The following is a 288,358-nucleotide window of genomic DNA, read 5'->3' as shown; positions in this document are numbered from 1 at the left end:
AGACACATGGTGTTAAAGATGTGTGCAAATACAATTAACAAAAGATTAAAACATATCAAAACAAACTTTTAAGACATGACCAGTGACCTGACATCCAATACGCAAGAAAACTCACTGCTAAATGTACTGTCTCTCCTCGCTGCGCATGAAGCACTCTCTGATCACTAAACTAGAGATTCTTTCAATTGCCTTGATGAATACATTGAGAGGCTATTCAGCTATGCATACATTTGATGTTCCAGGCCTACGATACAACATTTTTGAAGTCTGAGAAAAAGCTTGTAATAGCATCCTTTTGACGCATCTGTAATAATTATGGATACATTCAAACCAACCAGCATCTTCCACACACTGGCGCAAGTCATTGTGAGTATTGCACAAATCATTTAACTGACTAGTGATGTTAATATATCAGCACTTCTGATGTGAAGCACAAAGGTACAATGATTGCTTCAATTCAAAGGCAGTCATATTATAATTCGAAATGTAAATCAAGGTTCAAAAACAGTGTTTGCATTCATTTCCTGCATTCTGGAGGACAGATTTACAGAGAGTGTTTAGCAAATTAAGGGGAAAAAAACAGATGGCAGCCCATTTTAACACTCATTACAGAAGTAGATGAACAAAGTTCCACCCCACAGAACATTCAACCCAAACATCAGAATGATTAAAAACAAATCACACTGCATGTTGGGATCATGGGATATGATAGCACTAATGAATAATTTCAGCGCTACTCCAAAATCCCTACAATTTGAGCATTTACTGTGGCATTTGATGGCATTGCCATGGATATAGAAAGAGAAAAACAACAGTAAAGATAAAAAAATCTCTTTATTTAGAATCTTCACACTTTTTATAAGTATGTGCGTCACAGATTTTTTCTCATTTTGAGAGGTGAGAAGAAGATGAATGACAAAAAACAGCTCTTCCTTTTAGCATGGAGGATATGACCCAGGGATGTAAGCTCATTTATTAGCATGTGATTAGCAGTATGGTGAGTGAGTGAGAGATTTGGCCTGTCATGACACCGCTACTGAGATCAGAGGACTGCGGCTGACAGAATAGACCACTTCTGTCAAACAGTTTCTTTCGTTTTCTCCAAGTCATCTTCACAACAATTTTGAAAAGCCAGAGCAGTCATAAACCATTTCATTTTCAACCTTCCTGGTGTCTTACTAATTCAGACATAGAGATATCACTGAAAATTGATCCTTATCATGAATGTTCTGGTCTAGCATATGGAAGAGGTATAAGATCACCAATCAGTGGTGAAGAGGGAACATTCATGTCCTGGCAAAGGTCAGTTAAAGTATGGCTGCATCACTGAAGACTTTACAATAACATTTTGTGAAATAAATAAAATAACAGAAATTCAATAGTTAACATTAACACAAAAGCTAAAGTTAAGAAACTAAAATTCAGTAATTTTTTTTCATTGTCCCTTCCACAACAAAATATATTCAGTAAAATTAAAGTGTATTGTACAAGTACTGTATATAACTGTGCATTAATGGTTTGCAATGTAAGCATCATAACAAATTACATATTACATTAATATGAAACTAGATGCAAGGTTTTTTTTTTTTTTTAAGCCTGGTTTAAAATGAAATTTTACTCATTTCAAACTCATTTTTATACAATGCGTAACAGGGGAACTCTATCCACTCTATCCATCAAAGGCCTTCTTGGTCTGAAAAAAAAAAAAGGTTTAAGTGGTTTATGAGGACTTTTTTTAGGTTACACACTGGTAATTACAAGGGTACTATGCTATAAATGTGGTTTATGAGGACATTCTAGTGTCCCCATAATTTAAATCACTTAAAAAACATACTGAACAATGTTTATTTTGAAAATGTAAAAATGCAGAAAGTTTTTTTGTGAGGGTTAGGTTTAGGGCTAGGGGATAGAATCTATAGTTCTTACAGTATAAAAATCATTATGTCTATGGAGAGTCCTCATAATGATAGCTGGACCAACATGTTTAATGCATGAAGTAAAACGTCTCTGTTACTGTCGTAACCTCCATTCCCTGATGGAGGGAAAGAGACATTGTGTCGATGTAGTGACACTAGGAGTTGCTCTTGAGAGCCCCAAACACCTCAGATCTTTGAGAAAAGGCCAATGAGAATTGGCGAATGGGGCCCGGCCATTTTAGCGGGTAGTACAACATTGTGGCAGGGGGGACACAACGTCTCATTCCCTCCATCAGGGAACGGAGGTTACGACAGTAACCAAGACGTTCCCCTTCAGTCACTCACTCGACGTTGTGTCGATGTAGTGACACTAGGGGTCCCTATACGAAATGCCACAACTAGCTGAACCGTGTTACGTGGACTGCCGGTGCAGGTGCAAGCAAGCTGCTGCGTGCGTAGCAGCAGGTGCACCGGTCTGCACGTAGCCTCCCCAAATGCCCAAAAAAACATCGTATAGTTCCCCACATCCCTGGGGGAGGAAGAGACGTATCTAGTATGGAAGCAGGCCGCTCTATGTTTTTTCTCCACAGAGTATTCAGTTATTCAGTTGGGGCCATTTTAATGCTCAATATATGAGCCGGGGATGGTGTTCTTTTCCTATCCTATTCTTTCAGGGGGAAAAGACCCCGCGGAGACCAGATCCTGCCCGGAGAGGAGGTAACATGTGGCAAGCACGTCATGTGGGCTCAGAGCTGCACATGGAAGTGGCGCGGTGGTAGGTCCTGCCTGAGCTCTACAAACACAGTGACCAGGACAGAGAGGCCTCTGTCGAAGGGAGACGTAGGTCTGCTGACAGGGTGACCATACTTCGGAAAATACATCACAGGGGGTTACCGGAGTAACCGGCACCTGTGGAACACTTACCTCAGGAAAGGGCTTTCAACTCGACTGCCCAGGAGGACCATGGAGAAATCCCATGAGGGGAACAGGTATGGCCTAGGAGGATTCAGCCTCCGGGTGCCTCTCAGGAACCTGATGATCAGGTCGTGCTTCCCTAAGGACTTACCGTCCACTATATCATGGTGTGCCGCTATGGCGGCCACATACACCTTCAAGGTGGAGGGGGACAGCCATTCCTCCAGCCTCTCCTGCAGGAAGGAAAGCACTGACCCAACTGCGCATCTCTGAGGGTCTTCAGCTCGGGAAGAACACCAATTCGTGAACCGACGCCACTTCAGGGTATAAAGCTGCCTCATGGAGGGAGCTCTGGCCTGAGTGATCGTGTCTACCACTGCTGTTGGTAGGCCACTTAGGTCTTCTGCGTCCCTTCCAAGGGCCAGACGTGGAGCTTCCAGAGGTCTGGGCGTGGGTGCCAGATGGTGAGCCATCCCTGAGAAAGAAGGTCCTTCCTCAGGGGAATTCACCAGGGAGGGGCTGTCACGAGGAGCGTGAGGTCTGAGAGCCAAGTGTGGGCCAATACGGGGCCATGAGGGTGACCTGCTCCTCGTCCTCCCTGACCTTGCACAGGATCTGTGCAAGTAGGCTCACTGGGGGGAACGCATACTTGCGCAGCCCCCGGGGCCAGCTGTGTGCCAGCACGTCTGGGCCGAGGGGGGCCCCCATCGGAGAATACCAGAGCGGGCAGTGGGAGGTTTCTTGGAGGCAAATAGGTCTACTTGTGCTTTGCCAAACTGACTCCAAATCAGCTGGACCGCCCAGGGGTGGAGTCTCCACTCTCCCCTGAGTGTCACCTGCTGCGACAGCGCATCTGCCGTGGCGTTGAGGTTGCCCGGGTAGTGAGTGGCCCGCAGTAACCTCAGTCGAGCAATACTGCCAGCAACTCGAGGCAGTTGATGTGCAAACACAGTCGTGGTCCTGTCCAAGAGCCAGCGGCTGCGTGCCCATTGCACACAGTGCCCCAGCCTCGCTTGAAGGCATCTGTCATAATGACGACGTGCCTGGACACTTGCTGTAGGGGATCTCCTGCCCATAGAAATGTAAGGTCTGTCCAAGGGCTGAACAAGTGGTGGCAGATCGGCATGATGGCCACGCGATGTGTGCCACGGTGCCATGCCCATCTCGGGTCTCGAGTCTGAAGCCAGTGCTGAAGCGGTCTTTTATGCATCAACCCTAGTGGCGTGACCAGCGCCGAGGGTGCCATATGCCCCAGGAGCCTCTGAAAGTGTTTCAGTGGAACCGCTGTTCTCTGCTTAAATGACTTCAGGCAGTTCAGCACCGACCGAGCACACTCGCTCATGAGGCGTGCTATCATTCGAGACTGAGTCTTAACTCCATGCCGAGAAAAGAGATGCTCTGAACAGAGGAGAGCTTGTGCATAGCAACTCTCGAGAGTGAGCTAGAATCAGCCAGTCATCAAGGTAGTTGAGTATGCGGACACCCACTTCCCTTAACGGGGTAAGAGCTGCCTCTGCGACTTTCGTGAAGACGCGAGGGGACAGGGACAGACCGAAGGGGAGGACCTTGTACTGATACGCCTGGCCGTCGAAAGCAAATCGTAGGAAAGGTCTGTGTCGAGGTAGAACCGAGACGTGAAACTACACGTCCTTCAGGTCTACCGCCGTGAACCAATCTTGATGCCGGACACACGCCAAAATGTGCTTTGGCGTCAGCATCTTGAACGGGAGTCTGTGTAAGGCCCGGTTCAGAACTCGCAGGTCCAAGATTGGCCGCAACCCACCGCCTTCGGTATGATGAAGTAAGGGCTGTAAAAAAAAAAGGGACAGGCTCTATCGCGCCCTTGCACAGAAGGATCGTGATCTCCGCAGGAAAGGGGGCAGAATTCTTACCCCTCACCGAAGTGGAGCGGACGCCGCTGAACCGGGGTGGGTGCCTGGTAAACTGAATCACATAGCCGAGTCGGATGGTCCTGGCCAACCACCACGACGGATTGGAAAGCGCTAGCCGTGCGTCCAAGCTCCGGGCGAGGGGCACTAAGGGGACGATCGCGTTTAATGTACCTGTGGGTGGGGCCTCGCGCCGAAAGGGAGCAGAGGATGCCACGTCGAGGAGCCTTGCTTCGTCTTGAACTCGTGGCTACGCTGAGGGGACCCTGCGTCGGGGGGGGGTCGGCGACGGGGGAGGAGGGACTTTTTTACCATCCTCGTAGTCCGTCACAACCATCTGGCCGTGGGTGTGAGTGTGGTGCGACCGGACGCGCGACGGTGGGGGGCCTGTGTTCGTGGCGTCTAAGTCACAGGTGCTCAGTGCCCGGTTGCCGTGATAACGGCGGTCGTTAACACTGGCTATGTGACCCAAGGAGTGAGGAAACTTCTCTTTTGAGAATGTGGGTACCGCAGCCCATTCAGGGTGCGGCAAACATTAAAGAAAAGGAAACCAAGGATTTACCTCCCGGCCCTCCACCGGGGGGATGGAGTGGTCTGGATACCAGCTCCGGGTTTGCAGCAGACATCTCGCTCCCTGGGTCATCCGTCTCAGGGGCGCTTAGGATCCTTCCGGGTCCTCGTGCCGGCCTGTGATACGGGGGGCTCTATGCTAGGGCAGAGATCTGTGCTAAGGCTGAGGCGGAGCCACCGCAGGGGGACGCCCTCGGCGAGCAGACGGGATACGGGATTGCGCCGGGGCAAGATGTGTTGTATAGCCTCCGTCTGCTTCCTCACCGCCAAGAACTGCTGGGTGAAGTCCTCGACGGTGTCGCCAAATAGGCCGATCTGGGAGATGGGGGCATTGAGAAAGCGAACCTTGTACACGTCTCTCATCTCGACAAGATTCAGCCACAGGTGGTGTTCCTGGACCACGAGGGTGGACATTGCCTGCCCGAGTGCTCGCGCCGTGACCTTCGTCGCCCGAAGGGCGAGGTCAGTCGCCGAGCGCAGCTCCTGCATCACATCGGGATCAGCACTACCCACGTGCAGTTACTTTAGTGCCTTGGCCTGGTGTACTTGCAGGAGGGCCATGCATGCAGGGCAGAGGCGGTCTGACCAGTGGCGCTGTTGGCTTTGGCCATCAGAGACGACGTCGTCCTACAGGCCTTGGAAGGGAGTGCCAGGTGATCCCGCCAGGTGGCTGTGCTTTGTGGGCACAGGTGCACCGCAACTGCCTTATCCACCTGATGGACCTCCGTATACCCGTGGGATGCCCCGCCATCGAGGGTAGAGAACGGACGAGCTGGGAGGTCAGTTTCGGGCAGAAAAAAGTGCCCTCCAGCTCGTCGTGCACTTCCGGGATCAAAGGGACCGGTGGGTGGGGGGGGGTGCGTGGCTGTGAGCGGCGCCCCAAACCCAGGAACCAATCATCTAGCTGCAAGGGCTCAGGGGAGGGTGGAAGGTTCCACTCCAACCCAACACATGTGGCGGCCCGGGCAAGAATGGCAGTTTCCTCGTCCTCGGCATCTGACATCGACAGTACGCTCTCCGATGCAGTGATCGAGCACTCAACCCGCTCCAGAGCTCCGAAAGGGACACTAAGCTGGCCCTGGGGTGAGCTGTTCTCCTCTCAGAACTCGCCGGGGGCAAACAAGCGTGCTGGGGAATAGGTGGTCCGCGGGGATTTACCCGGCGGAGCCGCACCCATTGAAGCCCCCGAATCGCCTCCAGCGCCTCCAGCGCCAGCCGGGCCGGCCTCGTACCCGGAGGTAAAAGGTGAGAGTGGCTTTCCCCAGGAAGAAGGAAAGCCACGACCACAACATTGCCATTGTCATATTCTCGCAATGAGAACATGAACCATCCACGAATGCTGCCTCAGTGTGATCACTGCCCAGACACGTGAGGCAGCGCCCGTGGCCGTCGGAAGCGGAGAGATATCGAACGCATCCAGGAATCACACAAAGACGGAAAGGCATCTTTATAAAGACGTGTCTTTAAAAAGACGTTCAACGTCAATGTGTGTGCTCTAATAGAGAAAATATACTCTTTAGCAGGAATATCTACACTTTTAACGCTGCTGAAGCGCCCAGGGGCAAAATCTGCACTCGTCGTGCAGAAGGAGAGAAAGCCGCTGGAAATGCGCTGTATGTCCAACAGCATATGCTTCTTAAGAGGCGAATGGAACAGCAGTAGTATTCAGCTCGTTGATAGTACAACCGCTCGGCTCCGAAGAAAAAAATCTGAATGAGTGGTTGCAAGCCAGCTCCTTTTATACCCGAATGTCCAGGGGAGTGGCATGCAAATTTCACTCGCCAATTCTCATTGGACTTTTCTCAAAGATCTGAGGTGTTCGGGGCTCTCAAGAGCGACCCCTAGTGTCACTACATCGACACAACTTCGAGTGAGTGACAGAAGGGGAAATCCAGTTTAAAATAATGAAGGCATGTTTTCCACAGTTTTTCACTAAATAAATACAAAATTATTTATAATCATTTTGATTTATCTGCACCCATATACAATGATACATAGTAATGTAATAAAAAACATTATTTACCTACATATATTTTTACTAAAAACAATTTGTGAATGAACAGGGTGTGCAAAAAAAAAAAAAACATTTGGAACCCAGTTATTATAAATGATATACTGTATGTTATCCAATACAGAATTATTATTATGGGACCCATTCAAATTTATTATTATAATATTATGCTGTATTTCAGCCAGGACTACTTCCATCAAACGAATACTTGAATGAATCCTTTATTCACCTAAAGAACTTCAAATACTGTATTTCAAGTTTATAAATCAAGAACAAGGCACAATAACTCATTGAAGATAGAAATTCAAAACTGGTAAACAATTGTAGTCTTAGAGCACAGATTAACAAGATAGATGTAGAGAAAACTAAAAAGCAAAGCTGCCATACAAGATGTGGAGCTGGGGATGGAGGAGGGTGTTAAGTGCAGCTTGCATCCATGCAATAAAAAGGCAGATAAGGCATTGAATATAATGGAGGACTTAAATATGACTGCTCTGATAAGAGACTCAATTGCATTGGTAAAAGTTCTGATCAGCTGAGCATCAGCTGATTGCTTGACTCACCTGCCTGAACTAACAATACACTTGATAATTATTTTTATTATTTTAAGGATTAGATTTGTTTATACTATAGTAATATATTTGTCATTTTTATTTAACCTGAAGCTTTTATTTTGGCGGAAAGTAGAGAATGTTTTTGACAGTTTAATATTCCTCATTCCAAATCTGATGAAGAACCCTTTCATCTCCTTTTCCGTGATATTATGTCATGTTTTTAAATTTGTCTTATAACTTGTAGTGGTTGCAAATGTTTGTAATTACACAAATGTGTATACCTGCAGCCGCTTTGCTTATAAATGCCCTTGAACTGTACTGAGAGAGCTGGAAACAGCGTATCATGTGCTCCGCGCTTGCACAAAGATTAGCACTTAACCTGTTCACTGTGCAGCGCTCACATACCATGTATTCATGTAATGAAATCACAGCCTTTTGGGGTTTAATGTTAACATATGACCATATCACAATTCTAATGTTTTGATCAATTTTGCTGCCCTGAAGGACCGTGAAATGAGTCTAAGATGCACTCTTTAAAAAAAGGTGCATTTAAATGATTGTGATATTCACAATATTGCTTTATTTTATATAGTCATCAAAATCATTGCAATTATGTCATGAATATTCAGTATATTGCCTAGCCCTAGTACCACGTAAATGTCAATTCAAAGTCACTTTCTTGCAATTTCATGCAAAAATAGTTGCACTATCTACACACTAAAGTTCCATCCAACCAAAGAGAGCTCGTTTTTCTATAGTTTTTGACAAAGTTTGAGGCATGGGCAGACACTAACTTAAATTTATCTACATACATAAACTGCTTGAACATCTTACATCCAGATTAAAGCAGAAACAGGAATCCTTTATCATTCATTACATAAAATCAGTATCATATGATTCCACATAAAAATGGCCACATATTTTCTTTCTTTTGGTATATCGCTGAGATCTGTGCACTATTAATATCAAAACAGTAAGTGCCTCAATATCAATATTTAGAGTATAGAGTTTGAGCTCTGGCAAGGAGGTCAGGAGGAGCACAACCCTCACTACATCCATCCTCTCACTTTCTCATCCACAAACCCTCATGCAAAGTGCAGCTGAACAAGGTCTTGCAGATTTGGTAATTACACATTCATCACCTCAGATCCAGTATGTGGTGGGGTGATTGGAAGCCTTCAGCAAAGAAGCAAGCTTGTCACTTTGGTATTAACAGTTTCATTAGAACACAGTGATTATGCTAAATGAATCGACGCTAGGGCTCGACACCTTGGCCGTGAAATTGAGGAAATACTTAGGATGCGGCTCCTGATGTGCTGAGACGAAGGAGGGGTGGGTTCATGGGGTGAAAATGCAAGGTTGGATGCACAAAGAAACTGATTATCAAATGTTTAATCCAATTAATTTTCTCTGAGCAACAGAATACATCAGACTCACGAAGCGGCAGTCCCATGCGGTCTGGAGCCGATCTGTATTGTGTGAACTGCTCTGACTGAGGTAAATTGAGACACAATATAATTATGAACTGACTCAAGAGACGAGGCAGGGCTCATCTCTTGCAATGTGCTTCCACAGAGAAACTGTTTGTTTATATTAATCACAGTCTGGGTGTGTGGGAAAAGGGATATTCACTCCACACGCAGCCCACTGTCTTGTACAAAAGCAACATCCTGATGCTGTGATTAAAGCACTCGAGTGCCACAAAAATGCCCTCTGAACGGATAACTTGAGATGACACCAGATATATGTAACAAATGAAAAAGAAGGAAATATTTATGTCATCTTGCTCCCATATGGTCCTGTTCAAATAACATTATGGCAGAATAATTTAATCACATGCCAGCTGGAATTCTGCTAAATTGATTTAGGCTAAATTGTCACAGAATACCAAATGAACTGCAGACACGAGTAGTGGCAAAACTGATCAGATATTATTTACTATATTGCATTTATTTCACTTTAAAGGAGAAATGAAGTATTGTCTATTCAGTTAGGTGATACCACTTTGAATTCAGAAATAAGTTGACAAATGATAGAGTGAGAGAAAATAATCAGACACAATTTCTCAGACTATAATCTTCATGACAAAAGATTCAACTAAACTACAACAAAAATATAAAGCAGCATGAACCTGAATCTGAAACTGAATCAATATCTCTTTTAGATGTCAAAGCCATCCATGATCCAATAATCTTAAAGGAAATCACAATCTGGTGACAAAGATAGAATGATATAGAAAATTATCTTCAACAAGTACCGTAAAGGTCAAGGTAATTACAGTACATGCCAGATAGAAAAACAAACCTGACCCTTTGCAATGTGTACAATTCCTCATTGATTTTCTATAGACAAAAAGGATTTAATAAATTTAGCTACTGTAACCAGACCAGGTGGTCAATCATTGTCCTATTTTCAAAGCTCTTGATGAGAGATTTGGCACATCAGGGGGAAAATAGAGCATTGTTTTACTTAATTACAGCATGTCAGAGACAAGAACATATTTGCATTTTAAACAAGCACTTAATCTGATTGGAGGACAATTGTTATAAATTTCATTAAATATGTGTAGGGCAGCACATGCTGCCTCTCTCTTCAGAAGGCTGCTGGAGAGATCTGGCTAAAATAACCAAAGCCTTCACCATTCCAGAAAGAAAAATAAAAACTTATTCATTTCAGATTCCTGAATTCATGTTTTCTTTCAAAACTCTGAATAGTTTGCAGATGTAGTTTTTTCCCTTTGTCTTATCAATGTTTAATTAATTTTTTAAGCTTTCCTTTTTTTTTTTTTTTTTTTTGTGTGAGTTCACATAGTAGATGTATGCGGATTTGAAGAAAAAGAGAAGAATTGACAAAAATAAATAAATAAATAAAAAATCAAGTATGTGCCCTAACAATTTATGACCATTTTCTCACAATTTCCTGCAGTCAGTTTTAAGTGGGCTCCGCTGCTTCCTGCATATCTAACAACATCCTCAGTGTCTTTATCTACAATTCCACTTATTTACACATCGCTGGTGGAACAGCTGCTCCTACACTTGCCCCGAATGCATGAAGTGATGTTTTGCAATATACCATTTAATTTTTAATGCTGATATTCATTTCTCCTTCAAAACACTAGAACTTCCATGGAGAGGCAGCTTTTGATGACAACTACACAACATCCAATAGACTGAAAAATGGCGGAATGGAGATAAACAGAGTGATATCAAGCAAACAAACCAGAGGGTAAACACTGGAGAACTTTATACAGAAAATATACATTCTGTGCATACGAAATGAGAAGGGCACAGAGAGAATGCTTTCTTTGTTTGTTTTTGATGTTGCAACTGCTTTTAGGGTTATCAAAGAGTCCAGAGTGGAACAGTCTAAAAGCCTACAGAATAGCATTAAAAACAAAGGTATGCCTTGACTGGAAAAGTGAAATGCTTGTTTTTAACTGAAAACAATATTTTAATTGTTCAAATAATATGGAACAAAACTGCTCCTGACTAGAACAAATTGACAGGGGAATAATACATTTATTTAAGATGATTAAAACCCCTGCACACATATATGCACACAAAACATGTTCATGCATACATCGACAAACAAAGATAAAAAAGGAGAAATGAAATACAAGAAGAAATACATTTTGAAACCCAGTCAATATAACTCTGAAAGTGCTATAGAGAGCTGAAGAGGAAGAAAGCGATAGAGAGAAGCAAATAGAATCGGAGCACCTGTCGAACAAAAGCAGAAGGCTTTCCGAAAATGAGCATTCACACACAATTACAGAGAGGCCTGCTGCCATTGTCACCAGCCTGTTCTTCCGTTATCCCCCCCCCCCCACCAACCTTTGACAAAAAAAAAAAAAAAAAAAATTCACCAAAGCAAGTTGTGATGCACCTGCATCTGCTCATTCACAGTGTGAGATGGTCTGGATACACGCCAAGCCTTCCTACTCAAACCATCGCCAGGGACCGTACATATTGATTTGCAATACAGCATAATAGGCCATCAGCTTAATTATTACTGAAGAGAGCACATTGTTCTCTGGCATTTTTCGTCCTTCCAATCCTAGAGAATTGCAGTGAAAAAAAGAAAAGAAAAAAAAGGATTAACTCACGATGTCCGCATTTGCATAACTTCCCAACAATATGGTTTATTGGAGACCAATGCATGTGGCTGAAAGTGTATTTTTCTGTCTATGTGAAGTTGTGAATTGTAAACTTTTTTGCTCCTTTTTCTGCATTCATCAATGAGAGGAGAGAAGAAAGAAAAGGAAAAAAGGAAAAGAAAAGGGAAAAGGGAAAGGAAAGTGGTAAGGAAAATGAAAAAGGAAAAAAAAATAAAGGAAACAGAACAGATAAAGGGAAAATGAACAGAAAGGGAAGGGGAAGGAAAAAATGGAAATTGAAAAGCAAAGGAGAGGAGAGGAGAGGCTGTCTGATGATAAAATTATTCATACATTGTAAGTCTTGGCTGGCACATCACAGGAAGTTCAGAAGTAGACTGTCTAGAAATGGGCAGTGGGTGGAGCTTCAAAGAAAGAAAGAGTGCATGAATCAAAAAGTTAAGATGTGTGAGGAAGGCAGACTTCATATATTTGATGAAGAAACAATGAGACAGTGAGAAATACATTTCTATGCAGGTTTTTAAATGTGAGCATACTACTCCAAATTCAACATTTATACCTAGACAAAGAGTGTATACCATTCACTTTTTCTGAAATTAAATATTTAAAACTTTCTGAAACATGTCGTACATGCAGATGTTTACATGTATAATAAATTGTACTGTTTGATGATAAATGAATCAAATCAACACACCAATCCCTTTTCCTGTCTGATGCTGTAACAGTTCTAGTTAGTTTCTGTTACCTTGTAAATTACAATATGGACAGTTGCTTTGGGCATGAGATCTAACATGCTGATGGATTGCAGGGGTCATACCTGTTATCATATGTCTTAATATATTGCATGATATATCAAACTCACTATTTTAAATGTCAAATAATTTATTTTTATTATTTTCCTTGATCAAAATATAAAAATTATGTGAACATAATATGAAAATCATGTGAGTTTGAGCAACCTTGGTTTGATCCGATGTTGCCATTCTTTGCAATGTCCCTGGATGCATAAAAACTGTAAATTTATAGTATTAAGAAATATTCCAGGTGTTTCTTCATATTTTCCTTTCGCTAATTAAAATATTTAAAAGAAAACAAGCAAACAGACATGGCAAATGCTTTATCCAAAATGACTTATCACAGTGGTGTTCTACTGGTTTTGCTGCAGGTGGCAAGTTGCAAACTTAAAGGAATAGTTCACCCAAAAATGAAAATGTGCTGATAATTTACTCACCCTCAGGCCATCCAAGATGTATCTGAGTTTCTTTCTTCATCAAAACAGAATTTAAGACTTTTAGGATTTCATTTCAGGCCTCCTCCTCTGAAAAATGCAAGCGAATGTCAAAATGCATATTTAGGGTGCATCAAAATAATCCACACGACTCCAGTCGACAAATAAAGTTCTTCTGAACCCAAACGATTGATTATTTTGAGAAACTAAACAATACTTACGTATATACTTTTTAACTACAAATGTTCACTTCCTTACATCTCTGTGACGCGTGCTCATGAGAGGGATGACGTAAGCTCGTTGGTAAGGTGGTCACGTGGAGGAGGAGTCAGGAAGCATGTCATTGTTTACATTGTTTTTTTATTTTTATTATTATTATTTGGAAATGATTTTTTTATTTTATTTTATATTGTTTTAAAATTGTTTTGGTTTGTGAATGGCGCTTGGTCTGTGCTCTGTGCAAGTTTCTATTGTAAACAATGACGCGCTTCCTGCCTCCTCCTCCACGTGATGCGTGACCTTACCAACGAGCTTACGTCATCCGAGATGTACGGAAGAGAACATTTGTAGTTAAAAAATATATAAGTATTGTTTTGTTTCTCAAAATAATCAATCGTTTGGGTTCAGAAGAACTTTATTTGTCGACTGGAGTCGTGTGGATTATTTTGATGCACCCTAAATATGCATTTTGGACCATCAAAAAATGGAGTACATTCACTTGCATTGTTTAAAGGAGGAGGCCTGAAATGAAATCCTGAAAGTCTTAAATTCTGTTTTGATGAAGAAAGAAACTCAGATACATCTTGGATGGCCTGAGCATGAGTAAATTATCAGCAAATTTTCATTTTTGGGTGAACTATTCCTTTAAAGGAATAGTTCGCCCCAAAATGATCTCATCATTAACTCACTCTCATGCTATCCCAGATATTTATGACTTTCTTTCTTCTGTGTAAAACAAACAAAGATTTTAGAAGAACATCTCAGCTCTGAAGGTCTATTCTATGCAAGTAAATAGGGTCACAAAGGCAGCATAAAAGTAATCTATATGACTCCAGTGGTTAAATCCATATCTTCAGAAGCGATATGATAGGTGTGGGTGAGAAACACATCACTATTGAAGTCTTTTTTACTAAATCTTTTCCTCCCTGCCCAGTAAGTGGTGATATGCATGAAAAATGCGAATCACCAAAAATAAAAGAAGAACTCTAGGAGAGAAGAGCGCTTAGGAGGGCTGTTTAAAAGTGGAGATTTATAGAAAAAAAGCACTTAAATCTGTTCCTCACCCAAACCTATTGTCACGGTATGCTAACTGCATGAAGAGGAGAGGACCCAAACGCAAGATGACAATGAATGGGCTTTTATTGAAAATAATATAAACTAGAACACAAAACTCTCCCAATGGAGAGGAAACTGAAAAACCAATAATAATAACAAAACCAACCACTATAAAACAGAAACAAAAACTTTCACAGTAGAGAGACAAAAACAAGATAAAAACTAACAGGCAAAAAACAAACACGACAGAATATCCAAGACAGGTGAAAACACAAGGAGACTGACTAGACAGAGTAGAGACAGTAAACTGGCACAAGACTGAGCACACAGGGAGAATAAATAGTGAGAGAAATCAGGAGGGATACCAGGGAACACAGCTGGGGACCATAAACTAATAATCAAACAGGTGTCAAGGCAAACGAGAGGGCGGGGTTATCACTAAAGACAAGACAGACACGAATGCAAAAGGAAATGAGAACACACAAAACAAAGTGCATTCACATAACATGAGACAAAACACAAGTACCTGGACTCAGCCACAGACTAAATAAACCAAACCAACCAAAGTGGCTGAATAGAACACGTATATATCAGGGCTCTGCCACAAAGGGGGGAAAATAACAAAACAAAGGGCAGAACACTGACACCTATCATATCGCTTCTGAAGACATGGATTGAACTGCTGGAGTCATATGGGTTACTATGCTGTGTTTATATGCTTTTTGAGCTTCACATTTTTGACTTGCATTGAATGGCCCTACAGAGCTGAGATATTCTTCTTAAAGTCTTTGTTTGTGTTCTGCAGAAGAAAGAAAGAAAGAAATTCATATGCATCTGGGATGGCATGAGGGTGAGAAAATGGACAGATTATTTTTCTTTTTTTTTGGGTGAATTAGTCCTTTAATAATAATAACATGAATTGCATTTAAGTCCAGCAATATGCATAATTATTCAAATAACATAGGCTGAATAAAGTTTTATACGTTTTGTACATTTTGCAAACGCTAACATCATAGCCTGTACAAATCAATGGGACAATGGGGCTTCATTTTTCTTTGTGTGTCATTATACTGTACTGTATTTAATCATTTTATTTCATTTTTATATTTTGAATTTATTTTATTATTTGCATTTAGCATTGTTTTTTCCAATCCTTGGTCTTCCGGATCCAAAGTCCAACACTCTATCAGGTGAGCTACCGTGCAAGCAAATTACGTAGGAATAAGCGTGTAAATGTAGGTGGGTCTGTAGTAAAAATGCTAAAATGTTTTGTTTTTCAAATGTTGCGTTACAGCAGTGTGTGAGAAATAGTGTGGAAAATAAGTGTTAACAAAGACATAATCAGACATTGTTCATTTCACCAGGGAACTGCGGCAAAACGTAGAATGTGTCACATAAAAATCAGTTTGCCAAAATGTAGTTAACATTAATTCCATTAGACTAGGGTGGATAGTACACTTTACAGGGACGATCTTCATTAAACAATCTAAAATTAAAATCCCTTGTTCAAGGGCACAATGGTGAGAACTCTTTGAAAAAGATCACCCCTTGAAACCTCCACCCCTTCATTTATCAATGATAGTAATACACCGAAGAATCAAGAATAAAATGTTAAAAGCAAGGATTGCTGGGATTGTTCACCAGCCTTAGAGTTGATGCTCATTATTTTCAGGGGCATGAGAATGTTTTTCAATCACTAATCACACTACCAGAGATATGGCTAGAGTTTGCCCTCTTTTATTTTTCTCATTTGTTATCCTTACTTATTTTCTTTTCTTCAATGGCTAGGTTAACTGAGGTTAGTCTGGGTTAGTATGTTAAATGCCCATCGACTGAAGGCACAACATGGATTTACTGTAGGCTCTGTCTGAGAAAGCTGGGCGGCAGTGTTTCCCAGTGTGAGAGTAATGAGAGAATAGAGTGAGGACATGTTTTAGTGTGGTGTGGATCCAGTGGTCAGGCCCTCCACTCCATGTTCAACTGAATCACGCCTCTCCGACTGGCCTGCTCAGGAATGTATGGGACTGTTTGTGTTGGACCAGCACACATGTGGTTTTAACCCATTTCCTAGTACCAGGCACAAGAGTTAACTCATAGACCGAACAAAATGTCACTTCTTCCCAACGGCTCGACATAACTGTTGCCGTAAGAGCTTGTAAAATAATATTCAAACATATTGCTGGAAACAAAAAACAAGCAGAGCTTTATTATAAAAAAAAAGAAAAAAAAAAGAAGAAGAAACTGACGCACCCTTGAAGGATTACTGAACATGCTGAGTTTCTGTGTCTGGTTTCCTTTATGTTTGATATCAAAGGCTTGTTTATCACGATAGGGGTCATCTTAATGTCTGCTGTGTGTTTGACAGCACTCGTTCTTCTAAAAGCCGTTCGGAATCTATCTGAAGATGCTACATGGCAGCTATCGGAGGTGGGTGAGGAGGAGGGCCACGTCCCAAGGCAAATTTGCAGCTCTGAGGACACGACAGCTTATTCATGTTAGCAAACAGTGGAGCAATCTCCCAGAGAAATGGGCTTTGTGTCTACAGGGGTCCCAGCAGAGCGGACTCTCAGATCTCTCCAATCTAAAGCCTGCTCTGTGAACAGAAAGCACACAGAAAAATCAGGACCAATTCCCAGCCTCCCCAACCGGCCCCCTCCACCAGCACTGCCTACCACTTGCCCACAGACACTGTTTTCTTTGGCAGCCTGCAAAGTCCACGACAACTCCAGCAAGGGACTTGTTCTTAAGACATTGAGGGGAAGAAAAAATAAGTTGGTTAGAGGTTCAGCTGCCAGACAGGGAAAACTTTTAGGTGGAAAAAAGAGATATACTGGGATATATACAAAGGAAGCATTGTTTAAATATTGTATTAACCTCCTGAGACCCCTGTGTGAATGCTGTGTGCATTTTCCATTTCCCTTTATGATTTGTAACTAGTAGCACCTAATAAACAAGCAAAAAACAAAAAAAACAACTATAGAGCAAATAGTTTTCTTAAAATATGATGTCCTCATATTGGGACAGCGGGATTAAGTTGTAAAATTTTAAGTAATACCAAGCTATAAAAAGTCATATTTTTTTCATCAAATAGTTTATTATGTGTCCAGGAGTGTTGATTATTCATGTTTTTGAGACGTTATAGACATTACAGCTGATTTTCTGTAAAGCTGAATTAATAATTCTTAATAAAAGTATTGGCCAGCATTGTCAAATCACCGCCAACCATGTTAAAATAAAATTCCCCTGAAGAAAAACCTTCTTTCTCAGGGACGGGGCACCATCTGGCACCCACGACCAGACCTCTGGAATCTCCATGTCTGGCCCCTGGATGGGACATGGAAGACTTAAGCGGCCTACCACCCGCGGTGGTAAACACGATCACTCAGGCTAGGGCCCCCTCTACGAGTCGCCTGTATGCCTTTAAGTGGCGTCTGTTCGTTAAGTGGTGTTCTTCCCGACGCGAAGACCCCCAGAGATGCGCAGTCGGATCGGTGCTTTCCTTCCTGCAGGAGAGGTTGGAAGGGCAGCTGGTGTATGTAGCCACTATAGCAGCACACCACGACACAGTGGACGGTAAGTCCTTAGGGAAGCACGACCTGATCATCAGGTTCCTGAGAGGTGCCAGGAGGTTGAATCCCTTCAGAGCGTCCCTTCGTTCCCTCATGGGACCTCTCTGTAGTTCTTCAGGGTCTCCGGAGAGCCCCCTTTGAGCCTTTGCAGTCAGCTGAGCTTAAGGCACTCTCTTTGAAGACTGCCCACCTGACTGCGCCCTCTTCCATCAAGAGGGTAGGAGACCTGCAAGCATTATCTGTCAGCGAAACGTGCCTGGAGTTCGGTCCGGGCGTTGGGGGAGGTTACGTGTCAGCCTGGTGCGCTGGCTACGAGGCACACAGTGGTCTGCCCGTCACACACCGCCAGTTCACATAACACAGTTCAGCCAGTTGTGGCGTTTTGTATAGGGACCCCTAGTGTCACTACATCGACACAACGTCGAGTGAGTGACAGATAGGGAATGTCCTGGTTACTTGCGTAACCTCCGTTCCCTGATGGAGTGAAAGAGACGTTGTGTCCCTCCTGTCACAATGCTGAACTACCCGCTGAAATAGCCGGGACCTTGTCTCGGCTCCTCAGCACAAAACCTGAATGAGTGGTTGCATACCAGCTCCTTTTATACCCGTATGTCCTGGAGAGTGGTATGCAAATACCACTCGCCAATTTTCATTGGCCTTTTATCAAAGACCAGAGGCGTTTCGGGCTCCCAAGAGTGACCCCTAGTGTCACTACATCGACACAACATCTCGTTCCCTCCATCAGGAGTAACCAGGGAGTAACCAGGACATTTTCCCTCCATGTTCATGTGTCTTGTTTTCATTGGTTTATTGTTTAATTATCTTGTTTAGAGTTCTGTTGTTCATTGGTTTGTTCTCCCATGTCCATGTATTTAAACCCTCATGTTTTCCATTGTCCTTTGTCAAGTATTGTATGTGATTGGTAGCGTTGTTGTGTTAATGTCGAGCCAAGTTTATGTCAAGTTTAGTCAAGTTCATGTTTTATGTTTCTTTCATGTTTATTGTTAGTGTTTTCTGGATTTCACGTTTAATAATACATTTGCACTTGGGTTCTTCATTTCGTCGTCATCGTCATTGCCAGCAGCAACATCGTTACAATGCACTTGGCTGCATAGAAAGCTATAGGATGCAACTTTGCTCCCTTGCTCCCTATTTAGTGAATGACTTAACCTCCAGTGTGCTGTCTGTCTGCACTGGCCCCAGAACAGTTAGAAATACACCTTATCTTAACTCCATATAAAGCCTCTGAAAGCAACATTTTTCAGCTTTTGGATGAATACATTTATTCCCAATGTGAAAATGCGCAGTAAATATAGGAATGCTTTTACTAATGTTAATCAATAGGTCCATATTGTACAGTGATTACAAAATAAAATATAACAAAATTTATATTAAAATGAAGTGAAATGACCCATAGATTTGTTACTGTGAAAAGTTATTCAAAATAATGAACATGTTTTTGGAACGTCTGTCAGAAAACCGCTCCACAGCACTCATCTAAGTACTTCATGTTTATCAGCACACCAAAGCACGAAAAATGAACAAAATATTTAAAGCAAATGAAACTAGAGATGCTACTCTTTACAACCAAATAGGTTTCAGTGAAAAAATTTGAAGACATTTCTTACCAGAAGCACTTTTGTTGGTGCAGCGCCCATAGATGCAGTTCACGGAAGTCGACGTCATGATGTTTGGCCATGTGACTCCGTGTGTCTGAAGTTTAACCCTTAAATGACTCCTTAGAATGTCCTGAACAATATGCAATGGGTTTAAATTAATTTATATGATGCATTGCGTAGATCGAATCCAAAATAGCAAGTCCTCGCATGAGGCCGCGGGGTCTCACGAGGTTAAAATATGCAATGCACAGTTGAAAACAGCTGACATCATGCTGCAAATACAAGAACAGCATATAATCTTAAGGTAGTCATATTTATTTGTACATACAGTGTATACATGTACAGTATGCACATATATGTGTGTGAAATGTATCAGTTAAATGAACATTTAGTATTTCATTCTGATTCACCATTTACCTCACTAAAGTCAAATATTTCTTCATTATATAAAACAACAAACATGATGATTCAGTGTGACTGTCTCAGCTTGCCTGTGTGATTTATTTATTTATGATTTATTTTTATTTTTTTGATGATGATGGACAGGAAATTACTCCTCTATTCCATTTTGCTGTCATGTAAACAAGTTGATTTAAATAAGAGCACTTTTGATCTGACAAGAATACCCAAAATGCAGTAACTACGCCAACCCTGAAACAGAGAAAATGGATGATTGTCCAGCCAAACGTAGAATATAAAGTAGACTTACTCCGATTTCTCTGAATCTGAGCATAGTTGGACCAAACCCATCTTTCACAGGAAAGGTAATAAAGCTCTTTTCCACCATTGGTCAGAACAGTTTTTAGCATGGTAAGCATCGTTTCCAGTAAAATTTCTAATAGAACATTGTTCAGTACGGTAAGATTACAAACCATTCCTGGCTTGAATTTCCAAGCATGGTTAGCTAACGGTGTTTATGATACAGAACCAAGCTGGTGGGACTGCTTTAGTGATGTGGTGACTCGCGATTGGTCACTTGCCTAGTCAGCTCATTCTATTCATGATTTCGCACAACCACAGTGGAAAAAGAAATTGTGACCATGTCAGCCAGCCAGGAACAGAACTGCACTGTTACACAGCAAGAACCATTCGGCCTGATGATGGAAAAGCACCTATATATCCCATTACACCTGGTATTAAGATCTATCATCATAATACCAGGAGTGGTCTGCTCAATACAGGTCTAAACAGGGCCTAAAATGTTTTGTGATCGGATCAAAAAAAAAAAGTGGATACATAAGCACAAGAACTTCATGGATCTTCTTAGAGGCGTCGATATACTTCCTACGAAATCGAAGAACAAACGGGTGTGACGTCATTTAGAACTATATCTGGCCAAAAATAAGGTGTTTTTGCATTTGTTTCAGTGGTTTGTAACAGCTCACTGGGGCGAACTTTAAGGAAAACTTCTGACCGGCTGCTAAACACCTTCTTACAACCATTGGTCCACGTCATCAGTAGATGTGACCTGGAGTTCCACCTATCTTGAGGCCGATGGCAAATTTATTTTTTTTTACATTGTTTAGTGAGTCAAAATCAGTCAACATGAACACATCGGCATGTAAAGTTATTAGAGAGCTGGTGGAAATGTACCTACATCTTTACGATCGTTTGCTTAGAGACATTTTCCCAGACCATGTCATGTGTTTTTTTTTTTTTTTCATTAGTCTACAGGAGGAATCAAATCTACTCTCAAGTGCCCATTCACTCATGTGCCATCTGCAGTGAAAGCCATTCACACATCTGTCTAAAGTAAGATATGCCTCTAAAATCATTGTTTTATCTTTGTTCTGCACACTTTACTTTACAATACACTCATATTTGCAATAGTATAAATGTCATCATAAATCACAATAACAAAGTATAATTGTCGCATATTATGGCCGCATAGCGTTAGCGTATTAGCATCATTAATTCGGAATTTAAACAAGACAATTGAATCATTTTCTACTGCATATATATTACTTTAAATCATCATAGAGTGGTTAAAACATTTTTATGGTTTTACATGTAACGTCCTCATATTTAAATGTACTTCTAAATGCTGTCCCACAGTGGTGTGGTGGGTGTCTGAATGTTCGGAAACAGTATACCATTGCTTTTCTGATTAGAACTTCTTTTTACCCCTGAACGAAGAAAGAAGAAGAACTTCTCCGGAAGTATATTGAGGCCTTAAGTGTGCTTGATATAAACACAGATGTGAAGCATGAACATCTGAAGCTCCTTTAATACAGATAATCCACTCAAATAACTGATAATTCTGCACAAAAATTGCATTTATGCTTAAATTAAATTTCAGATGCACCTTGGAGAAACAGTGAACCGGTTTTATTCGTGCTTTCTTTGTCTTTCATGAAGTAAACAGGGTCATACAGTAGTATAACAGACCTGATTCCAGTCATAACTTAATTTAGTCTAATTGTGTTTTGCCTTTGCAATGCCTTAAATTACTTAGAGTAACAGTGCAGTGCCAAAAAAGGGGTTGTAATTGCTTGTTTTGATTATTGGGGCACAGAATTGTATAAAAATCATGATGTTAGTGCATGTATTAATGCTTATCTTAGATTTTGTGGTATATCATCTGGTTTTGTAGGAGGCAGAACGATCAGTGTGCACTGGTAAGAAATGATTACTGATTATACAGGACAAACATTATCTGAGCATCATTTTAGTAGTCCTGACAATGCACAAATTGTCTGATATTTTAGCCTGAAAGGATAAACTTTTCCATCTCTGACAAAAAGGAAGCGAATATGCTAAGAAGCTGCAAGGGCAAGAGCAAAAGAGGTTTGATTTGACAGAATGTCCAGATGGAGGAGGAAGGAGTGAGAGAGAGAGAGAGAGAGAGAGAGAGTCATCAGTGGCTTTCATGCTAGGATGTTTCATTATTACCCATCTTTTGTCTGACTCTCTGTAGATCCTCCCCACTCTTGAGGCACATTGCTGTAGCGAACCAATATATGTAGGAAATTTGGTAGTATAAATGTACACGGGATGGGTTAAAGTGCCCGCGTACCCCCACCATTATATGTAGGGAAACAGTATGTGTTAAATTAAACTGTTCTTATTCTACATTATTATGTAAGGAAATTTATAATGGAATTAGTCGCGTTCAACAACCATTATAAATTAAATAAATGACAAATAACTAGATGATTTGTCCAAATAAAATTCTCCACCATTAAAATCGTAATACAACGTCTTGTTGTATCCGCTTACAATTTCTGTTGTAAGGAATTCACTTTAATAAGGGAATTATGATTAATTCTCTTATTGGAGTAATATTATTCTCATGGCTTATTGAAAATAATGTTACACATATTTAGGTATAGCTTTGAAGCGAAATTTTTTAAAAACAGGGATGAGATTATTTATCAAAATATACCACAGTCAAATTATCTTTGAATACAGACAAACTTTATTGCTATTCTAAACATAAAACTAATCTAACACATACAACATGAAACAGGTTGGTGAGTAGTGACAGAATGTGAAATAAATTATCAGTACAGAGAAAATGAACTTTATGGAGTCTGGTGACAATGCCTTAAGAACCATTTATCCTTCTTTGAGTCTACATCGATTTGCAATCGGATTACCCAAAGTATTTAAATAATACACCAGCACTTTGAGCAAAAGTCTGGAGATGTACTTGCGTGTCATTGGGTTTCCTTGTGTTGCGTTCTTTGTGTTGCTTGGTTCTTTGGCTCTTTGTAGAAAGTTCGTTCTGTCGATGTTTTGGACTTCTTTTATGATCGGATAGTTATTGTCTGGATGAAGCGAGGCCTTCTGCAAGAAGGACTCGTGACTCCCGTTGGATGTCTGAACCGTAGAGCAGAGAGTGAGAGGCTTCCTCGGGTCTTTTGTGTCCCGAGTTTTCCTCTGACTCTAAATGGCACGTCGGATTAAGAAGAAGCAAGAGAGCCGAAGAGTGGAGACCAAGCGACGGTTCCAAGAGAGGATTGCAAAGAGCAGAAGAGCATTCTTCCTGTTTTGGAAACATTTGAACTGAAATTGGCAGCACCCAAAATACGTATTTACAATGGGAGCAGGCCACGCCAGCTGCGACCTTTTCACTTTTTTTCTCCCACAAAAATTTAATTTATTCCGCCGGGGCCATATGTATTGGTGTCGGGGAAGGCGCTCTTCCCACAAGGGAAGACACCGTGGAGACCACATCCTGCCGAAGGGGAGGTTAACATGTGGCAAATACGTCACATGGGCTTACCAGCCGCAGGTGGAAGAAGCCCCGTGGTAGGTCCTACCCAGAGGGGAGGAACTCTACAGCATGGTGACTGGTGGCAGGGGGGGCCCTGCTGAAGGGAGACACGGATTTGCCCTCAGGGAAACTGTACCATGGAAAATATGTCACAAGGGGTCACCACAGGTAACCAGCGCATATGGAGCACCTACCCCAGTACAGGGCAGACTAGCACACATACTGGGCCCGGCTTCAAATTCCTCCACTGAATTCGCCTGCCGCAGCGCAAAGGAGGAAGGACATCCAGGGTTCACCCATTTAAGGAACTGGGGAAAAAAGCACACATCTTCCCCTCAGGGAGGGGAAAGGCGCTGTAAGCAAGCAGTACACCCAGCCAGCTGCCTGCACACTTACCTGTTTGTACATGTCAACACACGGGATGAAACTGGCTCAACCCGGAGATTATAAAATCTTTCAAAGGTATTGAGTGTTGCCCTGCCCGGTGCCAGATGGTGCCCTGACCCTGAGAGAGGAGGTCCTCCCTCTGGGGAACTCGCCAGGGAGGGGCTGTCACGAGGAGCGTGAGTTCCGAGAACCAAGTCTGGGTGGGCCAGTATGGCTCACTGGGGGGAACGCATACTTGCGCAGCCCCCGGGGCAAGCTATGTGCCAGCACGTCTGTGCTGAGAGGAGCCTTGGCCAGGGAATACCAGAGCGGGCAGTGGGAGAATTCCCGGGAAGCAAACAGGTCTACCTGTGTTTTGCCGAATCAACCAAATCCAAATCCAAATCAGCTGGACCACCTGGGGGTGGAGTCTCCACTCTCCCCTGAGCCTCACCTGCCATGACAGTGCGTCTGCTGCGCCCAGAGGAGGAGACAGCAGGCGAGTTGCAACATGCAAAGTGAGCATAAACTGCCTTGGCGGTTTATATACGCCACCGTTGCCGTGTTGTCCATTCGGACCAACACATACTTGCCCTGGATCAATGGCCAAAACCTCCACAGGAACAGAAATACCACCAGTAACTCCAGGCAGTTGATATGCCAGTGTAGTCGCAGCCCTGTCCAGGAGCCCGCGGCTGCGTGCCCATTGCACATGCCACTCCAGCCTAATTTGGAGGCGCCTGTCATAACGACACACCTGGACACTTGCTCTAAGGGAACCCCTGCCCGCAGAAATGTAAGGTCCGTCCAAAGGCTGAACATGCAGTGGCAGATCTGCGTGATAGCCACGTGATGCATGCCACGATGCCATGCCTATCTCGGGACTCGAGTCTGAAGCCAGTGCTGAAGTGGTCTCATATGCATCAACTCGAGCAGCGTAACCGCTGCCGAGGACGGCATATGCCCCAGGAGCCTCTGAAACTGTTTCAGTGGGACCGCTGTTCTCCACCTGTTCTTTCGTGAGGCACGCTATCATAGTGACCGAGTCTAACTCCATCCCGAGAAAAGAGATGCTCTGAACTGGGAAGAGCTTGCTCTTTTCCCAGTTGACCCGAAGCCCTAACTGGCTGAGGTGCCTGAGCACCAGTTCCCTGTGCGCACACAACAGATCTCGAGAGTGAGCTAGAATCAACCAGTCATTGAGATAATTGAGGATGCGGACGCCCACCTCCCTTAGCAGGGCAAGGGCTGCCTCTGTGACTTTCGTAAAGACGTGAGGTGACAGGGACAGACCGAAGGGGAGGACCTTGTACTGATACGCCCGGCCCTCGAAAGTGAACCGAAGAAAGGGTCTGTGCCAAGGTAAAACCGAGACATGGAAGTACGTGTCCTTTTGGTCTACCGCCGTGAACCAATCTTGATGCTGGACGCATGACAGAATGCGCTTCTGCGTTAGCATCTTGAATGGGAGTCTGTTCAGGGCCCGGTTCAGCACTCGCAGGTCCAAGATTGGAAGGACAGGCTCTATCACATCCTTCTGCAGAAGGATCGCGATTTACGCATGCAGGGCAACGGCATTCTTGCCCCTCACCGAGGTGAAATGGATGCTGCTGAACCCGGGCGGGCGTCGGGCGAACTGAATTGCATAGCCGAGTCGGATCGTCCTGGCCAACCAGCACGACGGGTTGGAGAGCACTAGCCATGCCTCCAAACTCCAAGCGAGGGGCACCAAGGGTGCTCCTGGACCACCAAGGTGGACATTGCCTGCCCGAGAGCCTGCACTTTGACCTTTGTCACCCGTAGGGTGAGGTCGGTCTCCGAGCGCAGCTCCTGCATCACACCCGGGTCAGGACTACCCTCGTGCAGCTGTTTCAATGCCTTGGCCTGGTGTACTTGCAGGAGTGCCATGGCATGCAGGGCAGAGGCAGCCTGTCCAGCGGCACTGTAAGCCTTGGCTGTCAGAGACGACGTAGACTTACGGGCCTTGGACGGGAGTCTCGGGTGATTCCGCCAAGTGGCGGCGTTTTGCAGGCACAAGTGCACCACAACCACCTTATCCACCTGAGGAATCTCCGTGTACCCCCTGGCTGTCCCACTGTTGAGGGTAGTGAGAGCAGAGGAACCCAGAAGTCGGGCGTACTTGGGAATGGGAGGTCCATGGGGGATCACCCGGCAGAACCACTCCCATTGGGGTCCCCAAATCGCCCCCAGTGCTAACCTTTGCGGCCATGTGCCCGTAGGCAGAAGGACTGGGGCGGGGAGCAGCTGGAGTGGCTTTCCCCTGGCAGAAGGAAAGCCGCGACTGCAACTTTGCCATGGTCATGCTCTCGCAGTGAGGACATGAACCATCCACGAACGCTGTCTCAGCGTGACTACGACCCAGACACGTGAGGCAGCGATCGTAGCCGTCAGAGCTGGAGAGGTAAGGACCGCATCCTGGAACTAAACACAGACAGAAAGGCATCTTTAAAAAGAAACTCTCCATCAGTGCGCACTCTTTTAGAGGAAAATATACTCTTTATCAGAATATATATTCTTTTAGCTGTCGAAGCACCCAGGGGCATACTCTGCACTAAACGTGCACGAGGGGGAGAAACAGCATACAATCGTGAGGTGAATGGAACGGCAGTGGAACTCGTTGATTCAACACTGCTCGGCTCCGAAGAAAAAATCTGAATGAATGGTTACGAGCCAGCATGCAAATTCCACTCGCCAATTCCCATTGGCCTTTTCTCAAAGATCAGAGGTGTTTGGGGCTCCCAAGATTGACCCCTAGTGTCACTACATCGACACAATGTCTCGTTCCCTCCATCAGGGAACGGAGGTTACAACAGTAACCAAGACGTTTTTGACAATCTGCTCTGCACATCTTGCTCTGTTAAGCTTTAAGCATTACACGTTTTTTCCAGTAACGTGAAAGAGAAAAAGCAATGTAATTTTGCATTAAAAATAACTTGGCACATCGACACAACGTCGAGTGAGTGACAGATAGGGAACTGTCTTCCACTGTCTACTATGGATAAAAAAAATAAAAAAAATGGCAACCTTAAGAGCAAACCATATCAGATGACCACATACAATGAAAAGCAGTACTGTACAGTTTTATGAAATGTACAACTATATCTTCAGCAGAAAAAAAAAAGGTTAATTATGCTTACAGGAATTGCACATCCACAAATGCTAATTTTGTCATTATACACTCATGTCAATCCCATTTTTTTTTTTTTTTTCATGGAACACAAATGTAAAGATTTCTGTAGAATCGTCACGCAGCTCTTGCCATACACCGACAGAACTGGCATGTTTGGCACTGGCAAGAACTTAATAACAATTCTTCAAAATGTAATGTGTTCCAAAAAAAAAAAAAAAAAGTAAACAGGTTTGGAACGACATGAGGGTGAGCAAATAAATACCAAATTTTAATTTCTGGGTGAACTGTTACCCTAAGAAAATGTATTTACAAAAATAAAGCATCCACTCTTTTGCTTCACTCCTTTGGCAGTTAAGCCTACTTAAAGATATACTGATTAGATGCTCTACATTTATGCACAAAATGAATTGCAAAACATACAGCTTTAAATTCACTCATTTCAGAGTCTATTTTTCCAATTGAGGCTGATTGGGTAAGTGTTCCATGTTCTTCTGACAAACTGGTTCTAAACATAATCACCCCTTGGACCTGAGTCATCGACATGTGATTTATGCCACCCATAAATCATACCGACCATACACGCCAGTGCCAGATATGAAATGTATTGCTTGAGGTCAGTAAGCAGGGGGGCTGCATTTCAAAAGTGCTGACCCACTTATTTGCCAGGGCAAGACTCAAGTGCTTTGTTAAAATATATGGCTGCCTGTCAAAAGCATTGTGACAGTCAACTGACTTTATGTTGCAGACAGAGAAGAAAAGAGAAAGGAAGTGTATTTACAGCACAACAACGTGCAATATTTCTATGCAGTTTCACTAGAGTCTATGTTTGACATTTCCTCCTTGTCCAAAAAAGCTTGGAAAACCACCTTTTCCTCTGCTGTGTAAAAGGGGCAACATTTCACAACTTCAAGGCACTTCCCCCTTTATCAGAGGGCTTCTTTGCTATAAAGATAAGTACTTTGTTCCATCTTAAATGGGATTTTCCATAAAAGCCACAGTAAACACATACTTCCAAGGCAAAGCTTCCTCCCCATAATTTTTGTAAGCTTTGCCTTTATGAGAGCCAATTAACTGTAAAGTGAAGAGGCAGTCGCATCCATGTTAATTGTTTTCCACATTCACAGAGTGCACTAGTATGAGAAATTGTGTATTTAAATATGTAGGGGAGAGCGGGGCACAAACGAACACTTTTTGGTTTCCTTAAGTTTGTGTAAATGTACTTGGGGTTCAATGTATTTTTCTTTTTTCACATTAATTTCACACATCTATTACACATATGTGGTCTTGTTTCATGAATACAGCGTATACTTTTTTTGCAATCTACCTAAAAAAAAAAGAAAGTGAAATGTTACAATGTACCCCATAGGCAGGGAACGTTGTAACAGGTGAGGGGCACATTGTGACAAGACCATATAACAGCTTAAAATCCCCCTCTAAAAACTGCATCTGATCTAATTAAAAAGCCTAGAAGATAAACTAAATTTTCATGTCAATAAAAGCCATTTATTAACTTTGTCATATATAATATAGCAATAATTTTGACACTTGACAATAAATACACAACAAAGCCATAGCACTGACCGAAATAATGCATGGATTGATGACAAAACACACGTACACACACACTCTCACACACACACACACATTAATGGGAATTATGCAAATTACATATCTGACTGCATGGAAATGCATCTAGTTTTTTGTAATTGTCAGTGCAACTGGGATTTAAACCTGGCTGGTCACTTTTGCTGGCTATCTGAGAATTACAAGACTATGTAAGATGCTAGCTAAAAGATTGGAGATTAAAATGATACCAAGTTTGCCTCATACATAGATGAAAATGTACTTTTGGCGATATCTTCCAAAGTTTATTAAATTTGTCTGCAATTTTTTATCTATACAGTGTTGATATGGCAATAAGTCAACAAATGAAGTTTCATCTTACCAGCATGTGTGAAAACATTTAAACTACATGTGTTACAACTAGCCCCATGTTAGTTTGTGCCCCACACTCCCCTAATCCTACAAAAATAGCGATATTCAGTCCCTAAAAATTGTGAATGATCTGGGATGAAAAAGATATCATAAAGCAAATAATACAGAAAAGCTTACATTTCAATTGTTAAAAAAAAAAAAAAAAAAAAAAAATATATATATATATATATATATATATATATATATATATATATATATATATATATATATATATATATACACACAGTTGTGCTCAAAAGTTTGCATACCCTGGCAGAAATTGTGAAATGTTGGCATTGATTTTGAAAATATGACTGATCATGCAAAAAAACAAAAAACAAAAAAAAGAAATAAAAAAAAAAACGGTCTTTTATTTAAGGATAGTGATCATATGAAGACATTTATTATTACATGGTTGTTTGGCTCCTTTTTAAATCATAATGATTACAGAAATCACCCAAATGGCCCTGATCAAAAGTTTACATACCCTTGAATGTTTGGCCTTGTTACAGACACACAAGGTGACACACACACAGGTTTAAATGGCAATTAAAGGTTAATTTCCCACACCTGTGGCTTTTTAAATTGCAATTAGTGTCTGTGTATAAACAGTCAATGAGTTTGTTAGCTCTCACGTGGATGCACTGAGCAGGCTAGATACTGAGCTATGGGGAGCAGAAAAGAACTGTCAAAAGACCTGTGTAACAAGGTAATGGAACTTTATAAAAATGGAAAAGGATATAAAAAGATATCCAAATCCTTGAAAATGCCAGTCAGTACTGTTCAATCACTTATTAAGAAGTGGAAAATTCGGGGATCTCGTGATACCAAGCCAAGGTCAGGTAGATCAAGAAAGATTTCAGCCACAACTGCCAGAAGAATTGTTCGGGATACAAAGAAAAACCCACAGGTAACCTCAGGAGAAATACAGGCTGCTTTGGAAAAAGATGGTGTGGTTGTTTCAAGGAGCACAATACGACGATACTTGAACAAAAATGAGCTGCATGGTCGAGTTGCCAGAAAGAAGCCCAGTTACAATATGCCCAACAACACCTTGACATGCCTCACAGCTTCTGGCACACTGTAATTTGGAGTGACGAGATCAAAATAGAGCTTTATGGTCACAACCATAAGCGCTATGTTTGGAGAAGGGTCAACAAGGCCAATAGTGAAAAGAATACCATCCCCACTGTGAAGCATGGTGGTGGCTCACTGATGTTTTGGGGGTGTGTGAGCTCTAAAGGCACGTGAAATCTTGTGAAAATTGATGGCAAGATGACCCCCAAAACAGCATGATCAGATTCACAAGCTGTGCCGAAATAAAGGAAATGCAACTCTCAGTCAGCCCCACTGCAACTCTTTCTAAGAGTGCTTACCAACTAAAATCAATCAAGAGCAAAGCTTACAATGTTTCAGGAGGTCATAAAGAAGCCCAAAGTAATGGCTAAGGTTGTGCAAGCACCTTTTCCCTGAACAAAGTCAGTGATCATGAAGCAACCCAAAGGAAATCACTGTAACAAGAGCGGTGTGCATGCAAGTACACCAGGAAAGACATTAGTACTCTTAAAAAACAAACAAACAAAAAAAAATACTGCTACCATTTGCAAGTTTTTCTAGCCAAACACAGCTATTAATGTAGTGTTATCCCAACTGAAATGCTGGATTAATATGCATTTCCTGAAGTGAGAAGTGAGAATAATGAATCGGTACATTTACTTGCACTTTAAAATTTGATTTCAGTTGAACTAAGACAATAATGAATCTTTTTAAAATGTCACGTCAAGGTTTTAGTCTGACTTTAATTGTTTTTGCAAAGTTGGACTAATGGACCTAAATAATGTGATTGTATCATTTTAGAAGTTTGTTATTAATCGATTTCTCATTTGAGTTCTGATTTTATTACATTTTTTAAGTATGTCTACAGATACATTGAAAGGTAGACGTTAGCCATAGTAGGATTACCCATAGATGTTGACAATTTATTCATTATTTTTTTTATTTTGAATTTATTATCATTTATAATCTTATTATTTATGTATTAAGCCAAAATTACCACCTACTGCATAGCTGAATACACAAATTTGGAAATGTGTGTGGGAGAAAGAGGCGTGTCCCCCTAAGTTATAATGGTGGCAAGACCCCTGTGTATATTATGTAAATCCATATGTCTGAGTATCCGAGTGTCTATTTTAAGATCCCACCACTCATCCTCAGAATTGTTGGAAAAATAAAGAGAGGCTGTGTAATATATGAAGCAGGAGTTCTCACATCATTGTGACAGTTCATCATCATAAATCTTTCCATTCCCTAGAATATCACTTTGCCTCCCTGCATAGAACTTAAGAGGTGCTCTGCCAATCACTAATAGTTTCTGGCCACTATGCAGCCATATTTACAGAAACATAGTCACAAGGTCACGACATACACACATCAATCCAAAACTCCCCAGACCTTTTCCAACCTGTGGAAATCAGTCCGACTCCTATTGAAACACAGATGCCGTTGCAGTTCCTGCTGCCAGAACAGCAGCACAATTCCAACAAAGCTCTTTTTTCATTCTGCACTTTCAAAGAGTGCGATCAATACAGCATGCAGTACGCACTACTCCCACAAAGGCCGAAATATATGTAAACTTTTGTTTTACACGCAGTGTCTTTGGAATCAACTTCAAATAGAGCACACTTCAAACACTAGGCCCCCACAAGTCTTTGATCTGATTCTGAATGTGGTAAAGTTATGTTGCATTAAAATTTAAAATGTGGACTTAAAAAAACAGGAGACTGGTGGGAAAACCTGTACTGAAGTAAAAGAAGAAGAAAAAAGTTGTATTCAACCAGAGAACAGGATGAGGTTCATTAATGCACAATATGGCTGAAGAAACAAAACAATCGATTGCCGTGATAGAAACCTTCAGTAGGTAATGTGAGATTGCAATAATCAGTACACAAATAGAAGGATCCTTGAGGTCAAAAGACTGTAACATTATGACTAATAAATCAAAAAGTTAGAGAAACCTTTCAAAGGATTTTAGAGAAGTACAGCTGGGTGAAATAAAGCAGAAAAGAAAAAAAAGATGTATTGCACTGGAGTGAAGTTTAAGTTTGATGGGAAATGGGCAAGTCAGCTAAAACCGGGCACATGTGTACTTGCAATGTCAGTAGACCAGGTAACAAACATCATCTCATGACCCCAAAACACTGATGAAAATCATTTGCACAGTGATTTTCTCTGGCTTCCCTACATACAGTAAAAATTCAAACATCCAAATGTGACACATTATTTGATTTCATAAGCCTACTGTATATACAATAAAAATTCAATATAAATTGCATTTTGGGTGTTTTTTTGTATTTTGTTTTTTGTTAATATTCTATTAGTATAAAGTTAAAAATAAAGCAAAGTTTCACACTTCTAATTTTGAATGGGAGATTGCACCGCTTTTTACCCGGGGTTATGAAACCCTGCTCCGGAACAGGGTTAGCACCGCATTTACGTGGTTAACCCCGCATTGTAGTGCCAAAGGTATACAGTGTGAAACTATGAGGTGCATTCAAATAAAGCCTCCGTACTTACATCATTAAATATTTATGTGCTTTGTACCGTTGCTGAAACTTTCACGCGCTGTTTACGTTTTTACGTTTTCACGTTTTCCCTCTGTCTGAGGTAAACCGGTAAAGTGTCGAATAGTGGTGGCAAACGTGATAACTGCCATGATGAAGAGACAGTATTCTGTGTTTTGTGGCACATTTCAGAAGATGAAAGACAGAGATGATTTGCTTGGCGTAATTTCCACAGAAGAGCAGATCAGCTCCATTGACAGGTTGCATGTCCATCACGAGCTGCATTCGTCCAATCATTGTTACTGACACTGCAAATATGCAAATAAGAATGTTAACACGGGGTTTACGAATATACAGTGTGAAAACATCAGAACATGAATACCCAGGATTAATTATTAATCCAGGGTATAGTATGAACAGTGTGAAAGATGAAATTGGATAACCCAGGATTCCGTTTAGAATAACCCGGGGTTAATGATTTCAAGTGAGAAAAGCCCTCTTGAGTGCATTCTCTCATAGCACTCACAAATGTGCAATGGATGTCAAGATTTTTACTTTAAAATGACTTTCTTTTTCATATTCCTTTCAAAAAGATATGCAAAATGAATCTTTAGTCACATGGACTACTTTTATGATACATGTAGGTCCTTTGTAAGCTTTAAAAAGAAGCACTATTCACTGCCATAGTACTGAAAAGACAGACTGCGATATTAATTAAAATCTTTCTTCTATTGTGTTCCGCATCAGATAGAAAGTCATACTGACAGAATCAGCCTGCCTCTGTGTTTTGTGTACCCCCTTTGTGTGAGCGTTTCGGGTTGTTTGGGACCGCCGTGTGCTTTTACGGTGATGTCATGGTCCTGTTAACCTGTCAGGTTGGGTTTTGTCTGTTGAGGATCCTGACATCATCGTTCCCTCTCTGTTTTTTTGTGTTTATGTCTTGCCCTTATGTGTATCAGGTGCTGCTGGCATGCTGAATCAGCATTTCCATGAGAACCCTAATTGTTTCTATGGGAACACTGATCATTACAACCTTCAGCACCTGCCTCTTGTTTGTTTCCCCGCTTATTTAAATCCCCTCGTGTGTCATGTCCGATGTTGGATCATTGTTATTGTGTTGTGTGTTGTTTCAAGGTGACCAATGTGATGTTGATGTTTGCTGTCAAGTGTTAATCGTGCTGTCTTGTTTAGTTGGAGATTGTTCTTGTGTCTGTTGGTTGCCTGTCTCTAGAGGTGTGGTTACCTTCTAGAGTGCCTTCGCCTATATTGTCGCCCAGTCCCTTTGGAGGAGGATTCCTCGGTCTCTGCCCGTGTGTCGGGGGAGAAACTTGCCTGGGCTTTGTTTTGTTATGAAAAGGAACTTTGTGTAAATAAATCCTATTGAACTGTTACCTCTGCTCTTGGGTCCTGTCTCTCTCACCTTCCCAGACACATACAGGTTTGGAATGAAATGAGGGTAATTAAATTATGACAGAATCTTCTGTCATCAAGAATCAGATCTTAAAAACTGTAAACACTAATTTGACAATACTGGTTACAATATTTAACTTTTTTGGGGGAAAGTTCATGAGATCACTGTCTGCATCATTGTAAGTGACAATTGTTAACATAATAGGGAATAACTGAGTTTAGAGGGGGACCTATATTTTGGGTGGGGATCACTTCCATTAGAGCATGACTAAATAATGATAACTTGGTGAATTTGTACTCTGGCATCACAGTGGAGGGAGCCCATGACCCATTTTAAGCCTTCACATCTGATATAGAGCCATCCTTTGATAGTTATCTCAATGCAGACACTATTTGACAGTTACTTTTGGGTATTAAAATATGCCCCTCCATCACTTCTACTGCTCTTTTCCCCCTCCAAAGAGCATGTGCGTAAAATAGAGGACATGCAGATCTGTGGTCTATGGTGAATGTGACTGAGTGATGTCTACTATAATCTATTGGACATGTTATTCCAGAAGAGGATATGAGTCGGACCTCATGAAACATTTATCTGGGAAGAGTGGCTGAGGAGAGATATAGATATAAACAGAGACGACAGACAGAGAGAAAGAGAACACAATTCAAAGAAAGGACAGCGATGAATGCCTGTCAGTCACACACACACACACACACACACACACACACACACACACACACACACACACACACACATATATATATATATATATATATTCTGCTCTTATGTGAAATATTTTTCAAATACGGCCAATAATGACAAATGGCACAAGTGATACATTTGTGAAATGTTAGGGGGAAGGATAGGGGAAAAAACTTTCAATCATTCAAGGTGAGATGTCAAACTATTATAATGGGCCAATCATTGATATAAAGCTTTATGAGGATGTGCAAATCAACAGTTCATACAATTGATCCTATTTAAACCCCTTTTCTGCTCTTACAGATTCACAAACACACACATTCATAGGCATCTTCAGCACCTCTGTGCTGCTGCATTGAGCTTAACATTCCCAGGAAGCTTAGAAAGGCTTTGTGAGTGCTAACTCTTAACACAAAGCCCTTAGGCTGATACCTTGTACAAAGCTAATAAGCTTCCTGTGTGCACCGTGCACTGCACCACTGCTGAGCTTTGCACAGACAACACGCTACTAGAGGAGTGATTCATTCTTTCTCAATTCCTGCATCAATAACACACAACATTTCTCACTCTACGCAGAGACCAGCCATGGCCCTGAACTACAAGGTTATCATATTGTCAGCTAGGTCTTTTCTGGCTCTACAGAAGTTATCTGTGAGGAAGAAGAAATTAATAAACACTATTCTGGACATGTGGTTTTTTCTATGACAGCTAGCAGGTTTATTATAGCTTTGAATTTTTAATTTAGTTTTGATTTCAGTTTTATTTTTAACTTGTCTGTTTATGTTAGTTAACACTCTATAACACTCTATGACTTTTAATTGTTAACACTTTACAATAACTAATGTTAATTAATAGAACCTTAATGTATTAGGTAACAAGAACTAACACTGAACTACGTTTTTTACAGCATTCATTATTCTTGGCTAATATTCTTAAAATGTTTATAATTACATTTTTGTAAAATGCAATTGTTCATTGTTCATTCATGTTAGTTTATAATTATAATGCATTAACTAATGTTAACATATGCAACTATAAATGCTAAAACTTTATTTTAACGTTGAGTTAACATAGATGTTGAATTAACCTTGACAAAGATTACTGTAATAAATGTTGTAAAACTTTTGTTCTTGTTAGTTCATGTTAACTATTGTCGTAAATTAATGTTAACAAATGCAGCCTTATTTTAAAGTGTTACTGTTTAATAATTTAAAAAAAAAAATTTTTTAGGTGTTCTTTTAGTTTTAGTATTTTAGGGATGAATAATCGGACATAATTAAAACACGTTAAACAACAACAACAAAAATTCACGGTTGTCTAGTGTTATCACTATCTTGTTGTATTTAACTATGTAACTAGACTCAACTCAACTCAAAATTAATTACTGGTGTTTAGTAATTCAGTGTATTTTAATTGAAAAAACTCAAGTACTAAACTATGGTATTTCTTTTTCTTTTTTTTTTTTTACATTTTCACAATAATAGCACTGACTGACAGTAAGTTAGGTATCCCTTACACCAAATAATCTGAACCATATCTGAGCCAAGTTTGACGCAACATTCTCTTGATAGACAGACAAATTTACTTGGCAGCCTGTTTTTGCTCCATAAACTGACTGACAATTGAGGAGACGCACATGTTGCTTCATTAAAGCTGACATCTCCTAAGTGAGCACAATGGCAGAGACCATGGGAAAAGGCTGTAGCCTTGTCGTAAGTTACAGTGAGGCCTTCATCTGGAAAATCTCTGGGTTCATGTGACTGGTAATGTGTAAGCACTGATAAAGAACAGAGCGCAGACGGTTAGCTTAATATATACTTAACCGTCCAAAGGGTGCATCAGACCATTTTCTTCTCTCCATTCTTATGGTAGTGCTGTAACATTCAGTACAGGCTAAATGGCAAGGAGACATCGATGAAGCCAGCAAGTTTATGTGGGGGCCAGGCATTTTAGAGGTCAATTTTCTAATTCCCTTTAAGGAACTTCATTTTCAGCCGCTGGTTAAAAGCTTAGAAGCCAATTGAAACATTTGAAGCACAGTTCAACCTCAACAATAAGGGTCACGTTTGGGTCATTCTCTGCTGGGCAAGAACATTAAACATTTCAAAGCTAACCTCCGTCTAGATTACAATATTCCCATTTGAGAATAATGATGATTGGAGGGGGTGAGAGGAGAAGATGAGCACTGACAGGGCTTCTTTCCTTTAAGTTGGCACCCAAACTAGTTTCTATATTAGGCAAAAATTGTCATTGAAAATATTGCATTCCCTCATTCACACAACATAATGAAGATTAAACAAAATATATAGCCTACTTTTACTACAGTTTAACAACAAAACATTCACTCCATTACTGAATAGTACAAATTCAGCGCAGCAAACTACTGGAAACCAAGATTTTGATCAACGTTCTCATCATATCCTATTTAGGCCCGCCTAGTCTTCCACCTATATTCCCTCCTCACTCCCACTCTCTCTTTTCTCTCTCTCCTTCATATGCTCCCTCCCTTTCAGAACACAGGGGTGATCAGCTGGAGGAAATCAAGCCCCCCTCTGCATTTCCTCTCAACTGATTAAGATAAACTGCTTTTCAGCCATGGTTACCCCCAACCAATCAATTAAAGCAATCAATTAAAGGCCTGCCGGCTGAGCCTTTGGTAATTGAGGGTTGAATAAACATAGGCCTCTGATACCCATGTTAAAGCCATAACAAAGCCAAAGCCATGAAAGGCGCTTGAAAAATGTAATTTTTGGGATTTGAATAAGCCACTATTGTAAAACATCTAAAAGGGGGTGGGGGTCCAGTACCTCTATCTTTTTTCCTTTTTTTCACAGTGTTTTTCAGCATTGCATGGAACAGCACCTCAGGATGTTAAATATTGAATCTAATCTTCTTTACAGCCTTTTCAATTTGGCTATGAGCACAATTTTATTAAAAACTGCTAGTGTTATTCAAACATGTGCAGTGAGTTTTCCAGTGAAAACAGTCACCCTGGGCAAAATGAACAGGCTCTTTGGCCAGGCAAGGGTGTGTGGTCACAGTCAGCCGTAAGCCCTTGGGTAAGTGAGTGTACTGTTTCACTAATTCAATCACTGCATTTAGCCTGGTTGAACTCAGCAATTCAGTCAAAAGTCAAAATGAAAGAAAAGTTACTTTTTCCTTATTTTAAGGAACAAGACGTGCTTGTATCCACAATAACTTTTAAAAATACTTACAGAAAGCTCCTCTGATCATCATTTGGTTTAACCTATATGGACAGTTCCTTGTAAATCTGAGGAAGTTTGACACTGATGACGAATAATTAAATAGAATATATCCAAAGATCCAAGGCAGCTCACTAATACAGTCGACTTCCCTCATTCATTAGTATTTAACAAGTGTCTTTCAGTATTTTATAAGTGTTTTTTTTTTTTTTTTAGGTTTGCTGACTGGGACTCTGCTGGGATTGTCTCGGGTGGTGGTGGGTGAATGAATATGCTTTTATACAAGTTGAAGTCAAAAGTTTACATACACTTAGTTTGAAGTCATTAAAACTCATTTTAACAACTCCACAGATTTAATATCAGCAAACTATAGTTCTGGAAAGTCGTTTAGGACATCTACTTTGTACATGACACGAGTAATTTTTCCAACAATTGTTTACTGACATATTGTTTCACTTTAAATTGACTATATCACAATTCCAGTGGGTCAGAAGTTTACATACACTAAGTAAACTGTGCCTTTATGCAGCTTGGAAAATTCCAGAAAATGATGTCAAGCCTTTAGACAGTTAGTCAATTAGCTTCTGATATGAGGTGTACTGAATTGAAGGTGTACCTGTGGATGTATTTTAAGGCCTACTTTCAAACTCAGTGCCTCTTTGCTTGACATCATAGGAAAATCAAAAGAAATCGTGGACCTCCACAAGTCTGGTTCATCCTTGGCAGCAATTTCCAGATGCCTGAAGGTACCACGTTCATCTGTACAAACAATAGTACACAAGTATAAACACCATGTAACCACGCAGCCATCATACTGCTCAGGAAGGAGACACATTCTGTCTCCTAGAAATGAACGTAGTTTGGTGCAAAAAGTGCAAATCAATCCCAGAAAAAGAGCAAAGGACCTTGTGAAGATTCTGGAGGAAACAGGTTGACAAGTATCTATATCCACAGTAAAATGAGCCCTTTATCGACATAAACTGAAAGGCGGTTCAGCAAGGAAGAAGCCACTGCTCCAAAACCGCCATAAAAAAGCCAGACTACAGTTTGCAAGTGCACATGGGGACAAAGATCTTACTTTTTGGAGAAATGACCTCTGGTCTAATGAAACAAATATTGAACTGTTTGGCCATAATGACCATCATTATGTTTGGAGAAAAAAGGGTGAGGCTTGCAAGCTGAAGAACACCATCCCAACTGTGAAGCATGGGGGTGGCAGCATCATGTTGTGGGGGTGCTTTGCTGTAGGAGGGACTGGTGCACTTCACAAAATAGATGGCATCATGAGGAAGGAAAATTATGTGGATATATTGAAGCAACATATCATGACATTAGCCAGGAAGTTAAAGCTCAGTCGTAAATTCACCAAAGTTGTGGCAAAATGGCTTAAGGACAACAAAGTCAAGGTATTGTAGTGGCCATCACAAAGACCTGACCTCAATATGATAGAAACTTTGTGGGCAGAATTGGAAAAAACATGTGCGAGCAAGGAGGCCTACAAACCTGACTCAGTTACACCAATTCTGTCTGGAGGAATGGACCGAAATTCCAGAAGCTTGTGGAAGGCTACCCAAAACGTTGACCCAAGTTAAACAATTTAAAGGCAATGCTACCAAATACTAACAAAGTGTATGTAATGACCTACTGGGAATGTGATGGAAGAAATAAAAGCTGAAATAAATAATTCTCTCTACTATTATTCTGACATTTCATATTCTTAAAATAAAGTAGTGATCCTAACTGACCTAAGACAGGGAATGTTTTCTACGATTAAATTGTGAAAAACTGAGTTTAAATGTATTTGGCTAAGGTGTATGTAAACTTCTGACTTCAACTGTATGTGTCCAGGGTGTCATATATTAACCATATATACACCGATCAGCCACAACTTTAAAACCACATGCCTAATATTGTGAGACAACAATCTCTAGAATTTACTCAGTATGGTGCCAAAAACAAAAAACATCCAGTGAGCGGCAGTTCTGTGGATGGAAATGCCTTGTTTATCAGAGAGGTCAATCGAGAATGGCCAGACTGGTTCAAACTGACAAAGTCTACGGTAACTCAGATAACCGCTCTGAGTTTTTTATGGTGAGAAGAATAACATCTCAGAATGCTATTCTGAGATGTAGGTTGGCGCTGTTTTGATGGCACGAGGGGGACCTACACAATATTTGGCAGGTGGTTTTAATGTTGTGGTTGATCATGAATATATGTTAATTTATATTGTTAATGAAATGCAGGCACATTAATATTGAATACAGAAATTTCAGTCAGTGCTTCATCAATTCTGTTTAAGATCTTAAACTGAACTTCCAAATGCTCATATGTGACTGTCCAGGACGTGTCACATCATCATCAATCAAATTATTTGGTTTATCACTTCAGTATTAAAGCCGTCTTAATTCAACCAGAAAGAACAAATAACATCTCTGAAGGATATCTGAAAGTCAAAAGAAGAGCTTATACATTTTCTGAGACCCTAAAGCATGGCCGTAACCATGTCTTGAACATTGGGGGATACCAAATAATTTTGGGGGTGGAGGATCACGGGTGTCCTCAGTCCTTTAAAATAGTAAATGCAGTAAATGCAATAATTGTCTGAATAAAGGTTTAAATGTGTTAAAGTTTTTTAAATGCGTTTTAAATTATTTTTAAAAATGCTTTTAAATTATATGTTTTTTTAGACAAACACTGTGTCTGTATTGCTAGCAATATGCCTGCTTCAGTCATCTTTTCTTTCTTTTTTGTCAAAGAAAAGACAAATATAATTTGAATTTCTTTTCATCACCGTTGTATCTGTAAAATGACATGACATCAGCTGGCTAGCAAAAAGAAAATACACAAAATCATTTACTGTCCTCAAGCTGTCCCTCATTGTTTTTTTCCCCCATAAAATCTTAAAACTATCTTTTCTTCAAGAATCCTAACGCTGCGCTTTTACATACAAAAACACTTCATATTGATCACTGCTGTCAAGGTCCAAAGAGGAAAAAATCATCATGAAAATACCATAAAAGTAGTCCATACAACACTAAGCTTTTCTATGGCCCCAGAAGGCTTGGAATAAAGTGCACAAGTCATTTGGACTACTGTTGTGATGTCTTTATACTGAACCTTTTATAGTGCTTTATAGTATTTGTCTTTTATGAAGCTAGACAGCTCCTGCTCACTATAAACTTTTATTCTATAGAACAGAGCTTCTTAAAATATCTATTTTTATTTTCCAAGAAAATGTAACAGCATATGGGTTTTGAACATAATAAAGGTGAGTAAATGAGTGAGTAAAAGTACATTTTCCATTTTTAGATGAACTTCTCCTTTAACTGGTGGCTTATTTATTTTTTTTTAGCACAAACTTGACAATACATACTCAAAGTAAACTGTCTCTTTTAAAAGTAGACTCTTAGACTCTTTTGCTGCACAAAATTCAGAATTAATTAAATACAAAGAAATTTAGAACATCTTAAATTGACTGTTAATTATTACCTAATATTTGCATTTAAAAATATATAACACTGTCCTTGCCACAATCTAAAAACTCAATGTAAGCCACAAGTCACAGGTCTAATGTTCTAGTTCTAATCTGAGGGTGATGACACTATACTTTGTGTTTTATCATTCATTTTCTTAGACAATGTCAAGTGAATTTTCTAAAAAGTTCCTTCAAAAGTTTGCCAGATAACCACATTCATTCAATTCCTTTACAATATACACACAAAGTTCTTTATCTTAAGCCTGATATGCTGAAAACTGCTCTGTTAATGTTTTCACATTCACAGTTATGAATGACATACAAATCACGTACTGTATATGACATATTTTTTTATTCAAAATGGTGAATTTCACAAAATGGTGAATAGTTTGCACCCTTGGAAATTACTTTTGGTTGGTACAAAATTTAAATCACAAAACAGTGGTCAAATGTTGCATGTTTAGTTAGATACTTACATCTTACATGATACTAACACACTTAACCTGAACTGCTTGCTGATGTGTGGCGTTGGAATAATCCACGAGGTTCCCGCTTAGCTTCTTAAACTTGATTCCCACCTTCATCAATTTGATTGGCTATCTCAAATGACATTGACGAGCGGTGTTAGACTACTGAGCATGCTAGAAAACTTTATTAAACCTTTATGTTATTACTGCAACAACTTAATGACAAGTATACAAATTGTTTCAGTCAAATTGAAACAATGGAATAATATGGTGTAACATTAAATCATGGTGATACAGTATTTTGAATGTCACACCATATAATAAATCAGTTAAAACATAGTTTATAGATTGCATTCAAACCCTATAAGCATTAGTTTAATACATTCTTATTCAGTTAGTATAGAAAGTAAAGAGAGAGGGTTCAAATATTCTCCAAGTGAAGGAGATCGATCAAAAACATTAATACATAAAATATGGCCAAAGTAGTTGACAAATACTGTTAGCTGATATTGTCCTTTTTATATATGTAATATATGTGGATAATTGTGTATTGACTTTTTGTCACTATGTTAGTCAAATTATTATGTCTTGGTTTACTATGAGTTTGAATATCATTTTAATAATACATTCTGCTCTGTCTTTTACTGTCCTATGGTATGATGTTAAATCATTACGTATAACATTTAATTATTATTGTTTTTACAATAATAATAAAGTAAAATGTTTAAATGTAAAAAGAAATAAGTGTAAGACATAAGATCTTGTTATTATAATACTTCAAAATAATTTAGTTTATATTATAGTTTGCCTAAATTAACTTAAAGGGGTAGTTCACACAAAAATTCTCTCTTGATTTACTCACCCTCATGCTATCCCAGATGTGTATGACTTTCTCTCTTCTGCAGAACACAAACAAAGATTTTTAGAAGAATATTTCAGTTCTGTTGGTCCATTCAGTGAACGGGTGCCAACATTTTTAAACTCCAAAATCCAAATAAAGGGAGCATAAAGTAATCCGTATGACTCCAGTGGTTAAAGCCATGCATTCAGACACGATGTGATAGGTGTGGTTAAGAAACAGAACAGTATTTATGTCATTTTCTTGTCATAAATTGTCCTCCCTGCCCATTAGGGGGCGATATGCACAAAGAATGTGAATCACCAAAAACACAAGAAAAAGAATGAGAAAGTGAAAGTAAAGTGGAAATTGACTGAGCAGGGAGGAGAATTTATAGTAAAAAAAAATAACATATATTGTTCTGTTTCTGTTTCTCACCCACATCTATGAAATCTTTTCAGAATATATGAATTTAACCAGCATCTGTAGTACTTTTATTTTTTTCTTATGTGGATTTTGGAGCCTCACAATTCTGGCACCTATTCACTTACATTGTATGGGCCTACAGAGCTGAAATATTCTTCTAAAAATCTTCGACTGTGTTAAGCAGAAGAAAGCCTGATCTCCTTAATACACGTAGCTATTTGTACGTTACTATTTGTAACATTCATGTACGTTTGTATAGACAATAAAATGTACAATATGGACATTTGAAAGCATCTAAAATGTACATTTTCTAACTTATTTACAGCTTTAGAAATGTAAAATATTGATGAATCCATTACAAATATATTTGAATACACAAATCGATTATAAATACATTTGTAAATTTTTACTGTTTTATAGATATTTTAGATTCCTTAACTCGAACCCAACCTCTAAACATAACCACATTTCAACAATATAAAAACATGTAACAAGTAGATTAATGTACAGTAGCAATAATTTTTGTTAAAATATATACATTTATACACATTTTACAGCAACTAATCCCACAACTACTACTACCTATACCAAAACCATTTATTAAGCATATAAAACACATAACAGGCATTTTTATTTGTTTTTTCTTGGCATATTCTGAAAACTCATTTTCCTTTAAAACGTTGTATAGGGCAGCAGAACTGAATGAAACTATTAAAATGTCATATTATAATGTCAGCTGCATTAAATAAATGTGATAGCATTTAACTAATCTCATTTATTATAAATTAAATGTAATTAACTGATTAATTATATGAATTATTCCATATTAATCAATTCAAACAGTACACGTAAGCATTTGTACGTTTCTCTAGGTGTTCATACGTAAAATGATAACATTCTAGATGCTGTCAACATGTCAGTATTGTACATTTTGGTGTCTACGCAAATGTAAGAAAATGTATGTTTGCTAGAACCAAACTTTACGTAAGAATACATATGAATCCTCATGAGATCACGTTGGACAGACACGTATATAATAGCTGTCAATGAATATGACTAAAAAAATATGACTTTAGTTTTAAACTAACAAAAATGACAATAACATGGCTATATGTCATATACTTCTAAGTAATGAAGAACATATGCAATTTAGCTATGTAATATTCATGCATTGTTTGCAACGTTTGTGCTTACTTTGCATGCTTAACTGTCAACTCCCCTGTTAAAAAAAATACAAAGTGATCCTTTGCTTTTGGAGCGACTGCAAAAAGTGTTTTTCTGGAAGAAATAATGTAATTTAGAGAGGCTGAATGTCGTGTGCAGTGGTAAAATGGCAGGCATGGGGTGGCATGATGGCTTCTCATTGAAATGTTTAATATTTGCATGAGCCCTCTTTATCAAAAGGTCACCCATTTACATTGCTGTGGTGAAGATCAGAGCCTGAGGTCCTCCAAAAGTCTGTCTTTTTTTTTTTTCACTCCCAAAAGGGGGATCCCCCAGCCTGAAACCAACAACTGGATCTGGGATGGGACATTGTGTTTCGTCAAGACAGGAAAAGAGAAATGAAAATGGAGATTTCCTCTGTACTGTAACAGAATTACACAACAGCAAGTAGGGGAAATGCTTATAACATCATTTAACCTTTCCTTTGTGCTTAGGGACACTGAAGCAATTAACAAACAAGTGGGTCATCCATTACACAACCCACAGACCTGAGAGAGCAGAAAGCCTCTGGGGCAGCATCTGAACAATTCAGAGAGAGAGAGAGAGAGAGAGAGAGAGAGAGAGAGAGAGAGAGAGAGAGAGAGAGAGAGAGAGAGAGAGAGAGAATGAGAGAGAGAATGAGAGAGAAAATTAGTCATCATCATTTTGAGCCTGTGATTTTCTGTTCCTTCTGTTTTTGTTTACCTTTTTTTTCTCTCTCTCTCTTGCCCTATTTCACATTTAGTTAATAAATTGTACAAAATAAAAGCAGTATTTAAAAAAAAAAAAAATTGAGAACAATTAAATACTAAAAATAGATGGCATTGAAAAACCGGATTATAATGTCATGGTAGAAAAGGAACAGAGTAAAGTTGATTGCATCTGAAATGTGCAAGCTTACATAACTGTGTAGTTGACATGAATTTTTTTTTAAATGCTATACTATTGTCAGGGTAGGGAGGGTTACTTTTGAAATGTATTCCACTACAGATTACAGAATACATGCTGTAAAATGTAATTTGTAACGTATTCCGTTAGATTACTCAAGGTCAGTAACGTATTCTAAATACTTTGGATTACTTCTTCAGCACTGGTAGATTTTTTCACTTGTTTTGACTATAAAAACTCTGTCAGTACAGTAAGACAAAAAACACATGTTAAAAATACATTCTCTGAAAAACCTAAATATCTTATGCAGTGTTGTTTCTAAAACAAGATCAATCAAATTGGATTGGAATTGGAAGGATTTTATATATTTTTACAGGACTACAATACAAAAATTATCAAGAATATGATTTTTGCCCTAAAAGGTCTTACTAGAAAAAAATTAATTATGATCCAATGTGAATTTTCTTGATAAACAAATATGATCGTGCCTGGTAACATGTGCATGTAAATGGCTAGAAATAGTATTTTAGCTTAATGTAAATTATATGTTATTAATGTTAATGCTTTTTTCTATTTCTTCTGCTCCAAACTTACTTCAAACTTACTTCTCTGTCTGCTTGTATGAATGTAACACATCATAAGAAAGTGTTTCACCGCTGTTCAAATGCGCTTTGGATCGCATCATTTATATGTATAAATGTTTTCCATCTGAAAGGACTAAATATTAAATAAAACAAATGACAATAAAATAAAATCTCTTCAGTAATCAAAATACTTTTTGAATGTAACTGTATTCTAATTACCAATGATTTAAATTGTAACTGTAGTGGAATACAGTTACTTATATTTTGTATTTTAAATATGTAATCCCGTTACATGTATTCCGTTACTCCCCAACCCTGACTACTGTACATCTAAAACTATTTTAAACAGCATTTTTTATAATTACTTTGTATAACATTTTTATGACCATACTAGAGAGACTACATGGGATATTTGAACTTTTAATAGTAAATTTGTCCCACCACAGATGAATGAACTTGTCAAAAAGATGATTAAAAACAGTCAAAAATTTACAGAAAAATGATGACCAGTCACAGCACCTACAATACACACATTTCCTTATACACATACATTTTTACCTAAAATATTGATGTTGATGAAAAAAAGTTAACATTCATCAACTACACAACTGTTATTACATTAGTGCATGTCTAAAGGCATGACAAAGGTGCTAGTGTGAATACAAACTGATACTGTATCTCTTACAAACAAGATGCATAAGCGCCTCACTCCTGACACCTCATTCTTCCACCCCTGTGTTGTTGCAGAACATAAATAATGAAAGCACACTGCTTTTGCAGAGATTGAAGTTTGTAACCTACTGCTACAATCCCGGCTCAGTGTGTAGAACACCATCGTGGCTCAGGTTCCAACAATGTCCATATTGACCCACGACCTCCACTGAGTGTTGCCCCCCCACAACATACACACACACACACACACACACACACACTCACACACACACACACACACACACACACACACACACACACACACACACAAAGGTGTACCTGTGCAGCTGGACACTTCACTCTGATAGAGAGTTTACTTCAAACTAAATAATTAATGTAGCATACCTATTTTGATAAAATAATTAATTGAGTAACATCTGTAATAACTAACTAGATGCCACGTTTGGAGAAAAACAAATTCAAGGCTGATCAATAGAGGCCTTGGGGGTTTATTTACTGTACCCTGATCAAGGCTGTGAGATTAGTATAGGTATAGTGCAAATAGGACTGTGCACACCCTCCAACACACACACACACACACACACACACCAGAACCCACCCCCTTCCTCGCCACAGTGCTGGACGGTAGATGTGGACATGTTCTCATTAATATGGCTATGGAAAACAGCCTTCAGGCAGTTGGAATAGAAAGCAGCCCTATGGAGAGTTCACTGGACACATGGGCCCATCAGGAATCACACCGCACAATGGTAAATGGGGTTTGTGCTAGTTACTCAGTGTCTCCTCAGCTCTGTGAACGGAGCTTACGGAAAATCTATAATGCTGAGCAGAATGCATAACTGCACACAATAATGCAGGAATCCCTATTGAAGCTGCCATGAAAGCCAATTATAACTAATTTATTGAAGTCCAAGGTTTCATACTTAAAATATTAAAAACCATGACGGATTTAGAACAAGATGAGAGGAGAGATTTTGATGTGGAGTACAGGTGAAGATCACTTTTACAGACAAGTTCCAGCTTGTAGTTTGAAACAAAGAACAGTGAATGTGGCTTGTCAAACACACTCATACTGTAACCAGCAATGACTACACAATGATTTGTTCTAACTAAAAAAAAAAAAAAAAGAAAAAAAAAAGTAAAACACTAATCTACATTTAGTATTTACAGAAGATACTATAATCAGACAGATAAATGCAGTACCAATTAATTCACACATATACTGCACACTGCATCTTTTTGCTGTCTTCTAAAAACATGTCGCCTGCTTTGACATGTCCCAGCCTCGTCTAAATGATCATTGCTGACCCAGAAGAAAAAAATATGGTTTGGTGATGCTACTCGCGCTATTAAAACTGAAAGTGGCTGCAAATAATGAAGAGTATTTTAAAGCAGGCCGAGACAAGAGGACATGTTTTTTCTTAAACTGTCACTCCATGAGTAATCATGATTGCCCTCCACGTCAGATGGAGAAAAGGGGGCACATTCACGCACTTCCATCCATCTCTCATCGCATCTGCCAGCCGAGGAAGCATCTTTCTCCCCTGCTCCATCTCAAACTAGATTTGCGCCTCTTCACTCAAACAGGCAGACAAGGCAAGTGTTACAAATATGTGTTTTATATTCAGCAAAAATCATAAAGTCAGCCAGAGGTCTTGCCATGTAATACACAGTGGAGCTCGCTCATGTGACAAAACAATCATAACGGCAAAACAGCCTTTGCTAGGTACATTAATTAGCTGATTCTGACACAATGTATCACACAGGTTGTCTAATTATGGTAGATGTTTCAACGCAAATGTAAAAGCATTTAATTACCAAATAAAGCTGGACAGGGTGTTATTCAAGAAAAAGTAAATTATTTACAATAGTCGAGAATTTATGCAAATGTAATCATAGATATAGGATAAGCAAAAATGGGAAATGACTCCCCGCACGTGTGCAATGTTTCATACTCATATATTGCATTAAAGCTGACAGCGTGTACGTTATGAATATGCAACTCTGATAAGCTTTATTCTGATAACAGATTTAAATTAGTTTAAAAAAAAATTAATTAAAACACAGTTAGAACTACAGTGTATTCCTAAGAGGAAAAAGACGGTTATTTGTTTAAGTCTAAATTATATCTAGTTTACCTTGCTCAAAGCTTGTAACTGTATTCTGAATCAACAAGGCTCTGTTGGAGTGTACTAGGTGAAGTCCTTGTGTTCACAAAACTGCACAGACTGTGATAATGAGGTGTAGGGCTCTTATATTCCAGCAGATGGCACTATATTATGACTAAGTCCCAAAGGTGAGCTCTTTCAGCAAGCAGAGATGCACTTCTGTATTTATTTCACAAATTGCAAAATCAACTAACACAGAATATTGAGAAAATATGAATTAATGGTCTAAATTTTAATTAATCGATTTGATAATGCATACATGAATAATTTGATTATTATTATTATTTTTTATCTCTTCCTGTTTCAGAAATATAGAATTATTCAAAATACTTTATTTTTCTGGAAATATACTTCAAGTGAGAAGGAACCATGATTTATAAATTTTTAAACACTGGTTTTGGAGTAAACAGTATCTATATTTTATGGAATAAAGTGTGCTTACAAATAATAAAATTAAAATCACCACTGACTTAATAGGAGACTGAAACAGTCGTGTCTGTCAAGGGGAGTCTGTGAGTGTGAATGCATTTGAGAACCTACAAATGAAAACTGTGCCATTATTTACCACTACCTTTATGTATTTATTTATTTATTTTTTAAAACCTATTTGACTTTTTCATTCATATAATGAAAAAAATAAAATAAAACCCTAGCAACAACAACAACCAGCCACAACAACAAATATTTTCTGTATTGTCCCCAAGGGTAGGTTTTGTCAGATGTAGCTCATTCTGGGGACAAAATTGCCCCATAGCTAAGTATGTACAGTACACATGCACACACACACACAAACACACACACACGCACACACACACATGCTTAAGTGCATATATTTCCGTGGCAATTAAAAATTGTGAAATACTTTCTCTAGACAACTCTGAATGAACAAATCAAACGATGTGTCTCTTAAAGGAACACTGAAAGCGTAGTTGTGCCAGAGAGTCTGAGTTAGTGAGAGAGAGACTGAAATACAGAAAGACCAGTTGAGCACTAGTGCCACTATTGACACCTAGCAGGATGTTGAGGTGTGAGACCATCTGGATCTCAACCCCTTGAGCTGCTGGGTGGAGCCGTACAGACTCCAAATGTAAACTGATGTAAAAGCCAGATTATTCCCGTCAAAGTGACGGCAACAATGTCTCCTGGTGCTTTGTTTACCTTGCTTTTCAAAGGCAGTTTGTTCTTTGATAAGGCCCCAGAAACGGGCTCGCTGGTGGGAACCTATGGAAAAGAATACACTTTATATCAATTGTGCTGGTCTTATCCCCCAGAGCGGTGTGTCTGGGTGTGGGAATAGTGTGTGTCCGTATGCTGCAGAGCGGCGATAGCATTCAAAGTCCAGGGCCGGAGAATACAGTACATTCAGTCCAGACAACCACAGGCTCCACACTGGCCCATTGTACACAGATGGACAATATACTCTATATTTGGTTTAGCCACAAAGAAATAAGGTTCGATGGAGAGGCCGCTGGGTGGGAGGTTGCGTTGACAGTGTTTTGTGCGGGAGTGTTTGAGAGGTAGGGTAGGTGCATTTGTTTGTGTTGTGTGTGTATTTATGTAGGTGACAGAGAGAGAAAGGAAGCGAGACAAGAGGAGACAGCGGACACACATATGTGTTTGCAAGACAAGTCATAGCTGTCGTAATTCATTAATACATAATTTAATGAGATGAGTGCAAATGGTGGAATCTGGTGTGATGCCCACCTCAGAGAAAAACACATTCCAATCCTGATAATTAACAACAAACAGAGAAAGAGCAGCTTAAAAATTATATACATACTGTGATACAGTGAAAATTTGCATCAAAACATTTACTTTTTTACATTATTAAATAATACAGAAAGGATATTATATTATATTATATTATATTGTATTATATTGTATTATATTATATTATATTATATTATATTATATTATATTATACAGTATGCATTAACTATAACAAAGGGAAAATGCTTAAATTTAAATGACTGTCTACTTATATAAAATTACTCTCAGCATTCTTATTATCTCCTTCCTACCAATATTTAAATCTTAGTCATAAGCTCATCTTTTCTTCCAATATTTGGTTTCCATTTCGACCTGGTTTTTCATCTTAATTGTATAACTCTGCTATTTTGTTGCGGCCCGTGTACTGTGTGTGTGGTTTTGTCTCTTTTGCTGTAAAGTGACCTCGATTGGAAAGGTGCTATATAAATAAAACTTAATAATTAGTGCTAAAAATGTATCTTTTTGAATTATAGACTTGCAAACAAACCAAGAGGAGTATCAGAGCAGCGAGCTGAAAGGATCAGAGGTAGTAATTTTGGTTTGCTGTGTTTTGTTTAGAAAGCATTAGTATGACATGTGAAGCTGAGCACCTTCTCAAGCAAAAAGGGAAAAAAAAGAGGGGGGGGGGGACTTCAAGCCACCACCGCCACCCACAGAGGCACCACAGTGCATTGGGTAAATTAGTATTATGATTTTAACGGATAAAATACCCGTTCCGCCTAATTAATCCCGTACATCACAGGGGGATATGACACCATGGGCCAAACAGATCAAGGAGTACACATCAAAGATGCAACTGCTGTGAGGGTTCTACAGAGGCACAAAAAATCATTTTCTTGTTTATTTTTATGTGCAGATGGTCAGTGATGCAGTGACAGAAGAATGCTGCGATGGAGAAGGTTAATACCTCTGGACAGAGCATCATCAGTGAGGCCTCTAATTAGGCTCCCTGTTTTCAAAACGTCAGTCGGAAGACGGGAAATGCAACATTGGCTAAATCAATAGGACATGGCGCAAATGCATATGGTGTGTTTGTGGCAACAAATAATTATGCAGAAAGCTTGCTTTCAGATGATCAGGCGGTGCACATTTTTAGAGAGCAGTTGGCCAAGTAATAGAACTTGACACAGGGATGATACCAAAATTTTGCTCAGAAATAAAAGGCTGTGAAGTACATACTTCAAATTGCCACCCCAACTTAAAGCATAAACATTTATGACAGCAATCACCTTCTCACATTTGTCCTAATAAATAGTTTCTGCATTCTATTTAGTGGTGTCAGTGGCAGGGTGGTAGGGTGGGGTGGTGGGAAGGTTGGTTCTGAATCTACACAGAATTTGCCCAACATTTTCCATACAAAAACGGCACTGACATTAAAGCAAAGAGCAGGACAACATCCTGCATCAACTGCCATTTACAGCACAAGTGACAGAAAGAGGACGGTTGATGCTTTTAAACGGGCTATTGTGAGGTGATCTCTAAAAATATGCCAAGGGGGAAAATTATAGCTAACTGCTGCACAGATACATTTATTTTGAGTGTGTTTTATAAATAAATGTATAAATTCATTTTTGTCAATCAAAGTAATTTTTAATTACATACATTGTCCAAAGTCCCTTTTTCTATTTTCATTTATGTTTGACAGTGGAAGCTTAGTGATATTACAAACAGTTTTAGTAGGGTGTACCCTGTAACAAAAAGCTAGACGCAGCCCCAAAATAGTCACTTACAAAATGAGAAAAGGGTGTTTCCTCAAATCCACAGAGAGAGAGAAAGATAGTGAGAGTGAGAGAGCGTTTGCCTTCTTATTTGACGCAAATTGTCTGTGCACTCTAAAGAAAATGCAGTGTCCTGCCAAGTTGACCACATATTTACTGTTTACTGCTGGCTGTTGCACATGTGGTTTTTGCATACGCTCTCGGCTCCTAGTTAAATCATCTGTGGTCCCTGGGCTTTTTTCTGACATGCGCTGCATTGGCGCTGCCGCTGCGGCTTAAATTTTTCAAGCAAAGAAAGGCATTTGTATGAAATAATAATGACCATTTCATACATTTATATTTATGTGTCTCCGTTTTGTTTCCTTTTTTCCCTTTATCCCCTTCCATGTTCTCTCTCTCTCTCTCTCTCTCTCTCTCTCTCAAACACACACACACACACACACACACACACACACTCACACACACACATACACACACACACACACACATGTTGGTGCAGCTATCTCCATAGACATAATGATTTTTTATACTGTATGAACTATAGATTCTATCTCCTAACCCTAACCCCACCCCTAAACCTAACCATCACAAAAAATGTTCTGCATTTTTACATTTTCAAAAAAACATTGTTTTGTATGTTTTTTAAGCGATTGAATTATGGGGACATTAGAAATGTCCTCATAAACCACATTTATAGCATAATTTCCTTGTAATTACCAGTTTGTAACCTAAAAAAGTCCTCATAAATCACTTAAACCTGCCCCCCCACACACACAGCAGGAACAAAGTGAGTCATTCTTATTTCTCTGCTGATCAGTCAGTTATTAACATCTCAACCAGTGGCATTATGAACCTAGGTTGTTGTTTTTTTTTTTTTTTTTTTTTTTGTGGGGGCACCCGTGACAGTCAATTAGTTCCCAAGGCAAGATTAGACATAATGAAAGGCATAAATAAATAAATAGATAAAAAATTAAATAAAATAAAATAAAAAAATAAAAAACATGCTTTTAGCAATTTAGTTTATATACTGTAAAGGTTTAAAAAAAATTTAATTTAATATGCAAAGGGACCTGGGTTTAAATCCCATCCTAATATATGACTTTTTTATTTTTTATTTTATTTAACCAAGCAAAACTGCAGCTGAACTTGACAGCCAGTATTTACCATGCATTTTTGTTGTACAAACAGAACAAGCTTTGACATTTTGTAATAACTCCGTTTGTGTTCCACAGGAAAAAAAATCATACAAGTTTCAAGCAACAAGAGGGAGGGTAAATAATAACAGCATCATCAATCTAAAGCAAATCATCTGTGGATGGTGCAACTCAATATTATTATTATTATTATTTTATTTGCAAAATCCACTTGCCTAATTTTCAGTTCAAAATCTATTTGTCTAAAAAACCGGAGCGCCATGTGCATGGCATTTCTGAACTTGACCATGGTCCTGCCACAGTCCCTGTTCTTTATGTATGGTTTTTCCTCATTTCCCCTCTCGGACACACAGCCAGTCACACACACTCTTTGTTGATGGTACCACCACTAACATGTGCTTTCGCTCTCTGTGCTCCTCTCTCTGCTCCTCTCTGTGTCTGCTCAGCGCTCTCTCATATGCGGTGTGCTGGAGTGGAGAGAGAGACTGACGGGGCCGAGCGTCTCTCCCTGAAGACTGAAGATGCAGTCATAATGAAGTGCTCAAAAACACCTCCAGGAGCACTAGAGCAGGGATGGACAGTGACTGATGATGAATTATAGATTTCAAAAGTATCAAGAGTGCAGCATTAATAACCAAATCAAACAGATGAAATAGCAAAAGCCATCAAAGGTTCTGCCCATAGTGAAAATAAGAGTCTCCTGAAGGACTTGGAGTAAATTTATCAGAAATGTACAACAGCGTTAAAGCTCAAGTGTAATTTATCCTATATTAAAATACATGATCTTATCCTGGCTTAAAGACCCCATGAAATTTAAATTGGAGTTTTGTGGTTTTTGTCCATGTCTATATTTTTTCTTTTCATTTATTTATCATTTTATGTGTCTTGTCTTGTTTTGTATTCTCTTTGCACTGAAAGCTTCTGTCACCATGACAAATTTCTTGTGAATGTAAGCATACTTGGCAATAAAGCTCATTCTGATTCTATTAGCTTTGAAGCAATCTCTGTCCTAGTGGACACCTAAAATCTGACAAGATTAATTTTTAGCAGATATACACATTTAAAATTTACAGTCTTTCTCTTCTGGTAAACGGACCAAAACATCTTCCTTTTTCAAATTGAATGCTCTCTAAATTGAGAGTGTTCCTCCCCATAATTCTAACTGCAACTGACTAGAAAGTAGTAAATCATAGTTCAAGGCTGTGACGTAACAAAGCTCTTTGATATGTAACTAAAACTTCTACCCCAACTTCCTGTTTCATAAGGAAAAATGTCGAAACATGGCAGAAAATTTGCACTCGTCAAGTGATTTTGTGGGGTCTTTAATATGTAAAATAAAACAATAAAAAAACACTGTGGCTCTGAAGCACTATCAAAATATTGCTCCATTTGTTTGAGCAACCTGACCAGGCCAACATAACAACATTGCATCAACCAATGGCATGAATTTGGGGTGGGATAATGTGTTTGTCGACCAACGGAGGAAAGGTAAAGTGTTCATTAAAGGTGCTCTCAGTAATTATTTTAATATGTCATCTTGGACTTACCCTGACACCTAGAGGTGTGGATGCAGCATCCTTCAAACACAATAGTTTTTAGTAATCGATACCATCATATAAATTCACTTTACACAGTCAGCCATAATTAATTTATTCCATGTGTCAAAGAATCTAATACTGAGATTATGTGAGTAGTATTTGGCTAGTTATGTGATTCTAACATGGCAGCCCCCATGAGGAGACCCTCTCCATGTAGAATAAAACAGCTTTTATAAGGTTACTGATATGATATAAGTCTTCACCTCATGTGAGTGCTCATGATTTTATACATATATTTTAAAATGACTAGTCACTTATTTGGTAGTAAAACTTTTTGAATGAGGAAAAAAGTACTTGGTGCACCTTTAAAACAGTTTAAAAAGTAATTATTTTTCCAATTCTGTTTGATAAAGCTTATGGCGCAGGAATTACACACCTCACCTTTAAGGGCTAAAATATATAGATTCTGTTAACATTTCACTATATTGCAGTATAAATCCAGTGTAACAGTACACTAAAAAGGTACATACGGTATAGTTTTGCAACACCTTAAATGTACTCCAATAATTTACGCTGTATGTCAAAATTTATTAAAAAGAGCTATCCTGCCTCTGCATCATGGAGTGAGATTTTTCCTCTGTTACATTAATTGCACTGGACGCTCCCATTTTAGTGGGAGAGTGGCAGTGTTTCAGTAGCATGTAGAACAAAGCAGGCTGCCATGTACTTTGCCTGAGGGGGCAAAGCTTTTATTGGCAGACTGTGTGAGAATGTTAGACAATGAGCGTGAAGTCGGCTGACAGCCCCATTCGCCTGAAGAACCTGCACCGTCATCTAGTGTGACAGCACTGAAACTGAGAGCACAAAGCCATGTCTGGCACTCTTTGACAGACTTCACAAGAGCTGGAGATGAAGACACTGAGCTCTATGGGCTACAGCTTACTATGTGTTGGGGGACGTGTGGAAGCCACTATAAACATGAGAGTGAAACTATCAATAATTATGAGTGTTTGAATGAATTTATGAACAATAGAATGAACTGTGCCTAATGTTATTATTGTTTCCCTATCTGTCACTCACTCGACGTTGTGTCGATGTAGTGACACTAGGGGTCACTCTTGGGAACCCGAAACACCTCTGATATTTTGAAAAAAGGCCAATGAGAATTAGCAAGTGGAATTTGCATGCCACTCCCACGGACATACGGGTATAAAAGGAGCTGGTATGCAACCACTCATTCAGATTTTCTCTTCGGATCTGAGCAGTGGCATTCAGTGCACTGAATACAATTCCTCTAGAAAAAAAAAAACTCACCTCGCTAAAGATTGCTGGATTTGACGGCGCATTTCAGCGGCTCTGTGCCTGTGCAGAGAATGCCCCTGGGCGCTTCGGCAGAGCAAAAAAAGAGTATATTCCGAAAAGAGTATATTTTCTATTCATAAAAGAGCGGCACACACGGAACGTCTTTTTAAAGATGCTTTCTGTTTATGTGTTATTCCTGGTTGTGGTCGCTATCTCTCCACTTCTGATGGCCACGATTGCTGTCTTATGTGTCTGGGTGCTGCCCACGCGGAGACATCGTTCGTGGATGGATCATGTCCTCATTGCGAGAACATGACCATGGCAACATTGCGGTCGCGGCTTGCATTCGTAAGAAAGAAAGCCACCCCAGCGGCTCCCCGCCTCAGTCCTTCTACCTATGGGTATGAGGCCATGCCGGTTAGCACTGGAGGCGATTTGGGGACCTCAATGGGACCACCTCCTCCGGGTATCCCCCCACGGACCTCCCATTCCCCAGCACACTCGCTTGCCCCGATCGTGTGCTCGGACGAGATCACCGGCTCATCTCAGGGCTGGTTCGACATCTCGTCTGGTGCCCTGGAAGATGATGAGTTATCGAGTGCAGCATCAGAGAGCGGGCTCATCCGGTCTAATGCTGAGGCTTCGGCTGGGCTTCCTCCTTCGGGAACGGTCACCCAGTCTCAGGCCGACACAGTAATGATGGACATGCTTTCCCGGGTGGCCGCGAGCGTCGGGCTGGAGTGGAACCCTCCACTTTCCCCAGAACCCTCATGGCTCGACAATTAGTTCCTGGGCTCGGGGTGCCGCTCACAGCCGCACTCCGCACCCGTTCCTTTCTTCTCGGAAGCGCATGAGGAGCTGACAAGATCGTGGGAGGCACCTTTTACTACCCGGTCCCGATCTTTCAGCTCCCCCGCTCTTGATACACTCGATGGTGGAGCGGCCAGGGGGTATTCGGTGATCCCCCAGGTGGAAAAGGCGCTCGCAGTGCATTTGTGTCCGCAAAGCGCCGCCACCTGGTGCAGGCGCCCAAAGCTCCCATCCAAGGCCTGTAGATTTACATCGTCTCTGACGGCTAAGGTCTACGGTGCCGCTGGACAAGCCACCTCCGCCCTGCACGCCATGGCTCTCCTGCAAGTACACCAAGCCAAGGCGCTAAAAGAACTGCATGAGGGTAATTCTGACCCGGGATTGATGCAGGAACTATGCTTGGCACCTGACCTCTCTCTCTGGGTGACGAAGGTCACAGCGCGGTCTCTCGGGCAGGTGATGTCCACTCTCGTGGTCCAGGAGCGCCACCTCTGGCTCAACTTGATAGAGATGCGAGAGACCGACAAGGCATGGTTCCTTGACGCCCCCATCTCCCAGGTTGGCCTGTTTGGCGACACCATCGAGGACTTTACCCAGCAGTTCTTGACGGTGAAGAAGCAGACAGAGGCTATAAAGCACATCCTGCCCCGGCGCAGCTCAAGATCCCACACCCTGTCTGCTCGTCGCCAAGGGCATCTCCATGCAGCAACATCTCCGGCTCCGCCGCAGCCTGCACCCGTGGCCCGGCCCCGGCGTGCAGCCCATCGCGGGAAGCAAATGCCTCCCATCTCATGGCCGGCCGCCAAGAACCCGAGGAAGGCTTCGAAACGCCCCTGAGATGGGCGACCCAGGGGTAAGGAGACCCATCTCTCTGGAGCTGGTGCACAGACCACTCCATCCCCGGTGGAGGGCCGGGAGGAGAATCTTTTGTTTCTTTTTTCTCCGCATGCCCCAGAGACTGCGGTACCCAAAAGTTCAGCGAAAGAGCAGTTTCCTTGTTTCCTGGGTCACATGTCTGGTGTGCACAGCTGTCATCATGACCACCATCCACCATTCCTTTTTGACAGGGTTGGCGCTCCAGCAGCAGATCCCCCATCCCTGGGCGCCCAGCTGTGGCACTAATACCCCCACACGGGATTTTTGCCGATGGACCTCGGGGACAAGACTCCTCCTCCTCCCTCCTCGGCCAATCTCATGGTGGGCGGCAGGAGCCAGGTAAGTGCTTCGATGTCCCTCGACTCAGCACGGCCATGGGGCTCAAGTCCCCTCGACCTGGCACCTCGAGCTCCACCCTGCCGCGAGGCCCCACCCACTGGTACATCCGACACAATTATCCCCTTGGTCCCCCTCACCCAGAGTTTGGATGCGTAGCTCATGCTTTCCAACCCGTCGTGATGGCTGACCCGGATCGTCTGGATGGCTTTCACCCATCCAGCTTCACCTCGGTGAAAGGCGAGAACGCCGCTACCTTGCGTGCGGAGATCGCGACCCTCTAAGCAAGGGTGCGATAGAGCATGTCCCTCCAGCCGAGATGAGGAAAGGGTTCTACAGCCCTTACTTCATCATACCAAAGAAAGGCGGTGGGTTGCGACCAATCTTGGACCTGCGAGTACTGAACCGGGCGTTGCACAGACTCCTGTTCAAGATGCTGACACAAAAACGCATTCAAGCGAGCGTCCGACATCTATATTGGTTCACGGCAGTAGACCTGAAGGACGCATACTTCCACGTCTCGGTCCTACCTCGACACAGACCCTTCCTGTGGTTTGCCTTCGATGGCCAGGTGTACCAGTACAAGGTCCTCCCCTTCGGCCTGTCCTTGTCCCCTCGTGTCTTCACGAAGGTCATGGAGGCAGCCCTTGCCCCGCTAAGGGAAGTGGGCATCCGCATTCTTAACTATCTCGACGACTGGCTGACCTTAGCTCACTCTCGAGAGTTGCTATGCACACATAGGGACCTCGTGCTCCTGCACCTCAGCCGACTGGGGCTTCGGGTCAACTGGGAAAAGAACAAGCTCTCCCTGGTTCAGAGCATCTCTTTTCTCGATCTGGAGTTGGACTCAGTCACAATGACAGCAAACCTCACAAACGAGCGAGCACAGTCAGTGCTGAACTGTCTGAAGGCGTTCAGATGGAGAACAGCGGTTCCACTGAAACACTTTCAGAGGCTCCTGGGGCATATGGCATCCTCAGCGGTGGCCACACCGCTCAGGTTGATGCATATGAGACCGCTTCAGCGCTGACTTTGGACTTGAGTCCAGAGATGGGCATGGCGCCATGGGACACATCGCGTGACCATCAAACCGGTCTGTCGCCGCCTCTTCAGCCCTTGGACCGATCTGACATTTCTACGGGCAGGTGTTCCCCTAGAGCAGGTCTCCAGGTGCGTTGTGGTTACAACAGACGCCTCCAAGACGGGCTGGGGCACCGTATACAATGGGCACACAGCCGCCGGCTCCTGGACTGGCCTGCAGCTGCGTTGGCACACCAACTGGCTTGAGTTGTTGGCAGTACTGCTCGCCCTGTGGAGGTTTCGGCCATTGATCCAGGGCAAGCATGTGTTGGTCCGGACGGACAACACAGCGACGGTAGCATACATCAACCACCAAGGCGGCCTACGCTCCCATTGCATGTCACAACTTGTACGCCGTCTCCTCCTCTGGAGTCAGCAGCGCCTCAAGTCACTACGAGCCACTCACATCCCGGGTGACCTTAACTCCGCAGCGGATGTGCTGTCACGTCAGGTTACCCTCAGGGGATAGTGGAGACTCCACCCACAGGTGGTACAGCTGATTTGGAGTTGATTCGGTCAAGCACAGGTAGACCTGTTTGCTACCCGGGTATCCTCCCACTCTGCCCGCTTTGGTACGCCCTGACCGAGGCACCTCTCGGTATAGAAGCATTGGCACACAGCTGGCCCCCTGGACTACGCAAGTATGTGTTTCCCCCAGTGAGCCTACTTGCACAGACCCTGTGCAAGGTCAGGGAGGACGGGGAGCAAGTCATCCTAGTAGCACCCTACTGGTCCACCCAGACATGGTTCTCAAATCTCACGCTCCTCATGACAGCCGCCCCCCCCCCCGGCAAATTCCCCTGAGGAAGGACCTTCGACCAGACCTCTGGAATCTCCATGTCTGGCCCTTGGACGTGACACGGAGGACTAAAGTGGCCTACCACCCGTGGTGGTAGACACGTTCACTCAGTCTAGGGCTCCCTCTATGAGGCACCTGTATGCCTTGAAGTGGCATCTGTTCACTAAGTGGTGCCCCCAGAGATGCGCAGCCGGATCGGTGCTTTCCTTCCTGCAGGAGAGGTTGGAGGAGCGGCTGTCCCCCTCCACCTTGAAGGTGTATGTAGCCGCTATTTCGGCTCATCACGATGCAGTAGATGGTAATTACTTGGGGAAGCACCACTTGATCATCAGATTCCTGAGAGGCACTATGAGGTTGAACCCCTCTAGACCATGCCTCGTTCCCCCGTGGGACCTCTCTGTAGTCCTTCAGGGTCTATGGGGAGCTCCCTTTGAGCTCTTGGAGTCAGCTGAGCTTAAGGCATTCTCTTTCAAGACTGCCCTCCTGAATGCGCTCACTTCCATCAAGAGGGTAGGGGACATGCAAGCGTTCTCTGTCAGCGAATCGTCCCTGGAGTTCGGTCCGGGTTACTCTCACGTGATCCTGAGACCCCGACCGGGCTATGTGCCCAAGGTTCCCATGACCCCTTTTAGGGATCAGGTGGTGAACCTGCAAGCCCTGCCCTGGGAGGAGGCAGACCCAGCCTTGGCGTTGCTGTATCCGGTGTGAGCTTTACACATCTATTTGGATTGCACGCAGAGCTTTAGAAGTTCCAAGCAGCTCTTTGTCTGCTTTGGTGGACAGCAGAAAGGAAGCGCTGTCTCCAAACAGAGGAGCGCCCACTTGGTCATTGACGCCATCGCTATGGCATATCAAGCTCAGGACGTGCCACCCCCTGCGGGGTTACGAGCCCACTCTACCAGGAGTATGTCAGCCTCCTGAGCCCTGGCCAGTGGCGCCTCTTTGCCAGACATCTGCAGAGCAGCAGGCTGGGCAACACCAAACACCTTTGCGAGGTTCTACAATCTCTGGGTTGAGTCGGTTTCGTCCCGTGTAGGGGTAGGCACAAGCAGGTAAGTTCCGGGACAGCTGGCAGGGTGTACCGCTTGCGCATAGTGCCTTTTTCCTCCCTTGAGGGGAAGATGTGCGCTCTTGACTCCCAGTAGTGTTCACAGACTGTGATCCCTGGATTACTTCCTTCTTAGCCCTGTGGCAGTTGAGTTTGCGGAGAAACACGCTGCCAGCTCAGTAAGTGCGCTGATAAGGCCCTGTACTGAGGTAGGTGCTCCGCATGCGGTGGTTCCCCATAGGTAACACCATGTGTTATATCTTCCGTAAAATCGTTTCCCTCTTGGTAAACTACGTCTACGTCGCCATGCTTGTAGAAACTCCTCTCCCCTTGGGTAGGACCTACCATGCGACTCTCCATATGACATACTTCCGACAAGACTCAGTAAGACCATGTGATGTATTTCCACTTGAAGTACCCCCCCTTTCTCTGGGCAGGGTGTGGTCTCTGCAGTGTCTTCCCCTTGGGAGTGACACCCCACCCCCCAACCCCCCCGATGTGGACACTCGAGGATCCCAGTCCGTTAACAAAATTCCACTCTTTTTGGGGAGAAAAAAGAGGGAAAAGAGGCCTCGGCTGGGCTAGCCTGTCCCTATTTTTTGAGCAGTCAACTTGTTCCTGAAGGACCGTTCGACGCTTATAGCAACGTTGGGGGAGGTTACGTGACAGCCTGATGCGCTGGCTACGAGGCACACAAAAGTCTGCCCGTCTCACACCGCTAGTCCACGTAACACAGTTCAGCTACTTGTGGCGTTTTGTATTGGGACCCATAGTGTCACTACATCGACACAACGTTGAGTGTGTGACAGACAGGGAATGTCATGGTTACTTTCGTAACCTCCGTTCCCTGATGGAGGGAACGAGACGTTGTGTCCCTCTTGCCACAACGCTGAACTACCCACAGAAATGGCCAGGACCTTGTCTCGGCTCCTCAGCACAAAACCTGAATGAGTGGTTGCATACCAGCTCCTTTTATACCCGTATGTCCGGGGGAGTGGCATGCAAATTCCACTCACCAATTCTCATTTCGGGCTCCCGAGAGTGACCCCTAATGTCACTACATCGACACAACATCTTGTTCCCTCCATCAGGGAACGGAGGTTACGAAAGTAACCATTACGTTATTTGCACATGCTGTCTTACATTATCTTAGCAGCTGATTCACTAAAGGAATTATGCAAATAACAGTTCCTTGCAGCCGGTTCTGATTGTTATGTTGTGGAGGATACAGCAGACCACCATGATCTGGTATACTTCACTAAGGCCTGTACAGCAACACCACTGCAATCCACACAACTGAAACAGCACTTTAAAATGGCAAAATTGTGCTTGTGCACTGCACATTTGAATATACCCGGTTCCCTATCTGTCACTCATTCAACGTTGTGTCGATGTAGTGACACTAGAGGTCACTCTTGGGAGCCCGAGACACCTCTGGTTTTTGATAAAAGGCCAATGAAAATTGGCGAGTGGTATTTGCATACCACTCCCCAGGACATATGGGTATAAAAGGAGCTGGCATGCAACCACCCATTCAAATTTTCTCTTCGGAACCGAACGGTCATGCTCACTGAGCTGAATTTCTACTGTTCATTCACCTCTGCTGGATGTGACGCCGCGTTTCAGCAGCTTCTCCCTCCTCTACACTGGTGCACTGCAGAGAACGCCCCTGGGCACATCGGCAGAAAAAAGAGAGTATATTTTCTGAAAGAGCTTTCTTCTCTAAAAGAGTATATTTCTCTAAAAGAGCAGCACACACGGAACGTCTTTTTAAAGATGCGTCTTTTTAAAGATGCCTTTCCTATTGTGTGTTATTCATGGTTGCGGTCGTTATCTCTCAACTTCGGATGGTCATGATCGCTGTCTTTCGTGTCTGGGTGCGACCCACACAGAGGCAGCGTTCGTGGATGGTTCATGTTCTCACTGCAAGAACATGACCATGGCAACGTTGCGGTCGCGGCTTGCTTTCACCCCAGCGGCTCCCCGCCTCGGTCCTTCTACCTACGGGTATGAGGCCAGCGCGACTAGCACTGGGGCGATTTGGGGACCCCAATGGGATCGCCTCCGCCGGGTATCCCCCGCGGACCTCCCATTCCCCAGCATGCTCTTCTGCCCCAGTCGGGCTTCCGGATGAGTCCGCCTGCTCGTCTCATGGCGAGTCTGGCCTCTTGTTAGGAGCCCGCGAAGATAATGAGCTCTCGAGCGCAGCATCGGAGAGTGGGCCTGTCCAGTCGGACACAGAAGCCTCAACTGGGCTCCCCCCCTCAGGGACGGTTGCCCAGTCACAGGCTGATGCAGAAATGATGGACATGCTTTCCTGGGCGGCCACGAGCGTCGGGTTAGAGTGGAACCCTCTGCTCTCCCCTGAACCCTCATGGCTCGATGATTGGTTCCTGGGCTCGTGGCGCCGCTCAAAGCAGCCACGCCCGCTCCGGTGCCCTTCTTCCCGGAAGTGCATGAGAAGCTGACGAAATCGTGGGAGGCATCTTTTACTGCCCGGCCCAGATTCTGCAGTTCCCCCGCCCTCACTACCCTCGATGGCGGGGTGGCCAGGGGCTATACGGCGATTCCCCCAGTGGATAAGGTGCTCGTGGTGCACCTATGCCTGTATAGCACTGCCACCTGGTGTGGATGCCCTAAACTCCCGTCCGAGCCCTGTAGGTTCACGTCGTCCCTGATGGCTAAAATCTACAGCACTGCTGGACAAGCCGCCTCTGCCCTGCACGCCATGGCTCTCCTGCAGGTCCACCAAGCCAAGGAGTTGAAAGAACTGCTCGAGGGTAGTTACGCCCCAGATCTGATGCAGGAACTGCGCTCAGCGACCAACCTTGCTCTCCGAGTGACGAAGGTCGTGGCACGGTCTCTCGGGTGGACGATGGCCACATTAATGGTGTAGGAGCACCACCTTTGGCTCAACCTGGTCGAGATGGGTGAGGGCGACAAGACACGGTTCCTTGCTGCCCCCATTTCCCAGGCTGGCCTATTCGGCGACACCATCGAGGACTTTGCCCAGCAGTTCTCGGCGGTGACTGCACCGGCTCTGCCGCAGCCCGCCCCTTTGGCCCAGCCCCGGCGTGGAGCCCACCACAGGAAGCATACGCCACCCGTCTCACAGTCAGCCGCTAAGAACCCACGGAGGTCATAAAAGCGCCCCTGAGACGGGCGACCAAGGGACGATGAAACCCACTCACCTGGAGCTGGTAAGAAGACCACTCCATCCCCCGGTGGAGGGCCAGGTGGAAAATCTTTTGTTGCCTTTTTGTTTGATTTCACCGAATGCCCAAGTGGCTGCGGTACCCAACAGTTCAGCAAAAGAGCGGTTTCCTTCCTCCCTGGGTCACATACCCTGTCGTCATCACAACTACCATCCACGGGTTTTTCCTTGCAGGACTGGCGCTCCAGTGGTGGTCTTCCCGCCCCTGAGTGCCTAGTTGTGGCACACAGCCACCCCCGATGTGGCAGTCTCCACAGGTTATGAGGACAGGCCTCTTCCTCCCCCATCCCAGGCTGTTCCTGGGGTGGTCACAAGGAGCCAGGTAAGTGCTTCGATGTCTCTAGACTCATCACGGCCACAACATGGTGTGGCACCTCGAGCTCTGCCCCGCTGCGAGGCCCCACCTGCCGGTATGTCCGACGACGTTGTCCCCTTTGTCCCCCTTGTGCGGAACTTGGATGTGTGGCTTGCGCTTTCCAATCCGTCACGATGGCTGATCCAGACTGTCCGACTCGGCTACGCGATTCAGTTTGCCAGGCGCCCGCCCAGGTTCAGTGGTATCCACTTCACCTTGGTCAAGGATGAAAACGCTGCTACCATGCACGCGGAGATCGCTACCCTCCTACGGAAGGGCGCGATAGAACCTGTTCCTCCAGCCGAGATGAAGAAGGGGTTTTACAGCCCCTACTTCATCGTACCAGAAAAAGGCTGTGGGTTGCGGCCAATCTTGGACCTGCGAGTACTGAACCAGGCCTTACACAGACTCCCGTTCAAGATGCTGACGCAAAAACGCATTCTGGCGAGCGTCCGGCATCAAGATTGGTTCGCGGCGGTAGACCTGAAGGATGCGTACTTCCACGTCTCTATCTTTCCTCGACACAGACCCTTCCTGTGGTTTGCATTCGAGGGTCAGGTGTATCAGTAAAAAGTCCTCCCTTTCAGCCTGTCCCTGTCTCCTCGCATCTTCACGAAGGTCGCAGAAGCAGTCCTTGCCCCGTTAAGGGAGGTGGGCATTTGCATTCTCAACTATCTCGATGACTGGCTAATCCTAGCCCACTCTCGGGACATGTTGTGCGCACACAGGGACTTGGTGCTCTCACACCTCAGCCGACTAGGGCTTTGGGTCAACTGGGAAAAGAGCAAGCTCCTCCCGGTTCAGAGCATCTCTTTCCTTGGTTTGGAGCTGGACTCAGTCTCTTTGACAGCGTGCCTTACAAATGAGCACGCCCAGTCGGTGCTGGCCTGTTTGAAGGTGTTCAAACAGAAAACAGCGGTTCCACTGAAACTTTTTCAGACTCTCCTGGGGCATATGGCATCCTCAGCAGTAGCCACCCCGCTCGGGTTGATGCATATGAGACCGCTTCAGCACTGGCTTCAGACTCGAGTCCCGAGATGGGCATGGTGCCACGGGCACATCGCGTGGTCATCACGCCGGTCTGTCACCGTCTTTTCAGCCCTTGGACAGACCTCTCATTTCTAGGTGTTCCCCTAGAACTGGTCTCCAGGCGCATCGTGGTCACGACGGACACCTCCAAAATGGGCTGGGGCGCTGTTTGCAATGGGCACGCAGCCGCCAGCCTGTGGACAGGCCCGCGACTGCATTGGCACATCAACTGCCTCGAGTTGTTGGCAATTATGCTCGCCCTGCGGAGGTTTCGGCCGTTGATCCAGGGCAAGCACGTGTTAGTTTGGACAGACAACACGGCAACGGTAGCATATGTCAACCGCCAAGGCGGTCTGCGCTCTCGTTGTATGTCATAACTCGTCCGCCGTCTCCTCCTCTGGAGTCACAGTGGAAAGGAAGCGCTGTCTCCAAGCAGAGGATCGCCCACTGACTCATTGATGCCATAACTATGGCATATCATGCCCAGGACATGCCGACCCCGGTAGGGCTACGAGCCCACTCTACCAGGAGTGTAGCGGCCTCCTGGGCCCTGGCCAGGGGTGCCTCTCTAACAGACATTTGCAGAGAAGCAGGCTGTGCAACACCCAACACCTTTGCAAGGTTCTACAACCTCCAGGTGGAACCGGTTTCGTCCCAGGAAGTGGCATGCAATACAAGCGGATAAGCCCGGGATAGCCGGCCGGGTGTATAGCTTGCACATAGCGCCTTCCACCTCCTATTGAACTGAAGACGTGCACCATTAATTCCCAGTAGTGTTCACAAACTTTGTTCCCTGGTTGACTTCCTCTGAGCCCTGTGGCAGTCGAGTTTTCGGAGAGACTCACTGCCGGCCCAGTACACTTGCTAACTAAGAGCCCTGTTCTGGGGTAGGTGCTCCGCATGTAGTGGTTCCCTGTAAGGTAACCCCATGCGATGTATATCTTCCGCTAATTCATTTCCCTGTTGGCAAACTGCTTCTTCCTTGGGTAGAGCCCCTCTGCCCCAGTCTCCATGTTTGTAGTAACTCCTCCCCTGTTGGGTAGGATCTACCTTGAAGACTCTCCACATGGTCGGAAAGACCATGTGACATATTTTTCCACTTAAATATCCCCCCCTCTCTTTGGGCGAGGTGTGGTCTCTGCAGTGTCTTCCCCTTGGGAGGGACACCCCCCGACTAGACCTGGCGGCCCAGTCAGATAATCCCCCTTCTTTTTTAGGAAGTGGAGTGACCCCTAGTGTCACTACATCGACACAATGTCTTGTTCCCTCCATCAGGGAACGGAGGTTACACAAGTAACCATGACGTTAAACCGCTCTTCTCTGTTGATCCTCAGTTGATGAATTCTCAATAGAAAATGTACACTATTATCACTTATCTATAAATTTCTGTTTATTTCATGCTTTCTGCAGGAGGTAAAAGGGCCCTGTTGAATCTGTATTATTTATTTATTTTTCCAAATTCAGTTTAATTTATTCCCAAATTCCATTTATCAGTTTTATATTATATATATATATATATATATATATATATATATATATATATATATATATATATATATATATATATATTATTTTTTTTTTTTTTTAATTCCATGTTTTGTTTTGTTTTTTTTTTTTTTTTTTTTTTTTAGTTTAATTGAATGCTATTATAAAAAGGCTGTTCAATCTAATAAATTAATAAAAATTTACACTGCGTGCACAATTATTAGGCAAATTGTATTCCTCAGGATTAATTTTATTGTTGAACAAACACAATGCTCTCAGTCAATCCAAAATGTTACTGAACCTCAAACCTGAATGTTTAACAAAGGAAAAGTGAGTTTTGTCTTTCTCAGGGGAATATATACTGTAAGTGTGCACAGTTACTAGACAACTATTAGTGTGCACAATTATTAGGCAACTAAATTACAAAAATAATTGAGGTAATGAAGCTGCCTAATAATTATGCACACCTTGATATAAGGTGTTATTATATTGCCACACCCTCCCTTATTGCACAAATACATATCACCTGAAAATGATTTAATCCAATAAGCATTCCAGTTTATATGGTTTGGAGTTGGAAAATGTGCATGAAAATAATGATAAGATTAGAATACTCACTTGCCTAATAATTGTGCCAGCAGTGTAAAATGGTCTCTCAGTGTGACAATTTTTTTTTTCCATTTTGAAAAATACAAATAATCCATAGTTAACATGAGGCCATAAAAGCTCCATGCATAGTAATTATACAAGAATGAGCAAAATGCAAATAAAAAATTGTTAGATACAATATAGCATGTCACACCGCAGGACAAGTCAACTTTCCAAAAGTATTTCATGTCAACTACCCACATACGCATTCACAAGAGTAAATGAATGGATCAGTGACACATGTGGCTTATGGAGTCTTATGTTACCAGGCAGTACATGGTAGCGTAACAGCCCAGTTATGTGCATTTTTTTTAATAAATCTTAGCATAGCCAAGGAAATATAGTGAGTCTGTAATTAGACATCATCACTAATATACTGTCACTACTGCTGGCAGTGGAGACACACTTGCTTTCAAACCCACATATGGCTTCCAACAACCACATTTTCCCTCCAAGAGGTGAAGTCCGGGCTCTGTTCTTTGGAGTAGGATGGGCGTGGGCCGGGCGTGGTCTCAGTGCGGGTTGCCACTTCTGTTAATGCTAACCGATTGGGTTAAACAGGAGCAGATGCCTCTCTAGACACATGGGTGTATGTTTCAGTGGTGGGAGTCTGAATAAGTGTCTATTTCTCCTGACAGGAACGCTTGGCTTCCCACGAGTAATAACAATCCATAAGAAAATTCCACAATTTACCACAGCAATCTGCTCCAGATAATGCAAAATCATAATCAAGAGCTGGCACGGCACAAGTATTTACATTAATCTAATTTCATCCTTGTCTGTGGTGACTAACACAGCTCTCTTTTACTATTATCTGCCAGAATACAAGCCACATTAAAGTAACTAAAAGGATAGCATTACGGAAAGCTAATCTGTGCTCAGTTTCATGAACAATAAAAGGTAAAACTAAATTCAGCAAATGGAGTCTAATTGGAAATGTACAGCCGTGGCAAGTCTGATAACGACCGGAGTGACAGAGTAGTTGATTCTCGGCAATGATGGTGCTTCTCACATTGAGTGGTCTGCCTGCTGTGTTTTTTGTACTTTGTGCCATCAGGGGAGGCTGCCCTCCATATGCCAATGTAGAGGAAAGGGGGCTGGGCACTCAGGGACATATGGCCCAAATCTTCTCCAGCAAAGCACCTCTCTCATTCACAGGACCGGGGATGTGCTCGCCAGCACTAAACACTTTTCTCATTAGTTCAGGCCAGGAGCTTGATGCAGGGCATGTCAAGAGGCATGTCTGGGAGCCACTCGATATGACAAGGCATAAGTGAGGGGCCAGTGGGCAACATATGGTGCTTATTATGAGAGAAGCACAAGGGTTTTCATCTCCTTAATCAGACAAGTGCTGAGACATTCACCCTCTCCCCCAATGAACTGCAACAAGAAAACAACAAGCTCTGTTTAAGCTTACATCCATCATGCGAAGTACTAAAATAGTGGAAAAGTGTCAAAGAGCTTCGGACACTATAAATCTCTCTAATGAGAAATATGTTTAGCCCCTTTACACAAATTTTGCTAGACTAAGTGATATGTAATCTCATATTTTCATGATAGACTTTTCTTCCTTTAGAGAACGTAAAATCATATAGGCCACAATTTACAAGAACTGGGGTTACATTATTTTACATACATGAATTAAGATACTCATTACAATACAATGATAATATTTATCTTATGTTAGTGGTGATTGTAATATCTCTAATACACAACATCTTTTTGTGGTCAGTGCCTATGGTGTGCAACAGTTAAGTTACTGGCTAAAAACTTAGTGGAATTAATGACAGAAAAACAACATTTCAGTCATTTTCATGTCAAATTAGGATGGATTGCTACGTGTTCTGACAGACTGAAGGGGGAAAAAATTAACCATGTTGTATTGCATATTAATGATTATGGAAATAATCTTGCCTTCCATCTACACACACCAGGCAAAACGAGGGCTCAAATTCCCATGCAAGGTTCAAACTCTCTGAAACAAAACTTTGAGTGCCACCGTCTCTGGCAACATCTGGCTCCTAGTGTAGGCACATATTAGGATCAAATTAAGTAGAAATGAATAGGATGCTACATGACAGGCTGCAGATGTTCCAGGCAGTGGTGTGAAAATCTGGGAGCGGGAAAGGCATAATTAGTTCTGGTCTTTACAGCAGGGGTGCAATACTGGGTTCACAGGTAAAAAAAAAGAAGGGGGAGACTAATTTAATCAAAATCTAACAGAGCTAACATCACTAAAACCTGAACGCTTGTGACTTTTATCTCTTGTACTGAACAGAGCCGTCAAAGGACAGACATGTTTCTATTTGTTTGTGCTCTAATTGAGCATGAAGATAGTAACACAAACACAGAATAGCATATTTGTTTTCTGTCTCTTTTGTTCCCAAATGGTTGCATGTGTGACTCATGCCCTAATGAAAAACTGAGAAAGAGCAGCAATATTTGGTGTTCCACAATACAAACATCTCACAAGGTATCACATTTGAGGTTCAAATGGAACCTTTTGTCACTCTTTTCCCCTGGGGCTTTATTCATTTCTGACCTTAGTAGAAACCAGGTATTTTTATGCAAAAATAAAACAAAAGTAACTAACACACTTATTCCCATACAAAGTAAATTGTTACTTTCATTTTCAGCAATGCAATAATGTAATGCTTTTAACAGTAACTTTTATTAATGTAACACTGTAAAATAATTTAACAACTTTTAAAAGTAACATTCCTCAACTGTGCAAATTAATAAATAAATCATACCTGTTTCACTAGACTCAAGCTTGTTGGTCGACAATGATTTTAGTTTTATGCTTTGTCTTGTCCTTAGACTACAACTCTAAAATGATATAGGCCTAAATTATTGCCATTAAAGCATGAATAACATGTCATATGTGTTAGCTGGGATACTTCAACTCCCAGGTAAAGCAGTATTCAGCTACGAGTTAAAATTGCCTATATCTTGTAATCCACTACTGCATATATATATATATATATATATATATATATATATATATATATATATATATATATATATATATATATACACTATATTGCCAAAAGTATTCGCTCACCCATCCAAATAATTGAATTCAGGTGTTCCAATCACTTCCATGGCCACAGGTGTATAAAATGAAGCACCTAGGCATGCAGACTGCTTCTACAAACATTTGTGAAAGAATGGGCCGCTCTCAGGAGCTCAGTGAATTCCAGCGTGGTACTGTGATAGGATGCCACCTGTGCAACAAGTCCAGTCGTGAAATTTCCTCGCTACTAAATATTCCACAGTCAACTGTCAGTGGTATTATAACAAAGTGGAAGCGACTGGGAATGACAGCAACTCAGCCACGAAGTGGTAGGCCACGTAAAATGACAGAGCGGGGTCAGCGGATGCTGAGGCGCATAGTGCGCAGAGGTCGCCAACTTTCTGCAGAGTCAATCGCTACAGACCTCCAAAGTTCATGTGGCCTTCAGATTAGCTCAAGAACAGTGCATAGAGAGCTTCATGGAATGGGTTTCCATGGCCGAGCAGCTGCATCCAAGCCATACATCACCAAGTGCAATGCAAAGCGTCGGATGCAGTGGTGTAAAGCACGCCGCCACTGGACTCTAGAGCAGTGGAGATGCATTCTCTGGAGTGACGAATCACGCTTCTCCATCTGGCAATCTGATGGATGAGTCTGGGTTTGGCAGTTGCCAGGAGAATGGTACTTGTCTGACTGCATTGTGCCAACTGTGAAGTTTGGTGGAGGGGGGATTATGGTGTGGGGTTGTTTTTCAGGAGCTGGGCTTGGCCCCTTAGTTCCAGTGAAAGGAACTCTGAATGCTTCAGCATACCAAGAGATTTTGGACAATTCCATGCTCCCAACTTTGTGGGAACAGTTTGGGGATGGCCCCTTCCTGTTCCAACATGACTGCACACCAGTGCACAAAGCAAGGTCCATAAAGACATGGATGAGCGAGTTTGGTGTGGAAGAACTTGACTGGCCTGCACAGAGTCCTGACCTCAACCCGATAGAGCACCTTTGGGATGAATTAGAGCGAAGACTGCGAGCCAGGCCTTCTCGTCCAACATCAGTGTCTGACCTCACAAATGCGCTTCTGGAAGAATGGTCAAAAATTCCCATAAACACACTCCTAAACCTTATGGAAAGCCTTCCCAGAAGAGTTGAAGCTGTTATAGCTGCAAAGGGTGGGCCCACGTCATATTAAACCCTATGGATTAAGAATGGGATGTCACTTAAGTTCATATGCGTCTAAAGGCAGATGAGCGAATACTTTTAGCAATATAGTGTATATATACACTGGCGGCCAAAAGTTTGGAATAATATACAGATTTTGCTGTTTAGGAAAGAAATTGGTACTTTAATTCACCAAAGTGGCATTCAGCTAATCACAAAGTATAGTCAGCACATTACTGATGTAAAAAATTGCACCATCAATATTTGAAAAAAGTAATTTTTGATCAAATATAGACAGGCCCCATATCCAGCAGCCATCACTCCAACACCTTATCCTTGAGTAATCATGCTAAATTGCTAATTTGGTACTAGAACATCACTTGCCATTATATCAAACACAGTTGAAAGCTATTTGGTTCGTTAAATGAAGCTTAACATTGTCTTTGTGTTTGTTTTTGAGTTGCCACAGTATGCAATAGACTGGCATGTCTTAAGGTCAATATAAGGTCAAAAATGGCAAAAAAGAAACAGCTTTCTCTAGAAACTCGTCAGTCAATCGTTGTTTTGAGGAATGAAGGCAATACAATGCTTGAAATTGCCAAAAAAACTGAAGATTTCATACAAAGGTGTACACTACAGTCTTCAAAGACAAAGGACAACTGACTCTAACAAGGACAGAAAGAGATGTGGAAGGCCAGATGTACAACTAAGCAAGAGGATAAGTACATCAGAGTCTCTAGTTTGAGAAATAGACGACTTACATGTCCTCAGCTGACAGCTTCATTGAATTCTACCCGCTCAACACCAGTTTCATGTACAACAGTAAAGAGAATACTCAGGGGTGCAGGCCTTATGGGAAGAATTGCAAAGAAAAAGCCACTTTTGAAACAGAAAAACAAAAAGAAAAGGTTAGAGTGGGCAAAGAAACACAGACATTGGACAACAGATAATTGAAAAATAGTGTTATGGACCTTAACCCCATTGAGCTTTTGTGGGATCAGCTAGACTGTAAGGTGCGTGAGAAGTGCCCGACAAGACAGCCACATTTACAGGAAGCGTGGGGTGAAATGTCACCTGAATATCTGGACAAACTGACAGCTAGAATGCCAAGGATCTGCAAAGCTTTCATTGCTGCATGTGGAGGATTTTTTGATGAGAACTATTTGAAGTAGTTTAATAAGTTCTGAACATTTTTTCAAACTGAAATAGTAATTTTTCACGTTATTAATGTCCTGACTATACATTGTGATCAGTTGAATGCCACTTTGGTGAATAAAAGTACCAATTTCTTTCCATAAGAACGAAATCTGTACATTATTTCAATTTTTTGGCTGCCAGTATATATAACGATCAGCCAGTATATATATATATATATATATATATATATATATATATATATATATATATATATATATATATATAGTGTATGTCTGCATACGTTTGCAGGTACTGCACATTCTTTGGTTTCCTAGCATCTTCTGCACATTTGCTTCCCAACAGTGACTATATCACATTGAAATCCAGCTTTAAAAACTTAGACATTTGAGTCATACACATCTATTGATGCTCAAGAAAGCAACACACCATGGGTATGTAAACTTTTCAATAGGATGATTCATGTAAATGTATATTATTTTGTCTTGTGGGATATTTGTAAATATCTGTTATGTAGTTTCTGAAGGGCAGTGCTATAGATTCTGAAAGGAGTATATAAACTTATGAGAAAAAACAGGGATGCAAACTTGTGCACTTAACTGTATATACTATATATGTATAATTAGACAAGTGAGTCCAATTCAGCAATGTGAACTCAAAAAGTATTATTGTACAGGTCCTGAGAATATTGGGCTCAAGTTTCCCATCCACTGTTGGATCTATTGAAGATACCGTCACTACTGCTTAAAGTTTTCTGGCTTCCATTTACCTAGCCAGTTAAAAGCCCTTTCACAATAGTTAAATCAGTGTTAGCTAATAAAGCACAGAGCAATGGGTTACCTATTGACTACGCATGCAGCCTGCCATGTCATCACCCAGCATGCCAGCCTGAAAACAACGTACTCCCATGGAACTGCCGCGAGTCTTGCCACGCAGGGAGATGTGATAACACTCCTTAATGTGACTCACAGGCTACATTTATTCCAGCTAAATGACACGCTCATGACTTCATTGTTGAATTACAATCCGTTTAATTACAGCCCAGAAATATCTATTGTTTGCATTTATTTTCCTAGTGTGGAGTGGGGCTGCCCCACCTCTAAATCACCATATCTCTCACTGCTCATTAATGTCAACTTGCAGTAGTTAAATCAGTGTTACGGGGCCAAGCCAGGCCAAGAGCTAATTTACACATTTTTACCAGTGGAATGTTTAAACTATAGAATTATATTGTAAGATATAATAGAACCCTGTCAACTACGGTTGAGGTTTGCTGTGCTCAGTGGTTAAGGCACTGGGTTACTGATCAGAAGGTCAGGGGTTCAAGCCCCACCACTGCCAAGATGCCACTGTTGGGCCCTTGAGCAAGGCCCTTGACCCTATCTGCTCCAGGGGTGCCATAACATGGCTGACCCTGCACTCTGACCCCAGCTTAGCTGGGATATGTGAAAAAAAAGAATTTCACTGTATATGTACAAATGTGTGATAATAAAAAAAAAATAATTAATTAGAAAATATAGGCTAATTGATATGATAAGGCATATATAATTGTATTCTATTTAGAAAAAATAAACAATATTTAAATAAAAGTATCTTGGTAACATTCCATATGACTGCATAACGTTTAACAATCTCAACATTAACTGTATTAAATTTAATTGAGTGTAATTTCGCAATTGTCTTACAGGTGTCTGCATAAATACAATGCTCTTATAAGCGCTCTACAATTACTCCAGAGCACTACGACCATTTTCAAGTAGGCCTACTACTTAAATTACGATGCTTAGGCCTACAGTATGTGAAACAGCCCATAATTCGATGATGATTCGTACAATCGTTTTGACAATCTTACGATAATTTTAGGAAAAAAGGCCAAATGGCGAGCTATGAAGTTTAAACATTTTTTTTATTATTATTAATATTTTTATATTAGATAGCAACAGAGATTAGCCAACATCTAACTCTGGCTGGGTTTTCTGAAGCACTAAGTGGAACATTAGTAGCACTTAAGTAGTACTTAATTACTAAGGCAAGTTTCCTAAAAGCATCGTAATCCAAGAAGATCGTAAAAACGTTGGTAAATTAATGAGAGCTTTGAACCAATCTTAAATCCATTAAGTGCAACTTTAACGTATCTTTCTGGCATATTTCACAGTTTATCAAAGACAATGGGACATTTATTAAATTGTATTAATATATTTTGATTATTGAAAAGCCATTGTAAACTATTTCAGAGGATCTAAAAAAGTGTTGAAAAAACCGCCATGAAATCAATAGGCAGTCTCCACAGTCTGTGCATATGACATGATAGGTCTAAATTTACATGACACATAATACAGTATAATGTTATATAAGCCTTCTTTGATAAGCATAATTGTAATGGCAATAGAAAGGATATGTTCTTATTAAACAGATTATTTAAAAAGACATACGTGAGTTATGTAACCCTGCAGTTTAAAACTTAAATAAATAAGCTTAAATAAATCATTAAAATATGGTTAACAAAGGAGATTAAAGTGAGAGTGTGCAATGATAGATTCCCTCTCTCTATCTCTCTCAACATCTTCATCCTTCTCCTGTTCTTCATTCCTCCAATGGCTGGTTCAAATCGGCTTGCCTACATTCTTTTTACATGGCAGCAACAAATTGCATGTTGCGTAATTGCAGTTTAAAGGCTAAAAGTACACAGTGCCTTGAACTCTAACCAGATTATCTAATAATATTAAGATAGGTCTATGAGTAGTTCAATACTGATGTTCATCATTTTATTTCTGTTCTATGTGCATTTGTTCAGTTTCCAGCTAAAGTAACAAAACCTATGCGAGAGCCCTTTATGATTCACATCGCGTGCATTCACATTACATGCATTTATTGTGTCACATTCATTAAGAAGCACTTTCCCTGATGAGTACATGCATATAGCTCTATAACATGTATAGCAGTGAGGCAGGGGTTAAACACACGATGCCATAATAGTAAGTACACCGACACCATACTAGATCAGTTTGACGATGCTATATACAACACCATGTGTGTTTCTCATGAGGAGGTCCAGTCTCTTGACTGTTCAGTTGATAACATATACCACAGTATTCAGTATCATTAGTATCATGGCAAACTTTTGCTAAGAAGAGAGCAGGGTGCAAATTTTGGATCCCCTTTTGAAATAGTGGTCGAACGATACAGGTTTTATTAATGACTGATGCCGATAGTGAGCAGAGTGGAATATATAATTCTGACATAATACAATTTAATGAGAGCTAATAAGATGCACACCACATTTCTGAATTTAAGTAAACACAAATTGTATATAGTAATTATTAAAAATAATAATAATAAAATAATAATAATAATAAAACAGAAAATGTGTATCAATTGACAAGGCTGTTGGTAAATTTTGGAAGTGACACTAAACAGAACCACTTCAATCAGAAAAAGGGTGCATTTAAGTTCTTATAAAATGGCCAAACATCAACTGATTAAGTCTGAAGTGGTCTAATGTAATATGTATAGCAATGTTTAGTACAGTAAGGACCGTGTCAGCATTTTCATGCAATATTTTAGTAACCACAAAAGTTAGATTACAAGTTAGCATGAGTGTGTATCTTCACCTAGCTCCAATTTGACGCTTTCAAATAGAAGTCGTATTTGCCTGAGGATGTAACCATAGTAACAGTAGGCTGCTCGAACGTTTCCGTTAGGTTCTGCACGGTACATTGACAAAAACAAATTTGTTTTCATTATTTACTACTTAATTAAAGATTTACATATCACAAGTATGTCAATAAAACAATTAAAGTATTGTCTTTATAAAGTTTTTAAGATAGCTGACGACTTCATAACTGTGCTAGGAGTGCCATAAGACAATTTGGATTTTGTGAACAGGTTTCATCCCAAACATTACATTCAGATTACCTTGTCTTTCCTCATTGGAAAAAAGAACTCTTCAACACAGATTTACTTAACTGAAGACACAATACAAACACTTTGTTCATAAAGCTGGCCAAACATTATGCTTTACCACCCTCAGACAGGGAAAATGTATTATACTCAATGGATAAGCTTTTCATATACCATAAGCCATAGTTGTTAATTCTCTGTAAAGAAATAATTATCCAAATACGTTTAAGTATTGCATACTGTGCAGATACAAGAGCACCAAGAATACATGGATATGGCTGTGTTGGCTGCTCATATAAAGTAGCCCCTTATTAACTATGTTGCAGTAATTTCAAATGCATCACATTTACTAAGTTGTGGTATGGTCTGGCATCTGCTGGGGAAAATTCAAAAAGTAAATGGGGAAAATTCAAAAAGTAAAGTTACGAGGCCATAGATCCATTAAAACAGTGCAGGACTGCACCATAGCTACTGCTGGAAATGACATCTTTCCTCTCAAGTGACCGAGCTCAAAAAGCCATTAGCATTTTGGCTTACATATGCTATTATCTCTACGCAACAGAGAGGAAACTATCTTAGGAAAAGCCTTCCCATCTGTTAAACTCATGATGATTGTGGTAAAGCATATATTGGTTTGTCTTTTACAGTAGCACAATTGGCCTGAACGCACAAAGCCAAGGCTATAATAAATACAAAACTCTGTAACGTCATTCCTTACCTCAAAAAGTAATCAAGCATTGCTCTAAGCTGTAGAGCTGTTTTAATAATACAGAACTGATCAGTGTGACACTACCTAATGATTTATAGTTTTATCTTTAGCAAAAACTAAAATGAAAATTGCTAAATAAAAATAAAAATAAATTCATGAACTAAAATAAAAATAAAAACATAACTGGAAACACCCACCTTCATTAAACATGAAAATGAAACTAGACAGCCATAACACTAGACAGCCCTGTAATAAATTCAGTTCCCTATCTGTCACTCACTCGACGTTGTGTCGGACACTAGGAAGCCCGAAACACCTCTGGTCTTTGAAAAAAGGCCAATGAAAATTGGCGAGTGGTATTTGCATACCACTCCCCCAAACATACGGGTATAAAACTCATTCAGATTTTCTCTTTGGAGCCGAACTGTCGATGCTCACTAAGCTGAATTCCCACAGCTGTTCATTCACCTCTGCTGGATCTGATGGCGCATTTCAGCTGCCTCTCCCCCCTCTGCACTGGTGCACTGCAAAGAACGCCCCTGGGCACTTCGGCAGAAATAAAAGAGTATATTTCTCTAAAAGAGCGGCACACACGGAACGTCTTTTTAAAGATGCCCTTCCGTTTGTGTGTTATTCCTGGTTGCGGTCGTTATCTCTCACCTTCTGACGGTCACGATCGTTGTCTGTTGTGTCTGGGCGCTCCCACACGGAGACAGCGTTCATGGATGGGTCATGTACTCATTGCAAGAACATGTCCATGGCAACGATGCGGTCGCAGCATGCCTTCGTAATAAAGCAAGCCACCCCTGCGGCTCCCCGCCCCGGTCCTTCTACCTACGGGTATGAGGCCAGTGCGGCTAGCACTGGGGTGATTTGGGGACCCCAATGGGACCACCTCCGCCGGGTATCCCCCCATGGACCTCCCATTCCCAGCACGCTTGTCTGCCCTGATCGGACTTCCGGATGAGTCCACTGGCTCGTCTCACGGTGAGGTTGACCTCTTGTTCGGAGGCTGCGAAGGTGATGAGCTCTCGAGCGCAGCATCAGAGAGCGGGCTCATCCAGTCGGATGCGGAAGCCTTAGCTGGGCTCCCCCCCTGGGTACAATCACCCAGTCACAGGCTGACGTGGAGGTGATGGACATGCTTTCCTAGGCAGCCACGAGCGTCGGGCTAGAGTGGAACCCTCCATTCTCCCCTGAACCCTCACGGCTCGATGATTGGTTCCTGGGCTCGCGGCGCCACTCACAGCCACGCCCCGCCCCAGTTCCTTTCTTCCCGGAAGTGCGAGACGGGTGACCCAGGGTCGAGGAAACCCGCTGCTCTGGAGCTGGTAAGCAGACCACTCCATCCCCCAGTGGAGGGCTGGGAGGAGACTCTTTTGTTACCTTTTAATTTAATTTCACCACATGCCCATGTGGCTGCGGTATCCAAGAGTTCAGCAAAAGAGCGGTTTCCTTGTTCCCTGGGTCACATACCCGGTGCGCACAGCCGTCATCATGACCACCGTCCACCATTCCATTTCGACAGGTTTGGCGCTCCAGCGACAGTATCTCCGTCCCTGTGCGCCCAGCTGTGGCACAAATCCACCCCCGATGTGATGGTCTCCATGGGTCATGAGGACAGGACTCTTTCTCCCCCCGTCCCAGGCTGTTCCGGGGGTGATCACAAGGAACCAGGTAAGTGCTTCGATGTCCCTGAACTCAGCACGGCAACGGCACGACGTGGAACCTCAGGCTCCGCCCCGCCACGAGGCCCCACCTGCCGGTAAGTCTGACGAGACTGTCCCCTTGGTCCCCCTCGCCCGGAGCTTGGACGCGTGGCTTGCGCTTTCCAACCCGTCGTGATGGCTGGTCCGGACCGCCCGACTCAGTTACGCGATTCAGTTCACCAGGCGTCCGCCCAGGTTCAGCGGCGTCCACTTCACCTCGGTGAAGGGTGAGAACGGTGCTACCTTGCGCGTGGAAATTGCTACCCTCCTATGTAAGGGTGAGATAGAGCCTGTCCCTCCGGCCGAGATGAAGACGGGGTTTTACAGCCCCTACTTCATTGTACCGAAGAAAGGTGGTGGGTTGCGGCCAATCTTGGACCTGCGAGTACTGAACCGAGCTTTACACAGACTCCCATTCAAGATGCTGACGCAAAATCGCATTCTAGCGAGCGTCCGGCATCAAGATTGGTTCACGGCGATAGACCTGAAGGACGCGTACTTCCACGTCTCGATTCTACCGCGACACAGACCCTTCCTGTGGTTTGCATTCGATGGTCAGGCGTATCAGTACAAGGTCCTCCCTTTCGGCCTGTCCTTGTCCCCTCGCGTCTTCATGAAGGTTGCACAGGCAGCCCTTGCCCCGTTAAGAGAAGTGGGCATTCGCATCCTCAACTATCTCAACGACTGGCTAATCCTAGCACTCTCGGGATCTGTTGTATGCGCACAGGGACCTGGTGCTCTTGCACCTCAGCTGACTAGGGCTTCGGGTCAACTGGGAAAAGAGCAAGCTCCTCCCGGTTCAGAGCATCTCTTTTCTTGGCTTGGAGTTAGACTCAGTCTCGATGATGGCACGCCACACGAACGAGCGCGAACAGTCAGTGCTGACCTGTTTGATGGCATTCAGACAGAAGACAGCGGTTCCACTGAAACTGTTTCAGAGGCTCCTGGGGCATATGGCATCCTCAGCGGTGGCCACTCCACTCGGGTTGATGCATATGAGACCGCTTCAGCACTGGCTCCAGACTTGAGTTCCGAGATGGGCATGATGCCTCGGGACACATCGTGTGGCCATCACGCCAGTCTGTCACTGCCTCGTCAGCCCTTGGACTGACCTCTCATTTCTATGGGCAGGCGTTCCCCTAGAGCAGGTCTCCAGGTGGGGCATGGTTATGACAGATGCCTCCAAAACGGGCTGGGGTGCTATAGGCATGCAGCTGCCGGCTCATGGATGGGCCCGTGGCTACGTTGGCACATCAACTGCCTCGAGCTGTTGGCAATTCTGCTCGCCCTGCGGAGGTTTCGGCCATTGATCCAGGGCAAGCATGTGTTAGTTCGGACAGACAACACGGTAACAGTGGAATACATCAACCGTCAAGGCGGTTTACTCTCCCGTTGTATGTCACAACTCGACCACTGTCTCCTCCTCTGGAGTCAGCAGCACCTCAAGTCGCTGCGAGCCACCCCTGGCGACCTCAACACTGCAGCGGACTGGCTGTCACGACATGTTACCCTCAGGGGAGAGTGGAGACTCCACCCTCAGGTGGTCCAGCTGATTTGGAGTTGATTTGGGCAGGCACATGTAGACCTGTTCGCTTCCCAAGAATCCTCCCACTGCCCGCTCTGTTACGCCCTGACCGAGGCACCTCTCAGTATAGACACGCTGGCACACATCTGACCTCCTGGACTACGCAAATATGCATTTCCCCCAGTGAGCCTACTTGCACAGACCCTGTGCAAGGTCAGGGAGGACGAGGAGTGCCCTACTGGCCCACCCAGACATGTTTCTTGGACCTCACGCTCCTCGTGACAGCCCCCCCCCTCCGGTGAATTCCCCAGAGGAAGGACCTTCTTTCTCATGGACGGGGCACCATCTGGCACCCGTGACCAGACCCCTGGAATCTCCATGTCTTGCCCCTGGATGGAACACGGAAGACTTAAGCAGCCTACCACCTGTGGTGGTAGACATGATCACTCAGTCTAGGGCCCCCTCTACGAGGTGCCTGTATGCCTTGAAGTGGCGTCTGTTTGCTAAGTGGTGTTCTTCCTGACATGAAGACCCCCAGAGATGCACAGTCAGATCGGTGCTTTCCTTTATGCAGGAGAGGTTATAAGGTCGGCTGTCCCCCTCCACCTTGAAGGTGTATGTAGCTGCTATAGCGGCACACCACAACACAGTGGACGGTAAGTCCTTAGGGAAGCACGACCTGATCATCAGGTTCCTGAGAGGCACCAGGAGGTAGAATCCCTTCAGAACGCACCTTGTTACCTCATGGGACCTCTCTGTAGTTCTTCAGGGTCTACGGAGAGCCCCCTTTGAGCCCCTGCAGTCAGCTGAGCTTAAGGTACTCCCTTTAAAGACTGCCCTCCTGACTGCGCCCACTTACATCAAGAGGGTAGGAGACCTGCAAGCGTTCTCTGTCAGTGAAACGTGCCTGGATTTCGGTCCGGGCTACTCTCACATTATCCTGAGACCCCGACCGGGCTATGTGCCCAAGGTTTCCAGGACCCCATTTAGGGATCAGGTGGTGAACCTGCAAGTGCTACCCCAGGAGGAGGCAGACGCAGCCCTGACGTTGCTGTGTCTGGTGCATGCTTTACGCATCTATTTGGATCGCACACAGAGCTTTAGTGTCTCTGAGCAGCTCTTTTTCTGCTTTGGTGGACAGCGGAAAGGAAGCGCTGTCTCCAAGCAGAGGATCGCCCACTGGGTCATTGACGCAATAGCAATGGCATATCACGCTCAGTATGTGCCGCCCCTGGCAGGCCTATGAGCCCATTCTACCAGGAGTGTGGCGGCCTCCTGGGCCTTGACCAGTGGCGCCTCTCTAACAGACATTTGCAGAGCAGCAGGCTGGGCAACACCCAACACCTTTGCGAGGTTCTACAATCCACGGGTATAACTGGTTTCATCCCGTGTAGTGGCAGGCACAAGCAGGTAAGTCCGGGACAGCTGGCCAGGTGTATCGCTTGCGCATAGCGCCTTTCACCTCCCTTGAGCTGAAGACATGTGCTGTTGACTCCCAGAAGTGTTCACAAACTGTGTTCCCTGGATGACTTCCTCCGAGCCCTGTGGCAGACGAGTTTGCGGAGAAACTCGCTGCCGGCTCATTACATGTGCTAACTAAGCCCTGTACTGGGGTAGGTGCTCCGCATGTGTTGGTTCCCCATAGGTAACCCCATGCGAGGTATATCTTCCGCTAATTAGTTTCCCTGTTGGTAAACTGCATCTTCCTTGGGCATAGGCCCTTCTGCCCCAGTCACCATGTTTGCAGAAACTCCTCCCCCATAGGGTAGGACCTACCATGGGACTTCTTCACATGACATACTTCCGACAAAGCTCGGCAAGACCACGTGACATATTTCCACTCAAAATACACCCCCCCCCCCCCCCCGGGTGGGGTGTGGTCTCCGCGGTGTCTTCCCCTTGGGAGTGACACCCCCCCGACGTAGACCTGGTGGCCCCAGTTGGTTAACAAATTTCACTCTTTTTTTGGGGAGATAAAAAAAAAGTGAGGATAAGAGGCCACGACTGGGCTAGCCTGTCTCTATCTTTTGGGCAGTCGACTTGTTCCCGAAGGGCCGTTCGACACTCATAACAGCGTTGAGGGAGGTTACGTGTCGGCCTGGTGCGCTGGCTACAAGCCACACAGTGGTCTGCCCATCACACACTGCCAGTTCACGTAACACAGTTCAGCCAGTTGTGGCATTTCGTATAGGAACCCCTAGTGTCACTACATCGACACAATGTAGAGTGAGTGACAGATAGGGAACGTCCTGGTTACTTGTGTAACCTCCGTTCCCTGATGGAGGGAACGAGACGTTGTGTCCCTCCTGCCACAATGCTGGACTGCCCGCTGAAATGGCCGGGACCTTGTCTCGACTCCTCAGCATAAAACCTGAATGAGTGGTTGCATACCAGCTCCTTTTATACCCGTATGTCCGGGGGAGTGTTATGCAAATACCACTCGCCAATTTTCATTGGCCTTTTTTCAAAGACCAGAGGTGTTTCGGGCTCCCAAGAGTGACCCCTAGTGTCACTACATCGACACAATGTCTTGTTCCCTCCATCAGGGAATGGAGGTTACGCAAGTAACCAGGATGTTAACACATAAACTTTGGCAGCCTTAAAATACTAAAACTAAAATAAAAACTAAATATACTGCAAAACTAAAACTAAACTTAAACTAGAAAACACACAAAAAAACTAAAACTAAGACAAAACAAACACAAAACTAAACAAAACTGTCTGGGACATATTGAAAATAAAACAGAAATAAAAGTGCAACTAAAAAATACACTTTTAACTACAATAATCCTGGATACAATATAAAAGAGAAAAGTAATTTTGAAACCCTCGTGCTGAGGACAGGTGAGTTATTTCACTGTCAGCAGCCTGCCTATGTATTCTGGCACACCCAAAAGTAGACTGGTTTCCCAGAGCCACAGACTAGAGCAGCTGCCATACTGTACATCCTGAGAAACATACAGACAATGTTGCGTTGGCAGGGAGAAATATCTTTCCCTCGTCAATGCTGGTTTACTGGACTGCATACTCTCCATGCAGCATATGGCTGGAAAGCATATGTCTTGTTTTACAGAATATTACACATGGTGGTAAAATGATAAAGCAAATATGGCTCCTGACTTTTGGAATGGGATAACTCTGTAAAAATCCAGAATTTTTCCAAGAGTATCATGAGCCTTATCCAGACCACTACCACCAACACCACACACACACAGAAAAAAAAAAAAAAAAAAAAAAAGAAAGAAAGAAAAGAAAAAGGACATGGTCACACACACACTGTTTGCCAGCACACTCATTCCTTCTGCGCTGGCACTTCCAATAGGAAACTGACAGTATTATGTGACACCATGGAATGTTCTGAGGTTCTGGCTGGTGAAGTGGAGTTAAATCCCACAACAATACCGTCTTTTGTTTTCATTTTTTCCTACACTTGAAAACAGGAGTCCACAGGTTTCTAATAGCACACTCAATAATGGAAAGCCATTTATCAACAGTTCTTTTTCAGTTCTTTGTTCTCTACAAGAATGTGTAATGTACAATAATATCAGAAGACTTCTGTTACTCAATGCCTGATGTACTTTAGGTGATACCTCCTAGGAAAGCAAAGTAAGAATACAATTTAGAGGACTGTATGTTTTCAATATAATATGTCAAATTAAGGATAGGCCGACTTTAAAAAAAAAAAAAAAAAAAGGATGACACTGAAAAAACATAAAAACCACATATTATGATAGCAGGCAATTCTACTGTAAACAAAGAGCAGCAGCCAGTGCATATCAGAAATAAAAATGATTGCATTTAACATTGCATTGATTAAGTTTATCCACTACACATCCCTGGGCTTTTAGTTAAGTGATTTGAACACATTATAAGAGGGACTATGGCACCTGCCAAGTTTTTATTTGATTTGAGGGACAATTTTCATTCTTTGGAAGCTTTAGTCATCTTGGACTATTCCAAAAGTACTTTAATTACCCGGTGCACAATGGCTAAAATTGTCAAGGAGATTTGAAAGTGATGTATGTATATTATGGGTAATTGATGATAGAGGGTTTTCATTTAAAATGACCTATATGCTGCCAAAACCAAGAAATGTAACTGTAAAATATGAAATATAATTTACTTTATTTAAGATCGTGAGGGATGCTGGAATGATAGCCTGTGTGACTAGGCTTAATGATGAGGTAAAAAATAATAAAAATCATAGAAATCAGGTACAGTATAAAGGCCTGAACTGAAACTTGACAAACCTAAAATTCCACAGGCCTTTCAATAGTGAAGTTCACAGTACAGACTATTATAAAAAGCTAAATCAAACTTAATCATTGTATTTATATCTTTGCAAAACAAGATTAACTTTTTATACAAAAATAATAACTTTATATCACTTTTTCTCTCGGCTACTAACAAACTTACCCAGGATGAGCTAACACAGCCTGAGACATTCATTTTCTGAGATGCATGAATCTCACTAAATATCATAATAGGATGTTTCCACAGCAATCCAAGTGCCCAAGGAATTTAATATTTGATCTATTACAATGGAACTCCCTCAGAGAGTTGTGGGATGAAAGGGGAATAATCTGATTTCATACATAAATAAATTCTCCTTAACTCTATGGAAATTGGCTTCAGTAATTGTTCCAATCTCAAGCACAATATAATAAACTGAAACACAAACAAATTAAGTGAATCTGCTCAAATATCCAATTGCTTTCTTAATCTTGTCTTTAAATGGAGATTAACACCCAAATAAATCACATCAGGGCATAATGCCAAATATGTACTGTAAAGATGGCCAGATTCAATACATATCAAGCTTTATTGGCAAGATAAAACTTTAGTGTACTTTGCCAATGCATTATAAGACACTATACATACAGACGTAAAACATATTGTATGCCGAAGTTTAATTTACTAGTTTAAAACCTCAAAACTATTATTTTCTCTGGCTGCCATTCAGTCTCTAATGAGCACACACTGGATCTCCCTTGGTGAGCAAGGCTGAGAGGGCATTTTCAATTAATTCCAATTTGAGACGAGCACCAGGCTCACAAGGTTGATTTTCATTGGAATGAATTAAAAACGCCTGCTTAACTCACCACACGCCAGTGCGTAACCGTACAGTTCCACTGGCGTGGGAAAAATCAGCTCAACACCTCTCACCACGGCAGAGAGCTGCCGGTTTGGGTGTGTGTTTGTAATATGCAAAGCCAGTGTGTAATGTCTATCATTGTTTTCAGTACACGAGAAATAATATAATTTTATTACACATTTGCTTACCCAGCATCAGTATTGCCACAACATTATGCAGTGCAATCGGTGAGTGCAGCACAGTGCTTAGTGAATAAATGCACAAAGATGTGTTTTCAGTCTTGACTTGAATGTGGCTACTGTTGGAGCACACCTGACCTCTTCTGGAAGTTGGTTCCAGCTGTGGGTGGCATAATAGCTAAACGCTGTCTCACCTTGTTTTGACTGAACCCTCTGTATTTCTAACTGACTTGATCCTAATGATCTGAGAGGTCTGTTAAGTTTATATTCAACAAGTATATCTGCAATGTATTTAGGTCCTAGGCCATTGGCTGATTTATAAAGGAGTAAAAGTACCTTAAAACCAATTCTAAATTTAACTGGAAGCCAATGTAAAGACATGAGGACTGGAGTAATATTAATTCGAGTGAGAATCCTGGCAGCAGCATTCTGAATGAGCTGCAGGTATCTAATGGTCTTTTTGGGAAGCCCGGTGAGAAGTCCATTACAATAATCCACCCTACTGGTGATGAATGTATGAACAAGTTTATCTAAGTCTTGACTGGATACAAAACATCTTATTCTGGCTATATTTTTTTAGATGATAGTAGGCTAATTTACTTATTGCCTTGATGTGACTACTGAAACTAAGTCTGACTCCAAAATGACATCAAGATTCCTGACTTGATTTTCTTTTCTTTAGACCCCTGGAGTCAAGGTATGTGTTCACCTTCAGAATTTCACCTTTGTTGCCAAATACAATGACCTCTGTCTTGTTTTTGTTTAATTGAAGGACGTTTCGGCACATCCAACTGTTAATTTCGTCAATGCACTGGCACAGAGAGTCTATGGGGCTGTTGTCATTTGGCGATAGGACTAGGTAAATCTGGGAGTCATCTGCATATCTATGGTACTCAATTTGGCTCTTTTTCATAATTTGGCCTTGTGGGAGCATATACAGGTTGAACAGGAGCGGTGCAAGAATTATGCCATGTGGGACTCCACACATCATGGAAGTCCACTCAGATTCTTAGTTACCAATGTTCACATAGTAACCCCTCCCTTCTAGATATGACCTGAACCAGATGAGGACCGTCCCAGAGAGCCCTACCCAGTTTTCCAGTCTATCTATGAGAATGTCGTGGTCAACAGTGTCAAAAGCAGCTATAGTAATACCAGCACTGATATTTTGCCTGAATCAGTGTTTAGGCAAATATCATTGAGTATCTTTCTGAGTGCCATCTCTGTGCTATGATGCTGTCAGAAACCAGACTGGAAATTGTCCAAGTAGCCATTTGAGTTTAAGACTGTATGCGGCTGACTGAAAACAACATTTTGAATGATCTTGCCTATGAAAGGAAGATTTTTAATTGGTCTGTAGTTTTTTCCGCTTATCATTTGCATAAAGCTGAGAATTCTCAACATTTTGTTGTCAATCCCACAATCCACCTCGAGTGCGTGGCACTCGGCTCCTATTGAAATTAATGGAAAACGCTCACTCACCATCTCTTACAGAGTGCCAGTGGAAATGTATAGTAACATGAGTGATTTTGAGCGATGCAAAGAGATACAGAAGCTTGCCTGTATCTCTCCACACCTGACTCACCAGACTGTGGGTGAAATGACCATTCTCTGTGCATTAAATCTGCTACTGTGTTTATTATGCCCAAGACACACATTGTGTGTAATAAAAAAGCATGCACTGCTCCTCACAATCAGTTTCTGTGGTAGAATGTGCAGTGAGTCAAGCATGTACCTTCAATTTTAGCCACAGGAAGTGGGGAAAAGCTTTAGTGAAGTTTCAGCAAGTGGAAAAAATGGATACTGCATTGTGTTAATTTGTGTATATATATATATATATATATATATATATATACTGTTTTAGGGGAACAGTATGTGTGTTAGGAATTCAATTAAACTGTCTGCATGTCTATGCCATTAAATGAAGGACATTTTGGTTGTATAAATAAATGACAAATAATTAGATTATTTGTCTGAATAAAATTCTCCACCATTAAAATCTTAATACAATGTCTCGTTGTATCCACTCACAATTTCTATTGTAAGGAATTATCTTTAATAAGGGAATTATGATTAATTCACTTATTGGAGTAATATTATTCTCATGGCTTATTGCAAATAATATCACACATATTTTAGATATAGCTTGAGGGCCAGATCTTTGAAAAAATCAAGTGACGAGATTATTTATCAAAGTATACCAGAGTCAAATTATCTTTGAATACAAACAAGACATTGCTAATCTAAACATAAAACTAATCTAACACATACAAACATGAAACAGGTCGGTGAGTAAAGTGAACAGAGTTACTTGGATAGAAATTATCTATACAGAGAAAAAGGAACATTATGGAGTCTGTAGACAATGCCTAAGAAACACTGATCCTTCTTTGAGTCTAAATCAATTTGCAATCAGATTACCCAAAGTATTTAAATAATACAGCTGAAGAGGAAGTGGAGCACGGAAAAGCAGAAGAAGAGAACCCGAAATTCGAGAGGATTGCTGCAGGCTTGCCTTTTAACCCATTCAGTTTGTTCACACCCCAAAGAGGTTCTAATCCAATCAGAGATGGCTTTTAAGAGTCACATGGTCAACTTGATTTACAATCCTTTGTGTAAAGGATTCTTAAAAATTACTGCTCGAAATAGTACATGTTTTAACCATACATTTTATATATGGGATACAACTGAATATATCAAAAATTAATTAACATAACCATTCCTGAAATGCAGAATGAATCTCAACGAGAGTAAACATGAGGTGTTTTATCCTGAATGGTTAACTTTCTTAGTAAAAATGACATGAATAACACAAGATTAAAGATTATAATCATCGATTTGTCAGTTATAAGTGATTACAAATCACTACACATATTTTAAAAGGTACATCAGGATATAATCATTAATTTGTCAGTTATAAAATTGATCACAGGTCATAACGTCATTTTCAGAATCATCTAGCAAGGGTAGACATTGTGTACATTTTGATCCTAATGCATTCTGTGCATTTTATAGGGTTAACTCAGCGAAGTACTGTGACTTTGTGTGAAATGTTCCTGGATTAAGGTGAGATGTCTTAGTATTAGAATCATGAAAACACAAGGGTCTTTAACACTGTGTCTTTTAATGCCCATAACCTCTGCCATTAGGTTCTTTTTGCAGAGGTGGTTAGCTGGTCATGTCATATTCCCTGATATATAACATGGACGAGTAGAGGTCTTTATGGCCTACAGAGCTCTTTTGTTCATTTATTAGCCAGATGAGGTTCATCTCATTTAGCTGGGCCATGCCAGACTTTGGGGAGCCATTTTGTCAGCTCTTAGTTTTATGGCGCTGAGGAATTTCCGATGCTCTAGGCCATCTTGGTGAAATTCTGTTTTAATTCTTCTTAATTTCCTTCTGTTGGGCTACTCCGATCCTACACTGTACATATACTGTAAATACATATATATATATATATATATATATATATATATATATATATATTTTTTTTTTTTTATGTGCATTCCTTATCCCTAGGTTTTTACGTTTAGTAAAGAGTTGCAGAAGGACAGATTAATGATTATGTTGCCTTTCAAACATGTCCTAATATGTGGGATTTGAAGCTTGTTTTTTGTTTTTGTTTTTTTGGCTGCACTTGGGCTTCAAGCACACAGCAGGACAGAAAAAGGATAAGAAGAGCTTTGAGAAGAAGAAAAAAAATCAAAGCGCATTAAAATCAAATCTACTGAGGGAGCCACCAGCTTAGGAGAGCCAAGATGATTCAAGGGTCAAAGGTCAACTGACAGGTGGCTCATTCCTCTGAGGGGACAAAATACCTCTCCTCTTCTTCAAAAATGGTTGTACTTGATAGTAAATGGCACTCTCGTTTTCAATAATAACAATCAAGACCAACATTAAGCCAAACTGAGCATCCTGAGCACATCTCAAATGCTCGTCTCAAACATGTCACTTCAAAACGGTTTACGCAAGTCATTGCTTTAAGTAGTTTCCTGTCCCAAACCAGACTGAGAGCTACTGTAAAACTGAACTTTGTGGCCATCTGAGAGAAAGGGGCAAGAAGTCAAGTGTATGACACAAGCAGGAAAATGAGGATGATTGCCGTAAACATGAAGCTGAAGATGAGATCAGTTTAGCGGCGCAAGTCTAAGTGTCCTGTTGATTTCTTTGAGGGTTCAAGCCAGACAACATGTAATCAAACAGCAGAGGAAAAGTACCAACTATCTCCATTCTAATAATGACACTTTAAAAAACTAGGCGTATTTCTGTACGTTTTGCTTTTTGAAGGGAGGAAACTAATAATGATTGCAATTTGGTCTTTGTGTGTCTTTATTGTATTAAGCACAGATCCTGTGTGGCACTTTGATTCCAAGTAGGCCACAGGGAATGCATGATGTCTCACCCTGACTTTTTTCTCTTGGCACTGAACATAGCGACTCTCTAAAACATCAACCCATATCAATAACCATCTCTCGCGCTACCTTGTATCACCGGTGCCCTGAGGCAATTCTTCAAGCCAAAGCCTTGCTTTATCAACCACTGTATTTAACAAGACATCTCTTTTTATGCTTATTGACTTTTTGAGCATTAATGGATTTTCTCAATGAGTTGCTCTTTTCTTTCAACAGGTTTCACACTTTTTCAGGGCTTCTGGGCTCCTCTCCAGGCCAGATTCTCTACCATTGACTTTGATTTCCTGAGGTAAGTGATCTATTGCTCCAGGCCCAAACATTGCCTGAAATCTGGCCTTACTTTTGCTTTCTGTGCCTGATATTGTACACTCTAATGCAATGTGAAGTAGCACATCTAAATAGCCTGTCAATCCAAGCCCCCCCCCCCCGGGCTTCCAAAAATCCCCAGCTGGGACTAATTTCTAGCATGCTCGGGAACGTAAACGATACAGTGATACTAAGGAGCATTAAACTACTTGATGAAATTTTGGTCGCATTGATGAAGACTGGCATTCATTCTAGCAGAAGATGATTGTCTTTTTGATTGACTTGAAACGTCAACTTTTTCTGGTTTCGATCTTTATAATAAAACCAAATATAGAGGGCTCTTTTCAAGACAACTCAGGTTTTATGATGTCTCTCTGTTCCACAGCGTCTCCTTTGCCCTGTTTTAACAAGATACAATAAAAATACAGACTAAATCACAAGATATGATCAAATCCATGCTCACAGCTGATCCCAGCCATGGCGGTTACATTAATTGTTAATGACAAAGGCAACCTTCACTCTGTGTGGTTTCCTGCCAACATTCTGGATCACTTACCGGGTCCTCTTGTCCTGATAGGAAATGCAATTCAAGATGTGTGAAAACAGAGCCTTCATTGTAGTTTAAGTGACCCTCTCTGCTGCTCATCCCTGGTCCAGGCGTGTGTGCTATATAGGGTGTCTGTTTCACAACAGGAAAGAATAAACCCAGGCTCAAATCATAGGAAATTCATCAAATCTCATTCTTGGAGCTGCATCTTTCAAGCCCTGTTTCCTTGCCATATGATCTCTATAAACCAAATCACTGTTGGCTCCCTCACAGGCCGGCAGGCGCCTGGGGCAGGAACATAATGAAAGCCAAATGCAAGTGACAATAGAACAGAAAACCTCCACATTTGTTCTCTTTCTGCCTGGACAGATTTTTATTTTTATTTATTTTTTTGACTTTTTTTTCCAGATATGTCTGAGGGAAAACTTTTTGTTTGTTTTTTAATCAGTATTGCAACAGCATCTCATTGTTATTGTATTTGTTCAGTTTAAACGTTGTTAGCTGCAGTTGCATCTAATACAAATTCACTTTGGGAGGCTGATTCCCTCCTTAACTCTGAAAGAGCAGCACTTGGGTATCTTTGGCATGTGCTTGTCCCTGACGGTCTGTCCTGGTTTCCTGAGATGAAAAAGACAAGAGCAGATCTGCTATTTCATGCTGCCTGTTAAAGGTTTGAAGTATGATCTGATGCATCTTGACTGTGTCCAGTGTTCCAAACTTCTGACATTGGTCACAATGGAATACTAGCTTAATACTTGCAGAATACAGTGCAGAATATACTGTATACTAGGGCTCCACAATAAAAAAAAAGAAATCAAGATTAAAGTTACAGCTGCCACAATTAACTAATAATGAAAAGTGTCAGTTACAGCACCTCATTCAGGTCTACTCCCGTTATGTCAAAATGTTATATTTGCAATGCATTTTTTTCTGTTGTGTGCAAAAATGCAATGACAAATCAGAAGCATTTAAATTAGTTTAAATTATATGCAGTGACGACAACCTAGTATTCTAATATTGTGTTATTGCGCTACTGTATATTTCTTTTCTTTTTTTTTATATCGTATTTTTTTATTATAATGTTTTTATGTTACTATATGTATATATGTTTAAATGTTTATGTTTGTACGTATGTATATACGTTGCATTCTCTTGCACTGGAAGCTTCTGTCACCATGACAAATTCCTTGTGTGTGTAAGCATACTTGGCAATAAAGTTCATTCTGATTCTGATTCTGATTTTCTGTGTATAATTTATTCAAAATTTAAATAACACTTTTGTTTTTTCATGCAAATCAAGTAATTGAGAAAATGTCCTCAGCTCATTTTGGATGTGTAACATCCTCTACATAAAGAATATTGCATGTGGTTGCCCCACACAAAATAAGTATTTTAATGTAAATTCTATTGATCAAATTAATCACAATTACAATATCATGGGAATAACTGATAATTATGATTTATCATAACCATGCAGCCCTACTTTATACAACCTAATATTTCTTTAAAAAAGTGAAAACATTTTAAACAATATGTTGTTGTTGTCACATGACCTCCTCACATTGCATGTTTAGTTCAGCCAGCAGGTGACATCCAGTTAAACAGGGACAGTTATGTTGCAATTTTAATTCTAAATAATTAAAGTTTGTGTAAAAATCTCTTTTGGCAGTCAAAAATAGAGATGAATCACAGCTGATATTACATTCTGGCAGGGCCATAACGACTGGGGTGAAAGGTGGGAATGGTTCTAGGGGCCCAAAGGTGCAGGGGGCCCACAACAATTCCAGAAGTATTATGTAAAAGGGCACAGAATTCCTGGCTACAGCTTTTTACAAATGCAGTAGATTATCCAGGTATTCCATGCATGCAGAAAATGTGCACATTGTGCACAGTAAACATTCTACATACTGCAGAAATAGTAAGAGTAGCATGTTAGTATGCTATTCCAAACATAATCATCATCAGAACACATCATCTCAACACATCATCACAGTCATCATACTCGCACTTGGGAAAATCCAAACTTACCAAACTAAATCTAAACTAAGAGGGCCATGTGCATTAAAAATACTAAAATATACAAAGTGTATTATTATTTAGCTCCATTTTATCCACAATTTTTATGTCTTTAATTGAATAACATTAACTTTGATTATCATTAGATGAACACAACTCTTAACCTCACTGAGTGTAATGGAATCATAGCAACATGCCACATCAATGGTAATGAATGTCTTTTTAAATCAAAGTCTTCTGGTAAGGTTCACAGACATAGGACTTTTGAAAGCACTGCTGCCTGGAGCTTAAAAGACTTGAGTCAATCAGTTCTAATAGTTCTATCTTTTATGACACGGCATACAGGTGAGCCTCCACTGATCACTAGTAGTGACGGCAGACTTCAAATGGCTGAAATACTGTACTTTATTCATCTGCATGCAAATATATGGAAACTACAACTGAGTGGAGAATACTGGTGAGGAATATATTTGCTTTGCACATCTACAACACGCATCACACTGACAACTTTTTGATAAGGTTTTTTTTTAAAAAGACAGAATTCCTTTATCATATCACACAGCCAGTGCTAACACATATTGAGAATAAGGTTTTGTCATTTAAATAATTTCAAAATACTTTTTACTTTGGACTTTACAGTAAATTGATTCAGAGACTACAGATTTTGCTGAATAACAATGAAACCACTATTTAACGAGTTTAATTGTCTACAGGTTGTGCAGAAATCTGAAAGTAATGCTTTATTATAAACATAATGCTTCAATGATCATCCGTTTTTGGTTAATTAATCGGCAAAGCTCCACAAATGTTTTCACCATGATAAGGATCAAGATAAATTTATCTGGCATGTTGAAGCAATTCCCTAGCCAACATCTTGTAACTGTTTCCTTTTTTGACCAAGCAGCTTAAAGCCACTAATAAAAAAGAGCCTTCATAAAACCATAAGAATACTGCATTTTCAGTCAAATGCAAACTTCAACACAACAACATCAAAATTTGAAAGTAATTTATGTTGTGTTTTTTCCTGAAGTGATCAAACCATGAAATCATCTCTACGTGCTTCCGTTGAAGGACGTCTCTCACCACATTGTAATTTAAATTCAAGAATATTAGGATATCTCTAACACATTTTTCACAATAAAAATGTCAAAAATCAAATAATATCTTGTACTGGAAGTCAAAAGCGCACGTCTTCACCTCAGGGGAGGGAAAAGGCGCTATGCGCAAGCGGTACAACCGGCCAGCTTTCCAGGAGCTCACCTGCTCGTACTGGACAATATACGGGACGAGACTGGCTCAATCCGGAGATTGTGGAACCTCGCAAAGGTGTTGGGTGTTGCCCAGCCCGCTGCTCTGCAGATGTCTGCCAAAGAGGCGTCATTGGTCAGGGCCCAGGAGGCCGCCACACTCCTAGTAGAATGGGCTCATAGCCCTATGGGGGGCGGCACGTCCTGAGTGTGATATGCCATCACAATGGCGTCAATGACCCAATGGGCAATCCTCTGTTTGGAGACAGCGCTCCCATTCCGCTGTCCGCCAAAGCAGACAAAGAGCTGCTCAGACCTTCTACGGTGCCTTTGCAGGGCGAGCAGTACTGCCAACAACTCGAGGCAGTTGATGTGCCAACGCAGCCACGTGCCAGTCCAAGAGCCGGCAGCTGCGTGCCCATTGCATACGGTGCCCTAGCTCATCTTGGAGGCATCTGTCGTAACCACAACACGCCTGGAGACCTGCTCTAGGGGAACCCCTGCCCATAGAAATGTTAGGTCGGTCCAAGGGCTGAAGAGGCAGCAACAGATCGCCATGACGACCATGCGATGTGTCCCGCAGCGCAATGCCCATCTCGGGACTCGAGAAAGAAGCCAGTGTTGAAGAGGTCTCATATGCATCAACCCGAGCGGTGTGGCCACCACTGAGGATGCGTGTGATCCAAATAGATGCGTAAAGCACGAACCGGACACAGCAATGCCAAGGCTGGGTCTGCCTCCTCCCGGAGCAGCGCTTGCAAGTTCACCACCTGATCCCTAAAAGAAGTCATGGGAACCTTGGGCACATAGCCCGGTCGGGCTCTCAGGATCAAGTGAGAGTAGCCCGGACTGAACTCCAGGCACGTTTCGCTGACAGAGAATGCCTGCAGGTCCCCTACCCTCTTGATGGAAGTGAGCGCAGTCAGGAGGGCAGTCTTCAAAGAGAGTGACTTAAACTCAACTGACTCCAGGGGCTCGAAGGGAGCTCCCCATAGACCCAAAGGACTACAGAGAGGTCCCACAAGGGGATGAGGCATGGTCTGGAGGGATTCAACCTCATAGCGCCTCTCAGGAACCTGATGATCAAGTCATGCTTCCCCAAATACTTACCATTTACTGCATCGTGATGTGCCGAAATGGCGGCTACATACACCTTCAAGGTGGAGCCTCTCCAGCCTCTCCTGCAGGAAGGAAAGCACCGATCCGAATGCACATCTATGGGGGTCTTCGCGTCGGGAAGAACACCACTTAGTGAACAGATGCCAATTCGAGGCATACAGGCGCCTCATAGAGGGAGCCCTAGCCTGAGTGATAGTGTCTACTACCGCGGGTGGTAGGCCACTTAGGTCTTCCACGTCCCGTCCAAGGGCCAGACATGGAGATTCCAGAGGTCTGGTCGCGGGTGCTAGATGGTGCTGCGTCCCTGAGAAAGTAGGTCCTTCCTCAGGGGAATTTGCCAGGGGGGGCTGTCGTGAGGAGCGTGAGGCCTGAGAACCACGTCTGGGTGGGCCAGTAGGGATGCTACTAGGATGACCTGCTCCTTGTCCTCCATGACCTTGCACAGGGTCTGTGCAAGTAGGCTCACTGGGGGAAATGCATATTTGCGTAGTCCCAGGGGCCAGCTGTGTGCCAGCACGTCTATACCGAGGGGTGCCTCGGTCAGGTCGTACCAAAGCGGGCAGTGGGAGGATTCCCGGGAAGCAAACAGGTCTACCTGTGCTCGACTGAATCGACTCCAAATCAGCTCCACTCTCCCCTGAGCATAACCTGTCGTGACAGCGCATCTGCTGTGGTGTTGAGGTCGCCTGGGATGTGAGTGGCTCGCAGTGACTTGAGGCGCTGCTGACTCCAGAGGAGGAGACGGCGGGCGAGTTGTGACATGCAACGGGAGCGTAGGCCACCTTGGAGTTGATGTACACTATCGTCGCCGTGTTGTCCATCTGGACCAACACATGCTTGCCCTGGATAAACAGCCGGAGCCTTCGCAGGGTGAGCAGTACTGCCAACAACTCGAGGCAGTTGATGTGCCAACACAGCCACGGGCCATTCCAAGAGCCGGCAGCTGCGTGCCCATTGTATACGGCACCCCAGCCCATCTTGGAGGCATCTGTCGTAACCACAACATGCCTGGAGACCTGCTCTAGGGGAACCCCTGCCCATAGAAATGCTAGGTCGGTCCAAGGGCTGAAGAGGCGGCAACAGATCGGCATGACGACCACACGATATGTCCCACGGCACCATGCTCATCTCGGGACTCGAGTCTGAAGCCAGTGCTGAAGAGGTCTCATATGCATCAACCCGAGCGGTGTGGCCACCACTGAGGATGCCATATGCCCCAGGAGCCTCTGAAAAAGTTTCAGTGGAACTGCTGTCCTCCGTCTGAACGCCTTCAAACAGTTCAGCACCGACTGTGTGCGCTCGTCCATGAGGCATGCCGTCATCGTGAGTCCAACTCCAAGCCGAGAAAAGAGATGCTCTGGACCGGGGAGAGCTTGCTCTTTTCCCAGTTGACCCAAAGCCCCAGTTGGCTGAGGCGCGTGAGCACCAGGTCCCTCTGCGCACACAACAGATCCCTAGAGTGAGCTAGGATTAGCCAGTTGTTGAGATAGTTGAGGATGTGGACGCCCACTTCGCTTAGCGGGGCAAGGGCTGCCTCTACGACCTTCGTGAAGACGCAAGGGGACAAGGACAGGCTGAAGGGGAGGACCTTGTACTGGTATGCCCGGCCCTCGAAAGCAAACTGCAGGACGGGTCTGTGTCGAGGTAAAACCGAGACGTGGAAGTACGTGTCCTTCAGGTCTACCGCCGCGAACCAATCTTGATGCCGGATTCTCAATAGAATGCGTTTTTGCGTCAGCATCTTGAATGGGAGTCTGTGCAAAGCCTGGTTCGGTACTCGCAGGTCCAAGATTGGCCGCAATCCACTGCCTTTCTTCGGTACGATGAAGCACGCAAGTTAGCGGCATTCTCGCCCTACACCAAAGTGAAGTGGATGCCGCTGAACCTGGGTGGATGCCTGGCGAACTGAATCACATAGCTGAGTCGGACGGTCCGGGTCAGCCATCGTGATGGGTTGTAGAGTGCTAGCCACGCGTCTAAACTCCGGGCGAGGGGGATCAAGGGGACAATCACGTCGGACGTACCGGCGGGTGGGGCCTCACGGCGGGGCAGAGCCTGAGGCGCCCGTGGCCGTGCTGTGTCCAGGGTCATCGAAGCACTTACCTGGCTCCTGATACCCACCATAAGATTGGCCGGGGAGGGGGGAGGAGGAATATCGTCCCTGCAATCCGTTGGAACCAACGGTGTTCGTGCCACAGCTGGGCACGCAGGGGCGGGGGGCACGCCGCTGAAGCGCCAAACCTGCCGAAATGGGACTGTGGATGGCGGTCGTGACGACAGCCGTGCACACCGGATATGTGACCCAGGGAACAAAAAAAAACACTCTTTTGTTGAACTTTTGGGTACCGCAGCCTCTTGGGCATGCGGCGAAATAAAATGGAACAAAAGATTCTCCTCCCAGGGGATGGAGTTGTCTATCCACCAGCTCCAGAGTAGCGGGTCTCCTCATCCCTGGGTCACCCATCTCAGTGGCGCTTCGAAGCCTTCCTCGGGTTCTTGGCAGCTGGCCGTGAGACGGGTGGCATCTGCTTCCTGCGGTGGGCTCCACGCCGGGGCCGGGCCGCAGGGGCAGGCTGCGGCGGAGCCGGTGTTGTTGCTGCAGGAGGATGCCCTAGGCGACGAGCAGACGGGGTGCGGGGTCTTGAGGATGTGTTGAATAGCCTTCGTCTGCTGCTTCACCACCAAGAACTGTTGGGCAAAGTCCTCGATGGTGTCGCCGAACAGGCCAACCTGGGAAATGGGGGCGTCATGGAACCGCGCCTTGTCAGCCTCTCTCATCTCGACCAGGTTGAGCCAAAGGTGGCATTCCTGGACCACCAAGGTGGACATCGCCTGCCCGAGAGACCGCGCCGTGACATTTGTCACCCAGAGAGCGAGGTCGGTCGCCGAGCGCGGTTCCAGCATCAATCCCGGGTCAGAACTACCCTCGTGCAGCTCTTTTAGTGCCTTGGCTTGGTGTACCTGCAGGAGAGCCACAGCATGCAGGGCGGAGGTGGCTTGTCCAGTGGCACCATAGGCCTTAGCCATCAGAGATGACGTAAACCTACAGGCCCTGGACGGGAGCCTCGGGCGCCTTATCCACCTGGGGATCACCAAATACCCCCTGGCCGACCTACCATTGAGGGTAGTGAGAGCAGGGGAGCTGAAAGACCAGGATCGGGTAGTAAAAGGTGCCACCCACGATCTCATCACCTCCTCATACACCTCCAGGAAGAAAGGGACCGGGGTAGGGTGCGGCCGTGAGTGGCGCTCTGGGCCCAGGAACCAATCATCAAGCCCTGAGGGTTCAGGGGAGAGTGGAGGGTTCCACTCTAGCCCGACGCTCGCGGCCGCCCGGGAAAGCATGTCCGTCAGCTCCGCGTCGGCCTGAGATTGGGTGACCATACCTGAAGGAGGAAGCCCGGCCAAAGCTTCTGCATCAGACTGGACGAGCCCGCTCTCCGATGCTGCGATCGAGAGCTCATCGTCTTCCCGGGCTCCATATAAGAGGTCGAACTCGCCCTGAGACGAACCAGCTGTCTCATCCGAGAGCCTGATCAGGGCAAGCGAGCGTGCTGAGGAATCGGAGGCCCCCAGTGCTAACCGACGCGGCCTCATACCCATAGGTAGAAGGACCGAGGCGGGGAGCCGCTGTGGTGGCTTGCCCTCTTACGAAGGAAAGCCGCAACCACAATGTTGCCATAGTCATATTCTCGCAATGAGGACATGACCCATCCACGAATGATGTCTCCGCATGGGCAGCGCCCAGACACGTAAGACAGTGATCGTGGCCGTCAGAAGCAGAGAGATAACGACTGCAACCAGGAATAATACAAAAACGGAAGGGCATCTTTAAAAAGACGTTCTGTGAGTGCCACTCTTTTAGTTGTTAGGAAATATACTCTTTTAGAATATACTCTTTTTTTTTTTTTGTTCTGCCGAAGCGCCCAGGGCCGTTCTCTGCACTCCATGGGTTCAGAGGGGGAGAAGCTGCTGAAATGCGCCGTAGATCCAGCAGTTTGAGATGAATATTGGAGGGATTGAATTCAGAGCACTGAATGCAACCACTTGGAAGAGAAAATCTGAGTGAGTGGTTGTGAGCCAGCTCCTTTTATACCCATATGTTCGGGGGAGTGGCATGCAAATTCCACTCGCCAATTCCCATTTTTCAAAATCAGAGGTGTTTTGGGCTCCCAAGAGTGACCCCTAGTGTCACTACATCGACACAACGTCGAGTGAGTGACAGATAGGGAATGACAATTATTATTTCTAATGTACTATAAAATTTGTATTCCACATTTATATGCCCTGCTTTTTTTTTTTTTTTTTTTTCATATTCAGAATATACGGAATTAGGTAAAAATACCAAACAACACAAAACAAATATAATGAAAGGCCTTTAACATGCATGGAACATTTTAGTTTTCTTGTTAATATTAAAGCTATAAATGTGATTAATTTCAATAGCAGATTAGGAAAATAGCCTTCAAAGCCTTTTTTACTTTCTGCAAATCTGGCCAACTAAGGCTAATAAAAATAGAAGAAAAAGTGAGACTTTTTTTCCATTCATGACAAAAGGTGTCCCACTTTACCAGTATTCACCCCTAATGAGAAAACGAAAACTAAAAGCTATTTACTTTAAATTGATTTTCAGATTTTAGAGTGAACCAGTTGCTAGTTTAGTTTCAACTTCCCTGACTTGTAGTTAATAACAATTATCAGAGGAGTTTAGAATCATTGTTAATTTCAAACATAATTGTCATTTTTTTTCTTTTCTCTATAATTCACAGATGTGCATTATTTTAAACTAACCCAGGATCATTCTTATGTAAGTGAACAGTGATGTATCGGACATATTAAGATGTGATATATATAAGACATATGCTATTTGCATTTCTCCCACAATTTGAGGCTTTATAGAACAAAAGGCATGCAGTCTGCCAACATAAAACTTTCAGACCTGTTTTCCTTCAGTGGTCCCAGGGCCATTTCTAGGCATAGCTGAAGGGGGCGCCAAATCGAAAGCAGACCCCCATCTTGAACCTCCAAACAGTAGGGGGCGCCAGTGACGCGATCGGCATGCTAATACACCACCCTGTCCGCAACCACATGGAGCATGGGTAAAAAAAAAACTCCCAAACTCCCAAATAAAAGGAGAATGTAAGAAAATTTAGATATGTTAATGGTCATGTTTTGTATGTAGTGATTTTCATAGATTTAAATATTTCTAAGATGTCAAGATTAAGAGCAAATCGTTTTCTACAGAACTGTCTTTGTGGACTGACGTTTTCACCCTTAGAAAACGACATACGCAGTTTACAGCTGGGAGGTGATGTTGTCTTCAGAATTATGTTTATGAGATTCAGATAGCACAGAGATGCCAGATTCTTGCTGAGCTCCTGTGTCACTGTAGCAATTTTAAATCCCAAAAAGCTTCTGGCATTTCCTGTAGTATGATATCGATAAAGGTTTTTAATAATCTTTGTGTACTTAAAGGAAGTCGTTCGCAGCATTTGCATAGTGAAATACAGGGTATTAATAACTGGATCCATGCCAGCAGAGCCGTCACAAGGCAGAGCATCCTCCTTTGAAGCCTCATCTCTCAGAAAGCTTTTTACAAAATGTTTGAAGTGTCTGCCTGTGTAATAATGATTTATAATTCTCTTGAACTGATGCAAAATTTGCTGGTAAAAATAATTTTTAAAATAAAATAAATTGTGCCCGGAGGGTCAGGCTTGGTTTCAAAAGGAGATCACCCAGGAGCGGCAAATGATTTAATAACCCACCAGTATCAGAATGGTGAGATGGAGGGGAGCAGAAAGAGGCATTTCAAAGTGTTTCTAATTAAAATCAGTTTATTAGCATGTCAATCTTTTCAGATGCAGTACCACAACCAAATATGAGCATTGGGGGTGGAGGGGTTGTAGATGAACTGAACGGACACAACAGCTTATGTTACATTATTTATTTATTTATCTTTTGGATAATATAGATTTAATTAATAAATAAATAAAATAAACAAAAATAAACAAATAAATAGTACATCAAACTCATTCACATTCGATCTATTTTGTATCATTTCGAAAGCAAAACCATAATTTGTTTTTTTTATGAAAAAATAAAAATAAATTATATATATATATATATATACATACATAGATAGATAGATAGATAGATAGATAGATATCACAACCCCACCCTTCTCTCTTTCTCTTATATCTCAAGGAAAAAGTAGATAAATATTAAAATTCACCCTCATCACAGTGACTGCATAGTGATAATCAAAATCTGAAAGCATGTTTGGTTTAATTTTCGTGATGGATGCGTGTTGAATTTCGAGGGAAGTAACAACAGTAATTCCGGCAGCTTCACGTTTCTATAATCATACTTACATTTATGATTATGTAGGAGGGGTGAGACAAGAAAAAGGAAAATGACACGGGAAAGGCAAAAGATGCCAGTAGCCTGTAAGTGCTGTTACAGAAGAGGCCTGTAAATTGTCAATTTGCAAGACCCCTTTTATCTATGGCTCACCACTTAGAGCAGGACGCGTGCTCTGAAAAGTAGTTCAGCACCCGGCAACAATCGGTGCGTCCAATGTGTTGCACCTCAACAATTCAACTAGTACTTTTCTTATCTTCTTGTAAAATAGATCACCATATTTACCGAGGCACAAAACGTAATGTCGACCTTGAAGCCAATGAAGCTGTTGCAGTCTCTAATATAAAAAAATGGCCACATCTAAAAAGTCAAGATTTTAGATGCAGTACATATTGAATTTAAAAAGGGGAAACACTGATATTTTATCATGTCCATTGTCTAACTCTTGTGTTTTAGCAATACCTTTACCAACAGGGTTGTGTTTGAGTAAACATAAGGGATTTCTGATAAACAGATTCAGCTTGGGTAGAGGCGAAGTGTAGAATTTCTGTGCCATTAGCATTGGCAGATGGAATTGCAAAACTAAGGACTGTTTTCGAACATGTTTCCTGAACAGTCCCACCATCTGCCATTGGTTGGATAAACTGAATAAACTCATGCCATTTGTTGAGTGAGTCAGTGAGGGCGTTTACATGCCCTGGGCCCAAGAGAGATAGATCAACACCCGCGGCACCCCCGGTACAACGTCTGGAGATAGCACAAATACCGGCCCACCAACATATACCAGAGCCTCTGCTTTTCTCCCTATATATGCTCCCCCTGGGTGACATTATCAGGAACCATGGAATTCGTTTTCACTGTTATGCCGACGATAGCAAAAAAATTAGGTGTTATATTTGATAGCAATAAAACGTAAAAAAAAAAAAATAAATATCCAATATTTGTAGAACTGCATTCATCCACCTTAGAAAAGTTACGACACATGCTATCTGTTTCCGATGCCGAAAAACTAATTCATGCGTTCGTGACCCCAAGACTAGATTGTTGTAATGCATTACTTGGTGGATGTCCTGAAGGTTTAATAAATAAACTTCAGTTGGTTCAAAATGCAGCAGCGAGAGTGCTAACTAGAACCAAGAAATTCGATCATATCAGTCCAATTTTATCAGCGTTACATTGGCTACCTCTTAAGTTTCATATTAATTTTTAAAATTCTGTTAATTTCTTACAAAGCTTTGAATGGTCTGGCTCCAAAGTACATAAATGACCTTCTATTACGCTATAGTCCATTATGCTCACTATGATCGCAAAACTCAGGCCAGTTAACAATACCGAGAATATCATAATCCACAAAAGGAGGGAGATCATTTTCATATTTGGCTCCTAAACTATGGAATAGTCTTTCTAGCAGTATTCAGAACTCAGACACACTCTCTCAGTTTAAGTCTAGACTAAAGGCTTATTTATTGAGCCAGGCATACACCTAATTTATCCCTTAATTCATAGCTGTGCTGCTTTAGTTAGGTCTGCCGGAACCGAAAACACTTCTCTTATTTTTAACCCTGCTTTAAATTGAATGGCATCTATGCTAATTTTATTTTATTTCTTTCCCTGTCTAAACCTCGTGATTATATCTCAACGTTACCAGAGCCTGCCAGATCCATCTCCGGTCCTGCCTGATGTCTGATTCCCGCTGTGTCGCTGAGTGATCATGACCAACTGCAGCATGTGCCAGCCAGACTTCAGTTTACTAAGACGGACTTCACAGAGGATGAATTGATGCAATCTCAAAGACATGGGATTCTTCATGAGCCACTGTCTGAAGCATGGGCTCAGGATGGAGTTCACCAAAATTACCTGCCATAAGATTCCAGCCAGACTGCGATGCTCCTCACTGAATGATACCTATATCAACTTGGTCAAAGGAGGGACAACACTCTCTTATACTACATAGTAAATGATTTAACCAATAACAAAAGCCTTAATTGGCCAAAATCAAAGGACAATGCATCTACGTGTATTTCTTCAGTTAATATGGGATGACTTCAAGGACTTTAACACTAAAACTTATAGTTCATATAAAATAATTTTCTTTAATCATTGACCCACAACACTTACTTAGTTTACTAATTTTAACCACTAATAGTTCTAAACATAAATAACTAATATTGGCATTATATTAATTAATTTTATGTTATAGCGTAATTTCATGTACAGCTGCTTTGAAACAACCCCTGTTGTAAAAAGCACTATACAGATAAATTTGAAATGACTTGACTTGACTTGTGTGCACCCCCCACCCCCACCCTCCTCAGTTGGCTGGACTGAGGGGGACCTATCAGGTATAATTTTTCAGGGGCCTAGTTGGGAGTTTGGGTGGACCTGATTATGCTTAATAAGCTGAAAATGTTTGTGGTGGGGTGAGCAAGAGACACACAGTGGGTGTGGCATCAAGCCTTGGAAAGGCATTTATTGAAAATAATAATAAACATAAAATGTTCATAAATGGGGAAAATAGTGTCCAGGGTGAATGGTGATCAAAATAAAGGGGAATCTGGCATCCTCGAGGTGAAACGGGGCTCCGTTTAGGTTGGGGAATTGTCCATGGAATTGCCCAGGCATGAGCGGGGTCCAACGGCCACATGCGCTCCCCTCCTTAGTCCGAGGCGCATGGGGTGATGGTGTCCTTGGCGGCCTGTCTTCCCAGGCCCATGGCAGGTGAGAGGGGAAGGCGGCTGATGTGGTTGTTTCAAGGAGCATAATACTTGTTGACCCCTCTCCAAACATAGCGCTTATGGTTGTCACCATAAAGCTCTATTTTGGTCTTGTCACTCCAAATTACAGTGTGCCAGAAGCTGTGAGGCATGTCAAGGTGTTGTCGGGCATATTGTAACCAAGCTTTTTTGTGGCATTAGCTTCTTTCTGGCAACTCGACCATGCAGCTCATTTTTGTTCAAGTATCGTCGTATTGTGCTCCTTGAAACAACCACACCATCTTTTTTTCCAGAGCAGCCTGTATTTCTCCTGAGGTTACCTGTGGGTTTTTCTTTGTATCCTGAACAATTCTTCTGGCAGTTGTGGCTGAAATCTTTCTTGATCTGTCTGACCTTGGCTTGGTATCAAGAGATCCCTGAATTTTCCACCTGTTATTAAGTGATTTAACAGTACTGACTGGCATTTTCAAGGCTTTGGATATATTTTTATATCCTTTTCCATCTTTATAAAATTCCATTACCTTGTTGCACAGGTCTTTTGACAGTTCTTTTCTGCTCCCCATGGCTCAGTATCTAGCCTGCTCTGTGCATCCATGTGAGAGCTAACAAACTCATTGACTATTTATACACAGACACTAATTGCAATTTAAAAAGCCACAGGTGTGGGAAACTAATCTTTAATTTCAATTTAAACCTGTGTGTGTCACCTTGTGTGTCTGTAACAAGGCCAAACATTCAAGGGTATGAAAACTTTTGATCAGGGCCATTTGGGTGATTTCTGTTACCATTATGATTTAAAAAGGAGCCAAACAACTGTGTGATTATAAATGGCTTCATATGATCACTATCCTTAAATAAAAGACAGTTTTTTTGCATGATCAGTCATATTTTCAAAATCAATGCCAACATTTCACAATTTCTGCCAGGGTATGCAAACTTTTGAGCAGAACTGTATTTCAAACAAGCAGTAAAATCTAACAACTCTGTGCAGCCTCACTCGAGTGGTCCAGCTTCCCTGGGCCTCAGCACTTGAGGGGAATAGTGGCCCGGCATCCTGGCCCGTCGACCGTGACGTGTGCTCCAACTCGCGCTGGGGTTCCGGTGTGTGGGTCTGGCAACGCATCTAACTCGCATTGGACCCTCTCCGCTCCGTTCCAGGTCCTGTAAAGACACCAGCAGGTAGAGACCGGTCTCCCGAGGAGAGGCACACTCTGGGTTTAAAGGCAGTGGTGATGAGGCTTTATTGGGATCACGTGAGCCCCATCATGTGAGGCGGGGCAACAATGATACAGGGGAAGGGCATATCGTTCCGTCACAACTGGTATAATAAATTGTATTTCTTTACCTCAGATTATGCTAAAAATGCAATTATACCATTTTGAATAGCTAATGCGCATGCATGTTCTCAAGTTGATTGACAGGCAATTTCTGTATCTAAAAGGTGATTGGCTATTTTACCTGTAAGGCTGGTTGACCGATGGCTGCCGTTGGGCGTTCCAATTTCTCCCATTCATTTTAATAGAAGTGGCCCATCTCTGCTAAATAGTCTCTGTTTTGACAAGCAGGAAATGTTCATAGAACAATGATGTCACTTGATGTCACCAACGAACAGTCCTTGAAATGGTCTATACAGATCTGATGCTGTCGGGTTTGACTGAGAAGCAGATCTGTAATTCAAATTATACTTAACTGTTAATTAACTGTATGTTTGTTATGATTTCTATGCTGATAAATTTATCACACAAGATTTTGGTGAGGCAAGTGGCTTACACTGGGCTTGTTTTTCCAGACCATTTCCATTTATTCATTTGGCAGACCTGTTTATACAAAGCAAAGACCAGGTTGCTTGTTTCTCTTGCGAGATCTGGCAACACTGCAATTGGTATTTCACCCACCCCTTAGTGCAGAGTACTGTCATTTTAAAAAGAATGTTATTAACTGTTCTTTTATTTTGTTCTAACCAGTTAACATTTGAAAAGGAGGCTGCAGAACTTCTGAACCGGAATGAAAAAATACCCTTTTTGCTCAGAAATTTAAAAAAATTGTTTTTAGTCCCTGTGTATATACTGTATATATATATATATAATCTCATGTAAAATGCCATTTTCATGTGTTGTCAGCTTTTTATTGGTTATTAAGAAATTCTTGTTCATGTAAACACACTAAGTGTTGCTATGTTGGGCTGGTCGGGACATTTAATTTCTGGGGAATCAAGCTAAAGCATTACTTGTAGTTGTCTCTGCATATTAAGCTGGGACAGAAAAAAATATTGTAACACCAAAAGAATTACTCCTTACATACTGAATCACCTTTAAATATGTAACTATGTGCTTCCTCCATCAAATTACTGAAAAAGCATCTGGAATTGATAATGGTGAGAAAAAAAGGACAAAACAATCTGTTGTTTGTAAAATAATGTGACATGATCATCAAGACAATTTTTTTTTTTCACTATAATTAAATCTCATATTAAATGCTCTGTAGGGTCCCTAGGCGCCCTCCCCCCAGATCACACTCTTGTTTACATTCAAGTGTTGCCCTGGCATTTACATAAATATACTTCTAAGTCAGTGGGGAGGTGGTAACAATGTTGCTGCATCTAGAAAGACCGTAATCCCAAGTAATATACCATGCCCTCGCTCTGTTGTTCAGCTTCCACTTCCATGCTAAATTCATAGTTCTGGAATGTGCTTTAGCCAACACAATAGATCTTCTGTGGCTGATGTCCCTTGTGCTACGGTCTCAAAAAATGCTTATGATTTCAGAGGAGGGATGGGGGAGGCCTCCTTCAAAAAAACAAAAAAAAACAAAAAACAAAAAAAAAACTAAATATAAATCTTCTTCCTCCCAAGCGCACAGAGGGACCTAAAGTAAACAAAGGTTAACCAAACCATGTCTTCGTTTATCCTTGCGCAAGTATCCCAGTCCCAAAAGCAAACACAGTCTGTTTAATTCAAGTGATTATCAAAGACAAATAAGATCAAGTGGGCCTGTGTAATGAATATATTATGGCACAGAAGGATTAAAAAGGCAGAAAAAAGATAATGTGTGCTGCAGATGCAAAGCACTGTATAATGTTAACTGGTTTAGAAGCACAGGTTGACCAATTCGAACTTTAAATGGCCAGTATGTCTGGGTCTACTTGCATTCAGCCATCTCATGTTGAATAAAGCAGACAAAATTGCTACAGAAACAGAATCTAATCTTTAACATATACAGAACACTGACAGTCAGTGTGTTGAAATAATAGCAGAGCACTTCCTGCAGGACGCGATTTTCAAAATGAGTGATTTACTAAGAACAGATATCTTAGATGTAATAAATGATAATTCATCATCCTCCATTGGCAATGTACTGGGGTTGTGAAAAATGTATGAATTACTAATTAATGAGGCATTCTGAGCAGATTTACATATTCATAAAGGTGGGGTTGAGTAATTGACATATGCATGAGAGAGCTGAGTGATGGTTTTGAGATAATAACACATGCCTTCATAAGAACCTTTATTTTTCTAAATTCTTCAGAAAGCAGAGGGAGTGAAGATGCTTTTAAATTTCCATTACGTCTTCATTCTTCCCAAAAGAAATGCAGTCAAATGCTTTCAGAGATAAATACACTGAGGGAATGCAATGATGTGAAACAGTATGTAAAATTGCATTTTGTGAAATATTGCCCTATACAGATTCTTCAAATGTTCATTTAGCAAATGGATGTGCCCAAAAACCATGCTTAGAAATTCTAAACATGTAACTGAATCCTAAAGTGAACACACAAATATGCTTGAGGTCAGTTTTTTGGAGACTCAGTGCAGATGGGGTGGGTCCAAGAAGGTTTGGACAGGGTGAGCGTGTATGTCACTCAGAAAACATCCTTGCCATTGTTAGAAGTCATCTAACAAAAGCCTGTGAAAGCTGACCCAAATATGGTGCATTATAAGAGTACAAAAACATTCAGATGGTTCCTAGGCTTTCTTTACAGCTATGCACTGCCGAATGACAAGTTCAACAAAAACATGTTGAGTTTTTCACCCAGGCCTATTGTGTTCCCACATTAACTCCAAGCAGAGCTCTTTGAGCCCATCCAGAGTTGTGTCTGGGCCTGCGATGGCTCTGTCAGCAGGCTTGGCCTCCACTACACACCACACCGTCTCCTTCAGTGTTCTTTTCTTTCTCACTCCCATTTTCCCTTCTCTGCATCTTGGCTTCCACACACGTTGAAGCAAGCAATTGATGGGGTGAGAGAGAAGTTAAACAATTAAAGATGGCCCTCTGAGCCAACTGTTTTGTGCATTAGGCTTCATGCTGAGAGGAAGCCTTTGTGCTCGAAGTTATTGTTTGGATGGAAAACTAAAGATCTCATTCTCAAATCAAAAGGACACTGAGCTCTCTTTCTTTAGCTTGTGTGAATAATATATCAAGGTGTCTGGATATAACCAACATTTGATCAGCACTGTGATAGATATAATGATTTCTGGAATGCAGTGAACCAAGAGAAACACCTGAAAAAGAGGTTGGCGAAACACAACATCTGGCAACCCCGGCCAATAAGAGAAAAAAAATGAATTGCAAGTATAATGGCAGGTCTTGTTATTTAGCAAACCATATAACAGGTGTCCTTATCAATCAGCTGCAGATGATCACTATCACACACAGGGGGCTTGACGGCAGAGGTGAAGCATCACAAATTAGGCATTGCTTTAGGAATGCAGAAGTTTGAGTTTAACCTTGCAGGACTTTTGGAAGGCACATCCGAGCATGGGAGAGGCATTTTGGCAGAGGAACAGGAAGCCTGGTGGGTCCACACATCTCAGGATGCTGGTACCCCACACTAATCCATTTTAAACCATCTGTGAAATTAGCAAGATTCCTTAAATCCTTCACCTCCAAGGATTAAAAAATGGCTCTGGGTCTGAGCCATCTATACATATGTATGCATGTCTGCTATCTCTGGAAGCAACTTCTGCAACTATAATCACACCTTACCCTCTACATGACAGACACACATTTGAAAAGAGAACTACTTTAAAGACAATTTCACCTACGTCTCCCTCCTCGTGTCTTTTCAGATGCTCTTTGAAATGTGTAGAATCTGTACTTTGTGTTACATTACATAAATATGAGCCTTCTTTGTGTGACTAACTTCCCCTGCAATTCACCACACTCCAGAGTTGAATAGCAGCACAACTCGCAACCCTGGCCTGCTGAAAAGTATGTCTAAAACAAACCATTCTAAATGGAAAAAGGAAGGAATTTCGGGTCTTGAACATCTTTTGAATGGCAGTCTGGACTAAGAGGTAAATAAAAGCCATACATAGACAAAAGTTACCTGCAATGCCTCCTTGAACCATACACATAAACAGCTTGAAAGTGCAACTCTTCTGCACTGCAGAGTTGGAGCCAAAAGCTGTACAATGAAGTCATGAGTCAAGTCTAATGAGAAAATCAGATAAATAGCAGCTGGGCTCAGGGAAACAGCCCTCCCTGACTGATTCACTGGACTCAGTGGCAATAGCGTGGAACTCAGGAGGAGCTGCCACTTCCAGAACAGTAAAATATTGTTCCAGACGACTCCCTCCAATGTTTAGTCATAGGGCCATGAAATAACAGGGCTGTCGCCTCTGTGCAGCAATACAGCATTCATTATTATTTGCAGCCCAAACACCTACATGTTTGTACTAACACTCTGACAGTTCATCCAAACAGGCCATTTAAAGGCTGCAACATAATTCTCCGTACTTACGAACACCCCCACCTAGCCTCCCCCATCCATCCCACTATGGGCTCATGCAGAGAGGTACAGCACATCAGAGGGATTAACAATCAGCTCCGATGGAAATTAAAATGAACATTTCTTATTCAAAATTAAAACGTCACAAGGGCAGCCGTCAAATCTTCGTATGCATGCACATATGCCCAGAGTAACACAAGGGCAAGTTGGCAATGCCAAGGCTGCTTTCAGGGCCAAAGATTTGTAATGCAAGCCATGTGAATTACAATAAGATTTATTGTGCAGCAATATATGTCTAATTTTCCATCTACAGCGGGGTGCTTCAGCAGCAGAGAGCTGACACAGGCGTCTATTATATGCACCACAGTTAAAATGTGGTTATTTTACACATGCTCTCGGGGGAAGGAGCTTACTGTGCACTCTGGCATCGGACAAAAAATGATTGATGAAGATAACAAAAGGCACACATAAATGGTTTTCCAAAAATGTTCCAAAAACCATAGCTTTTTTTTCTACCATGACAAACAGAGCTTAAGCAGATGATGAAAAGCCTACCTCTCTATTGGGGTCAGAATTATAATTTGTATTCTGAACAATTACAGTTTTCTGAAATTATAAGTCACTAATTATTTATCACATAGAGCCATGTCAAGAGGTGAAACTACTTGGGAGCAAAAAGAGAGAACCCAGTGGCTGGAATCCAAAAGATGAAACAACCCATGCAGTTCAGAGGGCTTTGTTTCCACCAGGATTTCCACCCAATACGTGGCAGATGCTACAATCAGTCAGCAGGAGCAAATGTGCATTAAGAATAGCTTTTATACACTTGCCTGATATGTTTAGGGTAAGCGTGTTCAGTGTACATAGACGGTCTGATATAACCTTGAGCTTCCTCTAATAGAGCCAAATCTATGGTTGGATAGTGCGGGAATATTTTTGCACAATATGGGCTGACCATCTGTTGGACATAAAGTTATATTTCAAGGGTTTACACATAATAACTCTTCTCAAAGATAAATAATAAGCCTAGTAATAGATTCTCACAATGTCTTCCCACTCTTGAGTGGCAACTAACAAACCAAACCATCATGACTAGCATGGTTAGATAAGTAGTACAGGGGAGACAGGGCATGTCAAATAGGAAGCTGTTACAAGGGCAGTAACTGAAAATGGTTGAACGGTGTTCTGAGAACATCAGTATTTTCATAATGGGCCATTTTCACACTTCCAGGTTTTGGAACGTGCAAGTAAACAATTGCAGGGCAAACTTCGATAGTGGTGAATGGGAGTGAATGGGAGACCATGGAAAATATAATTTTTGCTTGCACATTTGCTCCAACATCAAAAGAAAAATGGCACTATTACGTTTCTACAACTTTCTAAATGAAGAAAGAATAGAGAGTGATGGATTACAACTATCAGAAGAAAGAAGATGGCAAATTACTCTCACTCTCTCAGCAGCTTTGTTAGAAACCCCATTGCATCTGTGGTAACAAATTTTTTAAAACCAATTCTACGGTAGCATAATACAAAGTATAATGTTATAAATTTACATTAAATAATTACAAAAATTGCAAATTAAAAAAAAAGCTCGGTAGATTTATGCAGCTAATTAAGGTGGAAACACATCATCACAGTTGGTGAAAAGGGTCCATTGTCAGGTTAGGGCAACTTGTCAAATGCATTTAAATGTTATAATATATATATATATATACCGATCAGCCACAACATTAAAACCATCTACCTAATATTGTTTAAGTTCTCCTCATGCCACCAAAACAGCATCAACCCGCATCTCAGAATAGCATTCTAAGATGATATTCTTCTCACCACAATTGCACAGAGCGGTTATCTGAGTTACCGTAGACTTTGTCAGTTCGAACCAGTCTGGCCATTCTCTGTTGACCTCTCTCATCAACAAGGCATTTCCGTCCACCTAACTGCAACTCACTGGATGTTTTTTGTTTTTGGCACCATTCTGAGTAAATTCTAGAGACTGTTGTGTGTGAAAATCCCAGGAGATAAGCAGTTACAGAAATACTAAATCCAGCCCATCTGGCACCAACAATCATCCATGCTATTATCTAATCAGTGATTTGGACCGTGGCATGATTGTTGGTACCAGACGGGTACGGTAACTCAGATAACCGCTCTGTACAATTGTGGTGAGAAAAGTAGCATCTCAGAATACTATTCTGAGATGCGGGTTGGCACTGTTTTGGCAGCACGAGGGGGACCTACACGATATCAGACAGGTGGTTTTAATGTTGTGGCTTATTAGTGTAAATATATCCTGACAATGGACCCTTTTCACCAACTATTATGATGTGTTTCCACCTTATTTAGCAGCATAAATGTACCAAACTTTTTTATATTTGCAATTTTTTTTAATTAAATATATATATATATATAGCTTTGGCCAACAGATATTTAGTAACCAACCCTCTTGATGGACGTGACCGCAGTCAGGAGGGCAGTCTTCAACGAGAGAGCCTTTAGCTCAACTGACTCTAGGGGCTCAAACGGGGCTTTCCGCAGGCCCAGCAGGACCACAGAGAGATCCCACGAGGGAATGAGGTGCGGCCTAGGAGGATTCAACCTTCTAGCGCCTCTAAGGAACCTGATGACCATGTCGTGCTTCCCCAGGGACTTACCATTCACCACATCGTGGTGCTCCGCTATAGTGGCCACATACACCTTCAAGGTGGAGGGGGACAGCCACCCCTCCAGCAGGAAGGAAAGCACTGACACGACTGCGTATCTCTGGGGTCTTCACCTCGGGAAGAACATCAATTTGTGAACAAACACCACTTCAAGGCATACAGCTGCCTCATAGAGGGAGCCCTGGCCTGAGTGATCATGTCTACCACCCCCGGTGGTAGGCTACTTAGGTCTTCTGCATCCCGTCTAGGGGCCAGACATGGAGATTCCAGAGGTCTGGGCGCGGGTGCCAGATAGTGCCCCATCTCTGAGAGAGGAGGTTCTCCCTCAGGGGAACTCGCCAGGGAGGGGCTGTCGCGAGAAGCGTGAGCTCCGAGAACCAAGTCTGGGTGGGCCAGTAGGGTGCCACCAGGATAACCTGTTCCTCATCCTCCATGACTTTGCACAAGGTATGCGCAAGCAGGCTCACTGGGGGAAATGCATACTTGCACAGCCCCCAGGGCCAGCTGTGTGCCAGCACGTCTGTGCTGAGGGAAACCTCGGTCAGGGAGTACCAGAGTGGGCAGTGGGAGGATTCCTAGGAACCAAACAGGTCTACCTGTGCTTTGCCGAATCAACTCAAAATCAGCTGGACCACCTGGGGGTGGATTCTCCACTCTCCTCTGAGCATGACCTGCTGCGACAGCGCGTCTGCTGCGCGGTTGAGGTCGCCCAGGATGTGAGTGGCCCGCAATGACTTCAGTCACTGCTGACTCCAGAGGAGGAGACGGTGGGCGAGTTGCGACATGCAACTCGAGTGTAAGCCGCCTTGGCTGTTTATATACGCTACCGTCGCCATGTTGTCCGTCCTGACCAACATGTGCTTGCCCTGGATCAATGGTTGAAGCCTCCGTAGGGCCAGCAACACCGCCAGAAACTCGAGGCAGTTGATCCAGGAGTCCGCGGCTGCATGCCCATTGCACACGGCACCCCAGCCTAACTTGGAGGCGTCTGTCGTAATAACGACACGCCTGGACACTTGCTCTAAGGGGACCCTCACCCACAGAAATGCAAGGTCCATCCAAGGGCTGAACATGCAGCGGCAGATTGGCGTAATGGCCACGCAATGCGTGCCACGGCACCATGCCCATCTTGGGACTCGAGCCTGAAGCCAGTGCTTGAGTGGTCTCATATGCATCAACCCGAGCCCACTTCCGGAGCACCCTGCCAGCCGTGAATGTTCGGTGTCCGGCTGTCATGATAATGATGGCCGTAAACACCGGGTGTGTGAACCAGGAAATGAGGAAACCTTTCTTTCTTTGAAAATGTGGGTGCCGCAGCCCCTTGGGCATGCGGCAAAATCAAATTCAAAGGGAACAAAAGATTCTTCTCCCAGCCCTCTACCGGGGGATGGAGTGGTCTGTCCACCACCTTCCAACTTACAGCGGGTCTCCTCGTCCCTGGGTCACCCAACTCAGGGGCGCTTCAAAGCCTTCCTAGGGTTCTTGGCACCGGATCATGGGACGGGGAGCTGAATAGGGAGCGTGCCAGGATTTTGACAGTTCGTTATGAACTTCAGGGAAGAATGGGGCAGATCTACCGCTCTTGAAAGGAGGCAAAGCATCTCCTTGTCAGTGGCGCGTACACGCTCCTCACCCTCACTTGGGGGAGGGGTGGTAGCATCATCCACTGACCACTCGAGAGACATGACATCATCATCATCCCCAGCGTCAGAACCACCGAACGAGACGAGGACGCATTGCATGGAGATTGAGGGGCTCGCGGGTTGTGTGCCGACACGAGGTCCTCCTCAAATTCATCTTGCTCAACCTCGCGGCCCCACCATGCCTCCTCATGTGACCCCTCGGGTATCACAGATGAGGCGTGTGGGAGGCTGTTTGAGGCTGAATCGTCCCTCAGAACGAAAGCGATTCACGAGCACAGCATCTTGAGACTCATGCCCTCACAGTGAGGGCAGTCTGTCTCCATAAGAGCTGACTCTGCGTGGGCGCGGCCCAGACAGAGAATGCAGCTCTCATGCTGGTCTGACGGCAGGATGTGCCACTCGCACAAGGAACACTTACGGAATGACATCTTTAAAAAGATGCGAACACGTAAGCTACTCTTATATATATATATATATATATATATATATATATATATATATATATATATATTTCACACAATATACAATATACAAGGATACACAACACCTGCTGAAGCACTGTGGGGAATCAGAATGCTGAAGCGGCCCGTTCACCAGCGAAGCATCAAGCAGCGAGGCGGAGCGATGTGTGCTGGAACGCTGCAGGGGAGCGCAGAGTCTTCTCGTTGCCGTGAAGATTCTGCCCGCTGACTCGTGTAGTAAACGGCGAAGCAGTAGAGGGCTTCTAGATGAGAGATGAATCACTGTCTTGAAGGAACAAAAATCTGAGGAATGGTGTTTGTGCACCTGCTTTTATAACAGACGGCTTCACGCCTAAAATGGCGGGACCTAGTTGAAACTTCTATACAATACGCCAATTTGCCGTTATTGTAAAGAGGTTTCAACTTGGTCGTGTGAAAGGACAACTCCCATATGCACACAATGTGAAGTGTACTGAGTCATAAGGGAACTTGATTCTTATCATGTTTACCCACCTGTAGGCTACTTTGACTGATTTTAACTTGCGCTTCGCGCACGTTCACGTACTAAAGATTCTTTGATGAAGGCACATGGTCCACGGAGGATAAAATGTGTGAAACCACAACGCCACGGTGAATCACATTTCCAAGGTAGAAAATCACGTGACATTCAATGCCAGTAACAAGAGAGAGGAAATAAGAGCCTTTTTAGCTAGTAATTTAATAAATGTGCAGTAAACAATTGGCATGCATGAATATGTGCCTGCGTAAACACGCACATTTAAGCTTTTGAGTCAAAAGTCCAATTATACAAATGTGTGATTTCTCTAGCAGTGTTTTTGTATGATGATTTCAAACATCTTTTTCTAAACAGCAAATTAGCAGTAAGAAAATGTTAAATACAAACATAAAAAACCCATTTTTTTGGCCAACAGTAATTAATAAATTGTCTCAAATTAAAATAAATTTTTACACTTTAATGTATTTTAATTTTAGACAATTTATTAATTACAATTTCTGCTGGCCCAAACAATGTTTGTATGTTATTGTTGTTGTTTATGTTGATTTTATTTGAACCTTTTCAATTTTTGCAGTTTCACGAATTGTTTCCTGTTTATAAATGCTTGTTTAAATTTAGCTAAAAGCTTATAATAGACTATTTAATGGCAGGTCCCAATTATGACAACTTACCCCATATAATGTGACAACATACGCTGCTATTGTGGCATGCTGTAATAGGTGAACGTGTACTTGATGAACAATCATAACATTCATTGATATTACCTTTTTTCATAGTTAGTATTTAGAGGGAACTTGTAATCCCACAGTTCAGGTGAGTGCTGTAGGTAAAGTTACTCTGACAGTAAATATTGTAGGACAGATGAAACTGTTCCTTTGCTGCATCCTGGGGGTTAATCATTTAATGCTTTGAGATTTAACCTTTGTATTACAGCACAGAACCAGAAATTATAAAATAATCAGATCAACCACAAATGTAAAATCTTTGTTGTCCATCCATTCTCTTGCCCATCCTAATAAATTTACAGAGGGATGTGTACACAAAACTCTGTTAACAAGGCTGCAGTTCAACATGCAAATTGTTTTAGTGTGTACAGTTTGCCTCTTTGTTTACTAATACACATAGGTATGTAAATGTTTTCATTTTATTTTTAGTCGCAATTTCCCTTCAGCCGTTGCATTTATTTCTGTAGCTTATATTTTGCTCAAAGCACGTGTTCGTCACATTTACGTACTCATTAAGCACAACAAACTCTAAATGTGGAATTATTAAATTATATTAAAAATTAATTATTGTTCCAGTTATATACTGTTTTAAATATGGTGACATTAATAAATTACCAAGAATCAAGAATGTAAAAAATAAATAAAAATACAAACACAACATATAAAACAAAATGTCTCTTTAATTTGTAAGTGTCAACAGCAGTACAAAAGATTGAGTGATGGTGAGACGATTTTGTCAGATGTGTGTGTATTCTATCTTTTATGGAAAAAGAATAACTCTTGAGGTAAATAAGCAAACAGGCAGGAACACCCTCATCTGCTGTCGTACATCAGTGAATTGAGAATATACTGTAGAAATGTGTTACATTACAATATGCCAAATGCTGCTTGTGGGGAGAACAACCTCTATTGTACAATCCACTAAGGTGTCTAAATGCACCTAAATGTGTCACTCATCTGATTTATTTATTGTTATAATAATACTACCATTACAGAGAAGACTGGTCTCTGGACATACAACTGTAGCATTAATTAGTTTACCTCACGTCAATACTGCACATGGAAACCAATAAATTGTTGGTTCACATACTAAAGCCAAGCAAAAATATTTTTAGTACCTTTTTTTCTTTTTTAAACAATAATATCCTTAGCAAATAGCTGTCTTTTGTACTGTATAAAGAAGAATGTGAACACAAATATGATGGCAACCTTTTTAAAGTTCAATTAAAAACTTTACACTGGACTGTACAAGATTTTATGATAAACTATTTACACTTTTAGAATTTAAACTTTAAAAAAAATAATAAAATAAAATAAAAGCAGCAACAGATACTATACTATTTCTAACGCCCGCATACCTGCCATGGGTCTATGTACCTGCTAAGAAACCGGTCTCTACACACACGCACGCACGCACACACACACATACATACAAACACACACACAAAGACAAAATGAAAGAAAAAAGTGTTATCAGGCTGCTAGCAGAATTCGAAATAAGAGCGTCCCTAGAGACAGAGGAGCCACACACACAGTGTTTCTTGAGGGACTACAGAAATCTAAAAGCAAAGTACCATTGACAACAAGATATGTTGTCCCTGACAGCAAAATTGAATTCTTCTGAACAGCAGCTAGCATATCAGTCCAGCATGTCAGTGAATTGTGCTGATTAAATTAACAAAAACTATCCCACAATATACATCACAAAAGTCCATACCAAAAAACAAAACAAAACAAAACAAAAGCATTACAGTAAGATAAGTATAAACACCCAAGCTTTGTCCTCAGTTATTGTACCTACTGTTCATTAATATGGCAGTGAAAGTTATGTATTATTGACTTAATTGCTTTTGGCTGGATGTGAAATGTTCTATTAAACACTATAAACAACACAGAGCAAAATACTGTATGAGAACCTCAAATGCACAAAATGGGTCTGTATTGTGCAGCGAAAAAAAAAATAATATTTGCACATCCCCATCGGACAATATGCTGGCATGTGTTTACAAATGAAGCTGTTGATATGCCACAACTGATGCCCTTTAATTACATATTCTCTCATCCAAATTTGGCACATAACCAATTATTAAAACTTCAGCAAGTACCTCTGTATTTAGAAAAATAAAAATAATAAAATAATAATAATAATGAAATAAAAAATAAAAATGATTAAGTACATTCATTTCAAGATTTGTCCTTTGCTACAGAATGCACTTACAACACAGAAAGAAGCCTGAATGTAATAAGAAATGTCTGGTTAACAGGAGTGAGAGGTTCATCACTGAAACACATGAAAGTGAGATGCCCGGGTGTCTCAGCTGTCTGTCTAATACTACACGATCAACAGGGATGTGCATTAAACAACTACATGAGGTACAGTGAATTGTCAGTTTGTGATTTCGTTCTTTTTTTTTTTTTTTTTTTTTTTTTTACAATGACCAACAAAATACACACAAAAAAGTAAAATACATAATTTATACTTCAGTACAAGTATCCATGAACAAAAATAGAATTCTATTTTCCTATGTTATATTTACAATGCAAAGAAAACAAAATCTGATGAGATGGAGAACTATTGTATTTTTGTTTTTGTTTTTTAAAGAAAAAAGAAAAAGAAAAGAAAAAGTAACTTTGTTTTGTGCTCCAATACGGTTTCAGATTTCACTGTTTTTATTCTTGTTCTCTGATTGTCCTTTAATTATGTTCTACTGACACTTTTAGAGCCAACAATGGCTAATAAATACAATAAAATGTCTATATGCACTAGAGAGCTTCAACTACAATATACAACACAAACGTACATGTCCATTAAAATGTGATAATGAAGTCCGGTGTGTCTCAGTTGGCCAGTCACTACACAAGCCTCTCCGTTGAGTATACTGCTCTTTCTCCCCAAGGCAGCACTGGAGCTTAAACAAAGTGTTCATTCATCACGTGTCTTTGCATAAATTAACAAAATATGTAGAGAGAAAAATGACTCAAATCTGGCAACTGTGAGGCGTGCACGCATGAGTCCAAACAGGTGACTTGTTCATTTAGATTTTTTTCTTTTTCGCACAACAGCTTCACATTAGTCAGAATTGATCAAAAATACCATTTATATCCAGTGCTTGTAACACTTAAGAATCATTGTCTCCGTGTGAGATTGAAATTGTCTCTTTTTTTTTTTTTTTTAAACCTATACAAGCGCAATCAAGTTTCAGTCCCAACAACAGTCCTTTTGTCTACTACCAGCCTACAGAACTGGCTTGGCATGGTCAAGGAAATATGTACAAATCAAGTACAAATCAACCAATCCACCAGCAAACAGATATAACAGCTTTAAACAATAAACGTTGGCTTATAAGTAGGGAAGAAAAACAAACTGAATGTGGATATCTAGGGACACCCAGCCAAGTACTGTACCTTATGTAAAAATCACAACAAACTAAACCAAAAGAAATAAAATAAAGGTACGAATACAAGCTTCTAGAGAAGTGCTCAAAACTTCTATGAATTAAGTAAATGCTTTTCAAAGAGGTGGGCTAAGTATAAGAGTTAATGCTTCAACTGCTGGGAGAAATAAGTGCTAAATACACATTGATACCTTTTAGACTTTTGGAGGTAATGCAGAGACCAGCAGCCTCGCTGTGACATTTCCTGTCTATTCTAATCTCTGGGTTACTGATGAAACAGGCAGGTTCAAGGGCAAAAGGAAAATAGCTGGACTCATGCATTAATGATGCTGTATTTCAGATGATACCGACTCGTCAGTCATTTTAATAATCCCCCACAGCTTGATCTACTTGTTCCATCTGCTCGCTAGCACCTTGTGGGCTGCTTCTGGCTGTGGCCTTTTGCGTACACTTTGATGGAGAGAGAGCACAATAAACCACATGGGCCTCGTCTCCATTGTTTAGTACCTTCTCTTGGGCATGGGCCGATGCTGGGAGCCAGATGGCAGCCCCTTGAGGCAGGGTGTGCACTGGGCAGAGGTCAGGTGAATGGAGGTGAATGGCGCTCAAGCCCTGCTGGAGCTTTCAGCAGGGCCAAAGTCTAAAACAAGAGGCCCTGACCGCTAGCTGCTTCTTGGCTGTCCTTCCACAAGGAAATAACCTGAGTTCTACCGCTGGAACTACAGCATGATTTAGCTGAGCTGCAGAACTGTCTATTTGAATACAAAAGCCACGTTAGCAGAATGAGTCTAAATGTATTGCTATGATTGTTTTGTTTTTTAAATTCTTTTTCAAGTGCTCAAAACAGATCCAATCCAAGCAAAATGACTGAAAATGCCACATTCAGCAGATTTGTCTTTATACATTTTCAAATCTACTAGTTTAAGCATATGTTTAATTAAATGTAAATATAATTCAGTTTAGTACATAGGCAGTATGTATATCCACTCAGAAAATTTTGTAAAATACGAGCCATATTATTTACTACTTCTTTTCTGAATAACTGGCCAAAAACTTCCAGATAAGCTGGGTGTTCTCTTAAGACTTAATGCTGAACACACTGCAGAAACCCAAAGGGCATGCACTGCTTTAAGACTATCTTCTGTCAGTTAAGATTTACAATGTCCAAAAGACTTGAGCATAAATAAAAGACTTTCTGCCCTGGAAAACGGGGCTAAAGAGTTTAGCAGAATGTGCATGTACATATAGTACAACAGCAATTTGTGACTGTAATACACCAAAGCTGCCTTTCACTGCCTGTCCAATTCTGCAGATTTGATGCCATTTGGCCCCTTGGCATTCTGGCCTGATTACAATCAGTGTGATTAAGAACTGAGAGGGTAAGACCGAACTAGAGGGCTGAGAGAGGCTGCTGGTTGGGCGATCACTGCATTCAACCTACCGGAGAACAATGACACTCTTAGTTCCTGATCATTTTAACATGGTTGTCGTTGGAGAAGAGAAAAAAGTGGGCTTTTAAAGTTCTGTGATTTTGTAAGGATTGTCTAAGACTCGTGCGGTCTTTCACTTAAGACATTATATTTTAAGATTCAAGAGCAAGAAGCTTATGATATGTTTGGCACATCTGGACATTTTTAAACATAATAATAATAATAATAATAATAATAATAATAATAATAATGGGGAGTTTTAGGCTTTCCCTCTGTGGTTCAGCAAATGTAAGGACTTTTATCACATTATGAAATGTCAAATGAAGTTTTGTTGTCTTTTTCAGTTTAAATAGTTCTGATTAAAAACATTCACAAGCTGTTTGCTGGTACAGCATACCTGAGTGAGATATCGAACCCCATCAAAAACAGTAATGTACGCTTCAAAAGAAATAAAAAAGATTTTAGCAAATACATGTGTAAATTTATGTGAATTGAAGTAAGACTGTGAGTTATGCATTCATATGAAATGTTTCAATTGTTAAGTCCTATTATTCAAAATGTTGTAGGAAATACCCTAAATTGTTCATGATCAAAACACATGAAAAAACAAAAATCAATAAAATAACAATAATAAAAAAAAAAATAAAAGCCAAAATAAAACACAATCAAACTGTTCCACACTCTGAGAAACACTTAAGACCAATAGCTGTTAAATCTGCAGGAGCCACATCTGCATGCTGGCTCCCAAAAGGTATATCATCAGAAACAAGTTTTTAAATTTCAGATTTGTTCGTTATTTTTTCTTTTCCATCTTCTTCAGTATTCCCTATAATAAAAGGATATTCTTCGCTGCCTCAGTTGGCACTGACAGGCTCCTGTGTGTCATTCTCACTGCTGTAGTCCGATTTGGGCTCGTCCTCAAAGTCCTCGTACATGTCCATCTCATCCTCTCCATTCACTGAGTCGTTGGGAACCATGCTGCCAGGCTCCATCTTCATGTTGAAGGTGCTCTGGATGACGGGGATGGTGGGCTCGGGGCTAGCCGAGGCACTGGAGCAGTCTGATGTCATGTGAGGGGAGGGCGTGGTGGTCGCCATGGTTATGGCACCAGGGTAGACAACACCTGCGCTGGTGCTGATGGGAATCTGTGTCTGTGGCTGCTGCCTGATTCAGAGGTGGAGAACAAAAGACAAATTTATCCTTATGAAGTGCCAGTGGACTTTTTTTTTTTACTTCCTGCCAAGCTCAGAGAAGCTTACGAGCTTTTAAGAGACAGATGAAAAGTTTAACATTTCTCAAGGAAAACAGTCTTGGAGAATTAGAGAATGGAAAGAACAACAGACAACACTGGTCGAAAACGTAAGGCTCTTGGATTTTAACAGTTATATTTAAAACCCTGGCTCTTATGCTCTTAAAAGATGAACATCCCGAGCCAGTAGCCCTGTAAAAATTATTTTCAATCAGTGACAACATGATTGTGAAAATGACACTCGTTTCTTTCAGGGCGACAAAGCCAATTGGTTGGTAGAGACACGGTCTCCTGATATTTAACAGGCTGGCTGATACTCCAGCACTCGCATTTCTTGCTGTCGAAGTGGAAACACCTGGAGCAGGCATTTTCTTTATTCACCACACAAAGTAAATTATAGAGTTGAGCTCCAAACATTTGCCCTGCAGCCCTCTCTACATTCATACTCAAGCCTAATATCCTAAAATAATGGCCGTGTGAGTCCCACTGCCCTCTGTTACAGTCTAAATAAAATAAAATAAAAAACACTACTTTTAAGCATCTGAAATAAAATCCTGTTTTGCAGATGGGATTTGACCCAAGATCAAATCACGAGGCTATATATTTCTCTCCTCTGAGAAATAAATATATATCAGTTACCACCGCATATAATCACAAAGGGACCATGTCTCCGACAAAAGGCTTGCTTGCTTTAAAACAGTGAAGATTAAAATGAAGTGTGAGGCCAAATAAAATTAGAGTCACTGTTAAACACGCTAAATGGCTGAATTACTCCAATCAAGCTGATTAGTGGGTCACTGGCTTTACACCAGGAGCTGGCACACTGCATGGAGTCATTACTTGCCTATTGTGAGAGCTCTAAGCTGGCTTCATTAACAGCAGACAGGGTTTAAGCAGAAGCCAGTGCATGGTGGACCTACCCCACAGTGAAGAACTGCCTCATCTCCTGCCTCCTCGACCTCATCATCTGCTTGTACTCGCCAATGCGCAGCTTCTTGCCGTCGATGATGCAGGTGCGCTTGGGCCGGGGCTTGTACTTGTAGTTGGGGTATTTCTCCAGGTGGATTTTGCTGAGTCGCGCCTGCTCCTCATAATACGGCTGTTTCTCCTGGTTCGTCATGGCCTTCCAGCGAGATCCTGATGACCACAGGAGGTGATAAGTTAGGACATGTTTTGTAAAGATTATCACAAAAAACAATGAAAGAGATAGTTCAACCAAACATGAAAATTCTGTCATAACTGACCTACCCTCGTGTCATTCCAAATGACTTTCTATCTTATGTGGAAAACAAAAGGAGATGTTTTAATGAATATCACAGTCCGACTTTTCCAGTAATGTAGTCGCACATGCAAGCATACGTCGTATGCTTACCTATCTTTATAGGGATTTTGCATATGCTCACCTAAAATTAGTGTGGTATGGCTGCCAGAACAACAAGTAGGCTTTTGACCCGTAACTTTTCAATGTTGTTCAACTAACGTATTGCCACAGCACCGCTGAGTGAATTTTGAATTTATTTATTATAATTTTCTTTTTTCAAGTGTACAGAGATTCTCTCTAAACATGCACAGAGCAGCGGGAGGCAGGAACGCTTTCCTGAAAGTATGGGCAAGATATACAGTCTGACTCAGCTTAGCAACCAATCAGAATATTCATTTCAGCGCTAGAGTTGTCATTGCGCTGTGAATTTACTTAGCTGCAAAATGTGATCATATTTATGCATTTAAATATAACTTTTCCTATTACATTTTGTGAAAGTACTGACTGCACCCATGCTAGTTTTTGAAGATTTTTGCAGATGCTGACCAAGTTATTTGAGTTGTCCAGTAATTATATCAAATGTCATTTTTTCTGCTTTTTACTTCTGTCAGTGGAGCCTTTTTTCAAATTTCTATTTCTTAGTAAGAAACCAATTTCACTATACTAAACCCACACACATACACAAAAACAACAACAACAACAAAATCACATTAGTACTACATTAGTACTACATAAAACAACCATTAATTATTTTGCATATAATAAAATAACATTACTACACTTATATTAGCTACAATGCTTAACAGTTTATTATGTATTAGTTTATTAATTTAAATTAATATAAAGTCTTACCCATTTTTCTGGCAATGAAATTAACATTTAATGAAACTAATTAATTTAAATTAGGGCTGTGAATTCATTAAAAACATAACTAATTAATCACACAGTTTCTGTGATTAATCGTGATTAATCATTATTAAATTATAGAACATGACATTACAACATTAAAAATCAGTATATTTACTTTGTATTTTGTCTGCAAGAAATTGGTTAGTCATCATTTATTTTAATTATTTAAATATGTACATGTTAAAATGTTCTTTTTCTTTTCTTTTTGCGGATAGAAATTGACACATTTTTACAGGTATTCATATTTTAAACAAGTATATGTATACATGCCATAAAATCAGTGGACAGGTTGTAGTTACAATTTGGGCAAAATCTTCTGCCGTTTTACAGTGGACTTTTTCAAACAAATGGGCAGATTCAATTCATATTAAACTTTATTGGCAAAAGAAACTTAAGTGTACATTGCCAATGCATTATTAGACACTATGCATACAGATATAAAACATATTAAATACTGAAGTTTAATTTATTGAAGTTTAAAATACCAAAACTATAATTTTCTCTGGCTACCATTCAGTCTCTACAAGTATACCTGTCTGCAGCTTGCTGAACAGACAGGTCCGTAGGTCTCTATTGTGCACATGCTGGGTCTCACTCGAGTGGGTTCGTTTTTGATGCTGGTTCAGATGAAAGTATAAGTGAGCATTTTTGGGCGATGTGAAGAGATATGGCATTACGGTGTTTATTATGCCTGGTACATGCGTTGCGCATAATGAATGATATGCACAAATGTACAATGTAAAAGGTGCCTGGGTTTGTTCCTGGCAGGCAGTAGATGTCCTAACGCCGCCACCCACCCTAATCGGAGCCTGTAAGGCTGATTAGCCTGAATTCGGGACACCTTTCTCCTATCATGTGAAGTAAAAAAAAAAAAAAAAAAATGTAAAAAAAGGATACTGCATATTTTTTTTATTTTTTATTATGTGTTAAACAAAAAATATGAATCACACAAATAAACACATTAAATTTCCCAGCACTAATTTAAATAGATATATATCAAGATACCTTATTGCTTTTAGTTTTGTACTGTACACCATGCCAGCAAGAAATGTTCTTACCCTAGCACACATTTTCTATGCTCATAAAGGACTATGATTACAGACCATACAATAAGTTTTTTTTTTCTTTTAATGAAAAATATATATTTATTACACATTTTACATATGTTTATATACATATATGACTTTTACAGACTGGGTGTGTGTGTGTTTGGGGGTTGGTGGATGGGGGACTGATAAATTTACAGTATACCCACCTCTTCAGTCACCACTACTCCACTGGTCTTTTCAATACAATGGTAGCGGACAGTGGCTTTAGAACCTAAAAGTATCGTAAGTATCTTGAGTCTATGTGACTCACAAGCCATAACAAAACTCATAAGAAAGAACCTGAATTGAAGTTTTTTTTCAGTGAAAATCTTGAGATCTGATGCCCAATCATGAACACTATGAGAAAATCTTGTTTACATTGACTTTGCATTAAGCGCTAAATTCAACACAAGTTCTTGCATAATCAAGCATGCCACAGTGAACGAGCTTCTCTCGTGTACTCATGAATGCACAACAGACGTCTAGAGTTTCACTGTAAAATGATTAAAATTTTGGGTTGTTTTTCACCAGACTTTTAAAGCATTTCCCTTTGTATTTCGCATAAGAATGTAAGTCATACGAGTATGGAGTGAAATGATGGTGAATAAGTGATGAGAGAATTTCCATTTTTGGGTGAGATATTATTGTATGTAAACAACATTTGGGAGAAATAAAAATGAATTTGGGAGAAATACTATAATTTTACAAAAACAACTTCAAATTAATATGATTTTTGAATCCAATGTTATTAAAGTAAATGTTTGCTGGCATGTCTACATAGTGTGTCAAAATTAACTTAAGAACAATAAATGTTAAGTATAACAATTCAGCAGCATTATTCTGTAGCAAGTACTGTTGTTTTTGACTGGAGGGTAACTGCATGACTGTTACCATTGCTGCATTAGCAGAAAAAAACAGGGCAGTAAATATCCCCAGCCTTTAGAAGTCCGAGTTGATGGGACTTTTAGTTGATGTGATCTATTGACTCTCTGGACTGGGGAACAAGACCCATTTAGCCCTGTCATTTTTCATGACAAACACTGCCCACGTGACAGCCACTAAATCCATCTAATTGAGCTGCTCCCGCAGGCAGCACGCCATTAAGTTTAACCATGCTCTTCGGTTTCAGCCGCATTGAATTGTGCAGAATTATTTGCAAAAGAAGATAAGGCAGGAGAGGTAATAGCCTGAACATAATATTCACGGAAAACATTTTGCATAGTACAGTAGGTGTAATGTGGAGATGTGTGTCTATTGATTGATAAGAAAAGAAATGGCTTTGATATGATTAACTTTTTTTCATGAAATTTAAGGTGCAGTAAGTTGTACTCCATCAACATAAAACACACCCTCTCTGTTAATGGTGCAGCTACATTTTAGTCTTGTAAGTCTTGGTTTTGATCCAGAACAGTGGGCTGTTTCATTTTGGTAAAAGCAGTCCCTCCCTTTACCTCAACAGAGGATTAGTGTTTCTTAATGCTTTTCTAAGTCATGCTGTCATTAACAGAGTGTCTTTTTTTTTTTTTTTAGCAATATAATGTTCTGATTTTTATTTTATATTGAAAATCATACATACAAATCCTAAACCTACGATAAGTATACTCAGCTCTATCACAATTATTCCTTGAGCTGTTACACCAAAGACGAGCAAAGCCATTCCAATAAGTAGAATGACTCTTTAAATAACTGTTAACTAGACCATTGAGCTAGAGTGATCCAAAATAAGCAAAGCCATTTTTTGCCAGTGTCTGAACGACTCTACAATAGTTCCCTGGACAGCACTGCAGTGACACTGGGTAGAGGTTCAGTTTATTCTTGCGGTGCATGGCATTATAAAAAATGAAAATGGAAAGGCTAATGCAGACGGCCATGGCTGCTGGTCGTGATTGATTTGGGGGCTTAGACTTACCCAAGATTTTGCTGATGTTGGAGTTGTGCATGTCTGGGAAGGCCTGGAGGATTTTGCGCCGCTCATCTTTGGCCCAGACCATGAAGGCGTTCATGGGTCGTTTAATGTGAGGTTCGTTGCTGTTCCTTCCCCGGGGTTCCCTGTAGACCCGTGCCTCGGTAGTGCTGGCGCCTCCTGTTGGCCAACAATAATACTGATGTGGTTTATCTGCAGAGCCATTCAGTTCCTTACTCCCTAGGAACACCAGAGCAAGAAGGAGAGAGTGGGTGCAAACCATTAATCAACTAAGTAGTGCAGGGCATCCATCAGCACATCAGTGTGACTGGAGCTGAACCAGAGAGCTGGGTTTGGGGATCCCGAGAGGCATACTGTACCTCATTCTCCAGACTGCCTGTTTCAAACCGGACTGGACAAGCCCATGTTTTGGAACATAGAACAAGAGACTACTGATGGTAGAGCAGCTCTTGATGAGTGAAAACTAGCTCAAACCAGATGAAGAGGAGCTTGACTATAATGCCTTTAAATATTTTGTCTCAACATTCTTTGCTACGTTCGAACTGCCGTACATATCTGGATGGCTTTTGCAATGTTATAATGGTTATGTTCTGAATAAAAAAATGTGGCACGAAGGTGTTTATGTAAGTAAGGTAAAATATGGAGGGCCAGTACCAAAGTCTGGACAAAATATATTTCTTTATGTGATAGGGTGGTGCGGTAGCCTAGTGGTTAAATTGGGGCTGGTAACGGAAGGCTTGCAGGTTCGAACCCGTCAAGAGATAAACTCTGAATTATTTTGCCCTTGAGAAACCCCAGTGTGCACCAGTGGGATTGTTTCTGTAATAATTGTACAGTAAGTTACTTCAGATAAAAATGTCTTCTAACTTGACACACTAACACAGCGAGAGTGTGATAAAGGGCAAACAGACAGCGCTCAAGAGTGCAACAACTCTTCAATCAGGCCATTCACAATCAGCATGTGTGTCCCCAGTTTCTGTATTTAACTTTACAGCAAAGTGAAAATGATTCTGTTTGTATGTGCATTTGCTTCCTTTTATATGTAAGATGTGAAAGAATTAAATAAAAGCTGTATGAATATTTCAACAAACAAAAACATGTTGATAAACAAGGCTTGAAAAATAAAACAAACCCCCAAAAAAGCCTTTCCATATGCTACGATACATCTTTAATGATCCAAAAACTGGATAAGAAGGCTTGGAATCTGCCATGAATATTTCATCATCCACATGTGATGTGTATTCATTAGGACCCTGAAACTTTCAAGTCTTGGCACACAGTACCTGCTTTTGATTTCTATTATCACTGGTGTTGATAAAATAAAAACTCTCACTAAGTAATCTTGGCACTGTACTGCTATTCAAGCTTGATACATCGATTATTCTGATGGCAGTGCACTGCTCAGAGAGGGAGGAGCACGAAAAGAGTTCACAGCGGAATCTTCTCACAAGATTAAACTTCTCTGTTCTCAAACACACTTGTACACACATCAGCAAGATGGGGATCCTGTGAGAGATCAGCTCTAAGTTTCAGGCAGCCAGCAGGAGGCTCTATTCCCCAGGTCCTGATGGGCAGAATGGCTTTGCTCAGGCCCCCAAAGATCCATTTACACATGTCATGTTTAACAATCATACCAGCGCATTCCTAATCCAGAAAGGGCTGCCCTTTATCTGGCTGGCCAGACAGTTTAGAGCTCCACACAGTCATGGTGCATCAGTCAGGGTCTGCTGTCACTGCTTAGGTCCATAGGCGTCTGACTCACTCTCTCTCTCTCTCTCTCTCTCTCTCTCTCTCTCTCTCTCTCTCTCTCTCTCTCGAAGGTGCTCTCTGATCTTGCCTCTCTATGATCTTCCTTCATCAGTCTGGCAAAGGCAGTACCTCCGCAGCCCTTCACATATGTCTGTGTGGAGCTTCACACCTCACAAACGTGCAATACATTTGTACCACCATACACACAAGAAAAATATCTGCCTAGTTCCAGCTCTCTCTGTATGGAACAACACAGCCCTGGGGCTCAACCCCAAGCAAGCTGCCGGGGGTGTGGGGATTATACAGCGGCACCCTTCCCCGCACAGTACATTAATTTCATTTAGCACGCACTCACCGTGCAGGATAAATTGATTTCACTTTGTTTGGTTTTGACAGCCATGTTTATTGTGCAATGAAATGTAGTGTAGCGTAGGGCTGACAGTATCCATCAACGCTGGGCAATCTGCTGACTGCCAGGGCAAGATGAAGGCATTCATTACCTTGCCAGCCAGCATTCGCTCGCTCTCTCGCTCGCTCGCTCACTCACTCACTCACTCATTCACTCACTCACTCACTCACTCACTCACTCACTCACTCACTCAGCCACCTCGCCCAGACACGACAGCCACTGTCTGCTCAGGGTGTAGAGATGGCCGGCTCTAATTTATGATTCACCCCCGTGCCATTACTTTACCACTGACACTGATTCAGCAATTTATATACTGGCATGCAAGCAGATATAGGCAGAGGTGAACAGCTTATGAGTAAAAGAGACATAGCATGCTAGAGTGGCATGAGAGAAAAACAGCAGCTGGACTCACGAATGCGTTTTTGTGTTTTGATTGTATTTCTATGTAAACGTGCACCAGATTGTCATTTTTGATCGTTGTGCTGGACGTCTCTGTTTTTTTCAGCATCCCAGGCTGGAGCAGCATGTTTTTTGGACACCGTGTAAATTTAAAAAAGATCATATTTAAAAAAAAAAAAAAAATTGACACCTGCATTTTGTTCTATTCATTTCACTGCATCTAGCTTTTTATTAGCGCAAGAACGCGTTCAGTCTGGACGACCCCTTAAAGGAATAGTTCACCCAAAAATGAAAATTCTCTCATCATTTACTCACAATTATGCCATCCCAGATGTGTATGACTTTCTTTCATCTGCTGAACTCAAATGAAGATTTTTAGAAGAATTTTCAGCTATTTTGGTCTACACAATGCAAGTGAATGAGTGGCAAAATATTGAAGCCCAAAAAATCACATAAGTCAGCATAAAAGTAATCAATAAGACTCCGGTGGTTAAATCAATGTCTTCAGAAGCGATATGATAGGTGTGGGTGAGAAACAGATTACTTTCACATTCTCCTTCTTGTGTTTTTGGTGATTCACATTCTTCATGCATATTTCCCCCTACTGGGCAGGGATAAGAATTGCTTGCAAAAAACGACTTAATTATTGATCTGTTTCTCACCCACACCTATCATATCACTTCTGAAGATATAAAACACTGGAGTCATATAGATTACTTTTATGACGTCTTTATGTGCTTTCTGGAGCGTCAATATTTTGGCACCCATTCACTTGCATTGTATGGACCTACAGAGCTGAAATATTCTTCTAAAAATCATAATTTGTGTTCTGCAGAAGAAAGAAAGTCATACACATCTGGGATGGCATGGCATGATGGTGAGTAAATGATGAGAGAATTTTCATTTTTGGGTGAACTATTCCTTTAAGCTGCTTTTCTTCTGTTTCTCTACTGACAGGGGCTGAGGGAGAAAGTTAATGAGAGGGACCGGGACTGGTTGTAATAATCATCTCATGCCCTGTTGTTGCTGTCGTGTGTCAGCAGGCTGCAGGGCGGCTAAGCAGACACAGACACAGCACTCTCATCCATCTGAGCGGACCACAGGAATGAGAGCCGACTTAAATGCCGCACAAGACTGCATCTGGGTGTGGAGGGGTGGGGGGTGTCGCTCGTCTGCCTCTGCGAGCTGGTGCTCTGTGGGGACGAGGGAGCAGCGGCCCCTGGCATGGAGCCCCGCTTGCAGACACAGGTGGTCCATACCCCCCCACCCCGCTGCAGTCATGATGTGCCATAATCAAAACCAGCCAAAGAGTTGGCAGCAAGGTTGCCTTGTGCAACGTCACCCCATATCCACAACATGAAATTTACAACCCTCTGCTTTTTTTCTGGTTGTTGTTGTTTAATAAAAGAGAGGTTACATGCCTCTGACATTTACAAATTAGCATTAATTGACATTTCTTTCCCACGTGCTTCGCTTTTAGGAAGCACCTAGTTAGGTGTGTTATTGTATAAATAAATGCAGATGTTTTGGGATGCCACGGGAGACCCCCTGAGGTGCATAAGTGTGGGTGGGGGGTTGACGGCAGGAGGCTTCTAATCGACTTTATTGTGATTTATGAGACCCGGTGCCTAACATGACAGAGCGATACAAGAATCTCCATTTAATTTGTCTCTCCCGGTGAACAGGAGGGAGAGCAGAGGGGGACTGTATGAATTACAGAGATCGAGAGAGAGAGCGAAAGGGGCCCTGCGGCCAAGCACACCTGTCTGCAGCAGGCCCAGACTCGACGGTATGCGGAATGGAGCCAAAAGGCTGAGCCTCTCAGGCTCTCACTGCAGCTAGCCTTTTGTTCCGAGGGCACACACAGACTGTCACACAAGAATCCGCTCCCAATGCTCTGCGAAACAAGCAACAATCACGCAAACCTGCCGGGCCCTTTGCCCATGATCAAATAAAGAAAGAGACACCTTTCCATAAAGGTATTCAGCGCTGGCTATGGGAGTCTTTCCAGCGAGAGGGAGGATCAGCCTGGATTAATGCGCACAGACAGATATGACACAATGCAGGGCTCTCCCATTCATGTCAGCACTCATATTCCACTAATTAAACCATTGCAACTTACATGTGATATAAGACCACTGCTTTAACATGCCAATTGTTGGTTTTCACCCAGCTGGATATTTGGAATTCTGCTAGGTGTGTGTGCATGTGTTTGTGTGTGAGTATATAGGGACAAAAGCACAGATTGTCACCAAATTTTTCTTTAAGCTATTATTTCTCATGCATCTCACTCTGGATGTTGTAAGGTTTTTTAGAGGGGCATACTAAATTCCTTTGTGCACCGTTTCAGAGGCTGTCAGTTAAAGGAAACACAGACTGAAATGCAGACTACAGCAACAGTGGTAATGGGAATGCATTGGCTTTCTCTTGTCTCTTTACTGTACACACAGATGCAAAAAAAAAAAAAAAAAAAAAAAACTGTGCAAAGTATTTGTCTTTTGTCTGAGCTGATTTACGGTAAGTATGATTAATTATATGGTAAACTGTAATGTTTTATTGATTGTTGTTTTTTTATAGATCCCTACATGTCTTTGTTCAAATTATGACATAATAATATGCTGTTTATCAAACTTGTTCATAAAACGATCCACTAACACAAAGATGCCTGTTTAACCTTTAGATTTTTTGCTTTGACTACAGTCAAAAGATTTCCATTTAATAACCTTGCAGCAATTTAACCAATCAAACACATAAAAAAACCACAGCTCTGAGCCCATATCATAAGTAGATTACAAAGTAATTTGTCCATTCCTAGTTAATCAGTCCAGCCACTGCTTTTTTTGGCTGGTATTGTCAAAAAAGTGTGCTTATATTACCTCAACTTCCTGCCCCCTGGAATCTTTCAACACGCCCTTTGTTCTGCTAAGACCCCTCTCTGACAGAGATAGTTTAAACACACGCACGACCCGACCCATTCGGCAAACAAAACTTATACGCTGCCATATGTAAATGAACAAAGGGGCCATACTTAAGCCTTTTGTGGTATCAGTTAATGTTTTTCATCTGAGCTTAAAAAGACCTAATGACTTTGCGGTGAGCTGATGCATGTGGCTCGTGGCTTTATGTGAAATGAAGGAAATTCTATCTATTTCCATACCCCGCGGTTATTTTCCAACGGCCCCTCTCTCTCGTTAGAACTTTGGTAGCTGTTAATTTGGTTGCTGCATGCTTTGCAAATATTAGTTCAAGCCACCTAAAGCTTTCTGTGAGTTACAGGAATGACAGAGAGCTGTTTTACACTCCGAGCCGTTTTCAATATAACGCATCTTTTCAGCAGGCAGGACCACCACACAGGGAAGCATGCCGCTGTTATGAACGCAGTAACATTCACTCTGTAATTTTCCTCTGCTCCCAATGGCAGTTACTGTGTGAGTCTGTTTGCCCTGTTAAAGTGTCAAGAAATTTTATTCTCAAATGGTAGTTTCCTAGTCAGTTGATAAATAATTTAAAGGGCATAAAAAGTGTAGATAGCTTTATTGACAAAACTTCTAAACAGTGTAATAAAACAGAGACTAGTGGCAAATAAGCAGAATAAAAGGGATGAAGTACTGCTTTTTTCATTCGTAGGTATCAAATCCACGGTGCTTACATTGCTGAAATGTTTTAAGGAAAGGAATGAAATTTGTTTGACTTGGTCTATCAAGAAAAAAAAAAAAAGGTTCTAAACAAAAAACGCCCAAGTAAACATGCTCTGTGTTTCTTAACGGATAAACACACTCTGGTTGTAAAAGAGAATATTTAATGTGGGGTGCATCATCATAAAAATGCCGTTCACATCCTTCATCTCGATTTGTTTGTGGGAAGATGGAGATGGGACGGCTCTTGGTGAGCTCTGAGTGCTCGCACTGGCGCCTTGTTCACTGCTCCCCCCTGGGATGAGAAACCTCTGTGGCCTTTGCCTACTCATAATCTACTCCCTACTGGGAGTTAACTGGCGGGACGTTCTCTGTTCCTTCACCTCCATTTGGAACTCTAAAGGAACACCCCATCACTTGGGCTGCTTTGTGCCCTCAGCCCTGCTTTGACTGCCCCAGAGCCCACAGGAGACAGGTTCCCACCGTGTGGAGGACCCGAGAACCCAACTTTCTCACTGATCAGAAAGGGGTGGGACAGGCTCCTTGGCGGGAATCTGCTCTGGTCTGGTCAGAGAAGATCCAGCCAGACCAGAAAAACTGCATCTCGAAACCTCTATTTACAGAGGTTTCGAGATTTCTACCCAGCCCAAATAAATAAATTATGTTTTTGAAAGCTCATAAACAAACAGAGTTATGTGAGGCTGATCATTTAAGTTTATGAAAAAAAAAAAAATATATATCAATTGTGTTTGTATCTTCAACAAAAATGTTCAAGGCTCACTGCTCATTTTATACATTTGATAATACCCATCATAACATATTTAGTTTTTTTTTTTTTTTTGTCCATGTCTTTGCTCTGGATTTCCATGGGAACTGTTACAAATATTTACATTGGAAAAACACTGGTTCATATTCATGTTCCTCACTACTGGTTACTAACAGAGCCACAAAAGGAGATGACGCCTTGTCATATAAGTGCTATCTAAAGTTACACCTCCGCGCCCAGCATATCAAACAAGAGCTGTGGCAATGGAGCCCATGCCTGGAGGACAACAACTAGCTTGTCATCAACTAGCAAATCAGAACTAGCTGTGAAAAACGTTAAGTACAGTTGTGTAGTCCACCCCAGAATACACACACTGCATTAGTGCCTTTAACTTTCCCTGACTCTAACCGAGCGCCCATGTAATCCAGTCAATCTGACCATGTGACTGAACTGTATGTGACCACATTCCTCACTGTAGCCGAGTAGCAAGTAGTGTCAGATACAGTATATGCCACATGCTTTGCAAGGGTACAAAGTGCGGCAAACAGAATTTGTGAGCTGTAGCATTATGATTTGACACAATGTACCACTACAGACAGAGTAACACTTACCTTCAAAATCCTCTGGCCTGGTGAGGTCGATGACTCTGTGACCGATCTTTCCATCCTCGCCTAGTTTACCCAGGTGATGGCTCAGGCTGTCGTAATGAGACCTCTCCTGCGAAATATGAAAAAAATAAAATAAAATCAGTACTGTTTGAGATAAACAGTTACCTGTCTACCAATATCTAATATTATCTATATATATGACAGAATAACGTTTAATAAATAAAACTGTGTTTATTCAGATAAATTACTTTGCATAAATGAGAATTGTACACATTTTGTCAAAATTAAATTATGACCAAAATCATGTTTCTTAGACTATGATGTGTCCTGTGACAGACAGTCTTGGATTAACTATGATTTAGAGAAAACAGTGTGAAAACTGCAGTAACCTCAAGATCCACAGCAGAGATATGTGAGGCTGATCATTTAAGTTTATGAAAAAAAAAAAAAAAGAAAGAAAGAAATATCAATTGTGTTTGTATCTTCAACAAAAATGTTGAAGCTCAGTAGGCCCTTAAAATGCAAGTGAATGGAGATTTCTCTTTTAATGCTCCAAAAATCACAGACAGTCAGCATAAACTTCATCCATACGACACCACCTTCTAAAGCGATATGATCACTTTTGGTACGAAAAAAATCAATATTTAAGTACTTTTTAACTATAATCCAACGCTTCACGAGAGGGTCCAAGCGGTCTCTCATGTGACGTATTTGCGTTACCATGATACAGACGTAATCTCAGGTTCTCCACTCGGTTGAGACATCCAGGATGAGCACACAAATACACCATTGTGAATAAAGAAACAGATAAATACATATCTAAACCAAAATCAATGAAGCTTCTGTAACACGTTCCTTCTTCTCACTCGTAAACAGCGCTGCTCTTCTGGCTGTGACGCACACGCGTCAGTTCTCACATGTTTCAAATGCCAATGCGATTACGTCACACAAGCTTTCCACTCCTGACTGGAAGCATAATTTAGAGTTTAAAAAAGTACTTAAATATTTATCTTTTCTGCACCAAACGCGATCGTGTCGCTTTAGAAGACATTAATTTAACAGCTGAAGTCGTATGGATGAAGTTTATGCGGACTGTCAGTGATTTTTGAAGCTTCAAAAGAGAAATCGCCATTCACTACTGAGCTAAGTTATTTTTCTATTTTTCTTCAGATGTGTTCTGGTGAAGAAAGAAAGTCATACACACCTGGGATATCATAAGGGTTAGTAAATAATGAGATAATTTTCATTTTTGGGTGAACTATCCCTTTAAAGTGAATGGTGACTGATTTGTAATAACATGAGGGTAATTAAATGATGACAGAATTTTCATTTTTGGGTGAATTATGCTTTTGACATAGGACACACATGTGTGCATTTTGATATGCCCATGTCAAGCCATCTTTATCACGGCTCTAGTCTTTTACTGTCTTCATCTGTAGGGACTTGTACCGATAAGAGTGTGGAACACTCTTCTAAAAAGGGTTTCAAAACAACTCACTGAAAGATCCTGTGCACACAATGCAGCTTGGGACCTCCAGTGAAATGTTCAGGTTTTTTTTTTTTTTCTTATTCTTTCCCTCTCTGCAGCACATGCTCATCTCGGCTGCCCTGAGTTCTCTGTCTATCATTTATTCAAGGCCCATTCTTGGAGGAACATGCTGTGTTTTCCCTTTTGTCGTGTTGCTTTCTGTTCAGATTAAACTCGGCATCATGTCGCACTTGATGCACAATAAACCCCTGTCATTCCTCGCCCGAGCGACAATATTAAATGTCATGTCCGTGTGCATTTACAGAATAAAATAACAGCTTTTGGGGGGCCCTCCTGAATGGCTGCAGCACATTACACTTAATGTATTATGCAGAGGAAGAGGGGCCGACCACTGCTCGGGCCCATTGTTAAATGACCTAGTTCTGCCTTGAGTGCGGCAGTGCATTAGCGGAGACCTGTCTCACTCTCTCTGAAGACTCAAGGAGGAGATGGACACTTTGACTCGGCATGATACAAGAAATCTCTCCCCTCTCCAGTCAGGCCTGGAAGACACTAAAAGCCAGGCACGTAACAGCGAGGTGTTCCCAGAGCATTTGTTCTTCTCCCAGGGTGTGCATACAATCTCAGGCAAAAGGTGTGCTTGAATTGTCTTTCTCTTTTCTTTAGAGAATGCCTATCATGCACAGTTTGAACAGACACTCGGGCGGGCTCCCAACACAATGTTAACAGCTCCCCTGCCACACATGCAGACACAGATACCAACGTACACATTAATCTTTCAGCCGGGCTGCTTTGGCCGTTTTGCTCGTTTGTTTGTTTTCTGGTCTTTTTGCCACTGGGGAGCCCATGGAGCATGGAAGCTCTTCACATGGCAAAAGATTATCACTTCGGCTCAAGTTGTCAATAGCCCATGACAATAGTGGATTACTTGGGATGATTCTGTGCTCATTGCACCTGATGTCACTTTAAATAGACTTTATTCACTGTCATTTACTGTTTAAAAATTGCAAGGTTAGAAATAGAATTGTCTGACTAAACTTTTTTTGTCTGCAAATGATGCGCGATAACGTGTATTTTACAAAAAAACAAATATATAAATATATTGTATAAAAACAAAACAAGTGAATAGTTTTACTTGTATTCAAGACTTTTCAGTGCACTTTGAGTGCCTACTTCTTTTTTTTTTTTTTTACTAGTAATTACTATAAAAAAAACAAACAGGACTTAAGCATCTGAGAGACAGAGAGAGGAGCGGTAGAGAGAGAGAGAGATGAGAGAGAGAGAGAGAGAGAGAGAGAGAGAGAGAGAGAGAACCACAATTTCCCACCACACTTGATGGAACAATCATTATTTATGGCCATCTGAGTGATTCTGATGTACAATTAACCACTACCTGCTTATGGCCTGTCATTAAGAGCTGCCTGTCTTGACTCTGCCTTGCTTATTTAAGTGTTTTATAATTATGACATGTGTATCGGTCCCCGCTGGGCCCGGGCGGCTTTGTAAAGATAAGTTGGAGCGCTAGCTCGGCGTGCCACACTGTGTATAAAGCCTCCTACACTGCTGTATTCATCACCAGACTGCATTATTGCACTTAATGAAAGAGGCGCACAGCCCCCGATGACAAATTGACTGATGTGCGATTAGTCGCACGAGCAATGGCCGATGCGCCGTGGACAGTCCACTGGGGAAGAGCTCAACAACTGTATGTATGTGTGTGTGTTTAGAAGGGGTGTAATAAATTACTTGCCTCTGTCCTCCCATCCTGCCTGCTCAGCTGGCTCTCTCTGATCAATCAACCCCTTTTATAAAGTCATGATCATTAAACATCAGTTTGGGGAACAAGAAGCATCCATCAGTGAGTTTCATTAAATACTGTTTGGATGCTAAACTTTCTCCTTTTCCTCTTGGACACAAAAAAGTAATTAAAGAATGAGTTGGCAGAGAGCTATTACAGTACATGGAAATGGGATTAGACACCTCAGTGTCTCCAGTCTAACTAAATGGACTGAGGGAGAGAGTTCATTCATGGCTTATAACTGCAGGAGATAGTGATGGTCTGTTTACAGTGCACATTAACAGTCTGTAAGTGATTAAGAACATAAAACGAAATGTGCACACCTTCAAACATTGCACAATGAATTTCTATTAAATTTTATATACTATGTTTTATACACTAATTGGTTGTAACTTTGTGTAATTTATATCATAGAATTAGTATTGCGCAGAAATAAAAAAAAATAGATAATTTATATGCATAACACCAGGCTTTTTGTTTGAAGACTTGAAAAAGGTCTAAAGCGGCTTTACTACTGTCCGCATCAAGTGCTGCGATAAATCAATGGCATTTTTATTATTTTATGGTGTCATTAAATTTTTACTGATCACTTTGCAACAGAAGAGCAGTAAAGGGAGTGTACCGTCCTGAGAGAGGCCTGTCCGGCCAGGCAGATACTCACGGGCAGATCTCTCTAACCATTGTGCTATAAAGGATATTTATAATGTGCATTACACCAGCAAGATGGCAGGAGCCCCAACTCTCCGCAAGTACAAGAAGGCCAGAGCGAAGGAGAAAGGGAGAACGCGGTGAGGGAGCCAAAAAAAGAAACAATGCAAGATGTCATGTTACACGTTGTGCCCCTCCCATGCTAACCGCGACCTCTCTGGCGCACGGCTGGCCCTTCCCTCAAATGAGTTCAGCATGCAGCCCTTCATTCCCACATCTAAAATTATAACCACACAGTCCTAAGCTGAAGTGGAAAAAGACACCCACAATAATCTCCCCTCTACTATTCTTTTTTTCCCCCTTCTTCCACAAATTTGGTTACAGAATGCATTTAGTTTCTACAGAGGATGGTTGCACGGTGAAGTAATAACACAGAAGGAGCAATGGAAAGGCTGGTGGAACTTCTGAACATCTGGAGCGGAGCCAGAGTGAGGAGCCCATGTCAGCGAAGCGGAGACGGCTTTAATCAGGCCGGCCGCAGAACATGTGGCTGAGGACTGCAGCGCTGCCCGCAGATGCATCGGCAATGGCATGTATTTTGGGCAGGAGCGCATTGTGCTGGTGTCTACCCTGTACTTACACATCACACTGCCATAGAGTGACGCTTTTCCTCCTGTATAAATAGCCTGGCTTCAGCCATATGGCCTTGGATTGTACCAGCCGGGTTTGCATGAGTCCAGATAATGGCAATTGTGAGACAATTATGGGCACCGTGCTGCTTAGCGTGGCCATTCAAATCCATGTCCAGATGTTTTAAAAATGGAGCCAGAGAAGCATACACCTCCGCTGCTTATAGATGAAGAAGGAAATAGAAAGGTACAGTATTAGCAGGTTGATCAAAACAAATGACTGACCTTGGCAGGTGCAAGCAAGTCGATTTAGTAATCTGCCTTTACTGTTGCCCAGATGCACAAAAAAAAAAATTTTTTTTTTTGCTAAGACAGAATGGTCCAGCGAATAAGTGTGTGCGCCATGTCCTTGCCTTAGCTCTGAAAGCTGCGAATACAGCATGTTCTGTCAGTTCTACACCTGGCTGAGAGATCTGAGTGACAGAGAAATAAAGGGAGGCTTTGAAAGCCTATTACAATGAGTGCAGACTCTGTATATGCAATATAGGTTGTGAGCTTCAGCCATCTTAAAAGTCTTTGGCTGTATTGAGAGCAAGACTCAATACAACTCAGTGCAGCTATTTTGCCCCTCATCTGCTTTCAATTCCTGCTGTAACCAATCACAATGTTATTTATAATGGTGCAGCTTTCCAGTAGTTGGTAGTTTTGAAACGTTTAGTCTAAAGCACATACAATTGTGCAGCGAGCCCAGAGTTTCTTTCATGCGGTCGCTCGGTTTTTATTCCCGAGCGGTGCTCTGCGCTCGCAGGCTCCCAGACCGAAGAAGCAGGCGCGGGCAGAGCATGGGTGGGGCTGCGACCTCCCTCCACTGGTGGGCATCCAATCACAGAACTTTTTTTTTACCTTCCAGGAGCACATCATCTGAGGACATTGTGACATTTCACCCGAGTCAGGCAGCCCTAATAGTTCTATGTTCTCAGCCTAATGCTCTCCTTTTATTGAAATCTGCTTTTAGAATGTGCTATTCAGTGGTAGATTATAGCATAACTGCATGTAAAACCAACAACTTGTGCTCTCTTATAAAAACGGGGAAATTTACCCACAACATCTGACCTTCAACATCACTAGGGAAATAAACCATTTTATATGTGTCCATCTCTCTGCAGTAAAAGAAAGTCTCCAGCTCTGTTTTTCTTTTTGGTTTCCTTTTTTCATTATTATTATTTTTATGGGTTGTCAGCCTTAAAAGACCCTGAACTGTTCACTGAGTCCTTAAGGATCTGTTAAGAGGGACCTTGCTTTCTCTGCTCTTATCATGCAATCTATTTACAATAATGGACACTCTGAATCACATGATCTGGGAGACAGAGGCTTCTTTATACGCTTGTTCGGAGGGGTTCTGTCCCAATATGGTGCCACATAAATGACTCATTGTAGCCTATTCTTTACACCGGCTTTGTTGTGGGATATCTGGCGTAAGCAGAGCTGTGCAGGTCTGCAGTATAGAGGCTTGTTACATTTTTGAATGAGTGTCCTGTTTTGGACATTTGTGATTTTATGCAGCCACAGTGTAAAATCAGGGGCCATCGGCACAAAGCTAAACTCTGTTCATGTCTTACTAAGGGATAAGTAACAGGAAGAATAACTGTGTAATATTGTTTCAGAACAAGCCCAGGACATACACCCACACACACAGATGTTCAAACCCACTCAGTAAGCGAAAAAGGCACTATTTTTATTCCCTTGCACATCTGAATAATTAAAACAAAGAAATAATGTGAGCAATACTCAACAATGGCACTTGTTGGCTATGGGCAGTGCCTGAGTTCAGAATATAATCACATTTTGGATGGCCAAAACCATGTATGGCAGGATTTACTTTGCGGCCAAAAATAACCTATGATGGCAATTTCCAAGACAGCAGCAGAAAAAAGGAGTAGAAAATTGCTTCCAGGGCTGCACACCAGACAAGATTATACCCAAGTCTTTGTAAAGGCAAGTGTGAATAGGACCCTAACACACACACACAGGGAGGGAACAAGGGCAAACATTGGCTTTGGGTCTAAAGGTACGGGGTGAGGATTTCGAGGAGTGTGTGCAAAGCTCCAATTAAATGTTTGTGGCCCGGTACTATGGGATTTGAGAAAAGTGAATATTCCTCTCATCAATAATGTAGGCGGGGGGGGGGAGGCCTGCGGATGCTCAATAGGTCAATACACTGGCCTTTCACCCTTTGATTCCAGTTTGAGAAGTGTCAGCACAAGAATATATTTTATCTCCTTGCCAGACTGCGACATCTGTCAGAAACTAGGTTATTAGCGGGGCCGAAATCTAAAATCAAAATCTGGCCTCTTTCCAAAAGTGGAGCCTTATCATTACGCAGCTTGTAAAATTTAATTTTGAAAAGTAAAATCAAACAAAGCTGTTAAACTTATTATATTGAATCTAATGCATAAAACGGATCTGTAAACGTACAACTCAGTGTTCTTCCAAGGGGGAAAAATGCACTGGGATAAGGAATAAATAATAAAGTAGATTAATTGCCCACTGTAGGCAATAATACATTTAATAAATATTTGAAAAAAGGCAAATTGTTAGAGGTCCCATAAAAGCTTTTATTTCACTGATGGGATGTCAAAGAGAGAAAAAAAGACAAATAAAAAACAACCAAGCAAGCACTAAAACATGAATATTTTACACATGCACCTAAAAGACATGAGACTTCACCATCTCAGGGGGCAGAACACAGAGAGATGCGAGAAAAGAAAGTCTCTGTGTGCGAGAGGGAAAGAGAGAGGGAAAGGGATGCAGGTCATTCCATTGTGTTCAATGGACACACTTTGTATTAAAAGATGAATTGATCCATCAGCAGCACTTAGCCCTTTTCTGCAGCTCAGTCGTTACTCCGGGATAAATCAATATTTAATATCACCCACCAACAGCCCCAGTTGATGATTTTAACCTCTCCTTAATCCCATTTATGTTACCTTTCCAGAATTTTCCACGTAGGTTTTCACTTTGATAAACTTCCAAACAGCAGACTGGAAGGCAGTTATTAAAGGGCATCCAGTATTTATGTCAGGTGAGGCGATGCGCTGAAATATTAATATTCTGAAACTGACCAAAGTGAAAGCTTTTATCTGGAACACTTAGATGCCTTTTTAGAAAAACATATAAAGCTCACCTGAGCTGAGCTGAGGTGCCCAAATAACCATGTGAAAAGGCAGGGCCTTACAATCGTGCAAAGACAAAACCAAGACCAGACAAAAGAGAAGGAGAAAAAACGTTAAGCTCTACCTGGTAAGAACAATGCAGGCATAGGTGTGTGTTGCCTGTTGACAAATGTTCCTTTTCAGCCATTGTTGGAGCAACATTCATGTCATGTAGCAGCATATTCTTGTGTTTGGCTGACCATGAGCTAACCCCAGAGTGATTTTGGAAGGTAAAGAATGAAGGAGAGGATGAGTTGAGGCTGGTGTAGATAGAATAGGAAAAGGGAGAGGGAGGGAGACAGCCACAGGTGATGGCTGCATGTTCACATACCGTATCCACCTCCAAAGAACATGAACAAAGAGTGAAAGAATAGTGCGTAATACAGTAGCTTAGGTGATATCTCCTTTTATAATGGCTTCGAGTTGGACATTGTGTTTGAGAAAACAAGATTATGACTACAACAATGCCTTTCTGTGCTATAAAGAAGTAAATTGCTGCGAGAAGCAGCAACAATGAAAAAATTACCCAATCCTGGGAATTAACAAATAACCATTGGGATTGTAATGACTTCAGTTAAATGTTGCTATTGTTTGTCTTATTAAGGTGAAAACAGGGGAATTTGCCATGATCTTGCCCTTTACTGAGGACACGCTTTGGTCTTCCTTCAATGCCACCCACATCGGTGCAGATGTCTTACGCACAGACTTCTAAGTTGACTGAAAAATAGTCACTTTAACTTTTTTACATATACATTGACCTACTTTAAGATGCTGGTTGAAAGTAATCAGGTGCTGAAAAATTAATGAGCCTCCACTCCCGGCTCCTGCCTGCATCTCACAGCCAACTGGCAGTGTGGCATCAATCAGATGGTAGCAGTGCCTGTTTTTCTGCTCCTTGATTGACTCATTGATTGAAGATATTTTTAAAAGGAATCCCTGAGAGAATGCCTGCTCCCAGTACAAAGTGGGCCTGTCCCACACCAGGGGCTGAAGAGGGCTGCCTGTATGCTTTAATTGAGCAGAGACATCACAGTTTGAACCCGCACAGGCCAGGCACCAGAGGACTGCGATGGTCCTCGCTCACGAATGCAAACACACACTCGTACACCATCTACCCTGCCAATGCCAATCAAAGGCGCTTCTCTGGACATGCTTCAAAGGCCTTGATTGGTTTTAAAGATCATCTCTGAGAAACACTGTGGGCTCAAGTCCTTGAGCTTTGACTGTTGTTGTGCCCTTAGGCGAAAGGAGAAGGAACAAGAATCTGTTGTTTTAAAGGTGTCAAACAAACATGTTAACATTACACTAACGGATTTGGCAGATACTTTAATATAAAGCGAATTACACTGCATTCAATGTTTTTATCACTACATGTGTACCCACAACCTTTTGCTAACATCATGCTCTATCAGTTGAGCTACAGGTTCTTAAAATAATTTAGAAATAACAGAGGTTAGTTTCAATCCATTTACCTCTGGGGCTGGGTTACGGCCCGCTGCGTTGCTGTGTTGAAACCCACCCTAGATGGGACTCAAACCCACAACGTTGGCATTGCTACTATAGCAGCGTATTCTATCAGCTGAGCTACAGGAAATTATAAGGAATTGAGAAATAGCAGAAGTGATTTTGATCCATTGACCTCTGGATTATGGGCCTGCCGCATCACTGTGCTAAAACCAACCCAATATGGGACTCGAACAAACAACCTTTGGCTTAGGAGGCCAGTGCCCTATGCATTACACCACTGGGGTTGTCCATCTCACCTTATCAGCCCTGCAGTTGTTGAGGCCCATGCCGGTGAGGGCAGACAGTTTGGCCTCCATGCTCTGCTGATGATGGTGTAGCTGATCTCTCTGGATCTGCTCCCTCATCTTCCTCGCTTCCTGGATGGCCTTCATCACTGCATCCTGATCTCCAAACAGCGTTGTTGAGCTCAGGCTGGACAGGATGTCTGCTGAGACAAATCACTTAGTCAATGCACAAATACTACAAACATATGCTCAAGGACGCATTTTGAAACAAAATATAGGAGGGCTTGTGAGTACAATGTGCATGTGTGCACTGTAAGTGTGGCCAACTCCATGTGTGGGGGGAGCAGGAAACTAAAGGAGCAATCTCAGTGTGTGTCGCCTTTCTGTAATTAGTGGATCAAAGTGAAGTGAGGCGGATGGCAGTTAAATCTCGGAAATAGTAGAAAAACAAACACCAAGCCTGTGTTCAAAGCCCAACTCCAAGAGGAGGAGGGAAATGAGTGCTGCTCAACAACTCTGTGTCGTTTTAATGAAAGACTTTTTTAGTAATTGTTACTAGCAGCTTCCAAAAAAATCTTAATATGAGAGATGAACTACAAGCTTTAAAAAAAACAAAAAACAAACATACAGCAACAGCATTCGTTACTCTTTACTAAGGCAGTTAAACTGGCAAGGTCTGAGAGAGATTATGACTTGGGAGTGTGTCAAGTTCATTGCACTCTCTGATTTCATACTACAAAGAATCAGAAATATACAATTAGTCTCTTGGCTTTGAGGACTTTAATAATTATGAAAGATTACACCACACAGAACTCTAATGATAAAACAGACTGAATACCATAAGGAGAGAAAATCTAAAGCTTTACCCAGAGACGAGCCGCGGCCCATTCCTCCGATGGGGCTGGGGATACCTCCACTCTTGGACAGGCTGTTCGGGCTGCTCTTGCTGCCGGGAAAGAGGCTCTGTGTCGGGGATGTGGGGGATTTGACCATCTCAGCTGTCTTGGGCCGGGCGGAGAGGTTGAGAGGCTGTGTTCCCTCCTCCTGTACATAAAATACACAAAGCTTCTGTTAAAACAGAGACGCCCTACAGAGAAATGCTTTCCACCTTACAAAAAAGACAGTGCACCAGAGACTATTACTGTTGACTAATTAGACCAGCTCCTCCAAGACATGAGTTCTGTATTCATAGCCAGGCTCTGTGCCATGCTATAGCTCCTCAGTGTAGCAAGGGCCAGGCTTTGTTCAGGCTAATTAAAACCCACTCTGTCTGAGTACACATCTTTATCTTCTCACCTGCTCTCAGGCTCAGAGAAACAGCTAACAGCTCATACATCCTGTTTCAAACAAATCCAATAAGGCCATCAAGCTTGCACTTGGTTGTTATTAGGGATGAGCATGTTACTATTAAGAGTGTGTAAACTCTCTGCTACAGTATATTTGACATTTTAGATATGGGGACCTACCTTACAGCCCCAGTGAGGAAAAGAATGTCATAAAGGAAGCAAGTAATGTTTTTTTAGGTAATGTTAAAATGTCAAATGACTAAAGTTAAGGGTTGAGATAGTTTATTGTAATATAGCTTGGCTTAATTTAAGTACAATAGAAGTCACTGGGAGGTCCCAACCATAATATAATAACAAACGTGTTTGTGTGTGTGTGTTCATGATGTTGCATGACTGCACATTTGTAAATAATTAGAGCTGATGATGTTTAAACTATAACACATTCATGAGAAAAACAATATACCAGCTTCATCAATCCAGGAATAATTTTAAAAAGGCATCTCATCATATAAGGTGCTTCTCATCAAACAACAATCAGTAGCGCTTATATTCTTTTGAGAAACTGAAAAGTGTATGTAAGCTAGAAAACGATTTTACTGGCAGAGTGTTGACTGACCAAACAGATGGGCCACATTCAGCAACTGCCCCCAGCTCTTTAAAAATGTCACTGCCAACAACAGTTTGTCATTCAATTATGCCTCAACTAGACAAACAATCAGACTGCTAGCTAATTAAGCACAACATATCAACATATGGAGCTAACAGGGCAAAAATCATGCAACATGTTTGATCAATATTAAGATTAAAGACATTAAATATCTCATATAGCACGTGTTGGTAAATGAGTAGAATTAAAGGGGGTTAACATGTTGACTTTGGATGTCTAAATACGCCCATCCTACTATATGTGGTTCGATGCTGCCTCGGTGTAATTGCCAATGATCTTGCCGTATGCTCTGAAAAGTCATTGAGATGTTGATATGTGGCAGTGCTCTCGAAGGGCACTGTTCCAAAAACCCTGGAGGTGCAGCTTAGCTGAGCAGACTGAAAAGGATTACAGCGCTACGCACACACTACTGTTCAGCTCAATGATTTATCCCCCATTCTATTGTGATATTAACCTAAACTTTTCCAAATGTGCAAGTGTTTTAAGTTACAGCCGCAGCACAAAAAAAAAAAAAACCGGACAATGATGTGTATGGCCTCCTCTCAGAGCTGAAAACTGGTGGAAACCTGTCATGAAACAGAGTACCCTACTGTTGATCTTTTAAAAGAAACAAAAGGGAGAGTCATCACATCATTCTAGCCTCATCAATATATTTAGATTATGTGTCTGTGATGTCATTGCCTTTGTTCTGTCCAAGTAAAAAAAATAAAAACAGGAAATCGTGGCCAGCAATCTCAGTGTTCCAAAAATTGCTCTCCAGGAGCAGGGAAAGCCATAGCAACCCTGTCCACAGAGTTCTGCTTGAGAGAGTGAGTGCCTTGTAAAATCAGCTCAGATTGATGGGCTCAGACGAGATGAGAACCAGCGCTGAGTGCTCACTGCAGTACCTACCACAGCTGATTTAGTGAGCAGGGGATGTGGACAAGACTGGGTCAAGAACCACTCCACGTACCTTCACTTGAGCGAGAGGGGTAGAGGCCCTCTTCTCGTTCTTCAAGCCAGACGGGGAGACGGACCCACCAGAATTGGGGGGCTGGGGCAGTGGAGGCATCTTGGCTCCTGGAGAGACCTGCATGCTGGCCATCTGGGCGGCGTAGAGTTGCTGTACGGAGAGAGACAACCCACAAGGCGTTAGTATTCAAAGCCAGACAACATTCAAAGCCTTTATTCTCTCTTTTCTTCTCTTTCTCTTTCTCCCTCCTGCATTTCTTTTTCCCTTTCCATCCCAACATAGAAGCTCCATCAAAGGTCTAACTGTATATCAAAGCCTGGATCCAGAGAGAGACAGCAGCCCAAAAAAACCACACAGAGATGGCACATATACAAGAGACTTGGAACCACTGTTTTTTCCACTCATCACACAAAATTTGCAGACGTAAGATTTGCTGCTTCTAAGATCTGCTTTTCTTCACTCTCTCTCTCTCTCTCTCTCTCTCTCTCTCTCTCTCTCTCTCTCTCTATTAAGCCTCTTTTACTTTAATTGGCACATTATTGAGTCGCTACACAGATACCTGAGCTCCCCCCACCTTCTATCGCACAGCACACATTCCCTTAAACAAAGTTACACAAACTCAAGGTAGTCAAGTTTCCATGACTCCATTAATCAAAGGCGTTCATTAAGACAGAGCACCTTACAAAGAGAATTCATGTTCTTCTGCTTATTTTCATTGGCCCCTGCTCAATACACTCGCTAACATCAGCAACCTTCCAGTGGTATGAATTCAGCAGGCTGAAGGGCTGCATGTCAGTCACTTTTTGGAAAAGTGTTGAGAAAGGGTGCAAAATAGGTTTAGATTTCAGCTCTGAGACTGATCGTCTGTCATAACCTATTGAGAATGATTTTTACTTCAACAAATCGGTAATTCCTGAACACCAGGCAGAGAGAAAAAAAAAAAAAAAAGAAAAATGAGTATTAACTGTACCATTAAAAAAAATCAAAACAACATTAGATCAAAAGGAACAATTAAATACAAAACCCAGGGTTAGAATATCAAATTGTACAACGGCACATATCGATGTTTGTTTAAGAGCTTTGCATTATTCAGAATCTGAGAACAATTGTGAATAATTTCATGCTCTCTAGTGAGAAGAGAGTGATATGAACTTCTGGTTTCCTTCTGGCAAATATTGATTATCAAGAAGGTAAATGCTTAATTGTCTTTTGCTTTTCTCATTAAATAAGAGGGATCAGACCATGGTCAGAAATTAACCACGGCACAAGGCAAAAATACCCCCATTGTGATTTGCTCTTATTTTAGCTGCCATCCAACATTTGGGCTGATCTAGTTTTGGGTTATGTGCCTGTACAGTAGATGTCAGATTAGTTTTGTATTCATACATTTTTTCAGGAGAAAAAAAAAATTATATGAGTTTAAAAACAATGAATGTGAAGAAAACACACCCAATATCTTAAACAAACTTGAAAGACTGATAACATTCAAATCTATTGTGATGTTAGACAATAAAGAGCTGTATAACGTATCATAAGGACAGGCCAGTTACTGAAGCAAATACATTTTAGCAGAGTGTGTTTACCATGTTATGCTATCTTGTGTATTATTTACAGCTACTTTTGTATTTGATGTTGTTTTGATTTTATGGTTAACAGCCATAATTGTTTAGACTTAGAAATTAGTTCAGTTAAATGACTGAATGGATTTGACAAAAATGGATCACATGTTGACATGTGTTTTTACCTAGATAGAAATAAATCTATAAAAAAATATAAATTATTGAGGGTATATATTGCCAAATAAAAAATAAAAAAAGGAAGAATAAGTGGCTTCCTTAGACTCCGTGGCACATGCAATTTCTCCCTTGCTGATCAAGCACTCATAAGCTAACCCCGAAACTACAATTGCATCAGTTAAGGGAAAAAAAATTCAGTCTCCCCCCAAAACAGCGTCCCACTATGATGCTTCATTTGTTACAACAGCCACATTGTTGTATTTTAAAACTGAAAAAAAAAAAGGGCATAGAGGGGTTTTTGATTGTGTATGTATCCGAGCATGTTTGCCCTCTCTCTGCTCTCATTTCCTCTCCTTACTGGGCTACATAAGGACTCCATTTGTCTGAAATGGAAAAAGTGGCACCAGCATTAGTGGCCTGCCCCACCTCAGCCACTCAGAGAGAAAACCCTGAGCCCAGACAAAGCGCTTTGTGTCTACATGTATCAGGAGATATAAACACTAAAATGCTCTCTGGTACCAAAGTTAAATGCTTGCACATTAGTGCCCAACAAAAGGGTAATTCTTCTGCAGGAGACCTGGGGCAAACGCCGGCACACGGACAGCGGAAATGGCAGGCTGATTAGGTTCACACAGTGATAGCACAGCTCCCCAGCCTCATAAACAGAAAGCATTTGTCCCACAGAGTTAAAAAAAAACCAACACAATCACTTTCCCTTTACAGGCAATAAGTGAATGTGTGTGTTTGTGTGAATGTGTATCTTTGATTGTGTTTGTATACTTGAGAGAAAAAGAGAGAGAAGGAGAGCCCTTGACCCAGTCTGCTGGACAGATGTTTGTTAACAGTGCTGCTGTTGCTGCTGTGGATGGGCAGAGGAACTCTGACCTCACGTGGGAAGAACTTTATTGTTCCAGAAAAAGAGCGTAATTGGCTTTTGCTTCAAATTATAGCCAGTCAGTCTGCCTTTTGTGAAGCCTGATTAACGGGTCAAAGCCACAGGGTGAAAAGTAAGGTGGCCCGGCCCCTCTCGGCCAGATAGGCACAGCGAAAGAACATTACTATTGCAGAGGTGTGACATGTAGCACACTTCTCATTGTCAAGGGCAGGAAGGGAGATGTGTGTTTGCCTTCACACTGAGCTTTACAGAATGTGGTGTGGCCTTTGTATTATTATAGCCAATTGTTGGATGGTGAAAGGTGTGAAAAATAGAAAGACAAAGGGAGAGAGAGAGAGATTGCTAAAGTGATGTAAGGACACATGTGGTAGTGTCTGTCTGAAGGGCATGTGCAGGATAAAGTGGGGCTGCTCCACTGGGTCTGCTCTCCCTTTCCTCTAGCCATATTGCAGTGTCTCCACAGCAAACAGGGCCAACGCTAATGAGGGTCATGCTGAAAGTCAATGGCCAAACAGGGAGAGGGGCAGTCGGGATGTGCTGGCTTCATTCTTCCCCTTGCTCCACAAAACTAAAAAGCTGAGCATGGTTAATCCCATACCTGCTTCCATTCAGACAGACAGAGCAAGAACACCACAGGTAATGTGGGCATGCTTTGAATCTAGCTATAATTATAAAGCATTCACTATTTCACAAATGAGGAGGGAAGAAACATATTTTCAACAGAATATTTATAAGCTTTATATTTACAAATATTTAATTGAACTGGTAAAGCTGTTCCAGCCTAACATTTTACAAGACAATAAATGATTACTTTATTATGCACTTTATCTCCTGTCAAATCTTGATTTGAGTTCCCAGGCTTTCTAGAATCTCTTGCAGGATTTGGTTAAGTCCACTTGATTTCGTATGACAGAAAAACACTCAATACAAATGCTTGGCATACTTAAAAGGGATAGTTCACCCAAAAATGAAACTTCTCTCATCATTTACTCACCCTCATGATCTCCCAGGTGTGTATGACTTAATTTCTTCTGCAGAACACATTGGAAGAAAAATAGAAAAATATCTTAGCTCAGTAGGTCCTTAAAATGCAAGTGAATGGTGATCAGACATTTGAAGCTCCAAAAATCACAGACAGTCAGTATAAACGTCATCCATGCGATTTCAGCGGTTACATTGATGTCTTGTAAAACGATATGATCACTTTTAGTGTGAAAAAGATCAATATTGAAGTACTTTTTAAATATAATCCATCGCTTCCAATAAGCTTCAAGAGAGGGTGGAGTTTACACGGTCTCTCGTGTGACGTATTCGTGTTGCCATGTTTAGGACGTAATCTCATGTTCTCCTCTCAGTTGAGACATCCAGCATAAGCACACAAACACACCATTGTGGGTAAAGAAACAGATACAAATACAGATCTAAACAAAAACCAACAAAGCTTCTGTACAGTGTTCCTCCTCAGTTAAAAACAGGGTTGCTCTTCCATGTGTCGCACATGCTTCAGTTCTCACGTGTCTCATGTGCCAATGTGATTGCATCACACGCGCATACCGTTGCTGACCAGATGATTTAGAATTTAGATTTAGATTATTTAAATATTTATCTTTTTTGCACCAAAAGTGATCGCGTCGCTTTAGAAGACATTAATTTAACCGTTGGAGTCTGATGGATGACATTTATGCTGACTATCTGTTCTTTTTGGAGCTTCAAGAATCGGATCATCATCCTCTTGCATTTTAAGGATATCTTTTAAGAGATATTTTCTATTTTTCTTCAAATGTGTTCTGCTGAAAAAAAAAAGTCATACATATCTGGGATATCATGAGGGTAAATGATGAGTAAATGATGAGAGAAATTTCATTTTTTGATGAACTAACTCTTTAATATTTGCCCTTGCATAACTATGCTGGCATTCATTCTTGTGTTACTCTAATATACGTATGGCGACAGAGTTACCTTCAAATTTCTGTGCCATTAGCTGGATGCTTTATTATTTAGGTGAGTAGATATAAATATATCAACAGACTTTAACATACTTTTTCAGGTATATTAATTTCAAAAGTTCCTCTGCAATAACAGCAGTTTACCTAAAAGAGAAAACTGACCGTATAAGAGGACCATTTACGCTAATGCATATGCAACAACTAAAACTGTATTCTAAAAGTGTATTTCATTTCATTTCAACTCAACTTATGCTCATTAAGTTATGAATTGCTTTCTGACACCTTTCGTAAAGCAACATCACATGAAATCGAGCTTGTGTAGCTACAGTAGAAGCATTTGCGTTCATGTACTTGCGTAGAGTATGGCCTTAAAGACAGGAACAAAAGACAAGCACTGCCTTCAAGACTATCTCAACACACATGTGCTAACACCAATAGATGTACAACGTGGTGTATAAGCAGCAATCTGACAAAGTGGAGAACTATTACAGTGTGTACTGAAGCTGCTGGCTCTGAGGAAATGGGAGCTGATGGGGACCGAACACTGGTGGGGTTCAAGAGAAAGAGAGAGGTTGAAAGAGAGGCAGAGAGAAAAAGAGTCAGAGATGTTGAGCTGCTCTCAGCATGTGGTTTCAGAAAGGCTTGCAGAGAAAAGGTCTGATCCACCCCAGTGACTCAGGTAATACCTTTGTCCACTTGAGCATTAAATGGCTCACTGCTATACAGCTTAGTTAGAGAGAGAGAGAAGGGCTCGGGAAATTAGGCTTTTCAATTCGCTTGCCCGCAGTCCTCACACTTCAGGCAACACACAAACACACACACACAATTCTGCTAATATCTCCTGCCTGCCTCTCTTACTCTCTACTGTATAAGCCAAGCCCATCTCACAGTCTGTGGATTCCAAATGAGTGGGGTCTGGCCCAAGGTCGGGCCGTTAGCCTCTAATAATTAAAAGCAACCCCTCTGGAGACAGAAGATAATGAGAGGGTTAGCTGTTTCTGCCTGCAACAACAGTATTTGCAGATCAGCCAGATTAGTCAACACTTTCAGACCGTGCTCCAGGACACATCAGCACTCTGCTGAAGTGTCTCCAAAAGCCAATTCAGAGCTCCACCTCTGTGAAGAAATATGTAAACGTGTAGGATAAACTGTTTATATCCTGAAAAGGTACGTTTAAAAATGGTTAGGATTTTTTAAAGCCAAACAGTTTATTACACACAATGACTCTAACTGTGTCTTACACTGTAACAAAAAATAACTAAGAAATAATGAAATACAAGTGAAAAATGTGAATTGAACAAGACAAAAAGAAAAGAAAAAATACATCTAAGAAATGGTAGGCTTTTTTACAGTCAAACAGCTTATTACCCACAAGGACAATAACCGTTTTATATTGCAAAATACCTGTTAGGAAAATTAACTTAATATAAATAAATAATAGTACATTTTATGAGGTATATGCTTAAAGCAAGTGTAAAAATGTGAAGGAAACAAGAGTACACATATTCAAGATGCAATCTTGCTTAATATTTTTGCCTCAGATGAATTTATCTTCTTCTAAATATAACACTTTACAGTATAATTAATGCACTGTACTTTTAAGGGTTAGGCAAATAAATTCTCTGAATATTTGTCTCTGAGATATAAAGTAATGAAACTCCAAACTAAAAACACTGGATTTGAGCCTTTGGCTACAGGAGCACATACGATAGTCAAGTAGTCCATCACGTGGGGAAAAAACAACTTCAGTCTCCTGTTTGTTCTTAAAGTGAAGGGATGACTGCTTTCTGGCAGATGCTGTGAAATACAGTGGCAGATTTAGACAATTTTACTGCTTCTAGCTATAATGGTGCATGACTCTCTCTCCCCAACTTATCCGCACAGGCCCCAGTCTGAGCTCACTGAAACGAATCCATGAGGCCACAAAAACCCCACTGCTACATTATCATACGTCACAACATAAACACTCTATACACACTAAATTACAAACACTAAGACTCTTGTGTGTGCGTCCTCTCTCTGAATGGCCACAGCTGAGTGGTAACATGGGGAGAGGACTGCGTTACTGCCGCATCGGCGACTCTGCCATTTCGGTAGCATTAGGGCGCCCGCGCCCGTTTGCCACAAGGCTTGTCCAGGCTCATTGCCCAAGGCAGTCGGGCTGACCCAGGCTGGCCCAGATGTCAGAAAGAGAAGCAGCGGTGCACTAGTGCACTTATGCTTTCCAGTATAGCCAGACATCTGTCCCATCTGCTGGCACCCAGCCTGCTCCCTTGTTAATTTCTCCCTTCCCCCATTTCTATCCATTCTCCTTGGTTTTTCGCTTTTCGCTCTGCATCCTTACACTGCCTCACTAACTTGAGAAGATGCTAAAGGGATAGTTCACCCCAAAAATGAAAATTCTGTCATTATTTACTCACTCTCATATTGTTCCAAACCCATAAGACTTTTTACTGTGGAGCACAAAAGAAGATGTTAGGCAGAATGATTGCCTTAGTCAACATTCACTTTCATTGTAAGGGAAAGATGAAATGAAAAGGAATGGTGACTGAGGTTAACATTTGCCGTAACATCATATTTTACGTTCCATTATTGCAAAAAAAAAAAAAAAAAAAAAAAAATCATACAGGTTTGGAACAACATGAGGGTGAGTAAATAATGTCAATTTCATTTTTGGGTGAACTCTCCCTTTAACGGCAAGATTTCTGATGTGTTCCCATGGGTAAAATGTAGTGCTGAGATTTTCCTCTACACAAGCATGTACAGATAACCATGTGTTGATACAGTCTAAATTCAGATGAAAAAGATAGAATAACTGTGCTCTACCAGTTTAGGGTGCAAAGATCCACAGGCCTTAAAAATCTCAAGAAAAAAATTACTTGTGAGAAATAAAAAGAAAATGACAAAAAGAGAAAATAAAATAAATGAGTGCTGATCATTTTTCTCATTTTGATACAATATTAACCCAGGTTCTTGAAGCATCTTCAGCTACACTATTCGTATCCAATCTCTGTCCATGTTTCTCTCCTTTTTGTTTAATTGCATCTGTCCATCTGACCCTCTGTTTTACAATTCTAAGCGCCCATCTTTCTATCCATCCAGATGTCCACCTATTCCCCCCATTAGCGCCTCTGCCCTGTGCTCATGCCACCTCTCGTCTTTTGGCTATCTCTGCGGAGTCTGTCTCGCACAGCACACACCACTCCTTTCCTCCCACTTCTCTCTCTCCTCTCCTCCTCAATCACACCAGCAGCTGTTCGCTCTCATTTCTGCAGCTCATATTCGAAAGTGCTCCACTTGTTAGCTGTGGCAGAAAGCCCTGTTCCCTCCACATATCCGGAACGCAGAGACATGAGCATCCAAACAAAAGATAACAGTATTTCCTCTCTTCCCTCATTTCTTCAACCCCAGCAGTTCAACTGAGAATTTTCCTTGACCCTCAGGTCTGCTTTGAAACACCGTTCTGGTGTTAAAGTAATAGTCCACCAAAAAATGAAAATACTACCATTATTTACTAACTTTTATGTTGTTCCAAACCAGTATGACTTTCCGTCCTTCTTAGAACACTAAAGGCGATGTTAGGCAGAATGTTAGCCAAAGTCACCATTCACTTTCATTGCATTTTTTTTTTTTTCATACAATGAGAGTGAATGATGACTGAGGCTAACATTTTGCCTCTTCTTTTGTGTTCCAAAGAAGAAAGAATGACATACAGGTTCGGAAGAACATGATGTGTAAAGGATGACAGAATTTTCATTTCTGTGGGAACTATTAATTTAAATGTGTAAGCTTTGCCAGTAATGACAGCATTAACTGAGGCATCATTAGCATGAGAAATGTCATTTCAATTGAGAAGGAGGATAACTGGAACATTAAATACAGTTTAAAAATTTGAAAAAAGGGCTATAAAGAGAGGAGGAGTGAGAGTGGAGAGATTAGACAATGGAGAGAAAAAATAATAAAGAAAGAATGAAGAGAGGAAAAGAAATAGTAAAAGAAAAAGAGAGAGAGGGACAATAGGACCCATTTGTGCTTGCTCCCTCTATTATGTGCCACGGGGAGGCCCCAGATTTTCTACTTTATCCCATGATGCTTTACTTTAGAACTGCTGAAATCCCAATTCCTGCTTCCATTGATAAAAAAGAAAAAAAAAAGAAAAGAAAAACAGGCCTCTCGCAAATTGACTTCAGATTTGTATAGACCTCATGGCAAAACAATATATCAGGGTGAGAATAGCTTTAAGAAAATTGTTTTCCTCTAAACTATTGATGTACGCTGGCAAATTAAATGCCAATTCAGACAGACAAAAAATAAAATACAATTATTTTGTAGAATTAGGATAATTCCTTTAAGACCGTCTGGGCATACGGCTACAATCTGAACACAATTTCCACTTGGAGGTGAGAGGTGTCACTTCTAATAGGCAGGCAACACAGGGGGATGGAGCCATTGTTTGGAGGACGTGCCCAGCTCATCCTGAACCCTGAGAGGGTCTTAATGAAGAGAGGCATGCGGACTGGGGAATAGTTTGGGCGGCTTTCCTCTGGTGACTTGCAGACGAGGGCCAATCTGTCAGGGATGCATTGAGTGAAATTACTCGCTGTGTTGGGCTTCGCGGTGACAAGTGTGTGTGTGCCTGTGCTGCCGGCCGAGGGAAATGTATTGACAAGCAAATTACGCTCTCAGATCGCCTGGCCGCTTTCATTTCCACTCCCTGGGACCTGAGGCCTTTTGTTAGCCTGTGGAAGGGCTTGGCTGATGGGGAAGAGACAGAGGGAAGAGAGAAAGAGAGAGAGATTCCACAGCTTTCCCACTTACTGTTATGACATGGTAAAATTGCGAGCCGTAGCATCGGCAACATTAAGACTGGCAGAGCGGACGTCCCTCTTCCTGCATGAGCGAGCATGGCATTGTGGAAATTAATTCCTTTTCAATCTGAGCATTTTTTAAGGTTCATATATTTCCCCAGTCTAAACTTAGCAAATTAGGGAAAATTACACCTTGCCAGAACTGCTGACAAGTTAAGATGTTCTAATTAGACAGATGCACCCAGCCAGTGGCAGGGGGTGGGTGGGTCCACTGGCACAGGAAGTGGGGATCTCATAGGTGAGGTCACTCCCACTGAGCGGATCAGTGATGCATAAGCGGCGGGAGCTCAGTGATACTGCCATTACAGATAATCAGCCAGACACACCAGACGAAACCATACATACCTCTCATTAACATTGACCTACTGCTGGCCCTCATTTATCTGACATATTTAGAAAGATTTGCTTCCTTTGATTTAAGATGGGAATTCAAAGCTTGTTATTCTTGCTCAAAAAAAAAAATAAAAAAAGGAAAGGAAAGGAGACAAAAGCAGCCACAACCACAAGCACATGCTAACTGCTGTACAGATTCTTCCATATCTCCCTTCCCCACAAAATTACAACCTCATCTATGTATATCTGTTGTCCTTTTCATTCAAAACAATGTTTTGGATGCTTTTGTGTCTGCTTGTGAATCAAAGTTGCCTGTGTAACCTCTCTTTCTTAGACAGACTTTAAGAGACATGCACTAACAGCATTATCATCATGTTTGAAATGAGTTTCATCTTCTTCCTTATAATTTATAATAATTTTCCACTGTGCTTTGAGAACTCACATTCATGTGATGACTGGGATACACTTGCGGTGGAAAGGTTATGTTTGACTAGCCGAGCTTTCTTAGACTGAAAGATATGTTAAGTAAATAGCAATCTGCTCAGCTAAATCTGTGGTAGACAGACAAACTTCAATTAATGAGTATGTAACCCATTTGTGTTTACTGTATTTTCTAAAGGTCAACCAAGTCATGGACTCAGAGGCTTGGTTTCAGCCTATTCCCAGGGTTAAATCTATTAGCACAATGAATGGCTGAGGGGTCTCGGTGTCTCCTGATATATGACTATCCCAGACTCTAGCTGACCCATCAGAACACTATAAATAGACAGGACAGGCCCAGTTTACGCCAGCACTGCCTACTCCAATATTTTTTTTTTTTATCTGTTTTTTCCCCATTTGCTCACTTTCTCTGTTTAGCTTGCTCTCTTACAATTACACGCACATACTACACATGCTTTTTAACATGAAGAGACTCATCCCACACCTTCAGCACAGATGATTGTTCTCCCCAAAGTCACATGCTATAGCAGAGGCCTTTCCAGCTCCAGCTGCAAGCATTGTTCCAACTTGCCAAGGCTCATTAATGCTGAGAGTGATAAGCTCCGAAGGACAAATTGTGCACATGTATCAGCAAGAAGAAAAGGTACAAAACACTTTCCTAGCCTCTCTCTACCCCACATGTCCTCCTCCCTCTGCTCACCGCTTTGTTTTGTAACATTCCCAGCTATCAGAGAGCTTAATGTTTAATTGCTATCAACTGCTTACTACTGTTGATGACAAAACAACAACTGTCTATGAATAAAAGCAAGAAATAAATGAATAAACGAATCTGCCGCAGGGCTATAAGCTGTTTCGCCTTCTGTTCTCAATCATTTACTCCACTCTTTGTTCAAAAGAACCTGAAGGAACTTTTGAGAAGTTTAAAGGACAGCATCGGTTTTCCTCACTCACTTACTTATAAGACCTCTCATAATTTCTTTGAGTAAACAGGAAGGACTACTGACATTAGTTTAACTGTGCTAATAAAGGCCCTTGCCTTCCCTATTAGCTCACAGAAACTTGTTTTTCGCAGATTGCAAAGTAATCAGAATAATACTTCAAGAAACAAAAAGCTGAGCCAGTCCTTTCAAAGCCTTTATTTTCCAAAGAAACAATTAAAATGACAAGCATGATAAGATAAAATGTTGGAATGAAGATATGGATCTATATTAAAGCATGTCGCCAGGAGATAGTATCTGACTGAGGATCACAAGTAGAGTTGTGAGCCTGCAACTCTGAGAATCACTCTTAGGGCAGCCTGGAGCGTCTTGGAAGCTCTTCCATCATCATGTTATGTTACTATACCACAAAGTTACTAAGAACACAGTGAACAAAAAAAAATCAATTAAGGTGCAGGAGGATCTACTCCCTGAAATACCCTTCATAAACAAAACTCCCGGTTCATATGTAGGTGTAAGCATAAGCATGAAGACTGTGTCCCAAAAAAGGGGTATATCGCAGATGGAAGGTGTTAAGCTAGTAGGGGTGGACCGGTGTGAGTGATTTAGCTCTAACTTGTTATTTAACATACAGCTGGTTTGCTCACACGGTGCTCAGGGCTTGGCCCACTGCCTGTAAATTCTTTTGTAGCTGTACATACCTGGAGCTGGAGAGGGTTGAGTCCTGACGCTGCAGCAGCTGCCATTGTGGATGGAATGAACTGCACTGGGTAGTTATCACCTGTCGGAGAAAGAGGGAGGGGGGATTTTGAACAATGCGCACAGGTTGAGACAATGAGCCAGTCCAACGGCAGGCCAGACAAGTGCCAACACAGTTCCTGTGGGCCTGCCTGCACCCAGCCTCGGCACTTAGCCCAAACATCTGCACTCACAAAAGAGTCAGCTGGCCAGAGCAGAGTGGGATCTGCACAGAAACGTCTCTCTTTATCTCACATTCTGTTTTTCCCCTTTTTATTCTCCCTTTTTATCTGTGCCCACACTTGCACAGTCTTTTCTAATCTTTCTAAGAATTGTACACAGGTTTATGCTTTTTTATGCTGTTCTTCACAACTATCTGTGGTGTAAATAAAATGGACGATATATCATGTTCAGTTCAAAGCTTGACATGGCTGCAGACTTGTTGCACTATTGCTCTACATGCCATTATGTGTTTTACAATGTGATCTGGCACAATGAAATGTGTGTGAGAGAAAGAGGTGGCCAACTTCAACAGGTTATGACAATCTAAATATGGCTTGAAATATATTTTCATCATGAAATCAAACGTACACAATAGAATAACACACTACAGATACAATTGGGCGATAAAAACATAGAACAAAATAGGAAGATCTGGCTGCAGAAAGCCTATACAGATAATTGAGTGCCTGTGAGAGTGTGTGTTAAGTGTGTGAGATGTGTTTTGTACTGTGGTTGGTGTATATAACCCTGTCTCTGGCTCTGAGAGTGTAACAGACATGATGAGGTCTGCTGCTGGAGGTTTGAATGAAGTGTGCCCATGGAAGGCAATTGGCCCTGTTTCAGCCTCCACTTCTGCTTGTCACTTCTCCTCACAAACATATGGTGCTATTAAGCCACAGGCATGGGGGTAAACATATATATCCTCCCTCTTTTTACCCTCTCACTCACTTTGCAATCACACTGACCACAGCACATTGTGATGCAGCCAGGAAATTCAATCCGAGCCTGTGGCAGAGGTAAATAAAGAGTGAATTGAACTGATTTCAAATAGTGCAATAAGGGACGTAGAGGGGGTCATTACCGCCTAAGGTTTTATCTCACTCTCATTCTAACTCTCTCTGTGTCTTTCTTGGTGATTGTGGTGATATGTCATGTGAGCCATAGGCGGGTCAGGTGCCAGCAGAGAAAACAAGGCCAAGGCTAATGTTCTGGGGGCTGGGTGGGCTGCCAGTGTCTCAAGTAGACTGGGTTGGCTGCCAGCTTTCTCTATGTCAGTCTGGGAAAGTGAATCTGGTTTAAAAGGCCAATCTGCCTGTCTCCAGCATAGCTGGTCTCAGGCCCCTTCCCTGCCAGTGGATGCCAGGGAGGCTCCAGTGACGCCACTACCCAATCGGGTTGTTTCCACAAGCTTGCTAGGGCCAAGGGCCAAGAGCTTATTATCAGACCCCCTGGGGGCCCAATGGACCCTTTCCTTACACTCTTAAGGATTGAGTATCCCTCTGATTCATCAACTCCAAAGAGGGCTGGGTAACAGGGCACAACCATACCTTAGACCGTCAACATGTTCCTGGGCCTGCGAGAGTGGGCAGCGGTGATTGAAGAATAGGAGTAAGGCCAAAACATACTTTAAACAAGTATGCACACAGATGTGACCACTTGGTCAACGCATTGCTAACACATGGTCTGGCTCAAAGTGCTTAATGTGTGTTCTTGCCTTACTGTGGTGGTAACAAGCATCAGTACCCAAGAGGACGATAGAGTTGCCTTCAAAAGTCTGTGCCATTAAACTGAATGTGTTTTTATTAAGCATAAGTTGTTATAAATACATTGACTTTACCTTACTTGCTCAAAATTATTATCTTCAAATCGTTGCACCGCCATGACTGTAGTTGGCTGTAGAAGCGGCCAGTTCATACTGATGTCTGCTATTTAGCCCTTTGTGGCAACGTTGAGAATGCAACATGTACTTGCGTTGTGTTGCGAATTGTGGTCTGACACAATTTGGATCGCAAAAACGCTAGAAATCGAGCTTGAGTAGCTAGAAGCATCTGCATTAACGTACTTGTGTAGAGTATGTTTCAGCCTTAAGTACAAGCTCTTAGCTCACACATCTCAGGCCAGAAATCCCAAGCCAGAGCCTCCACTTCATCTTGTAATTTCCCTGTGATAGCATCACTTTATTAGAGAAGAACCTTATCGGAGCAAGCTCTCTGCACAGAGACCAAGCAGGAAGGGCAAACCTCCTCAGCTCAGACTACAATACTCCACTGTCTTCTCTTATAAAAAATGCGCAGGCACGAGAAGAACTGTTGAATAATGCCTAAAGTGCTCTCTCGCATAAAGGCATTGCTAGAGAGCTTCATAGTGTTTTCTGTTTCAATCAGGTATCATGCTGCAAATCAAGGCCAATATAGGCTGCCAACTTGGCACAGGACATCTTTAAGTGGAAGGACCTGAGGGTCTCGCACAGGGCACTGCTGCCACCGACGCGGGCTGGTGCTCCATATGAAGCAAAGGCCGCGAGGCTAATGAAAAGGTGCAGCATAGCAGGGAGAAACGGCTGGCAGAGTGATCCTTCTGCAACCTCTTCGCTTCTGCTCCAGCTGATGCCAAGAGCTGAGCATGTGGAATATTCAAGCCGAGTGGGGCTGTCTTTGAACTGAGTGGTTTTGTTAAAGGGCTCAGTGTTTCGCTCACGGCTCTTCCCTTAGGCTGAGATCAGAGACTCTTTTATATTTAAAAGAAAATAGCACATAGAACAATAACTGGTGACATCCACCGAGGATCTATAGAGCAGCTCAACACGGGGATTATCAATTGCTAATGCAGTGTACCGATGTCTAAACGCATACATGATGCACATTCTCTGTCACACGAATGCACCCTCCAGGCAAGGTTCTGGAGAATCATTGTCTGTCAGCGGGGGTGTCAATTAGGCATTGTGGGATCATTGCGTTCCAAGGACCGTAAACATCCAAGGAGCAGTTTGCAGTGCCACTATCAGCAATACCTCTCGTCATGTCCACACAGGGGGGATCGCCACTATCCTCCTCAAGTCTATTTGAGAAAAGGATGACCTGAGTCCTCTCTTTAGACCAAGAGCAAGCCATTGAGCACAGTGTGTGAGAAAGGGGATCTCTGCTGTTTCACTGCAGGGTTAGGGCCATCAGCACTGGGCCTTGGCCACTTGCATTGAGCCAGGCCCCCCCGGGTAGCACAAACTGCAAAGAGTCCTATCGCATCATCCATGACAATAATTCGAGTCCTGCATGTTAACGGCAATAAGCCATTTCCTAAAGTTTTCTCCCCTCTGCTGTTTTGCAAATTATGAATAATGCAAGTGTTTTACACACGCCAAGGATTCCATTACAGCTGCTGTTATTTGTACTAAAACACTTTCCATGTCAAACATATAAAAAAAATCAAACTAGGGAAAAGAATCCCCTCAGGCTCTTTGTTCAACTTGTCATGCCTTTGTAGTTCCAAAATAGCTGACTTTATATTCCATCATTTACCTTTTTTGTTAATTTATTAGCTGCTCTACCACACCCTGTAATATTCTACCTCTCACCTACTAAAGTGAAATTCATTACTTGAGTGTTTTTATTTTTCCCAAAAAGCAATTAAACTACAAAAAGAGAAGAGGGAAAATAAAGGAAAATAATGGAAGGATGAGGATTGGACAAAATGCCACCGATCCCTTGAGAGTCAGGAATTTGCTTTGAAATGTTTAATTACAGAAAATGAGAGTGGCACATCCCTAAATCTCTGAACAATGACTGGATATGAGGTTGAGGGATACTGGCCTGGCAGTGAGTCAGCCTGCATGTTGTAGCGATTTCTTACAAATTTGTTTTTGAATTTAGAATGCTTGCGTGAGGAGCAATTCTCTTTTTCACAAAAGGAGAAGAAAGACATGCCAGGACAAGTATGACAGGCAGCTTCACCAGAGGCCCTTCAACCCGCAAAAGAGAAAATGCTCACTAATGGTCGTGCTCTCCTTTAAAATTAAACACAAATTACCAGGGTTGAGGGGCATATTGTCAAAGTAATCTGTATGAATTTCTTCCATGGATCACAAATGAATGATGACAGAATTTTCATTTTTGGGTGAACTGTCCCTTTAATTCATTTGATCCAGTCTTCATTAATAAACTATTGATGCAGTTTTTATTTGTTATAACAGAGGTATTATTTTAAAAAAATTATCATATTTTATTTATTAACTTGAGCTTGAAAAGGAAATCGAATGTTGAGATATCCCAGGAAATATAGACAAACCAGCAATAAAGATGTGTGAAGTAAATGACAGAAAAGAAAAAAAGCTGAATGTGTGTTCTTACCGGGCTTGTAGGACATGCCTGGGGGGAAGAGGAAGCCCTGCTGGGCCGCTGCGGCTGCTGCCAGAGTGCGCTGGTCGTGTGGATAAATGGGGATCATGAGCGGAGGCATGTGACCCTGGACCTGCTGAACACAAAGCAAGAGGAGATCACACAAGAGTCTAACACAGGCTGACAGCAGCGCTCATATTCTGCCCCGGTCCACCCTGCACACGCTCAACAAATACCTGCAGTTAATACCCGCAGAACGCACGTTAACTTAGCACTTCAAAGAAGCCATCACACTCACACATATACACACACGGGTGACGTACAGTAATTGTGGAATGTTTGTGCATATTTATATCATAACAAAAAGGCCCAATTAATTGTACTGTGATAATTGCAATCTTTACAATAATATGATGAAACCAGATGAGATTTTCCTGTGCTGATAATTGTTCAAATACACACACACAGAGACGTTGTCTTTTGTTGTCAGGCTGACATTCCTTACAAAGCTTAATCATGAGACACACTGTGAGGAATCTAAGAGGGTTTACAGTGCGTTCGGTTGTTAGATAAGTGTCATGAGCACACATTTGATTCTTTAGAACAGGACAGTCGTAAAAACAGAATCCTTTCTCTTTTAAGACCAACAGGTGAGATATTCTTCATCAAGTATGTGCACTCCATGTCACACTGACAGACTGTCTATGAACACAGCTCATTCTCGCAGATACACAGCATTTGTCTTATGGTCTTGTAAGATCATTTATGTAGATGATAAACGCTGATTGGAGGCCAGTAATTTACTGCACCTGCTTTCAGCTGTGAAAAAGATGAAAAAGCTTATTTTAAAAGTATATTTGTGATATTTCACCAGTCATTTCCTGTGGTGCCTTTGAAATGCTCTCAACCATGTTTGTTTTTATTCTTTCTTTATTGATAAGTATGGAGAACTATATTGATGTAATAAGGTCAGCTTTAGCTCTATGCATGTGTGTGAGTGGATTATGTCTCCAGGAATGAGAGTAAGAGTAAAAACAGATACACAGAAACAAAGACAAAGAAAAAGGGAGTCTAAGCTTTTAGGGATCTAAGCGACTTCCCATAGAAGTCTAAAAACACATGTTTGTGGAGTGTTGGCTGGGCCCAATCTTGCTGTCATTCCCTGCTTCCTGCCAGTGGGTGATAGGCTGCAGGGCTGCTACTGTGGGCCAGGATAGAGTTAATACAGGCAGCTCGGCCCACCTCTGGGGACCCCAACTGGAGAATGGGTTAATAAAGGTCAGCCCCCCCAAAATAAACACATTACATAATGTTTCTCCATTCATTCCTTTTTTAAATCAGCCAGCAATAAAAACTGGTCTGGACGCAATTACTGCTGCAGCATTGGGGCATGAAATCAACCTGCTCTGAGCAACTACTTTCTCGCTGAGGTCTGCGTGATCTCTTGTTTTTACACTGCTTTCGTCTTCTGAGCACCTAACGCTAGAGTTCAGTTCAGTAGGGCCTGTTCCCCAGGTGCTAAACAAGTGTTCAGGTCCACTTCATCGATTCGGACTAAGTGAGTTCTTCTAAGCAAAAATAAATAGGAACAATCCTGCACTTTTCTGTTTATTGAGCATTGCACTTTACAAAAGTGCATCTACAGAGTTAACACTAAGCCGAAGTGAAAGAACTGTGCGAGAGTGTTTTCTTTGTTTAACAGATGTGACAAATACTTTAAATGTGCTGAATGAGAGGGATCAGAGGGCTCTTAAACATGACCTCACAGATGTGTTTGTGGAAAAGGTTTGCTCTCGCATTTGAGATTAATCAAAATGTAAGTGGTGAGGAAGTTGGTGGAAGAGGGGTACAGATAAATAGCATCTGTGAAAGTGCTTTAGGAGAAAAACAATATTATTCTCTGCGTGCCTCTGACCATGTAAATTGGTATCCTTCAGAGGGCCGCTAAGGTCAGTCACATACATAATTGTTATTAGCCTTATTCACATTACCCTTGCAAGACGAATCAGTCTAAAGCCACAGAATTACATTAAACAGCTGCTTTTAAAGTGGAACCAAAGCACAACTGTTCCTTGACATGTCATTTCATATAGTCCTAGACCGAGATCCACTTACATAATGACAAAACCACTGGCCTGCCTTGCTCCATCTACTCTTAAACTATATTATCAATGTCTTCATTCAAATCTGACTGAACACTCAGAACAGTTAAAGCAGAATTAGAAATCATTTGAAATGAACAAACTAACTATCAATACTAATAATAACTCTGCTAATAAAATAGATTTCCCTAGTGCTGTTTCAAAGGGTGCAAACATCACAAGAAAAAAAAAAAAAAAAAGGCAAGATAGGAACAGATAAATTGCCCAAAGTTTGAGAGGTTGTGATTTGCAATAATGAGGCCTTTACATTAAAGTTTAATTCACACACACCACATCTTTGAGTGGCATATCAAATAAGCATCCTTAAAGTGGGGACTAAAAGTGAAGGTTAGCTTTCAAGCCTGTCAATTAAAGTAAACTGGCAGAGCCAAGCAGACAATGCAGATAAAGATGTAAAGATTATCACTGGCAATTTGCTTTGACTGCTAATAGACAGAGAATGGAATTATGTGTATGCACTTAGACAGATGGATTTTGATAAATTGCATATCGCATCCTGCATGGAAGCTTGCTTATTATATCCATCAGTCTCGCTCTGTCTCTGTCTATTTCAGTCACTGGATCCATCTGTCTCTCTCTGTCTACCCCTCTCCCAATAGTGTCCATACACACATACATCATGCATGTGTCCACAAACACTTATACAGTACATGTATATCTGTATGCATGTGTGTATACAATTTTAGAAATAGTATGTGGGACATTGGCATGAGATTTCAAGCAGTGACAGCAGTGTCCTGTAGTATGACATGTTATACTTTATTTAAAACTATTTTACACAAAATAACTTGTATAAGTATTATACAGTACATGCTAATTTTACTATCTCAGATTAAAGGGATAGTTCACCCAAAAATGAAAATTCTGTTTTACTCATTATCCTTTTGTTTAGTAATACGGATTTGGAACATGATTGTGAGTAAATAATTACAAAATTTTTAATTAAATTTTTATGTGAACTAACCCTGTAATGAAGATTTATACTTTATACGTATATGAATATTTTACACTAAGATAACCTAAGTATCAACATGCATATGTGTGTATCTGTGCCCTGATATTTTGCCCCCCTCCCCCCTGTCAGTGTGCCAGGCCCAGCTGCCTGCAGTATTAATATTGCCAGTCAATTCATCAAGAGCGTGAAAGAATGAAGTGGAGCAGATGTGAGGAGGAAAGCTCAGGCCTTGGGAAGCTCTGAACCTCATAAACTCAGCCCTATTGTAAGCCTGCCTCTATCTGCCCTTTGTCTTATCGGCTCCTTAGAACCAGAGGATGGGATAATGCCATTTCTCACCATCTGCCCCAAAGCTTCATTAAAGATACATGAACGAGCCCCATCATATGAGGAACAGGTGCTATTGTTTGTCCCCGAAGACCTGCTGTGGCGAGGATGTAACTCGTGGTACATGAGGAAGAGCATCTGTAGCAATCAGTCAGGCTGTGTAGCTGGCAGCCTCTTCCTCTCTGCACACCGCGGACCAGTTCATGGGGGTGTAGTAGAGGCACAGAGAGAGGGAAAGACAGACAGAGAGAGAGAGGAGGAGAGAGAGACCTCTTTACCTCCCGCCTCTTACATATATCATCAGTTCTGTACAGCTGATGAAGTCTACGGTGATACACAGCACAATCTGTCTCTCTGTCAGAGACACACACATCACCCGGCAGTGTCTTCACTACTGTCCCCTGCCCTTAGATCAGGTATTAATTTACCCTCCGTTAAGAACACAGGGGAATCAGTGGAGGCCTGTTTAAAGACACAGGGTGTGCTTGCTGTAGGTTAAATGACTGAAACAAAAGGAGGAGGAGGAGAAGGGGGAAACCCCTGAAGTAAAAAGGGAGCTATAGATTAATCAGTGTTGTTTGTGTTGTTAATTATTTTTGCATTACAGGTATGATAATGATATGTATGTATGTATGTATGTATGTATTTATTTGTTTATTTATTTATTATTCATTCATTCATTCATCTGCATTAGAGTAATGCTAATGGACAGGGTGCTTAATTGTCCTGGACATACTGTCACAATGGCCCTAAAATAAGATACATTTTCTTTAAGCAAAGTAACATTTCTAACAAGGTCAGAAATTAAGGGGGATTTGGGGCAAAAATGTCACTGAAAGACAAGATCCCATTCGTTTTCAATGAGAGCACAGTGGCTTCTGGCGACATGAGCACTCTCGACCGCTGGCGACAGAGATCACCGTGGGGAGTGACAAGACAAACTGAGAAAATGTCAACTTTATGCAAATGAAGATCGACATTTGCCAACAACTACCAATGAGAGTGAAGACAGAGTAGCTCACGTCATCTGTCTCCAGGCAGTGAATGTGATACTGGAGTTGAGTGCAGGAAAGATGGAGAAGTAGTTTCTGTGAATGATTTCACTATTCTGTATCATTTATCTGTAACCACATACATGGATATGGGCTAATAAAATGATGCATGGAAAACCATGTCGGCATTCTGAGTGAGTTTGATTCATTTATAGATATAATGTTCCTCTTGTTTAATGATATGATGCATTAACAGTGCTGGTTAGTAACGGATTAAATGTAATCTGGATTATGTAATCAGATTACAAAAATCAAGTACTTGTAATTGGATTAAATTACATTTGAAAATACTCATAATCGGACTACAGTTTTTGTAGATTACATGATTATATATTAACAAGGCAACGGCAGTAAATTGTTAATTTATTGATCATCCTAATAATTTTCTTTTTTCAATATTTTACATTTTTCATTCAAAATCAGCAAACCTCTGATATACGTCTGGTAAGTCTTCAAGTGTTTTCGGAAGGGGGGGGGAGGATTGTGTGCATTGCACTCAGAACTTGATACTCGCTACTAGCCAGCCAGGTGAATATGGAATGGTATCTCAGCATTTAAACACTGGATCTATAGAGATAATTTAATTTTTAAGGAGACACGGGGCAAAAACATCACTGTGCAATGTAAACGCTGCCTTCCAAAAGTTAATATCCTGTCAACTGTGAAAGATTCTACGTCAAATCTAAAGAAGCATTTGGATGCATGTTTTTTTTAATTTTTTTTTTTACTTTACATCGCAAATCTAACCAACTCAAACTTTTTTTTTTTCATTTACTATTTGATTATTATTTTATTATCACTCTGTGTGTAATATGTGTTGCAATGTCTTTGAAGGGGTTTTGTCCATCAAACGCATCAAAATGCACAAATACAAGTCATTTCATATTCAACTGGAAAAGCACCATAAAGTTACTTTTAGTTTCTTAAATTGAGATGTTTTTGTGATGCTGATTCACAAATATATGATCTCTTAGCACATGTGGATGGCATTTGTAATATGGTGAAATTGCATAACCACATTTATGTTAACGTGCCCTGGGAACCTGTCCATAATTATTGGAAACTCCAATAAGAAATGCCTGTTAAACCCAAACATATTTGAATCTGTCATTTATGGAGGGCCTAGACCTCTATCAGCATCACAAGGGGAAAACATGAAAATTTGAAAACTTCCTTCATATTTTTACATTTCGATCATTTTTCTGAATTTGTGGACATAAGCACCACTCAAACAATTAAACCATACAGAAATAGGCTGAAAGTAATCCAAAAGTAATCAGATTAGATTATCCCAAAAATGTAATCTACAAGATTACGTTACTGATTGCATTTTTTTCACGTATTTTTTTAATCAGAACACTTGTAATCAGTAATCTGCCCAGAACTGTGCATTAGGCACTGCAGCAGATTATATAAAACACTCTCCTCTGTAGAATGTGAATTTTTAGAGGCAAAAGAACTGATTCCTTGTCTATTTAGAAAGATATCTTAGTTTTATCGGCAGTATTATCTGTAATCAGCATTTCAAACGCTACTATGGCCAGTTGTGCAGTCCACCAATAAAGTTAGAGAGGCGGCAGCAGTAGGAACACCCACCAGCAACACAGATCGCAAAGTCTAGAGACACCAAGCGACAATGCCGCCCACGGTATGAATGGGGCTTGATGCTGCATCCAATCCCCTTGGTGTCAGTGTAACTTCAAGATGACATGCATAGAAAAATTACTAAGTGCTCCTTTAAAGATGAGTATTTGACATGAAATGATTATGTCACACATTATATTACACCTTATATGTTTTATTTGGATAAAAAAGCCATATAAAAGGTATAAAATGCCCCCTAAAAATCAAATCCAGGAAGCAAATATTGCCCCTTAATGGAAAAGTTCATTTCTGACCCTGATATCAAATTAGCAAATGAGCAAAAGTGAAACTTTGCATTGCAGAACTTCTCATATTATTCCCTCCTCAGGATAAATTACTTTTGCTGTATTCTTCATTTGTAAGTTGCTTTGGATAAAAGCATCTGTTAAATGAACACATGTAAATGTTAATATCTTATTTTTTCTTATTTTGGGGGTGAAACATGACCTGGACATGTTCTTGACAGATTTCATGAAATTCACCCATTAACAGTCAGTATTATATGTATGCCGTCCTAAAGCTGCCCACATAGCTGTAAATGTGTATTTGCAGCCATATCCAGTCCCAGGCTGTCTCACAAACACATTGAAAATGGAGATGTACAAGTCATTACCATGCTCAATAGCTCCCCTGTCAGCACCCATGCTCCTCACTGTCTTTTAAAGGGTCCCGCCAAGCTCAGGAGCACCAGAGGGTCTGGCAACCAAGCTCAATCCACACAGCGAGGCCCAAAAGTACAAACTTCACACCCGCTACTTTGTGAACACACTCAATGAGCGCTTTCTGGAAACTAACCAGCAAAGAGCGAGTGTGCTGGAGAGAGAACTCTTTGCTGAATGAAACCACTTATGCGCTCAGGAGTCTGCACATTATTCTGTTCTGAAGAGTTCAATTTTTTAAACAATCCCATAGATCCCAGAGTACACATTACTTTCACGTCACAGGTCATTTATCAGTTAACCACACTCCTCCAGTGCACGCCGGCTGCAGCTTTGAGCTCTAATCCCACACACACACATATAAACCCATGCTCACGGGCCGTTATCAAAGTAGTAGATATTCTGCTTGGCAGCTGCTGATGACAATCGGGCCACGTGGATCGATAGGATAGAGTCGGACTTTGATCCCTGTGCTTTCTGTCAGCACCAGGCTGGAATTAAGACCAGGTCTCCATCTCTGTGCCACAGACTAAATGCATTGTTCTCATCTCTCTGCTCTGTTAGAGAGGAGTTCTGCAGGAGGCCCTCATCAGCCACACAGATACAGACCAGGAATAAAGAGGCTTTGTGTGGCCATAGCTTTGACCTGGACCAACCCGCCTCATACAATCCACTAGCCCTTAGACTCAAAGGCTTATCGGTCGATGAGCTCCGTGTTTTCTTTCTTTCATTCGTTCGTTCTTTGTTCTTTTTTTTTTTCAGAGAAAGGTAAAAAATTAACATTCCTGATCCTGGAAGGCGGCATTTGAACAAGAGGACTGGCAAACAATGTATTTGCATGTATTTGGATGTATGTTATGCCACTAGCCCCATTGACAAAGACCCTGAGCTGATATGGAACAAATGAGGACTTAATGTGTGTGTGTGTGTGTGTGTGTGTGTGTGTGTGTGTGTGTGTATGTGTGTGTGTGTGTGTGTGCTGAATGGGGCAAGGTGCAAAGAAACCAGATACTGGCTTACACTCGGCTCGTCTGGAGGAATAACCAATAGATGACTTCTTGTTCCACTAATTCCTTACACAGTTAAACAAGCCCTCTTGGAAAAGAGCCATTCCAATATATCTATATTAAGTCCGGGGCTGTTAAAAGCAGAACGGCCCCCTTACCCCCTCCACCTTCCACTTCAGCTTTATTTCAAGTCCACCCAAGACTTACTTGGGGCAAAAAACACATGCATGATACACGAGCAACTGAGCTCCAATCTCTATATTTCATATTCAACCTGACTTTTTATTATGCCCTTATGACCAGAGCAAATAACACACTAAGAAAATTGTATTTGTAAATTACCTGTATTTTTTTTTTATCAAAGCAATTTGCGCATTGTAATTTATGAATGATCAAACTAGCATGCTTAATATTTGGAGGGAAGAATCTAGCCTCATGCTGGGAGGGAGAAATTAGTAAATTAGTTCAGTACAAAGATGTTGAGGGGGAAAGGCTATTCCCTTAATAGCACCAGTAAAATGTGATCAGTGTGTATTCAACAGAAATGTGTTCTTAAGGCAAATTCTTGTTTGGCCTCTAAGAACCTAAAATGTAATTTAAGTCGGTAAATATTTCAAGCAATTAGGGTTGTATTGCATATAAAATATCAAAGACAAGCCTAAGGCTTAGTAGTCTTCTGAGCTCAGCACTGCTGTGGCATAGTGCACACAGATATTAAGTCCACCTCTCTCTCACTCTCTCGCTCTCTCTCCCTATTCATGGAATTTACTTAACATATTCTTCATATTGGGGGGTGGGGGGGATGAGAAAAACATATTTATGTCAGGGTCTGGTCATAAAATTAAAAAGGTTTTCAGTAAACTGGCTAAACCCAAGGGGACTGGCTCAAACAGCATGGGTAATGAGGGGAGAAAAGGACAGAAATAAACAAACCCACAAATGAGTCTGTGGACAACATTATTATTCCATATATATATATATATATATATATATATATATATGAAAAATGTCACTGGCACAATACATCAATGATCAATATTTATTTTTATGCTTAGTCTGGCCTTCAAAATAATAAATAGTTAAAATACTATTACAAGGTCTAATTCAAAAGAGAAACAATCTACATGAAGAATAAAAAAAAAACTAATGAGAAAAAGAAGTATTTGCTAAAATATTAGTAATAATAATTAGTAAGTGTGCACAAAGCATTCTGTATGAAACAAATCGATTTCACAACCACCTCTGCTTTGTCCTGCACACGTCTTTTTTTATCTCCTTTTGCAGGTAAAAACATAAATTAGATCACCTAAACAATGTGAAGTAATTTAGGAGCCCTCTTCAGGATAATGGCAGAAATATCATGCTCCTAATGCTTCAGAGTCAGACCACCCATTAACTAAAAATGGCATTGTCCAGTGAGAGAGAGAGAGAGAGAGAGAGAGAGAGAGAGAGAGAGAGAGGAGCATTTCTCCCTCTTCCTGTCATCTGGGTGTAGACTGTGCCACTGTCCTCACTCTAGCCTTCCAGCAGCTGGGCCCAGAGAACAACAGAGAGCACTCTGTTGTCCAGCAGAAAGCTGACATTGTTACGGCTGGGACTTTATTGCAGGCACATGAGAGTGTTGAGACTTTAAAACACGCTCAAATGTCATGTGCACACCCAGTGACGGGGAAGAATAGCTATGAAAAAGAGAGAGCGGGAGAAAGAGAGAGAAAGACAACAACAATTCAGTAACTATAAAAAATGGTCGAAAGATAAAAAAGCTCATTCATTGTATTCCACTGGGAATGCTTGGACTCTCCTCCACCCCATCCGAAAAACAAAGCGGCCCTTTTTTTATGCTGCGATGCGCAGGGCTGAATGCTTTGCTTTGCCACCCTAGCCCTAAGAAAACACGGGCCCTCTTTCTAAACTGCCGGCTGGCCGCACACAGTAGAGGCTATTAATGCCTTGCCTTCTTTCCCCCCTGTGTGTGTGTGCCCACTGCGGAGGCTGAGCACCACGGTAAAAAGCCAATGCAAAGACAAAACAGTTTGCTCAACATTAACAGGGAAAACACTGGGCCAGGCAGGAGGGGAGAGGAAACTAAGTCAACATCACACTAGAGGATGTGTTCTCCACCAACTGATATTTTTCCTCTTGCAGGGCCCAAGCACAATGAGAGCTAAGTATAGGTCCGTCTGCCTCATTTTGAAAGGATTGTGGAGAGTCAGCGACTGACAGGTGCTTTCTGACAGGTTCTCTCCTGCACCATCTACTAACTGGCTACCACATGATCAACTTGTCCACTTACTTTCTAGTTTCACCCTGACCAGCCCGACTTCTGTGACTGAGTTAATTACAAAATCTAATTTATCATCCTACCAGCTAGACCCTGTACCTCTATTATTTTGGCTCCTATCTCATATTTAATAAACTGCTTTCTTTCATCTGCCTCTGTTCTGAAAGATCTGAAAACTGCTGCTGTCACCCCTAATATAAAGAAACCTGGCTTGGATCATTCTGATTTGAACAACTTTAGGCCTGTTTCTAATCTCCCTTTTGTATAAAAACATATTGGAAAGAGTTGTTGCTTTGCAGCTGCAATCACATCTGCATCCTAACAATTTCTATGTCTCTTTTCAATCTGGTTTCTGCACTTTCCATAGCACAGAAACTGCTTTTTTGAAAATTAGCAATGACCTGCTTTTAGCTGCTGACTCAGGGTGTCTTGGTTTTCTAATCTTGCTGGACCGGAGAGCTGCGTTTGATACAGTTTGCCATGACATACTTCTCTCTCAACTCTCTTCTACTGGAGTCACTGACACAGCCTTCTCTTGGTTTAAGTCCTATCTCACCGATAGACAATGATTTATTTCTATTAAGAAATTTAAATCTCACAATGTCCCTGTTAATTGTGGAGTCATGCAGGGCTCTGTTCTTGGCCCTTTGCTTTTCAATATTTATATGCTGCCCCTTGGTCATATTATCCGTTGTTATGTCTTTAACTACCACTGTTACGCTAATGATCTGCAAATCTATATTTCGGCTTGTTCTGAACATGTATAATTCTGAGGTTATGTTATTTGGTTTACCAGCTCTTGTAAAAAATTCAAATATGAATATTTCCATTGATGGGGTGCTTTTCAAACCTTCAAAAACAATTCGTAATTTGGGTATCACTTCTGACCCATCTTTATCATTTCAACCTCACATTAGTTCCCTTGTTAAGGCTGCGTTCTTTCACCTCCATAATATCACACGTCTCCGCCCATTGTTAAGTCAGAAAGACACTGAAACTCTGGCCCATGCTTTTATATTCACTCACCTTGATTATTGTAATTCACTTTTGATTGGCTTGCCCGCTAAACTCATTGTCAGACTGCAGTATGTTTAAAATTCTGCAGCACGCATTGTCACTCGCATCAATGTTGTATGTTAATGAAGTGGCACAAATTGTAATTTGCTAATTTCCCGAGACATAGGTCATTGCACTAAGATGTACAAGAACCACATCTATTCTCTGCGCAAAGTCTAAACTCAGTTCCTGCATTTGCAGGGATTCCCCCAGCAGATGATATCAAAGAACTTTTAAAAGTAGCCATGACTTGTGTATCAGCAGATCAATATATTATTTATACTTACATTCTTTATAATTTAACACAGCCTACATCCTATTAGTCCTACATTTATTTTCCATACATATATAAGGAGTATGTCACTGTCATAGAAATATGTCTGACATTTGACAGGGAAGTAGTTAATGTGCAAAAGAACATAAGACATAAATGGTTAATATTTCTATTCTTCTAATGCTTTGCATAGAGCCCATTTACACTACCATATTTTTAAGAATGGCCTGTCTTCATATATATCGATGTTGCTTGACAGGGAATAGAATATAATAAGATGCAGATGCCACAATAACCGGAGAAGAACCTCAGAATTAAATTGCACTTTACCATATCAATTCATACTTTGCGTGCGCTATTTAATTTAATAGGACCCAACCCTCAGTGTCTATGCCAATATGCATGGAACACATTTGCAATATACTAATAGATAGCTAAATTCAGGTGTAACATTTAAGTTGTTCACACATTTTTTCTCTCCTGCTGCCTGAAAACTTTATAAAAGTGTAAAGTCTTTCCGTTTTAATCAAGGAAAAGCTTGGAGATGGTGTGCAGAATTTCCATCCGGCCAGGTGATCTGTTTATATTCTTAATACCAGGATCTGTTTGAACTGCCTTTTAACATTCTACATTCATTCATCCATTAGCATAATATCACAGGCATCATGGCCTGTTGGTGAGGATGTAACTATTAGGCCCATTTTTATGCATCATTAAGTTTTAAAACAGGGCCTACGAAAGCTTTATTGTTCAAACCGCACATGACTTTATTTAACGTCAGCATTTCTCCTGCTTCATGACAAGAAGTCACATTTCATAACTAATTAAATTGATCCCCCGCCCTCTCCCACCCACCAACCAAGCACACTAAATGGAATTATTTGTATCCAAGTGTCAATATATTAAATCAAAGGGAGCTAATGAGTCAGGTCACCGCTTTATTTTATCTCCGTTCTCGCATGTTGGGCTCTTCATCAGCTAACAGTCTCGGCTAAATGGAGGATGAGCGTGTTTCAGGCTCCACCACACTGGGCACAAGCCAAGAGGATTTGATGAGACTGTTATGGCCCTCATCCTGGTGGTGGAGGAGAAGCTAGCATACTCCATGCCGTAAAGAGTAGGGCATCAATGCGCAGAGACACACACAGACACACATACGCAGACGAAAACACACATCCGCGCACCCAGGCTCATTTCCTTCCTTATTATGATCTATTTGCCTGGCAGACAATGCTAATTGGCAACACATTCTTTTTAGCATAGCTTGTTTTCAGCACTGTCTCCGTATAAATTAGACTTTAGCATGAGAGATCACAAGGGTGCTGGGAGACAACCAAAACCATCTAACAAGAGGCAAATTAGGAGCATTATCTTTGTTCAATTAGACACCCCTATATTTATCTAAAAACCCAAGCTGAATTATTCACCATTATATGGCGCCTGGTGCATTTGAGGGAGCTTAATGAAATATTGGATTTAATTGTTGTTCATTGAATTAAAAAGGCAAACTAAATGGCTCTGGGCTAAAGACAAAGCTATGGTAATTAGCTTCATATGCAGCAGCTAAATAATGGTGATTGTAATATGACTGTGAGGAGATTAAACTGCCGTACAGTAACCAGATTTCAATTCTCTTAACACAGATCCTGCCGAGCCTGAGGGAGACAGAAAATATGTTAACTGGCCACAGTCTATTTTAAAATATGATCTTCTCCTTAAACACACACACACACACACACACACACACACACACACATACAAATTACAACAAATCACAAAGCTTGTATTCATTCTGACTGGCTCACATTAATAATACTGTTTTAAAGTGACTTTAAAAGAACTGAACAAGTCCCCAAAGAAAAAGTGAGATCTCTTATCTCTCAGAAAAAAGTCCTAATGAATGAGTTCCTCAAAGTGTTGTGTGTTAATTAGGAGGCTCTGTTCTGTCAGCGAAGACGGTTTCTTTTTGTTCAACTTCTCCTGTGAATCCTGTCACCGCTCTGCAAAATAGTGAGAGAAGAGACCTGTACACCATTGTGCAATTTCTCAGAACAGACTGCTATAATTTTTCCATTCCTGTTTGTGCGCTCAGATGCACCAAAGGACGAGGAAAACGGTGCTACACAACCTGTGTAGATTCTCGTCATATTCAATAATCTCACAAAGATGACAACATTTTGAACTTTTTGAATGACAGGAATTATGCATCAAGTTTTATAATCAAATAGAACTATCACACAATCAAATATAAACATACATATTGAATGATTGAAGATTGAATTAGTTTGTTGTGGCCAACAATGCCAGAAGTGTGTACTTTGTGTTTGTATGAGTGATGTACAGAGAAAGCTGGCTCTGATTAACCCTTTAGCCTGGCCTCCTCTCCCACTGATAAACATGCCTACAAGGGCACACTCACAGTGGCTTGGGGAAATGGCACACATATGAGATAGATCATTCACACACACACACACACACACACACACACACACACACATACACACATACTCACACACACACTTACATATAGTCAGTCCACAGGAACAAAAGAATATCCTAAAGGCCAACTATTCCACCTTCCGACTGGCCTCTCAGACTGTTCACAACATGCGCAAACATACTCGTACGTTGTGTCTGTCATATGCACAGGTCGTATTTAGTCTGTCTGGCTTCACTGTGGTGGTGGTTAACCATGTAGAATTAAAAAGAATCTTAAATATGGTGGCTGAATTCAGCTATTATCAGTAAACCCTTAGAGGCTCCCTGCTGCTCCCCCAGACGATTTAAAAACACATGTCAGGGAACCTTTCCTGCTTTGAAGTGAATGTTGACAACAGTTTCTGCTTTAGCTTTAATAGTGCCACTCTTCTGCCACTGAGCTGTTATACAGATCGTGTATGGAAGTGCTGAAAATAACACAGCTGAAATGTGTAGAATTACCCCATCATCATTTCATCATTCATTTAAAACCATTATAGATAAAACATGTTGCATACACAAAAGCTAGAATCATGTTAAATGGTATCTTTTAGAGTGTTAATTGATGCTGATATGTCCAGAGAGAGTAAATAGAGAGGAATGAGTAGGGCTGCATGGAATGTGTGCCTGTAAAACGCAAACAAAAGTTCTGAAGCTTTCCACACAATTTCAACATACATCTATTTTCTTTTTATTTCTGCTTCACCATTACAATGGCACATTGAAAGCGTTTTGAACAAATGATGGGAGTGCATGTTGTCACGCATGTTATGCGCTTATTTGTGAGTAACCCTACATAATTTGAATTTGGCTTGGGTAATTTTCCGATCCCATCTTGCCCCGTCTACCTTTAATTTCCTTTCACTTGTATACCATCCTGTCAAATTAAAGGCAAAAGCCCACAAAAAGTAAATGTTTTGCTCTTTTTTTAGCTAATATAACAAAGCTTTCACTTCTCAAGTGTGTAGTATACAGTAAAAAGTGGTACCTTAAGGATCTATTTCTTCTTGATCCAACCCAACACTTTCGTTGGATTTACCTAGTGTATTCTGGTTGATTTATTCATGTTGAATAATAAATTTTACTTGAAATAAAGACAGTTAATTTAGATGTTACAACATGGAGCACATTTTTTGTGGTGATCTGACAAAAAAAATAAATAATTCAATGTACTCTCAACTCCAATTGACACATTTGACCATATTTAATTTAACCACATTCATTCAGAATTTCCTATATTGTCCCCCACATTCAGTGTGGAAAAATATGAAAAGGTGCACAGATTTCATGTCGGTCTAAGAATGAGAAGTAGATAAGGCGCTGATGAGCGAATGGGAAGTGACGCTTGCCAGAAGAGGGTGAGAGACGGAGAGCAAGAGATCTGTGTGATCCAGCCGGTGTTGGCAGGAGAAAGAGGGGAGAGGGGGGACGGGTGGGAGGAAGGGGGGGGGTTGGAGGAGAGCGGAAGACAGCCACGTGGAGGTTTCTCTCAGTAGAGCAGCAAGAGGAAGCGGAGTCCTGGGGTTAGATAAGTAGAACCAGGCTTATACAATGACAGAGTGTTTGAACCGGCACTCTGCTTTAAAACACAGGAAGCGACGGTCGGCACAACAATGGCCCTACACGGACAAACAGCATCTCTGTCCGTTGATAAACAGAGCTCAGTGTCTGTCTCTCTCTCTTTCTAGCGTTGTCTCTAAGGAGAAAGAATGGGACGAGAGCTAATAAGCTCTTGTTTGCAGTGATATGAGAGACATAATATGAGCATCATAATGGAATTCTCATAGAGTTGTTTGATCTCAACTGGAATTTTTCCTCAAACACGATGTAGCCTCGCCTCTCTCCTCAGTGTCTAAAGTTCATGCTGACCTTTGAGAGAATCATTCTTCTCTTGATGCTTGTGCGTGCGTGTGTGTGTGTGTATACAATAAGATGAGCTTGCCTCCAGCTGTGTGTTCTCCTCCCTGCATCACCTCAGCTCACACCGTACCAGCCCCAGTGTGCAGGAATGCATGGCACCACGCCAGCTCTATGCTAGAGATGCACGTCAGCCCTAGAATAGTCCGGCATGGGAATTTAGAGCTCCCATCACCAAACAATGCCCAGAAAGAGAAAATATCACCTAATAGACATATACACATGTATAAATTGGGTTGGGTACCAAGAACCAGTTCTTGTTCAGTATCGGTTCCATTCTTAAAAAAGATAACAGAACCATATGATCTTCATGAATTTCGGTTCCGTTAACGATTCCCCTACGTGCAATTTTTGGTAGATGCGGATAGAACACCGTACTAAAACCCTTCCCGAACGAACGACTCTTAAGAGCCATTTTTTTTTTATATATTCAGTATATTTACATACAGCACAAAACATACAACTCATCCAGCATCATCTGATTCCCGAACAAATTACTCTAATGAGCTGGTTCTTTTAAATCTATAGCGTGAAACATATGGCACTTCCGGTATAGTCCGGTGTAGTATTAATACTGATGCGCAAGTTATGAATGTCCAACTCGAAATGAAATAAGAACTGTGGAAGTCGCACAAGCCTGAAGTACAACATTAGACAACATAATGTCCTGGTTACTTTCGTAACCTCCGTTCCCTAATGGGGTGTAGTGACACTAGGGGTTGCCCTTGGGAGCCCCAAACACCTCTGATCTTTGAGAAAAGGCCAATGGGAATTGGCGCGTGGAATTTGCATGCCACTCCCCAGACATAAGGGTATAAAAGGAGCTGGCTCGCAATCACTCATTAAGGTTTTGTGCTGAGGAGCCGAGACAAGGTCCCAGTCATTTCAGCGGGTAGTTCAGTGTTGTGGCAGGAGGGACACAATGTCTCGTTCCCTCCATCAGGGAACAGAGGTTACGAAAGTAACCAGGATGTTCCCTATCTGTCACTCACTCGACGTTGTGTCGATGTAGTGACACTAGGGGTCCCTATACGAAATGCCACAACTAGCTGAACTGTGTTACGTGGACTGGCAGTGCGAGTAGCCAGTGCACCTGGCTGCCACGTAACCTCCCCCAATGCCCCTACGAGTGTCGTACGGTCCCCTGCACCTCGGGAACAAGTTGACTGCCCAAAAATGGGGACAGGCTACCCCAGCCGTGGCCTCTTCTCTTCTTTTTTCTCCCCAAAAAAGAGTATAAATGCCCAAGGAAGATGCAGGTTTATCAACGGGGAAACCGTCTCACGGAAGATACATCACACGGGGTTACAAACAGGTAACCAGTGCATGTGGAGCACCTACCCCAGTACAGGGCCTACTAGCACACATACTGGGCTGGCATCAAGTTTCACTGCAAACTCCCCTGCCACAGGGCTAAGGAGGAAGTACATCCAGGGTCCATGGTCTCGTGAACACGGCTGGTGGGTAAAAATGCACGTCTCCCCTTCCAGGAGGGAAAAGGTGCTATGCGCAAGCGGTACACCCAGCCAGTTGTCCCGTACACTTACCTGTTCGTACCTGACCATACACGGGACAAAACCGGCTCAACCCGGAGATTGTAGAACCTCGTGAAGGTATTGGGTGTTGCCCAGCCCACTGCTCTACTGATGTCTGCTAAAGAGGTGCCATTGGTCAGGGCCCAGGAGGCCGCCACACTCCTGGTAGAGTGTGCTCGTAGCCCCAAGGAGGGCGGCACGTCCTGGGCGTGATATGCCAAGGTGATGGCGTCAATGACCCAGTGGGTGATCCTCTGTTTGGAGACAGTGCTGCCATTCCGCTGTCCCCCAAAGCAGACAAAGAGCTGCTCAGATCGTCTAAAGCTCTGTGTGCGATCCAAATAGATGTGCAAAGCGTGCACCGGACACAGCAATGACAAGGCTGGGTCTGCCTCCTCCTGGGGCAGCACTTGCAGGTTCACCACCTGATCCCAAAACGGGGTCATGGGAACCTTGGGCACATAGCCCGGTCGGGGTCTCAGGACAACGTGAGAGTATTCCAGACCAAACTCCATGCACGTGTCGCTGACAGAGAATGCCTGCAGGTCCTCTTGATGGATGTGAGCGCAGTCAGGAGGGCAGTCTTCAAAGAGAGTGCTTTTAGCTCAACTGACTCCAGGGGCTCAAATGGGGCTCCCCACAAGCCCCGTAGGACCATGGAGAGATCCCATGAGGGAATGAGGTGCGGTCTGGGAGGGTTCAGCCTCCTTGCGCCTCTAAGGAACCTGATGATCAGGTCGTGCTTCCCGAGAGACTTACTGTCAACAGCGTCATGGTGCGCCGCTATAGCAGCCACGTACACCTTCAAGGTGGAGAGGGACAGCTCCAGCCTCTCCTGCAGGAAGGAAAGCACCAACCCGACTGCGCATCTCAGGGGGTCTTTGCGTCGGAAAGAACACCACTTAGCAAACAGATGCCACTTCAAGGCATACAGGTGCCTCGTAGAGGGAGCCCTAGCCTAAGTGATCATGTCTACCACCGCGGGTGGTAGGCCACTTAGGTCTTCCACGTCCCGTCCAAGGGCAAGACGTGGAGATTCCAGAGGTCTGGTCGCGGATGCCAGATGGTGCTCCATCCCTAAGAAAGAAGGTCCTTCCTCAAGGGAATTCACTGGGGGGTGGGGGGCTGTCACGAGGAGTGTGAGATCCGAGAACCAAGTTTGGGTGGGCCAGTAGGGTGCTACTAGGACGACCTGCTCCTCGTCTTCCCTGACCTTGCACAGGGTCTGTGCAAGTAGGCTCACTGGGGGGAACACATACTTGTGTAGCCTCCAGGGCCAGCTGTGTGCCAGCGCATCTGTGCCGAGGGAAGCCTCAGTCTTGAGTCGCTGCTGACTACAGAGGAGGAGACAGCGGGCGAGTTGCGACATGTGACGGGAGCGCAAGCCACCTTAGTGGTTGATGTATGCTACCGTCGCCTTTCTGTCCATCCGGACCAACACGTGCTTGCCCTGGATCAACAGCCGAAGCCTCCGCAGGGCGAGCAACACTGCCAAAACCTCGAGGCAGTTGATGTGCCGACGCAGTCGCGGCCCCGTCCAGGAGCCGGTGGCTGCATGCCCATTGCACACAGAGCTCCAGCCTGACTTGGAGTGTGATGACGACTCACCTGGAGACCTGCTCTAGGAGAACCCCTGCCCATAAAAATGCCAGGTCCATCCAAGGGCTGAACGAGCGGCGACAGATCAGCGTGATGACCACGTGATGTGCCCCATGGAGCCATGCCCATCTTGGGACTCGAGTCTGAAGCCAGTGCTAAAGCGGTCTAATATGCATCAGCCCAAGTGGCGTGACCACCGCCGAGGAAGCCATATGCCCCAGGAGCCTCTGAAATTGCTTCAGTGGGACCGCCGTTCTTCGCCTGAACAATTTCAGGCAGATCAGCACTGACTGTGCGTGCTCGCTCGTGAGGCGCGCCATCATCGAGACTGAGTCTAACTTCAACCTGAGAAAAAAGATGCTCTGAACCGGGGAGAGCTTGCTCTTTTCCCAGTTGATCCGAAGCCCCAGTCGGCTGAGGTGCCTGAGCACCAGGTCCCTGTGTGCACACAACAAATCCCGAGAGTGAGCTAGGACTAGCCAGTCATTGAGATAGTTGAGGATGTGGATGCCCACTTCCCTTAGCGGGGCAAGGGCTGACTCTGCGACTTTCATGAAGATGCAAGGTGACAGGGACTGACTGAAGGGGAGGACCTTGTACTGGTATGCCCAGCCCTCGAAAGCAAACCGCAGGAAGGGCCTGTGTTGAGGTAAAACCGAGACATGGAAGTACACGTCCTTCAGGACTACTGCCGCGAACCAATCTTGATGCAGAACTAAAATGCATTTCTGCGTCAGCATCTTGAGCGGGAGTCTGTGCAAGGCCTGGTTCAGTAGGGGCTGTAGAACCCCTTCTTCACCTCGGCTGGAGGGACAGGCTCTATCGTGTCCTTCCACAGAAAGGTCGCGATCTCCGCATGCACGGCAGCGGCATCAAACATGTGGCTGTGCAGAGTCTGGGGACATTGAAGCACTTACCTGGCTCCGGATACCCACCATAGGACCGGTCAGGGACGGGGGAGGAGGGAAATCGTCCTCTTAGTCCGTCAAAACCGCCCTGGTGTGGGTGTGTTTGTGCCACAGCTGGGCACGCAGGGGCGGGGGCCCACCTCTGGGGCGCCATGCCTGCCGTAAAGGTGCGGTGTCCGGTGGTCGTGATGACGACGGCCGTGAACACGGATGTGTGACCCAGGGAATGAGGAAACCGCTCTTTTATTGACAATGTGGGTACTGCAGCCCTTTGAGCATGCAGCGAAATCAAAAGAAAAGGAAAGAAAAGATTCTCCTCCCAGCCCTACCCCGGGGGATGGAGTGGTCTGTTTACCACCTCCAATGAAGCGGGTCTCCACGTCCCTGGGTCGTCCATCTCAGGGGCGCTTTGAAGCCTTCCTCAGGTTCTTGGTGGCAGGCCGTGAGACGGGGGCGTCTGCTTCCTGCGGGTGGCTCCACACCGGGGCTGGGCTTCTGGGGCGGGCTGCAGCAGATGCCCTTGGTGACGAGCAGACGGGGTGCGGGATCTTGATCCGTGTCGGGGCAGGATGTGCTGAATAGCCTCCGTCTGCTTCTTAACCTCCGAGAACTGCTGGGCAAAGTCCTCGACGGTGTCGCCGAATAGGCCAACCTGGGAGATGGGGGCATCAAGGAACTGTACCTTGTCAGCCTCCCTCATCTCGACCAGGTTGAGCCAAAGGTAGCATTCCTGGAACACGATGGTGGACATCGCCTGCCCGAGAGTCCGCGCCATGACCTTCGTCGCCCAGAGAGCGAGATCGGTCGCCAAATGCAGCTCCTGCATCAATCCCGGTTCAGAATTAGCCTCATGCAGTTCTTTTAGTGCCTTGGCTTGGTGCACTTGCAGGAGAGCCATGGCATGCAGGGCGGAGGGTGCCTGTCCAGCAGCACCATAGGCCTTAGCCACCAGAGATGGTGAGTGGTGTCCTAAACCATCAGTTCAGTGGACTAAAGCACTGAACTGATAAGCAGAAGGTTGTTGGTTCAATCCCCACAGCCACCACCATTGTGTCCTTGAGCAAGGTACTTAACTCCAGGTTGCTCCAGGGGTACTGTCCCTGTAATCAGGGCACTGTAAATCGCTTTGGATAAAAACATCTGCCAAATGCATAAATGTAAATGTAAATGTAAATGAGATGACGTGAACCTACAGGCCCTGGACAGGAGTCTCGGGCGGTTCTGCTAGGTGGCGGTGTTTTGCGGGCACAGGTGCACCACAGCCGCCTTATCCACCTAGGGAATCATCAAGTGAGAGGTGCCCGCCATGACCTCGTAAGCTCCTCATGCATCTCTGGGAAGAAAGGGACCAGGGTGGGGTGCGGCCGTGAGCGGCGCTCTGAGCCCAGGAACCAATCGTCAAGCCGCAAGGGTTCAGGGGGGAGTGGAGGGTTCCACTCCAGCCCGACACTTGCAGCCGCCCAGGCAAGCATGGCCACCAGCTCTGCGTCGGCCTGCGACTGGGTAACTGCACCCGAAGGTGGGAGCCCAACTGAGTCCTTAGCGTCAAACTGGACGAGCACACTCTCCGATGCTGCGATCGACAGCTCATACTCTTCGTGAGCCCCGAATGAGACCGTGAACTTGTCTTGAGATGAGCCGGCGTTCATCCCAGAACTCGATCGGGGTGAACGAGTATGCTGGGGAATGGGAGGTCAATGGGGGGTTACCCGGCAGAGTGGCTCCTATTGGGATCCCCAAATTGCCCCCAGTGCTAGCCGTCACGGCCTCATACCCGTAGGTAGAAGGACCGAGGTAGGGAGCCGCTAGGGTGGCTTTCCCTCTGACGAAAAAAAGCTGCGACCACAACGTTGCCATGGTCATGCTCTCACAGTGAGGACATGACCTGTCCACAAACGCTGTCTCCACGTGGGCAGAACCCAAGTACGTAAGAAAGTGGAGAGGTAACGACCGCAACCAGGAATTAAACACAAACACTAATCTTTAAAATGACACTCTCTGTGAGTGCCACTCTTTTAGATGGAAAAATATACTCCTTTAGTAGAAGAATATACTCTTTTAGCTGCTGAAGTGCCAAGGGGTGTTCTCTGCACTCCACCGGTGCACGAGGGGGAGAAACCGCTGTAATGTGCCATAAATCCAACAGCTTTCGAGGTGAATGGATCGGCAGAGTAATTCACTCACTGAATACAACCGCTCGGCTCCGAAGAGAAAATCTGAATGAGTGGTTGCGAGCCAGCTCCTTTTATACCCGTATGTCCGGGGGAGTGGCATGCAAATTCCTCTCGCCAATTCCCATTGGCCTTTTCTCAAAGATCAGAGGTGTGACCCCTAGTGTCACTACATCGACACAACGTCAAGTGAGTGACAGATAGGGAACACAGTCTAAACTGTCTCTTGATCTCTTACAGTTTATTAAATGTTGTGTAAATAACTTGTAAGACTTTAATCAAGCAGTGCAGTTACTGACTGGTTGTTCATATCACAATGTGTAAAGATACACAAGTTTTGTTGTAATAAACAGAATTTTATTAACAATAAATAAAAGAATGAAATGTGTTATTTTCCTTGTTTGTTTAGAATTTTATTTAAAGCATAGCTAGGATCAATTATTTGATTTCATTCATGTCTCTAAAAAGTATGCAAACACACCTATTACAAGAACTGTATTAAATGTATTTCTAATTTGTAATATCTGCTCTGTAGAAATCAATCTGAAATGATCTCATCATTTGGCAACAGACTGCAATGGGCAGTAAATCCAATAAGAATTGCATTTCTCATTTCTAAAGAATTCTTCTCAAAAGTACTAAAATAATCATTACTGGAATCATCTCTGGAACCGTTAAGGAACAAGAATCTTTATCATGAATAGGAACCGTTAACTTCATTATGTATAATCCTTTGAAATCTTAACTGAGCATGGCAGCTATATTTATACAGTAAGTATTAAGTGTGAAAGACATAGGGGGCCTGGGTAGCTGTGGTAAAAATGCTGGCGACCACCCCTGGAGTTCACTAGCTCGCTAGTTCGAATCCCAGGGCGTGCTGAGTGACTCCGGCCAGGTCTCCTAAGCAACCAAATTGGCCCAGTTGCTAGGGAGGGTAGGGTCACATGGGATAACCACCTCGTGGTCGCTATAATGTGGTTTGTTCTCGGTGGGGCACGTGGTGAGTTGAGCGTGGATGCCGCGGTGGATGGAGTGAAGCCTCCACATGCGCTATGTCTCCGTGGCAACGCACTCAACAAGCCACATGATAAGATGCGTGGGTTGACGGTCTCAGATGTGGAGGCAACTGGGATTCGTACTCCGCCACCCGGATTGAGGCAAATCACTACGCGACCACGAGGACTTAAAAGCACATTGGGAATTGCGCTTTTAAGTCCCCCCCCCCCCCCCCAAAAAAAAAAAAAAAAAACGTGTGAAAGACATATAAGCTAAGAGGACAAAGAACAACTTTTTGTACAAAAAGAGTCTTTTTTTATCTAACATCATATATCTATCAACATCTGTCGACAGCTCAGGCTAAGCAAATCAAATGGGAGTTGGAGTGATTAATCATTTATCAAAATTGTAACAGTAATAAATATATTTGCTCAAAAACTTCTCAATACTTGACTTCTTTGTTTCATTTATCATTTGACAGAGTATTGCTCTGTTTGAGCTATAAAATGAATGTGGACATTATAGCTCAGATAATTTGGTCTTGAAAGAAATTGATGAGAAATGTTTGAGCTCATTTCAAAATCTCTAACTTTTGACTGCAGCGGCAGTCTTGGCAAATCTGAGCACCGTTTAAAACAGTTGAGATCACTGGAGGATCTTTAGAGGAGACACATTTGAGAGATTAATGGGGTCACTTTCTCAAGTAAAAAAATGAGGAACAAAAGTAAATATCTATTTGCCACCATTTAAGTCTCCACAATCTTAAATGTGATTTTTCTTTCTATATGGGAAGCTACTGTATGTATATGTGAGCTCCAAATATACAGCAGAATTTACAGCAATGAGGCCGAATAAAACAGTGAGAGGAACTGTCAAGGAGACAGGCTTTTTGTAAACAGGTCAGCGGAACCCGGATGACTCCACTTGATTAATACCAATTCGAAACAGCTAAGAACAACACAGACTTACTTAGCGACTTTTTTGCCTTCCTGTTGAAGGCAGTGGCTTTTACATGGTCTTATTTGTCCGGCTTTACTTGTCTTACATAAGTAACACATTTTCTCTTGCAAATCAAGATTAACTTTCGACATTTGTTTTTAATTGTTCCTAAGCCTCTCCTTCAATCTCTGATGGTGCTTTTAAGTTTGTACTTGAATCGCATAATGGTAATCCCGTCCATGGACGGAATTAGATGCCATGTGAAATCTTTCAACAAGAGGCTTTGGCTAAATAAATAAATAAGAGCAAAACCATGAGCTGGAAGTTCTGATAAGCCTCCTAACGCTGTAATCTAAACATCTGCTATCTTTAAACAAGTGACACTGTAATTCGGAAAAAAGACAAAGACTCAATCTCTCTGTCTCTCAGAGCTCTTTGTATAAAATGTGAAAGGATGAAAAAGAGAGAAGGCCAATTTAAAAGTGGGCTGATTTGGGCAACGCACAGTTCCAAACAACGCTAGCTTCCATCTCTCTCACTTTTCAGGAGAAAAACAGAATTTGGTTGCCTGAGCTAGCACTGTATTGGGTTACAGGCTTGCTCCACATTCAGTCCAGTGATGTGATCAGTTACATCATCAATAAAGGTCTAAAATGCCACTTTCCCCAGTGAGCCAAAACAGTAGCAGTTTGAGGGTGAGGCTGTCTCTTTAAACCATGCACATGCTCCATGCTAACTGCAGGGAAACCCAATCCTTGCATGCTGTTTTACCACTCAACTTTTATGTCTGCTACATGAAGGCTGAAGAGCTTGTTTGGAGTACTAATTAACTCTAAGCTGTTGTATATTAAGAGCACTGGGCATTTTTTGTAGAGCTAGCTCTAATGAAAACAGAGTGCCAGTGAACTGCATTAGCAAGCCTCCTCTCGTATGGCATTGCACCCTACTCTTGTCTTCTGACTTTCCCTTCTTCTTTATGACCAACCGTGGCCTCTGGAGATGGAAGTTAAAATTGGTCACAAAGGGAGGCAATGGTAATGATATATGAAAACAAAGTCAGAGAAGATAAAAAGCATGATAAGATTAGTGAATTGGTAATAAACATGAACAAACCACTAAATGAGTAAGAGAGGTTTTAGCAGAGCAGGTTTAACTATTGGCTCAGCTCACTTGTCTGTAAAACTGTGTGTGATGCAAAGCCATACAATTTTCAAAACAGCTGAGCTACTATCACTCTACTGAAAAACTTAAGTAAGTTAAGTTAGTAGCGCTGCTACTTTTAGTTAGTTACTCCCCAAGACTGCCGCATGATATGAGCGCCTCCTCTAGTTAAGAATATCCAAACCCAGCAGACTTACATCGTAAAGATAATTGAACTGTTAAAACTCTCACTCCACTGCTACTAACGGAGCGCACAGTAGCGTGTAGGGGCCTGTCGACCGGAAAGCGAAGTGTGGTCCCTCTCACACGCACTGCGTGGTGGACTACGTCACAGAGGTTGCGCAGTGGCTAGTTCTGTGTGCTGTTCAACAGCAGGGGCCTTTAACAGATTCAGTCTTTCTCTTGAGAAGTGCACTTGAAAGAGTTTTTACTGCCATGCTATAAATCTGTTCCACTCCGGGCTATGTAAAAAAGACAGTGGTTTGTTTTTACCTGACACATCTGAGTAGAGTGAGAAAGAAAGGCTGATGGTTAACCTCACAGTGATTGCTATAGCGGTTCTCAGCACGTGAGAAAAAAACAGCTTGGATTCCATTGGTTGGGCCTCAAGCTTAGTTTGAAGCTTATTTTGAAGAATAAGTCAAACTCAGAGGGAGATATGAGACATGAAATAGAGAGTGAAAAGTGAGGACTGAGGGGTAAAGAATGAGTGTGTGAAAACAGATGAAAAATGTGAGAGAAGACTGGCTGACATACAGTACTGTTGTATCGGACATGAATATGGGAGAGAATAGAGGATTGGGGAGATTTGTACCTGTCTCCAATAAAAGTACGAATAAAAATAAATAAAAAAAACACAGGGAAGAAGACGAAGAGAGAATCTTCTGGCACGGGCTGCTCATGGTGCCCTTGGCTTGTGTGTGTGTGTGTGTGTGTGTGTGTGTGTGTGTGTGTGTGTGTGTGTGAAGACCTTGGCCACTGCCACTGACCAGCTTGTGTATGTCCATGTCTCAGAGTGGGTGGTCCACTAACCTTGCTTCATGGAACTATACATACCAGACACCAAACCATCCTTTATCCACACACATACACACACACATACGTTGGTGTGGCTATCCTTATGAGGACTCTCCATAGACATAATGATTTTTATACTGTACGAACTATAGATTCTATCCTCTAAACCTAACCCTCACAAAAAAACTTTCTGCATTTTTACATTTAATAAAAACATAATTTAGTATGTCTTTTAAGCAATTTGAATTATGGGGACACTAGAAATGTCCTCATAAACCACATTTATAGCATAATACCTATGTATTTACCAGTTTGTGACCTAAAAAAATTGTCCTTGTAAACCACCCAAACCCACCCACACACACACACACACACACACACACACACACACACACACACACAAAAACATGTTTACTTAGCCATCTGAATGAGGACTTGCCATAGACTTCTACTGGTCTTATATAAAGCCATTTATAAATACCATTGACTTACCATACCCTAACCCACAGCCTAATCATATCCCTAAAAGAAAACCTGGTAGCACTTAATAATAACGTTCTATTCAGTAATTGCACTGCATTAAATGCATTAGTTACCTGCATTAGTATTTGGTATCCTGAACTAACAATAGACAATGTTTAACAGCATTTAGTAATATTTGTTAATGTTAATTTATTTTAAAAGTATTGTTAATTGTTTTTTTCATGTTAGTTCATAATGAATTAACTAATGATAATGTATACAGCTTTTAATGTAAAAATGTATTATAATAAACTCAGCAAAAAAAGAAACGTCCCTTTTTCAGGACACTGTATTTTAAAAATAATTTTGTAAAAATCCAAATAACTTTACAGATCTTTATTGTAAAGGGTTTAAACAATGTTTTCCATGCTTGATCAATGAACCTTAAACAATTAATGAACATGCACCTGTGGAACAGTTGTTAAGACACTAACAGCTTACAGACGGTAGGCAATTAAGGTCACAGTTATAAAATATTAGGACACTAAAGAGACCTTTCCACTGACTCTGAAAAACACCAAAAGAAAGATGCCCAGGGAACTGCTCATCTGCGTGAACGTGCCTTAGGCATGCTGCATGGAGGCATGAGGACTGCAGATGTGGCCAGGGCAATAAATTGCAATGTCCGTACTGTGAGACACCTAAGACAGCACTACAGGGAGACAGGAAGGACAGCTGATCATCCTCGCAGTGGCAGACCACATGTAACAACACCTGCACAGGATCGGTACATCCGAATATCACACCTGTGGGACAGGTACAGGATGGCAACAACAACTGCTTGAGTTACACCAGGAACTCACAATCCCTCCATCAGTGCTCAGACTGTCCGCAATAGGCTGAGAGAGGCTGGACTGAGGGCTTGTAGGCCTGTTGTAAAGCAGGTCCTTACCAGACATCACCAGCAATAACGTCGCCTATGGGCACAAGCCCACCTTCGCTGGACCAGACAGGACTGGCAAAAAGTGCTCTTTACTGATGAGTTTTGTCTCACCAGGTGTGCTGATCGGACTCGCGTTTATCGTCGAAGGAATGAGCGTTACACCGAGGCCTGTACTCTGGAGCGGGATCAATTTGGAGGTGGAGTGTCCGTCATGGTCTGGGGCGGTGTGTCACAGCATCATTGGACTGAGCTTGTTGTCATTGCAGGCAATCTCAATGCTGTGCGTTATAGGGAAGACATCCTCCTCCCTCATGTGGTACCCTTCCTGCAGGCTCATCCTGACATGACCCTCCAGTATGACAATGCCACCAGCCATACTGCTCGTTCTGTGCGTGATTTCCTGCAAGACAGGAATGTCAGTGTTCTGCCATGGCCAGCGAAGAGCCTGGATCTCAATCCCATTGAGCACGTCTGGGACCTGTTGGATCGGAGGGTGAGGGCTAGGGCCATTCCCCCCAGAAATGTCCGGAAACTTGCAAGTGCCTTGGTGTGTGGGGTAACATCTCACAGAAAGAACTGGCAAATCTGGTGCAGTCCATGAGGAGGAGATGCACTGCAGTACTTAATGCAGCTGGTGGCCACACTAGATACTGACTGTTACTTTTGATTTTGACCCCCCCCCTTTGTTCAGGGACACATTATTCTATTTCTGTTAGTCACATGTCTGTGAAACTTGTTCAGTTTATGTCTTAGTTGTTGAAAATTTTTATGTTCATACAAATATTTACACATGTTAAGTTTGCTGAAAATAAAAGCAGTTGAAAATGAGAGGACGTTTCTTTTTAGCTGAGTTTATGTATAAATTAACATTAATCAAGATTAATAAATGCTTTAAAAGTATTGTTCATTGTTAGGTCAAGTTAACAATTGCGTTATCTGATGTTAACGAATACAACCTTATTGTAAAGTGTCCTTAAATTGTTATTTTTATATATTTATTTTTTTGCTTTTTTTTCTTGCTTTTTTATAATAATAATATATATTTTTTTACAAATATTTACTTTATTTATGAATCAATTGTCCAATTGAAGATGTCTCCAAATGTCCCCAAAGTGAAGTTTTATCAGATTTAGCTCACTTTTAGGGACAATGTCCTCAAATAATAGCTAATTACACGCACACACACATAAGCACCCTTATTCTTCTCCAGCTGCACCTCTCCCGCCACTTTTGCAAAAACGTCACATTTATTTAGGGCACTCAAGTTAGCTTTCTTTTTTTCCCCCCACTGATGTGAATTCTCCCTCCTTCTCTATTTCCACTTTTTCATTTCACATAATTGTTTGATGGAGGGAAAAAAAAAGTGCAATCCACTTTGTGGCAAGAAAATGGATTTGGGTGACCACTCTGTGTACTTTGCAACTAATCCAATTCAATTATTTTAAGCAAAGAGCAAACTTTCAATGAGCCTATTCTTGAAATACTCTCATAAAGAGAGAGCTTCAAAAGATCACTCAAGCTGACTTAAAGTAAACATCAAATATTTGTAAAAGGCATGGTTTACACACTTTATGTGGAACGTTTACCGAATAGCTGGCCGTAATGCAGACGGCATTAAAGAAAATTAACGTGAAGTGATTTTTCCAATGTTGGAGACAATGAGAATTGGGGCTAACAGTAGCACTTGTGCTGTTTTCCAAAGCCGTTGCCACGTCACTGCACTGTGACAGTGTATTTTCAGAGGCATTTACCAGCAGCTTTCATGTCGCAAACCTTTAGGGCACTTTTCCACAAAACATGCAAACAGGCACCGCTTGGTGTCATTAAGCTTTTTCCAATTTCTGTGTGCTTTTTTCCCTTTCTCTTCATTAATTAGGGAGTGATAATTATGCTACCCATCTACTGTATAGTCCCTTCCAAATTACCACTGGCCAATTATCCAGACTGGTGACAGTTGTAACTTGATTGATGACAGTTGTAATAACAAAATAACAGTTTTTGACAGTACTACATGATGAACCAAGAGAAGTTGAAGACATGAAAGTCGGGCACTGACCTGGATCTGCTGTTGAAGAAGATTGATTTTGTGCTGTTGCTGTAGAAGTTGCTGCTGTTGTCTGGCAATCTGAGAAAGCAAAAAAGATTTGTTTAGCTGAATGCAGCCAGACCACTTACACTCTAATAGAATTCAAAAGGCCTGAAACATTAAAGGATGTTTATGTAAGTGCAACTGGCTTCATTGTACCATGTATTTATACAGACAGATAATACATGCAATCAGAGCTTGTGGGTAACATCTCTCGTCCACCAATTGACCCTAATAACTATAATCAGTGCAGAGCTAATGTCAGAGACAGTGTATCAAAGACAGCCCCGGGTCTGGCCGGGCGATCCGCTGCAGGGTGAAAGACTGGTTTGGTCTGCCCAAGGGTGGGCCTTTATCATTCAATGTATCCCTGCCTCCTGCCCTCCCTCTCTCCATCTCTCCCGGCCCTTCAGACTCCCCAGTTCCTCCTCCTCAGTGAGCCTGACAGCCTAGGTTTAAGTGTCATTTAATTTTCATTTTCAAATATAATTACAAAGTGTTCACTGTAAGATATCACCCGTCTGCAAATGTGTCAGGATTAATTTGTGCTGGCTTCTTCACTAGTGTCAACAGTTAATTACTGTGTCGTGTCTGGATGACTAAATGACATCCCAACTTCAGGCAGCCCCCCACCCTCCCTTTCTCTCTCTTTCTCGCCCCCCATCTCCCCTCCTTTCCTTCCATTCGGTTTGTCATTAATGGAAAGGGATACATTCTTAAGCATTTGCAAAACAGTAAATTCCCACCATAACCATTTATTAAACTCAGCTAAGCATACAATGAATATACAATCCTCATAAACTTGGATATTAATGCAGAGAACCGGGTGACATTAACAGGGCAAATTATGCATCCATTTCAGGTAAATGCGGACAACATTAATATGCATTCATTCATTTGCATAATAAATTGACAGCAGTTACATGGTTTAGATATAAAAACAGTGGATTTGTAGATAGATCTTTTGCGACATTAACAGAGCTCATGAGTTGTGCTTATCTGCTTATGCGTTCACTACGCCTCATTTGCTTGATCTACACATGCTTTTCATGCCAAGTTTGATCTTATAAGGATACATTTTCCTGTTTTTCCATATTTCAATTATACACTGTATATTAACTGTTACTTTGTGCATCTTTCCTTACAACTGCAGAGCCCAGGTTTGTCTAGGAGTGAAATATCACAAGGTAAATTAAAAAATTAAATCGCTAAACAGGAAAACTCATTAACTATTTAAAAGCAAATAGGAGCAATTTTGTTTTTATTGCCTCCTCTGATGAACGAGAAATTAAAGTGAGAAGTGGTGATGCATGGCTGATTATGTCTTCATTTGATTTAAAAGAAGCAACAGGATTTATAGGACATATACAATATGAAGCCAATGAGACATGGCTGGGGGGATGGATGCACATTCTCACCTGCTCTTGTTGTTGGCGTGCCAGCTCCATTTGCTGACGCTGTTTCTCCATCTGCGAGGCGGCCAGTTTCTTCTGTTCATCATGGGCGGAGAGGAGCTGCTCTCTCAGGCTGATGAGCTGGGTGATCATGGTGGAGAGCTGGCGCTCCTTCTCTGCAAGACTCTCTGGAGTACCTGCAGCCAGAACACAAGCAGTCAACCACACTGACCCATGCGCAGGTGCACAAACATGGCAAACATTTCCAGACTCTCCCTTCTGGATATGCATATGGAGCCAGTAGATGAAGGTCTTCTCTCAAATGAGTGTCCCTGACCTCATACACTATCCCAGCAGTGAGAAGAAAAAGGTTTACATCTAATGTTACATCAGCCAGATGTCCCTCACCTCTTTTTAAATATAGTCTCTATATTAAGGCAATGGTCAGTTTTCCTAGAGACAGAAAGCAAACAAAGCAAGCAAGCAGTGGAAAACAGACCCTTGTTAATTGATCTGTGCATCAGTAGCCTTCCTCTGAAATATAAAAAGCACCCACAAAGAAGCTCCTGGGATCAGCGAGAGGCCAGGACAGAGCCAGAAAATGTTGAGCATCCAAGACTGTTATGTCTTAGTCAAGAGGATTCCTAAAGACCACAGAGGGCAGCGAGAGAGGGAGGTAAGGTCTGTCCTCTGAAACTCTAGCTCCTTCAAAACCAAGAATGGTATCAGCCGAACAGCCTTGGTCTGACAACAGAAAAGCTTAATTAAAAGTGTGAAGGTCGCGAGCCCCGATTCTCTCTTTCTCTCATTCTCTCTTTCCACTTCTGGTGATCACAGCTTCACGGAGAGATGGTGAGGAATGGAATTGTTCCCATTAAATAAGAGGAGCTGTCACAAAATGAGTAAAGGTGGCAGATTAGTGACAGACAATACAAGGCAAGTGTGTGTACTGTATGTGTGTGTGCTGGTGACAGTTGCATGTTTGCCCTGACTGGAGGCGCTGCCGTGTAATGATTGCTCTCAATTCTCATTAAGGGAGGAGTCGAGACAAACACCTCAGAGCTGACGTGTCTCTCACAAACAGGGTCACTGTCACCTTTGCATCCTCTCATTATCTCTCTCTCACACACACATACACATGCACATCAAACATAGCATCGCTACTGAACACATAATCACACGAGACAATAAGGGTGCCTCATAGATGTCTATCCAGGAGGAAGTGCTGTACCTTTAGCTAATCAATGCTAAGTGATCCTTCCTCCAAATTACAAAGTAGACATAATAGTTTGTCAGAAGCATGATGGTAACTGAGTCTCTCGTGGCAAGCTTTCTGTCTCTTTTTCCCTTTTGTGAGTAACCTGCTGCTCCACAAGAAAAGCCAGAGAGCCATACAAACTGCATGATTCTCTTGGCTTGTGGCCAGCTCAGTGTTAAATTCTTTCCTGGGTGTCTTCCTGTGTTCCTCTGGCCACATCTGTCTTGAGTTTCACCATAGGGGCTCCCTGGGGCCAGCTCTAGTTCAACTATTTTAATTTAACTAAACACCTGATTTATTTTATCTCTCCGATGAGGAAGACCGTTTGTCTTAATAAGGCCTGTCAACCTCCAGCCCCCATACAAAGCAATTTACTGGTCGGCCCTGTGCTGCTGTCGCCACCATAATGGAGGAGAGAGAGAAGCTGCAATGCTCCATTTATCCTCTCTCAAAAAAGGCACCTAAAAGCGCCCATTCAGTGCTACTGCTGCATGTAGTTTCCATGAGCCTGAATTTACTTTTTATGTAGTCGACTACACTTGTTGTGAATGGCTTATCTGTAAAATTGATACATTTGCTACCGATTTTATTAACCTTTGGCTTGAGCCATGAAAGGCCGCATTTAGTGGTGGCTGCTGACAGGACTGATATCTGCCCCCCACACACTGAGCCTGGGCCCACAGAAAGAAAGGGAGAAAGAGAGTGAGAAAGTTAGCAAGAGAGGTGGGTGAGTCAGAGAGGTTTGGTAAGGGGTGGCGAAGTATCTCTCAATGGATGAAGGAAGAGCCACTCCACAAAGTCGGAAGGGATGTTGGATGTCAAATAGTTTTACTTTCCCCACCCACTTCTCCTCCCAACTGAGTATCTCAGGGGCCCCTGAGAGGGAGGCCTACACATGGACTAGTTGTGCTTATTCCTTATGGAAATAACAGTACGAAAATTCCTCAATCTACAAACTGCGCCCTGTGTATTTGTGTGCAGAAACATTTTCAAATATATGCAAATATATTTGTAGAGTAATATATTTGCATTACCACAGTAAAGATGATTAAAGTGAAAATTGATGCGCTATGGTCTATATGGTTTTATTTCTTGTATTTATCTGTCAAAATTATGAAAATCATTTGGAATTATCTATTAATGTTTTTAAAATGTGGAAAATAGCAGAAAAATTTTGGTTAACCCAACCTTGAACTATCGAGTAACTGTCTACTTGGCTTCTTTTATGACCTGTTAGTCAAATGGTAAAAATGAGTAGCCGTGCAAGGACTAGTGTGTGTTTGTTGGTTAGTAACCGAGCGTACACGCATGTTACTGAGGGGCCACAGGCTCTGGAGGGCCCAGCACAGGGTCTGTGTGTAGGGAGTGCCAGTCTGCACAAACACCAACAGCATACTAACAGAGGCTCCATTGTTTGGTCTCTGGCTCGATTGTCCAGAGTTCACCCCTACCCCCCAACTCTACCCCACTACCAAAATGGTAAATGTCTTCCCTCGTCTTTCTCACTCCTCGGATTTCTGCTCTGTTCTGGTCCTTTCTCGATGTTTTCTGTCTGTAATACAATTTAGTAGGCCATTCTTACGTTGACTGGAGTCACTGCTATGATGTTTACTGGTTTTGAATGGCATTTATTTTATTCTGTAACTTGCCTTATATTTTGGTAGCGAGAATCCTGTTCTTTCTGTGTTGAATTATAGATCTCTTTTAAAAGCAGATAAAAGTTTTATTGGTGGGGGGGTGGGGGGGTGGGGGGGCATGGGTGGGCTCGGCCTATCTGCAGAGTACTGACAAAGAGAGCACTGGTGCATATTGCATTGCTCTGAGTCTGGCTACTCTTGTAAAGGTGTCTCATTACATTGTCATTCCTGCAAGAGAAAAGTCTGGCCAGAAGACCTCCTTAGCTAAATAATGAGTGCAGGTTAGGTTTGACTAATTCATCACGGCAGGCTGAGGACATAAGATTCCACTCAGGACCCTTGGCTGAGCTGAAGGGGGGAAAAAAGAAAGAATGAGAAAGGAAGAAAGGAAGAATTAAGAGAGTTACGTGAGCTTCCTTTGTCAGCTGTCGAGACTGGACATAAACAGTGCAAGCGAAACCTAAAGAAACGTTGTTCGAACATTTACCTTCCTCTCCCTTTCAGTGTCACAAACCAGATTGGATGATATTTCCCACAATGCACAACATAATACTGGAGAGAAACAACTGTGACTGAAGTGAATGAGTGAGCGAGGGAGCTGTCAAAGAGAGGGGCCAGCAGATAATAGACACTTTGTAGGGGTGCGATTTGTTCTGTCCAATAGCTATTCTGCCACCCCAGGCCAAGCCCCCCACCCCCCACCCCCACCCCCCTCTAATCAAGCAGTCCCTAATTTGAGTTCCAAGTCCAGCACCAGAGAAAGAGAGAGCAGCTTGTTACTTTAAAGAGTCCCATGTGAAGAAGAGAGATAAAAGATCCAGGCACACACTAGGACGAAAGAGCATGAAAAAAAGGAAAGGAGCAAAAGAGGGAAATACTCACTATTCTCTTCTCTTCCTTTGGTTACGACAGCTGAACCATTATGACTACATTTGAATGCCTTTTTTTTCCCCCTAATGTCCGAATACTGGAATTTCTTTGTTTCTCCATCAGTCGGGTTTTGTGGATGCTCCCATATGCTGCAAGCCCATCCTAAGTAAATAAAGAAGGCTCTAAAAGCAGCGATTGTGCCCGAGCTGGGTCTGGACGCAGGCTGCACATAGCTGGCATGCCTGTCATGGCTGGAGGCTGTGAAAAGGTATATTCCCTCATCTATACCAAAAAACAGGCACTAATTATATTCAGGCCAGCCATACCCTACAAACAAGGACTACAATTTATGCTACCCATATGGACTCTGAAAGTTCTTTTATGTTAAATCTCACAATTCAAATTCAAGCTTGACAATGTCTATTGTCAATGTATTTTCAATGTCATAAATAAGACTAATAACTAGGAATAATAGAGAATAAGATAATGCAAACTGACCGTTTTATCAGTGAACTCAAAGGTGATCACAGATAAATTACTATTAATGGTCTTTCATTCTACAAAAACTTCTTGCATCTGAAGACAAGGCCCCAAGGGTAAAAACTAGATCAAACTAAATCAAAGATTAAAGACAGAGAACACACACATGCAAATGTAAAATCATTAGAATTCTGTTCAACCGACATTTATATTTACCTATGCTATATCGAAATACTACAGTAAATCCAAAAACTGCATAAAACTACCTAAAACTGCAACTGATACCTAAAATTATTGTTTAAAATTAATGTAATAATAATAAAATACTTATACTTTAAGCAATACATATATCAATAAATTTTCCATAATTTATTTTTGTTTTTTTTTCTTTAAATAAAAGATGAGAGAAACATTTAACCTTTTTTGGAGTGTTAAACAGCACATTTTTGTTGTTGAATGACAAGCGGCGGTTTAAGTGATATCACATTAATATTTTGTTGTATCAATATTAGTTTTCCTTGCTCTTGAGATAGTATGGCCAACAGCTGTTTTACCTGGCCTGCTGCCCCGTGCGATGATCGAAACCCTGCGGATCCTGCCAATAAAACTTCATTAACTAGCATGCACCAGGATGTGCTAGCACATGCAAGCATATGGCAACTCAAATCATCAACTCAAGAAACCATTCAATGCTGCATTCAAATTTAACATAATGCAAATTTACAGCTCTTGTCCAAGCTATAAAGAGGGAGAACATCTTGTCCTCAATTTCCACTTGTGCCAAACCAGATACAGTGCTGTGAGTATTTAAATGTAATTAACTGTGTATGTTAGCATGCATGGCTAGACCCACACTGAAACTACTCCTGCAAATCTCGAAATAATTTCAACGTTTTTTTTTTATTTTTATTTTTTTTTATGATAATTCTTTTTATTCAACATATTTAAATGTATTCTAATTTAAATCTATTATGAAAATGCAAAAAAGTGAGCTGATTCCATGTGAGATGTATCACTATATGAATATATGCAAGAGTCTGTACTATACTGTACGAAGTAGTGCAATGACTACTCTGAGTATGCGAAGTGTATTAACACACACGCCATTAAATCTTACTGCACACTGTCAACACATTTTTTTTTTCCTCCCATCTCGAAAAGACTTGATTGACACCAAAAGTCAACAGAGTGGCTCTTAAACAGAGACACACTTCATGTTCTTGACGTTCATTGGGCACTATAATGCCGACTAATAATCTAATGACGACAGCAGCGATGCTCACGAGTGTAATTAAGATAATGCAAGAGCCCTGCTCTTCTCCCAGCATCCTCACCATCACACGGACTTCTTCATTAAAGAGTCCTACTGAGATAACAGCTCAACCTGACCACACAACACACGGGACTGACATGGGACAGAGAGCTCCTGGTGTGCATTTCAATGTTTCTCCTATCAAATCTGATCTGCTCCGAGGTCACCACTGAGAATAGAGCTTTCCTTGCGCACACACTTTTAAAATCACCTATTCATAACTCACTTAGATGCCTAGACCTCTTCCTGTGTTGTTATTATTATTATTATTATTATCATTAGAGAGAATAAAAGGCTCTGATTAGAGTCAACAACCAAACTAGGCAAACATTTAAGGCCTATCTTGTACTTGATTCTCAGATTCAGGCGTATATGTGTGTGTTTGTGTACCTACCCATAAAGATTTCATTACCAGCTGTGTATTACCCCTTAGAACCCTGGGGCTTGGGCTGGAGTGGAGACAGAGTTCGGAGACTCTTCTGTAGTCAGAAATCTAGCATGACACACACTAAAGTGGCCCGGCTACGGTCCTGCCAGCTCTTAAACGGCATTACACGCCTGTGAGCAGAACATTAGCTCTGCAAGCCACCCTCTGATATACATTAACTCTCCAAATACTGCAGCACACTGCATTAAAGCTCTAGTGGCACACATAATGCAAAGATGTTTCTAATTTGTGAATAATTGTGTTAAACTGGATTTCACCACCTCTGTAACTGCAGACCCGGACTTTCGCATGTAACAGTGCAGGACATTGTGAATGTGCTTTATAAATGAAAATATTTGTGAAGTGGGAAAGCTTAAATACAAGCAACCGTGGTTTAGTTTCCTCTGGTCTGAACAGTATGTGTGTGTGTGGGTGGGTTTGGGTGGTTTACAAGGACATTCTTTAGGTTACAAACTAATAATTACAAGGTATTATTATATAAATGTGGTTTATAAGGACATTTCTAGTGTCCCCATAATTCAAATCACTTAAAAAACATACTAAACAATGTTTTTTTTTTTAAGAAAATGTAAAAATGCAGAAAATTGTTTGTGAGGGTTAGGTTTAGGGTTAGGGTTAGGGGATAGAATCTATAGTTAGTACAGTATAAATATCATTATGTCTATGGAGAGTCCTCATAATGATAACTACACCAACATATATGTGTGTGTGTGTGTTTATGCAGGACTGCCTCATTGGCTGTCTTCCCCTAAATGCACTTCTGTTCACAAGCACATTCAATAACACCATGTGAGGAGAGGCAGCAAACAAGGTGTGCTTTTCTACATCCAAACGCCACAAGCTAAATTCCTCAATTCATTAGAAGAGAAACGGAGCACAACTCTGCCTGCATTTATCTTGCAAATGTGGCCCAAAGAATAATAATTTACAGTGGCTCATATTTCACTTGGGTACATAAGAGCAAACAGTTTGACTATTGAGGCGTTAGGGAGAGAAAAATGCAGAGCGTGCCACTAGAGGATGGGGGAGATGGAAAAATATTTCAGACGACGAGATGGGTGGAGAAGGTTTCCTCTCTCGCTCTCCATAAGGAACAATGCCTCAAAGGAGTAATGGAGAATGATTTTTATGCACAACCTAATGTGTAATATCAAAAAGCTACCTGTGAAGTTTTGCCTTTCTTTGAATACTGTGAAAAATTTGAATTATTTTAGTGACATTTTAATGTTTTGTTTTAGTCTTCATTTTATTGATAAAATTACTCTTTGTTGTATCTTGCTAGTAGATATAATGTGTAATGCTCTAATATACTGTATGTTTCATCCCATTTTATGAGATGGAATAGCAATGTGAAAATAAATGTGACTCACGAAGATGCCTCAAATGGTTGAGTAATTGTGTGGTTGTAGATAAAAAAACAAACAAATGTTCATGCTTATTCCTAAGTGTCACATCACATATCTACACTGGTACGAGCTCTCTGCTTTTAATGGAGCCAGTAAGAATCAAGGCAATGTTAAATTGAATAATCATGTTTTCAAGTAAATCCAGCTGCTGGAACAATCAGAGCTCTGTACGCTCACAGTCTGCCCTCTGTCCAAGAGCGTTTTAGCCAGGTACGAATCCCATCAAAATCACACTCAGTCCTGCTACTCTCTTAAAGAGCTTCTACTTATCTACTGGCAACAGGACATTCTATCCAAAACTATGTAGATAAAACTCAGAAATTGATTAGGAAAAGAGTGAGGGGCTGCCTTTTCCAAACTCAACCATTTTCATGCTATCACACCATACTACTAAAATTTCAGATTTTACTTTTTTGGGGGGGTTGGGGAGAGGGGGGTCGCTGTTTGTACTCTGATTGCATGAGTACAGTTTGAGTTTTAGCCATTTTATATCATGTTTTAAACAGTTAGGGACATCCAAACATTCAAGGCGATAAACAAAACGGCTTTGCCAGAGCTCTGATTGACTTAACACAACAAAGTTCAACCAGAATATTAATTCAAATTTCTTTTTTGAAAGTGTACAGCAAATATGAAAAAAATTAATGAGGGATGCAAACGGTGGCAGTGTATTTAATTGTACGAATAATTAAATGTTGCTGTAGTGAGCTGTAGCTTCTCATCCATTAAAAAAATGTATTTGACGTCAAAAGCCTTAATTGCACCAGCAGTACTTCTTTGCATTAAATTTGGCAATTAAAACCTCTCTGGCATATATCTGATGTGTTCTTCTTTATTCGCTCATATTTCTCTCTCTCTCTTTCTCTCTCTCTCTCTCTCTCTCTCTCTCTGTCAGACAATCGAGCAGGCACTTCTGTGGCTTGGACGTCCTCCAGACATCCTGCTTCTCCTGCTTTGTGGTTTTGTTTTGCAGATCTCATCTCTCTCTTCACTGCTCCTCCTGACTGACAGCTGAGATCAGGTATGAGAACAAACACACCGCTCCGGCGGCAGTGGGTGGAAAACGATCCGCAGCTTACTCTGCTTCACGCGCCGTAACAGTACTACTGCCCCATACTCTACATCTGTATCCCTCCAATGGGCTTAAAGATAACACGTGAGGATTCTCTAACACTTCAAAGCATTTCAGCACATTTTTGGCCTTCCTGTCAGGTCTTCCTTAAACAACTTTATTGTCCGGTTAAACTAAAAAAAATTTAAAAAACACACACACACACCTGGCGGAATGAATCATGGAAAAATGTTACAGATAACTAATTTAACTAATTTAACACAAGGACAGAACCGAAACTGTGTGAACTGGTGTGAACATTTTGTTTACTTGTTGTTGTGCAATGGGAGATAATGTTGTGTTGGGCATGTCTGGACATGCTTCTGTGTTTTAGAAAGCAGTTCTGTGTTCTCTGAGGTTTTGCTTTTTTTTCACTCAGCACTATTGTTCCTCGTTCCCTCAAGCAATCAGTCACCTTCTTCAGCTAGTAAACTGTTTCTTACCACAGCACAGTGTCTTGACAGGTTCACAAAATATGTAAAGGCTTTAAAGAACAGCTGCGTAGATCTCAAGCATCTGTATGTCAAACACTCAAAGTGGAGCTATATGTTTTAAAAGCGAGTAGAAACATAGTTTTAATTTTAAGACACAGTTCGGTGGGGGCAGCTATTCCTACCTGATTTATTTATCGAACAAAGATCAAAGGCAGATTTTTGTAGCACGGGGACAATGGCACAAAAGAACTGTGGTGAGAATGCACATTGCAATCGCTTCAGATACGAGTGCAGAAACAGCAAGGCCAAACAGGCAACAGCTTGCTTTTCATCCTCATGCCATCTTTTATCTAGTGCTCTCCTCTATTAATTTCAAGCTAGCGGCATGTGTGGCCTTTGTACTGATTTTTTAAACTTACTATTAATGTGCTCTCTGATTAATCTAACACTTTAGATCTTAATCATAAGTTGTGTGTGTTTTCTCTTTTTCAGCTTGGTGCCTTTGTTTGTGTATTAATTAAGCAGACCTTGTGTGTCTCCAACCCCGAGCTTCCTTTTTAATTGCCCGTATTTACATCAGGCTGACTTCAAACGCAAAGAGAGACATTTTGTAAGGGGGAGCACAAAGGAGGCCTTTGAAATGTCTACAGTCATATGAAATGGGAGGCTAATTAGAAACCTTAGGCTGCCGGTATGATATGAAAAGTAATTCTGTCTGTTTCCCTGCAGCCGCCCACAGCCTCGCTGGAAATAAAGACAGAGGCCACCGGTGGGGTATTATCAACGCCTTCTACCTGTTTATACCTTTTAAACATGACCTCACCCAACACCATTTATCCAACAGAAAATACCCTGTAATTTAAAAAGATCTCCTTTTAAAAGGCTAAATCATTCCTCGCCATTTTCTCCACTGCACTTTGATCTACAGTGCCACATAAGGGGGCAGGTACAATGAATCTGGTTTACCAAGATGTGATTTACATTTGGGGGTTCATTAAGGTTATTGCCGTTGAATGCACCCCCCCATTTCAACCCCTCCTCCACTCGGCACAGAGAGTAACTCTAATCCAGTAATTAAAACCAAGGACAAATGTTATTCATAATTCTATATAGCACAGGGAAGGAAAGGAGAGCCATTAAGTGAGGGAACAAAAAAACAATAACACTTCTCTCCAATGTTATTACCCTTGCAATCTCAATCCTGCTATTAACTGCCTCCTAAATGTCTTCTTCATTAAAAATACCCTGACATACGCTGTAACATTTGATATTCGAAGTGTTATGACACCTGTACCTCGCCGAACAGAAAAGGCTGTTATTGAAACACGTGGTTGCAGGGGTGTAGTTTCCAGGGGGGACGGGGAGGAGGTAACCCCCCCAATAATCAAAACAAGCAAGTACAACCCCAATATTTATACCATGATCAATGGAAACATGTAAATGCTTCAGTGTTCAAGCCAAATCTACACCCTTGTGTGGCTGTAAAAAGTGAGTTCAGTAAGGAATGTAGACGGTATTACTACAGTATGTGACAAATGGATTGGAGCTCTGTTTCTGCTGTGTCTGATATTCGTGTTGGTAGGAATAAGCTACAAACCCTAATGTGCCTCAGAAAGGGAGAGGAAATAAATGAAAGAGAGAGGGAGGAGTGCATGGCTGGAGCTGGGGTGAACTGGTGTGTTATCAGAGAGCTGTTACAGTGTTCTCTTGCTACATAAACACTCCTCTGTAACAGCCAGTGCTAAGACCTGCTTGCATGAAGAAAAAAAACACACACACACACAAACACACACACCACACACACAAAAGCTCATCTCATGGCATGCACACCTTCACTGGTTATAAACAGTGCATGGGCTGGACTGTCTTCCAGTACACACTCATAAATGCATTCTTCTCGTCTTTTCTCTGTTTACATCAAGCCCCCTTTCCTTTTAAAGTGTGACTACCCATTAGTAAACTGAAATGTATCTCACTTGCTTGAATACACAGTAATTCCTGTTTAATTGTCTATTCCAAGAGATAAAAACGCAAGATAGCCCCCATAATGTGTTTCAAACCTGTATAATTGTCATGCTGAGCAGAAAGAAGTTCAAATTAAGATGGAGTAGTAGCGAAAAGAATTTAGACAGGAAAGATAAGAATGACTAAAAAAAGGTTGTTTTCTGATCCTTTTCCGCCATATTCTAGAGCTAGGAGCACATTCCTCATTAACTCTGATAGGAATGGAGACTGTCTTAACTTTGATAGAGACAGATTTGTAAGTAAGTCACAGGAGTCTTCTTACATTTTATTTCTCCTAACAGTTCGCCTGTGTTGAGTCGCTCCATCTTCTCTTTCCAGTCTTTAGAAAGGAGTTTCTCCATGCAGGAGGATTCTGAAAAAAAAGTGGATATCTCATAATCAAACAGAATGTATGTTCAATGGGGACAAAATAATCATTTATCACTGAATCTAGATCCTGTGAACAAATTCAATAGCTTGTGGCAGAGTACATTTCATGGGTTTAAATGGTTAAATTGCATACACAGCTAAAGTATAAAAACAAATGCACTTTATGAACGACTGCAGTAAAAAGGTATTCAGACAACAGTCTTCATTGAAACACAGCATCTCTCTCAAATCCATAGCTTTGACTATGACCCACAAACCTTGAGCAACAAAACAATTTGTGCTCAAAGAAAAAAGGTGTCTCAAAGACAATGAACAAAGAAAGAAACAGGGAAAAACATTCACATTGAAAAGGTGTGTTGAGCAAAATATAAGAAACAAATTCCTTCCACTTCTTAGGAAAGTGAACGTTACACGCACCTGGCTTTCAAAAGCCATGGTACATGATAATTGTCAAGCCCAAGTTCTGATGGATGGACCGTGGTAATAACGTGAAATTCTATAGAGATCAGTAGCAGCAGTATATTACAGTAGAAAAGTATGTCACACCAGTTGATCGAGTATTAAGAGTGATGTATAAAGTTCAGATTTTTTTTTTTTCATTTATAAAAGTATGCACATAGCATTTTCATCTGAATAAAAAACTCGAATGCAGTGTTTTCAAGTTAGGTCAACTACATTCTCTAAAAGTGTCCAGGTGAATATATTTCTACCTCAAGCCGCAAAACAAACTGAGAGAATGAAAGGTTCTTTAGTACTAATTGTTTTTACATACTGTACATTAAAGGGAAAGTATGGTATTCCTTAAATTTTGAACCGTACACATACAGAACTAAACAAAGAAGACACATATGATATGTGGATTATATGCAATGTGGTCCCTGGTCTTCTGAAGGTCAACCAAAGAGGTTGAAAGAGTGATAAGAGCGAGGCGCTACACAAAGACATTAAAGGGGAAGGTATGAGATGGGTCTGCTTGAGTGGCCCCGCACAGCCGGCAATGATGAAAACAATTAACATTTGTCTGGCAGACAATGAATCAGGAGGAGGAATGGCTGGAATCCGCAGAGCCGCGGCCCCAGGGTCATTGATAAAGAACACACTGCTAACTGAAGCTTGCAGCCTGGGTCAGCCTGTTCCCATCACACAAAACACACACACACACACACACACACAGGACCATGGTACATCCAGCTGAAAAGACATGCAGTGGATTTGAAAGGAGAGGAATTGGGCAAACTGACCAATGGGCCCAGATTTATAGGGGCCAAAACATCAGACAGTATTAAATAAGAGCATGTACTGGGTGAAGAGGAGGATGGCGTGGCCAGTTCGTACGATGGACGCCCGGCCACGCCCTCCTCCTCATCACATCCTGATATACAACTTTTGTCCTGTACGACAGAAAGATTTCTACCTTTTCAGAGCTAAGGAATTGTATTTTTTTTTTTTGCAGGCATGACCTTTGAGCAGAGGGCCTGTGGGTCTCATGTTGCCGTTCAATGACATCATGGGCAGGAAGAGAAGAGTTTGTTCCCTGTGTGAAAGGCTAAAGGACACAGGGCTAAAGCAGACATTCTTGCACACCGCTAACAGCCTTCCGGCACCGTAAGTAGTTAAATCACTCGTGCGCACAATGAATCATTTGTGAACACACTTTGGCTAACAAAAGGGTACAATTCATGAGCACAAAAGTGCTGGGAATGACATTGGGTATTCTGTTTTGCATGCTTTGTGTCTGCGTGTATTATAGTCATATCTTGAGGTACGCCAGGCCATAGAACATTCCAGATGAGTGAAATCATCACACTTATGAATGTGCTGTGATGCGCTCTTCATCTCATGCCTTAAAAATTATTGTTGCTGTTATGCTTCTATTATCATGAGCATATTATATTTTATACTTATATTTTTCTTCACTGAAAAATTAAGAATCCAATATGGTTAAAAAATATGAGAAAAGCAAGACAGACAGACAGACAGACAGACAGACAGACAGACAGATAGATAGATAGATAGATATTAAATGACTCCAGGTCTAGCAGTGACAATACTTTCATTCTCCATTTCCTCTATTTCAGGGGGACTGACAAGAGGCCTCCATTTGGGCCATTCTAACATTATTTCTTTATTGACTTTCCCAATCCAGGACTCAGAGTCTGTTTCCTTTACCTTGTGAGATGCTAAGACCCAGTGTTTTGTGTGTGTGTGTGTGTGTGTGTGTGTGTGTGATTGAAGTCTGTGATGCTGCTCTTGCCCCTGAATAGCAGTGCTTCCTTTCTCAACACACTCCCCTCAGACAATACTCACATCCGTACACACAAGCACCCAACACACAAACCAAAAAATATAAAACAAATAGCAGTACATTCTTTCCTCCAGGCTGAAAAAAAAGAGATGGAAAAAGAGAAATGTCCTTTTATGGCACAGGGCTGGGGTGGAATTGTCCTATGGGGGTTAAAAGGTTTTAGGGAAGACTTTTCCCATGTTCCTCCTCTCTGTCTTGCACACATGGAGCTCAGCACAGATGCTTCTCCAGCACTTGATCATTAAGGAATGCGGCAACTGTTGGAGATAATGTGGTGCCAGCTCCCATTCAGCTCCACTCTGCCTCCCGTGAGAGTGGTCGCTCCTTCAACCCCCCCCCACACACACATACACATACACATACATGTTGGTGCAGCTATCCTTATGAGGACTCTCCTTAGACATAATGATTTTTATACTGTACGAACTATAGATTCTATCCCCTAACCCTAACCCTACCCCTAAACCTAACCCTCACAAAAAACGTTTTTACATAAAAAAACAAACAAAAATTGTTTAGTATGTTTTTTAAGCAATTTGAATTATGCAGACACTAAAAAATTCCTCATAAACCAAATTTATAGCAAAATACCCTTGAAATTACCAGTTTATAACCTAAAAAATTTCCTCGTAAACCACCCAAACCTGCCCACACACACACAAACACACATGCAACAGCTGGAATGTGCTGGAGTTGTCCTCCAGAACATTATTACATGAGAGAGGTGAGAAATGTCCAGCATTTGTGGATGATGGACAAGGAACACCCACAGAAAACAACCTGTCCACTCGTGAAACTTCGACTCCAATTGCAATATTTTAATGTGAGGATACTTCAGGAAAACAAGCAGTTAACAAGACGGACGTCTGGGTTTTTTCAAAGTACACTTATAAATCTAGAACATTTCAAAGGAATTTAGATTAATAATAAGGGGATATTTTTTGCACAGTTTCCCACGTTGCATTCCATCTTCACCAGCGAGAGTATAAATGCCAATGGAAACACTGCTTAACATCTGGATAATACTTAAATGTCACACTAACATATTACCGATGTAAAAAAACAAAAGTGGACCATTCATTTCCAAAAATCAAACAAAGCTTCAGCCATATCCATTCATCTCTCAGCGCTGTTGCTACTTCAATTGAAAAATTCAGCACAGCCCACTGAAAAAGGTAAATTTCCTCCCCACTTTTGTATTTGCATTTAAAAATACAAACATCCCCCAGTTCAGAGACAGTATGATATTTATAGACTCTGCAAACTGAGGAGGAAGTGTGGAAAAGATCGTACTTGTCTAAAAAAGCCTGTCAGAGGCCTAAAATGAGTAGATAAATAAAGCAAGCATTAACTTTATTGTTGTTAACCCGTGGTGACCCCAAAAATCTCCTTGCATCCTCTCTTCTCCTCTAAGATAAAGTGTGTCGTGGCTTGAGGGAAAGAAATTCAGCCCATATGAGATTGGAATGAAAACAATAGCCCTTATCGGTGTCCTATTCACATTTCCCATGGCCCCACCATCTCAACAGACAGCTTAGCCCTTTGCCACACTGGACCCAGTGGAGCTTTCTCTGGCCCTGCCTGTCCCACTGATATGACATTGCACTGGGGAAAGAGCTTAGAGGACACCCTACTGATTTACAGTCTCTTGAGCACCACATTCATGACAATAAATGTCAAAAATGGAGAATGAAAGAAGAAACAATAAAGAGACAGAAAGAGAGAGAGAGAGAGAGAGAGAGAGAGAGAGAGAGAGAGAGAGAGAGAGAGAGAGAGAGAGAGAGAGAGAGAGAGAGAGATTGCTCTTCAGAGAGCACTGCGGGCCCAGATACACTTCGGTCTCAGTGTGGGTGTTGTTGCTTTAAAGCATCACCCAGCTACACACTCAGGAGACCATCCCTGTCAAAAGAGTGGAATTAGAAAGCAGCACACCCATTTCTCCCAAATCACAACAAAATAGCATGCCACAATCCCTCTATTGGCTTTATAAAGCCAATGCCCCCTAAACTATGAAAGTCAGAGAGCCCACTGTAAAGTCAGAGGAGAAACGTACTGATTCCAGTGCAGTCACAGCAGGAAATTTTCAGTGCCTCCTAGACATATTAATGGACCATCTACACTTGCCCTCTGTGTATCTATCAACTCATCTACAATCCAAACTCGACAGCAAGGTTTGTTGCCAGAGAAATCTTTTCTTCTTTACAATGGCAGCTCAATTAAGAGACCTTGAGCAAATATCAGTTGACAAGATTGCATCATTGGTTTTAAAAGAGCAGCATCTCTGTAAAGACTCAGAGGCTGTGTTAAGTGTAACAGTTTTCACCCAGGGCCAAAATTGCATGTTTTACAAAAACACAACTGCAACACACTAACAGGAAGCATTGACAATTAAGCTTAAAGCTGAGAAATTTAAATAATTTTAATTGCTGCTTTTTTATTTAAATAGCTTTCTATTGCTTTCAACTTCAAGTCAACCTGAAAAACTACTGCGATGTATTTCAGAGTGAAAAAGGATACTTATCGAGAAAAGAAAGAAAATGTAGGACGAAACTTTATTTTATCCACCGGGAATTGATTGGATCATCAAAAGTGCCTTCTATAGAATGTGACAGGTGGTTGGAGGGGAGAAGACGAAAAGAGGTGGAGCAAGTCATTTTATTATGATGAAAGATTATAAACACTTTATTTAAAAAAAAAAAAAAAAATGTTTTATAAGGTGCACTGATGAGTAATTCACAGTGAAGAACATGAATGTGCATGCCGTCAATTATAATTGCACGTTGGGTCCGAATGGTGCCTTAATGTAGCACAAATGTATATACTGAAAAGCTGTGCTTAGATATCTCATCTGACTGCCTTAAAACAGTTAAGCCAAATGAGTATAATGTGCATTAGTATTATGTAGTTATGTAGAAAACTATTTAAAACATGTGTGCCATCATTAATGACCTCTACGGTTGTGCATGTGTGAGATGTTGTGGCTGTGTCATGCCCCTGAAGCTGCAGTTGTGCTAAGCAGAGAGGGTGTACCCCTGTCCCGATGAGTCCTGCCCTGTGGCAGACAGCCAGAACATCTGCCAGCACCCCCAGGTCTCACAACGCCACTGTAAACCCCACCACAGGAAGCTGCTCTTCCCCCAATCAATCCTTACACTCGAGAAGTGAGAGAAAGAAACTGAAAGAGTCAGAGAGAGAGAGAGAGAGAGAGAGAGAGAGAGAGAAAGAGAGAGAAAGTACCCTCTCTCTCCAGAAACACTCCACTTCACAGTGCACACATCATTACAGCTGTCCTTAGTGAACTGCTCTATTGTCCTCATACTGTTATTGTCAATTGTCCACCAAACACTGCATCCATAATCTGACTTCCAATGAACTGTAGCTGTAGTATATTAAGTCTCTTACTCTCAATTGACCTCAAAAAACATCACTATTATATTGAGAGAGTGCTATGACACAGAGCTGTTGGTTGATTCTCATAAAAGAAATATATATATACAGTTTAAATCATATCCATAAATATAATTTCTTATTTGTTTCTTGTTATTTTGGAGTAAAATAGGACCAGGGAATTTCTTGACAGGTTTCATGAAAATCACCCTCTTAGAGGAAAGAGAAGGCATGCTCCCTCTTCTGCTCTCCTTTAGCATATCTCTGGTCCACTTTTCAGAGGAAACACGGAATTACCAAATCAATGATCAAGAGAAAATGACAATATAAATTTCCTAGGATTCTAAACATGCCTTCTAATGATGGGAAGAAATGGAAAGAGGAAGAAGGCCCAACTGAGGAAGAGGTATTATTGTTCCACTTGAAGCCACCCAGGTTGAAGGGCACTTTCATAGCAAGTATCGCAGTTAGGTTAATAATTATCCTCTAAGGACTCTCATTTCTAATAATGTTATGAGAGAAAAAGCTTGGACAAAAACAAGAAATAGTCAAGCATCCAAGGTCAAGAGAATGTTGAGAGTTTTGTACAATTTAGTGGGGAAAACAACTTATTCCAGGCATTCTCCTCAGCTCCCATTGGAAAAACATTGTCCCACTCTGAAATCATATCTCAAGGCTTTTCTTGAACTGGATTTATTTCTCACAATAGAGATGCTGCAGTCAATAGAATACCAAAAACGAACTCTTTCTCTTTACATTTCCCCTTCGTCTTCTTACAAAAACAAACTGGAGTTACAAGCTAGACGCACACACACGCACACACACACACACACACACACACACACACACACACAAAAGTAAACGTGCACACACTAAGGGAAAATCTTATGAATGTCTTAATCACAGAGCCACTAAAACAAGACTCCATCATCACACAAAATAAGAGTATAATAATTACAAGAGGCAGACAGGAAAGTGAAACGCCACAAGAAAACATGTTTTGTCGTTCCCATCGTTAGTTCCAGAGACAACAGCTGTTAGCTTGGGTGGCGGCGAATGCTCCTGAAGTCTCCATAATCACGCTGTTATTGAAGTGAGGACAAAAAGGGCACTAATTGCAAGGGAGCAATCTAAACGTAATAGGTTACACACCCGGGCGACTGTGCACAATGCTAACAGCTAAAAAGAAGAGTTGTGCTGAAAAAAAAAAAAAAAAAAACGACAAGAGAGAAAATACACACACATACACGTGCATTCACACACAGCACTGTATAACAGTAGCATGTCCCTCATTTTCTGCCAATTACTTTCCTTCCCTGTCAACAGTTTTAATAACCTCCATCATTTCCAGAAGCCCTTTTTTCTTTTTTTCATGTTTTTTTTTTTGCTTCAGTTAAATAATTTTGGTTCTTTAATATGCAAATGCAGCCGTTAGCATGCATGGGTGAAGAGGCCTCAGCTCCTTGAGATGTGTCAGTATATTGTTGAGCACCTGCACCTCGGAGAAGGCTTGATTTAATTGACACCTAATACTATTCATTATTCCAGTTAGTGAGCATCTCTGCTAGTCACCTGTAAGTTGCTTGAACACCGCACTGCCACTTCCATCTGTCGACAGCTGCTGCAAATAGACTGATTAGCCTAGCAAGTCTTTTATTTCATTTTATTAAGTTATAATTTTTTTTTTGTTTTTTGAGTGTTCTTGAGTGAAATATCTAAAGGTACAGTACATTACAGCAATAAGCCACAAGAGGTCATGTGTTAAATGGTTTTTACCACAGGTAAGGGTGTTCTTTGCAACAAAAAAAAATATATATATATATTTTTATAATTAGATATTAGATAAATAATTACATACATTTTATTATATTTATAAATTGTATCTATCTATCCATCCATCCATCAATCCATCCATCCTTCTAACTATCTTAAAATAAAATGTAATTTAGCACTGAGGTTTGAGGTTGCCAAGCATCATTGCAATGGAATTTATCCATTTCATCCAACATAAAAAAGTTTTTGGAAATAATGGGTCAGAGGCCTCATCATAATTGCGAAGAAGCAGATTCAGGTATGTGGCAGGGCGGAGGGCGGGGCCGGGTCGTGATTCTACACACCCGGCTCCTAATCAGGCTGATTAGCCCGAGAGGGATAAAGGCAGACTGGAGATGGCAGTGCAACAGAGAGAGTGTTATGGACAGCTGTCTGACACATGTGTGTTTGTCTTTTTGGTTCAGTTTATAATTAAACTATTATTTATATTATTATCAAGCCGGTACTCGCCTCCTCCTTTCCATTGATGTTTTACAAGGTACAGTTGTGCTCAAAAGTTTGCATACCCTGGCAGAAATTGTGACATTTTGGCATTGATTTTGAAAATATGTCTTTTATTTAAGGATAGTGATCATATGAAGCCATTTATTATCAGATATTTGTTTGGCATAGTTGGTAGACCAAGAAAGATTTCAGCCACAACTGCCAGAAGAACTGTTCGGGATACAAAGAAAAACCCACAGGTAACCTCAGGAGAAATACAGGCTGCTCTGGAAAAAGACACTGTGGTTCTTTCAAGGAGCACAATACTTGTTGACCCCTCTCCAAACATAGCGCTAATGGTTGTGACCATAAAGCTCTATTTTGGTCTCGTCACTCCAAATTACAGTGTGCCAGAAGCTGTGAGGCATGTCAAGGTGTTGTTGGGCATATTGTAACCAGGCTTTTTTGTGGCATTGGCTTCTTTCTGGCAACTCGACCATGCAGCTCATTTTTGTTCAAGTATCGTCGTATTGTGCTCCTTGAAACAACCACACCGTCTTTTTCCAGAGCAGCCTGTATTTCTCCTGAGGTTACCTGTGGGTTTTTCTTTGTATCCTGAACAATTCTTCTGGCAGTTGTGGCTGAAATCTTTCTTGGTTTACCTGACCGTGGCTTGGTATCAAGAGATCCCCGAATTTTCCACTTCTTAATAAGTGATTGAACAGTACTGACTGGCATTTTCAAGGCTTTGGATATCTTTTTATATCCTTTTCCATCTTTATAAAGTTCCATTACCTTGTTACACTGGTCTTTTGATAGTTCTTTTTCTGCTCCCCATGGCTCAGTATCTAGCCTGCTCAGTGCATCCACGTGAAAGCTAACAAACTCATTGACTATTTATACACAGACACTAATTGCAATTTAAAAAGCCACAGGTGTGGGAAATTAACCTTTAATTGCCATTTAAACCTGTGTGTCACCTTGTGTGTCTGTAACAAGGCCAAACATTCAAGGGTATGTAAACTTTTGATCAGGGCCATTTGGGTGATTTCTGTTACCATTATGATTTAAAAAGGAGCCAAACAACTATGTGATGATAAATGGCTTCATATGATCACTATCCTTAAATAAAAGACAGTTTTTTTGCATGATCAGTCATATTTTCAAAATCAATTCCAAAATTTCACAATTTCTACCAGGGTATGCAAACTTTTAAGCACAACTGTAGTTATAAAAAGCAACAAAATAGAAATAGTTCATGGCTGTAGTGTGCCATTGTCTTTATCTGGCAGATCTAAGGTGCTAAGCTCACCTCGCTGACCACACTGTGCCCACAATCACACGATTCCTGACCTCTCTAAACAGGACACATGTCTATCAAGCATATACGAATTAACCACTCCCAAGAGGCTTCACCTCTTGAGCAGGGCAGCACATGACCTCTTCCTCAATCCATTTTACTGCAGGACTCTGCACTAATCAGGGCTGAATTATTAAAGTGAGCAGCCACCAATGATCAATTGACACTGGCCAGACCTCGCATGACAGGGTACTTCTGCTGCACTAATGACACAGGAGAAATTCAGACAATGAAATATGAATGAAATATATCATGCTGATTTGGAACACGACCGGGAGAGATAAAGTTGAAATATGTTTAAATATAAGAATTAAAGACGTAGAAGAAAAAATCATTCAAGTAGAGTGAAAAAAATCAAAGCCATGGATAAAACATTTTTTAATTGCATGTGTGATGCTGGGAAGACAGACTGCCAGGTATCTTTATCCTCAGATGGGTTAGAGACATTCTCTGGAGAGGTAGCCTGGGCACCAAATACAAGTGCTACGAAAGAACAAAACTGAATAATAAATGTTGATGAAGCTAGGGCTAAACAGAGACACTAGCAGAGGGTCAGCATCTTCTGAAGGCAGACATCCAAAGGAAGACTTGGGCAGGCGATTAAAACACACCCCTGGAGCCTCCCTGCCTCAACAGGAGGGGGGAAAAAGAGACAAAATTAAAGCAAAGTTGAAAGAGCAAGGGAGATCGCTAGTCTGAGCAGTACAACTCAAGGATCCTACAGCGTCAGAAGAGGAGGGAGGAGGAGGTGAGGCACAAGACGGAAAACAAATCCAATCAGAACTTAGTGTGGAGAGATCAGGAGCCAAGATAAGCCCATACTCCGAGCCCCCAAAACTGCAATCTCCTCTTAAGCTGGAGAGTGGCAGCTGGCAGAACAGCTGGTGAATAGGATTAATGTCAGAAGAATGAAATAAAACTCAACATATGTCCGAGCCTGAGGTGTTGGGACTGTGCGTGATTGTGCCCCGATGGATGCCATGTGTGCAGCTGGAAGGAGCTGAGCCGAAGCTCGCTGGCTCTGCCTTCCCCACAAGGTCACTTTTAAGAAAACTAGGACCATTTAATGCTTGGATGGCAAAATGAACTTTCTCCCTCCCCTGTCCTCTTTAGCCTCCTCTCAGGTTGAGCGAGCCTTCCGAGGCGGCCCACCCCGACTGCTCTGCTCTGCTCTGTCCTGCTGTTGCTCATTAGTTTACTCACAAGAAACATCTTCAGCAAACATGGAGAGGAAAAATAAAACTTAGCCAAAAATTAAATACGAAAATATTTAAAAATATGTGTCGCCTTTCTGCACAAACATTTTGCATCCTGTCCATGTCCCTTGTGTACCTCTTTGTTTTCAAAGTTTATCTTATTTATATTCAGCTAAGTGTATTTATTTCTGTTAATCTCCAATGAAAATAAAATCTTTTTTCCTAAACTACCACAACATTCTGAACATTTTCAAGTGTTCTGGATTTTATAAACCAAACAACAATGTAAAAAAAAAAAAAAAAGTTTAAATAAAGTATAAAACGAAAATGCGAAAAAAGGCAGATGGAAGATGCATCTTATAAAATGTTCTAAAATAATGTTGAAAGGTTTTAGCACTTAAATAAGAACAGATATATGGATTAATCTTAATTTATCATTTCCATTTGATGTCTGTAATCATTAGGGTCTACATACTGTAATAAATTATAATCATTTTGCACAAGAATTAAATTACTGGGTACCTTGGAGAGGAGCCATTTTTTATGCTGGCTACCCTGCAATCTAACTGTCAGATATAAACCCTTCTACTAATCAATGCTTCAAAACATTCGCTTTTATTCATCTACGTTGAATTAATAAAAATGTGTGAATAATGACGCTTACTGCGATCATTTCAGCTCAGAGTGATTTAGTAAATTAATGGGTGCTAAGGACAAAAAGAAACTGATAGGATCCACGTGACTGGATTAAAATTAGCTGTGAAGCTAACTGTCTTGAGTCGTCACTGAAACTTTATTTCATCTTAAATGTCGGAGCAACTTGGATGTGCTTGATAAGCTCTCTCTTACAATATACGCAGAGTTTAAGCGTTGCGTCAAGATGATGATGTGGTACTAAATTTAAATAGAAGATATTTCAACCGTAAAATCATTATGGCTCAGTTTCTATACACTCTTTGGGTAAAGTAATTGACAATGTATTTAATTTTTAAAGTCTAAGATTTTCAAATACACTGCACATTTGAGATAAAATAGTAAAATACAGTATTATTAAAATTGATGATTTTAAGTAACCTGGGTATATAATAAACTAAAGTGGCATTTTACAGCCACAAGTGCAGTCTATTTTGCAGTCAAGAACTATTTTATACATAACAGGAATAAACAGTACTGAACTGTGCATGAGTGCATAAAAAGTGCAAGTTAAAACGAGGCATCTTCATTCTTTGTAAAACTTGCTTGACTAATTAAGGAAGCATATTTGCCACTGCTGCCACTGACATTCTCAGTTTTTATGAGGCAACAATTAAAAATGTTTATGGTCCCGTGCAGCGCACTCTGTTTACCAGCATGTCAGAGTTCAGCGCTCACACACACAGGTCTAAAAGGTCACTATTTTTAGCTGTCGGCCTCCATTCTCTCGCACACACATGCAGCAATCATGTAACTGCACTCTCTCTTCCTCACACACAGACCACCAGTGACTGCTGAGTTCAGCCAACACAGCTGCACACAGGAATAGAATCCGCCTATGTAGTGCCACTGAACAAGAAAGATACAATCCGACCAGTTCTGCCCATTATCAAAGGCAGGGGCACTGTAAGAAGTAAATGTTGATTTGACAGTAACTTAAAGGTATTTTCTAAATCTTTTGATATCTGAGCTAGTCTGAGGAGAGACCGTGTTGACATGGCGTTGTTACTGGTAAACATAGTACTTAAAAAGGTTAAGAATTCCGATTCCTCTGAAGTCTCCTGGCTGCTCTACAGCTAAGACACTCAATGCACCATTATTTCCTGCACGGTTCTGCAACAATGACCGCTGTATTTTCCTTTGAATCGACCCGTTCCATTTTCTCCATGCTGTGGGGTCGTATCCACTGCAGCCTGCTGTGAGAAGACGGAAAAACGCTGCCGTTTCACATGGAGCTAAGCTCATTTCTTTATCACCTCTCAAGAATGGGAAAAAGAGAGACAGAGAGACAAACAAAACAGATGGGTGAAAATATCCCTCGTTTGTCCACAGTGCAAGACCAGACCCAGACAAGTGTGGAGAATGCATTCTCAGGCAGGCCACTCCTGAGAAAAGTGTGCCTTTCTGCCCAAATCACAAATTGCAGTTGATGGAATTTTATGGGGAAAAAAAGATTTTTCCCACCTAGCAAATCATTAATTAGAATTAAAACTCATAACTTCAAGCTATCATTAAACCTTCATGACATGTAATGGATGACAGGGTCCTAAAGCATATTAACCATCTGACCTACACAGACTTAAATTATATGGGGGCCACTGCCAATGAGAGATGGTGTTCAGCGAATAATTACAATGATCAGTGATGCAGCATTAGCTAGCAATAAAACATGTTTCTATCTGTTTTTTCTGACATCCCATCTCATCCCTTGGCACCGTGTGACCCTTACTGAACAAAGAGAGTGAGAACGCAAGAGGGAAAAGGAGATAGACGAGTCGTAAACGGTGCCGTCACCTACAACTCTCTGTTCCACAATGTTCACGTTTATTGTTTGGAGAAGGAAAACCACGTACTGTATGTGTGTTTACAGGAGGGCTTGTGTTGGCTGTTATGTCTGCGAATTTTGGGAAGGGTGTTGGTATTAGCAACCAGATGGAGGTGACGTAGCTGGGTCTTATAAAACAAGCCTTGCTATGTGGCCTGAAATCATTAGCTGGCCATACCGGCCCGTCTGTGGCTACGGTGTGAGTTACATTGACACTATTTTGATCCTAGTCAGATGACACTAGATCTTTTGTCCAGTTATGTGCAGTCATTGCCTGGGAACTGAGCACAAGGCGGGGGGTGACAGGGGGAGGCAGGGGCGGGGTGTGCTGTGACCACACACATATACACACTTTACAGGTTAAGTCCAGCTCATCTTGATCTGCCTGTTTTTAATTTACATAAAGGGTCCCGATATTTCCACCAGCAGTGCTACGCTGCAAAGTGAAAGATTTAAGGCTAATTAATGGGGTGGTCCTCTTTTCCTGGGCATCAGCATTTTGCTTTTTGCACTGTGCTAATCCAAATACTGAGAGGGATACATAAAGATGCTTGCTCATTAAAACCGTTAGCCACTTCATTCCAGTGCTCCTTTACATATATACCACTATTCCAACACTGTTGCAGAGACAATGTTCCTTACTTTTTTATCCTAAATATACTAAATATTATATTTAGGGACAACTTGAAATGGCATTTGTGGAATTTGATATATTATATAAGAGTGAAAGTGAATATTGAGTGTGAAATAGTAGGGTGGGACCTGATTTTATTCATCATTATTAAAATGGCTATGTGTTAGGCTACAATGTTAAATCGATAGTTCACCCAAAACTAAAAGTTCAGTCAGCATTAACTCACCCTCATTTGGTTCCAAACCCGTATGACTTTCTTTTGTCCATGGAACACAAAAATATGTTTGGCAGAATGTTAGCCTCAGTCTCCATTGACTTTTGATTGCATTGTTTTTTTATACAATGAAAATGAAAGGTGACTGAGACTGACATTCTGCCTAACATCTCCTTTTGTGTTCAACAGAAGATATAAAGTCATACGGGTGTGGAACAACATAAAGGTGAGTAAATTATGAACTTTCAAAATATTCCTTTTTGGGTAGACAATTGCTTTAATTGTTATTTTTCCCAGCTTGTGCAACCTTGGTTAGAGCAGCAGAAAAGAGTCTTTTTCTGAGTCTTTCACGAATAGCATGCACTTATTGAATCATGCACACTAAGTGGCATTTATTAAGAAAAATGTATAAGCTCACTTTTTCATGCCATCATTAAGGTGTATGAATTGCTGTGCAAGAACTTCTCATTCAAAGCTGAGGAGACGTACCTTTGGTGTGAGAGAGGAGACAAATGGGGCTCTGTTCAAGAGTCCCGGCTATGATTTGTCTCCCTGAAACACCCTTTTCCTCCTATCAGGAGAGCCCCAGCTCAATGACAGAGACTGGCACAATAGATGCGTTGTGCTTGGTCCCACACAAGGGGGACAGAGTCAACAGCTGAGGCTCGAGAGAGAAGATGGCTCCTGGAATGCTCTGCAGCAGTTGCTACTGTTGACTAATGGGAATCTGAGAAGAGGGAAGGTGATACAGACGCAAAGAATGGCACATTGAGGCAGAAGCAGCTGCTTGTTTTGTCATGTGAAAGAAGAGCACTCTATTTGGAGCAGGGACAGAGTTTTAGAGGTCCACTGAGCCACACTCAGCAGTCGAGAGGGGAACGATTGAAACATACGCTCCTATGAAACATACAGGCTGCAGTGCATTACAGAGTTGCCAGAGTTCTGGACTGGGCCAGTTTGTCTGTAACACTGACTCTTTCTCTCTTTCTGCCTTTTTTTATTTTATTCTTTTGTTGTGCTGAAGGGTTGTCAGTAGCGTAGCTCTCTCTAAGGAGAATGACAGGAGGAGTAGAAAAAATTCAGAAGAAAAAAAAAATTGTTAACGTCTGCCTCGCAGGGTGGCAAGAGAGTTGACTGGCAAGGAGCAGAGAGCAGCGAGAGGAGCTTTTGATCATGTGTCCTAACAAGCCATTCCAGCTCATGTCTTCTCTACCCCAGCAGATTTACATTACCTATTCAAACAAAACTGATGGGCCAGATCCTCTCTATACAAGGAGCAGGCTAGGCATTCCAACTCACTCAGTTACACACTTACTTTACCTGCCAACTCTCGGGATCCACACATCACCCTGAAGAGTAACTAACACGCCAGGACATATTTTGACATCTGTACAAGCACACGTGGATTAATCAAATCCATGCACTTTTATTGAGACAAGTATTGCTGAAGGTAGACAGCAGCTAGACTGCATTACTGACAGAGGAAAGCATGCAGAAAGCGAGAATACTTTGAACGACTGATATTTGGCCAGTGTACTCTGCCTAAGGGAATCGTGGACCAAACACTCCAGATCTCAGGTTCAGCCCAGGCACTAGCCAATAAATTAAAAAAGCCGGACGAGCCTTTGACTTCATTGTGTATGCATCAAGTCCAGGGCTGGTGCCACACATCATTACAACAAATATTGTTATTAATTAGGTGGAATAAAAATCAGAGGTAGATGACAGGGCAACCAGAGAGCAGAGACCAAATCTAGCCCCTCTGCTATTTCAACAAGAACCCTTTCAAAAGGGTCATAAAAATGCAACCGAAATGGCATGCGGTAAAACAGATTTCTGCACTCAATTCTCTCGCTGCCCAAACCCATCAATCTCCTGATCTCGATGGGAAAAGACAAGTGCTACCTGGAGATATTGGGCAAGATGTTGAAAAAAAGAGGGAAAAAAAGGAGGCAAATTTCAGTCAGAATAGTGTAAATGTGGGGCAGTGGTGGTTGGTGCTTTTTAAAAGTAGGGGAGCACAGACAATTGTTTTTGGTGCTCAAACAGCTCAAACTACTACTCAAACAATAACATTTCTCAATGAAAATAATTAACTAAGCTCAAAACTTATAATCTCGAAAACAGATTATGAAAGCTGTAATAAATATGTTTCATCAAACTGTAAATACTGTAACTGTGTGTGTATCTCCGAACAGCTTAGCTTTTACATTTCATACAGACATTTCATATATTTCTATTGTCAATCACATTTCAATTATTGGCCGTTTGTTGTGAAGTCTTGCCCATTTGAGAGCTCGACCAATGAGGCTTTCAGGCAGGATGAAAATATATTGATTGAAAGTCCAACGTCCAATAAACAATAAGATCATTAGTTTCCAATGCAAATAGTGCTCATGAAGCTCCTAGAGACTCCTAGAGAAGCAAGATATTAGGACATGATCCAAAATGATTTGTTCAGAGTGCCATTGACTCTAATTGCGCAGGTATCTGCCAAAAACTCTATGGGCCGTACGTCCACTCTCTTCAATGGACGTATTCATGTAGAATATTACGGGGGGGGGGGGGTATTACGGAAATATCCCTCTGCCCAGAGAGCAGGCTTTACCTGGGATGGAGGCACTGAAGGATTTGCCCCCCTGCTAAACTCATTAACTCTGACTCAATACACAAAGCTCCAGGTGTATAGTGCTGTTCTCTAACCTCCTCTAAACTCCTCTCTGCCCCTCGGAGCGGTTAAGGTTGCCACCCCAGAGAAAGTCCTCATCCATGCCACATTAGCAACTGTTCCTGTTGTCACCCAGGTCACTCGTGGCAGCATAATTTACTCGTCTTCAGAAAGCGCCTCTTCTACACCTGTTTGCTCGAGAAGGCGGATGGCATATTTCTTTGTGCGTGCTAAACACAGCTGACAACCTTGTCCTTTCACTTTTACAGGGAAAAAGGAAAGCAGGGTGCACAGGGTTGAGCAACTGTGCAAAAGACGCTGACACAAGAAACAGCCTCTGAGAAAATCAGAGAGGGCGAAGTTTTTAAGCATCATATTTCAATGCTTTTATGGCGGATTTTGTCTTTTAAACTTTCCATAAGGACTCAAATCAATTTGATTATGGAAACACTATAAAAAAATTAACCTGACATGCAAGCTGAATTTTTATAAACAATATAAAAGAAACAATTTAAAATTTAAATATTTTTTGGAATGGATTCCAGATCGTATGACTGTGTGTGTGGTCTTCAGCAGAAACAGAAAACACGAGACATCACAGAGGAATGACAGCCCGCATGGAAGGTCTATTTTCCAGCCACCAATCTGAACCCCTGCCACCGGTCTGCCGGAAAAATGTAATGCTGGCATTCAGAGAAACAGGGCTCTAAGCGTGGATTAGCAGCTAACAAGCTATTACCAGGAGCCGTGGCCAATTCTGCCAATACAAGACTGCTGACTAAGCTGGCAGAGTCTTTGGCTCACTAATGTCCAATCTAGAGCAGTAGGCAGCATGCCTCCTTGACTAGGTGCGGATGCGGTGTCTAGATCTTTCCATCTGCTTCAAACTGCTGTGGGATTGTAAAAGAAGAAAAAAAACTATCCTGGACTGTATTGTTAAAAAATTCCACTGAAAACTTTGAATAGGTCAGTGAGAGAGAATGGGGCCGTGTCTAAGCATGCTGCTCAATGTACACACCTGATATTTTGAATTCAATAACTGCAAACAAATCGATTCAAGGTTGAAGAAGGATGAGGAAGGGTGAGTGCAGTTCAACCAAATAAAGGTTAAAAAATCACCCCACTTTATCAAAAAAAAAAAAAAAAAAAGTTCATAAATGCACCAGAGAGAATAACCATGTTTGTAATTGCAACAATGAAAACAAACACCCCTGTAAAGGATTCATATATCAAAGTTCATTACTTAAGTACATTTCATAAAAAGGGCCTTAATTGCTGGCAAGGTCACCTTGAATCATTATAATGGATGGTCATTTTTATTTAATTTGTATTCTTTTTATTTATCTTTTTCCACTTTAGTTAGACATTTTATACTATTGTCAAGTACCAACCAGAGAGCGCTTAATAAATAATGCTTTCACAATACCAGCTTAAAAAAACAGCATACAAAATCATAAGGCAAGAGAGACTCATATACCGCTTTTACAGTGAAGGTGACTATTCAGCTTAATGTAGTCCTTTAAACTTGGGCAGGATATTTTCATTCATTAGAGCGGTCACAAGCACTTAAGGCACTTTAAGGATTGTTAGTGAGAGGGTAAATAGAGGAGAGCACTGAGATGACAGTCCGGCCCCACTGACTTGCGGTCCAGTTCTAATAGGTCTGATTGAATTTTAGAGTGTTTGACTCTTAGAGCCCTGGAGCACATTCAGTTAAGTGTCTGTAAAGATGGGTATGAAGTCAAGACTGTGCCCATATGAATGCTTTCTTTCAAGAATGCCTCAATCTCCTCTTGATTGAAATCCAACAATACTGTTTTCTGAACAAAGCACTAAGCTTCAACACAATATGTGCAGCTTACACATTACGTCAAAGATGTACTGTAAAGGTTAAGATAATACCTCACAGCAAGCAATGATAATTTCCTTGAGCCAAGGCTTGTTGGAAAATAGCATGAGAAAAAGGAGGGGTTAAACTTTTGCTTTAAATGGATAGTTCATCCAAGTGGAACTATATAAAATGAAAATTATGTCATCATTTACTCACACTCATTTTGTTGTGCCAAACATCTACTTTTGTGTTGCTTGGTAGAAATACAGTTATAACAGTTTGAAACAAAATGAGGGTCAATAAGTGATGACAGGTTTTCATTTTTGGGTGAATATCCCTTTCAGAATGGCAGCGATCTAAGACAGTTTAGCAGAGTAAACTAAATTAAAGGGTTAGCTCACCCAAAAATGAAATTTCTGTCATCATTTACTTACCCTCATGCCATCCCAGATGTGTATGACTTTCTTTTATCTCCATACAATGCAACTGAATGTGTGCCAAAATTCTGAAGCTCCAAAATCCACAAGGGCAACATAAAAGTACTCCAGACAACTCTGGTGGTTAAATCCATATCTTCTGAAGTGATATGATAGGTGTGGGTGAGAAACAGATCAATATTCAAGTCATTTTTCCTTCACTTTTACATTCTCCTTCTTCTGTTTTTGGTGATTCACATTCTTTGTGCATATCGCCCCCTACTGGGCAGAGAGGAGAATTTATAATAAAACATGACTTAAATATTGATCTGTTTCTCACCCACACCTATCATATCATATCATGTCTGAACACATGGATTTAACCACTGGAGTCGTATGGATTACTTTTAAGCTCCCTTTATGTGGAATTTGGAGCTTAAAATTTTTGGCACCCATTCACTTGCATTGTGAGGACCTACTGAGCAGAAATATTCTCCTAAACATCTTCATTTGTGTTCTGCAGTAGAAAGAAAGTCATGCACATCTGGGATGCCAGGAGGGTGAGTAAATCATGAGAGAATTTTCATTTTGGGGTGAACTACCTTAATGGCCACAAATGTGATGAGCATTATTTTTAGCTCGTCTATTCTTTGTCTTGGATAACAATAACAACATGCTTTGATGTTAAGACAACACATAGCTCTCAATTGCTTTTTAACAGCACAGAAGGGGTTAATCCTGAAATTTACAGTCCTGTATGCTTGAAGATTGCCCTTACAGCTGCATTAAACCCAGATATCCTCAAGAATGAAGAACTGCTCCATTCCAGCATTTTCATGCTAACGTGCTGAACTCTGCAGGTCTCTTATCTCACTCAAGTTGGAGAACTAATTTTTGTGCAACAAGGGAGTTTGTGGTATAAGGCATGGAGGCATGAGGTCGGCTCTGTCTCCATTATTAAGGGCAGATTAACACAGCTGTACACTAGAAGTGAAGCACCCTCTCCTGCCTGCACTAAACATACGGGGCTTCAGGAGTACAAGCTGCACTTGACCATTTAAATTACTGCAGCAACTGGCCATACCAGCTGGGGCTCATTAGCATAGCACCCAAGCCGTAGAGGGCTGAGAGACCATTTCTAAAACTGCTCTATCGGAAACAACTAGAGGAACCCATGAGGACACAGTTCTTCACACTGAGCACCTCATTTCTAGATACCGTTAATATACTGTAACCATTATATTTTTTTAAAGCTATTCCTATTTTGAACATTGGGCTATATTTCCAAAGGGGCATTTTGTTTAATAAGGTACCTTAATTGACAGACAGGCAAATTATAAGTGGAAATATTTTTAGAAAAACCAAATCTAAAATCAGTTCTCAGAAATTTAGATTGCTGTTAAATCATTTCATTGCACTGCTCCGTGAAATGAAAAACCCCGTTTATGATAATGGATGGCCTGTCATAATTTTCTGTATCAATTATGAATATGAGAAAAACAAGTCTAGGTGTGACTGACAGCCCCTCACTCAGATTAATTTAATTTATCCTGTTTTCATATTCAAAATATTTCTCTAACTACTGGCAATAATAAAACAGACCACAAATATGATTAAATGAATATGAAGACCTTCACAGAGATCAGGAGAAAAACTATTTGAGAGAAAAAAATAAAAATACTTTTAACTGAATTATAGCCTAATTTATTCCTCTGATCAAGTGTTCAGGGTAAGAGCTCCCCAGATGCTTAAATGAGACTAGTATCTCCCCAACGAGCAATTCTGTCTGAGAGTGTGTGTGTGTGTGTGTGTGTGTGTGTGTGTGTAATATTTGATTGTACAGGTTTCTGCTTTACACTAATTATGAGAAGAGGAACCGTTTCAGCAGCTTTTCCAGTATTTGTTTTTCTGTCGTATTCCCAGAGAACCACTGTGTCATGGTCTTCATCAAAATGTTAATTAATATTATTAAACAGTAAAACAAAATAAAAAGAACATGCATACTGCATGGTGTTTTCAATTAACAAAATTTTGATTTCAGTAATGAGATTTTTTTTTTTTAAAACAAAAAGTATCTTTGAACTTGCTCCAGAAGCTATAACTCATACCTACCAAAATGCATAATATAAATATTTCGTACAATAAAATTCTTACCCTATACTGTATATATGTGTTTTATATAGAATTTATATCATAAAAGGTACATTGCCTTGGATAGTTCTGGGCTCTAAACACATGGAAGAAAAAAAGTCTTCTCGGAGCTATACGAGTTGGTCTGTAGATGAATTTTGTGGCATGAATGCTGTCGTCTGTACTAAAGAATAAAAAGGTAATGTTCCTGGCATCAGGTCGTGGCGTGTGTTTTATGGTCTGAGAGTTTGGTTTGGCATGGCCCAGAGACCACACTTAAGCTGAGGGGTAGTGCCACCCACTCTTTGTCACACTGGACCTGGTTCAGAACAAACTGGAAACATAGCCACGTCAGTCCTCCCACGTTAAAGGACTGTGTGTGTGTGTGTGTGTGTATATGTGTGTACAGTGGGAGAAGAGAGATGGATCATGTAGAATGAAAAATTATATAGAGTTTTAAAGAAAAGAGCAGAGAAGGCCAGGAAAAGAGACAGCGACAGGAGGAAAGAACAAGGAAAACAAAGTGGTTGGGGAGATCAGTGCATGGTTTGTGGGTTCCTGATGCACCCAAAAACGTTTAAGACATTTGTTAGCGTACACTTACAAACACCACACCAATGTGTACATTCCTAAATCCCTTACACACATCTTCCCCCGCCCTCCAAACTCACACGAACACACTGAAACCTCTCGTACCGTCTTGCTCTGTCTTTGTCATCTCCGTCAGTTTCTTCTGTTTCAGTGTGTCCACCACATCGGCAAGGCTTCCTTTGCGGCGCTCTGGCGTTCCGAAGGCTGAGCTGCTCAGCAGGTCGCCGCGCTCCCTGGCCCCCTCCTCTGGCTTGTGTGGAGAGGTAGAATTATTCCGGAAAGAGTACAAGGAGCACACTTTATTGCTGTCCGATTCCTGCAGGAAAGTGAGATTGGAAGAAAGGGGTTGAGGGTTTTGTTGTTTTGTTTTTTTCACCATCAAACAACAAAAATGCCAAAGTACTAAGTTCAACAGCAAGATTATGATTTCCCAGATAAGACATAAACATACTGTATATCAAAGAAAAGTGAGTTTAGGCAGCACGTTTTTCAACAAATTAAACCATTATGTCTTCAAGATAGCAGATGAATAGTGTTTTAACAGCTTTTTTCTCTCCTATCTCTGTGATAGAATCCCCACTGTAGTTCCTTTCCTAAAGGTATGAGTGCATGTTAGAGCCGGGATTCAGTGCAGTGTCATTTTTTTCTTCTCAAGTGAATGGCTGCTCCTCACAGAACCCTCAGGGCCATCATAAATCTGAGCCCTGTCTAAAACTGCTGTTGTTTTGCGGTCCCACCTGTGTGTGGTTTAGCGGTTAACTGGGCTTCTCTCTGCAGCTAATAGTTGAGTGTTCCCCGAGCACGTATGCAGAGAGGAAAAACAGAACGAAAGGGAGAAGTGATTGTTTGTCTGATCCTACACAGCATACAGGTAACTTCACATACTACAGAAAGATTGTAAAATTTCAGTGCAAGTGCAGAGGGCTGAGAAGACGGTACTTACACTACAGTGAAACATAAATTTCTCACAGGCAAAAGCCTGAAAAAAAAGCCACATTAGTGACTAGAGATAAAGACTTGACAGAAACAAGAGTTTGAGGAGGTAGATATGGGCATAGTAATGATCCATCTCAGTCCTAACACTCAGAATACTTATCAGAATACAGGTGAGGAAATAATTCACGTGTCACCTTCACATTCTTCTTCTTGTGTTTTTGGTGAGTCACTTTCTTTATGCATACTGCCCCCTACTGGGCAGGGAGAAGATTTTCAAGCAAAAAGGACTTAAATATTGATCTGTTAATCACCCATACCTATCAAATCACTTCTGAAAATATGGATTTAAACACTGGAGTCATATGGATTACTTTTATGATACCTTTATGTGATTTTTGGAGAGTCAAAATTTCAACTTTATACCATATGTCTCTCCTTTCTCTTAAGGTTCAATAAGGTAAATATAAATAAAAACAAATGAATAAATTGTTGACACACAATAAGAATATAAAGGTTTAAGAATAATGTAGATAGCATAGTTCATAATTTTGGTATGTTGGCAAATATGCGATTTTTGGAATGTAGTAATAGTATGAAGCTATAAAATTGTGTGGTTAGCATGGCCCAGATAACTTCAGGTGACTTCCACAAACAATTTGCTCTCAATTTAAAGGAATGTTCCGGGTTCAATACAAGTTAAGCTCAATCGACAGCATTTGTGGCATAATGTTGATTACCACAAAATTGAATTTAAACTCGTCCCTCCTTTTCTTAAAAAAAATCTGGGTTACAGTGAGGCACTTAGAATGGAAGTAAATGTGGCCAATTTTATGTTCTTAGCTTAATACTTAGGCTTCTTCTTTATTATTATGACTATTTACTTGAATAATTAAAAAACATGAAGCAGTGTTTACTTAATTAAGAAACACTAAGGCAAAATGTTGTTGTTTTTATTTAATATCTTTATATTTACATTAATATTTAACTTTTTTAAATAGAGGAGTGTGTTCAAATGCATAGTAGCATATTATCTATTTTTACTGTGGTCTGTACGCATTTCCATGAGGCGAGGTAACCTTTTTACATTCATTTCACTTTATGAGCGCTAAATATGCTTTTCATGTGGGACATGGATGTGCGCGGGGTCTTTGAAGCCAAATTGTGCTCTGCTATACATGCGAGTGCATCAGACGGGCACTTCTTAAATGCGAGCTCTTGTGACAAACACAGAGCGGCTCACATGCACGATTAATTTGGGCTTCCATCAGTATTGTTGCACATGCAACACATTTGAATTTTACATGAGAATTTGCTATTTTAAAGTACCATGGAGAAGTTCAACCATCATGTGAAACGTCTTGACAATGCCGACATTCTGAACAGTACTAACGAGGGAAAGAGGAATCACCAGCTGCCCAGCACTAGCATCAGTTATAAGACTTTACACATCTACACATCAACACCCTTACTAACATTTATTCCAGTTAACTGTAACAGAATTTTTCATTACAACTGTGGAAGTTGTTGCCAATAAAACCGCAGATAGCACGGATAGTTGGAAATAAGTCATGGGTACACTGTAAAAAAAAATCATGTTAAATTTACGGTAAAAAAAAATCTGGCAGCTGTGGTTGCCAGAAATTCACCGGAAAAAAATACGGTAACCACGTTTCAGGCTTTATGGGATGCAATTTTTATGCCTGTATATTTTACGGTGCATTACTGTCATTTATATTATTAAATAATAAACTTGATATATTAACCTTCTGAAACTGTAAAAATCTGCTTTTCACTTTATAATGTATTGTTAAATACCGTAGTATTTACAGAAAGGCACATGTTGACATGAAGTTCATCAATAGTGGTCTTTCCAAGAGCAATGACCAATAAACATGTAGAGACAGAGCTCAGTGTCACTCACACAAACACTAAACACCATCAGGGTAACACATGTGAAATTAAAATAATGCAATAAACATTAACTAAACTACATCAAATATAACACAGAACACCCCAATGTGCATAACTGATATTAAAAATAAGAAGAAACATAACTATTCCCATAAAATATAATTAAATGAACTGGGTCACGCAGGGAATTCTGGGAACGCCCGATTATTGTTTTTACCGTAATTTTAATAATAATTTAACATACATGTACTCTCTCGTTAAAAATAATATACATTTTTACTGTTAATTATACAGAAAATCATACTTTTTACATAAAAAAAAAAAAAAAATATATATATATATATATATATATATATATATATATATATATATATATAATTTTTTTTTATTTACCGTAAAACTACATGTATTGTCTTTTTCAATATATTATAATTTTTACCGTATATTTTAAGGTAACTACCCGTTAACCAATTAAAAATTATTTTACTTTAGCATTTTTACAGTCTTTTACCGTTACAATTACAAACATTTTTTACAGTGTAAGTATTTTTAATTGGACTAAACTGAAAAATTAGCTGTCATCAAATGAGTGATGATCACTTTTATGTGGCTTTATTTTTTATATTAATATCTGTATAATTTTTTTCAACATCTAAAGTACCTTATTTTGTTGTTGATGTCCCAATGTGTATACAGAGAGCTGAATAAAATAATAAAATTATATTTTGGTTGCATTTGAGGGCAAAAAAACAAAAAAAACAAATTTAATTGATTGTGTAAAATAGGCACATAATATCGGAATATCGATCGCAGGCCCCTGAATCGAATCGTATCACGGCAGACTTTGAAGTATCGGCAAATATCAGATTGCAGTCCAAGAGAATCAATTCAAGATCATATCGTGATGAAATGTCCGATTTACACCCCTAATATAAATATATATATATATATATATATATATATATATAATATTCTGCTCAGGTGGCCAGAACATTGGTCATCATTCACTTTTGTTGCGTTTGGTGACTGATAATAACATTTTGTCTAACATCTCCTTTTTGTGTCCTTTTTAGGTTTGGAACAACATGAGAGTGATGAAATGGTGGCAGATTTTTTTTTTTTTTTCATTTTTGGGTGAACCATCACATTAACTTTGTGAGAGTGTGATGTAAAGGATTCACCACTGGAAAATAAGCGAAGTCTGCCAGAGTTCTAGACAAATCATCTAAAGCAGACAGTTCTCACTCTCTGAGACCAGCCAACTATCTTTAATAATACGATCGTTCATTTACACCTCATAAGAATGTTAAAAAATGCACATACTCTGTGTTAGCACAGGTAAATGAGCTATGACTAGCAAAATGAGCAAAGGGCTGGCAGTGGCTCTGTGCGCAGCTCTCACCATGCGCTGTTGGGCTGACATCAAACTGTCCCAGTCGGATTCGGGCGGCACGCTGCTGCTGATTGGCTGGAGTTCCTCTGGAGAAGGTTTGTTGTGGAGAAGATTGTGGAGGGGCAGCTGAGGGGCAGCCAGCGGCTCCAAGTTCTCCTCCTTTTCCCAGGACATGCTCTCCTGATTCACTCCATCCTCGCCTACGTCACGGGTCGAGGCGAATGGAGAAGTGACTTGCTTGGAAGACATGATTCTGCTGAGAGAAAAGAGCAGAGGATGCACGTATGTCACAAAATGTTCAGAACATCATTCTAAAAACAAAATTGTTTAATTTCACATCTCTCAGATTTGTTTCATTTAAGTATCAACTTTGTCTTTGTTGAAACTTTTGTTTCCTAAAAATTTTATTAGAAACCAATGTGACAATTGTTGACATACATACACTTAGGATTTAATGATACATGTTTGAGACATTGTTGAGATCTCTTCTGAAACTCTAGAGAAGAGAAATGTAAGATTACAGAGATGTTTTTTCTCAGGAGATTCACTGATGTCTGGGAGAACCTACTGAGATATTAAAGAGATCTCAGTTGAATCTTCCTATGGATAGAGAAAAGTAATGAAGTCCTTGTCAGTCACAGACAGGAAATGCTGGAGCATGGTTTGAGAAGAACCTAATGATTTATTTCCTTTGTATCAGCAGCATGTGTTGGAGTGCACTCATACCAGCCTCTGCTCTCACATCATCACAAACATATGAATTTGGCTGCAGTTCTGAGCCTCTGCTTCCCATCTAACCCCAGGATTGGACCGGTATCATAGCTGCGGAGATCCTATCAATGGCTCAGAGGGCGGCTCTGCCTCGGTAGAGGAGAAACGGCAGGCACTGGGGTCCCTCTTAATCCTTTGTTTAATGTAAATGGACATGCTGAGCTACGGCTGGAGAGCTGCCAGAGGCAGGCCCGATCCCCCCGCCCCATGCCTGATTACCGCGCTAAGAGGGTTACCATACCATATAACACACTCTCGTTAAAGCGCTAACCCTGCCACCAACTGCAAAAAAGGGCTGTGACGCTGAGATGCTAACACTTAACAGGATTTCAATCCTTACATTCATAATGAGTCAATAAAAGTCCAAATTATACACGGAGCTGTGTGTAGTTGTGCTTTTCTGCTTATGCAATTGTATTTAAGGTTTAATTGGACTAGATTGTGATGTGGCATAAGGGAGGTAACTTTGCAAAAATTTTACTATACAGGGCTGGTAAATTCATTTTTTTTTTAAAGAAAAAAGTCACGCCATTAAGCATAAAACTCAACCAAGTTTCCTTTTGCATTCACGCCTATCAATGAGTGAAGCAACTTTTTTAGTGTTGGAGTGTTTCTCCAAGAAAATTAACTTGAATTAAAGAGCAGATAAAATTCAAGCCAGGCAGCAGAAAACAAATGTACAAAAATCTGTCAGCATAAATACGTGGGAACATGACGTAACAGGTGCAAAAGGTGCGCCTGGACAAATATATATCAACAGGTCACTTGTGTTAACAATTAACAGAATTACTCTAATACTACTAGGGAAATAAATACTTAGCCTGCTATTCTAATTAAGCTCTTGCTTTAAATATTTGAATTAAAGGCTTTCCAACTGACCTAATGTGTTCACTATGAGCCAGCCAACATTTACTCTGAACTTTACATGAGGTAGTTATCTAGACTAGACACCCAGCACCAAAGGGATGGGTGTTACTCATTGAATCGATTCTATAATGTCTGGAGTCTACACGAGGCAGCGGCAGTAATGATGAGGCAAAGGAAGCCAAAACACTGCTGCTAGCTACATTAGTGTGGACAAAGAGCATGGGCATTCTAGGTCAAGGGCTGCAGGTGAGCTAATGTCCTTCCACTGCCCACTGGGACTGCGGGGAGATGAGAGAAAGGCAGGCTGGGTAATGAAGGCAACCCAAGGTGCCTCCAGAACTCCATCTCCCAGCCCTGCCAAGTTTTCCAGCATGGGGCTCATCGTGGGACAAAAACAAATTTGACACCGGGAGAGATTATTTTAACACCAAACTGTGAGTTAATCTGTTCAAGTGCGCATGGCAGCCGTACACTCCGGTGCATGAGGGATGTGTGGGTTGCAATGGGCTGTCAGGGCCAATTGCTCTCAGGCCCTTTAAAGTATGACTACTTCATTTGAAGACGTGCCATCAATTTGCACACATGGCTGAGCACTTAAACCAGCACTCTCAATATGAATTGTTAAATACAGTTCAGTTAGTGAGATAAAAAAAAAAAAGGCTTGTGCTGCCATATTGTCTTATCTTGGTTGCAGTAATAGAAATAACCCTTGATATAGGACAAAAATGTTGTTATGCTTACCAAAATAAAAAAAAATAAAAAAACACAAAACACACACACACACACACACACACACACTCATCCATAAGTTCTGTAGCAGCAGAATGGATAATGGAAGTCAATGGAAGTTAATCAAGCAGGCTACCGCAGCTGTGCAAACACACTAAGTCTGTTAGTTAGCACAGGGGAAAGGCACTGGAGACCCAGACCATTCCATGCCCCTATTTTCTATAGCGAGAATGAGCCCTCAATTTTAATCAACCAATAAATTGTTTCCTGTAATTATATCAAACAGAAAGTGATCTCTGAAATTGTACAGCATTAATTGAAAATCAAAATTAAGAGCAAAGTTCAGAGCGCACAGAGTGAGCGGAACCGCGTACGGAAGTGGCACGCCGGCTTCAGTGCAGTGACAGGAGGAGGAGAACGGGAGGAAAGACACACTCTTAGAGTGAAAGAAAGAGAAAGAGATATCTGTAATTCTGTCCCTATTTTTTATTCATGGATCCAAAGAGCCGGAGCTTCCAGCACAACCCCCATCCCACCTTCATCTTCAATGGAGTGCGAGTGAAACAAAGCACTTCTTTTGTATTACACACTAAATCGAGTGGTATTATTTATCCTCTAAAATATTCAGTCTCTCAGGCCTTTCCCTCCAGTCTCCAGCCATCAGTCAAACTGCTGAGGCATGATATCGAGAAAGGGGGAGAGAGAGAAAGTGTGCGAGAGAGCGAGGGGCTGACTCCATCCTCTTGTAACATGTGTCTACAGCAATTTTGTTCGAAAACGCAACAGATCTGAGCCAGGGCCCCGTAACAGTATTTGTCAGTTGGAGTTAATAATTCATTAGGAGAGCTGGGAGGGTGGCTCAGCCTGTGTGCACAGCCAGCACAGAGTGCAGTGAGCTGGGGCTGAGTTCATGAGTTTTGCCCTGTTTCCATCAACCATAACATCCCCCCCAACTCCCCTCAGCACATTCACCCGGCTAATCTGCACCCACAGCTATAGCGACACTGTTAGTAAAACGGAACAATGTGAATGTCGTTAAGATGGAATAAAGTGCTAATTCCAAGTTGTGTTTCTCTGGATTCAATACAAGTTAAACTCAATTAACAATTGTTTTTTTGGTATAATGTTGATTATCATATATATATATATATATATATATAATTTCGACTCAGCCAGTTTATTTAAAAACAAAAAAAGTTCAATCAGAAATCATGGTTAAAGTAAGGCACTTCATAAAACAAGGGAATGTTTGGATGTGCGCATACTACTTCTATTCTAAAGTAAGGCACTTACAATGAAGTGAATGGTGCCAGTCTATAAACATTTTTTAAATAAAAAAGGGACGAGTCTAAATTACTTTTGTGGTAGTCAAGTATGCCACAGATTCAGTTTATTCAGCATAACTTGTATTAAACCAGGAACATTCATTTAAAGCGCACTGCAAAATCATTGAATTCCTCCTGACAAGCTATAAAACAAAAATCTGTTTCAGTTCGATGTAGAGTATGATGGACGAAGGGGCAACTAAATATGCAAACTAGCCGTGGCACAGGATAAGGCATCATATTTTATCAAATTAAATTCAGTTTTACGTGTTGATCCGATGAACGCTTTGCAGAGGGAGAAACACCCATAATACAGTCCTTTAAGTCACCGCAGTGCTTCCTTTTATTCTTATTAATTATTCAATCTGTTCCTCCAGTAAATATGTCCGAATCATTGCCCTTTGTGCATATTAAGCAGAGAATATATCAGCTAAGCCAGAACGGCATCATATAAATTCCTGTCAGTCCTCTCCAACTCAAGCCTGATTACACAATAACAATGGACAGCTAACAAACCAAACCAATCAATAAGTGTAGAGCAGCACAGCTTGTCTTTTTCCAGTTCGTGAAAGAGAGAGAAAGGGAGAGGAGAAAGGCCCCATATACAGCTGATAATATTGCAATACATTTATGAGGATTAGGAGTTGAGTTCTCGCCACGAGTTCTCATGTAGCCTGGAATGCTTTGACTCATGAATTGTAGCCACTGCTAACGTTTCATCACGCACTGACCTCTGTTTAATTGGTTAGTAGCATTAGAAGACATCCCCCCGAAACACCCCGCGGTGGTATTCCTTAGGGGGTCTTATGACTGGGGGCCATGTGTCTTGGGATATCCGCTTTCGCCCCTCTCAATCGTTAGAAGCCCCCCGCTCCTCTGTCTCTTTCTGTTGCCCTTTTATAGACGATGGTGATAAGTAACTTGTGAGGTATGGTGTCACTGCTGACCCTTGCCTCTGCCCCCCCACCCCCAAAAAACCCACAAGCCCAGCAGACCCCCTAAATCACCAGTCACTCCTGAAAGGAAATATTAGAAGGCCAGTTTTCTCTCCGGCACCACCACCCAGACCTATATGAAGAGAAATAATAAAATAAAACAGGGGAAAACAAGAGGTCCATTGTTAAGGGAGCTAACGATGGGTGAGCTGAAAAATGGCAAAAGCTGCTTTATAACAGGGCTTCAAGTTTCCACGGGTAACGGCACACACACTGACACACGCCCGAGCACACACGCTCGTGCATGCACACACACTTTATAATATCACAAGAATTTTAAAGGTAAGCAGGGTTGTAAAAAGTACTCAGAAAGTATACTTAAGTGAAAGTATGGATACTGAGTGAAGATTTTACTCAATTAAAAGTCCAAGTATCTAGCCAACAACATACTTGAGTTAAAGTTAAAAAAAATCACATTAAATTGTACTTAAGTACTAAACAAGTAAATAGTAACTTTTTTCCAAGCTAGAATGAAATCAACAGAGGAGACTGTGTGAGCGAGGATGTTGTTAAATTCAATTGGTTTAAGTCGCCTTTTTACTGTCTCTGACATTCACAACCTGGTCAAAGAATCATGTTACAATAACTACATTTTTGGGAAAATGATTTTTATGTGGCCTTTTGTGCATAACACAGCAATTTCCTGGTGGAATGAACTCTAGAGGCACTAAAACAACAATGATTTCTATCTCCTTTCACCCAAATCATGAGTAAAACTGCAGATCGTCAGTTCATAAACACTTACTTTTCACTCAGTTCCTCACACAATGCTATCTTGTGACATATAAATACTTTTACTATAGCAAATGACTCATTTTAACATTTCCTGTACATAACCAACTACATTTACAAGCTTGTTTAACTGTGATCAAATTGCACGGTAGCTCAACTGATAGAGTGTTGTATATGCAATACAAAGGATCAGGGTACGAGTCCTGAAGAGCATGTGAGTCAACACATGAGCCGAAAGTGTCATAGGAGCACCACAAAATGACATGGTTGCTTCAGAAATTTTGTTATTCATCTCACATTTGCTTTTTCTGACACTACCGGTTAGGTTTAGGTTTAGGTTTAAGGTTTAGGGTAGGGAGGTAGGTTTTGTTGATTTAAATCTTGATAGGAAATTAACCTTCATCTGTTCAGGAGAACATTTCACTTGCTTTTAGCACCACACAGTGGACATTTCATTTCGGTATTGCCCTGAGACGTTTAATGATACACATCATTTTATTTTGCAAAAATGTTGCCACAGTCATGCAATGTTCATTGATAAATGACAAGTAGGCTACACATTTAATTACAAAAGCCTTTTGTTTTTATATATATATTTGCAATGTGAATGATAATTTCTGACTTCATAACTGTCCAATCTAGAAGTAGCAGGCATTTAGAATAAAGTTTAGGACAAAAACCGTCAGTGTTTCTCACTTCGTGCTCATAGTTTTGAATGAATATGTCACATTCAGTCGGGTGGACACATGCGGTCTAGTCGCACAAATATTTCAACATATTCGAAGCTCAAATCAGTTCCGAAATTCCACCTCTGCAGATAATCGGAACTCCACACAGCCGCCGAGCGACACTCGTTATTATTTATTCGACTTTTCAAGTTTAAATAAAATTATAATTAAAAAGTACTATTTTATTTTTATTTTATTTATTTTTTTTATTTTTATTTTTTTGGAACTGTAATTTAGTATTCCATTTAAAATTGCACTTGAGTAAAGTACAAATCCCCCAAAATAATCCTTAAGTATAATACTTAAGTATTTTTACTCAATTTCTTTACACTCCTGAACAGGAAAAGAACATAATAAAGAGCATTAGCCATTATAAAACATTTCAAATAAGAGTTTAAAAGGCTAATCATAAATCTGAAACAAGACACTCGAATGCAATTATTTCAAGGGTAACAGAAGCATTTTTGCCTGAAAGGAAATCTGTAAAAAAAACAAAAAAAAAAACAAGCAAGCTGTGTATTGTAGTATTCCTGAGCAGAGTAATTGTGGCAAGGTTTATAATAATACATTCACCCTTTTATGATAATTGTGCGAGTCAGTGGAATACAAACAGATGTTAAGTAATACATGAGGAAAAAACCCCAACAAAACCCCAACAATTACAAAACATGTAAATAAACAAAAATGCTCTTTAAATCAGTAAATACACCTTCTGGAAAATAGCGTTGCTGAATGCTGATGATTTATGTGCAGTACTTTTTTTAAACAACAGCAGCTGCTGCAGCCTTAATGGCTAGTGAGCGTTTGATTACTAATGCAGAAGTAATTGATACTCATTTTTATAGAGAACAATGCTACAATTTGAAAGCACTTAAAATGTAGATAATACTCTCACTCATTAATCCTAAAAATAACAGAGGAGATTTCTGTCAATAATTACACAGATATGAACAAGTGTCCCACAGAGAGCAAGAACAGGAGTGTGAGACAATGTGGCAGATGAGCTTACATATGTGCTTTTGTGTGAGTGTACCTCTCACAGCAGATCACGCAGGTGACAGAGCACAGATTCTCAGGGTCCTCACCTTCTATGTTACCTGTGAAACCTGGGCTGAAAAATTATCAGCCCTGCTGTAACTGTTTAGCACCTTTAAATTATCACCTTCCATTGTGCATGTGCAGTCTACTCATCCATGAACTTTCATCTGAAAGAAAGAGAAGCAAAGAACTGTCTCTCTCAGAAGTTCCAGAGCTTCTGATTAGGAAGTGCTACTCAGTGGCATGATCAGTGTAGAACAACTTATTTCGACTGCTTTGTTCTTCAGAATGGAACTCAGGATTCAGAACATCGCATATGACGCATCTTGATTTCATTGGTAGTAGATTTCTTTTGAAATTCAAGAACTCCCAACTTCAAATCAGCTCAGCTCTTCAAATATGATATGTTAATTTATTTTATAACTTCTATTTATTATTTGTATAATTATTTAAACAAATTACAAAAACTACAATAATAAAAATTATGGTAATATAATAATGTTTTTGTTGTTGTGATAATACAATTAAAATAGTTATAAATGATAATAAATATTTTTTTAAATATTTACTTTAACAACAACAACAACAATAATAATAATAATAATTATAATAATTATTATTATTATTAATTATTATTATTTAAGAAAGCTGTATCGAGAAAAAAAAATGCTCAAATATTTTAGTGCTATACCCATGTCATGTAAATTTTACAATAAGATCAGATTTAATGAACCAGCATACACTTATGTATAATAATTCTGAGATCTAATGGTCAGAGTAATATCTTCACTCTTAAAAGCAATCTGAAATATTTTGTTTAAATTGTACTTCATAAACAAAAGTCCTTCACTGTCTTTCCACTTCTGTTCTGTTCCATATCCACTGCAGTGTTCAATTGAAAGAGCACTCTAAAGTCAGTTTAAAAGGAGAAAACCAACTCAGTCTTCTCCAAAAAGTACATTTCAGACATCAATCAAACCGTTCTGCGTGGAAAATTATGAGAATTATGAGAAATAATATTCTGTTTGAGGAGTAGACAGACACTTAAGGCAAAGTCGCCAGTCACTGTGTCAGTGTGAGTGAGAGATACTGTATGTGTGTTAATGAATGTGTATGAGGTCAGAATAGACTCACATACTGTCCCCCTCAGCCTGTTTGGCAGCTGGTGGTCTTCTCTGTTCTTTACACTCCACTTCAGAGCTGGAGCGCATTACACTTCCACAAATCCGTCTTCAGATTTTGATACACACACAAACACAAACAGGCCGTTCGTCCCAGCCGCTGCAAGTCTTGTCAGTACATATCCGATGCCACGCTGAACGAAGGACGCTCATACACACATACACACACACACAGAATGGAGAGACCAGCAGAGCAGCTGTTAAGCTCCTTCGCACACACACACGGTCTTGCGTGTCCCTTTCTAGTCGCTGTACAGCCGGAGAAGACTCAGACACGAGAAACACAGCTTGTTGTCCCTTGCTGTCTCTGCAAACGTGCAGAAGTCGGGGCCTTACGGAGCTTCAGTTCTCAAAGTGACTGGTGTCTGCTGCAGTTAAGCAAACTTTACAGCCAGTGAAGCTATCAAGCAACACAGCCTATTTGCTGAGCAATAGTGGAGCTTTGTGGTTTCTCTCACAGTTGACAGTAACTTATGAGCCCTTTGTGAGCGCAGGGGAAGGAAAACAGAGATCGGAATTTGGCAGGAAAATATAATACAGAATTCTCCTGTCTGTGGAACCTAAATTCTTTTTTTTTTTTTCTGACTTTCTTTCTCTTTCTCTGTCTCTCTCTCCCTTTTCCTCTCTTTCTCTCTGTCCCTCTCTTTTTGTGAAAACAATCAAGCATTGTTGGGGGAAAGAAAAGCAACTCTGACAGATGAAATATTGTGGGGACCCCTTTTTGGAAAAACAGTAAACAAAGCACCATTCAGGAACAGGTCCTCTTAGTAATTTATAAAGATAGTTTTCTTCAGAGCGGTGGACTTTACAGCAAAAGAGTCAACCAATCACGTGTAAAATCTCCCACAGTCCATTGTGACGAGGGCTGGAGAAAGAGAGAGACAGAGAGAGAGAGATGGAGTGAGAATGCTAAAGATAGACAGTGGAGGGAAGGATTGCTAAGTTTCACAAAAAACATATTAGAAAAGATGTAGGCAGATAAGAATAACAAAGAGAGGAATTCAAAGGGCAAGGACAAAAAAAGAAAGAAAGAAAAAAGAAGACACAAAAGTGACTAGACAAAAAAACTTTTTTTCAGAATAGCCAAAAAAGAGGACAATTGCTAATTATGAGAGCGTAATTTTGCCACTAGAGGACTGGGGAGAATGAAGGAGGCATGAAAGGCTGAGGGCTATTGAAGCCTGTGTCAGTGAGAACTGTATGCCTACAGTCTTCAGCCTGGAGCTCATGAGGTCATCATTGGCACTCAGTGCCCAGAAAAAAAAAACTTGGGCTGGTACAACTGCCGTTTGGACATCTGGAATGCCGACACACAGTGCCCTGCTTTCTCCGGCCACTGTCCCCCTAATTCCTTTCTTTTCCAAATATAGGAAGCTTTTTTTCTCGCTAGTCAACAGTCAACCAATTTGGAACATTTGCGGTGTCTAATGAAAAGAAAAGCTGTTTTGTTCCCTTTCATTGTCATCTCATAAATGGGATGAACAATAAGGAAATTACCTTCGATGCTTCTTTGATTGGGCTGCACTAATCCGGGTACTTTTTAGTCCATAATTCTTCTGAAGGCATTTCTTACATTTATTCTTTTTTCTTGTTTTTTGTTTTGTTTTATTTTATTTATTTTTTTCTTGCTGCATCCAAAAATTAAGGATTGTTCATAAAAATGTTTTTAAATAAAATAAATAAATAAATGAAAATACTAACCTCAGTCACCATTTACTTTCATTGTATGGGTAAAAAAATGCAATGAAAGTGAATGTTGACTAAGGCTAACATTTTGCATAACTCTTTTTGTGTTCCAAGTAAGAAAGAAAGTTGCACTGAAAGTTTGGAACATGATGACACATTTTTCGTTTTTGGATGAACTATCCCGTTAACAGTGTCCTCTCAGAGGGTTGAGATGAATTATTTATTTCTTTGACATTAAATGTGTAAAGGAAGGAACAGGAAGAGAGGAGATCAGGGAGGACTGTGGAGTCAGGGGAGGAGATGAGTGCTGCAAGAGACCACAATTCATGTGACACGTCATTCGGAAAATCAAAACAGGGGCAGTTCATTTGCTCCACCCAGATGAGGCCATGTAAAGATTCCTGACGAATCACCAGGGTCAGCCAGGACACATCTTCAAGATCTACAATTAAGCCTTATTATGTTGGGGCAAGTGACATTGATTGCCGATTTAAACCTCTGAATCTAATTAATTCGCCTCCGTTCAATGGAAAAAATGGGCAACAGTGTGTGGCCGGGGTGACAGGTCGTGTGAAGGGGGCTGAATAAAAACCTCCCACTGATGAACGGCTGGCCCTCATGTTCCCCATATGACTGACAGCTGATACAAAAAACAGAGCGAGAACAGAGAAGATGAGAGGACGAGAGCAAGCGTTCGTACATCGATCTGTATAATTTCCGCAAAAATCTGGCTCAGAGAGTACATGAAGGGCTGATATTTTAGCAATGCTAAGATGGAGCAGCCCATGGAGCGGCACAGGGAACAAGTGGTAAAGTGAATATGAAACACGCCGAACCACGGCCTAATAAAACCAGGAGCTGACAAGCATGGTTGAACAGAAAAGTGTGCAGCAGATTTGTATCCAGGCCAGAAAGCAGGCACATTACTGGATTAGCCGCTGACTGACACAGAAAATGTCTCACCCGTCTGCTATTAAACCTTGTGTCTGACCACTTGCTTTTCAGCTCTCTGCTCAGTCACACGCTCCTGTTTCAGATAAAAAAGCACAGTAGTGTCTTAAAAATGTTCTTAACAAACTGGAAAAATATCTGACTGGAGTCTAGTCTGAATAAAAACAAATCACAGTATGGTCAGTGACGGGCTGCCTCAGCACTGAGCCAGTCGTAATGAGCAGTATGTAAGTCGGTAACACGATCCGTACGGCAGCCACAAGCGGTTAGAACATAAGTGTAGTCGTGTTGACTAACACCTTCGTCTGTGTATCGTTCTCTTTCTCTTTTTCTTCTCACCCCGCTCTTTTCCTGGCAGAGGCAGACACATGCATCATGACGGCCTTTCAGAATGAAGTCATTAACTAAATTGCTTTCTTTAAAAAAAACAAAAATGCAAGTTTGTGACAGGGGTGGTGTATATCTGTCTCTGGCTGCTGTCCATCGCTTTTTGGTTCCAATACAGGCCGGGCCTGGGCTCTGTTGTGGTTTTCTGTCGCCACAGCCATCCTGCTCCATGCGGCCGCGACTGGGCTCGGTGACACGCTCTGGCCCCGTATGAAATAATCGAGTAATCTTAACCCACTCTCCCTAAATTCAGGAGCCCTGCCAGCAGCACAAAGAGGCCTTTTGTGTGCCTGTGTGTGTGTGTGTGTGTGTGTGTGTGTGTGTGTGTGTGTGTGTGTGTGTGTGTGTGTGCTCAATACTGACTGTATGGATCATCATCGCTGAATCAATCAAAAACATATTAAACAAACACACGTTTTGAGCTGGCAACTGAAGCCATTCAGCAGAGGGCTAGTGGGAAGAGTGACTGAGCAATGAGCAAATTAACACCACTTCTGTTTGTCATCAAACACAGAGCAAGCCGCAAAACTAATGTATTTATGGCCGAGAGCATGGCAATGTACAACACAATGTATGAGGCCATAAGAAAGAGAAAATTGAAAGCAAACTATATGATAAAACACAAAAGAGAATGTCCACATACTGTCTCCAAAGAGCATGTGCTCTCTGACAGAGAGGAGGTGAATAATCCAGGGAGAAAACAGAGACTGTAGCATCTAGTCTTTGGTAACATTGTATCAGGCACAGAGAGACTTAAATAAGCAAAGCAAACAGAGAGAAGGTAAATAGGTGGTGAAGGCCAGACAAATATTTGATAAGTAGATAGGTATTGTGGCAGTGTGTGACGTGTGGCACAGCTCTTCCCTCCTCCCTCTTTCCCTTTATCCCTCTCTCTCCTCCTGTCCCTTTTTCTGTGTGCAAGGCAGCAGATGTGTCTTTCACAGCTTGCGGAGTGTGCAACCGATCTGCAAACAATAGCTAGCCACTGACAAAGGTCATGTTTCTCAATATGCGTGTTATCTGAGGCTGAAAAACAGGGAGCACGCAGCTAGCCCATGCTCGCCGCACGTGGCCCGACATCGCGAGGCACCCTGGTGTCTGTGCGAGAGGTTCTGTGTGTGTTTTAATCTCTCTACTACAATGCTACTTGAGCCTTTTTAATAAGCCAATTACACAACTTTAAGCCACCTCTCTGACCTGTGTTAAGCTAACAGTTGGTGTAAACAAGTGCAATCCTATTAACCTAATAATATACACGGAACCAGGCTGCTGCGGCCAGCAGATCATGTGCTAAAGCCTCTCTGAGACTTAACTACAGTAAGTTTTGGCTGTCTGAGCAACCGAGTGCTGTGGCTCTGAACTTTGTGCTCCCGAATAGGGTCATAAGTTAATCCGCAGAGCACTTGTTAGAATGGAGGTGCTATTTAGATAGCTTGCATCAACCCTCTCCACTTAGACACCTGAAAACAAACACGTCCTCTGTCATTACATTAACACAAATTTAAGGCAGGAAACTCTTGAAATGAACTCTAATTAGAGTATTAATAGACCCTCCCAGATACAGAGAAACATAGATAGTGACTACAGTATCTCTATACTAGCGCTCTAGCTAAACAATTGTGCTTGACGAGCTTGCTTCATTTCATGTGGTGGCACTTAACTTTCTAACTGTTCCTCTCGTCATCACAGAGGAAAAAAACAAAACAAACTTAGGGATTTATTTTTTATGAATCCAACTTCTAAGTGTTTCCTCTTGAAATTGAGAGCTGCATTATTCATAAAAGTGCTGCATTTTAAAGGAACAAACAACACGTTTTATGCAGCGTTATAAAAGCATAATGCCGGCAGATGCGCCTTCTGTTTTGTTCTGATATCACCTCCACAGCAAATGGAGACAGTTTTAGGGTAAATATTTAACAGTGGGCCATTTAGCCAGATACAATTTTAGCATGTGGGGAGCGTGTATATGTGTACTTGTGTGTGTCAGGTCCATTGACAATTCAAGCACTGTATTCTTTTATATTAGTCTGTAAGTGAAAATGTCCTTATAAATACAGTGAAACGTGTTAAAAACTGACTTGTGAGGACATTAGAAGTGTTTTGTGCTATTTGAAAGGTTGATAAATCAGTCAATTCATGTTTTAAAATGTAATGTCAACAAACTTCAGTGAGGGTTAGGTATATGGTGTAGTAAACATCATTATCTTAGTATGAATTTCGTCTATGTGGGGTCCTAATATAGCTTCTAAGGGCTGTATGTGTGTACTATGTTAGGTGATTTGACTCTAATGCTGTATGTAAGGCCCCCTCGAGTCGAGGTTCCTTTTATGACAGTGTTCCGGTGTTTCTGCACATCAGCGACATGGCAGTCCAGGAATAAGACTGTAAGTTATAAACACTGCTAAAATATAGGGGGCTTCTCAGGCTTAGAGCTCTCAAGTTAAAATATCAGAAGCTCACTGCTTTGGCTACAGGGGTAAAAAATGGGAAAAAAAAAAAAAAAAAAGAAAGTTTGTGAGTGACAGGTTAGGTAATTTAATGCTACCACTTCACTGGGCCCTCCACTTTTAAGCCACTCAGCATCTCTTCCCCAGTTAGTGGGCATGTGTCTCTCTGTAATGTGGTATGTCACAATATGAGCTCAGGAGTCAAGTACCTCTGTAAGCACCCTTGCTATTAAACTGTTGGGAGAGCAGCTTGACAGGCAGAATGAGCTATATTTCTGTACGTGTGTGTTGTGGCAGGTGAGCAAGAGACAGACACAGTGGGTGTGGCGTCAGGCCTCAGAGAGGCATTTATTGGAAATAATAATAAACATAAAATGTTTAAAATGAGGAAGAAAGTGTCCATCGGGATAAGTGTCCAAAATAAAGGAGGATCTGGCACCCTTGCGGTGAATGGGGATTTCTGAAGGATGTTTGGTGTTGACAGGGTAAGTTCCATGTAAAATGGGCAGTGTCCAGTGGCCGCAATGTGCTCCCCTTCTTCTGGGATGCGAGGGCAGGTGGCTTCTTTGGTGGCCTGTCTTCCCAAGGCCGCAACATGTGAGGAAAAGGTGGAACGGCATCATGGCCCATCAGCCGCAAAGCATGCTCCAATCCTTGGTGGTGCATCTAATTTGCATTGGAGGGGCCGATGTGTGGGTTTGGTGATGCATCTAACTCGCACCGGACCCTTCCCGCTCCGTTCCTAGAACTGCAAGGAAGCTAGTGTGTACAAACAAGGAGATAGAAGCCAGCTCCCAGAGGATAGACGTGCTCTGCATTTTTATGGCAGTGGTGATGAGGCTCCACTGACATCCGCTGCCCAAACGAGGCTCGTTAAGTTGCACCTCACTTCTCTCCTGCCCACTCCCATTGTAAACCTGGCTGAAAGACAGCCTGAAGAGGCGGGGTGACGATAACGAGCGGGAGGGGCAGGTCATTCCGCCACGGTTTGTATGTACAGGTTTGGCTATACTTGTGAGGTCTTTTTTAACTTTTAAATGTCCTCATAAATATAGTGAAACACATTGAAAATCGATTTGTTGGGACATCTGAAGTGGTCTACAGGCTCATACATCAGGCAGGGTTGACAAGCAACAATGCTAAAGTACTCACTTTAAGCTCACAACAGAATTTCCCACTTCAGTCTTTTTCTGTGACACCATTCCTCATTTTATCCCCACCCGTTTTTCTCAGGGTTTGCATCATGGTCACAGGCCAAGGTTAGGGCCAGCTGGAGAAAATATCTCATGTTGAGCAATTTATAAAGTCCCAGCATTTCAGCCACAGGAGAATTCCACTGGCTGTGTTTCCAGTTAAAGCACTGGTGACAATACTTCATCAGATGACCTGGCCAGAGACTCCACCATATTACACACACACACACAAATATACACTCAGGGAATAAAACAAAGGCACCATAATGGGGCTTAGTGTGTCTTAATTTAGTTCGCCCCTTTCAAGCGTGCTATTATTTCCGGCTAATGGCATCCAACTGGCCCTGTCTCATTACTTGAGTGGGTCTTGAACAAGCCTCTCGTTTGATACAGTTAGAGTTAATGCACTATGAACAGATACACTGCTAGTCATCAGCGATCTGCATATTCAATAACTTCCGTAATTACAGGAGCAATTCATCAGATCCAATCTGATTGCAGAGGGGAAGAGAGAGAGAGTTAGAGTTAGAGAGAGAGAGAGAGGAGCAGAGAGGCTTGATTCCTGGAGGACACAAGCCTAATCATAAAACTAACATGATAATTGAAATCTAAATTGAAAGGGTTGGTGAGCTATGCACAACTGTGTCAAGGCAGAGAGAGTGGAAGTACTCATGGCTTGAAAGCAGAGGAGAGGCATAAAGATGCTGATGGAGGGAAAAAGAGAGGGAGGGAGGAAGGGAGGGATAAATGAAATTGCTCAAGGACCAGTGAGTCATCACAGGGCAGTTTTCTTAAGCCTCACTGTGTCGGGCACTGCAAACGCCAATCATCAAGCATTTGGCATGTCACAACATATTATTGTGAGCCAGAAACAGTATGGATGTTAAGGTAACATCTGAGGCAAATTCACTTTCAAGTATGTTCACTTTAGAAGACATCAGTTTGACTTCTTTTCAGTCAAAAAGTTTCTTACATTCTTCTTTATCTTATTACTTTTGAAAGAGCTACCGTAAATGCAAGTTTCCTCTGAGACCACTTAAAGTTTTCAGAATTTGGAGAAGCCCACCGGAAAGAGAAAAAAAAAAAAAAAACACAAATAAGATCTCGTTATTATCGCAATTATTTATTCTAGACAGCAATGAGAATACATGAAAAGCAAATGGAGATCTTCTCCTGCTTTTCAAATGTTTCTAGTTAGAAAAATATTGTTCATCAAATTCCTCCAAGACCACATTTTCTGGGCTATGCAACCCACGTTATGCTCTATATTTTTACTGTATTATAACATTTGTCCCACTTTATTTTTATTTACCCTAAGCAATTTTAAGAGAAATGTCTAAGACAGATGCTTAGTAAGAAACTTTGTAAGCAGATCTTTAAATGAAAATTCTGAGAACCTCATTAAGTATTCTGAGCTAGGAAAGACCAACAATATTTTCCTCTTGGGGTTCACCTTAAAATTTAGGAAAGTATGAGAGGATGCAAATCTGCTGTGTGCCAAAAAAGTGGGGGAAATGAAAAAAGCTCCATTGACAGAAAGTCCTAAACACCTGTGTTCCAGGCTGGCTTTACTGAGAACTGTTTTCCATACCAAAATCGTATTAACAATAATCATATCAAAATGTCATTCAGATCTGTCAGGCTTTGTGCTGAATTCACAAATTATGACCTAATGGTCCAGAGACATCATATCAGAAAACAAGACCTTCTTACAATTGTCCTGCAGGTGTGTGGAGGAGTTCATGATGTGCTCAGATCACTTCCTTTCCTATGGCCCTCTCAACCATCGTCATGCAAAGCAGAGAGCTTTGCAATCTCTCCCATCTGCTGGGCTCCTCCTCAGCCCTCAATAACAGTTACTCAGTAATGCCAAATTCATTAACCTGTGCTGCTGTTACAGTGGCCCTAACCATAAATTAGGTTAATGTGAGCGGACATATTCCACCACTAATAGGGGATATTAAAATGGACGAGGAACACGAAGGGACGGAGATTGTAGATCATAAACATATTGTCCCTGACAAAAAGTGTTAATGGCTCTTTGTTCGTTTTTTACTGCATGACAAATGTTTTTGGAAGGACATCAAAGGGTTTGGAAAAAATAATAATGATGTTAACTTAGATAATTACTAACGTATAAATATTTTAGGATTAAACGGTAACACTTTAACTCTACTGATTTATTTATTGTCTAATTTTACTTGTCCTTTAGTAAAGTCACACTCTGATGCTATTTATTAAAAGACATGATACGACAACACCGGTAAGCTGCCTGATAAAATGTTCAGCTAGCATAATTGTGTCAGAGTAATATTCAGGCTTTCTACATCTTCTGACCAAATTAACTTCCATGACCTTTTCTGCGATTATTGGATATCATTTTTAGAAATAATTTTATAGAGATTACATTCACAAAGAGCAATTTTAAGCCAAAGAAACATTTTAGAGTTAAGCATAACTAAAAACATTTATATTCACTACAGATATTTCTGTGACTGTTCCCTGAATATTATTTATGGACACACATATTTACAGTATGTTTGACAATTACAATAAATATAGAAAGAAGTGCAAGCAGGAAAACTGCCAATGCCCTGGTTTTCTTTGAACAGAAAGCAGTAGGAACAAACAGAGCAGTGCAAAAACCTGTTTTCTCCTGTTCGCTCTATCCATTGCACAGAGGACAGAGACGGGAATGACTGGAGGCTGTCCAAACATCATCCGACAGCTCCTTCTAATTGGAAAATGTATTAATCTAGTTGGTGTTTATTCAGAGTCAGTTAGGAACAAGAAGCTTTTGGCCATGGACCACTTTTGTTCCTGCTTCCTCACCACTTTCCTTGGCTCCTCCTCCCTGCACCTCCCATTTCTCTTATTCCTTCTCCTTTCAATAAGTGTTGAGAAGAGCCAATCTGCAGGTCCCATGTCCACCACTGCGCCGAAAAAACAGGACACCCACAACTAACTGCTATTGTTCAGGAGGACATTGACCTTTGTGGCCCTTCGGATTACATGGTGATCTCACTTCTCTTCTATCCTCCAGCAGTCTTCCCAAACAACTCTAACTAAAGAGCCTATTAGGCCAAAATTCCACTTTGTTGTTAAAAAGGATCTTGTCCTTTCAGAGTACTCGCTCTTTCGCTTCTATTTTTCAATCAAAGGTGGTGGAGGAACACAAGTCCATTGTTCCTCTCGCAGATGGAAGCTGGAGTTACTACGGCAACAGCTTTAATCCCTCTTTTTACCACCTTTCTTTATATTATTGGCCCATCAAGTGGTACCTTTTAACTCAGGAGCTAGAGGGGCCAGCGGCAATGCTCCCTCTGTCTAATTAGCTGTGATTCTTGCTGCACAGTTCATGATGAGCTAATCGAACATTTGCAAAATAATGACATACCGGGAGCAGCTATTCCCTCTCCTGAGGCCCCGCTGTAAGAATAACAATAATGATTCTATTATCGAGGAGCGAACATTAAAATGCCGCTCTGCCACCACAACAGAAAAAGGTAATTGTTCTGGTATTGTCCACACAATCAACAACCTATTGTTGGTGACTTGAAAAAATTAAGGCGCAGAGATTGGGTGCCAAGGTGATTGGTCTGCTCTGCCATGCAGGGCCCATGCAGAATTGTCTGGCAAAGAAAGCCCTTGATAGACCACTGCTTGCCCTGAAAAAAGGGGCTTGGATGAAGACAATTGCCTGGCTTTTCGAAAAAATGCTCTTTCTCTCTTGCTTTTTGTGTCTGGGCCTCTTTCTCTCACTGCTTAAATAACCACCAATCCGCATTAGATCCACTACTATTCATACAGTGAATGAGGCTGGGCCATAGAAGAACATCTTTCAGGAAGCTTAGGTAGCCTCCGTGTGCTAGACCCATGAAGATCTGAGCCTGTTTACACAGAATAAAGAAAGCGTTTTATGTTGATCTTAGTTTCTATATAGAATGAGGCAAAAATGACCTAGAATCATCCATTCACATTTCTTGTGTTGGTTTACTTGACTAATGCTTAATATCGACAGGCCCTGGTTCAAATTTTTTGGCTCAGCTCAGTCACAAAATAAGGCTCATAAACAGAACTCAAAAATGTCAATGAAGTGACTGATGGCTATAAACAAAATAACTAACCATAGAGAATAATATCAATAAATCATCAGCATGCATGGCAAATGAGCCAGAAGTACTGGAATCCGATTAAATCACAGCACATTAAAAACGTAAGAGATTTTTTTTTTTTTTTCCTTACAGATCTAGGTCATTATGGGTCTAAAAGTTTGAATAAAATCTGAAATTAGTTTTCGAAAGTGATGTGAAGGCATTTAGTCATAAGAATCCTAGTGTGCTGACTGGTGTGAGAACGGCTCTTTGTTTGTGTGAGCAGGGGCCGAGGGGAGAGGGGATGCTAAGTGGGCCCCCTTTGCCTAGTCAACCTTTAGTGTGCTTCATTTATCTTCATCTTGTTAGAGTAAATTAATTAACAATCTAGCTGTTACACACTTTCTCCTTTCATTACTTAAAATAATGGCAGCGGTGGAGGAGGAGGTCCTCTCCTCTGGGATTAGCCTGGAAGTGCTGGAGACATCTCTCTCTCTCTCTCTCTCTCTCTCTCTCTCTTCATATATCCCTCCCTCTATCTTTATTTGGCCCACCATTATGCTAAATCTCCAATCAATTCTTTGATGTGATCAAGCATAAAACGTCAGTGTCCATTATGCAACACAACCCAAGATAAATAAATTCTGCTTCCTTTAAAAATGATAATTAATATTTGTTGGAAAACAGGGCTTTAATGTTTCACTTTCAATAATACTTGAAATGTGAAATTAAATTTTAGCGTTAAAAGATTACTTTAAATAACTTTTTAAAAATTCATAGAAAGACAATGGTTAAAGAACTGATCAGCAGCTGTTTAAAGATTAAATCTCTGAACACAGAATGAAATGACTATAATAATCGCTATGTGCATTTGAATATGGATTGCTGGGGAGAGTCTCACTCTGACTAATGGTACAATACACAAATGATGATTGATAAATAAAGATAGTTACTAGAAAGTCATTTCTAGGGACTGAAAAAAACATTTTGATTTATCTCTGCTCACCCGATCTGAACAGAACTAGGGAGAAAGACAGTAACTTTTTATATAGATGAATATCTGCATAAACTCCTTATAGATTCTGTTATTACTCATTTGCATGTGACCTCACTCTGCTCCTCCAAACAAGAAGATTCTGTTACCAATGTCCAAGCAAAAAGGGCTATCCTAAGGCAACATATCTCTCCTCCAATCATGTAATATTACTTTCAACTGTAACAGGTAGTGCATTATGAGAGTGTAATGATGCATTTACTCCAGATTAATGTGATAAATCAGTTAAAGAACAGAATGGAGAGAAATGGAAATATTTGGCATGAACTATTATATATGGAGTGATCTTTATTCCGATGTTTGTGTTTTTTTGTTTGTTTTTTTGTTTGTTTTTTATTTTGTTTTTGTTTTTCTTGGTAAGAGTTTAACATCTTGAAGAATTAGTGAAGAAGTGATAAAGTGTCACATACTGTCCTGTCTCAACCTCCGGCCCCCTCCCTCCCCTTCCAGCCCTGCCCCAATGTATCTAGTTATTCTCCTTCAACAGGTGGCCACAGTCAAAGAAAATCCTCCTTTCTGCAGCATTAAAGGAGGAAGGTGGGCGGATAAAAGCATCTTGCTGACAATAATCCAGCATGCTCTGGCAGATCCTACTGCCAAGGGCAATACAAGCGGGTCACATGTCTTCGAACAAACTTGCAGCAGCAACAGGGATGTCTGAATGGACACTTACAATTTCATAACCATAAAGAGAATTTAAACATCTTGAGTGGTGTTTCTATACAGATGATCTAACTGGCAAATCGATAAAGAATGCATTTATATTTGCCACAGATTGTCCTGAAAGCATGTGATTATTCTGAAACACACTGGAGAACACTACGGTCAATGTGACTACGCAGGTCAATCAGTGTCAGTAATCTTTCAACAAAATACAACAGTGGGGATCTCTATGATACGTTTCCTTCTAATAACCTCTCATTTTCAGCACTTTAAAATATACTTGAGAGTGTAATATATACAATATGGCCAGACATATGCAATATGAACTCAACAAAAGTCTGTTTGTTTTTTTGTATATACAGTATATATAATGTGCACTGATGAATGATGCACAAGAAGACCAGGAATGTGCATTTAGAAAGTAAATAGAGTAAATTTTCGTTTCATTATGGCATTTAATGTTTAAATAGGTATGATTACTGGTGATTATTTCTTTTCTTTTCTTTTTAATCATATTTCTACAAGATATATAAATTAATCACTTTTAAATCAAGAAACATTAATTATTGAATAGTATTATTACATTTGTATGGATTCTGACAAACTGCAAAGAGAATAAAAGATTATTTTAATTTAATCAAATAAATGACCTTTTGAAAAAGATATAAAAGGGGATTCATTAGCTTTAGCAAAGTTTGGCTGACAGCAGCTTTGAAAGGCAGATGCTGCCGTTTTTAATGAGAGATCACTAATTAGGCTGGCTAGCAATTCAAGTCTAGAGAAGGTGCTTTGCACGAAGAGAGAACAGCCAATGGCTAACACACTCACTGTTATTTACTTCCACTGTGCAGTGACACACAGCAAAAATTCTTAATTAGAAGCACAGGAAGGTTGGGGGGGTGGGGGGGGGGGGGGTGGAGGGGCATCCTGACTCATTTTGACTACGGTTATAACACAAACACACAAAACAGGAAATGGTGAGAATCACGAATTGAGTGCTACCCCACCCTGACATGTCCGATCAGTGAGAGGGGAAAGTGACAGACATGTGCATGCAGTATGAGGGGTAAAACCTATCTATCATTCTCTGACTGACAGGGGTTGGTGTGGGAGGCAGAGGGTGTATGAAGGGTCTGATTATCTGCAGGGTGGCAGTGTGAAAATATCAGGGAATCTAAAGGGATAGTTCGCCCAGGAAAAAAATTCTGTCATTATTTACTCTCAAGTCCTTCCAAGCACATATGAATTTCTATCTTCTGTGGGACACTAACTAGGCAATATTTTATTCTCAGTCACCTTTTACATTCATCGTATGGAGAAATTTTTTTTTTAACAAAAGTGAATGGTGACTGGAGCTGTCATTCTGCCATCTCCTTTTGTGTTTTACAGAAGAAAGAAAACCATACAGGTTTGGAACAACATGAGGCTGAATAAATAAAGATAGAATTTTGGGGTTAACTATTCCTTTAAGCAAACACACAAACACAGATGTACACAACACTTCATCCCACAAGTTTGCTAATGCTAGGTGGTGTGATATCTGGAGCTGTGAAAGGACAGATTAATTCAGCACCCCCCCCCCCTTAGAACTTAAGCAACTAACCTCAGTAAAAAGCTGCTACGCAGAAAGCCTTCCATGTTCAGCATTTGGGTTCTGTAGCAGGAGAAATACACAGAGAGCCATTGTAACTTAGCGAATACACGTTAGCACAGCAACTTTAAAACAGTAACAGAAACAGACAAAACCACCAGCACATCCTTGACTGTCCCTGAAGCATTTTTCTCTTCCAAACCAAACTGAAGAACAAAGACGGAACAATCCCCACAGCTCCACTAATAGCTTTTCATCCATCTTTTCAGAGAAACAGACATTTGTCATTATCGTACATGGTTTTCCAGTGCTGTTTTTGATGACATGTTATCGTATGACAGTGGTTCCTGGGCGCTGCTCCTCCCAAAGCACAAAGTGTGGTGGTCCAGCTGTACACCATGTGTGGCAGGGCCACAGCAGCTCCTGGGGGCCCACATAGGGCCAACTCTGCGCCAATGCTGGGCTACGCACCCAACGGGGAAGCAGGAGCATGTGTGGTCATGATATCACCACGCACAGAGGCTGTTCTTAAAGCCTAATGCCGCAAATTTGGGAGCACATGTTTGGAAATTGGGTCCAAAAGGTTTCCATTAGTATCTGTTCTTAGTCTTTATAAGACATGCATATACAGTACTCTATGAGTGTGTGTGTGTGTGTGTGTGTGTGTGTGTGTGTGTGTGTGTGTGTGTGTGTGTGTGTGTGTGTCTTGTTAAGTAAACTGCTACACAAAAGGCAATGTAAATTACACAATGTGGTTTAAAGGGGCAACAATCTGTTTTAACTACAGTTCTAACTACGGCCTTATATTGCTCCTGAATACACATCAAACACAAAAATGCTTAAGTCATAACAGTACAAAGTTCCCAATCTGCATGGATTCTCTCTCTTAATCTCAGTTCCTCCTGGTGTGACACCTGGAGATGGTGCATTTCCAGAGCTGATTTTTTTTTCCTAAAAAATGCAATACTGCCGAAGCAGAATTCATCAAGTTCTGAAACTAATTAGCGATTTCTCTCATGATAACACCCCACTCCCTCTCTCACATCATCATCATCATCATAAATAAGAAACACATCAGAGTCAAAAGACATCCAGTCTTCTGCCTCCTAAATGCTTTCGCTTTCTTCGACATGGGTGTAATTTACCCCATGTTTCTCCCCTCCCTCTTCTCTGTCTCTCTCCTTCTCTCTCTCTCTCTCTGTGGCGAGTCGTGCTGCTGTGTTTGGGTAGAGACAAAGCCACTGAGAGAATGGAAGGAGTGAGATCAGAGAACCCCAAGGACACTGCGCCTTTCAGGCCGGCCAGCACTTAGCGGGCCAGAGGACCCGTAAGACCCACTGAGACTTCTCTTACAGTCAGGTGTCTGGGGGGATGGGAAAGGAGTGTTTTCGGCCACGGGCGCTCTGCTCACATAATACCCGTGCTGCCACAGCAGTGACAACGCGAGAAAACAACAGTAAAAACGCAACAGAGGCAATCAAGCGTGTCTCCTCACCATTCCGAAGGAGTGTTAAAAAAAACACACTCTCTTGCATACCCTCCTCTTTCACTCTCTGCCTCTCTCTCAGCAACTCTTGCTTTTGTTAGGGGGCAGAAAGAAGACAGCAAAAACACATGCAAGCTGACTGTATCTGTCTATTTCGGATAGTGTACTCTGAGCAAAGAGAGATGAGAGGTTAGATTTAAGTGCAGTTTGAATGTGAGGTCTGTTTGTTCTGCTTTAATAAAATATGCAGAATAAAGTAGAAGAAGTCGTAAACATATACAAATTTTATTACGTTTATCTATATACAACTGAACAACACACTACAAGTGTCAGGAGAGATATCTGACACAAAATTCAAATAACTGGCCCATACGGTATACAACCTATTTCTCTTTGAGTAGGAAATAGTGATTGTGATTTATACATTTAGTTTCAATTGTCCACTAAGTAAATCTCATATACACATGTTCAGATCACATTTCACTCAAATCAAAAGAGAAAAAGATAGACATTTTATTTTGCATATAAATTTAAAGCCTAAATTTTGCATAATTGTTGTTATTATTATTATTATTGTTGTTGTTGTTGTTGTTTTGCATTTTGACATTATTTTTTATCACAATTAAGCACCCCGGACAGCAATACAATTACAGTAATATTACAGTTATTTGTAATAATACATTATAGTAATGATAATGGTTATTTTTGTTGTTGTTTTTGTATTACAGTAATGAGAATTGATAGAGGTCTGTGCTTAATTTTGTAGCATGAAAATATGGGCACAATTAAAAAAATCTTAATGGTTGTAAAATAGGCTTCATTTATATACATATACATATACATATACTGTACATATGTTGATTTTTCAGGTTAAAGAAATGACCAGGATATGTTCTTGACAGTTTTCCTAAGATTCGCCCTCCTGTAGAGGGAATTATTCTGTAGTGATATCAGTAGTGATTCAGCAGTGATATCTAGTGCTGCATGAAATACAGTAACAGAGTTCATATGAAACAGTAGCATTCAAGAGATAAGTCTCTCTCTCCCACATTTTCTCACCCTCTGATTGTTGCATTACCTCAGTCATCACCTGCAGCCCAAAAAAACCCATTTTAAAAATGAAAAAAAAAAAAAAAAACTATGATCCCTGTGTGGGGTGCATTGAGGTGCAGTTTGGAGACTGGGCTGAGGAAAAAGTGACTGAGCCATTCTGTATTGTCTCAGCATATCTACAAGAAATAAATAAAGTGGCAAGGCTTAAATTTAGAACAGGCCATGTTGCAAAAACAGGGAAGATTGACATCAGTGTTAAAAGTCGAGTTCCATGCGCCTTTTTCTCCAAAGAGTCGAAGACCTGCCAAGAACCGCTTCTGCCCAAGCATAGTCTCCCACCATCTGCAACAAATGTGCTCCATTAAAACAGTACCATATGGACAACAAGCCCTTGCTATTAACACGGCTTCTGTACGGCCCGCCTCGCTAACGCAGCACACATTTCAAACTTTCAGTCAGATTGACTGGCTGAATTAATGTAGTGCTATGGAGACTGGGTGGGCTCAGGCACAGAAGGAAATCCTGGAGATTTTTCTTATAGCAGGCTCTACTTTGCTCCTGTGCTCCTCTGTGCTATCACAGTCTGCTTGGTGTTCTACAGGCGACAGGGAGGAACTGAGAGCCGGAGAACTTTATTTAGGATGACAGGAAAGACTTGCTCCATCTTTACTCCCCGACTACTTTTTATATATGGGGCCTTTGGGAAAGAAAATGCTACAAACCAACTTTAATGACTGACATCTTTAGTCTAAAGACTTTTAATTGCGTAAGAACTGCAGTGCACAAAACTGCAAATCAATTCTTCCGTGAAGATGACCACGTTTTCCTACAGCAGCCAAGATGGCACTGATTAATCCTCGAGGGTGTGGGATGTGATAATGCGACGCCATGGCGCTGTAGTGGCAACGCCCCTCCTCAGCGAATAGGAGGGAGACAGAGTTAACTCGACCCCACCCACAGACTATAAAGCGCTTCTATTCTTCAATGCACATTACGTCATAATTTGGAGGTTCTCTTCTCTCCCGCTCACAAATGTAGGGCACACACCAAATCAATTAGGCCTTTGTGGTTTTAACCCGACCCAAAGGTTCGCTCCATTTCTGTTTGTTTATTTTTCCCCTGTCACCGGCCTTTAGACACTGTTCATAATTAGAGTGGGGAAAAAAGGGCATATTTTTCTTCAGAGTGCCGCACACTGACTGGTATTAGCGGAAAAGGCATGATGTAAAAACACATTCTGTGCATTTCCTTGTTTAATAAACTGTTCCTTGACTAATAATGCAGTAAAACTCATAATCAAAAATCGCAATGACATGGCTGTGCCCTGCTTAAATTAAATGATGAAATGTGCCAAAAATAATGGCCCATGGTGTCATGTGATCTCCAGTGCTGGCTGGCCTGCACCTGAGCGCTCACTGAATGCACACTGTGCTGGGGTGACACTCAGTGGAGAAGGTTTAATTGAGGATGTAATAGGGAGTTCCGGCTTTTGTGTCACCCACATACAAATATTCAGCCTTGGCTGTGCTAAATTATGAGAGTTCTGCTTTCAATTTTCTCGTGTTTAACATTCTTCAGTGAGGATAATATTCAGATGTTGCAATGAAATCTCATTTTTAAATATGAACTATTAAATATGAACTATACTATCTTATTTTGGGGGAAAGTTAGGGAGGAGGAAATCTACTACACTGTCATGCAAAGGCAAAATGCAGTAACTACATATTTTGTCAAAATTGAGTTATGACCAGTGGGTTTGGCTCAAATATGCTCAGATTTTAAGAAAACAGATTGAGACAACATTATAATCAACATTAGGCTGGACAATCCAAAAACTTTAAAGTCACTGTTGCTTTGTACAGAGTAGACGCATAATACATTTTGGACATAAGAGAGAGAAAAAAGACCATAGAACATAGATCCTGAAATCAGTAATTTCTATAGTAAAGCCAGTGCACTTATTTTGAAGTGACTGATGACAGTCTAATTAAATTAGCATTTCATCTCTTCTCATCTGCGCCACGGAAGGTGTGAAAAGGTTTTGACAGTGCTGGGAACGCTGGGGAAAGAAAAAAAAAATTGCTCGGCCCGCAGATCCAAACATGTCTCATGGGTGTCCTCCCTTCACACGTGTACACTCACCTCCAAACAGCATTAAAAAAAGATGTGACAGAAAAGGCTTACCCCCCCACCCCCACCCCATCGATTAAATCCACCCTTTCTAATAGCAGTGGCATCCCATTCCTTAGTCTCAACCCCCCTCGTTCACCCCCAACTCAGTGCCGCCTGATTAGTGGTGAATTAATTTGTGTGAAGCAACCCAACATTAGGAAGGTGTGTTGAAAGGTGTCTGGTCATGTTTCAAATTAAACGCACTGCTGGTGAGCATTAGCACCTAGATGCCCGTCGAGGCTGCACGCCTGCCTCTGACACTTAGCAGAGAGAGAGAGAGAGAGGGAGAGAGAGACTGGATTTGCCTGTTCACACTGGAATAATTAGAACACGTCAGGAAGAATTAATTTTCTCATTTTTCAAAAGGATACACAGAAATTACCATGTTATTATATGACAGGGTGCCTGGGAGGATTGTATTAAATTTGATTTCCAGTGCAGCCCACACAACAAATTAAAGTCATAAATAAGATGGAAAGAAGCGGGGCACAGAGCATATGTTTATGGCAATGAGTGAAGCCAGTGGACCAGAAAGAACTATCAGGCCGACACTCTCTGTCTGAATGACAGCACTTGCTAATGAGGGCTTAGGGTCTCCTTTATATTAGCAAAGAGAAACAGCCACTTAGTGGGTTAGACAGCACACACTTTTCCCCTACAACTCAACCAGTTGAACATCTGCCTCCCCTAATGGACACATTACCGCATGCTTACAAACTTACAAGACCCGCAAAAGGTGAGGTCTCTCTTAACTTACATCTGAAAGACAAATCAATTAAAGCTTGGAGGCAGATTCTCATTTTGTAGAAGCTGCGGTGGATATTTTTAGTCTTGCAGCTTTAAACTTAATTTGACATTTGGGCTAGTTGATGGAGAAAAAAGTAATGATGTTAAACTACTTTGAGTCATATGTTTGCAGGTCATTCTACTCATCCATCATAATTTAAAAGCTAGATTATGTCGAGGCCATTATTTTGTCTAATGCAAGACACTTAAGTTGCTGCGTTGTAACCTGAAAACACTGCATTTATTTTAAATTATGTTTCAAGCTTTTTTACAAAATGTTAAAACTTAAAAATGACTCAAGGTGAATTACACTCACTGACCCACTAACCGTTTGGATGGGCAGCACACTTGTGAATGAAACCATGTAGGAGAATCTACCCCATTATGAGCAGCAGAGAAACATAAGCACTAATTATATCCACAGTATTCCTAGGAGTCAAGTGGTAATCAGATAGCTTCAGATTAATGGGCACGTTTAATTAAACATATATTGAAAAATATATTTCTTTAACAAGACACACTCATTTTTCTAGTAGTCTTTACGATTCCCATTAAAGGTGCACTCACTAACTTTTTGTTCGTGTCATCTTGGATTTACCGTGACACCTAGGGGTGTGGATGCAGCACCATTCAAAATCAATAGTTTTCAGTTACAGATGCCATTGTAGAAATTTGCTGTTCACAATTAGCCATGATTAATTAAATCAAAGAGTGAAAGTGTCCAATAACAAGACGGTTACTGAGATTAAGCAAGTACTATTCAGATGGTCATGTGATTCTAAAATAGCAGCCCCCATGAGGGTGCCTCTGCCCCATGTAGAATAAAACAGCTTTTATAATGTTACTGATATGACTGGAGTCCTCATCTTATTTGAGTGGTCATGATTTTATACATATGTTTCAAAATTACAATTCATTTCTTTAGGAGTAAATCTTTTTTACTCAAATACTAAGTGTACCTTTAAAACTCTAAAAATTCATCCTAATACAGGGAGTCATATTCATACTTTGGCATTCCAAAAACAAAAAACAAAAAATGTGATAAGACAAGATACATCAATGACAAACCCAACAATGACATGCACATTGTTTCTAATAAAGTCAGAAAAGTTGCTATGTGTCCAAGACAACAGAACAAGTTGTCTTTTCAGATGCTTTATGCAGGTGGCTATTAAGTACATAGTCCCTGTGCTGCCATCTTTATATATTCAATGTAATTAGTAGAAACTAAAAATATGTAATACAAGTGAAGGCATTATTTTTTTATTTTTTTATTTTTTTTTATTTTTACTATTTCTCAATAAATGTTATAAGGACTGACTGTGTAGATCTAATACATAAATTGACAATATATTTTAAATTATTGTTTCTTAAATCTGTTTTAAAGGGAGTATTTTATTAATCATGCACTGAAGATTTTTTGTGTGTATATTCTAATATTTTAAATATAATAACAACTTTGAGACAAGCACTTTTCTTAGCTTAGACACATTGACATAACATTTGAAGACTGGGTTTCGGCCTTTCTGTGCTAAATTATTTATAATTTTTCTAAAAATTAGACTAAGCGTATAAAGCCATCAAAAGGACGATATACTATATTGGAAAATCCTTGGCAGAGGCCACTGCCCCAGCCATGACAGCGTGTTTGGTATGTTAGGTCACAGCGGGGTGATTGAAGACGATTGAAAATGTCATGCTCCAGATGATCAATGATTCTCCAACAAAGCCAATCTGGTCTTTTAGAATAAACTGGCCAAAAGCAGCACAAATAAATGAGGTGAACTTCATGTTAAAAATCGATCACCCAAGATCTCAGGGGTTGAGAGGGCTCACCTACACGCATTCAAAAACAAAAATAGCGATCCTCAACTAATAACTTATGATACTCTTGTAGTCTTCCGGAGGAAACCTCATGAGAACTAATGAGAAAATGAATGGATCCTGTGTCCTAAATACTTCAGCAAGGATCTCAACCATTGCAGATGTTTGAAGTCCTTAGGACTTCCTTTCATGACAATAATTTAATTTCCAACAATTAAATCTGATTCTAAATTCACAGTGATGAAATTTTTATCTTCCATTGGGCTTGCAGGACTGAGAGAAGAGAACGGTGAATTTTTCGGTGGAGCTGATGAAATTAAAATGCCGACCCCTATTGAACAACCTCTCTGACAACAATCAAGAACAGGGTCAATGAAGAACTGTAGCTGGGAAGCGACTGTTAATAGATGGGAAAATAACCACCCAAAAGTTATTCATTTTCATTAGGGGTCCAGGAGAGCCATTTATTTAAAAAACATTTTACAGAAAATAATTCCCAGAGACACCGGCCCCATAGAGACATCAACCATGAGACACGCTAAATGCAAAATGAAGGCAGACTCCGGCAGCTTTATTAGATGAATGGCACGCACTGACAAAGAGTGTATTCTGCCTGTTCAAACAGATGCTGTCGCCTCATCCTCAGGTGTTTTCAAATGAGTTTGCACAAGAGTGATTAAACGCCGGGTGCATACATGCCACACATATGCCCAAATTACTTACTCCCTCATTTTGTGATTAATTAAACATGCAGATTAAAGTTGCAAAGGAATTTAGATTAATGAGTGTGTTAGGTCTCATAAGTCCCGTAAGCATCAGAGATGAGCCCCGTTCTTCTTTTGACATCATACTGAAACAATGTGAAATGAAGGAGACATTGGACATTGGTTTAGTTGGAATTGCTATGCCCTGCGGATAGTGATTTTTAACACATACTGACAAATTAAAAATTGTGCTTTTGGAAAAGGCTGTTAAATAACTGAAATGAGTTTTCAAATCAAGAGATTTCTGTCAGATAGTTTAGATGTCATTTAAACTTGTGAGCGGCTTTTTTCCATTTAGATACTGACTATACTTGTGGAAAAATTAGTTTCAACAAATTGCATTGAAAACAATTTGAATGTATCAATCAAATGTATAATTTTTTCACAATATGGGAAAATAAAATACTAGCTACAATTAACATTCACTCTCTCACCCACTGACCCACCCACGTGTACACACACACACAAGCCTGAACACTGACACAAAGCCAACCTGATGTACAGTACAAGGCTTACACTGTTACCCTCAGTGCTGGAGCTGGGCCAGTGCATAGGCCTGATGTTTACTGTTCTACCTCAAGTGGTCCTTTCACCTTCATTCAGCTTAACAATCAGCGTTTCATTCCCTAAATAGAGACCCGACCCAGCGACATATCAATGCGAATATCTGTGTTTACAGGACTTAGAATGGGACAGACCGCAGATGTTCTGTGGCGGTGGATGATTGTATACAACACAGAACATGTAACCTCATTCCAACCTACCAAAACCACTGGAGTTGCAACAAACATGTCAAAAACATCCTTTAAACATAGCTGAGATTATTACTCAAATACCTGAAATAATTGGTATGCCTCCAGAGGTTAATCACAAAAAAAAAAAATAGTCACATTCAGTGTCATATTTTGTCACAGTACAATTTCCCAATAATATCATAGCGCATTATCTTTCTCCGTATCGGCTCTCATTGCCGCCTATTTCAGGCTGACAGAGATATTCGGACTCTCGCCTTGTGTGACAAGCCAGGCAGACAAAAGCCGTAATCACTCCTGGCCCCTTTTGTTATTTCCCCATTCAGCTCAGCCGAGCGAACCTTACAGATCTGCTTCTCCTTCCTCTGACAGCCATTCAACATGGACTTAACACATCGGTGACACACTACAGCTGCAGCCAAAATAAAAGAGCCTGCCCCAGTGTAATAGGGCATATTGATCTGAGATGAAGCCGGTGTTTGACTTGAAATCACAGGATAAAGCTTCCGCATTAGCACGAGGCCCTGAACTTTGAGCGAGACTATGCCATTCTCAGTGGCCTAATTATGCAGGGCCAACAGTGGGACTTTCTGACACTAAAATAACTCTGTCCTGCACCTCACATTGAAGTGACATTTGAAAAAATATTAATATGAACTTAACTTTCAGGAGGCTTGTTTGCTCAACATTTCCAAGAGCAACACATTTCCAGATATGATCTTTACTACTATGCTGGAAAGAGAGAACTCCCATTTAAGACATATTGTGGAAGAAAACTGCAGCCGTATATTGACTGTTTACTAAGACCATGTCTGTGTTTCTTTAAAAGGGGCTCTTTCTTCATTACTCTGAATGCTCTTATTTAGGGAAACTGGCAGCCTGAAAGTACCAATAACATAGTTGGTATTAACATAGAGAATAGATTCCCTCTATATGCACCAATGGAAGTGTGTGTTGGAGTGGAACGTGGAGGTAGGTGCTAACAAGCAAATCGTTTTTTTTTTTTCTCTCTCTCTCTCTAAAAGACAACTTTCAATGTTTTGAAAGGACTAAAATGAAATTCAAACCATACAATCATATGTTTCAGCTTCTTTTAATCATTGATATTTAGCTTTTAACTACACATAAATGAGGAATGACACGGATGTCACTGTTTGGGAGGAAGTGTGAAAAAACCTCGGGGAGGCATGTACTACAAGTCATTCATTTGTGCTTGTGGGTATTCAACTGTTTTTCAAGCAAACTTAATTCTAGGAAAAGTGAGACAGAACAGAAAAACACACTCATTCATTTTAATCATTTGAGTGAGGCCACCATTTCCTGTGGTAGTGAAGCATGTACAGTGGTTTTATGAGTTTAAAATCATAGCAGACAGACAGAATGGATAAGACAGCAGCGATGGAGAAAAAAATCATGCGTGTCTGCGAGTCTGTGTGGGGTTTATGGAGCAATGATAAAGAAGTGATGCAGGAAAAGACACAAATTTCAATATAAAGTGCTGATTAAACTTACGTAAACAGAAAGACTTGATCCCCAGCTCCCAAAGATCACTGGTGAGTTGATTTTGAATTCATGAAAATGACCTACAACAGAACAAAGAGGAAATTTCATGAGGGTTTACACTGGTATGAGTTTCTTTATATTTGTACCTTCTTTAAAGGGATAGTTCATCCTCATGACATACCAGATATGTATGACTTTTTGCTTGTGCAGGACACAAAGATTTTTAGGAGAATATCTCAGCTCTGTAGGTCCATACAGTGCAAGTGAATGATGGCAAAAACTTTGAAGCTCCAAAAAGCACATACATGCAGCATAAAATTAATCCATGCCTTCTAAAGCGAACCAATACGTTTTGGGTGAGAACAGACCAAAATGTAACTAACTCTTTCACTGAACATCTTGCGGTCTCTAAGCCTGATCATGATTTCAAGCTCGATTACACTTTCTAGTGCTTGACGCATACGCAGAGCGCTAGATGGCACAAGGAAGTGTAATCAAGCTTGAAATCATGATCGCCAAGGAGACTTCTGAAGTCAAGATTTGGATTAAACCACTTGAGTTATATGAATTACTTTTATGCTGCTTTTTATGTGCCTTGCATTGAATGGACCTACAGAGCTAAGATATTCTTCTAAAAATCTGGGATGCCATTAGGATGAGTAAATTATAGGAGAATTTTCATTTTGGGGTGAACTATTCCTTTAGGAGTAACAAGGAGGCAGAAGATGAGTGTGTGTGTGTGTGTGGGGGGGGGGGGGGGGGGTTGGGGGGGGGAGAGAGAGAGAGAGAGAGGATGTTAGATGAGTGAAGAGAGAGTGCTGGCAGGCAGTCAGAGGCCCGGCAGATGAAGTTAAACAGTCATAGCGCTGTATGGACTCCAGTTAGACTCTGCTCTCCCTGAGGGATTCAGTCCTAGACAATGTTTAGAGTCCACTTCTCTAATACCTCATTAATCTGTCCCTGCACTGTTTGATTCTACTAATAAATGGCTTTCATACAAAGCACTTGTTTTCTCTCATTTCTCTCTCCACGTCTATTACACTGCAGAGCACTAATGATTTATTTAGTTACACGCTCAGCTAGTTCTAGCAGGTCTTCTGAGGTCCACCAGCAACGGCAGCACTGCCAAGGAAACGCAAACAAACAGAGGAAGACAAACCCAGTTTCACCATCATCCAACCATATGTGTATCGTTACATTTCCTTCATGTGACAGAAGGAGATGTAGAAGGAAGACAGTAAAGGAGAGAGAAAATAGTGCTGCACAAATCTCACTGATGTTCATTTCTCCACATTATTCTGTTTTTCACAACAAGCGGGAATCTCATTACCAACTGATTTATACAATTAGCCTGCCTCAGCATCACCAATTAAACAAGGTCACGGGGGTTTGAGGTCACAGCTAATTGATTCGCCTGTAATTTGTGCCATCTTTGTCTCCGCTAGCAAGCCAAGAACCATCTATATGTGTCCTTCGTTTTCATCCGAGCGCTGAACTATCCAACTGCATGGACTAAGTAAATGGCTGCGTGGGAGGGTGGGTTAATAGAATAAACTTAGAGATCTTTGGTCTCCAATGGATCTGAATGTGGCAACCTTGAGGCTGAAGGTGACAATGGGAGAAAAGAGGCAGGAGGTCTGACCCCATGTGAATGGAAAGCTGTTGTCATCTTAATAGCACCTCTGAGCTGACAGTCTGTTCCACGTTCTCAAAGGACCATGCCATTGCCTGCCTGTGTCCCCACACTGTCTCACTGTTCACACTGCACACACACACACTCACAGTGTATTTGTCTGTGTGTGTGCACTCACATACATTTTTCACAAAGCTAGAGCCAGCTCTCATTTGGGAGAGAGAGACATACACACGCAAACCCCTGACAGGGGTGATAATTCTATAAACGCTTTTCTCTTTGTGAGCCATACAACATATGACTAATTCCTGTTGTGCTTTAATACATAGGGGGCTGTTTCTAATGCAGGGGGTAAAAAATAAAAAGGAATTTGAAATTATAATTTGATGCTAATTGAGAAAAATGATGAAAGTAACAAGCTTGTGAACAAGAAAATAGTGCAATTTCGTATTCATGCTTTATTGAAGCTAATCATTTATATGGATGAAGAAAAACTTTTGATTGTGAATAATAAGACAATGCTATTGTCTTAAAAATAGAAATAATTAAACCAATGAGATAAACCTTAACCTGTGATATAAGCGACTTTTGACAGTCCTGGATTAAATGTGCGAGCAGGACTGCACTCACACAAACCGATCATGAATTCATTGAAGAGGATTCCAATCAGCACCAGCCTGTTTTTATTAGTCACCGAACAGTTTATTACTGATTCATTGTGTCCTCAATAACCACTGTGGCTTTCTCACATGTTGAGCCCTGTGTACTCTCTCCTCTTTACAATGACTGTGGTGATAAAGTAACTGTGGCTGTACAAATGGGAGTTGAAATAAAGAGAAATTAAGAAAGAAGGGAGGGCAGGAGCGAAAGAGAGACAAGAGACATCACCAGTCGCCGAACTGTATGAGTATTCAAGCTAAGCCAAGCTTCTTGGCAAATTACAGAAAGCTCATGCCCATTAAACCCCATGAGGACAGACAGGGGGCACCCAAACATTAATGATGGGTTTCTTCCTGTTAAATCATCCTTTAGTCATATTCCACACCACATCAAATGAGGAATTGAGTTCTTTTAATGAAAATAGTGCTGAATATTTCAAAGCGGTTAAGCGGGGTGCTTGAAGCCGGTGTTGGTAAAGCCAATCCATCGACCATGACAGTGACTCCAGCTATTGCCTCCAATGAACACACTACCCCAAACTGACTCCAAGAGCATGAGCCAATTGCTACACACACACAGGACATGATGTAAGAGCTTGAACTGATGCTTCAGAAATTAAGGTCCTCCACAAGTCCTCCATAGTTCTCACTATCTCCTATAAGGATTCCATGATCCATATGCGGCAGAACATAAGTATTATGGAAATGAGCACTGAGACATCATTTTTGCACATTCTGCAGGCTAAATAATGGGAATCCATTTGAATGGGAATTCTGCCTTTTGTACTTTAGGTGGCGAAGAAATTTCTCTTCATGAATTTTGCGTGAACTTTGAAATGTGAATTCGCAGGGCTGATTAGTAGGAAGCTGCTTGGTTTGTACCTCTGCATGGGCGGTGCCTCGTACACTGAATATTCACAATGGACAAGCAAATAATTTGATAATTTTTAGTTGCTTTATAACTTCTCTCTCCCATTTTTGCAGGTTTTACACTCATTTAATATCCGGCCACACCTTCTTCATCTGCAGTGTTTCGCCAGGATGAATGTGACTTAGCCTTGAGCTTGTAAAGTGAACTCTTTGACTTTTGCCCCTTGGAGAAAAAGAGTTTTCAGAAAACGAACTTTCAAATTCCAGGCATGTGTTTATCTACAGTAGACTGATTTCAGGCTGATTTAATCAATCATGTGCATAACAGCACTGTGTCTTTTACCATCATATGACGGTAGTTGAATCAGTTACTAGGCTTCACAATAACAATCTAACAGAGCCACACTATCCCACCGTTGACACTCGATTAAAGCAAGCAGCTTGTTTTAAATATATTTTCAAAAATGGGATTACTACAGTAGTGTGCTTTACATAATAAGCTGCATACAGTATGTGCTCTGATAATTAGGGTTTTTAAGCAACTGAACTGTAAGGTAAAGTGCTTCAGATGGGTGAAATATAGATTCAATTCTTCATCTCTCTGACCGTGAACATGCTGTATACCCAGTGCTGTACAGCCGAGGATGAAATATTTTCATTTGCATCAACTTTGCCTTAGGTTTCTTCTTATCCAGCATCCTTCAGAGAAAAAATCACTTTAAATGTACTATTTTCTCTGTTACTCTCCCCAAGTCCAGAACATGTTAAGAGGGGATTTAGGGGAAGTAGTTATTGGGACAAAAGAGGCAATATCCTCCATCAGCAGGATGGTCTTTTACCTGGTAGAGGACAGGTTATCTCTGTACTAACAGCAGGACTAGGAGTCTGGAGGATGGGAGAAGAGGCAGAAGAGGGAAAAATAAGGCAGAATGGAGCCAAAGGCAGTGGGGGAATATCAAAGAGGCAAGGCGGGGTTTTATGAAAACCTCCATGCGTGCCTATTGTCTGAATGTGCGCAGCTGACAGGTGAGGTCAGTGGATATAAACGCATGGTACCAGATATTAAGTACATATCTAGTAAAAACATAGGGAGAAAAGTACTGGCTGACAGTAAGTGTGTGTGTTGGATTTTCTCCACAGAAGAGCAATAATGACCCAATATGTGGGGACCATCCATGTTTGCAGAAATGCACAAGGGTACACTAGAAAAAGCAGCGGAACCGAAAAGACCAACTTTCTTTCACAGGAATAAAAAAGAGATGTCCTATTGCATTGATCGTTCTCTTTGAATCTGCCATTCACCCAGAAAAAAAAAGCACTTGCTTTGCTTAAGAGGGGCTGCTTACAGTTGCAGGTTTTCTGTTGTGTTTATAAAGCGCATTTCACTATTCTCATCTTGGAGAAAGCCGTGGATGGGGGAGGGTGCTGTATTTAAATCAGACATCTCCTCTCCTTAGACTTGCAGACAGCTCTGTGACCAAGCCAGACTTTCATGTCCGACACTGCAGATACATTACATGTGATTTACTTTGCTGTGAAATAACTACAGCAAAACTCCGTATTAGGGGAAGAAATGGCTGACCGGCCATTTCAGGGCCTCAAATCCAGCCCGTGAGGAATTCAAGTCGAGTGAAATACAGCGCCGGTTCTCTTCGATACAGACTACACACACTCCAGTCTATGATTAGAATAGAGCAATCCAAGGGAGCAGGGCCTTGTCTTTTTTGACATTGACAAGTTGGCGTCATTCGATTTTGAGAGTTTATTCCCTAGCCACGGCGCATGGCACTTTTGCCCCCAACTATTGAGTTGGGTTATGAAAACAAGCCTGGTTCTCTCTCAGGTAATGTATTTATTCTCCTGGTCTCATCTTCTAGTTTACGGGGCTGCCGGCCATTCTCTCTCTCTCTCTCTCTCTCTCTCTCTCTCTCTCTCTCTCTCTCTCTCTTATCGCCCATACTCTCACGGGGCATTTTAGCTGCTGAAATCCTGTTCACCACATACCAGTTTTAGAATCTGTGAAATGAGTGCCGAAGAAGCGTGGCCACAATATCTGCCTGTGTTGCCAATGGCCTCGAAAATGGGTCCAGGAGCTTTTTGTCCAGGGAATGCATAAATGGACATTTTTAACACCTTAAAGAAAGGCAGTGCCTTTGTGTGGCCAGACGAGAGAGAGCCCTGGCTCTCCTGAGGAGGCAGACATGCTGAGTGCTGCAGGACAAAGAACCCAGAGCCTGAAGCAGCAGGAGCACATACACACACACCTGCCTCACACACACTTTTATGATACAATACACACAGACCAAACATGAGACATATATAACAGATAAAGGCACAAGGCATACACACACAGGTGAAGTATGTGGTGTAACACAACAAAGGATTGTTGAATGTTTAAACATTCAAACACAGCCTCACGGACTCGCTCAGAGAGAAAATTACTGTACAATATGATGACAAAACATCAGGATGGATTATGCAGACAGAAATGAAAGAAATAATGTGACTGATGTGAAAACAAGTTAACAAATGGTGCCACATAGATTGATGTGCATCCTACCTTTGGAAAAATAATTCCATTTAGATTATCCATGCTTGCAATTCATTTTAGTTTGTCTTTGAGAAATCACCGTAAAAATAAAGGTTGTGCCGACAATCAAGAGTGCATATGCCTTGCCTGCTTACAATGAGCATTTAAATGCAAATATATCTGATGCACAAAGAACCTGCAACTTCTGTCAGTGGCTACATAATCAACCTGCAATTGTCTCCTGACTCTGAGTCATTTCTAGTGACAAGGTCTAGGCAGCAGGCATCTGTATTCAAATTACTGTGCTATTTAAGGCCTTAGTCTATACAGGGATATTTTTCCAATGGTAAGCCGTGTTGAAAGTCAATCATATGGTGAATTAAACCAGAATGGAATCAATTGATCCAGAAAAGATCAGGTTACAACCAGGCCCGCTGGTTGCCTGCAAATTATTTGTGTTGTTCTTGCTCAGACACGGGAGTGTGTGTACGGCAAAGACAAATTTTTCAAATATTACATTTGCAATTGAATTGAAACCTTCACAGTTTGCATTCTCGATGAATGAACAGATACAATTTTTTATGAAGAGACATGGTCAAGATCACAAAGGAGAAAACATTGTTGTGTTCAGTGCTCTCTTTCGGAAGAATAGAAGAAACCTCGATTAAGCACGCCAGGAGAAGCCTTGGTTCCCCAAGGATGGCTTGAATGGTATGTAAAATCTGAAAATATTTCAGTTCTCAGTATGAATGATGGAAAAACAAAAAAGAGGTCACGACTCATCGGTACTTGCATACTTCATGCACAAGTTCACTTTTAATTCTTTTACCAGCAAGCAGGGAGGAGCACATTGTGCTCTAGGGTTTTTGTCTGGTGGCTTCATGAAAATCCAGGAGCATTCTGATGTGTTTTTCTCAGGCAGAGCAAAGGTATGAAAAACTCTCAAATCTTAATGTTATTTTCTTTTCTTTTTTCAAGTTCAAGAGCATGCACATAAATTCCAGCTGAACAAAATGGAATAATTCCTAACAAATGCCTTTCATTGAGCTTCTATTCTAATGTAAGAAACAGCAAGAATTTTAAAACTTAGATCTTTATGTACATTTTAATAAATGTATGAGTACATGTTAGGATCAAAACCAATCATTTTAACCATTAAGAAAATAACATTATCTTTTCTTCTTTTTTCTTTGCTCAAAAATCACAAATGCTCTTTAAATTTTGTAATGCAAATTAATAGAAAATATTTGGTCAGTTTAAGAATTTTTCTGCATTCTTAATTTTCTAGAGAGAAAAATTATTTAAAAATTAATAAAAAAAATTCTGTCTCTCTCTGGTACTAGCCTCATATGCTACAGCTGCTCAGACAGTACAAGGACTAAAAAGAAAGAGAGTGCGCATGCAAAAGAGCTCTTCTCTTCTCCATGGTTCCCTTCTCCCCCTTCTAAGAAAACAAATACAGTGTTTGAATCACTGATTGGTGGTGTAATTGAGTTTAACACTCTTTTTCTGCAAGAAGAAAAAAAAAGAGTCTTTTAAATGACGAGGTCAAATTACCTCTCCAGTCAGGCAATAAATAAGTCAAACAAGGTAAGGGCTCCTGCCAGCATATTTTAGTGCAGAATTCAATTAGTGAAAAACAGGAGATGCGTGGTTCTTCACTTAGCTATTAGATGCACGTCCTTTCCCATGATGCTCTTATTCTGCACAAGGCAATCAGATTGCAGTATGCAGCTGATGGAGGGCAGCTTTAAAGAAATCCACTCCATCCTAGTGACTGCTTGGTGGGGGGGGGGGGGGTAGCTTGGCGAAATTCCATGTGTCACATGACAGTGCAGGCAAATTAGAGAGTGAGATTATTGTTGCTCTATCTCTGCCCTCTTGTAACCAGCCAGCCAGCTATAACCTACCAAGCCTAATATTGTTAGAAAGCCATGATCCAAACAGTGCTGAAACAGATGTTAAGAAGATGCTCTACATATGAAACCAGGCACTACTGGAAAAAAGGGCGCTACTGGAAAAAACATGTTTTCATATACTGTAGATAATTTACAGTATGTGGTCTAAAATTTGACAGGCATATGTGTAGCAATATATATTTTTCCCCATTATGCTACTACTGTACTTTTCCATTATACAGCCAATCTATAGGAGCAGTTTCCATTGATTTCAGCATAGGAGAAGGGAAGTGCCATGACGTAAGTCAAGTGTCGGCTGGAGGGTGATTGAACAAAGTATAGAAAAAGGGAGTGAGAAGAGAGACACAGAAACATACATCCAACACACCCAACTGGCTACAATGTTGCCTTTGTGACATAATGCTCCTCACACAGTGGATTTTGGGAAAAGAATCCAACTTTTCCTATTTTACATATCCAGCAATAACAACTGACGTCACGGTTCCAACAATATGCTCAGTGGCAGTTGTGCACGTTTAGCATTTTCTCAGCACGAGGTGGGGTGGGGGGGTGGGGGGGGTGGGGGGGTGGTAAAATAAATACTGTAAAATTATTATTATATTCCAGTCACGCCCAGGGAACCTATTACAGCATGGCAAAGACCTTGTGAAAATTGAAGAACGTTTTTGAACTCCTCACCTAGCAATGTCGAAGCTCATAACTATATAACAGACAGTTGAGCAAACCAATGTTCAAGAGGAAACTTTAAAGAGGATGTATGTAATGGTGAAATATTATGCCTGAACCATTCATGTTTGTTTTTATGTTTGTGAGATCTGTTTTCACTAATACTTGGCTCTTATTAGAAACAGTCTTTCCCTGCAAAGTCTCTGAATGTGTGTCAAAGCTAGGTGCCAGGATCCAGTTTAGATGGGGCACTCTCCTGGTGTTGATACACACGCTCTCGCGCTCTCTTGGCCGACAATGGTGACATAAGGTTAGCATTATCGCCACTGAAAGCGCGACAGGAGGGTCACATGAAAGGTCTCTCATTTTCTCTCACCGGCAGAACACACGGTTCTTATTATTCTCCAGCAAAACTGACAACGCTCCAATGAAAATATAAGGCGGGTTCCGCCGCCACTACTGTTCGCCACACACTATTTTCAAATGTATCTTAGATTACGCAGCAATGTAAATTTTCCCGGCATGGGCTTTGACGGGTAAATTCAAGAAAAGTAAGGGAAGCAGAAATGTAAATAAATAAATGTGGGGATTTGTGGAGACTCTTAGAGTCTTACGTGCTCGGGTGTTCTCTAAATCACGCACAAGTTGGAGAACTCTGGGAATGTGGATAATTAGAACACAAAATGACCCTTCACCTGCAACATCTGAATTTCTGTGTGTGAGTGTGCCCAGTTTACATGCTTGTGTGTGTCGACGCTGAAAGAATCCCATCTGTAAAACATTCCATATTAGAGAGAAATATGGCAACAAAAAAAAGTTGATGGTGCTCTGCTTCTCTTTGTGCCACTCACATCGGAGCCAAGGCTCAGAAACATAACAACACAGCCATGATTTTGTTTTTTTTTTTGACGTAGGGTGAATATACGACCCCTTTCTAAAGTCTGTGAAAAGGCTGGAAGATAAGCAGCATTTAGATATAAATTCAGACGGGCCTAAGCTTTTTTATGTATAGCTGACTGAGCGCAAAACCAAGCCCTGCTGAAATCAAAAGCGGTAATAGTCAGGTTAGTCACTGTCATTCTAAGAGGGAAGTCGGTTGTGAAATTGTAAAATTGTGAGGCTCTCGCTGTCTATTTCACAGCCTACATTTTATGAACGCTCGCTGAAATGATTTATAAAATAGAGGTTATCACATGGCAGCCAGTGTTTGAGGCTCTCAGAGGTGAGGGGAGAAAAGGCTAAAGCAATCCTAATCTTCTTGCTGAATACAAGTGCTAATAATATGCTCTTTTATCTGCTTTGCTTAAACAGTGCATACTTTGAAGTTCACAAAAACGTGTGATACCCATCGAGCTCTCCAAGCGCAACAGAGTGGAGAGAGAAAGAGAGTGAGGGCAAGGCCTTGCCATTTCCCCCTTCACATTCCTCACCGTTTCAAGTCCAATTTGCTCTGAAAGTCCTCTGCATTAAGCCTGCATGCCAGGGTGATAGCATATGAAAACAAGAGTCAAACTCTGTCCATCCCACCTATTTTTCCCTGTTTATAATTTCCATCATACAGTGCCCATGCGGCGGTAATTCAGACTCCACTGCAAAACCAGTAAGAGAGACACAAGAAGAGAAGAAATATACTCTTGTTACGTTCTCAAAGAGCAGGTTAACAGATGCGGAAAGAGAGAGAGGGAGAGAGAGAAAGAGATTAACATTAATGGGCAGATATCTGTATGCACATTTTCTGCCCAATAGCCAGAGCTGAAAGGGCCCAGATGAAATCTGTGTGGTAAAGATGATATCATAGCACTGTGGTTGCACAGAAGTCTGGCAGACACATACCTCACTCCAGAGAGAGAGAGAGAGAGAGAGAGAGAGAGAGAGAGAGTGTGAGAGAGAGAGAGAGAGAGAGAGAGAAAACAAAACTCCAAATAATATGTCTCCTTGCCTTTCCCATCTGAATATTCATCCTGTTTCCTCGTCCCCAGAAACTCTTCTAATCAGAGTCACTTCCCCTTTAATCACTGGGGTTGTAATTATGATTTGATAAGGCATTTTAGCGCACTCTTCAGTGTCACTCACATATCTATGCTTGGAATATCGTATTAAGAGCTGTCAGCCCTTAAGGGGAGCACTTTCCAAACAGTGCTGATCGGAATATGGCAAACACGCCCATCGGCTCTAATTGAAATTATTACAGGTTTGAACATGCTAAAGCTACGGCTAATGTTTCCCCTGAAAGAGAGTGAGTCAAAGGAATAGCGATGAGTCTAACAGACTCAGCTAAGATTCCTCTGTTTCCCTCTGATGTGCAGTAATTGTTTAAACCTGAGTGGAAATGGCTGAGTGACGTACTCCAACAAGAAAAAAAAAAAAAACAGCCTTGTGTAGCACTTTCCTATTCTGCTCTTCACTTTCTAATTCTGTCCAATACAGGGCTTGAAGGAAAAGCCTTTCTGATTCCATCAGATTCGAGGATGATTGGTGACCACAAGTTGATAATGATGACAGTTTAATTAGAAGCTTCTCTCTGGTCTGGAGTCAGCCCAAACTCTTCCACCCTGCAGATGGAATAAATTTAGCAACAGTGAAGAGGAGTAGGGCCATCCCTTGCTCCTTTCCTCCACCTCCCCTACAACTTCTCTTTCTTTTCGCCTAAGTACTACTGCCGATCAGAGATAGAAAACATTCTTCCCCTCTGACACTGCACCACAAGTTGTTCGTGTGACATTATCACTCAAGCTTGCATCCACTTTGCATGCACACACACACCTCAACGCACCAAGACTCCTTTACAAACCCCAATCACTGACATGTGTCGCTCTGACTTGGCCCTGAAATATTGATACAATGCTTAAATAATGTTAAAACAACGTCCTCATAATAGAAGCAGCTAAAAATGGTCCGGGAGGAGAGAAGTGCTTTCAAGGTAACAGCAGGATTAGATCCACAGCTCTCGGCTCCAGTGTCAAATGGAACAAATTGTTTAATTCGGTGAAAAAGCCTTGGCTGTGGTACAATCAGTGCTGCACTGATAAAATGTCTAATTTGCATTTCGGCAGGCACCGGGGCTTAGTTTAGCCCTGTGTCATAGTTTCGGTTTCTTTCCTGGTAGGGAGGCTATGAGTGTGTGATGAGTGAACTCTTTTCAGCTGCAGGACTGAAAGATTGTCAAAGAGGCTCCAAGGAGATGCATGAAAGGCAAAGCCACAAGATTTTCTCCATTATTTTAACAGATTGCAGTCAACCTATTCAAAAAAAAAAAAAAAAAAAAAAAGAGAGAGAGAGAGAGAGAGAGAGAGATCACAACATTGTAGTTCACTCATTCAGCTTGACTTGGCTTTTACTAACTACAAAACGTCTGTTTGACACAGTTCCCTTGACATTAAGACTACTTGCAAGAAAAATTAACGCTTTGAATTATGTTCCTAGCCCTTCCTGCCCCAAAGATTTAGCATGTCAAACTACTGAAAAAGAGGATGATATTTTATTAAATTACAATTTGTTTTCCACTCCTCCACAAGAAAAGATTCACATTTTCCAGCTTGGTGTTTTTACTTTGGTGTGGTTAATATATATTGGCAAAGCCAGAAAGAGAGGAAAAGACTTCACTTTGGATACACCACATGATTAGTGAGTTCATACTGCTATGTTTAAGAATGCATTTGCTTGTCCACTATCTTCAAGCTGCTAGTGCTATGACTCCAGGAACGATGACCCCTACTGGAGCTTCATGAGACACATTAAGTTCATACGGCCCTGACAAAGAGGCCTATCTCTAAGGCCGCAGCTTTGAAATAAGACTAACAACATTAACTGCTGAGTCTCTTCACATGAAGACCACTCAGAGTCAGACAAGCCACTCTCCTCCACTCTGTTTCTTCCTCTCTAAACTGTGAAGGCAAAAATGGCAGATAACGCTGACACACACACACACACACTCATCACATCAGCTACTGTCACCACTTGCCCCGTCATCAAAGGCTGTTCATGGACACATCAATAACGGCAGTCAAGTGCTTTCTGTCAGTCTGTCTGTTTGCTGCTGTACAGTGTACATACACATCTTACTCCACTGACAGTCAGGTAACAGAGGCTTTCAATTCTTCAGAAAGAAAAGAGAGAGAGCGAGAGAGAGAGAGAGAGAGAGAGAGAGAGAGAGAGAGAGAGAGAGAGAGAGAGAAACTTGTGGTTTGGTCTGCTGAATCATTTTCTTGTGACGCACATGTTCACCAACAACACTGCGAGTGTGTACATAATCTTGGTATAAGGAAACAAAAGGAGCTGGATTTAGAGTGGCAGAAATACTTCAGCTTAACTGCTGTCAGAAACACAGCCACAGTATACCTCTCCTCCCCTTAACGCCACCCTCCTTTGTTACTTTAATTTGTTTTTGTTATTTCGCATCCTGAGTTTCCACTAAAAAAACTGTGGGTGATGCGATTTTGGCATCATTTCTCCTAATATTTCCATATAATTTTCCAGACTTTTTGAAGTCCTATGGCTATTGCTAAAGTCTTGCATAACAACAAGTTCCCCTGCAATTAACCACCAGCTTCTGGTTTCTGAGCAGCAAATATTCAAGACACATTCTAGAAGATTCCCATTATCACAAAAGCCAGAGCCAAAGTGATTACAATACCACTTAAGAAGACAACAACAGGCTTTCTTTCACAAAACAGAAAAGTCCCTGGGAATTCAAAGACCCTTTTGTCTGGAGATGAACTCTGCTCCGAGGTTTGGAGTAGATATATTTTTGACACAGTTCTTAACACAAATGTATCTCTATGTTTTAAGATAACACAACCATGCTTTCTATCATAAGCATGCCAGAATCAAAATCTTAACTTGTTAAACTCTGATACATTTTTGCGCTGCCGCCTGCAATTTTTCACACTCAAATTTAAAAGTACACCATTCACACATACTGTGGACTAATTGCAAAAAATTGGTCTAATTTTTTCAGAAAAACCCCCAATTAAAAACAAAAATCCCAATATTATTCATAAATAATATTGTATGTGTTTATAATCTTATGATAAACAGAATTTTTTTGTCCCAACTTTGGAAGCATGTATTTTTCATTTTATACACCACCCTCATTGTTTCATTTAATATTTTGGCCTCTGAGTGGACAAGAATCTCAATCATTAGACAGCTGAAATCCTCATCTTTGGGACAATATATACAAAATGTTTGCATTAATAGTCGAAAACATATTTTTATGATGATTTGTTTAGCATGCTTTTCCTGCTGGATGGCATATTTTGTTCTGGACATCTAAGATATAACATTGGATTATTCAGCCAAGCAAGCTCACAGTCAAGTACAAAATTGCTAAATTTTTATACAACTGCCTAAGGTAAAAGCAGATATAACATTTTTAGCTATTTGAGGCTTACAGCAACAATGACCACTGCATAAAAGAGTCGTATGTATTTGATGATCATATTTCATTCTGTGATTCTTTTGAGAATCTTTTGAACTGTGGTATTAGGGTAACAAAACAAACTGTGCAATCACATTCCTGAGAATGAGGGCTTTCATTTGATATATGACTTGTCCATTTAAGTGCCATGTGAAAGTCTTTTGTATTCATATTAATATTTCTACCCTATTACCCCTAGGGGGCGCTAATTTGTGACACAAATGTATTCAGGCCTCATTTTGTTATTTTGTTTTCAAATGATACCTCATATTCCTGACCTATGTATACGGGGACTTTAACATTTTAAGCTTAATAATACAAACCTACATATAATTTGTATTTTATAGTATTACAGAGCTGTATATGACTGTACATGCCATCTAAAATTGTTTGCACTAAAATGTGTTTGCATGAAAATGAGGAACACACTTGCAAGGAACCCTACAGCCAGGTTTGTTATTTCTAAAAGCAATACTCATTTCAGACATGGCCTTGTAAATCTGTGTGCCATGTCATTTTAGATCAAGTACTCAGACCAACTAACTCATTTTGAGATTCAATATGGGATAGATTCACAAGATTTTAAAGTAATACATATAGATCTGTTTGGCTGCATGTACTGTCTCTAGGTATGTAATTGTCAAATTACAAGTAGTACAGATAGAGGCTCTCTGCCAGCTTGATCTACAACTGGCTCATTTCTATTTGCAGAGTGTTCAGAGAATGCAGAGTTTTCTGCTGAGCACCATGCAGATCCCTTTGTGATGGCAAACTTAGCATCTTATTTTAATGGTCAATAATTTTTCTACCACGAAAGACTAGGATTGCCGCAAAACGTATATTAATACAGCTCACTCCTGATTCCCTTAATTTGTGTTTGACAATGACTTAGCTGGCACAGCACACTTCCATCACAAGATGATGTTATATGAAACTATATTAAGTATAGCCTAAAATTTGAACTTAGTAAAAACATTTACTTTATTTATTTTTATGGCAGCAGATGGAATCATTTGATGAGTAAACTGATAAACACTGGAATAAAAATTCACTGAAGGTTTAGTTCAGTGGAGTTTTAGATATAAACGTTAAGGGCAATTACAAAGTCTCAATTATAACAATTTAATATGTAACTGTACACAATACTTATTCTTTATGCCACAATAAGCATGATGACTCCATAACCAGTTCCTAAATTTCAACAGTCCCGCAAAGAAATAAATACTGTGACAGACTGTCCAGTTACTGTACATGTATGAAGCTTCTTTGATTCCCTTATAACACAGCACAAGGTAATACATTTAAGAAATAAAATGTTTAGTTAGACACATGCATCTGTTACAAACCAGCAATTTACTTAGAAAATTCCTCCACACACTTTATAATCTTCAAGTAAATTCTAAAGTAATAAGAATGCCATAAAATCAAACAAAACGTAAAAAATTGCTAACTGATCTGCACAATTTTGCAATGTTTGCAACTAAACTGGTCAGAACCGAAAGAGGATAAAAAATGTGAAATGGAAAATAAAAAAGCATTCACGGCAAGGGCAATCACAAGCAGAGTAGGACTAGTCCTAAACACAGAGTCCATATCAAAAGATTGATTCCCATTATTTATTCATGCACCAATTAAAGGTTAAACACGTGCCAAAGCCTCTGTCTCAGAGAGCAGCTGTAGAAGAGAGAGAGAGAGAGAGAGAGAGAGAGAGCGAGAGAGAGAGAGAAAGGAGGCCACAACATGAAGGTTAAGGGAAAAGCAACTAACTTTGTCTTGAAATGGTTTTGGCCATAAGACAAGCTCTCCGCAAAAGAGCATGGATTGGCATAAACATTTGTACAAAATTATAAGTGCATTTGGAGACGCATGCAGGAGTCAACCGCCTCACTCTCTCCCAGCAAACCCTCCACCCCAGAGCGTGTGTATACGGGCTCCAAACCACTGCATTTTAATTACTGCCAGCAAGCAGCGAACCCCTTTGAAATGGAAATGGACCCTGAATCTTCTTTAGCACAGCAGAAATCTTCTTCTGATTTGAAAAAAAAACAAAAAAACAATATGCTACACCAGAGCCGAGATCTGATAATGCCGATTATAACCACAAATAAAGCCAGTGTCAAAAAAACTCACAGTCCCAGATATCTCTACCATTAAATCTACATATTAATGTTTGCTTAGAAGAACACTATGTGGAGAGACAACAAAATAGAAATATTAATGAATGTAGAAGGCATATTTTTCATGCACCTAATTGCAAAGACTTGAAGGCACACTATGCACCTTACTGTCAGCAAGTTCAAGAAAATTTGAATAATTATGGTCTGGGCAATGGTGTGTATTGATGAGATCAATTTAAAGAGCAGCTCTATACCTGTGCTTGCAGTAAAGGGTTTTATCTGGTTAAAGAAGAGGAGAAGAAAGCATTTAGTAATATTTTGGATTGAAAAGTTTCTCTCTCACAGGTTCATTGTGCAGCACTGGGTAACAGATGAACATGCTTTTTCAGCACAGGTCAAAGAGCTGCCCTTTATTTACAAAGAGTGTCTGAGACATCGAAGATATATACAATTTTCTATTCTTGAGCAAGTGTAATGTCTAGAACTAAGGCTGCAAAAGGGCAAAAAAACATAAAACCTCTTAGAAAAAAAATAGTTTGCAGTTTAGACTGTCGCTGAAAGACATGCCCAACTGTATTGGTATTTTACAAGGCCTCTTGTGCTATAGCTTCACATATATTTTTCAGAGGCAAGACTGCAATTTGGGCGTGTTGTTAAGCCACAAATAAGTATAGGTTGGATAATTTGTACTTGCGCAGGAGGAAAGAAATACTTAAGTCCTAATGTTAAAGGTCTTCACAAGACTACAAATATACTTATTTACTATCAGTCATTTGATTGTTGGACCATGATAACAGCTTTGATTTTGTTTCTGCACGTCCATGGTCAGTATTCCTGTCTATGTAAATCATTAGGAGATACTAGAAACACTGAGGAACTTGAGCAGATGTCAGTGTGCCATCTTCATTGATGACAATGCATCTGTCTTTCTCCAAGAATGCAGTGCATAGCTCTGAGAAAAGCAACTGCTTAAACACTATGAATCATCAGTTTGCGAATAAATTCAAGATTTACAATTTAAGCATGGTAAAACTACGAAAATGTTTTAAAGCAAATGCTGCCTTCCTTATGTCTTCCTCATTTCACTAATTAGTAGCCTAACTTCTTATAATCAAAAGTGCAGCAAAGCTTCAAGAACACATTGCAGAAACTTGAGAGATTCTGCCACAAAAGAAAAAAAAAGCCTTCTAATAAACATGTTGCCATCGGTTTTGATCATTGTTGAAATATTCCACAGCAAATTAGCTAACACTTATAAAGACAGATGTCACAACATGTGCTGCCACATTTCCTCCTCATGCATTCCTCCCCTACGGCTGGCGTGCTGCTTACCTTTACCAGGCCTGCTGTTGTTTACCTCCAGTGTTGTTTATCATTAGAATTCTGCTGGCACTGTTCTAACCTCTCCAATACAAGGCACAGCCAGACAAGGGTTGCACCTGAGCATCTTCCACTGTTTCAGCATGCTCTATTGCACTAAATACCTGTCTGTGTATGCTGTGTTGGTTCTGTGTATGTGTTGGATAATACACTAATACATTCGGTACGCAAAATGACGATAAAAAATATTGGCTCGTATTTTTAAACAGGTGTATATGATGAGCGGTATCAATTTTAACTTAAAATAAAAGTCTTTGTTCTCATTTTAATATAATTTTGAAGACACTGAAATTATTCATGAATAAACCTGTTGTAAGCTAAAAGTGGCCATGCGCTGTCAGAAGGAGAAAAAAAAATCCCTCTACTCACTTCATCCCTCACTGTATCTTTAAGATATACATCCACTTAAGAAGTATAAATGTTCTTTAAACATAAAAGACGTCCATGTAAACTTAGCTGTGCTAAGGTAAGTAATGATATTATAAGCTAAATATGGTCATTAAAAATGTAAATAATAAAACAGAGCCAATGAAAATTGTGTAAGTGCCAGAGCGGTGTAAATTCATTGAAAACAGATTAAAACTCAAAATAACAGTTAGAGAAATCTGAGACAATAATTCACAAGTGAATACATATGGCAGACAACCTCTGGAAACAACAGACTTTGGCTTCATGGCTAAACAAATCACATGAAAGGGAATTATTTAAAGTTCATTTACTGTCCAGATTTTAGGAGTGATAATGCATTGGACTGATGCCAGGCAGCTATGCAATTAATGTCCCAGAAGAAGCCAACAGCAGTCCTTTCGCATTCATATACATATATAAATACTGTATACAACTTATGATCAACTATGGACAGAAAATGTATTGTCTCATTTCAGGAATATTAAATATATAAAAAATGAGTGCCCATATACAAAGGTTTGGCATGAGGGTCTATTCCTATCACTTTTCCTTAAATTTAGGAGGACCTACAAAACACCTCCTGATTGATTTATATATATATATATAAAATAAAAGCATTTAAAGATTGAATTTAAAACTTATATAAAAAGATTTTATGTTCTCCATTAGATTTTGACCTTCCTGGCTTGTATTTCAAACACTCAGTAACTGCATAGAGTCTGATAGTGTAACAGACTCTCTGCAATAGTGTTTAAACAACGAGAGCTGAACTGATTCATTGCCTCAATCCTAAATACAGTATGCAAAACTATCATCACTGCATATAATATTTCATCGGGGTAGTATGCCGACACACACACACACACACACACACACACACGCAAAAGTCATCTACATCTGGAGGAGCTGACAAAAAAAAAAAAAAAAAAAGCATAGCCTACTACAAGCGGATTCTTTACATATCAATTGGCCAATCTGTTCAAAATACATATCTCAGTTGTCAAGTTACCAATGAGATATCAAACAGGAGATTCAAACACAAATGCGGTGTGCAGAATGCGGTGCAAATCTCTTAACTTACTGGCACCATAAGCGTTCGTCTGCAGTCTATATTTCTGCTTGCCGGATCCAGTTAGGAAATGCTCTTTACTCTCACAAAGCCACAGGTTCCTCCCCAAATCCACGGACAGAAAGTCCTGCAAAACAAATAGAGATCGTCATTATCTCAGACTCGGACGCTTTCATCTCGTGGAATATGAAAGTGCATCGGATGAAGATATCGTTATAAAACTGCGCATAAACTTTGATTCATATTTAATTTATGCTCATAAAAAAACATTTGGAAAATCCAACATAGCCTTGAAAAAATTGGCATGAATGAAAAAAAAAAAAACTTCACTCGAATGCGTAGCAATGCATTTGAGAGGAGCTTTTATAAAAGAGGGGTTCACTATCAGTAAAGGCTATGCATGGCTTTAATTTTTATTTGATATGTGCATTTTTAAATTTCACGATTTTATTCTATTTTATATTTCGATTCTGTTTTTAAATGTATTTTAGTGTATGACTTAAAAAAAAAAAAAAAAAGGCTGAATGTAAAGCAAATGCAAACAGTCGCATGCTGTCCATCAAGAGACACCCTTCCTCAAAGGCAGTGAAGAAGTCTATCTCTATTGAGTGAGGCATATCCCTGTATAGCAATCAGGACAATGTGCTGAACAGGCAGTCTAATTATAAATGTTCCAATGGGCTCCAGTGCCATCTTACCTTATGAGGGAACAGCAACTGCTCAAAACAAAATGCCATTACGGGCTCAACTTCACCCCAACAGAGGGACAAGCCAGAGGGATTGTTTTTCAAACAGTCCCCTCTCACTTAAGACAAGAATGTATTATTAGACACCCGGTTATTCTTACAGACTGGACACAATTTCAGGAGAGAAAAACTTGCACAGTTAAGCTGTGTTTAATTAAGGTGTCAGGTTGTGTCCCTGCACGGGAACAACAAAACTTTTGTGTTTCTGCTCTGGGCTTTAAAAAAAAGTGTTTCGCTTTCTGGCGTTGTTAACTGAAATAAGTGGAAAAACTGATCGTGAGTTTTGTTTTATTTAATTTCCCGTTAGACGTGTCTAAAGGGCGTGTGGTCCTCCTGAGGTGACTCTTTTTGAGTTTAAATTCCTTTATACGTCGGGGTGCTGTGATGTGCTTCTTATTGAAATATTATCACAACGCGTCCAGCAGTGGAAAAGCTCTTATCTGTGTCTGTGAGGGTCTACTTTTGGGAAACACCCATGAGAATATGGGCTATCTGTGTCTTACAGACCGAGTTCACACACTTTGCGCACCAATTGTGTTCTCAAAACGTCTTCGCACTGTTTCTGGAAATCTCAAAAGCATCATGTAGCGCATAACAAAAACAAATGACGAAGACACACACTGATGCAAAGTGTACTATCTCATCTCAATTAAATGACAAACAATGGAAAACAAATGTTAAAAAAATATTTTACTGACATTATTTTAAGCTATTGTAAGTGCAAACAACCCCCCACATGTCATTTATAAAATAAAAAAAATAATATATATATATATATATATATATATATAAATAAAAAAAACAATAACCCCGCAAAACAATAGTGATTTTCTGTCAACTACCGTATTTAACACGAGGCGGATCATTTTAATGAGCGCTATAACCACTCAGAGATAAAATAGCAATAATTCTGATCAAACAAACGCACACATTACATTTCTCGGAGTTCACTTACTTTCAGTCTGAACGTGGTATATTTCAGAGCACCGTTTTCGAGCTTAGAAACTAAAAAGAGTCTGCTTGTCCAAGCTGCATATTGTCTCTAAATGGATCAGCTTTGGATGAGGTGTTCATTTTAATTTATGGCTTATGCATTCTTCAAGGGTCAGTGTGCCTGACCTCAAGCGAAAGTTAAGAAACAATTCCCAGGCTCGCAGAGAGAACAATTTGGCCTTATTCTTTTTCTAAAATCCATACACCTGTATAGCTATCTCTTATATAAGCGGTGTCCGATCCTAAATAGACAAAGCATGCTTATTTTATTTTATTTTATTTTATTTTAATAGAGAGAAACTTAAAGCACATCGAAAAGGACCTGAGAGGTTCTTGCCTGTGCTGTAGCTATAGCGGCCGTTCCGCTGTTATTGTCAATAAATAGTACCGCTTTGTGGACAAAAGTGAAATTACCTCCTACCCAGGGAAGTTTCCCGTCGTCCGGATGACAACTATAGCTACGTCTACAACTCTAAAGTAGTACGGATTTGCACAATGGCACTGCATACGGAGGAATTATCATAGCGACATTGTTAGACACAGACAGCGCATTATTATTGCCCAATAGTTGTGTTATCGTTTCAGTTCGGCGCGTGCGTTCATGACAACAATAGTTGTCGCAACAGCGGACAATGAAGTAAAAACAAAACATTATAACTGCAGGGAACACATAGAAGAACATTCTGTGTAACGACTGATTAATCGTTTTAGCTAATTACTATGATTTTAGCAGTTTCTTTGAAGAAAGAATCTATAGAAGTCGCTCGCGCCATGTCATTCTACGGAGTGTTGCACATCTCTTTGAGCTGAAAATTACTAAGCCAAATATAAATCCAAGACAAACCAAACATTCAATTACTTTAGAGCCTTAATGTATAACAACGGTACAGGAAACGTCTAAATATAGCCTAAAACAGTAGCCGCTCCTCTAAAAACAGTGAGAAGCGGTGTTACTACGCTAAATGACGATCAACACAACATAACGAAAAGACACGAAATCACGGACGGCAGGTTACCAATGATAAAAGTTTACCTTGAAGTGAGCAGGGCACCAAACACAAACACTCGTCTTCGCTGTATCCCGTTTTGCTTTTGAAAAGGTTTAGAAATGATAAACACTGATCTGTAGTAGAGCAAAGAAAGGAAAAAAAAAACGAAAAAAAAAAAAAAACTAAAGTGTCTCGCTTCCACTGACCGGAGAGGGAATCCCGCTTTGACTATATGAAGTTCAACTGTCAAAACTGTAGAGAGCACATGTAAGTATATTTATCGCGCTCACTACTCTAATACAGAAGCGAGAGAAGACGATGGTTACTGCTGTCAATCTTGGCAATCAATGCAAGCGGCCATGTCGCAAGTATTCAAAGCATTTCCCGTCGTGCAACATCAGAAAGTGAGTGGCCAGGGCATTGATCTGAGGAAAGAGGCAGGGCTCCCCCTCCCAGACAACACATGAGAGAGAGAGAGAGAGAGAGAGAGAGAGAGAGAGAGAGAGAGAGAGAGAGAGAGAGAGAGAGAGAGAGAGAGAGAGAGAGAGTTTTTAAGTAGTGGAGAATGTGGAGTAAAAGCCAGAGCTCAGGTGATACTTTTTCACCTCAGATATCAGGAGCAATAGGCTATACAGTACAACATATTTATATGCATAAGTATGTAAAACATAACTTTGAATGCATTTTTGCAAAAAAAAAAAAAAAAAAAAAAAAAAAACCAGAGAGTTAAAGTTGTATATTTATATATATGAAATATTTGGTTACAACCAAAACTATGTACACCGCATTCATACCGAGTTCTGATTAGGTGCAAAATGGAATTTTACCTTTGCGCGGATTTCTATATATTGTGCACATTTTGTCACGAAGGCCCACCCATAAATTTGGCCCATAGACATGTGAAGATGTGAAGGTGAAAATGTAAAGGTGGGGATCTCTTCCTCTGCGTTACAAACTCTTTTGAGTATCTCTTTAAACTTTTATTAACTTTTAAAGACAGAAAACAGAGGCCAAGTTTAAGCGACGGGACACTTTTTGCCTCTTTATTTTGACAGGTGGGAATGGATGCAGAAATGAGCCTTTATATAAAAAATACCGATGTATATTAATTGCTGACTCTTTCAGATTGTCTGCTGATAAGAAACTCCCCTACAGGCTTTGATGGAATTTTAAGTGTCAAACCTTTGACATCGCTTCATTAAAATAAAACAATCCTATACTACTGCAGAAGAAAAATTAAAATACGACTCTCAAACGCTGTTATAAAATCAAAAGTGATTAATGTACTTCTGCATATAAGAATGTTAAGCGTCTATTTATCTAACGCGTATTCATCTCAAAATAAACCTGTAAAACAATATTTTACACTTGGAATTAAGTTCATTTTAGTTAGTCTTGTGGCAACAATGCAAAGGCCACCTCAGGTCATCCTGCAAGACTGAATGTAAAAGAATCCTGTCTGTTGAAATACTATCCTGAGATGTTTAGTAGATCGTGATTTTTCTTATTATTTATTATAGCAAATTACTTGACATAAAATGAAATCCAGTCCTGAGTAA

At 41.2% G+C, this 288,358-nt stretch overlaps 1 protein-coding gene across 14 annotated transcripts; it reads right to left on the bottom strand.

The window, feature by feature from the left end:
* Positions 1-119,417: 119,417 nt before the first annotated feature.
* On the bottom strand, positions 119,418-287,286 carry LOC127411375 (transcription factor SOX-6-like). 14 transcript variants are annotated; one of them, XM_051647601.1, is made up of 19 exons: positions 286,844-287,286; positions 284,084-284,198; positions 265,411-265,481; positions 255,074-255,124; positions 233,072-233,125; positions 232,639-232,882; positions 228,495-228,705; positions 206,777-206,866; positions 195,558-195,730; positions 194,110-194,178; positions 164,523-164,646; positions 160,140-160,219; positions 148,282-148,431; positions 146,243-146,420; positions 145,389-145,576; positions 135,853-135,958; positions 128,269-128,502; positions 124,022-124,238; positions 119,418-123,016 (listed from the first exon to the last, which is right to left on the bottom strand). In XM_051647601.1, exons 6-19 carry the CDS (start codon positions 232,876-232,878, stop codon positions 122,707-122,709), a joined length of 2,370 nt encoding a protein of 789 aa, XP_051503561.1. In that variant the 5' UTR covers positions 232,879-232,882; positions 233,072-233,125; positions 255,074-255,124; positions 265,411-265,481; positions 284,084-284,198; positions 286,844-287,286; the 3' UTR covers positions 119,418-122,706. The 14 variants fall into 14 exon arrangements, with proteins under 14 accessions (XP_051503561.1, XP_051503347.1, XP_051503137.1 ...); XM_051647387.1 differs by lacking the exon at positions 233,072-233,125; XM_051647177.1 differs by lacking the exon at positions 233,072-233,125 and having other exon boundaries at positions 232,639-232,885; positions 286,844-287,285.
* Between the last annotated feature and the right edge of the window lie 1,072 nt (positions 287,287-288,358).

Source organism: Myxocyprinus asiaticus, chromosome 1 (assembly GCF_019703515.2).
Source record: "Myxocyprinus asiaticus isolate MX2 ecotype Aquarium Trade chromosome 1, UBuf_Myxa_2, whole genome shotgun sequence".
NCBI classification, from domain to species: domain Eukaryota; kingdom Metazoa; phylum Chordata; class Actinopteri; order Cypriniformes; family Catostomidae; genus Myxocyprinus; species Myxocyprinus asiaticus.
Note: the sequence above shows the minus strand (reverse complement) of the source record. Positions and strands in the feature narration are given on the sequence as shown.

Bases quoted from the DNA above. Each gene is read 5' to 3' on its own strand.
- LOC127411375 (XM_051646935.1), bottom strand. From the start codon at position 241,025: ATGCGCTCCAGCTCTGAAGTGGAGTGTAAAGAACAGAGAAGACCACCA. The intron at 206,867-228,494 runs GTACGAGAGGTT...CTTTTTTTTCAG, and splicing joins GACAAAGACAGAGCAAGACG to AATCCTCCTGCATGGAGAAA. The intron at 160,220-164,522 runs GTAAGAACACAC...TTTCTCCGACAG, and splicing joins AGGCATGTCCTACAAGCCCG to GTGATAACTACCCAGTGCAG.